General features: G+C 39.6%; 4 protein-coding genes across 6 annotated transcripts; 3 read left to right on the top strand and 1 right to left on the bottom strand.

Annotated features, from left to right (window-relative positions):
- Nucleotides 1–207: 207 nt before the first annotated feature.
- Nucleotides 208–130,591, top strand: LOC124291747 (uncharacterized protein DDB_G0283697-like). The gene is given in 7 exon segments (XM_046728820.1): nucleotides 208–1,516; nucleotides 1,632–1,686; nucleotides 94,955–95,072; nucleotides 95,074–95,203; nucleotides 115,305–115,480; nucleotides 125,559–125,712; nucleotides 127,303–130,591. Coding segments are annotated over 7 exon segments (2,034 nt in total). The 5' UTR covers nucleotides 208–363; the 3' UTR covers nucleotides 127,551–130,591.
- A 6,303-nt stretch (nucleotides 130,592–136,894) lies between these two features.
- LOC124291708 (mitochondrial import inner membrane translocase subunit Tim23-like) lies at nucleotides 136,895–148,993 on the bottom strand. 2 transcript variants are annotated; one of them, XM_046728774.1, is made up of 7 exons: nucleotides 148,820–148,993; nucleotides 145,063–145,130; nucleotides 144,234–144,330; nucleotides 143,324–143,411; nucleotides 139,243–139,301; nucleotides 138,843–138,953; nucleotides 136,895–138,439 (listed from the first exon to the last, which is right to left on the bottom strand). In XM_046728774.1, exons 1-7 carry the CDS (start codon nucleotides 148,890–148,892, stop codon nucleotides 138,330–138,332), a joined length of 606 nt encoding a protein of 201 aa, XP_046584730.1. In that variant the 5' UTR covers nucleotides 148,893–148,993; the 3' UTR covers nucleotides 136,895–138,329. The 2 variants fall into 2 exon arrangements, with proteins under 2 accessions (XP_046584730.1, XP_046584731.1); XM_046728775.1 differs by lacking the exon at nucleotides 148,820–148,993 and adding an exon at nucleotides 147,742–147,900.
- On the top strand, nucleotides 148,117–162,171 carry LOC124291707 (H/ACA ribonucleoprotein complex non-core subunit NAF1-like). 2 transcript variants are annotated; one of them, XM_046728773.1, is made up of 10 exons: nucleotides 148,117–148,218; nucleotides 149,559–150,589; nucleotides 151,303–151,384; nucleotides 151,535–151,628; nucleotides 151,811–151,893; nucleotides 153,039–153,199; nucleotides 158,523–158,574; nucleotides 159,076–159,212; nucleotides 159,839–159,867; nucleotides 160,063–162,171. In XM_046728773.1, exons 2-10 carry the CDS (start codon nucleotides 149,649–149,651, stop codon nucleotides 160,704–160,706), a joined length of 2,223 nt encoding a protein of 740 aa, XP_046584729.1. In that variant the 5' UTR covers nucleotides 148,117–148,218; nucleotides 149,559–149,648; the 3' UTR covers nucleotides 160,707–162,171. The 2 variants fall into 2 exon arrangements, with proteins under 2 accessions (XP_046584729.1, XP_046584728.1); XM_046728772.1 differs by lacking the exon at nucleotides 148,117–148,218 and adding an exon at nucleotides 149,190–149,297.
- A 15,624-nt stretch (nucleotides 162,172–177,795) lies between these two features.
- On the top strand, nucleotides 177,796–184,045 carry LOC124291685 (programmed cell death protein 6-like). Its single transcript, XM_046728736.1, has 7 exons — nucleotides 177,796–177,934; nucleotides 178,809–179,129; nucleotides 180,000–180,127; nucleotides 180,776–180,850; nucleotides 181,515–181,589; nucleotides 182,119–182,287; nucleotides 183,855–184,045. Exons 1-7 carry the CDS (start codon nucleotides 177,902–177,904, stop codon nucleotides 183,897–183,899), a joined length of 846 nt encoding a protein of 281 aa, XP_046584692.1. The 5' UTR covers nucleotides 177,796–177,901; the 3' UTR covers nucleotides 183,900–184,045.
- The last annotated feature ends 46,440 nt before the right edge of the window (nucleotides 184,046–230,485 follow it).

The raw sequence follows: 230,485 nt of genomic DNA, 5'->3' as shown, positions 1-230,485 counted from the left end.
AAATGTTTGTTAAGATTATGTGAACAAGCTGTTAATGTTTAATTTTCACCACAGGGAATTCCTTTTTGACCTACATAAAATATCAATATCACAGCTACATGATTTTCATGAAAGCTAGTATGCGGTCATGAAACATAAAACTATCCGATATGGCCTTGACAATTTGAATACAAATGATATTTTGGTGTGTGCCATGTGTTACCAGCTCTACAAGATACCTATATTCTTACACTGCAAGCATTATGCTTATAGCCCATCATACAGGTTGATATCTGCTGTATAACACCGGCAGGTGGTTGTTGAAGAAGCCGGGAGTGAAACAGGTTGGAATGTTAGGGACTGTGAAACAAGTAGTACTCAATAATGAGTAACAGATCAAGTGGAGGACGATACCAGGAGGACAGATCACGAGACCACATTTCAAGGAATCGAGACCACAGCCCAAGATTTCGTGAACACAGATCAAACCCTCGGGACAAAGACTCACACCCTCGAGACCAGGATGTGCGGTCTCGGAGAGCTAGTAGATCCCTTGATCACTTATATGAGACTGTTGACAGGTTACCGTCAGCTTATAGTAGTAGTGATGATTACACGTTATCTCGCACAAAGGACCGGATACCTACCTCATACAAAGATAAGTCAAGGCAAACACAGCGCATGGCGGCACCGACATACAGTAGCAGTGACGATTACACCTGGGATCAGGTTCCAAGAAGGTATCATGAAAAATTGCAAAGACCTGAAATTATAGCTCTGAGGTCCTATACCAGTAGCAGCGATGGTTATACATCTAGTGACAGATCTGAACACAGAAGTTCCCGATCTCGAGAGCGTACGCCCCAGATGTATGATCGTGTGCCTGTACGATACCATGATTCCACCCCAGAAAGGTGGCGGAGAGATGATGCAGAACAGAACAGGGATCGTAGATCTGACTCGAGAGATCGCAGTGGAAGAAACAGGGATGGAAATCTACAAGATCAGGTTTACTTAAGTCGAAGTCGCGATGATGTGTATAAAATCAGGGTATCCCTTCCATACAGTAATGATCGTGCTACTCGAAGCCGAGATGATTTGGATCATGTGGTCGACAGCTCAGTCAAATCTCACAACAGGTCAAGCCAAAGTCGATCGGAATTTCGTAAAAAATCAGATAGTCTGTCACATTCTCAAGAATTGTCAGACAGGAATCGAGACAGTGTCCAGCAAACAAGGGCTAACCAAGCACGTCCTCAAGAAAATTCAAGTAAAACACGGAATGATGTGGCTCGAATTAAGAATAACCCAACAAATTCTCAAGTGAAGTCAAGTAAAACTCAAGATAACCCAACAAAATCTCAAGTGAAGTCAAGCAAAACTCAAAATGATGCGGGTCGAAAAAAGGATAGCAAAGCAAGCTCCAAAAGCCGTTTAGGTCGAAATAAGGATTCCAAACGTGTTAAGCCAAAAATATCTCGGTCGCAAGAGATTCTGCCAGAGCCTCGAGATCACAGTGCTCCTCGCTGGGATTATTGTAAGTGTTTAGAATGTTTTTTTAATTTTTAAGAAGTTTAGTTTGTCTAGAAAATATAAAATATAAAGTATGTTGAACTTATTTAACAGTAACATAATCCTCTTTTGTATTTCAGATTTACAGTCTGACAGATACGATGGAAGGTCTCAAAGTAGCTTGTCCACGGTCAGGTAAGATTTGTGTGATTGTTCAAGTTCACTTGGACTAATGTACACGGACATACAATAACACTAAAATGCAAACTTCAACACCCGTGAAGGTCCGGGTTAGAATATTGGCCTTCAGTGACCTATGCTTGGTGTAAGAGGCGACTAACTAAGAGGTGGATCGGGTGGTCAGGCTCGCTAAGGCAACCCACTAACACAATAACACTTTTTCATTGACTCACTGACGCTCTGACACACTCAAACACTAACACAAAACCTGACACTAACACTGACTCACTGACAAATTGTAACACTAAAACTGACACTGACTGTCTGACACGCTGACACATTCTATCACTAACACTATAACTGACTTACTGGCACACTGACACACACTAACATTAACACTAAAGTTAGAAAGGACTGTTTGTCAATATTTATCATGCTATGTAAAATCAACCAATAGTGTGAATGTATATTGCCTGGGTGATGGCGTTATTCTCTATTTGCAAGGCTTCAGCGTTAGCTACTGGGACAAGTGTGCAAGATCACCCCAGGGGATATAGTAATTATGACCATATTTTTATCAATATGTCACTTGCAGCTTATAATTTGGTGTCAAATGTCATAATGTAGGCAGACAAAATAAATGCTACATTGTTCAGAAGTTTTGTATTATTGTAGCTTTTTGTGTTTTGGAATACAGTTAAAAATTGTACATATTTAATAAATGTGATCTTTTCAGATGGCAAATGTGTATTGTAGTAAGGTGTGACATATAATTGCCAGTTCTCAACAATTATATAATGCAAAAATAATAATACAGTTCCATAACGCTCAACCAAAGAATACTGACTGACTGGAGCAAACTAACAGAACTACCAGCATGTTATGTGGCTAGAGAATTGAAAAGATGAGAGTGATTTCCTTTCATTACTAACTGTGGATGGGATGACCTAAGAAAGTGACCAAAATCTGTATATTCATCTGTATATTAATAAAACCAGCATGAATCAGGACCAGCAGCTGCCTACAAACCTGAATGCATGTGGAAAAATCCATTTCATGTCACAACCATGTTCTCATTTTACAATGGGAACCTAATGTATGATGTTGTTTTTTACAATAGAGAATGTTAATAATATATGTATGTTATCACATGGCATTAAATCATTTGTATTTCATTGCCAGACCTATCATTGCTTGGATGTTTGATGTAGCTTATTAGCATTGCATTATTCAAATGATCATCACATCCACTCATGTATGTTGAAGGCTTTTATCTATGTAAATGGAGAAAACCTAAGGCTGTATCTGAATTGCCATGCCAATTGTTTTTGATACATTGATCAGTTATGTCAAATGTCAAGTCATCCTGAAGGTGACAATACCTGTAAAGTTATGGGTTAGAAATGATCTTCAGTAACCCATGCTTGTTGTAAGAGGTGACTAACTTGGTTGACATCGGTTCCCAATTGTGTAGATCGATGCTCATACTTATGATCACTGGACTGTCTGGTCCAGATTTGATTATTTACAGACCACCGCCATATAGCTGGAATATTGCTGAGTGCAGCATAAAAATAAACTTACTCACACAGTGCTCGTGAGCGCTCACTTACTCACTCACTCACTCACTCAAGGTGACTCCTGGAACAAACTTGAGAAGGATTTACTGTAGTTCCATGAAACTTGGAATGTAGAATTTGGACAGCTACATGCCATCCTTAGAAAAGTTCAGAAATTCAGAAAAGGACTGTAGAACATATAATCTCAAGGTGAAAAAGCTAATGCCATACACCAGGAGTATTTGCCATTTGTCTGCCGTTTCCTGCAGATATTGACTTAAGTTATTGTATTGTTTTAATCCATGTAGTGATAAAATCATTTGAGTGAATGAGTTTAGTTTTACGCCACTTTTAGCAATATTCCAGCAATTTCACAGGGGTGGGGGTGGGTGGGGGCGGGACCAGAAACGGGTTCCACACATTACACCCTTGAGGGGAATCGGACCCGGTTATATCATTTGAAGATGTATATGCCAATTGATTACAATCCTCTGATATCTGTAGTATCTTTTAGCTAATTTATATAAGTTGACTGATCTATATTGTTTTGGGACATTTGTTCAGCCAAGAAACAGAGCAAGTGGAGCCAGTAACCTTGTTAGTATAAATGCATATGGTCTTTCGGAAAACTTAGGAGACCACTCTCTGCGAGATCATATAAAAACACCACTGGACATGCAGTTTGTTGAAGCAGAATCACCATCCACAAGTAACTTCAGTCAAACACAGGATGTTTAGCATGGAATCGTTCACATGTGTGACATATTGCAGCAGCAACAACAACATCCCATGTCTCAACAGCTTGTAGGTGATCATTGCCCCAAGCATGTCTCTTCAAGGTCCTAAAATTAGAACTGAACTTCGTCGTTTAATTAGATTTCAGACAATTTTTACCAAGCTGTATGCAGCATTTCTGAAGTATACTGCCACCATGTGGTCACAAATTCAAGTTTGGTGAAAATATCTTCCTCTTTCTAACAGAGGCCCAGATAAGCTGCGTATCCGGGTAAAATACGCATAGAAAATTTCCAATTACGCATTGAAAAATAATTGTTGCGTACCAATTACGCATTTAAAATGTCAGATACGCAAAAAAATTTAAAACAAATGCGTACGGAATGTATTTATAAAAATCGCTTGCATGATGAAAAAGACATCGATTGCTATTCAAGTTGTACTGTCAGTATAGAATGAGTGATTTTTTATGAAATCATTTCCATTATATTTAAGTTGGTTTTGCTTTGGTATAACATAATGCAGAACATACCTGCTTAGTAAACTTACTCAATGACATAATACTTAGGTGAGTAAAAAGACTGAAATACACACATATTTGAAAGCAGTGGATAACGGAAAATGAAATACCCACTCAAAATTCATAATACCCACTCCAACAAATACAGTGGTTACAGTACCCACATGAGCTAAATCTTATCTGGAGCTCTGTTCTAATGTGCTTAGTGCTACAGTGGCTTCTGATTGATGACTGTGTGAGACTTTGTGTGTATCGCTAACTCTTGAGGTGCATTAAATTACAGGTTTAACACAATGCGATATACTACAAAAGATGTTTGAAAAATTCTGGTACTTTGCATTTAAAAAATCTTGCTCATGTTCATCTTGCTTGAACTGTTTACATAAGTGAGAACAATTGATGAGTCGAAATAGAAACATTTTGAAACTAATACCCATTTCCTGCAATGGAAAGGCAATCTGTTTGCAACCAGTTTTCTGTATATACCAGTCCTTTGAATGCTACTTAGTCTGTTGTGACAATACCATCTTGATTATTTCTTGTTGCTATGACAGGTGCTTGCTCTTAGTTGCCAGTTGTCATTTAAACCATTAATTTAGTCATAAACAATTGTGTACGTGCCATGTACAGGACTTTCTCGTTTCCAATTGTTCTGAACAGGGAATGTGTTTCTTGAACCGATTATAATTCACAAAGTCCTGATTTTATTTACTTGGATCTGACCATCTTGAATACATAGGACTTAGTGTAAAAAAATATAGTTCATTATCTTTTCTGTGTGTATGTTGTACAAAGTAACTAAGCTCCTGAACATAAATATTATTCCACCTTCAGGAAAATTAGGTTGTCACTCGCTAGGAATGGAAATGCATTTTGGAATTTCGCTATGATTGTAATAATATTTGTCTGTTTTGTGTGCATGTGTAATTCTTTTGTCAATATGCATGATATTTGTGTCATGGACAAAGAACTCAGCCAAAAAAATGGCCCATGACGTACAAAAACAATATCTTGTTTTATTGGCACCCTTTTCCTAGAGGTATATAAAATAATTTATTGGATTATTATTATGAATGGTGACAAAGTATATCCTGTGGAACAAAGTTTGAAGAGAGCAATATTGTTTAAATTACATCGTATGCCCCCTCCATCTGTGTATCCTTGCAGGGGCGGATACAGCTTTTTGAGAAAGGGGAGTGCACAGTTAATTTTTACCCGTTTTCACTGAGTTGCACCCCCCTTTGGATCTGCCCATGCCAAGTCCATATCCTGATTGGTTTCTGTGTATAAAACTGCAGTGTGATTGGTTATCAAACTCACTGTGGTGGTGCACCAGTTTATGTCCAAACACAGCTTCAGCACTTAACTCATATTGCAAACCTGGCTAAATGTACAGATTTAGAAGTTTTTATATGCTATAACACCCTAGGATGATAAATATTATAACTTGGCTGAAGGTAGATTGTGATTATATCCAAGGGAGATAATAGGCCTTGGTTATGTTGGTACATTTGTACTTTGGATGTCAGTTTTGTGACGTGGGAAATGTGCAGGGATGTATAAGAAGTTGCTATGCAATTTGCTGTGGTAAGTTTAATGTGACATTTAAATGACGGCACATTTAACATTGGATACATATAGCATGTTTTAATATGGTACTATGCAGTTAGAAGTGATGTGTTAAATGTAATGTTAATGCATGAGAAATTGTTCACACCTTATCATATCACATGTCATAGTTAATGTAAATATGATGATCTGTGTATATTCATATCGTCTCATATGGAATAAAATAGGTTCAGTACCAAGTTCTTGTCATCATTAAGAGCTGATGAAACCTGGTATTGGAATGCTAAACAGTTGAATATGGAGTAATATACAGGGACAGTTAGGATCATTAACACATTATTGCAGGGCTTGTTATCGATATATATCACAGAGTCTGATCATCATTAACTAGATATTGATTGATTAGTAATAAATATTAGAGAAATAATATTAAACAAAAATATAAAATGAGTCCGAAAGATATCAACCTATTTCACTTTAGTGGTGAGTGATGACACATATATGTATGGATTATTGACAAAACAAGGTTGCTGAACATTGTTCATAGGAATAAAAAATGTGATTTTGTGTATTGTGTGTACAATTTCATATTTTTCCACCATAGTTTATGTAAGATATTGTCGATAACGTTTCATATCAGTAATCGTCACTAATTCTTCCCATCAACGACATTATCAATCTTTTTAGCCAGCAAAACCTTGTTTACTGGTTGTGACAATGTGGTATACTGCTCGTTATATCAATCATTGCATTGTGTGGTCCAAACTTGATTACCGCTATTTGCAGCCAATCCACCTAGCCTTGAATTTTGATACAGTGAAACTGCTGAAACACACCATGAACAAATCATTTTGAATTGATTAGTATGTTGGCCCATTTATCTGTTGATGTTTCAAGGTTTTATCTGTATAGCCTAAATGTTTTCAAGCCTTTGGTAGAAATGCTTTGACATCTTTATCATAAAGAGAAAGAATATGTATGGATAGAAAACTTCTTTATTGCAATGGATTGTCAATGTAGATGTTAACACTGTTATCAAGCAAGTGAAAGCTTTATCATATGTATTGCTTTTATATATTACATCTTCCACACAGAAAGTCCCCAGCCTCTAGCTAAATTACTGAGACAATTACACAATTAGGAAAGTTACTTCACTTCCAGTTAATTGCAAACACATGTCTAATATAAGACATCATTATGTAACACTGTGAGTCCTCCAAATTGAAGACAAGCTTTGTCTCTCTGGTAAAGTGTATGTGTCAAATATGAGTGAAGTGAGTTGTATAATGCTCAGGCCATACTGTTATTTTTGGGCTTATAGTAACTAAATCACTTGGGATAGTTGAAATAAACGTAAAAATATTTGTAAATATGCTTATGTAGGTAGATCTGTATGTTTAGATTCTGTTTAACATGGTGTTTCTTGGATCTGTTCCTCAAAGGGAAAAGAATTAAATTGTAACGTAAAAATCTGTCCTCAACATCCTGAACGTAAGTAAAGAGATAAGGGTGCTGTCCTACAACATCCTGGTGACCGTAACTCCAGCACCTCAACATAGACTTAGGGTAGTCTTAGCTAAACTCCAGCACCTCAACATAGAGATAAGTGCTGCACCTCAACATAGACTTAGGGTATCTTAGCTAAGGTGACCGTAACTCCAGCACCTCAACATAGACTTAGGGTAGTCTTAGCTAAGGTGACCGTAAGGTGACCTTAGGGTAACTCCAGCACCTCAACATAGACTTAGGGTAGTCTTAGCGCTAAGGTGACCGTAACTCCCACACCTCAACATAGACTTAGGGTAGTCTTAGCGCTAAGGTGACCGTAACTCCAGCACCTCAACATAGACTTAGGGTAGTCTTAGCGCTAAGGTGACCGTAACTCCAGCACCTCAACATAGACTTAGGGTACTTAAGGTGACCGTGAACTCTCAACATAGACTTAGGGTAGTCTTAGCGCTAAGGTGACCGTAACTCCAGCACCTCAACATAGACTTAGGGTAGTCTTAGCGCTAAGGTGACCGTAACTCCAGCACCTCAACATAGACTTAGGGTAGTCTTAGCGGCAAGATTGTTTTGGACAACCGCACCATGGTATCCAGGATCACTGCCTTGTTTATTAAAAGGCTGCTGTCATATAGCTGGAATATAACCGAGTGCAACAATAAACAACGAACAACTTCCAAAAGGAATTGTTGAAGACAATTTTGAATGATGTACCAACTGAACTGGTGGGAGCTATTCAAGCAAGCTAACATCTGATGGACAAAGCTGTAACAGATAGTTGCAAGTGGGTATATGTGTCAAATATTGATTTGTAGTCAATCAGTAGAGATCAAAGACATTTTAGGATGAGTTTTATGGACCAATGACCCATATATAGTGGCCATCTGCTTCAATACCGACACAGGGTAACTTGCTGAGTGCAAATTTCAGTACATATGTTCGAGGCTACACAGCAATATATTCTCATACTAACAGCTGGTATTACTTACAAACTTGAATCTTCGGAGCTGAACTAAGGAAAATGCTGGTATTGCATAAAGGTTTTGAAAAGAATACAGAATGTCTGGATGAAATTGCCTCATATTCTCTTTATAAGATCCTGATTGTCAAATCATAAACAAGATCAAAAGAGTCCATGTTGTTATATTGTGTTCGTGTCCTGAACAAAGATTGGAAAAGGAATATTTTGGTGATATCTAAATTGTGTGCTCAGTCTTCACTACAAAAATATTATTCCCAAAAATATTTATCACCCCTGACTTATTTTCATTATATACTACCCATCAAAAGTTTAGACTCACTTAAAACACTCACAATATGTTATGTATATACCGGTACATGTGGTTACATTGAAGATGAATTTCTCCAATAACTTGGGGGAAACAACTGCAAACCTTATGCAGATGAATTGCACAAGGATCATGCATCAACTTGCTGAAAAGCATGTGCACAAATATCATGCATGTGAACAGATGCGTTTGGTGTAAAGTTTAGTTAAGAATTCGCCAATTTTCACTGAGTTTCATCATTTATTGAACTCATGATAATAAACTTTTCAACATTACGAATTTGTTTTACAATACATCAGTTCATATGTAAACTATACCCTTCAACTGTATAGAATATTTTGCAAGATCTAGTTTAGATCAGTTGACTGAAGTAAGTGGCTACATTTACACGAGTGAGTCTAAACCTTTGAAGGGGAGTATATAAACACCACATTATATATGTGAACCACATATATGTTATGTCATATGTTCAGTCATGGATAAATTGTTTAAGATAACCTTTAGTATTCAAAATCAGTGAGTGGGAATTTAGATGCAAATTATTCCATAAATTCCAAATTACCATAAATTATTGTTGGATATCTCAATTAGTTTTGTTGCAGAATTTCTGTGGCCTTGTTTGCCAGTTACTTTGAGGCATATTTATCGTCCATGTATGGCTTTTCATCATCAGTCATGATGGACATAAGGATTGGGTGGTCTTGTGTGTCACCTGGACATGTGTCACCCTGAATTGTTGCTCATGCTAACAATCATTTTTCTACACAGCCCTGTGATGGCCCAGGAGTATTTACAGGCTCTGTGATGGCCCAGGAGTATTTACAGGCTCTGTGATGGCCCAGGAGTATTTACAGGCTCTGTGATGGCCCAGGAGTATTTACAGGCTCTGTGATGGCCCAGGGTTATTTACAGGCTCTGTGATGGCCCAGGAGTATTTACAGGCTCTGTGATGGCCCAGGAGTATTTACAGGCTCTGTGATGGCCCAGGGTTATTTACAGGCTCTGTGATGGCCCAGGGTTATTTACAGGCTCTGTGATGGCCCAGGGTTAGGCTCTGTGATGGCCCAGGAGTATTTACAGGCTCTGTGATGGCCCAGGAGTGGCTCTGTGATGGCCCAGGAGTATTTACAGGCTCTGTGATGGCCCAGGGTTATTTACAGGCTCTGTGATGGCCCAGGGTTATTTACAGGCTCTGTGATGGCCCAGGGTTATTTACAGGCTCTGTGATGGCCCAGGGTTATTTACAGGCTCTGTGATGGCCCAGGGTTATTTACAGGCTCTGTGATGGCCCAGGAGTATTTACAGGCTCTGTGATGGCCCAGGAGTATTTACAGGCTCTGTGATGGCCCAGGAGTTTTACAGGCTCTGTGATGGCCAGGAGCAAGCTCTGTGATGGCCCAGGGTTATTTACAGGCTCTGTGATGGCCCAGGAGTATTTACAGGCTCTGTGATGGCCCAGGGTTATTTACAGGCTCTGTGATGGCCCAGGAGTATTTACAGGCTCTGTGATGATAGGGGTTACCTAACAGGCTCTGTGATGGCCCAGGAGTATTTACAGGCTCTGTGATGGCCCAGGAGTATTTACAGGCTCTGTGATGGCCCAGGGTTATTTACAGGCTCTGTGATGGCCCAGGGAGTATTTACAGGCTCTGTGATAGCCCAGGATGGCCCAGGATGGCCCAGGAGTATTTACAGGCTCTGTGATGGCCCAGGGTATTTAACAGGCTCTGTGATGGCCCAGGCAGGCTCTGTGATGGCCCAGGGTTATTTACAGGCTCTGTGATGGCCCAGGAGTTATTTACAGGCTCTGTGATGGCCCAGGGTTATTTCACAGGCTCTGTGTAGGAGTTTACAGGCTCTGTGGATGGCCCAGGAGTTTACAGGCTCTGTGATTTACAGGCTCTGTGATGGCCCAGGAGTATTTACAAGCTCTGTGATGGCCCAGGAGTATTTACAAGCTCTGTGATGGCCCAGGAGTATTTACAAGCTCTGTGATGGCCCAGGAGTATTTACAAGCTCTGTGATGGCCCAGGAGTATTTACAGGCTCTGTGATGGCCCAGGAGGATTTACAGGCTCTGTGATGGCCTAGGAGTATTTACAAGCTCTGTGATGGCCCAGGGTTATTTACAAGCTCTGTGATGGCCCATGAGTATTAACAGGCTCTGTGATGGCCCAGGGTTATTTACAGGCTCTATGATGGCCCAGGAGTATTTACAAGCTCTGTGATCGCCCAGGAGTATTTACAAGCTCTGTGATGGCCCAGGGCTATTTACAGGCTCTGTGATGGCCCAGGAGTATTTACAGGCTCTGTGATAGCCTAGGAGTATTTACAAGCTTTGTGATGGCCCAGGGTTATTTACAGGCTCTGTGATGGCCCAGGGTTATTTACAGGCTCTGTGATGGCCCAGGGTTATTTACAGGTTCTGTGATGGCCCAGGGTTATTTACAGGCTCTGTGATGGCCCAGGAGTATTTACAGGCTCTGTGATGGCCCAGGAGTATTTACAGGCTCTGTGAAGGCCCAGGGTTATTTACAAGCTCTGTGATGGCCCAGGAGTATTTACAGGCTCTGTGATGGCCCAGGGTTAGGCCCAGGGTTATTTACAAGCTCTGTGATAGCCCAGGAGTATTTACAGGCTCTGTGATGGCCCAGGAGTATTTACAGGCTCTGTGATAGCCCAGGGATATTTACAGGCTCTGTGATGGCCCAGGGTTATTTACAAGCTCTGTGATGGCCCAGGAGTATTTACAGGCTCTGTGAAGGCCCAAGGTTATTTACAAGCTCTGTGATGGCCCAGGAGCATTTACAGGCTCACATAGGCAATCACAAACACACAATCATGCATGCATGTGGTATGTGTGAGTTTGTGGTAACACCAAGATAGACAACTCCGACACTCTACTTTAGTGTTGACACTGGGGAGAAACTCAGATCTGTGATTTTACAGAAGCTTTAACAACATTTTCCCGTTCACACGGCTTGTCAGTATTGATTTACAAAATGCCTTAATTAGTTGCACTGACATGTCTGACCCTTATCCTATGTGTAAACCTAGTGCTGAGATGTGCTGTGGTATTACTTGCCAGCCATCTCGCCGCAACATATCTCATTTCCGCTCATAATCCTTCACATTAGAGCGCATTTTATGCCTTTTCTATCATTAAACAGAAGATCTAAGTATGTCCATTATCAATTTAATCAATTTCGTTTCAGGCTGACATTTGCATTCTAAATACCAGTTCACCAAACAGAATATTATTAGTTCCCAGTTTGTTCTGGTTATTGTCAGTTTTAAGTTAATTGACATTCAAGATTCTATAGGTTTAATACCAGTTCTTTTTCAGAATTCTGAACCATAGTACTGTACTTGGTTTTGTTCCAATATTCATACGGTTTTGTCCATACTCTATGAAGGTTCAATTCCCCACATTGGTTCAATGTGTGAAGCCCATTTCTGGTGTCCCCTGCCGTGATATTGCTAGAATAGTGCTAAAAGCAGTGTAAAACTCACTCACTCACTCACTCATACAAAGACAAAGTCAGTTCTTAACCAATCATGCCGCAGTGTGACTCAAACACGGGAACAGTACCCTCCTCAACATTGAACCTACCTCTAATTCTCAACCTGTTCTGTTTTTTTGCTGGTTGCAGTCTATTTTGGTCATTATCACATCCTCAACTTACCCTAAATATGTCATTCACAACTGACTTTCACCAAACTGGAGCACCCAATTCTTTAATTACAATCTGCGAGTTGATCCTTCTTCTGAAAGGGACTGCTCTAGGGGGCAAACTATTCCATCAGTGTTAATCACAGTCATATTTGCAGGAAATATGATGCTCCTTTTCTGGTTGCATTTCATTCTGATTTTTTTCCATTTGCTTGTCCGAAAAGTCTGGGTGACATTCTGACCTCTTTTTGTCCAAGTGAAAAAATGGTTGAGTTGTTTAGGTTTTTAGTGTTATCAGTTTTTTGGAAAGTGATATCTGAGTTGGAAAGAAGGGCCAATGAAGTATTTGAGTGTTCAGAATGAAAGGCAAATGAGTTGGTTTCAGTATGAATAGTTTTAAGGAGCGTACGTAGTGGGTGGTATGAAATGTCAATAGCAGGATCACCTGTTATTATTCTGAGTGAAGGAATCATTGAAATGAAAAGAGTCTTATTATAGCGTGATGCCAGTGTGGCTCCATTTTGATACAGTGTGATGGAACTACTTCAATGAAAAAGGATATCGGTATATTAGTTCTGAGGAAAGTGTAAATGGTATTTGGCATGTCTGATGTCCAGATAGAATTTCTATATCTTTAATGTATTATTAGTTTTGTGAAATATAGTTTTTTTATTGTGTGAGCAACCTTGGCTTGAAAATATACCAATGGGGTTACAGTTACAATGAACATCTATGAACAACAGAAAATATTCTCCCCTTCAAAGGAAATACATATCTGGCTTCATTAAAGAGTGAGTGAGTGAGTATGGTTTTACGTCACTTTTAGCAATATTCCAGCAATATTTGGGGACACCAGAAATGGGCTTCTACCCATGTGACCAACGTTAAAGAGCAGTCTTTTTCATGTTCAGGCCTACCAGTTGAGGTATTTCTAGTTCTGTTATCGCTCACAATATCAGTGTATGAAAAAAGGCCCATCCGACCGCCCGAGACGGGCTAGATTTCTGACGAACTGCCTAAGTTTACAGCTAGCCAGCCCGATGGTCTGGTAATTTCTTTTAGTAAATTTGAGTAAATTCACCATATCTTGGTGTTTGGTCTGGTTAAATCCATTTTTGGCTGGTAACAATTGGAAGTTACCATCCCTGATGTCTGGCTGGGTTTTTGGCTTATTTCATACACTGGCAATATGTAGATAGATAATCGAAGCTCAGTAGTCAATCAATATTCGATTGTAATCGTAAAAAAAACCAGGCAATCAGGGGACAATCATAACATTGTGCAAACGAAACAGGAACCAGTTAATACTATGATCCAGACGAGCGAGGATACTTCTTCCTGAGACTTGTACACCCTCCAGTATGGTTACATTGCAGTTTTACGAGTTCAGAATCTGCATCAGTTGTTTATGTCTTGACTTAACAAACACAACAATAAGAAACATACTTTCCAAAGTTTTATTTGATGTTTAATTTTTGATGAATATCGATTAGTCTGCCGAGCTGATCGGTACTCGCTGATGCAAGCGAGATTGATCGATTGACCGATGATTCTATCACTTGTTCCAACACTAGTTATTTCTTGCATTGTGTTTTAGTCTTGCCAAAACTGTTTTAAAATGATTTTGTTAACTGAATGATTTGTGTAAATAACAGTGTCATAAATATGCCCCAGGAACCATGACAATAAACACATTTTGCAGATATGTACAGGAGGTTTATGTTGAATTTATTAAAAGACAATGAAACAGTTTTGTGATGCTTCATCTGTAAAAGAAAACATGAAGTCTTTATGATTCTATTTTCGTGTTGAAGTGCACCATGGAATATTTTCCATCCAATTGATTTTCTTTGAAAATATTACCACCTGTGCATTTTGTTTGAACAGATAATGGTAGAAAAAATATTATTAAATGTTCCTTTCAAATTTCTGCTACTATGTTCTTGAACAGCTGATGTTATCACTATTTATCAGTGATCTATTCATATGATTGTCTCTACTGTTTTGCCTTTCATGCCAACTGTTGAAGATCCGGGTTAGAATTGGTCTTCAGTAACCCATGCTTGTGGTAAGAGGTGATTGGGTGGTCAGACTTGCTGGCTTGAGTGACGCATGTCATTGTATCCCTATTGTGTAGATCGATGCTCATGATGTTGACCACTGGATTGTCTGGTCCGTAACTGGTTATTTATAGACAGCTGCCATATATTTTGGAATATTGCTAAGTTCAGTGGTAAGCAACCAACCAACCTTTCATGCCCAGTGGAATCTGGTTGTCCTCTGGTGTTGACAGATTATTTGTATATCCATTTTACTTCTCAGTATCAATATTAGACACTCGTAAAGATCTGGGATGGGATTGGTCTTCAGCAAACAATGCTTATTGTAAGAGGTTTACAGAGCTGGAATATTGCTGATTTTGGAAACAACAAACAAACAAAACGGTATTAGACCCTGCTGAGTCAGTGAGATGAGTACATCAATATTATGTGTCCACTGTCAAACATAAGGCTGCAAACAATCGTTTAGCATAACTATCAGTTAATACTCTCAGCATTTTACTGCTTTCTCAATTACCTATTTTGACCTTTACATCCCCCTTTGACTGATTTATTCAGATACTTTGTATGGAAAGAAACTTGAGTATGTGATTAAATTCACCATGGATTTTGATTCCTTAAATTGTTGGGCAGAAAAATGTGCATATGTTTGCTTTTTCATCTCACCTTACATTAATTAGAATAGGCAGAAGGAAAGAGAGAAGGTATGTTCTTTGTCTATAAATGACTGGTTTATTTATTTTGTAGTTATATATAGCCTAACAAATCCTTTGAGAGGCATGAAATATAGATTATACTGGGATGGTGATAAACGCAAAGTCGTAACTTGAGAACTCAAAGAATATATGATAAGTCTCTGCCAGCTCAAATTATACATGTGTACTTTGAAAGCCTTTCAAATACTCACTACCAGCAAATAACCAGCCAATTTTCATGTAATGAAGTGGAAGTTTGAATCAAGAAAGTATGTGGTAGTACTTATGATATATGGTGGAGACTTACTATTATTGACATCACTGTTCCACACTGAACGCCTTCACTGTATTGTCATGTTTTCCCATTCAGTTTGAAAGGGTGACCTTGATTTGATCTTGCCATTGCCCAAACGAGCTGTAAATCCTCTTATATTGCAGTATTGATGTTTCCTCTGAAGTCCCTTCAGATATTTAGTTAGCTGTGTCCAACAGCTTGGTGATGTCTAGACGGCATCTTGTGGCAACACTGTCACACAATTATACACCTAGGTTGTAAATTAAATTACGATGTTGCAATTTACTTAGTTCACAGTAAGATATTTAAAGACGTAATTTTGTCTTTCAAAATTGGAACATGACTGGCTGGAACTTGACCATCTGCTCCATGTCTGTAGTCCAAAAGTAGCGATACTTTATATAAAGGTGCCATCCTAACAACTGTTGTTATATGTCCTACATGTTGTCTTGGTTGCTGTGGACCAGTGAAGATCCAGGTTAGAATTGGTCTTAGCAACCAATGCTTGTTGTAAGAGGCTGCTAGCGGGTTTGGGTGGTCAGGTTCGCTGACTTGGTCGACACTTGTCATTTTATCTCAATTGCATATATCGATGCCCATGCTATTGATCACTGGATTGTCTGGTTCAGACTCGATTATTTACAGACTACCGCCATATAGCTGGAATATTGCTGAGTGCTGCATCAAACGACAAACCAACCAACTTGGTTGCTGTGACAAGATGTTCACTATCATCCTCTCATATTAAAGTGACCCCATTACTCCAACCTTACTGAATTGTTATGTCCGTAAAGCAAGTCAAGCCATCTATATTCATTATGAAAATACCACTTTTACAGTGTTCAAGATGACCATCAAGTGGGGTAGTTATAACTTTGAGTTCTATAAACTTACGTATTTATGGTTTTGCTAGATTTGAATACTACAGCTTCAAACTTTAAGTATGCTAGGAACTGAAAACCTGATTTAGTTTACAGCAACATACAGCATCACTTCAATCAGCACAGCCTGTGTATTGCTCTGAATCCACAGGTGAGCTACAGTGCCTACATTGTGTTGTCCTGATATCCATCCAAGCTCTGTTAATATGACACTTGACTGATCTGGCGTTGATGATTGGAGAGTGATGCAACATCATCCATGTCTTTCTGATCTGTCACCTAATTCCCTTGATACTTTCGGACTCCATGCTTTTTTAACTTTTTGAAGGTAAATTCGACCACCTGACATATCAATTTAACAATTTGTTAGATTGCTGCTGTCCCAGGAAGGACAAGCCCTTGACAAATCAATTGTGGAATTGTTAATCTGCAACATAATCTAGTTTCGAGGTTTCACTGGACCCATTTATTTAGCCCAGACAAGTTGATGACTTCCACCGGTCTGACAGTCACGTTCAGTATTACTGACTGACACAGGAACTAAAGCCAGTGATTGGCTTATTTTATGACAATGTCCTTTAGACAACTCAGATACACTTGCCTCCATTTGATCATTTTTCAATTTCACCTCTCCAAATTGTCTTGATTTTTTGCCTTCCTGAATTCTCTTTAGTTAAATTACTATGCATTCAAAGAGTCAATCAATAGCTGGTTGTGAGAACGTGACTTGTCAGAATCTTAGTGTTTGCTGACGCTGGACCTGGAGAGGTCTGTGTCAATGCAGGAGTTCCAGCTGGGTTATCCTTCAAATAATAACTGATGTTGTTGCAGCCATGTGGATGGCACTGTGCTTGTTTTGATGTTCGAGAAATGAGAACTAGACGTACCCTTAATCATGGTGCTATTAACCCTTATTGGGACCCAGGTTAGAACAGCTCCAATGGACTCTATATCTTGTCATAAGAAGTAGGACTGCACGGTATTACCGGTATACCGGTATACACTTTTCAAGTGATATGTGTTGCAATATTTTTTCTGAGAACCGGTATATTTTGTAAAGCATATATATGATTTTTTTGTGATTATCTTTATGTTTTAAATTAAGATCTACGCATATTTTCATTCACAACAAATGTTTTCTTGTGTTATATAATGACAAAACGGCATACAGTAATACTATAAATTGTCTAATCAAGAAAATAGAATCCTTAACTATGCAACCTAATTTTGAAATTGCTGTTATCAGAACCATAACATATATGTCCAAGATATTTTTATGGATTAAACTTTTTTATTTCTCCGATGTTTGAGATTATTCCAGGTCCCTTCATCAGGTGAACTGATGAAGGGACCTGGAATGGTCTCAAACGTCGTGAGAAATTAAAAAAGAAGTTTAATCCATAAAAATATCTTGGACATCAATGTACAACTTCTAAATGCCACTGAAAGACATCATAACATATATGTTCATGGACTTATAATGGAGAAAATAGGATTGACATGCAGAATTGTCAAACACTTAAGTTCCCAATATATTGCAATATGGGTACATGAATTGCAATATATTGCAATGCTATTTATTTGCCAATACACAGCCCTGATAGGAAGTGACTATACTGATTGGTTAATCAGGCTCCGTGACTTGACTGTTTGCACTTCGTCATGCCCGATAACGTGACCCTTTGTTTTGCTTTCATGTGCCTCATTATTTTCAGGCCGCTGTTCACTGTGGTATTTATGGACTGTTCTGTGGTCTGGTATTTGTTTTAAGACTGACAAGATGTAGCATATCATTAGAGATCCGTATAAAATGTTGATAGTTATGAAGACACTTTGATGATCACATTCTGATGAGGCTATCAGTTTTATTTTGTTTGATGGATTTTCTTTGTCAGTGGCAAATGTAAGAATCGTAAAGAGTCAGAGTTGATGAACAAATGGATGTTTATAAAAGTACATTTACAAAAAGAAACAGCATTTAGGAAATGTATTTTGTATTTTTAAACTCAAATCATTTCTGTACAAGAACCAACCAATGGTTTGTATCGGGATTGTGGCTTGAATATTTGCAGTCAGAGGTGGCAATAAATGTGTGTGTCTTTGAAGTATTTTAACTAGAAGAATACTGCAAGCTTCATCTGCGGCAAATAATTGTGATGAATGTACCTAGAAGACAAGAGCTCACTTGCAGTGCATGTTGATAGGAGCAGCTAATGGAAGACAGTTTACTCAGTTTTCCATCAGATTATCAAAGATAACACTTTTAGGTTAATATAATGCTGGGAGGTTTAAGCTTTTAATGGACACCAACTTTATGATTATTGATCTACTAGCAAGCTTAGTATGGTATTGACAGGTGATGAAAGGATAGTCCAGTGTGCTAGTGTCACCCTGGAATGCTTGGCATGCATTTACATTGCCAGCCAAGTCAGGTTAACTATCTACCCTCCAGTACCCTGTGTGTGTTGCATGAGCTGACACCCTCCAGTACCCTGTGTGTGTTGCATGAGCTGACACCCTCCAGTACCCCCTGTGTGTTGTAAGAAGTGACACCCTCCAGTAGCCTGTGTGTGATGTATTTCATTGACACCCTCCAGTACCCTGTGTGTGTTGTAAGAGGTGACACCCTCCAGTACCCTGTGGGTGTTGCATGAGCTGACACCCTCCAGTACCCTCTGGGTGTTGCATGAGCTGACACCCTCCAGTACCCTGTGTGTGTTGTAAGAAGTGACACCCTCCAGTAGCCTGTGTGTGATGTATTTCATTGACACCCTCCAGTACCCTGTGTGTGTTGTAAGAGGTGACACCCTCCAGTACCCTGTGTGTGTTGTAAGAGCCGACACCCCCAGTACCTTGTGTGTGTTGTAGGAACTGACACCCTCCAGTACCCTGTGTGTGATGTAAGAGCCAACACCCTCCAGTACCCTGTGTGTGATGTAAGAGCTGACACCTCCAGTACCCTGTGTGTGTTGTAATAGCCAACACCCTCCAGTACCCTGTGTGTGATGTAAGAGCCAACACCCTCCAGTACCCTGTGTGTGATGTAAGAGCCAACACCCTCCAGTACCCTGTGTGTGATGTAAGAGCTGACACCTCCAGTACCCTGTGTGTGTTGTAAGAGTTGACACCCTCCAGTACCCTGTGTGTGATGTAAGAGTTGACACCCTCCAGTACCCTGTGTGTGATGTATTTCATTGACACCCTCCAGTACCCTGTGTGTGTTGTAAGAGGTGACACCTCCAGTACCCTTTGTGTGTTGTAAGAGCCAACACCCTCCAGTACCCTGTGTGTGATGTAAGAGCCAACACCCTCCAGTACCCTGTGTGTGATGTAAGAGCTGACACCTCCAGTACCCTGTGTGTGTTGTAATAGCCAACACCCTCCAGTACCCTGTGTGTGATGTAAGAGCCAACACCCTCCAGTACCCTGTGTGTGATGTAAGAGTTGACACCCTCCAGTAGCCTGTGTGTGATGAATTTCATTGACACCCTCCAGTACCCTGTGTGTGATGTAAGAGTTGACACCCTCCAGTACCCTGTGTGTATTGTAAGAATTGACACCCTCCAGTACCCTGTGTGTGTTGTAAGAGTTGACACCCTCCAGTACCCTGTGTGTGTTGTAAGAAGTGACACCCTCCAGTACCCTGTGTGTGATGTAAGAATTAACACCCCCAGTACCCTGTGTGTGTTGTAAGAGTTGACACCCTCCAGTACCCTTTGTGTGTTGTAAGAAGTGACACCCTCCAGTACCCTGTGTGTGATGTAAGAGGTGACACCTCCAGTACCCTGTGTGTGTTGTAAGAGTTGACACCCTCCAGTACCCTTTGTGTGTTGTAAGAGTTGACACCCTCCAGTACCCTGTGTGTGTTGTAAGAGTTGACACCCTCCAGTACCCTGTGTGTGTTGTAAGAGGTGACACCCCCCAGTACCCTGTGTGTGTTGTAAGAGCTCACACCCTCCAGTACCCTGTGTGTGTTGTAAGAGTTGACACCCTCCAGTACCCTGTGTGTGTTGTAAGAGCCGACACCCTCCAGTACCTTGTGTGTGTTGTAAGAGTTGACACCCTCCAGTACCCAGTGTGTGATGTAAGAGTTGACACCCTCCAGTACCCTGTGTGTTGTAATAGCCAACACCCCCAGTACCCTGTGGGCTTAAATGTACTTCTAACACATGTAACTGAAATTCCCCCATAGTGTTGGCAATCATATTCTCAATAATTGGTGTTCCTAGCCCAGACTCTGTGATACTACTCAAAAATGTTAAAGAACACTTGATTATTTTCTATAATTGTGTTCTTAAATTTCTGTTGAGTAGTGTATTTACCAAACATCTTGATATAGCTAGAATTTGCTCTTTACAGTCCCTAACAAACATTCACTCATTATAGGTGATGCAATTTAATAAATGTATGTAGGCAATATCCTTTGGTCTTTGGTTCTAAATTCAACATGTCTACTACACAAAAGGAGTTAGATAACAGTGGATGTTCTTTTTCTTCTTTTGAGTTGTGTAAATAACTGGTGTCATGCCTGTAACAAGTTATGATTGAAATAGGAAGGCCATAATATAACATGTAGCTTAATATGCTCTGATAAAGTAGCCGCCTTCCATTAATGACCTGTTCTTAAAAATACAGCCGCCATCTTCAAAGTCAAGAGAGGAATAGTTTCCGGCAAATTGTTAGTCTGAGTAAATTTGATTTAGGTCAGTCAAACATCACTTTGTCAAACTTCCTGATGTCTCTCAGTCTGGTAGTCAATGATTACCCTACTAGTGCCAAGACACTGTTTCAGTGTAGCACATGGCTCTAATTACAACGTCTGGACCTCCACTGAATGGGCAACTGAATGTTGAACACGTTCAACCTGAAAATATCTTCAGTGATTAGGTTCTAAGATTTTTTGTTTCATTTGATTTTCTTTTGCATTGGTTACAGTTGCATATATTATATATACATTGGATTGAAATAACAAATGGCGACTTGCTGAGTATATATCTTAAAATGTCCCGTGTTGCAGTATAGTTGTTTACAGTCAGCCATTTTTTGCAGGTGCTCTTTTTATTCTGTACAAGACTGGTTCAAGTCCCACAAGGGCAGTTGGTAGCATGGTTGTCATAGCTTTCACCTGTCATGCCAAAGGTCCAGGTTCGATTCGCCACATGGGTACAATGTTTGAAGCCCATTTCTGGTGTCCCTGCCACGGTAATGATAGAATATTGCTGTATAAAACCATGGGTACTGGAGGGTGTCACCTCGGACGGTACCACTAAACATACTTTCCACGCATGATCGGAAGGAAGCTTAAGGTTAGGGTTACCATGGTTACCATGTTTAGCAGCGTTAGGGTTAGGGTTTTCAGGGTTAGGGTTAGACTCCTATATACAACAACCGGAATTAGCTACAACAATGGTATCGGTATAAGTAAAGTGCTCCAAAACCATACTCACTAGCTCAGTTCCTCACATGGTTACGGCCCATTTCTGGTGTCCCCCGCCGTGATATTGCTGGAATATTGCTAAAAGCGGCGTAAAGCCCAACTCACTCACTCACTCACTCACATGGTTACAAAATGGGAAGCCCATTTGCATAGCTATGATATTGCTGGAATATTTAAGTTAGCATCATGCATACTCACTCACAAGTTGGAGGAGATTAGTTTCACTGTGGCTGCCATACTGAAAAATGCATGCGGTGATTTCGCTGTGAATGGAAACATAACTCCAGCTGCTGCCACAACCGACCATACTACTTCAGACACTTGCCAGTAAAAGATTGTTTATCAATATACAGTGTAGGATAAATCAAATGTTAATGATTTTTACTGCCAGATACCATGTTTGTCTCATCTCAGGTAGACAATTCTTTCTATTTTTCATTCATACTGTGAAACTCATGCCAATAAAACAAGTGTCGTAAATTAAATAATCATGTTCTTTTGACATTTTGTATTGTGGGCCCTTCGACCCATAAGACGCTCACATCTTCTTTTTGCTTTTTATTAGATATCATTAGATGAGATACTCATGATTTTGGGTAAAAGTCCTAGAAATAATGTGATTATGTGTAATATTACTTTCCAAATTGACAGAAAACCTTTGCTGTAGACATTATTTTTCTGCAGTGGGTCATTTCCATGGAAGCAGACACTGTCGGCCATCATCCTGTGATGTTGCTGCATTATGAAGTCAGGGTGGATACAGCTTTTTGAGAAGTGTGTGTGTGTGTGTGTGTGTGTGTGTGTGTGTGTGTGTGTGTGTGTGTGTGTGTGTGTGTGTGTGTGTGTGTGTGTGTGTGTGTGTGTGTGTGTGTGTGTGTGTGTGTGTGTGTGTGTGTGTGTGTGTGTGTGTGTGTGTGTGTGTGTGTGTGTGTGCACACACACTGTTGAGAAAAGAGGGGTGCACACTTCATTTTCACCTGTGTTTCAATGGTCATTTATTAAACTTTCAGCATGGGGGGGAGGGGGGGATGCGCACCCCTGCACCAAACCACCATCCCCTGGATCCGCCTATGTGAAGTGCATCTGGAAGAATGCTACATAGTTGAAAAAGTTTTTCCATATTATATGTGACAATGAACATTTGGTTTCAAATTTTAGTATGCAAACAAGTTAATATTTGAAGATATCAGTATTATACATCGTAATTCCAAATCTTGATCAGTTGCAATTGAAATTCCAAATGTTGCATTCTCCATGATCTAATGCCCTAAGTCTGAACATGTTTATGCAAGACTGCAGGCAAATAACATCTTCTACTCATACTGTGTGCTGCCTTATATGAACAGCTATATGTTAAACAATGATTTCAGATAATATGTCTTTGGTAATATCCAATTTTATTTAAATGAGTGAGCGAGTACTATTTTATGCCACTTTTAGCAATATCTCAGGAGGGTTCACCCAAAATTGGCTCCACACATTGCATGCAAGTAGAGAATCGAACCAGGACCTTCACCATGACAAGCATATGCTTTAACCAATAGGCTACCCTACCACCCAATTATATCAAACAGTGTACCTGCCTAGTAGGTAAGTATAACTTAATTACCATTGTCAGCTGACTTTGTTGTGTTTCCTCCATCACATACGAACTACACTGCTGTTGCAGCAAGTGGGTTCAGACAGTGTAGATATATCCCCTTTAAGGTAGATTCAAGTACGTGTAATAACACTGTTTAGTCAACCCTGGTTAGGAGGATGATAGTGACTTTAACTAGTGTGTTCTGTATTGATTCTGTGGAAGGATAGGAATAAATTGGAATGAAATCAGCCAAAACAATCTGATGGTTCAGTTTTTGTATAATTAGTGTCAGCAGTCGATATTAACAGGAGAAATGGACATCAGACGATGTGTGGTGTATGTTACTTGCCTAACAGCTAGTGCTGTATCAATATGCAGACAGGAACAGGAATATTGTGTTGCTGCTTAGAGCTGACAAAATATTTTGTTTCAGGTCTGTTGGGTTGGCCTGAAATGATGCAACATCTATTCGTGTTCATAGTCTTCTTCATTTAGGTGATTCAGTTAAGTTTATAATCTTTGGATCTGGAAAGAAAGAAATATTTGTCTCTGGCATTTTTTTAACAGTGACTAAAATAAATGTTCTTGATTGATTCTTTAAATTACACTTGACAAGCTCAAAATGTCATATTATCTCCCTCCCATCAACATGTCATACAATCAGCACAAACATTGGGCATCATTTTGGGGAAACCAGGCTTGGAGTTCCTGTCCGGGGTTAAAAATCTGGAAAATAGAATGAGTGAATACAGTTTGATTCCCCTTTTAGCAATATGACAGCGGGGGACACCAGAAATGGGCTTCACACAGTGTACCCATGTGGGGAATCGAACCAAGGTCTTCTGTGTGATAAGCATGCACTTTAACCACAAGGCTACACCACCACCCCCTTAAAATACAAGAGCTTGACATGTCTGGTTGAGAATGATACAGCCAGAAGCCAGAAACATCATTTTCTTATTGACGTAGCCTGTTTATATTGGAAGTCGGTAGATAACAATCATCTTCGCCCAGTATGAATTAATCATTAGATTATCATCAACTCTGCCTGCCTCACTATATTCGTGATTTGGTTGTGCAACCTGCTGTTTTAGTAAATGCCTAAATCATTAATTCCTTTAATGTCAATGCTGTACATCTGCAGACTGCCAATAGGGGATGTAACTAGTCGCATCCTTCTGTGGAGTGCAAACATATGATATTATCGCTCTGCAGAATATTGGCATACAATGTAACTGCTCACTTATCCGTACACAGCATCAATTTCTTGTCATTTTACAGAGTATCAATTATTGTGTCAGCTTTAATTTCACTCTACAGAACATTAATTTCTTAAATCAACTCTCACAGTGCTTATATATGATGTAACTGCTCTCTTATCTCTAACCCATCCTAATGTCACCTGTGACATTATTCTTGAGCATCCCCTTACTTCACACTGTAGACATTACTCACTACCAAACCAATTGATTTTGGACCGAGAAACACTAAAATCATCCTTACAAAACTACGCTACATGTGTAGTCAATTGAATTATGATCTATTCCATGCTGGTATAAGAGATAACCCAAGTTGTTCTTGTGGAAATGTGTGTGAAAATTCTTATCATTACCTATTTGTCTGTCAATAATATACGGTACAGAGAACTACCATGATGACTAATTTACTCCGTGTTATCAATGTGAATATAAACTATGAGTTACTATTACATAGCAATGCAGATCTGATTGTTCACATAAATCAAACATATTTAAAATTGTTCAAACATATAGTTGTCAATAAAAAGATTTTCTTAATTATTGCAATTATTCCACTCTTTCCCATCTTTCTGATCTTGTCTGTCCATCTTGTAGAATGAATGTAAATAACATTATGTAAATACTACAGAGAGGGTGTTCTAAGTTGTATAACTTGTACCCAATCCTTTTCTCATGAATAAAATATGTTTAAAAGAAACAAACAAACCGAACCAAGCTGGACACTGCATCATTTCACATCATTACTTCATCCCAAATAATTTGCCTGCAAGTGGAGCATCATTCATTAACTTCAGTATAAATATTCTCCTTTCCAAATGAACAGTTTATCCTTTGATGCTACAGTTAATAATTCTACATTTAACCAATGTTGTCTGTGACAACATCGAGAAATAAATGATGTTGACACAACTCTCAGGCAAAATTTTTAGGACGCCTGTCAAAGTATCAGTCATTCATCGCTATGATATTCCCAAAAATTCATCCATATTTTCTCAGTATCAGTGTAAAGGGAATGCTATTCAAGCTTCACCCCAAGAAAATTGCAGTAAAAGATATAGGCTATATCATCATAGCATAAATTGGTGCATAGCAATCAGTTTTCATTATGGCCAAAATTATTATTAAGATTTACCCTGATAAATTGGTTGTCTTGTTTCCCACTGTGCCAGTAAACATGGCCAGTGTTTGGCTAATGATTCTCCACTGGAAGTCAGGCTATCATTCATGAAGGCTTCACCAAGGAAATACATTTTGACCTTGTAGAATAATAACCCCCGAAATGCCATTCCAGCATAATGGCTGTAACACTGTGTGTCAGAAGTGTGTCAGAATTCCAGTTTGACAGTTTGATTTAGAAATATGGAAATCAGTTACAGTTAATAGAGCTTTTTATTGGTGCAATTCTGTTTCCCTTCTTTAGAATCAATGCACCAAAGATAGCTAACTTATTTGGATGTCCTTATAACACCTTGGGGAATATAATGGTACTGTATATAGGATGCTAACATACGTGGTTGAAATGACAATTTACAGCTGGCATTTTCAGTATAGTTGATTTGTGACATTATTATGAAACCAATAAAAAGAATGTATTCCCTATATTTCAACACAATGTTGTACTTAATGGGGTTTACCTCAGTGTACACACTCTGTAACAGTTGAAAAGAACATTTATAACATGGGTGTCATTACCCTGTGCAAGGTAAAGTAGTGTCATAAATCATGTATGTTAACCTTTAAATATTGCCATTGTTTCCTGGGTGACATTTAAATATAATAGAAGCTCTTGTTTAAATCTCCCTGTTATCTTTTGCGTGTGGGCAAGGCACAATGTTTTTGTTCAGATTTCAATAATCAAATAGGAAGATCGGTATTTGTAGAATGTTTTGGGATAACAAGGGATTATACATGTATTAACAATGTTTGACAAAATAATGGAAAATAATTTTGGCAAATTATGAGGAGGTACGTACTTAATTCACTTTTGGCCTTTAAATGAATGTTCTGTATGTACCTGACTACTTCACAGAAAAGTGATAGTGATATGTTTACTCTGTTTTCAAATATTTATATGTAATCTCGTGAGTGTATTTTTGACTTGAACATTCCAGTATAACTGGATGTTCAATGGAAAGTGCTATTTATATCAGTGTACTCAGTAGTTAGGGCTTTTGTTTGCATTCCTAATTGTTCCAATTCTTTAAACAGGAAACAATGTTTATAACCAAAAAAACTTATAACAAACTGTTTTTTGTCCACTTACTCTATGTTTTAGTTTAAATCCTCGTAAGAAATTACTGTTATAAAGAACTGAAATTAGTTTTTCCATGTTGTATCCATATTTTACTGTATAAAGGATATTTCATTTGAAATGAGTAGAAATGTCAAATCAGAGATGTTTAATGAAACATGGTTTAGAAGTTATTATTTTCGGCCTGAATGTTAGGGTATTGAGTCAGCCAGGAAACATATTGTCTAGTTTTGCCAAAGGTTGCTATTAATATATGAATTAATATATTTGGGAGGAAAGTGTTTTGATACACATTTATGAATCATTGATACTAATCAATTTTTCACTGCTACGAAAACATTTATAAGGATTCATATGGACAGTAAGTCGTCAGACAATAGATAGGCAGAAAGTTTATTGGCTCATATTTAGCATTACAGTTAAGTTAATTAATCCAGATTGAATTAATGTTTCAGTTTTTTATCTAAACAAATACAGAATAAGTAATTTAGTTTTTTTAATTGATATATCAACATATTGTGATACTTTGGAGTTGATGTGTCCTTTCTAAACATTCCAATTAATAACAGTGCTACTCACTCACTCACTCACTCACTCACTCACTCACTCACTCACTCACTCACTCACTCACTCACTCACTCACTCACTCACTCACTCACTCACTCACTCACTCACTCACTCACTCACTCACTCACTCACTCACTCACTCATCACCCCATCTTCAGTTTGTTGAGGTGACAAGATTGAGAACCTGTGGCTTGGGTGATCCCCCCTCTGTGACTAAGATGATATCGTGTCCTCATGTTCCAACACTGTGGCTCACTGGGCATATCACGGGATTATGTGGTCCAGGCAATTATATACTGACCTTCATCATATGGCTGGAATATTGTCAGGTATGGTGTTAAACAACAAACAAGTCCAGTAACTCCCAGCATTGTTGTTGACACAGGTAAAAACAAGCAAAATATTTGTTTGCATCTCATAAATGGCACAATCTCAAACACACACTGATGTGGCTTTGGTCTGCCATCACAGATTCTTAAACAATATCATTTCTAGGATTGAGCATTTTTATTTTGATAGTTAATGGGGAATAACGCTTTAGAGAGAATTACCTCAGACAATCGCCACAGAGGGTTTCATTGAGATGGTGAACCGAGAGATGTGTTATTGTATTGATTACATGTGCTGGATCGGCATTGCATGAAGCAATCGTAATTAGTAATTTAGCATCAGAGAATACGACCAAAGGCAAGCTGATGACTAATGGTCTCTAATGTGACTTTAAGCTTTGTTTTAGTGCCAGTTCTAAGAAGCGGCATTATATTCTAAATAATAAACATTAATGTTATAGTAGGACTGACAAAATGTCAGTGATCACCTGATATTTAGCATGACTTAGTAAAAAGAATTTTCAAAATATTACAGTATATCAGTTATGTAAGTCTGTATGTATATCAGTATTTGTGTTTTATGTATTTCAAACAATTTTGAAATATTGCAGTGGTTTAGGTTTCATTCAAAAAAGGCAAAATCATCCAACTTCTGGAATGTTGCCATAAACGTGAGCAAAATGATGATTTTGTTTGTCTACACAAGGTGTAAGTTGTTGTATTTTATTACATTTTTACTTAAAACAGTTGATAAGTTTAGAGGATTATTGGCTGCAACAGTTTCACAGAATGGAATCCTCTTCTGATGACAATTGGCTTAATATGTTTCATGTTGCCACTAATCAGCTGATAATGTTTTCAATATTGATTTGATACAATATCTTGGCAAGAATACTTGAGAGTAGAGTTGTTTTATCTCTCTCTGATGAAATGTTTCACATTGCCAATGGCTTAAAATATCCAACCAATGAGGCATTGTTGAGAAAAATAATACTGTTTGATTATCAATTTCACACAAAAAAAATCTGAAGTCTGTCAGCAATGAAATGAAGCAGAAATTCATACCTTCAGGGGTTTACTTGAAGGTGAGGGGTTTCTTCAAACACAAGTTTCACAACTTATTTATGGACATAATGAAGTACAAATATTAATGTTTTCTCTAAAAAGTGGCGAAAGTATTGAATATCAATTCAGTCAGGGCTGCCTGTTTATGATTTGATTGATCTTTGGTGTGTGACAGTCTTCATATCGACCAGCATCGTCTCCAGTGGGTGGCCATCAGAAACCTAATTAAATCATGGCACTAGCATTCAATCATACAACAACCCCCTCGTCAACAAGTTCAGCGGAAAGCTCGCACACGGGCTCAGTACTGTAGTATCAGGAGTGTACAAGTCTAGCCTGACTTAAATTGCCCACTCCTCGAGACCATGGGGGTTTTGTTGATTCTCCGACAGTCGGCTGGCTGTGTTCTTGGACACTGCTGTAGTAAGCAAGCCACACCCCTTTTAACTGGTCAATAAGTGATAGTCAGTTGGAGTCTCTCAGTGAGATGTTCCGCTAACATCTGTCGAAAGCATGAAGCAGGTGATGAGGTTCTTCATCATGTGCTCACTGTGGGATGTAACTGTAGCTAAACACAATCATACCAGTTCCATCACAGTACACTCCATGTCTCCTCAGTATCCTATGATGTTCTTCTAACAGGCACACTCCTATAGGACATTCTCTGACAATGAGTGAATGCGGTATGACTTAAAGTCCTATCCTGCGATTGTTGTCACATGACCAGTGTTCGTCCTGTTGAGAGGAGTCTCGGAGGATTTGAAGGTGGGGAAACCTGTCAGAAGGACACATCGTTGACAGAATATATTGACTTTAGATATGCATAAAGAAAGTCCATCTAGCTCTGTGTTTCCATGAAGCTTTGTGTTGTGGGACTGGTATATGCATATATGGCTGACAGGTGCTTGCTGTGCAACAGGTGACAGTGTTGATATTTTCGTGCAACAGGATATAGCCACAGCTCTAGATGAATTCTGACCTTCCCTATATCCTTCGCCATTCAAGGTGAGAAAATTTGATAATTCTTCCATTTTAAATGCCATTTTTTTAAAAACCGGCTCTGCTTATTCCAGTGTGAAAGATTCATAACCTAAAGTTTGCAATTGTTTTGAGATGTAGTTCTCTGATTTTATTTAATCTGTTTCCTATGGCTGAGATTAGAAATGAGTCTATATTCTGAGATATAGATTATTATTGTATGAATAACTGGATGTCGAATGTGCTTCTGGTTTAAATGGGTTGTTTTCTTTGTTCAGGTGTGATGTGTTTCACCTACTAAATGACCTTTGTATATTATTTTGACATTCATTAAATTGAAGTCTTTCTGAGGAGCAGCATATTGATGATTACGGTTTACATACTAGGTTGAATTTGATAGCTGGTTGGAAAACACCCATGCGATAATTGCTTAGTAAAATATATCTTTCCAAATTTAAGAATCAGCTGATAATGTTTTGCAATAACATTTGTGTTTTTGAATATTGCAAATTGTGTTTTTATTAAAAGGTGAGAATGCTATTAATATACTTTTTCTCAATGTAGTCGGTTGTTTCTGCATGATTCACTATGAGGGTTATTGAAGTGATTTGTGGTTCCATCTAGTTATTGATATGAAGTTTGATATAGGTTGATTACTCCATGCTGTGGTGTAATAATACACTGCTCATACATGGGCTACCAAAGTGTTGTTCCTGCGGGAGGATGTGTGCTTTACAAAGTGTAGTGGGTGTGGTTTACATAGTGTTGTGTTCTGCGGGTAGTGGGTGTGGTTTACATAGTGTTGTGTTCTGTGGGTAGTGGGTGTGGTTTACATAGTGTTGTGTTCTGTGGGTAGGGGGTGTGGTTTACATAGTGATGTGTTTTGTGGGTAGGGGGTGTGGTTTACATAGTGATGTGTTGTGTGGGTAGGGGGTGTGGTTTACATAGTGATGTGTTCTGTGGGTAGGGGGTGTGGTTTACATAGTGATGTGTTCTGTAGGAAGGGGGTGTGGTTTACATAGTGATGTGTTGTTCATCAGGTAGGGGTGTGGGTTTACATAGTGATGTGTTGTGTGGGTAGGTGGTTTACATAGGATGTGTGTGGGTTTGTGGTTTACATAGTGTTGTGTTCTGTGGGTAGGGGTGTGGTTTACATAGTGATGTGTTTTGTGGGTAGGGGTGTGGTTTACATAGTGATGTGTTGTGTGGGTAGGGGGTGTGGTTTACATAGTGATGTGTTCTGTGGGTAGGGGGTGTGGTTTACATAGTGATGTGTTCTGTGGGTAGGGGGTGTGGTTTACATAGTGATGTGTTGTTCATCAGGTAGGGGGTGTGGTTTACATAGTGATGTGTTTTGTGGGAAGGGGTTGTGGTTTACATAATGATGTGTTGTGTGGGTAGGGGGTGTGGTTTACATAGTGATGTGTTATTTGGGTAGGGGGTGTGGTTTACAGTATGATGTGGTCCGCAGGTGTGGTTTACATTGGTTGCAGTGTGAGAACTGGCTTATTGTGTGTCAATGTGCCAAGAGTGTACAAAGTGTTTTTCCTGTTATCAACCATTAGCTTGTCATACATGAACTGGAGAATTTCAGTGATACAACTCATATACCTATTCCTCTTTGACTGCTAGCAAATGTGTTGACTGTGTTAACATCAATGTGTTATTAAGCATGAACATACCTTATCGTGAATTCTGATGATAAGGTCAGAATTTGTTGCAGATCCATGGAATCTACTGGATTTATGTCACATCAGGGGTTACTTTTGTAATTACGTGTTGTTGATCACTGGATTGTCTGGTCCAGACTCGATTATTCACAGACTGCCACATATAGCTGGAATATTGCTGAGTGCGGCATAAAACTAAACTCACTCACTCACTCACTCACTACTTTTGTGATTCATACATTTACACTGCAGTCATATTGTTCCCAAGACTCCTGAGCTAATTTTTATTTAGCATGTATATTTTTAAAGGAAACAAAACATTGTCATCCCTGTTGGTGCCGAAGTAGTCAGAATATACAAATATACTGAACATCATTGAAAACGCACCCTCTGTATTAGTTTGGATTTCCAAGAGCATAAATGAGCAATTGGTGTAAATTTTACATACTTTTGTAGTCCAATGATTGGTAAAGAAAAGAAACAAGAACCAATCCAGCAAAACAGTGAAGTTTTAATTCAGCTGACCATGAAAGTAAGATGGAGTCAAATTGGAAAGTCAGTAACATGTATGACCACCGTTAGCAGCAACACAAGCTGTGCAACGTCTCCTCATTGAACTGATAAGTCTCTGAATAATGTTTTGAGGCAATGCATTCCACTCTTGTTGCAAGGCATTCTCAAGTTCCCCAAGGTTGTTGATCTGTGGGCGATGTGAGAGGTGTTGGCCGATGTAATCCCACAAGTGTTCAATGGGAGACAAATCTGGTGACAATGCAGGCCATGGAAGTAGAGGAATGTTGTTGTTTGCCAGAAACTGTGTTGCAACAAGTGCAGTGTGCACTCGAGCATTGTCCTGCTGGAATGTGTGCAGATCTTGATTTTGGTTAAAGAAGGGAACGACATTGTTCTGAAGAATGGTGTCACGTAGTAAAGGGCATTCTTTCTGCCACGACAAACTACCAGAGTGGTTTTGTGATGATAACTGAACCCTCCCCACACCATAATGCTTTCTCCACCCTACTGATCCGTTTGCTCAACACAGTCCTGATGGTAACGTTCTGGCAGCCGGCAACGTACGATCCCGAGTATGGCGCCGAACAATGTCTCGATCTTGGTGAGGGGTGGTAACACGTGACTGGCCAGGACGTTGGCGGTCCCTGGTGGTTCTTGTTTGTTGGTACCTGTTGGCAAGTCTTATGATAGTGGAATGATGGCAACCATATCGTAAGGGAATAATCCTGCTTGATGTGCCAACCTGCAACATGCCCAACGCCCGTTCTCGTTCCTCTGGTGACAATCTTGGCATTGCAAAATAACCTTTACTTGCGGAGGTACAGCTAAAATGAGAACAGTTTTTTGCTGACGGTCATTTATACCCCTAATCAGCATGTTTTACTCATGCAATTTGTGCTTTTCATGTGTGTTGTGCATGAATTTTGTTGTTGTCATGTGATGTGTTCCATGTGTTCGGGAAATCCGTTCTTTACTGTACAGCATTATTTATTGTCTTTTGTGTTATTAACAACATTTCCATGGTTCATTATCACTCTCAAAACAATCCTATTACCATATTTCAAAATTTACAGGTGGTGCGTTTTCAATGATGTTCAGTATATATAAGCTGAAATAATAGTTCTTAACATTTCATGCCAACAGTGTAATGCATTGTCATGGGCATGCCTAATCTGTGGAAGAAATTGGTTTGTTAGAATTTCTTGGAAATGATGATTTGGTATTTTGGTTTGAAAATATTTTTTTTGGCCAACATTAAGATTGCTCTCATTATTACAGCCTGTCTCTCTTCACGGCAATAGCTGTCTTTTCTCCTCAATATTCATTGCTAATTTCAGCAAATATTGAGTATGAATAATTAATGCTTCAATCAAATGAAATGTCCAAGATGAAACAAATTTACATTGAAGCAAATGGCACACCATTTTATCATTTCTGTGATGTAACAACTCATTGTGGGATATTTCTCTGGCAATATGTGGACTTAAACGTTGATGCCTTAAGGGTATTCATACTTGTAACTCCTGGTGGACCAGATAACAGGTCTAATTGTTGAAACAATGATAATAACAACCAAATACGCATGGATCATCGCCTTGAGGAAAGAAGAAAATATGTTAGCCACAGATATTCAAGATAGTCGCCATGCTTGACAGCAGGTTTAGCCATGACGTAAGTTCATATTTGAACATGGACAGTTAGTTTATGTATAAGCATGGGTTTAAGAATTGATTGAATTATGGATGCATTGCAGTTGTCCACAACATCAATGTGCAGTGAAGTCAAAATGTCAGCAGTTGACATTTACAGCAAACTACTCTGTCCACAATATAGATGAAAACAATTTTAATGATATTCTTAATCCTTTCACATTCCATTAATTTTGAACCAGAATACAATGTCTTAAACATACAATTTGGTATCAATTCAGGAAATGTTTTATAAGTTTTCTTCAGACAATAATCAATGGTACCATCATCATATCCTTATCAAACACTAAGGATGTTATAACATTGAATGAGTGAGTGAGTGAGTGGGGTTTTATGCCACTTTTAACAACATTCCAGCAATATCTGGTACACCAGAAATGGGCTTCGCACATTTTACCCATGTGGATAATTGAAACCGGGTCTTCAGCATGACAAGTGTCACTTGAACACTTTGACCACTAGGCTAGGCTACCCCACCACCCCATCAAGAATGAAAAGAAGGGTCAAGATGTTTTAAGGTGCCAAGGGTTAACCATAGTAATACATAGGGTACGTACCACTAGGCTATCCCACCATCCATGTTATAACATTGAGTATTAGAAGAAAGTAAAGATACCCTTCAAATTATGGCAATACTGTTCCAATGGTTGTACCTGTATTTCAGTATCACAGAAGTGTTTTAATTATCACCCTGTATCTAAGCCAAATTAATGAAGCTGTCACTTAAATTGAGCATGGAGGTGAACTGTCAGACTTGGAGGATCCAGGAGTCCATAATAAAGATCCAGAATTAAAGTGTTTAATTGAAGTGTGATAGATATGATATATCAACAGAAATATATTCACTGAACACAGAAACATTTCTTGGAACAAAGATAATCAGTTTTGGATTGACTGAACTAAAAGTGCACTTTTTGAGAGTTTGTTGGACCCACATTTTGACAAACCTACCGGGAATGAACAAAGTCACTTCTAATATAAAAGTAATAGCATCAATGCAAGTCACACGGATTCAAGCCATTGGTGGATTCGTTTTAATGACAGACTTCAGAAATGATGGATAGGACAATCTACAGTTTTCAAAGTTGCAGCATAAGTGTCAGCAGGGGTATGGACATTGAAAACAAGAATTGCCAATCTACCGGTAAATCTTAAATCGAAACTGGTTTTTCATTGTGCCTATAATGAAATTAAATACAAATAGTTCGGTCATGGTACAACTTGTGTTTTGTCTTAATATCATGTGAGTTGTTGGCTTCAGTGTGAATACTCAGTTAAATTTTTTTTGTTGTAATTTAAATTTTATTTCTGAATCCCTGTTACAGACAAAACTAAGCAGCCAGGGCACAGCTCAGTCTGAAGATATACAGTAATTTAATGGGATACAGGTGGAAATTTGTACGAAACAAGACAGTCCATTCACTCACCATTCACACAAGTACAAGATTATTTTTAATTATCAGACATATTAATAATATAATTAGTTCAGTCGTCTTTGAATAAGCCATGATATAAGAGCCATTTTGAATAAAATTCGGCGTTACAGCTTTTGTTAAAGTAAATACATTTTTCAATACTATATCTCAATCTCAACTCACTTCTGAATTTGAACAAATAATATTTTCCCAATAATATGAACAAGTCAAAAACAGAGTCAGTAAAAACATTTTTCTAACAGCCAAAAATTATCAGTTCCATAGTGAGATTGAGATCATGGATGTGGTCACAACCTTCTGTTAACCATGATAAAAAACTTGACCAAATGTTTAGTATTACCCTATGTATTTCTATGGTAAACTCTTGGCACCTTAAAACCTCTTGACTCTTCATTTTATTCTTAATTGTGCGGTAGGGTAGCCTAGTGGTTAAAGCATTTGCTTGTCATGCCGAAGACCTGGGTTTGATTCCCAACATGGGTACAATGTGTGAAGCCTATTTCTGGTGTCCCCTGCCGTGATATTGCTGGATTATTGCTAAAAGCTGCATAAAACCAAACTCACTCATTTTATTCTTGATTTAAAACTGTCACCAAAACAAGCTCAGATAGATGAGACAAAACATGTTTTATGACCTGATTTAGTCTGACAAAGCAAGGCAGATGACTTGATGTGGACTGCTGAAGTTACATGGTGTGATCTGTTGGATGTCGTGCAGCTAGACCAACACCGATGATTAAGCGACTAAACTGGAAATTCCATCAATTATGTCTGAAGTAAGAGGTGTGGTAGATACTGAATCTCTCTCTATTAGCTGCCAGTGCCACACTTCATCTGTCAACACAGAGCTGATGCTTCCTACTGTAGCCCTTCTTCTCTGAAAGGTGTTCGGGAATGAATAGTGTGTAAGAATATAGTGTGTGAGAGATCTGCAAATATTTGTAGGTGTGTAAATAGTGTGTGTAAGAATAAAGTGTGTGTGAGATTCACAAATATTTGTAGGTGGGTAAATAGTGTTTGTAAGAATACAGTGTGTGAGATCCACAAATATTTGTAGGTGTGTAAATAGTGTGTAAGAATACAGTGTGTGAGATCCACAAATATTTGTAGGTGTGTAAATAGTGTTTGTAAGAATACATTGTGTGAGATCCACAAATATTTTTATGTGTGTAAATAGTGTTTGTAAGAATATAGTGTGTGAGATTCACAAATATTTGTAGGTGTGTAAATAGTGTGTGTAAGAATATAGTGTGTGTGAGATCAAATATTAGGTGTGTAAATAGTGTGTAAGAATATGTGTGTGAGATCCACAAGTATTTGTAGGTGTGTAAATAGTGTGTAAGAATATAGTGTGTGTGAGATCCACTAATAGTTGTAGGTGTGTAAATAGTGTGTAAGAATATAGTGTGTGTGAGATCCACAAATATTTGTAGGTGTGTAAATAGTGTGTAAGAATACAGTGTGTGAGATCCACAAATATTTTTATGTGTGTAAATAGTGTTTGTAAGAATACAGTGTGTGAGATCCACAAATATTTTTATGTGTGTAAATAGTGTTTGTAAGAATATAGTGTGTGTGAGATTCACAAATATTTGTAGGTGTGTAAATAGTGTGTGTAAGAATATAGTGTATGTGAGATCAAATATTAGGTGTGTAAATAGTGTGTGTAAGAATATGTGTGTGAGATCCACAAGTATTTGTAGGTGTGTAAATAGTGTGTAAGAATATAGTGTGTGTGAGATCCACTAATAGTTGTAGGTGTGTAAATAGTGTGTAAGAATATAGTGTGTGTGAGATCCACAAATATTTGTAGGTGTGTAAATAGTGTGTGTAAGAATATAGTGTGTGTGTGAGATCCACAAGTATTTGTATGTGTGTAAATAGTGTGTAAGAATATAGTGTGTGTGAGATCCACAAATATTTGTAGGTGTGTAAATAGTGTGTGTAAGAATATAATGTGTGTGAGATCCACAAATAGTTGTAGGTGTGTAAATAGTGTGTGAGATCCACAAATATTTTTAGGCGTGTAAATAGTGTGTGTAAGAATATAGTGTGTGTGAGATCCACGAATCTTTATAGGTGGAGTGTACATAGTATTTATGAGTGATACTATAGATGCGAATAGTGTTTGTGTGGATTTTGTATGTGTGAGATACCCAAATATTGTGTGGTGTGTAAATAATGTTTGTGAGTGACGATAGATGTGTAATAATTTGGAATATCATTGTATATTCTGATATTAATGTCTCGATCAATTTGTACTGTACTGATACAAATTTATTAATATTTATATTTGTATAAAATATTATATCAGTTTAAATACCTGTGCTTGTTGATAATAAGGGGTGTAAAGTTGATGTAAAGTTTACTGGGTGAAAGGTGTGTTAAACATGCATATTCACTGAGTGTTTTATGAATATCCATTTATATGGTTATTATTCAATATGTGTATATTTTGTGTGTTTATCGTGTTTGATATGAGTTTGTATCATGTGTTTTTTTAATATACAGGTATCATGACTGTATATTGTAATAGTGTGAGCATGGACTATTGTAAGATGTAAAGAATGGGTTCTAATTAAATAAGTAATTGGCTACGCTTGCAGCATGTAAACCTACATTAATTAGAGAAAATGAAATTATACACCCTTAGCAATTCCTAATTAAGTTGATCTTGTTGTATATTGATTGGCAGCAGATAATGAAAGTCCTCTTCGGTTTCTTAAATGAAGTGTGCAGATTTGTGGCCCTAAAATCCATCACAACCACTATCATGATGACATGAATGACAAAGGCTATGATAACACTCGGGGCATTACGACAGATAATTACCTGAACATGAATAATTCTTACTTGTAATCACAGTAATTATGGTTATAATGGATATCATTGGAGACCTTGGAGTTGAATAAGTGCAATAATGAGTTTGAACAGGCTAAATCATAAACCTGATACTATTTTCTCTCCAGCATGAACACATCTGATACTATTTTCAATCCAGCGTGAACAATTGATAAGATAACAAAATCAGCAGTACATGCAGATTTGATATTTTCAAACACCATATCGTTAGCAGCCAACATAGACTTTATGATATCATTATCAAGACAAGAACTAGATAGTATATAAATGTAATGAACATTTTATTTTCATACACTGGTATGTTTTTCAACAATAGTTCTTGATAAAACATAACTCATTTTCACAGTTTTTCGGCGATTTATATTTTTCTGGATAATTTCCCTGTTGCGACATTATGGACTGTACAGACATCTGGCGTCAGACATTTCAGCTGCCATTTAGGAAGGCTGCAGTTTATAAGATACTGCTTCCCTTCTCTATTGATGCCACTTGTTATATTTACAGTTTTTTTAAAGATGCTAATGTAATACATGACTAAATGTTCATAAATGTCCTGAAATCTAGGAGTGAAACAGTTTGTCATATTGAGATGTCATATTTCAAAATGTTTATCGCACTATTCTTGTTCTCCAGAGGGAAGGTTTACGCTATAATTTGAAGTGTTCTGAATCCCGAAAATCATCATGGGAGATATAGACCATATGGGCATTAGAGACTGGCCATTTATTACAGGCGAGTGGGGTTATTGGTATGTGTGTGTGTAGGGGAGATGCTGGCAGACGCTTTTGATGCACTTATGAACTGAAAATAATTACCCACTTCTAGTACTTGCCATATTTGTTCAGAAGAACCTCCACACTTAGTTCACATGTGTTACCAAATTCAGTTTAGTAGAACTAAAAAGTAAAAAATGTATTAATATTTTGTACTTCTGCTTCCTTTTTATCACATCTTGTTGGTGGATTCATCAAAAAGCTTTGACCATACTGAAAGATGGAGGACAACCAAGCTTACCAACATTTAATGTTCCTTGTTTATAGGCCTTGTAACCTCCAACATTTAGCTGACCACTATGTAACAAAAGTACTGTACAAAGCAGTGTAAATAATTAATCACTCACTCACTCATGTCAATGAAGCTGCATGGTTTAACCCTCGTATATACCATGTACAAGACAATGAGTGATATCAACTCCGTAATATGACTGAGTAGATACAGTGGATATAACATGTGTCCCACTGAGGCCTTGGAAATTGTTCACAGCATAATTATAAATTAATCAGTTAAAATCACTTGCAAATACTGATTGATTAGAGTGAGTGAGTATGGTTTTCACAGCTTTTAGATGTAATCCAGCAATATCATAGTGGGGGACACCAGAAATAGGCTTCACGTATTGTATACATGTGGGGAGTGATGAGAAGTGTTTAGTAGAGACTGCAGGTAAGTACGTTTCATTCTGACTCGATATATTCATGTAATATTTATAACAATGTTTATTTCACCTACATCTGTGAGATAAGGTCAGCACCTAAGTTTAGACATTCAGGAAAGGCAATATTATAAATATTTGACATTCACAGTTATTCCCTATAAATGTTGGAATATGTAATCATGTAATTGTGTAATCTTTTACCTGCCTATGATGTGTATGTAAAATATACAGCCAAATGACCAAATTTTGATGGATTTTTTTATCTTACATAATCACAATAAATATGAAACATTTTATATTCGTAAAGGTTGACCTGAGGTACTTTTAACTGTTTCACTGGCTGATCATGAGAGCAAAGGTCAAATATGTCCTCGGGGATTGCTAATCCTGGGTTATGAACCAACACAACGTGGGAGGACAGCCTGAAGTAAGGTTCATGAGCAGGGAGCAAAGACAAACCAACAATTGTTATCAATGCGAATCTTGAAAAACAAAGTCAAAGGATTCTGGCATACCAAGGGGGTCCATTCTAGCATACCAAGGGGGTCCACTATTGCATACCAAGGGGGCCCACTCTGGCATATCAAAGGGGTCCACTCTTGCATACCAATGTGATCCACTCTTGCATACCAAGGGGGTCTACTCTGGCATACCAAGGGGTCCACTCTGGCATAAGAAGGGGGGCCGCTTTGTGGCTGTGCCTCCTCTGTTTCCCAAAACTGAAACTTTGTCTGAAATGATGAAATATAGTTTTTCACACAAAATATTATTTTTCCTCAGACATAGTATTCACAAGATGCAGAAAATTATATGTCTCCTGGCAATTGGTTTATGTGGCCACACTACACTATTTTGAGTAAAACATGATTGCTCTTTCTCAGTAAAGTACAAAACACCAGATTGAATAGTAGACATTATTTGATAAATCAAACATGGATCAGAATTAGTTTTGAGGTCATCTGATGTGCAGTGAATTGTTTCAGCCATAGTTATATGTGTGTTTTCACCTACTGATCTCACTGTGCTGTTCTACAATCTGAGACCATCAGAATTCCCACACTTAAACAGTCATAGTGCCAAGAACGCTTCATGGAACTGGGTCTTGAGGGAGCATTTAGAATCTCCATAGGGGCTTGCAAAGACAAAGACATTTTTCTTGAAAACAAAGTGAGACTAGTATGTCATTAGGTGTAACAGCTTACTTAAACACCTGCAGATTGCTTTTCTTCTTTTGGAAAAGCGCACAATAAAACCCCTTTGCTAGGGTGTAATGTCTGTTATGTTAACCATAAACACTTATAAATTGAGGCTATTGCATCAATATGTTTGTGGTGACAAACTTCCTTTCCCAATTGATAGCAATTTGTGTGGTTCCTTTGAAACTAGTTTTCAGAATGACTTATGAACAACATATGACCTACTGCTTCAGTTGTCACAGAGAACAAACCCACATCCAGCCTACATTTGAATGGAATAACCAGCTTTCTGACAAGACATAATGGCAGTTTACACTGTCAAAGTGATCCTATGATGTGTCATGCTTTGGAACTGTTAAGTTCTAAACTGCGAATCTATTTTGAGATTAGGTAATACAAAAATGTAAATCCTTGCTTTTCACATTCTCTTGACTCAATGTTATGTGCTGATAGTCTGATACTAGTAGCTTCTGACAGTGTCCACACACCCTCGCCATGCTATGGAGCAGATGGAATGATTTGTAAGTAGATCAATGTTTGAGAAATCACTTGGAAGAGTTAACCATCAATCTCTTTTTATGTGGTGCTGATGACTGAACCATACACAGAAATAGATGAGTTCGCTTCGTGATGTTAAAGGCAACCATTGGCAGCACTCTATTAACTGTTTGTCGATGGTATGAGGGAAAACAGAGTTGCAACACTATCAAATGTCCTTGGCATCGTTTTGAGGAAAGACTTCTTGTTTCTCAGAGGACATAGCAGTTAGGCATGGCCAGATGAAGGTCCCTTCCTTTCCTGGTCAATCCTTTTGTTTCTAATGCAGAATCACGCTACAACGGTGTTAAGCTCAAAGTCCATAGGGATATATATTTATGCCAGCAGTATTGCCCTCATGACATTCTATTTCTGCTCAGCTACAGTTTAAGCGACAAAGGAAGATGATCTTCTTGAAACAATTTGTTTCTCAACCAGTTTCATCGCATCACAGTTGTTAGAGTAACAACTTCCATTGTTTGTGCATGTTTGTATATATGCAGGTGATTGGCGTAGAGTTCTTGGAAGTGTGGTCAGAAGGGTGGATACTGATTCATACAACTGTACTTTAAACACACACAAACATACAGATTCAAACAGATACACAAACACACACACACACATACCTCACATGACTTATCATCCATATTAGTTGCTTTTGATGTATGTGCAAGTTGTGCAGTTTGCTTTGAAGTAGATTCCTGGTTTAATTGTGTGTCAGTGTGTGTACAAACTGTTGAAATATTCATTTGCTATCAATCACCATTTTCCTTGGCCAAACTGTGATATTGTTGCATTACTGTGGCTTGAAAACAACATTAATTTATATATTCATATATTTATTCATATGTTTGTGACCAACCATTGCAATCAGCACACAGGAGTTGCAAGCAAAATTTATAAAGCTTTTCTGAACCCAATTGTTTATATGACCAGTGGAACAAAAAAGGCAGAACTATTAAGAAACTGAATCCATGATTGAAATGAGCTTTGAGTCGCCAAAAGCAGCAGGTGCTTGTTATGTGGAAGAAAACCCTGCAGGCTGATATCTCCACATTCTGGCTGACTGAACATGTTTCTATGGACCCAGTAATTTTCCGTTTCTATTTTTCCTTTTTCTGTCATTGTTTAATTATTGATACAATAATGTCTGTGAATCTGACTGTGGTTGACCAAACTCTTGGGAACAGCATTCCTCGGACTCCGGTCTGTCACATGGTAGAGACTGGATTCAATCAGCTGCACAGGGTCCTGTTTATCTTCTGGAAGAAAAATATTCCAGCACCAGCTGTAGCTGTAGGCTACAGTGTTCTTAGTATCTGGTCACAGTGTTTGGCCAGAGAGTACTAAAGTTTTCATGGATGTATCTGTCCATTTACTAAGGACCAAAAGAGTAATGTTTTAAGCAGTTGGTTGTTTAACACCATACTCAGCAATATTCCAGCTATATGGCAGCAGTCTGTAAATAATCTGGACCAGATAATCCAGAGATCAACAGCATGAGCGCAATTTGGATACAATGACATGTGTCAACCAAGTCAGCAAGCCTGACCACCCGATCCCGTTAGTCACCTCTTACAAGAAGCATGGTTTGCTGAAGACCAATTCTAACTTCCATCTATAACAACCCTAAAAAACAACCCTAATTTGATGAAGTAACATCCTAAGCAATTGTGTTACAGATGTTCAATGAACTATGACAGGGGAAGGTGGGGTAGGGGGTGGCTAGTCGTCACATCTTGCTGGCCCGTGGCAGAGATATTATGCTCACTCTGGGTAGGAAAGGCTGTGAGGCCTAGGGCCAGGGCCCTTATTCTCGAAACGTTCGCAGCCCTAAGAATTCTTAAGTTCGACCGTAGCCAATGTGTTAAGAATGGGCTTGAGAAGTTCGTAGGGCTACGAACGTTTCGAGAATAAGGGCCCAGGACTTTTGCATGAGTGTGTAAGTGAGTTGGGTTTAACACAGTTTTGAACAGTTATATCTCAGTATGTCAGTTAAATGTAGGAGAACAAATGATATGATGTAGTTCTGAGATTCTTAACACTTTTGTGAAACCCATCACCAAGGAGATGATGCTCATAAACCCAGAAACATTATCTCAGCAAACCAAGGTTCAAACCTTCAACATATTTCTGGCACAGTTTGGGGAAGCAATTCTATAAAGCTGTATGGAACCCCATCAGATGCAGTGTGCGAAATTTACGTGGTCCCTGGCTAGTAAAAATTCATCAGGACCATTAAATGATATGTTTGCAGTGGTACTGGTGGCCAATGAATTTTGTATGTCAATTGATAGTTAAATAAATATATGAATGTTATTTTGGACCAGTGAAGTACAGACAGGACCACTAATTATTGTCCACTCACTGGTCCTGTGGTCTAGTGGGAAATTTTGAAAGTTTTTTTTCCATGAGATGAGTGGGCCACTAGGGCCTGTTGCATTAAGTAATCGTTGGGCTATGGACGTGAACAACATAGTGCATGGGATTCAAGACTACCATCAGTGTATGCCCAGGTTAGCTAACTCAACATCTTATCAGTCAGATTTCACTAATGAGACAACTTCAGCATAGCTAATGAACTATTCATGTGTTGTCAGAGCGGAACATAATTAACTGTAAATGAGTTCATTTGGACTGAGATCTGAAGGGGACTGATGAAGAAATTAAATTTTTCATACCCTTGAATATTCAATATGATCTTTTCTGAGAAAATTCCCATAGAGGAAGATCTGAAGGAGGCTGACAAAGAACCCAGGTGTTTTCCTCCCCTTGATTCTGGAAAATAAGGTTTGGAAGGAGTCACACAGTCGGAGATCTAAAGACGATAAAAGTTGTTTTTGGAACCCTGTGTTACATCAAGTACCGAGTAGCTGGACAGTGATAGCAGATGACCTACTGGTACATCCAAAAACCTATCTGATTGCATTCAGTTGAGGAAGATCTGAACGCGCTTGACAAAGAGCCCACATGTTTTCCAGTCCATGTATTGTAAGCCGTGACCTGTAGCTAGGCATTGAGGACAGATTAGCGGAATCGTAATCCTATCAGTCATGGACATCACTGTTATTGATCCTGCGGCTGTCATGTGATGACCTGTCCAGGATAATGACTGTCTAACTTGATCAAAGGGTAAAATCATCAGTACTTATCTTATTCTCCTAAGTGTTATGGTGAGAATGTCAATGAATATTGTATCTGTTTTGATCTCTAATGCTGTCATGATGCAGCGACAGGAATCACTGCATTCTGTGTAGGAAGTTGGTGTCACATCAAAGTGAAGTGATTGTGTGAGGGAAAACAGTAATATGATTTTCTTGTCTTCGTCAATATTTTTATCTTATTTTATTGTCTCAAATAAAAGAAAATTCAAAGAGAACTTGATGGTCTACATGCCTTGACATTTACTCACTGGTTGTTCTGAGACTGATGCTGTGGTTAGATATGTGAGGATTCACAGGTCAAAACCTTGATTCACCCTGACAAGGATGTTTGGTCTATCTGCAACCATATCTGTGTATGTACTCAATGCTATAATTGTCGACAAACTTTTTCACTTTGGGCTGTCTATTCTTGCTAATATATGATGTGACACATACTACTCCAATGGTTAGGACCATCCAATTCTGTAGTACTGTAGTTGAATATTCCATTGCATGGCGACAGCTTCCGTGGTGTAGTGGTTAGAGCGTCCGCCCGCGGAGAGCGGAAGGTCGCGGGTTCGTTCCCCGACCGCGTCATACCAAAAGACGTTAAAATAGGGTACTTGTTGGTCCCTGCCTGGCGTTCGGCATTAATGGGTACAACAAGGACTGGTCGGCTTGGAGTCAGTATAATGTGTCTGAGTGGGGTATTCATGCTTCACTGCGGCGTTGTATCTCAGTGGGCTAGCACTATAAAACCAGCTTAAGTCTGGGCTAGTACAAGCAGCCGCACATACACATATACACGCATGCACGTCGTCATATGAGCGAAATATTCTCAAGCACGACGTTAAACCCAATTTCACCTCACCTCACCTCCATTGCATGGCATACCAACTATGGTAGACTTGCACAAGTCTCTAAGGTAATAATAAATAGTTTAAATGATAATTTCTATAAAATATAAATATTCCTCGGATGGACTGGTGTCTTACTGTCCGCTTATCTAGACTTGCCTGTTTATAGGATAGAACATTACTATACACCAATGGGCTTAGCGTTCAGTACAGCCATGGAGCAAGGTTACAACTATGGTAATATGAAGAAACAGTGGTCCTTAAAATTCACTCACTCACTCACTCATCTGCAGTTGGTGATAGTACACGGTGCACAGATGTATGGGTCTTATTAAAGTAGTTCCTGCTGGGGCATCTCATAGGTACTTATCGCATCGATATCCTGACCTGTTTTATGAACACACATAATCGAGTATATAAATATAGGCATATGTTGGATTTCACTCACTCATCTGCAGTTGATCGTGTACACGCATTAATAGGCTGGATTTCGTTCAGAAGGGGAAATAATGATGGTCCTCCTCATAGTACAATTGGAAATAATTTTTTCTATTGGAGATTTTTGCAAACATCTTTTAAGTCCCATTTGTAAAGATGAGTTGAATAATCATTCATGTGTTCAAGTCACCAAAATTAATTTTCATAATAGCAATGTTTATTTCAAAATGAGTACAAGGGCTGTGATACCGGCATATCAGTGCTGATACAGGAAGCATGGTTTTCACAGTTGAATAGTGTGGGTGCTAAAAGTCTAATCAACTGCATGTGTCCTACTGTACCCATGCTGAGACCTTCCACACCATGCCATCACTGTAATGATGAAATCTAGAACAACATGGTGATTGTATGCATTCCTGGTGCGATTACTGTGAGATAATCATGTTATGGCATGTGTGCCAACGTCTGTCCAACAATCAAGCTTTGTCGAGTATCATCGTCGATATTACATCCAAATTTCCATTTTTTATCAGAGAGAGGATCCTTTCATCCCTCCTGGTGTAATCACAGTGATTGGCTCATTACTGATGGATGTATGTAATATGGATTATATATGTTTGTAAATTAATAGGTGGAGTCAGATTGGGTATTTCTCGTGAAGCGAAGTGCCTTTTCTACCCGTTGTTCTTGTTTGAAGAAATCCTCAGTGAACATGTCAGAGAAGAGCTGTTATGAATATGTTTATGAAGCAAAGATGTACTTTAAAGATGTAAGTTGCTATCCATAAAACATGTCATGTTCATCTAACTCTTAAATGCCTTTCAAGAACATCTGGGGCGGTGGGGTGGGGTAGTCTAATGGTTAAAGTGTTGGCTCGTCACGCCGAAGACCCGGGGTTCGAATCCCCACATGGGTATAATGTGTGAAGCCCATTTCTTGTGTCCCCCGCCGTGATATTGCTGGAATATTGCTAAAAGCGGCGTAAAACCAAACTCAGTCAGTCAGTTCAAGAACATCTAGAATTTGGCCATACTGAGAATCACAACCCCATGTAACAAACAGTGTATACCAGATAAGGCTGGTGTGGAATATTAGTTACAGAATCCACTGATGGTGTATGTAAGGGAGTGATCTTAATATTATAGTTGGGGCAGGGGGAATTTCAGATAATTCTTCCATGACTGCTTCAGGACCTGTGGTTCTTTCCAGACCACTTTCATAAACAGAACTTTATAAGACCTTTTCAGGATAACCACCATTTCAGGCGATCAGTTATATATTTTGTTTAATTGATATTTTCATAAATCACAGAGAGTGGGCTCAAGTCCATGGTGGGTGGCCACATACAATTCTACTAGTTTTTGTAATCTGCAAAGAAAGTGTAATTCCAAATGAATGTATTATGCTTGTCTGCTGGTTGTAAGATTTCTCTTTCAAAATCCTATGAATATCTCATAAATTTGTTCATTTGTCATGAGCAGTGTTGTTCCTCATATGAAGGATGTAAACCATGAAATCAATAAAGAAAATGTTTGCAGTGGCTTATTATTTGTCAGGTCAGGTTCAAGAATCTGATTCTGTGTTTTCTGAACTGTAGGCCAGAGGCCATTATAATGGGTGATTGGTGTAAGCACATTTGCGTTTTAACAGTGCATGGTGTATTAACGTAGTAACAGGATCAAGAATCAATGACATGCATAAGAAATCCCTCAATAAACAACGTCATTGAACACTAGATATAGTTCTTCTCACAAAGTCAGGGGTAATGTGAGGTCAGTTTGTTTGCACAAGTTGATCGAGGAGTTGTGACAGTCGCCAACCATGTATGCCAGCATCTTTGTTCTTGCTGACCTGTGGAACAATCGAGTAATTACCAGGTAAACACTACTCACCCATGTAGTGAACATTGCAACAGCATGAACACACAGTGCCATTTAGAGAGTGGTCAAATGTAACATATGTTATATTTGGGTTTACGCTTTTGTGGTGAATGCATAACACTGCTCTTTCATGTTTGAAGGATTATTCCTTCTTCTATATTCTTTGTTGTTGTCCATTAGAATATAACCGCAGCTGAATTAATAGAAGTTTGCCATTGATTTAGTTTACAGACACTTCTTTCTGTTTTTAATCTTTAAATTTTTAACATGAATTCAGGTGTTCTTTAGTCATGAATTTCCATTTTATAGGGGATTTCCACGGCATCCATCTCACATCTGAAACATTTGGCCACTAAAGAGTGTATGAATAGTAAATTATCATGTTGTGAGACCTATTATCTATTTCATGTATTTCTATTGATGTGATTAATTTGTTTTAGTTTGTTTTTTCACAGAATAAGTGACTGCAAAACAGCATTAAACAAGTCTTCAAATGAACATGTCTACTTTTCCTGAATTTATGAACCTTGACTGAATTCATGAAGCACATGAAGACTGCTATTTATTTATTCAATGCAACCATGCAAACCAATATATCTTATTGAAGGGCTGTCAGACTGCATGAGGCTTATATGTAGATGGAGCTGCTGTTCTGGGACATTGTGAAAAGTTTGTATGTGTCCGTTAAACAACTGCAAGCAGCCCAGCTGGAACTCAGTGTTATTCATGATGATGATGATGATGATGATGATGATGACTATGATGGTGGTCATGATTAGGGTTGTTGTCTTGAAGTAAGCTCCTAAATACCTAGGTACTTTAACAAGGCATCTGATAAACTTTACTGGGGACAAACTGCTAAGGAAGGAGCTCATGCACATTCTTTACCAATATGGCGGCATGTGTCAAGTATTCCGTATTCTCGCCAAATCATATTTATTTACCTGATTGTAGTGTAGCTTTGATATCAATCATAAGTTTGATTTCATTATTCTGGATCTATTTATTATCTAAGACTAGCTTCAGGTAACCCTGCTATATTGTGGTTCAATAATTATTTATCAATTCCTAAGCCACAACCAGTGCTTCGGGCTGTTACTAAGGGAGACAACTCTATTACAGTGCAATCATGACTGTAAATGACTCAACAGTAACTAACCACCATTCCCTCTTTCACAAAGCAGTTATAACACTATGAGTGTCATTACCCAATTTCACATAGACCCACAACAGTTGAAGCACTGCAGTTGTTACCAACAATGTGTTACACAGTCTGAGAGTATAATGTGATAGTATTATAAAGCCACTGAGAATGACGCGTGCCCAATATGTTTTGCCATGTCCATATCCTCGCTAACTACGGCCACACTTCTAATCGCGACTATATTAGTGGGTTGTAATATGGTAATGGCACCCATAGCTTACAGAAGAATGTCCAAATAAATGGCCGCCCCAGCAAAAGGAGATGGGTGTTGTCAGACCGGTGACTGAATCACGTCCTCTTCCAAGATTCTCATTACAGCCATGACAGTCCCAGATAGGCAAAATGACATGTGTATGTTTAAGATCCAACTGAATATTGTTTTCCCTTTGAAGTTGCAGAAGTCCAAAACACTTTCTAATAATGGATGTTTGTAGAGAGGAATTAATGTCATTGACGGGAACAGCTAGGGATAATATGTCACCTCATCCGTCGGAACGTTGATCAGATCTAATTAGGAATATGTGGGGTGGTAATAGGTTTTCCTTTGCTGATTTTCAGAATTGTCCTATACATTTTTACCGGATGAAGTATTTGATGTTAAGATTAATCATAGCATAGATTTATGACATTTTTTATGTAGCACTGGTAATGTTACTGATTTTCTGGATTTATTTGTTTCGTGATGAAAGAAAATAAAGCACTTTTAATTATTTCTTGCAAATGCTTCTGAAAAATGTTACTTGTATAATTCTTTGACTAAAGATTAATCTCGGTGTAAAGATTTATGATGCAGGCCTCCTTATCCTCCAGCACAAACATGATATTAGTGTCCAGACTGAATTATTTGATAAGACTAATGAGTTCTCATGTAATCGCTTTGGAAAGGAAGTCTTCGTTTCTTGCTGTCTTGTGGACTGTTTAACATATTTATATGATAAAAACATTTTGTTTCTAATTCACTCAAAAGTCTGAACTGGCACTTGTGGCACATGTCTCCATATGTTCGGCCATTTTGGATGACGTAAGATCATGTCAAGCTGGGGCAGGTTTTTGTGTGCACTGCTAATCAGCATGTGGTGTATCCCACGTTTACATTGACTACCATCTTTATATTCACCACACTGCTATCATTTTGGCTCATGCTCGTTATTTGCCCTCAATGCCATATCCCCAGAATAGTGAGCACAACATGTTGCTACCATGCTTTTGTAACCAATTACTTTATTAATTCTAAAAGTTGACTCATCAGATATCCGGAAAAAGATTTCTGGTTTTAAATAAAGGCCTGGGAGAGACACACTTAAAAGATTGATTTGCCGGAGATTCTCTTAATCTTCAGAGGGGAGGCAGACAGTGTGCATATATGAGGTACAATCACGTTATGCATATTGCCTGAATGGTTTAAACATTAAATTTCCCAAAGAGTCATAGATTGTTAAGCAAGCAAAGTTCTTGTATCAATGCCCCCCTGGAAACAATGAACAATGAAAAGACTGATCTAACTCTAAACATTTCAGAAAACTTAAAGAATGTATTAACATCGGTCAACAAAGTAAGACTTCTTGTAAGTTAGTAGTGCCAATGTGAAACAGATTTGCATATTAGAACTAATTTTATGTTCAGTGGTAAGAAAAGGTATAAGTGTGATAACTGAAAAGTTTTTGGCTTTTAAGAAGGCACATGCCTTTAATAAAGCACTTCAGTATTTAAGTTACAGCCATGTGTGTTAAAAGACATGCCAAAAATCTTGATATGCTCGGCATGTGAACAGACAATGTTGGGTGTCTTCACAGTGATAACCACACAAACAGTTACTAGTAGATGTTTTGGAAATCTGTTTGCCAAATTTGTCAGCATTTTGATCTCTGCATCCAAGCCTGAAGGGAGTGTGGATAACTTGAAAATGTAGTTCCTGAGTTTAAGTCAAAGTATTTTCTTGTGAAATCAGAAGAAGAAATACCAGTATTGAATTCTCTTGTAGAGTTAGCATTAGTGACTCCCTCGGGCACGGAGCTCCATAAGCTAATTCTACTTGGAAGAAATTAATTCGCATACCTTGGGGTTCTACAGTTGATTGTAGATACAATCGATTTCTAAGATTAAAATTACTTGACAATTCTACCTGGTACAAGTTCATTTAGATAGTCTGGTGCTATGTGGTTGTTCATTTAATGAATGTCATCAGTTTGAAGTAATATCGTCTTTCTTTTAGAGATTTGAAATTAGTTTTGTTGTACACCTTTTCGTGACTGGTACCTCTGACTGCACCGCAAATTGTTCTAAGAGCATCCAATGTAGATATTCATGCAGTAGAGCCTGTTCATTTGTACAATTACCCGGAATGTAACAGCAGATAAAAAATGGAAAGAATAAACGACTTGTACAGTGTCTCAAGTGTTTTCCTTGATAAGCATTATTTTGTGCCCCGTAAACAGTTACCGGTATCATGGAATGTACCTTCTTAACAATTACACACGTATTGTACAGAACAGATAATATGGGCATTTGGAGATGAATACATTTATGAGTGAGTTTAGTTTTACGCCGCTTTTAGCAATATTCCAGCAATCTCATGGCGGGGGACACCAGAAATGGGCTTCACACATTGTACCCATGTGGGGAATCGAACCTGGGCCTTCCGAGTGACGAGGAAATGCTTTAACCATTAGGCTACCCCATTGCCCCTCTACTTTCTGAATTTACAGATTTAGAATGAACTTTATAATAATAGTGAAATCAGTTGTATGGGATTTCTATTGCCCCATTGCTTGTAATCCTTGTTTGAAAAAATGGTATTGTTAATATTTTTCCAAACAGGGATTTAAAAAAAAGGGTACAGAAAAATAATAATGAGATCGTTTATGCAAATTTATCTCATATTTTCATGTAACTATCTGTGTACCACTATCACATATTTCATGTGACATTTTGATGAACTTGCCATTTATTTATATGTTGTTGAGGGAGAGAGAATTATTTCAATTTGTAATTAATCTTAAGGTTAATTTATTTGGTTAGATTATTGTTAAATTATTAGAAAGTTGCTTACTTAGTTATTGGACTTTAGGAAATTGTGATCTGACTTGACCATGAATTGTAATCAGAGAAGATCTCACCTCCTTAATGTAGTTTTATTCAATATTATCTCCGTAACTTTTTTTGTATCCAAATCAGTATCCTTTTCTCTATAATATTCTTGTACTTTTGTAACTGTCACCCTTTAAGCAAGTCTTGACAGTCATGTGTTATACTTAAATGTAAAATGTCAGCACCAGCAAATAACCTGTTTCAATTATCCACTTAGTATAGAGGGCAAAATAGCAGTGAAAAATATATGAATGGATCATTGAAAATCAGGAAGACTCTAGCTGTTTATGAAAGGGATAAGTATATCCGGCCTCCATGACAGCAACAATGTTGTAATTGCACTAAGTATGCCGATCTGTGTTCGAACCAAGGCTTGACAGTCATTGTCACAAGACGAGTACAATTGTTCTTCCGACAGTAATGACACATCTTTACTGCAGAGGATTACCATAATGGCAGACATTATGGACAGGAAGTCAGGACTGTTTGCAGGTCATGTCATCATTCATTGTCTTACATAGGGCAGTCAAAGGGAAGGTTGCCTGTCCTTGAATTTTATATGTCCTCTCTAACAATACTGTAAAAGTGTTGTAAGTTGTTTCCTGAGATCTGTAGACCCAGTATTGCATTTTGTAATTAAGAAATACAGTTCGCTCTACCACCATGTATAGTGTAATAAAACACACTTTTGCCCTGAACTATTATAGTTAAAGCACGAGGACGCTTTGTTCAGGGAGAAAGTGTGTTTTATTACACTATACATGGTGGCAGAGCGAACTGTATTTCTTTTCTAAGATGCCAAATTTAATACTTTCTAAGGATAATTACGATTAATTTAAGGCAGAAAACAAACGGCAGTGTCGGTGACCTAAATTAAGAATCCTTGCACAGGGCTAACTGGCGCGCTGTTCTATTGATGTGTCTGCCCCCCTACGTTAAGACGAACGTTACCAGAAAAACAAATGATAAACAGTTTCATGACGGTTTATGTTCGGATTAAATATCTTCTCTAAAGTATTTTAATTACATCTGTGATTAACGTAAACCATGTGAGCGTCACATTTCTACTACCAACGTATGTTTAGATCAGTACATCCAGACGAAGCTGAGTAGTCTAGCGACATTCCGCGATTGCATTGTGGGAATGTAAACATTGCGAGCGTTACCGTGTAAGCTGAAAACTTGCGAGTCGAATTGAGACATTTTAAAAGTCAGAAAACATAAACGTAATGTTTCCACCAGTGATGTTAGGTGAGTGAAGCAACTGCAAACCAAGAAACGGGATGCAACGCAGTAGTTTACTGTAGGAGGCTGTACGAGGCGATGACAACTGACATGCATCGTGACGTCGCTTACATTGTGACGTAATGTAAAATGGTTCGATTACGAGGGGGCACACTAGAATGGTGCAGTGACGGGATAACGTCATTCAATTGTTACGTCATCAAAAAACTATACCTTTATTGTCTGATAATGTATTTTTTTTCCGATTGTTCTAACCGCTAGGCATCTTAGAATGTATTGTATCATCCCGTGGGTAGTATAACTGTCTTTAATTCATTATGAATATTTCTTGCTTTAAACTGATTGTATTAATTATTATATAGTGCTGAGATACATGAAATTGAAGTTTATTCAAATCGGGAAACTGTTGGGTACCCCAGAAGATAAAGGTTAGAATTGGTCTTCAGAAACTCATGCTTCTCATGCTCTCAGACATGGTTGATGCATGGCATTGTATCACAGTAGCAGAGATCGACGCTCATAACATCAATCACAGGATTATCTGGTCTAGACTCTGACCACCATCATATAGTTGGAACACTTGCATGTGATAATATAACAAACAACATACTGTTAAGAGTAATTTCATATCTTGGTGAATTCTGACTAAAGTTACATGATGAAATATTCATGAAAGAATTTAACTGTTTGATGTACACTTGAGAAATGAAAACTTGGAATCCTGTTTGCAGAATTATTTTGTCACATTTCACTTAAACTTTCAGAGGATGTCCAAAGAAATTCTAATGTTGTTAATGATCCTGAAATGAAGTTTGTATGTCCAAGGTGAAGGGTTCATATTCATGGGCATCTGGCAAGGGAATTATAGGATTGGATTGCCTAGGAACTGCATCGTTTCTTGTCCTAGTTTCACCTGACCTCAACACAGGTTGGTAGCTGAGTGTTTTAGACTTAAACTGTCCCTGGTGTTGTCGCTGAAGAGTAAATTGAAGGCTCTGCCTTCATCATACCGGTAGCTCCTTTCGTCCCTGGTGGAATGAGTGTTTATTCTACAGCACTGGTGCCACTCTGTGAGAATACATTTTTCACGACCACAACATTATTGACAGATATTTTTCGTTGACTAAGATAAATGTTTTACTTTAAGGGACCAGTCATTTTACATTCTTGGGGGCACCTGGAACGTTTGTTTGAGAAACAACCTTTGCCAAACAATCTTTTGGGAGCCACAACACATTATTTTCTTTCAGTTTTGGTAAAGTGACAAATAGCTCAGGAACAGAAATTGGAAAGTGAAAAGAAGTCCCTACATCCCAGCAGAATATCAGGTGGTCAGCTCTAGGAATGGCTGTCTTTGTTAAATGGGGAAAATATACCACTGGTGCATTACTGTGTACTCAAACCAGTGTCATGGAGTGAAAGTTTTGACTTTTATTTCATGCCCTTCTCTTTTTACTTCAGTGTAACATTTTCTTTTCTTTGGGGCCTTCAAAATAAATGCAGTAATTTTTTATATGTCAAACTGTTAGCCACTGAAAACACAAAATATTGATTCTTGTGGTGCATTTTCATGTCAGTTTCTCTGCATCTCTGAACAATTACAGTTGGTAAGGTTCGACTTAGTAGCATTAACAGATGCATATGCCTCTATGGGCACATTTGTCTGATTTGCCACGCTCCTTGAATCTATTGCACACTGTCATACTTGGCCTTTTTTAAATTAGATAGTCAGAATAAAGTTGAAGTTACAACAAAATATGTGGGTGAAGCAGAAGTTTTCAGACTTATGGCCTGTATAATAGAGAAGTATCAGAATTTGGTGATTTTGGAAGTAGAATCAATGAGCCATGAGCAGGTGGTTTAAACTGATTCAACAGATTTCCCCCACATACCCATGTTATGGTTGTTACGTAATTTCTGTATAACTTTGCATGATGACTTATAGTTGCATCAACTTTTCTTTCTTTCCTTTTTAAACTGCAGTATGAATTGTTTATGTCTAAATCAACTGAAAGAGCAATAGCGAGACATGTCATCATTGTTTATATCTGGGTGAAGATACCAATATCCAATCTGTTAGCTTATAGCAAAGAATTTCAGGTGTTAAACTGCTCCACTGAAGACCTTCCACTTTTAAGCTTTGTCCTAATCCAAACCTTCCCCCATACTGTAAAAGATGTATTTGTGGTCTATTTCAATGTCATGTACAGCCCCCTGGAGGGGGGTCGCTACACAGCCCTGGGGTGAGGTCATCATACTGTAAAGATTTTCAATGACATGTACAGCCCCCTGGAGGGGGGTCGCTAGAGCATGCATCCAGGTATAGATGCTTCTTTGGGCAATTGAGATAAAACACTTTTGAAATTGTAAGCGTCTCCTTGACTGTCGATGTTGCTGAAGGCTGGTGGAGCAGGTGTGCTGTTAATGACTGTAATCAATATCTGAACTTGACCTTAAATCTGTGACTATAAACACTAAAGTATGTATTCCCCAAGCAATTGGCCATTTTTCTTTATGTGTCACTTGAGCATCAATTAATTTTGATGAAAATGCAGGCTTTGTGCATCTGATTTGTCTTGTGGTAGAGGATGAGGAATCTTATATTGATGCAGCTTCTTGCTGATCCAGATGTTTCAGCACAATGATTCTTGGGATGAAAAGTAATCAGTAGAACAAGGAGTCATTTTGTTGTGTTGAGATAAGTTCAATTATTTTCTCAGTTGCATTTTCTTTCAGTTGAATATTTCTTGATTGATTTGTACAGTTGTAGTTGAAAACAGTTAGCTTCAAAGTCTGTGACAAGATGCCCATTTGATCTCATAAGTATTACACTATTAACTTTAGCATGGGGAAACCCACTGTCAATATTTCTGGAATCTCTAAGTGACATGACTGTGCACAGCAAATATGGACACCTTACACAACTAGGTCTTCTGTCCCCATTCACTAACAACATGAAAACATGCCTGCCAAGATGTACCACAGACAGGAAATATGCTATGTATCTATGGTTAACCAGAGAATTCATGCATCCATCCATCCATCAGTCAGTATGTTCGTCCACAAGTCAATCTATCTACCCATCAGATGAATTTTCACTGAATTCCAATTTTTTAATTAAAATGTTTGCTCGAACCTCTAAGTCATAATTTTCAACAGTAGTGTTGAATCATGTCAGATTTATCAAGAACAAATCGTGACAAAGTTCAATAAAACTTCAGTATGTGACACATTGGACCCATCTATTTGCTATGATGTTTGCAGAATGTCCATTGCGGTTGTCAACTTGTTAATCTGTAGTGTGGCTGTTTATGTTTAGTGCTTGTGGGGATCGATACAGCTCATTACATCGTTCTACCAGGAACAACAGGGATGAAATCATGTTTTCTCTTTCAGAACTACAAAACTGTACGTTGTTTGGGGCTACGTGATCATTCAGATATTATTATCATGTAACCAGAGTTTCGCCTTTCTTACATCTGCTGCCAGGATGCTGAAACAGCCACTTCATCATAATGCTTCAAAATTTATTTTAAAAAGTGAACATGATTAAGAAACAGTTTGTTCGATAGACCTGTCATGAAGTGAAAAATTGAGCTGTTCATTTTAAAAAATATGAAATGATAAAAAAATATTCTCATACCCAATCTGTCAGTTTGACAATGGCGTGATATTTCACATGCCAATATTGGACTCGCTTGAAATCAATGCTTATAAGAAAGATTACATGAATTTTCCAGGAATAAATACCGGCATTTAATGAAATGTGAAAATACACACTTCTCTGTATGAGCTTTAAAGATTACAACTAATGCAGATCTCTTGCAAAAGCTACGCATGGTAATAATTTACAGTGGTTAAATCAAATTATAAACTTCTCTTTGTTCAGGATTGCATTTTGAACATTTGTCAGATTTAATTTGATGTGTGACTTATACGTCACACTGTTCATGTTTACACCACATAGTTGATAATGAGATCGCATTACTTTGTGTCCTCTTGCTGTCATGATGAGAGAGATTATGTGTCAGTCTCCCGGTCATGGCGTGTGGAAAACCTTCCTTGCGAACAGTTCTATTTTGCATTAGTGTTTATCGTGACTGCCTCTTTGTGAAGCTGATTGGCATGTGCAGCACTTGCATTCTGGGAAATAGGATTGTGTAGATAGTGATCTGGGTAAAACTCTTCAGGAAATGAGCTGGAGAGACAAAAATTAATTCCAATCCGTAGGTGTTAGTCCATGCGTAGTTCACAGTGGTTGATGACAAGGAGGACTCTTACAGAGAACCAGGCTAAAGTGTGCTTGTATGTTTGTTCGAGCATGTGCATATGTGTGTGTGTGCTTGCATATCTGCTTGCATGCATCGTTTTTGTTTAATGTCCCATGCAGCAATATTTCAGTGATATGGCGATTTCCTGTAAATATTATTCTGGGCCAGACAAATCCAGTGATCAATATTATGAGCAATATTCCATTATGTCAAGATGACATGCTATCAACAAAGTAACCAAACCCAACTACAGCTCCAATGAGTGGACTCCACACATGCTGCTGGAGATTAAGTCCAACTGGATCAGGCAATTCTTATGTGTTCGAGGATATGAACACAGTACAGGTGCTAGCTGATGTTACAGTTAACTCACTCAATAGACTCATGTTTGTTGAAATAAATTTTAAATGAAATTTTGGTCTATGGTCTATGCACTTTGTATTGTTCTCCTCTAAACTAATTATCTTTTCAAATCGACATTTTGACCAAATCACTCACAAAGTATAAGCATTATTGAGTAAAACTTCTTTAAGATGCATGGCCAAGCTATACAGGTATACATAAAAGCAGGTACAGACAATTGATACCACACATGGATTCTTAACAAGCAATTAAAACTGAAACGTGAGATTGAATCTTTCTTTTGAAGTTCTCATTTAGTATTCATTGAATGAAAAAGGGTTGAACTAAAAGAAAGGAAAAAAGCACCTGTTCTTAACAGGAAAGGTGGACGTGATGTCAGGTATTCATCCAATTAAGTATGTAATATTTTATTTATCAATAGATCTGTCAATCTTGAGGTAACATTATATGCAGTAATTATCTTTTAGGGAAATATTAAATGAAATGAAAACTAATATTTCTTTTCTGGGAATATGTATAACATTTGTTGAGTCAAACCTTGTAGTGGAATTCTCCAGAGTTGAAGTAACTTCCAATAGTTAGTTGTGCCCATAATAGTTTATTGCTGGTCACAACTCATGCACATGTGTGTCTTCTCTGCTTTTTACCAACAGCTTCTAACTAGATGCGGCTGATTGGGCATATATGATGGAGTGCTTCTTATGTAACAAGGGTTTAGTATTTGCAAGAATTGGGGATTTCTAATTCCAATGTTATCTTTATTTTGAACATCAGTTTTACTCTTTTCTTGGAGAATAGATCACCAAATAAATTTAAGTCATAAGCAAAAGAGCATGTTTAAGTGGTTTTCTACAAAAACGTAGTTTCAACAAAGAGTTGACTTATATAATGAATAGTGACTGAAACATTGAATCAGTAGTCCAAACTTTAAAATTTCATTTTTGTCTATTTCCATCATAGGAAATACAATCTCTGATGTGTCTCTACACATCACATGCCTTGACCTTTGAGTTTGGTACAATAGACAATTTCACTCACAGAATTCTTTTTAGACAAAAAATATGTATTTTGTTCAAGCAATCATAACAAACTAATTCAGTAAATAAATTGCAATAATTTGCTCTGTTGAAAATTACATGTATTAAATTAACCTTATGATTAGATTATAGCTGATACCTGATTCACTGAATCCATTGAACAAGTTTGGCACAGTTCGTGCATATACAAAGGAGCTTTAGAAGCAAAATCTCCAACATTGCTAAGTTGAATATCAATCACGTTGCCTTCAACAAATGGGAAACTACTCATCACCATGGTATTTGGGCACACAAGCAGCACAGTCATCGAAGTTGGTACAATTGCTGTACGAGGTTGTTTCCCCATGGCTTCAAGTTATCAAAGCAGTAAATGTCTAAGGCCCAGATCACTTCTTTCTTTAAACTGAATCACCAAAATATAACTGAAATATAATTCAAAGAGGTGATGAACCAAATTCACTCACATAAGATTCAGATTACAATTTTGTAATTAAATAAACAGTTATATGTTCAGTTTTATTCTTTTAACTCATCTGAGCCTCTTCATCATCAGGAAAACCTTTATTATTGTATACCAAATATGATTTATGTTTAAGTTTAGAGTTTAAAAAAACATGTTTTGTTGGATGGGGACCTTTAACATATATCATCAATTTTTAGCAGATATTGGAAATATAATGACCCTTTCTCAGACTGTTGCTAGTTTGATCTTTACAATAACAGTGTGACCATCTATATAGAATCGCCTGAGAGTTTGCAAGTTTTACACCTGCCCACTCAGCAGCTGAGTATTCATGCTTGAGGATACGGAAGGTTACAGTTTATTATGGCAAGGAATTGGTAGTGAAAGGGGCACTGATCTATGGCTTCAACCCAGCTGTCTAACACTCCCACTAGGACTCATTAGCTGCTATGATCACTGAGGAAACTGGACATGACATGAGACTGGGCTGCTGTCTATAAGGACAGTGGACATAACCTTTCAGATGTTTGAGTCAGGGCTCCAGATAAGGGCCGTATCGGCGTATGTACGGATACAAAATATGCATGATATGGTAGGAAATAATTTAGAACGTTTAGCAGATACGCACCACGACAATGGTGTACAGTCTTAGAATCATTTACAGACGTATTTATCTGAAAAAGTATTGTTTTATTGTTTATTGACCTGTTTACACAAGACTAGCAATGTTGTGGTGCATACATGAAACGAAACACAAGGCTACTGATGTGCCATTAAATTCCATTTAGTACTCTAAATGTACTCTTAAGTTTAGTACTCTAAATGTACTGTAAGTTTATTCCGTACTCCTGTATTGAAAAAATAAGGAGTACGTACTCCTCATGTTGAAAAATTATCTGGAGCCCTGTTGAGTGTTTACATGCATATACACATACCGAAGGACGCATGTTCATTAATATGTTCAGCCTAATGGATTTATTCCAGAAGATTAGTTTTTCTGACTTTTTGAAAAAGCACTTCTTCACTGCTATAGATGCGAAGCTTTGGTGTTTATACTAATGGTTATCAAACACGTGAGAGCATCTACAACTAAAGTCTCATCTACTGCAATAAAGATCTCAATCCTTAAAACATGTTTATCTTGGTCATACCAACTTCTAAATGTCACCTTCAGAAATGAATTTATTACAGGTGTAATTAGTTGTGAGACAACTCAGATTACCTGACAAAGGTTCCCATGCTTTAATACTTGAGTCTGGGGTAATTATTCAACCGTACATGTTCAGATCTGATGAAGTCAGCGTATTGCATGTTTTGCAAGAGCTAGAGAGGAATTATCAGTTGAGTTATAAAAACATTGATCAAAGGATTAATATGTTGATAGGTTAATCACTGTTATCTTGCACAGGTAATTTGTCAAAATGTTTGCTACAGTAGATGGAATACACCCATTTTCTAGCTTAAAGTACCAGTTTAAAAACAAAATATTCTGTTCAAAGGATTCACCAATAATGGTTGATTGCTACTTGTTAATTAAATGATTTTTTTAAAGAACTTGTGGATATCATGAAAATAGTTGTCATGTGTGTTGTCTCAGCTGAATTTATATGCATAAGAGACCTGAAACAAAGACAAAAAACTATCACGAGTTGTAATATCCTGGAAACACGATGTATATTTCACAATATTCATTTGTTAAGGACACGTGACATAGAGCATGTTTCTTTTTCAACTGAAGATGCATGGGATAATGTTCCTTTGTATGGATATCAACAGATACATTCCACGAACATGGTAATTGCCAGATGTTATTCATGTATCTTTTGTTTGATATACTTTATGATCTTTGCAGTTTCTTTACACTCATTTGATGTAGTTGGCATTGCACAGAATATTTCCACTTTATTTTATCGTTGGGGAGTTCTTCGATGCAAAACAAACAAACACTAATAAGTTGTTTGCATAAGCCTGTTTGTTGTAGACATGAAACTCTAATATCTTATTCACTGAGGCAATTTCTGAAATGCCTAGACATTAGAATAATTTCACAAAGTCAATGAAACATCAGTCCCTCTATTTAAAAGACTTTGTACAATTTTGTATGAAGTTCCAAAGTGCATAAAAACATAACAATGGTTTAGTCATAATTATAAGAAAAAGTATATAAAAAAGGTACATTGTCTTCTGTTTTCTTTCAGGCCTGAACATTTTAGTCACTGGGAGATGAAATTAAACTTCAAAATGTTTGGAGTTGTTATCTTAATAAACTAGATGGACGTATTTAGCAGCTAATGTAATGCAGTATAATGACTGAAATATGAAGGAGTTCTCTAAATTGCCACATAGATGATTACATGTTCCAATAATATTCCAAGACGAAACTGCATGTCATCTCTACTGGGCAATGTGAGGATATGCCCTTATACTACCAAATGTGCTTACGGTTGGCACAGCATATATTGTAAACCAGTTGCGATTTCTTAGATATTATCAGGGTATCTATGGGATTAAATCAATAACAAAATCAACAACCAGTCTTGGGGAATTGGTCTAAATCAGGGACTTCCTTGAAAATGACAGTTACATTCCTTAGATAAGCTAAATGGTTCTATTTGTAGAAATTTGCTGAAATATGTATTAGACATGACATAGAGCTACTAATAATTGTTACACAGTATAGCTAATAGAACTGAAAGTATACGATATAAGACATCTTTTGTGAATTAGATCGTAGTTGTTCTTCTACACACCGATTAGCAAGTCTACACTTATAACCCAATCATTGAAAATGTCAAATGAGGATCACTGATAGCTATACCTTGTGCATTCTTGCCAAAGCAACAAGACTCTGAGGGTGTGATTGTTGTTACAAGTGATTAATGAGTGTCTGTGCGACAGTGTTTACAATGCACTCGGTGACAGTGGAATGGTCTCACTGATTGCAGTAATCATAGCAGTTGTCAAATTCACAAACACTTATGAGATCCTCAGTACATCCAACCCAGTGATTGTAAGATTCCAAATCCAATCTACAGTCATGTTAATGACAGATGCAGCATGTTGTCACTAGTGATTTGTATATTATCATTTACTATCTAACTTCCTGTATGTTCAAGGTACATTTTAGTTTTACTTGTCAACATTAATTAACATTATTGATTGTCAGCTTAAACAAATGACCAATATTCGAAAAACACATGATTGTGCACTATTGCTAGATGCTCAAGAACTGTAAACAAGTAGGATATATATTGACAATGGAACTGGGAGTATATTCAACAGCCAATGAAAATGTCACTACTTTGCCCATTTCAACTGAAACACAATTTTCACTTCTTCGGACGGTAATTACATGACGTCCGTCTAATCCATAACCTCACACTTACGTCACCTGGCCTTTTCCTGTTGTTTTTGTTTCTTGGATCATTCCGCTTATTTTTACAAAGGTAGTTGTTGGTCTGTCAACCATACCATATGTTGTTTTAACTCGTATGACTAGTGGGACGTATGACTAATGGGAGGACACATCCTGTTGTACAAGGGGAACCCGCTCCCTCAGATGTATCCTTCATGATGTAACCTACTCTCATTAATTCAATACCGCTCTTTCCCAGTCAAGGGGCTCAGACAAAGAGGCAATCACCACCATACAGTAATTAGTGACAATTAAACTAATTCCCCATTAAGCCTTAGGAAAACAATCATCAAAAATCTTCATACAGACGTTGCAAATCAGATCACACAAACTGTTCAATACTATTTTCCTGAGTAACATTATCACAAAAGATCATGTAGAAGAAAATGGCCGTGTAAATATGATGAATGTGATCTATCACAACACTTATGTTTTCCTCCCAAATCACATCTACAAAGTGGGAAATACACATAATAACAGTTTCCATGAATAAAAAAGTTGCTTTGCTTGTTACTACATCCAGTTTTGTTTATCATGGTCAACCTTCAATCAAAAGTTCACTCCCTTGAAAATGAGTAGGTCATGAGTTGCAGACCTGTGTGCAAGGCATTACACATTGGTTCCACACGAGTGTGAAATAGAATGCACACAGGTTGTGTTACACGTGGCCCATGCATGTAAGGGGAATTTACTTTTGGGCAATAGTGTATACTACCCATCAAAAGTTTAGACTCACTTAAAGCACTCACTATATGTTATGTATATATATGGTTACATCGAAGATGAATTTCTCCAGTAACTTAGGGGAACCATCTGAAAACCTTATGCAGATGAATTGCACGAGGATCATGCATCAATTTTCTGAAAAGCATGTGCAAATATCTTGCATATGAACAGCTACATTTTGGTGTAAAGTTTTGTTAAGAATTCGCCAATTTTCATTGAGTTTCATCATTTATTGAACTCAAATAAATATTTTTTCAATGTTACGAATCTGTTTTTCAATACATCAGTTCATGTGTAAACAATACCTTTAAACATTATGGAATATTTAGCAAAATCTAGTTTAGAACAGTTGACTGAAGTAAGTGGTACATTTACACTAGTGGGTCTAAAGTTTTGATGGGTAGTATATATTAAGAGTAGTGCCAACACTGTAAGGACCTGTGAATACTGTTGGTCCATAGGCTGAATAATGACCTTGTCACCAGCAGGATTCAATGTCGTCACCTGTGGTTGCAGGCCTGATGCTTTAGACCACTCTGGATAGCTCACAGTGAAGTGAACTTTAATATATGAAGTTATAATGTGATGACCACCTTTGTACAGGATACAAATAAACACAATGAAGTTATATAAAATTAGAATTGTTAATGATGATGACTGTTTGTTTTGATGTATGATAAAGAGATCTTTTATCTGAATAATGTTGAATAATGATGGTTGAAGACAAGTTTTCATCTGATTGGAAATAAACTAAAAGAAAGTAAAATCCTTGATTCTACAGTCGTAAGTGTCAGTTAAGGCTATGACAAGTTTTTCAACAAATAGAGAGTGTGCTTGAACAGTTTGTGTCTTATAAAATTGTATTTTCCATCCTCACTGTAGTGAAGGCAGTTTGGAGCAGGTGAACTCCAGAACCCCTGCTGCAGTTTTTAAAAACAGTTTTTCCTGATTCCTGTCAGGTAGAATAATTACAGTAGATCTTTGTTTTCTGAAGTGCTGGAGGGGAACATCATAGTAATGCCGGGTGTAAAGATCAGGTTATTTTTAATGCATAGATTCTGCTACCAGCCTGGTCCTTATGGCAAATGTGCCATAATCTAATCAAATGTTTCAATAAAACATCACTACCACAACCCCGACAGCAGTGTAGGGCTGTTGCAAGGGCCTCATCACACATGCATAATTTGTACATCAAACTTTGTCTTGCAAATAGAAAGTTTCTTGAAAAAAAAGTCATAAATGTTTTGTCAGGCATAAATGTATAAATGTATACTGAAAAGGAACTGAAGAAAGCCTTTATCTGATTAGAGTACACACGATTATAGAGTAAAAACACCCAAATCCTTTCCATATTCATAAGCAGTCTCGGCTAAGAGCAGAGTTGATTGTATGACTGTGACTATATAATCACAATGTGTCCATAGATCACTGTCAAACAGTGATGATACCAGTGGTTCACATAAAGGGGAGACTCGTGAAGATCCGGGTTAGAATTGAACTTCAGTAACACATGCTTATCGTAAGAGGTTCACATAAATGTGAGCATATTTTGACCCACATTGGGTACTTATCTCAAATACCAGTAGTTCACCTAAAGCTGAGCATATTTTGACCCACCTGGGGTACTCATCATGAATACCAGTAGTTCACCTGAAGGTGAGCATATTTTGATCCACCTGGGGTACGCATCATGAATACCAGTAGTTCACCTGAAGGTGAGCATATTTTGACCCACCTGGACTCATCATGAATACCAGTAGTTCACCTGAAGGTGAGCATATTTTGATCCACCTGGGGTACTCATCATGAATACCAGTAGTTCACCTGAAGGTGAGCATATTTTGACCCACCTGGGGTACTCATCATGAATACCAGTAGTTCACCTGAAGGTGAGCATATTTTGATCCACCTGGGGTACTCATCATGAATACCAGTAGTTCACCTGAAGGTGAGTGAGCATATTTTGATCCACCTGGGGTACTCATCATGAATACCAGTAGTTCACCTGAAGGTGAGCATATTTTGATCCACCTGGGGTACTCATCATGAATACCAGTAGTTCACCTGAAGGTGAGCATATTTTGACCCACCTGGGGTACTCATCATGAATACCAGTAGTTCACCTGAAGGTGAGCATATTTTGATCCACCTGGGGTACTCATCATGAATACCAGTAGTTCACCTGAAGGTGAGCATATTTTGATCCACCTGGGGTACTCATCATGAATACCAGTAGTTCACCTGAAGGTGAGCATATTTTGACCCACCTGGGGTACTCATCATGAATACCAGTAGTTCACCTGAAGGTGAGCATATTTTGATCCACCTGGGGTACTCATCATGAATACCAGTAGTTCACCTGAAGGTGAGCATATTTTGACCCACCTGGGGTACTCATCATGAATACCAGTAGTTCACCTGAAGGTGAGCATATTTTGACCCACCTGGAGTACTCATCATGAATACCAGTAGTTCACCTGAAGGTGAGCATATTTTGACCCACCTGGGGTACTCATCATGAATACCAGTAGTTCACCTGAAGGTGAGCATATTTTGATCCACCTGGGGTACTCATCATGAATACCAGTAGTTCACCTGAAGGTGAGCATATTTTGACCCACCTGGGGTACTCATCATGAATACCAGTAGTTCACCTGAAGGTGAGCATATTTTGATCCACCTGGGGTACTCATCATGAATACCAGTAGTTCACCTGAAGGTGAGCATATTTTGACCCACCTGGAGTACTCATCATGAATACCAGTAGTTCACCTGAAGGTGAGCATATTTTGACCCACCTGGGGTACTCATCATGAATACCAGTAGTTCACCTTAAGGTGAGCATATCATGAATGCCAGTAGTTCACCTGAAGGTGAGCATATTTTGATCCACCTGCCTGAACAAAAAGTCAAACTAAGGAATTGGATATAATCAGTGATGCAGCAAATTTCAGAATGTCCTCTGCATGTCTTCCAATGAACACTATTATGAACAAGTCCAATATTTCCTGTATTTGTTTATCAGTTGTAAGAGTTGTATGCTTGTTGTAAGAGGTAACTAATGGGATCGGGTGGTCCGGCTTGCTGACTTGGTTGACATATGTCATCATATCCCAATTGCATAGATCGATTCTCATGATGTTGATCACTGGATTGTCTGGTCCAGGCTCGATTATTTTCAGACCGCTGCCACATAGCTGGAATATTGCTGAGTGCAGCTTTAAACAACAAACCATCAATGACATTGTCTTTAATATTTTGACAAATTGCCCTTATTAAACATGAACAGAGTTTTGCTTTACATTGGAAATAGTTTTTGTCTGTATTTTTCAGATGAAAGTGTTTATTTGTCTGCCAAAAGATTATTAAAAAAGTACAAATTCTTTTCCATTGGAAATATTAGGTCTTGATAAGCCAATTTATTTCTATCTTCACAATAACCTGTCAATGAATTCTTGTTGATTCATATGCAATTAGGAGAACTGTATGATAACAGGACATTGTCAGTGATACCATCACAGAAATGCTGTGTGAGTTGATGCCATTCAGTGAATTCAGTCAATAATGCACACTTTATCTGTGACCAACTTGCTAACACCATTAAAACCTGAACAATTCATTTAAGTTCCAGTATAATGGTGTATCTATGCTAATAGCCTCCCGCTGGCATTTGCTGGCGAGAAATCTGTCTCCTGAGTATGTTGTATAAACATTATCTCAAACTAGTCAGGCCATGGTTGATCTTTGCCCTTTGATCTTACAGCAAGCATTGTCCATTCTGTAACACTGGCTCGCTGAAAATCGGTCTATCTATTATAAACTGTCTCAAATGGACAATCAGAGTTTTGTCATTTGCCAGTGGATGGGCATAGCGACAGGTTTCTACCTGCTGTGTTATGATGAGTGGAACATGGGAGGATGGAGTTACAGCAGAAACACTGTTGTCATGTTCAATAAACCTGAATGTCAGAAGCAGCACAGTTCTAACTCATTAGAGTGATTGAGTGAGTTTAGTTTTACGCCGCACTCAGCAATATTCCAGCTATATGGCAGCTGTCTGTAAATAATCAAGTCTGGACCAGACAATCCTGTGATCAATAGCATGAGCATCAATCTACACAATTGGGATACGATGACATGTGTCAACCAGGTCAGCAAGACTGACCACCCAAACCCGTTAGTCGCCATTTACGACAAGCATGGGTTGCTGAAGATCAATTCTAACCCGCATCTTCATGGATAGTCAGAAGAGGGACTGTTGTCATGTTCGATAAACCTGAATGTCAACCCAGCACAGTTTTAACTCATTAGAAGCATTGAATATTCCATTGATTTCTGTTAAATGTATTGACCTGAAGTATGTTGTGGGTGCTGTCATTATGGAACAACATTCTATGCCCTTTTCCCCCTGTGTGTCACCCAGTCTCACCCTTTGACATGCCCCATCCTGTGTTACCGATCCCACCACACCTTACGGCATAGCATTCCCCATCATGTTGCTGATGCGTGGAGAAATCCATCACTATACTGTGATTCATGATAGCTGACTTTCTTGCTTTGATTTATGTTGATGCTGTTCCTTGTGAAATTATATATATGTGGGTATGACTACCTCTCGTGAAGGATGTATTTTTATAAGTCTTTCTTGTAGTAGCCAGAGACTATACCTTGTATTTGATCAGTTCATGTGGAATAAATTTTAATGCTTTTGACCCCGATCCACAAAGCGTTCGTAACGTTACGACCTGTCATAACTCTGTAGTTTATCATAGGTTTACAAATGTCATGGTGCTATGAACGCTTTAATGATAGGGACCCCAATTATTAAGTGTCCAGGGCCAGGCACTATCTTCGAAAATCTACATGACAGTCCATATTTTCATAAGCACTTGTGGTGAAAGCATTCACTCGTCATGCCAAAGACCTGGGTTCGATTCCTGTCACGGGTATATGTGTGAATCCTATTTCAGGTGTCCGCCACAGTGATATTGCTGGAATATTGCTAAAAGTGGCCTAAAACCTTACACATGTGCACCAACTTATTCACTTATACGTGTTACAGATGTTTGACAGCATGTGAAGCAGTGTAGAAAAGTCTATGTCACTGCCAAGGTTTAGTTCCTTTTGAAGCAGATCTGTATTCTGCCTCTGACAACTTATTTAACTCTTTGTAACAAAAGCACACACATTGTAAGAATCATCATTACTTAGACTACTAGTATATGTGCAAGTCACCAGTATCTTGTTTCAGTGGTTTAACTTATATCTTTTTTATGGCACATAAAAAAACTATGGGGGACTCTAGTCATATATTTCCTACATGAAAATTTCTTTAGGAGTCATCAACACTCTGAAGGCCTTGGGAAAGGATTTTGTTTCTATCGCCACAACTCAGATTTGTTAATAGAAAATCAGTTATCAGTTTAAAAAAAAATTATGACATTTAATACCTCTGGCAAATACTGAATTTTCTTGGCATCAATAATATTTTTAAAAATCTTAAAATTTCATGTGTATCTTGAGATAATAACTATAGTTATTTTTTTATCAATTAAAATCATGTTTTGTCATGTTTGTAGATTTTAGATTGGAAATAGCATCTTTTATTGCAAAATATTGACTAGATGTTAAATATAAAACTAATAGGTTTGAGAAAAAAGAAACAGAGGTAAGACAAAGAGACAAGATTTAATTCAAATGGTAGTCTCCCCATTATACATGTGGGCGAGGGGGTAGCCTAATGGTTAAAGCATTTGCTTGTCACGCTGGGTTTGATTACCCACATGGGTACAATGTGTGAAGCCCATTTCTGGGGCCCCGCGCTGTGATATTGCTGGAATATTGCTAAAAGCGGCATAAAACTAAACTCACTCATTATACATGTAGTGTGTGGTGTTAGATTTTCCTCTCCTGAATCCAACCAACATTCGATTCATCTGGCATTTTGTATTCTGTCTCTGTTTTGAAATACTCTTTGAAAATCCTGAGCACATTTGAAAGCAAGACAGGTGATCTTACAATGAAAATTTTAAAGTAAATCTGAAGCGAAGAATGCTTGGCTTCTTTCAAAAATGATCAATTCATTGCCCTTTTGACGGAATAAAAAAGAAGATATTTTGGAACATGTGCTCTAAACCATCTTTTATGCAGGAGCTTGTTAGCAGTTTTTCTGAAGGTGATTTATGAAGTAAAAATCATTTGCTTCTCCGGTCAGAGTTCTATTAATTCTTGTTTTATTCAGTTTACATCGATAGAAAGCTCTGGTGCAGCCATTGATAAGGTGGCCTTGTGGCTGCCATCTTGGACATCTCTGACAATATTGATCAGTGATATTGATAAACTGGACAGTAAATGGCTCAATTTTGTGTATGGGAAGGGCTTGTAGAATATTCCAGTCAGAGAGGTAGTTTTACAATCTACTCTTAACAGGATTTACAAGTCCGCCTCCTTCACACCAGTGACATTTTCTGTAGCTATTGCTTAAAGCTGCTCATTTTCATCTGAGAATATATCCTGATTTTAACATGGAATGTGCTGTTCTTTGGGGAGTATTTGAGAGTTTTGTTACTACTCATAGTTGATTATTGCTAATCACGTTTGTCATTTGGAATCTGTTTTGGTTCCATTTTGTGCTACTATATGTGAAGTTTGTCATTGAATATTGTTGCACTATGATTATGTAATAAAAGATTCATGTTTGAATAGTTTCAACTTTAATGCTTTCCTATATGATATTAGTGGGTGAGTGGTTGGGTCAGCGAGTGAGTGAGTAAGTGGGTGTATCAGTGGCTGAGGGAGTGGCCTGTGAATGTGTATGTTTTATGTACTGGGGAAGTATTCAACCCTTTGATTCCCTGTTGCCTATCATGCCTCACTCACTCACTCACTCACTCACTCACTCACTCACTCACTCACTCACTCACTCACTCACTCACTCACTCACTCACTCACTCACTCACTCACTCACTCACTCACTCACTCACTCACTCACTCACTTGCATTTTCTCAATTTGTTCTATTTTCTCAATGTGCATGTAGACATTCCCTTCAGAAACTGGTGGGTACAACTAGCCAGGCAATAGGGAGATGTTGTGGCTTTGATCAGGGGCGGTTCAACATAATAAGGGAATTGCTACCAGTGGCAATAACAAACATGTCTGCTCTTTCTAATTTAAGGTAATATTGACTGTAGAGAAACTAGATAGGGCATAGCGTAGCTCACGGCAGTGCTCATGTGTAGGAAGACATTTTATGTGGTAATATCTGTTTGTCAATGTCAGTAGCAGCACTGTATCATAAGTTAAGCTGAGAAATGATAAACACCAATACCAATATGAAATAAAAACTATCATTATTATAGTTTTGCTGTTTGCATGTCTACTTGGGCTTGGATTAGTTATATATTTGACAAGATTGACATCAAAGATTTAAACAGAAAACATGAAGAAATCACATATAATGACAGCTCAAAGTTTTAAATTGTTGTTTGATCTTTTAATTGACATCTAAAAAAGCATGATATGCTCAAGGATTAAATATCTAAACTGACCTTTGATCTGAAGTAAAAACTGATTTAGTTATATATTTGACAAGATTTACATCAAAGATTTAAAAAGAAAACATGAAGATATCACATAAAATGACAGATCAGATTTGATAATTGATTTTTCATCTTTTAAATGACATCTAAAAAAACATGATGTCATTATGTCAATATGTCATTATGTCATAAGACCTTTACATTTGTTGTATGTGTGACAATGAACAAATAAAAAAGCATTGTTTTTCTATACATTTCTTATTCGAAAATGAAAAGGGGACTTTTCTGGACGACTTTTTTACCTCGGCCTCAGTACCCACAAGACTACCCAGATATGTGGTTAGTCATGTGATCTATTGTTTCATAACAATAAAAATATAACCCAATGGTTACACTTCAAGTCAGTCATGTTCGCATTCCTTCTGACTGTGCATGCTTGACTATTTTATGTTTGAATAAAGATAAAGCTTCAGTCAACTTCAGTGTATTCATGCTGCATGCATACATGTATCTATACAGTTTAGACATTTCCCAATCAGATATTTGTTACCCACACCTTGAGACCTACTGTGGGTACTCAGGTAGGGTCGTGTAATAAGGGCAGGGGAAGTTAGATTCATCCCCGTAGTAATTCGGCCAGTACCTTCTACGTCTCTGGGCATGAAGTGTCTAATTACCCATGTGTGTGACCTTTCTAGAATCTCCATGTGTCTGATCTGTCTAGACTGCCCAAAATATTGTCGACCCGTGAAGATCCGGGGTAGAATAGGTCTTCAGCGACCCATGCTTGCCACAAAAGGCGACTATGCTTGTCGTAAGAGGCGACTAATGGGATTGGGTGGTCAGGCTTGCTGACTTGGTTGACACATGTCATTGGTTCCCAATTGCGCAGATTGATGCTCACTGGATTGTCTGGTCCAGACTTGATTATTTACAGACCGCCGCCATATAGCTGGAATATTGCAGAGTGCGGTGTAAAACTAAACTCACTCACTCACTCACTCACTCAAAACATTGTCAAGATATTTTGATGAATAAAAGGTCAAAACGCTTATGACAGTCACTTTGTAAGTTATAACAGGCAACCATGCACTGTTTGACTCTTGCTGTGTGATGTACTAAATGAAAGGGGAATAGAGGGGCCATTTCTAACACTAGTACATGCCCCATCTACAGTGTTTTGTTGTCATGGCTTGGCATAAAATGCCATTATGCATAGCTTGCTCATCAAGTATTGGAACCCCAAGAGGCTAATGATTTAAGTTGTCCATGGCAACCTTAATACATGACCAAACAATATATTGCAACAAACATTAAAGTGGAAATCCATAAAATCGTTTTGAAATAAACCATTTTGAGCAAACTTGTGATCTTTTTTTCCCGTCAGTCTCATGAGATTGATAAATGCTGTAGCTGTTCCCAAGACTGACTATAATGCTTACAATACATGTTACATGACTACAGAGAGCCAGATTATAAAGGCAAAGGTCACAGTGTATAACTCAACACAAAGGGACCTGCTATGGGTTATAGAATAACAACACTAATACTTCCATTGTGACATCTGATGAAACATATTCAGAATAACATGCTCACTGATTGATTAAGTATCAAGTTTGTACAATGTGTCATTATTAAGGACTTATTGGGCAATTTGCTGCTCATGCAGCCACTGAAAGGAAATTGCAAATTATGTGCCAATGTTCAGGAGTATTGGAATAACAATGGTAGAACACAGACTGTGAGGGATACCAGTCTCAGTGAAAGACATTTAAGCACAATGAAGTGTCTGGATTTTCAGGGAAATTATGCCCTTTGACTGAAGATTGTAATTCCTTCTCCAGTTATGTTGTAAAACTGCAGCATTTATGTATGCTTTAGTTGATGAATGCTTTTTTATCCTTACAGAAATATTGAACCCTTAATCACAGACAGGTTGAGTCTTCTAGAGTTATTTTCAGCAGATCTGAATCTGTTGTGTTAGAAACTCATGTCTTGGAATGTTGCTATGGAATGTTAGTTTTCCAGCTATGCAGACCGAATGTCTAATAAGCTAATGTCCTGTTCTGTAATCTGTTGTTTGTTGTGCATTGCAAATGGTAAACATTATCTCCTCAGAAACTACAAAACCAATGATGCTGAAACATCTTTTTTTACTTGTAATGATGACGACCAATCGTGTCCTATATGCAGTATGGGTGTCACAACATTTGTGTGGCTGTCTGTGTTGACATTTTCAACAGTTGACTAGACATCCTGGTAAGCTGAAGTGCTATGGCACTATGCTATATGTTTTCAACATAAAATATTGTTTTATTCATTTATGCGTAAATATGTATTTGTAAAGATATTTTGACAGTATTTATTCCTCAAAACTGTGCTGTAAGAGGAACAGGAATGAAAGATGGCATACATAACGTCATCTGCAAGAGGTATCCCTGGTTGTTCCCCACCCATTAATTGCAACCACACTGATCACTAAAATACCTTCCTCTAGAAGATGCCATGATTTCTCACACTTAGATGACAGACAGTATTTTGTCAACAGCTCTGAGCTTTCAGAGATGACACATGTAAACATTTCAACCAATGTCTGAGTATACATTTAATATGTGAGAAAAGCTCCAAGCAACACCACTTGGATGAAACTGGTGTTTCCATGGTGTAAAGAAACTAATTGAAGCAATCAGGTAATCAAACCCACAATAAACAGATCCTGGCATGGTCAAGAGATACAACACCGCACATCCATCTATGGCACCTTCGACCACTTGCACTACTGTGTCTTTTTAAGAATGATTGGACTTGATTAACTGGTTCTCAATGGTAGCAGCAAAGTAGAGATATTGAAGACTTTATTTGAATGATACCCTTATAAGGTTTTTTAAGGAAGAAAATAGTTCCTAATCCTTTGAAATGATAGATTCAAATATGGTTCAATAAAAGTCATTCGGTTTCTCTCATTCGAGCAAATCCCTTTTATTTGACATGAAAGGAGAAAGGAGTCCTGTGAAAATGTAAACCACTCTCATATGGGACTGAAAGCCTACAAGTGGCTAAGTCTATATATTGAGTTTTGTACCATGTGGCTTTCAATGAGCTTCCCTTCAGGATATTGGCAGACTTACACTGTCTGCTGTGGCCTTTGACAAGCAGTTCTTTGACCTGCCACCCCTATAGGAGTGGACGGTGGATGATGTTGATTTTACCCTCGTACATGTTCCTGTGTGTTTTGGAGAAGCTCCACAGAAGCCATGTACCAATCAATACAGATGAGTCCCAGTTGGTAGGTCCGTATTACCCCAGAGGTCTACTTACCGCCTAAGTACTAGATTTGTGAAATGGCAGTGAGAGAATCCTGCTTCCATGTATAACAATGTATTACTCAGGTATATACAACTTACACACAACTTTTAAGGGTATAATTTGAATTGGGTAACCTGATACATGAAATAGACTTTACTGACTTTTAAAAGTTTTTTTCTTCACTAACAACTTGCCCTAAAACATATTGAGTAGAAAAGAAAAGAAAATACCCTTTTGAGTTTGCTAAGCCTATAAAGACTGAGTGTATGTGTCTTTACGTGTTATAAACTCTATATCATTCTGCGATATACAAATATGTGACATACTGTGTCATAAACATGTGTAAGAATTCTTGCATTCTTCAAGAACATTTACACAATCAGAGTGTTTATTGGAATGAGGTGTCCTGTGCCACACAGACATTGCAAATACTGAGATGGCTTGTTTTTAACATAAAGTTAGCGAGACGTTTTGCAGTTGTTCACATGATTAGAAAGAAAACATAGAATTTTCTGAAGGGTCAGAAAACACCCTGTAATGCATTGTAATACAAGCAAATATATACTGCTACAGTGTGAGCTTCACTCTCCCTCCAGGGCAATGATGGATACATTGTTGTCATAACCCTTCTATTTCAAACAAACGCTATATTCATGTTGACTCACTCACTCTTCAAGGCAAATTTTCATATATATTGCCGTAGTACTGGCTCCTGTGGTTGAATCATCCACCCACCCACCTACCCGTTCACTCGCTCACTCACTCACACACACCAACTCACTCATTCACTTACACACCAACCCATTCACTCGCTCACACCAACCCACACACCAACCCACTCACTCACACGCCAACCCACTTACTCACTCACACACCAACCCACTCACTCACTCACACACACCAACCCACTCACTCACTCTTCAAGGCAATGTTTGCCATACACACACATATATCTCAAATGCAGAACTTTGTGTGTATTTCAATCAATAGTGTACCACTAATTCCCCAAGCTGATTGCATCAGAAAGGGACTAGGGCCAAGAGTTATCTCCTCTAATGTCATAAAGTAGGTTGATGTTGTAAACCTGCTGCCAATCAGGTACAAAAGCCACAGTTCCCTTCACCATATGGTCTGGGAACAAAACAATACAGCCTTTGAAACCTGGCTGCACTGCGATACATCGCTTTGTATCCATTTCACCATCATTTCACCTGATCAACAGTGACCTTATCAGCAACACTTCACAGTCTCTGCCTGGGCTGCAGTAACAGATTCAAAATATATGGGATATTCAGAGTATAGTGTGCCAATGCCCCAGTAGGACCACTGATACCTGCATCAACCTACACACATTTGTTTGGAGTACTGGGAGCTATATTTCAGTATTATCCTTGTGGCAAGAAATTGGCTCTCAAGCTTCTTACGAAATCTATCCTTCTAAGCAGACGGTAATCTCAATGCTTACAAGCTTGATAAAAAGTTCCATCTGACAAGACAAACTGTTAAAGGCCAATACTCCCAGTAAAAGTAGCACATTACCATAGTAAGTTGTCTGTAGGGCCGACTGGGACCAAGTAGCCTGGGTCTTTGTGGTTGCAGTTTCAGCAAGTACATAACTGTACGGAAGTGCTGTCGCTGTAACTGCAGGAGACCTGGTACTGAGAGATACTGTTGGCCCTTTAAGTGAACTGGTACCACTTTAGTACTTGAACCATCTGAGTGGGGCAGTTTGGTTGATGATTCATTGGTTGGTCTTTGTGTTAATGCAGTTGAAGTAGAATAGTTGAATACACAAGGAAAGGTTCACACAATGTCTTTACACTTCTGTGTTATAATGTGTTACAGTCAATATGCTGGGATAGATTCACATGATGTCTTTACACTTTGACTTGAAGTGCTTGACAACAGTACCCTTGCAAACTTTGGTGTCTAGACTGTTAGTCGAGTGAGCTCTTGGCCATCCTCTGTCAGACCAGTCTTCCATTGTTGACTTTCACAATTTCAACATTTCTAGAAACAGAAGTCATATAAAGAGGAAACTTTTGATGAATGACCCTCTGTGAATGAATGCTGTGACAATCTGTTTCAGAAAATCTGACAATTTTTATTCTTTCATAAAGAAATTAAATTTTTGCTATGTGATGGATGTCAGAAAGCATACCATCCATCATGACAGGATTAAAATTGCATGCTTCTGACAAATCATAAATCACTTGGCACAAAACTCATATTTTGTATTTCAATAGAAAGCTGAAAATATGATTAAACCAAATGACATAATTGTGCATACAGATTGTCTGCACACATTAAAGTGCAATCACTTCATGCTGTGGGGACCTGTGAAGATCCGGTTAGAACTGGTCTTCAGTAACCCATGCTTGTCGTAAGAGGCGACTAATGGGATTGGGTGGTCTGACTCACTGACTTGATTGACACATGTCATTGTATCCCAGCTGCGTAGACCAAGTCTCATGCTGTTGATCACTGGATTGTCTGATCCAGACTTGATCATTTACAGACCGCTGCCACATAGCTGGAATATTGCTGAGTGTGGCGTTAAACAACAAACCAACCAATCCTGGTGAAGGAGCTGAGAATGAGGCGAAGGCTCCACAGACAGGAAGGCTGTGGGTATATATGAAGATAGTCCTTTAGGAGTTCCTTCATACTTGACATGCAAATTGAAATTATGGTCTGTCATGTCTAGTCCTGCCCCTGTCTTGTCATGGGACATAAGATGATGATTCTCCCGTACAGTATAAGGACCTGTGAATGCTTATAGCAATGGGAATACATTACTAGGTCATTTTATTGCCTACTTGATTCAACATGGAAACTGTCCAAAAGGAAGTTCTACTCATTCCAAAACAAATGACTGTGCAATGTTTCCAGCAGTGTTGTCTGACATTGAGATGTAACAAAGGGAGTGGATGGATTGTTATGCAACTCTTTATGTTTTTAATAGCTGCAAGATCACTCTGTTAATGTCAAGAATTCCCACAAATTGTACCCATGAGAGGATCAAACCTGGGTTTTCATCATGACTGGCGGGCACATTAACCTTTAGACTCTGCCCTGTGTCTTTCATGTCTAACTTATCAAGTTGAGTTATCCCCCCCCTTTATGCAGAAAATGTCCCAAGCTGCAATGAAAACACTTATTTTGGTGAGTGATACAGTGGTCACAATGCTGCAATTAATCAAATTCTCTCCAGACTTCTTTCACAGTGGCAAGCTCAACCTGCGTCTATATCTACAATACAAACAAACTATTATCAAAATAGGGTTAATGTGGTTATGAGGGAAACATTATTTTTGATACATAAACAAATCTGTCCTGTTGAGAAATATGACACATATGTGAGAGGCTTTACTCTTTAGATCTAGCTGAATGTGGGATGATAGAAAGTGCTCCTGCCTTAAGGCTAACATGGTGCCAGTGTTGCGTGTAGGTTAAGATTGTTTGATCATAGTCTAAGTGAAATATACTTGAAAGGGTGATCCAATTATGTGTCAGATACAGTTAGACTGTTGTAATATTTATTAATCAATTAATCAATAGTTTTCATATGAATCCATCCATCTACAGTTTGTATGGCCCTTACTTAGTTGATGTTGACCAATGCATATTGAAACTGCAATCTCTGCCAGCTCTTTGCCCATGGCAACCATCACTAGGTATAACTAAAGGCACAGTTCAGATATATAACAGATATATATGGCAGCTCCTTCTACCATGTTGTTGAGCATCTGTTTGCCACTCTGGTGTAAACACAAGTATACTTGTACATGGAAATCTCATGACCTGGTTTAGAATTCTTGGTAAGAATTGGTCCTGAGCTACCTATAAAGATGTGTCTTGATAGATCAGGTAATCAGATCAGTTTTTATGTTCATCATTATTATACATCCATTAGTGTGGATTGTTCAATTGGATTTGATTATTTGCATATCATTAAATAGGTGGAATAATCCTGAGTTAACGGGAAACAACACACAAACATTAAGAATCAGCCCAACACAGTAGAAGCCATCACAGACAATTCTTCTAAGTCTTTGATAATGGCTAGCCAACAGGGACATATAGTTTAACAGGGACAGTCGTTAAAGTTTTGCATGTGGTAAATGTCCCATCCATCTCAGGAAGGCTGACATTACTATTCAGCCATACTTTCGTTGCTGAGCGTCCAGCCAGGGCTGGACAATTAGTGCCTCAGTATTGTCGACCTCAAGTTACTTGCTGATTGAACACTCAAACGGCAACATCAGACTTTGCCAGAATTGGAAGAATCAAAATTCAATTACCAGATGGTTGGTGTATCGTGTTGTAAATAGGCAGCTGAAATAATGACGATAAAACTGCTAATGAATGGCCAATCTAGATCAGTAGCAGCCAGAATCAAGGAAGATTTGACCAAACTGGAAACACTATTTGGGGGCTTGCCGAGCGCATTTACCTCTCAACAATGGTTGCTTCAACCCCCTTGCTGTTGTATGTTCTTGATTGGGTCTGACGGTCTTTCTTTAAGTTTGCACGTACTCAGTGGTTGAAGTTTCAGGCTATTGTTAATGTATCTCACTTCAATCGGTTGTCAGCTTTATTCAAGGTCAGTGTGGGACTGTGACAGTTTCCTAATGTAAGATGTGAACTGTTCAGCGTGACTACTTGAGCCAGATATGGAACACAGAGCTATTTGCATTCATCTGTGCAATTTGGCATACAGCAAATTTGTTGTGAGGCTGACATATTATGACCTCCAATATCCCAAGTGAGTGGATTGTAACTGGATTGTATGGTCCAGACTTGATTATTGACAGACCATGGTCATAAAGCTAGAATATTGCCGTGCGTGGGTTGAATAACAAACAAACAAATACTTGTTCACATGTACAGTACAACCAGAAATTATTGAGAATTTAAGATTGTAATTTTTTATATTTTTTTCACTCATTACTCACGTATTAAATGTGAATATTAGCAGAACATAACTCCAGATTCAAAGACAGGTGAACAGTTAGTATTTTGTCAAGTCACCATGGGCAGCGATGCAGGCTTCAATGCGGCGGGGCATACTACTGATCAAAGAAGTTAGAAAGTCGTGGTCCATGCTGTCCCAATATCGGACCACCTCTTCTTTCATTTCAGCAATATTTGTCAGATTTTAGTTATTGACACTTTCCTTCATAAGTCCCCAAACATTTTCTATTGGATTTAGGTCAGGGCTATAGCCTGGCCAATCTAATAATGTCATATTTTGGGTCCGAAACCAGGCCTGTGAATGCTTTGAACGATGTTTTGGGTCGTTGTCCTGCTGGAAAATCAAAACATTTCCATAGAACACTTGAGCAGATGGAAGTAAATGTCCCTCGAGAATATCTGTGTACCGCTCACTGTTCATATTCCCTTCAAATACACAGAGGGGCAACACAAAAATGACACCTCACACGTTAAATTTCGGACTGTACTTTGGGCGCTGATACAAAGGTCTTTCAGTTTGTTTGGTCCAGAATTTCAGTGTATTAGGAAACAGCCACACAGAACTTTCATCTGAGAAAATCACATTGTCCCAGTTAAAATTTCTATGCTGTAAGCACCAGTTCAACCTTTGCTCCTTTTGTTCAGGTGTCATGATCAGTGATGGAATTCCTCAACTTTTCTGGCAACCCATTGCATGCAGCTCAGTTCTAATTGTCTCCTTACAGACAGCCACAGTTCCTCTATCAATCATATCCAGCCTTAAGTTTTCTAAACTCCTTCGTTTGTTTTTAGAAACAAGAATACCAAGCCGCCTCCTGTCACCGACAGTCAATTTTCTAGGCCTGCCTGCGCCTCCCTGGTGCTCAATGCCATATCCATTTGCAATATTTTTCAAAACACGATAAACTGTGGACAAAGGGATGCCTGTTCTACTTGAAATTACTTTAGCTGATCTGATGTCTTTGTTATAATACTCTAAAATCAACTTCCTCTTCTCTAAATCATCCATACTGAGGATCACTGAAAATGTCGTCTGCTAGCAAGTAAACAAAAGGGGGATAACTCTTCACAAACTAATCAAAAAGGATTAACGGAGTTGTCTCTTTTGAATGAAACCAAGCACTTGATAGCTGGTCAAGGTTGTTTATACTAGAAATCCAATTAAATATTCCTAAAATTCTCAATAATTTCTGGTCATACTATAGATCATATATTTGGATTAATAAATGTAAGGTCATGATCTATTTAGATTTTCACCATTTAGCATTTCATTGTCCCCAGATAAAATTATGTTTGATACCTTGCTTCTTTTCTTGGTGAAATACACGTGTAAGCGGCTCTTCACGTGACTCTTCATATGAATTGTATTCATCAACAATCTCAGTAAAAATCAGATCTTATTCAGTGTTAAACAAGGATCTGTGGGCATCATAATAGGGGTGGTGGGGGAGGCCTAGTGGTTAAAGCATTTGCTCGTCACACCAAAGACCCAGGTTCGATTCCCCACATGGGTACAATGTGTGAAGCCCATTTCTGGTGCCCCCCACCGTGATATTGCTGGAATATTGCTCGAAGTGACGTCAAACTAAACTCACTCACTCTCTATATCATAATATTATACACCCCAGTACTAGAATTTTGACGTTGGTGAGACATAATCAAAGTGTATGATGATACTGAATCATTCACTGCAGACACAGAGCATGAACAATTATACCGCTCCCATATAGTATCAAATGATTTCAGCCATGTTTGATAATTAGACATGAGTACTGATCAAGTAGGCGTTGCATTATTCCAAAATATATTTATCAGATCATGCTGCAATGTTTTTCAGATTGTTTTATAGCACTGATAACACTATCCATTATAGAGTGAACCATAGAAGTAAGTGACCGCGAATATTTTGAGGGATATTGTCATGGAATTTTGCACTCATTATCCACTACTGTATAAAATCCTCCCCCAAAATAGTTTGTAGTCAATAACAGTTTTTATCAGTATATCATGAATGTAGTTGATAAGATGAAAGAGACACCATTGCACTGCAGCACACAATATTGCGACATAATAATAGATACTTGAGAGTAATTACTCTGGTGCAAGACGATCAACTTTTCTGGGGATGAACTGCACGCTTTGGCAATTAAATGTACTAGACTAGCCATTTCCAAGTAAGTTGAGAAGGGAACAGTTGACAGGCCATATTAATATTTTCCCACAATTGTTACACCTTGTTATAGGTGAGGTGAGGTGAAATTGGGTTTTACGTCGTGCTTGAGAATATTTCGCTCATATGACGACGTGCATGCGTGTGTATGTGTATGTGCGGCTGCTTGAACTAGCCCAGACTGAAGCTGGTTTTATAGTGCTAGCCCACTGAGATACCATGCCGCAGTGAAGCATGAATACCCCACTCAGACACATTATACTGACTCCAAGCCGACCAATCCTAATGTTGTACCCATTAATGCCGAGCGCCAGGCAGGGACCAACAAGTACCATATTTAACGTCTTTTGGTAAGACGCGGTCGGGGATCGAACCCGCGACCTTCCGCTCTCCGGGCGGACGGTCTAACCACTACACCACGGAGGCGGTCACACCTTCTTATAACCCCAAATAGGTGTTAAATAATGTATGAAATACACCTAGCCTTTGATATGTTTGTGAAGGTATCACTTTTAAGCCTTATTAATTATTTGGTATTTTTAGATTATCGGGCGGTTGTTAATGTGTAGTGACAATAATATCCAAGTCTGCATGGTGTTATCAGCTCAGGAACAGGAAAACCAGCCTTCGAGAGTGTAACCCACAATAGATGTTTTCCATTAGAGTTGGTCTTCTGTTATCATTGTTAATCTTCTGTCATTAACAAAGCACTCCCCTCTTATCAAAGTTGGTCATGTCCTATCATTAAAGTTAGTCTTCTCTTATCATTAACGTTGCTTTTATTGCAGCATAGAAAGTTAGTCTCCTCTCATTGTCAAAGTTGGTATTCTTTTAGCAACAAAGTCGGTCATGTTTCATTATTAAAGTTAGTCATCTCTTGATACAGTTAGTCTTCTCTTGATTCAGTTAGTCATCTTTTGATACAGTTAGTCTTCTCTTGATACAGTTAGTCTTCTCATGATACAGTTAGTCTTCTCTTGATACAGTTAGTCTTCTCTTGATACAGTTAGTCTTTTCTTAATACAGTTAGTCTTCTCTTGATACAGTTAGTCTTCTCTTGATACAGTTAGTCTTATACAGTTAGTCTTCTCTTGATACAGTTAGTCTTCTCATGATACAGTTAGTCTTCTCTTGATGATACAGTTAGTCTTTCTTTGATTAGTCTTACAGTTAGTCTTCTCATTTTAGTCTTCTCTTGATACATACAGTTAGTCTTCTCATGATACAGTTAGTCTTCTCTTGATACAGTTAGTCTTCTCATGATACAGTTAGTCTTCTCTTGATACAGTTAGTCTTTTCTTGATACAGTTAGTCTTCTCATGATACAGTTAGTCTTTTCTTTATACAGTTAGTCTTCTCTTGATTCAGTTAGTCTTCTCTTGATACAGTTAGTCATCTCTTGATACAGTTAGTCTTCTCTTAATACAGTTAGTCTTCTCTCTTAATACAGTTAGTCTTCTCTTAGTTTAGTCATCTCACAGTTAGTCATTTCATGATACAGTTAGTCTTTTCTTAATACAGTTAGTCTTTTCTTAATACAGTTAGTCATTTCATGATACAGTTAGTCTTCTCTTGAGTCAGTTAGTCATCTCTTAATACAGTTAGTCTTTTCTTAATACAGTTAGTCTTTTCTTTAGTCTTTTCTTGATACAGTTAGTCTTCTCTTGAGTCAGTTAGTCATCTCTTGATACAGTTAGTCTTCTCTTGAGTCAGTTAGTCATCTCATGATAGTTAGTCTTTTCTTAATACAGTTAGTCTTCTCATGATACAGTTAGTCTTCTTTTACCTTCAAAAGTCGGTCATGTTTCATTATTAATGTTAGTCTTCTCTTGATCCAGTTAGTCTTCTCATGATACAGTTAGTCTTCTCTTGATCCAGTAAGTCTTCTGTTATCATCATAGTTAGTCATCTCTCATCAAAATCGGTCTTCACATGTTCACCTATCAGTGAAGTTGGTCATGCAAACCATTCATTCAGTGAAGACGTGATCCATTTTCTGTTATTTTCCCATTTCAGACTGCACAAGTAAATGGATGTGTTCTTCAGAGTGACTATGACTATGCAAATAGGTCTGTAAAAAGCAACAGCTATATACAATTCAGTGAAAAAAGTTTATGGCTGTCAAGTGAACTCCAGAGCTTGGTAGCAAAGTTGTTTTTTTCAACCGTGTTTAAAATATTGGGAACAATAATTCATAATTCTTCCTTGGCTGTAAATATTCAAACCAATAACTGCAGTGACCTTGAAATGATCAGGGGATCCATGTCATATTTTCCAATATACTGAATTTTAAATAATTCATGAAGTGGCTGACAAAATCATATTCAAGAGGAAATGTTTTAGCTTTAATGTTTCTTAGTCATGCTCTACTTGCCCAGTGTTAGAATGTTGTGGAGCATGAACGATGCAGTCTATACAGGGGCTAGTGAGGTAGCCCAATGGGAAGAGTGTTTGCTCATCATGCACAAGACCAACTTTACCTTTTCTTGGTGTATCCAGCTGTGATATCACTACAGAATTGCTAAATTTGCCATAAATCTACACACTCCCTCTAGCTCAATAGACACTGCTTCAGTTTACCAAACAGGTGCTTGTGTTTGAACAACTGTCCAGCTAGGCCATTCATGGTGACAGTTCTTTTGCCAAATAAGTGTATGAGTCTGACCAGCATTGATGGCTTGTGGTGACAGTCCATTGTCCAAGTGACAGGGAGGCAACTAGTTTGCAGAATCACAGACACAGTTTACTTTATTACCCTGACTTGAACCCTGTCTCTTGATTGCATAGCTGTCCAGTGTTGTCATCTGAAGTGAGACCACTCCATATTGTAGCATTGAGATGATGCTTTCTTTCTGTTAAGTCTTTTTGTTGAGTGCTGTGGTTTAAAAAGTAGAACTTTACTAATTAATTTTGGCTGTCAGAAAAATTAGTCATAAATGTGACTTGACAGATAATTCCATTAGTCTGAATGTTTTGTAGTTATTGTATTTTCCAGATGATCAATATCATCATTGCTATGTAACTACTGTTTTCTTGTCAAGAACAGACAATTATTTATTAATACTGAGTTACTATTTTGCGATGCTCATAACATCTTTATTGATGTTTTGTAAACAACTGCCACAGGCTTGTGACTACACATCATATTTTGAGACTTATATTCAGATTAGATATTTTTTTGTTGGATGGCTGTTATAATGACTCAACCATCGTTGTGATTTTTGTTGGAATTGTTCCTAAAAAGCACAAGCCATGTATTATTTGGATGTAGGTCAATCGTGACAAAACTTCTATAGGGTTATTTCAAGAGGATCAACGAAACTGTTTAGTCAGCAGAAAAATCCTCTGATGTTTAGTAGACATATTTAGAGCACAGTGCACCAGTAAACAGTAGTATTGATTCAACAAGTTAATGACTGGGTAAAGGAGCAGCGTTTTGCCAGTAGGGATTTCTGGGAACATTTCTTTATAAGATCCAATATTCCAACCAAGGCCCTGCTAAGAGTCAGCGAGCAGACATTGCAGTCTATTGGTGCTAACGAAAACTACTAACGAGGTCACAGTGGTATAATTTGTCTCTTGATTGTCTAACACTGATTGATGTTGCCTCCTTGTGATCTCTGCCCTGACCCCTTCCAGACCTTGATAATTCACTTAAGAATGTTAAATCTCGTCATGTTTATGTTCTTAAATACTGATCGGTGTCAATGATATGGCTGTAATACAGCGAGTTAAAGGATATGAATGACCATAGGATCTTAAAGCTACTTCTGGTAATGTTTTCATGTCATCTTGTTCAGATGACACTTTATAAGTATTGAAAACCGATCTGAAATCTGTCAGCATAATGTTTGTGCAGAGCGTTCATTGGGTTTAACACAGCTTTTTGTCTGTTTCAGACTCAATTATTTACAGACTGCCATCAAATAACTAATGTTACTAAATTCAAATTTTAAACAACAAATAAACAAATGAAAAGATGTTTCAGTAAATCATGTAATTGTGATGAATCTTTCTATGAATTAATACTTGTCTTAGTACACAAGTATTGGTAAGTCAAAATACTATCTAACTTTCCACAGAACTGCAGCCAGAGTTTCACAAGAACCATCTATTTGAAAAACTCAATGACATTGACCACTTACAACTCTCTACAAGAACCACAGACAATGATAGGCTCTATGGGACAAGGAAGTACATCCAGTACTGTATCAATGTCTGGCAAGTAAAGCCTTTCAGAGGCAGCAAAAATAACTTCAGACATTCGAACCAAAACATGTTAAAAGCCATTATTAACCAAGAAAACTGTTTAGAACTCTTTCCAACAATAGGGTTAGCGTGTCCAGCAGTTGGCTATCCATTTCCATTTCTGCCAGGGCCAATAAAATATGAATATTGACTTCAGGGGCCCATCACCTTCCATGAGTGAGTGGTTTCTGTCACTTTTAGCAATGGTCACAGAGGGTCACACAGATTCATATATCCCTGGGAGAATGATAGACTGACAGGCAAGTGATTTAATCTCAAGGTTACCAGTTCGTGAAGATTTAAGATTGGACCTTTCAGTAATCATGCTTGTTGTTAGATGCAACCAACTGGATTGGGTGGTCAGGCTTGCTGACTTGGTTGATGGATGTCATATCCTGTGATTGAAGCTTGTAATGTTAATCACTTGATTGTCTGGTCCAAATTCCATTTTATATAAACTGCCATTATACTTATATCTTCATACTTTAATCTATAAAGTTTAAATCTCCAATCATTTATACTGGAACCTAACTGAACATGAGACACTAACACCATCAGCCTAACTACAACTATGAGGTTGAACAAACATGTTAAGGATTTACCAGACATGTTGTGATACAACCAAAATACAGTTTTAGTGGCATTACTCACTTGTAGACAGCCCTGAGATTTGTCATAAATTGACATGATATATGATCAACATTAATTTTGTGACAGTAGCTGTTGTATATTCAGCTTGAATCCTAAACGTAATCAAGACATTCATGTGTGTCCTCACAGCAAGCTGCATGGGCGTTATCAACCATCAACACAAGCTGCTGTGCCATTTTGTGTGTCCTTCAGACTCGTCAACTTTCCTGTGCTTTCAACCATTAGATTATCAATTTCCCCGATCCTTCTGAACAATAACACATTTGTCAACAGCAGCATGACCTGCATGCCCATGTCAGACTGCAGGAAGCTTCAAGGAACCCTCCCACTGTTAACTAATTCAGGCCTCTCCTCCTCTAGTGTTGGCCTATCTGATGACCTTGTCGAGATTCCAATCTTGTGCGCCAAGGTCAATATTCACCATAAGTCTGGATTTATGTAAAGGACACACAAAAAGCCAGGTTGGGCTGTGATTACCGGCAGTCAATAACATCAATATTTCATGACTTTAATTGTGAGCAATTACAATAAGTTCGGCCCTTATCATGCGACAGGCAGGTTTCTTGACCCTGACTCCCATATCTGTTATAAATAAATGGTAATTGAGATTGCTCAGGTCCATCAAACTGATGGACCCTTCAGTCCCTAACAGCCTTTCAATGGATTGACTTGCCGCATGTGTGTGACGTTATTGAGACTTCTTCATCAATACATTGTTGTTTTGTTCATGATTGTGTTTTAAAGTTATACCATAACTGGGTACATGTTATTGTGTTATTGAATTGTCAACACAACTAAGCAATATTTCAGCTATTTGATGACAGACACCAGACACTGGTTGATATGAGGAATGACCTTGTTATAACAATGATGTGCAACTGACCAAGACACCAAGGCGGACTGCCCGATCCATTCAGTTGGCCTTATTACAAGCCAAGTTTGCTTGTGACTTATGTTAATTTGGTATCACCATGGTGATATTATCACATGACCTTGACAACAGAAAATTCTCCTGTTTGAACATCATATTCCACTTTGCATTTTATACATACTGCTTATTATCGGCATGAGGGATTTAGATGAACATTGTTGAAACCATGGTCCATCTCAACAGTTATACGTCATAAATACAACCGTTGGTGTTAAGCCTGGACTGGGCAAACCAGTGGTTAATGGTGTGAGCACCAAACAACTGACTGAGTATGGTTTTACGTTGCTTTTAGCAATATTCCAGCAATATCATGGCAGGAGTCACTAGAAATGGGCTTCACACATTGTACCCAACCCAACAACTATTAACTACCCATGTAAAGTGTTGATTTTCCTTGGTGATCACTAGACCAAATAATACCAATTCATACAGCCATTTTGTTCATCAGATTCTTTTTCTATAGTTCTGTCTAACCATAATACATATGATAGTTATGATATAATCTTCTTTTGAATCAGAATCTGATTGATAATGTGTGCTATTACATTTGTAGTAAAAGTACTGCCTGGTAACATACAGGTGTGCTTGTAATGGATTACCTGGTAGGTTGAATGCATTTTGCTGGAAGCTGCTCGTAGTATCAGTCACTGGTTTGTCAAATCTGTGATTTCTCAGGTCACTTTGATATAGCTTGAATTTTGTTGACTGTCGCATACCAAAAAAAGGTGATTATTGAGTATGGTTTTCTCCCCGGCCCCAACTATAATATTAGGATCACTCCCTTACATACACCATCAGTGGATTCTGTAACTAATATTCCACACCAGCCTTATCTGTAACTAATATTCCACACCAGCCTTATGGGCTAACTAATATTCACATCTGTAACCAATATTCCACACCAGCCTTATCTGTAACTAATAACCCAGCCTTATCTGTAACTAATATTCACACCAGCCTTATCTGGTATACACTGTTTGTTACATGGGGTTGTGATTCTCAGTATGGCCAAATTCGAGATGTTCTTGAACTGACTGACTGAGTTTGGTTTTACTTACCGCTTTTAGCAATATTCCAGCAATATCACGGCTGGGGATACCAGAAATAGGCTTCACACATTGTACCCATGTGGGGAATAGAACCCAGGTCTTCAGTGTAATGAGCAGATGCTTTTCCCATTTGGCTACCTCACCGCCCCAAAGAATATATCAACTAGCAGGCTAAAGAAACCATACACTTAAAAATTGGATTTGATGAAAAAATATTTCAATTGTTACTTGTCTTTTTGTAAGATAACATTGATCATATCACTTGTATATCTGTATCACATTCATCACCTAAAATACCAGCTTTCTTGTTTGTTTCACGTTTAGCCATCATCAATTAAATGTGGGCGTATATTTCCTCTTACAAGTCAATTTATCAATATCCATAGTCATCTGTCATCTTGTCCGTCCAATAACCATTCTGTGATTGTCACTTGTTATTGTCTGTTGTGGAGGACTTTACAAATAAAAAGTGAATAATCAAGAAAGTAGCCATGTATTTGAAAATGTTTTCAATGAAATGTGATACTTAGGTGATCTAAGTTTATTGATTTTTATCAACTTTGCATTATCATATTGTCAACCTGTAATTATTATTGTTCAATTGTGCAATGTATCTGCTTGTATAATTATGCCATTCATGCTCTTATGTAAGAGCCACCAAAACAAAATGCTATGTATTGTTTGTACTCTGGGCCTATGGCCCCTATTACCGAAATAAATTGAACTTGAACTAAGTTTATTGATTTTTAAAGTCATATATGCATTTGCCTTGACTCTTATATTTGATCGGTCAATTACATTAAAAGAGGTTGTGTAAACCCAACATGGAGGGTACCCTGTTGAAACCACAGTCAGCGAACAATTCTCACACTTTCAAAGGAAAGGTTTAACTTTTTAACATATGGGATACAAACAGGTTTGAGTACTTGAGTATTCTTCTTTGTTATGCTACAGTAAAAGTTTCACCATTGCAGGGTATTTGAGGTATTTCAGTTATCGATATAAATTTCATCAGAAATGTGATGAATTTGAACATGACAACTGAATTACTGTCACCAAACAGTTTCATCAATAAATCACAAGCTCATTTCTGTTTGGCCTATTTGTAGCTTTTGAAATATACATTTCTTGCAAACTTTTCAATCAAGTATTCTGTGCAAAGACTGCCTGCCTGTCAGAACACCACTATAAATCTTGTTCCTGATTCCCCACTCAAGTATTGATGGTTCAGGATAAACACTTCCTGACCTTGTGCTGGACTGGATGGAGATGAACTCACCGATTCCATCTCTTGGTACTCACAGACAATCCATTTGTGTCACAGAATTGTGTTGTTGAAGAAATAATGCTTGTAATAGCTGGACTGCTAAACCCTTGACACACTATTGTAGAGCATTCCTGAAAGTGTGATATAAGCTGTGTTTCCCATTTGTGGAAAATTGACTCTATAGAATTTGTTAGCACTGGTAACAAATTTTTTTTCTTTTAAATTCTGCATTTCACAAATATTCATTAGCCAGACACTTGCCCTTGAAGAAAATTGCATGTTATATTTAAATCGGACGACAAGAAAAGTGATTACTAAATTGATTCAGTCTGAAAATAATTGATTATTGCGGCTGAAGGAGTTATTAGATTAAGCCCTTTTCTTATGTTTTACATGTGAGTTTTATTATGGACGGCTATAAGTGATTATTTCCTTCAGTTTGTTTTTCATGGATGTTCTAAAGATTGCATTACACTTGAAATGTTTGGAAGAGTAGTGAAAAGAATGTGATCAGTTTTCACAATCATGTATTGGAGAGTGCTTCGGGGAGTTGTGTGACAATTTTAGCTTGTTATTAGATGTTTGTGGAAGTGACAGATAGTCCAGTGGGTAGGGGTGTGTTCAGGGGTGTGCTAGAAGCCCAGGGTTGATTCCAACCTGAGTACAATATTGTTTATTAAACTTGCTGCAAAATGTAATAAAACTGTGGCTCCTTTCACTAGTCTTTCCACTTCAATTCATTCTCTCTTTCCCTTCCACATTCCCTTGCCTTCTCCTTCCTTCCTCACTCACTCATTCCTTCATGGACACAATACTTCCTCATTCTCTCCCTCAGTTACCTATTTAAAACTATCTTTCTCTATGTCACCCAGGTAATCAATTCCCAGCTTCCTCCTTCCCTCAGTCTTTCCCTGACTAACCACTCACCCACTCACTGATTGTCATGATGAGATGTATTTCCACAGTTTACACACTTTCAAACGGTAAATAATAATTTCATGTGAAGTGCTGTAGAATTTCCCTCCATTAAACCATTGTCTGATGGCTTATCTCAGGAGACACGAACAAAGAGTAGACACACATAAAAGTTCCTTACAAGTTGCCAATACTTTTTTGTTTGTCAGGCTTTTTTTTAAATTTGGTTCTGAAAGTGTGATGCTTTGAAGAATCCCCATGGGTTGGGCAGTGCTGTGATGTTTTTAAAGAATGGCTTTTGTAGTCTAGTTTACTTTGGTATTGTGGAAACAAATTAGATAAACTCTCACATTTAAGGGCGCATTAAATAGGTCATATCAATCTACTCTTTAGATGGGTATGTTGACCTTTTCTACACTGTCCCAACCAGAATGTGCCCCTTGCTCACCAATATTACCCATTTTTAACCACTGTCTACTTCGTCTGAATTGGAATCTACCCTTTCCTGATCAGATTTGTATTCTTATCAAACATAAATCCTGGTTGGTGAATATTGTAATCAGTGACAAACGAGAGGAAGCCTTAATTTGATTTGTTGGATCCCACCTACAAAATATCGCAGTGTTCATCAGTAATTTCTATATTTATGCTTGAATGAATCCATTGGCCATTAAGGATGCTGATTCCCATGTGGGTGCAAGATTGGGAGCTGATTCCTGTTGACCCTTCCATGATACCGCTACAAATGAGTCTAAAATCCCACTAACAGCTCAAAAGCCTCTTCACCACAAATCTGTTGTGTTCCAGCACTTGAATGCGTTCAGGAGTGCCTATCCACAAATGAAATTCAGTGAGCCATGTTTGATTATTTCTTTGGCTCACAAGGTTTAATACACAAGATCTATTTAATATTTAAGCCAATACAGTAAAAAGAAATATTCCAGAAAAGTTGTTTGTGAAGGGCCTACGTGCTGTCTCCCATAACAGAATGTAAATAGATCAATGCATTCATGGAGGCCTTTACGTTGTGGCAGCTAATGTGTTAACGATGATACCCCCATGCAGACCCTGCCCCTGCCGGTGATTAGATATCTGAATACTGACACAAGCCTCTAGTCACAGTCATGCATTGATCTGGGAAGAAATAAGCTATATTGATTTATATAGATCCTTTATAATTACCATCCATACCTATGAACCAAAGAGTTATACATTCATTTTGGGGTCAATGACTGACGTTTTAATATTCTTGATTTCTTGAGATTTTTTCAGTCTGTTCTTTGAATAGTAACATTATTTTGTTTCTAATGGCAACATATGAACTTTTGAGACATTTCAAATGTACAATTATGTTTATATTAGGTCTGGGGGTGAAACATGATGACAAATCTTTTTTGAAAATTCCATTCCCCCCCCCCAACAGAATACCAACTTGATGGCCTTTTTTATTATGTTTATCATCAATATATGAGCGGCAAATCGTGAATCAAGCTGTCAAAATCATATCTGACCGTACTCACTACTTAAATTCGGAATACAACCTCCTCCCTTCAGGCCGCCGCTACAAAGTTCCAATTGTGAAAACTAAGAGAGCCCGTACATCCTTTATTCCAAGTACCATATCTCTCTTAAACAAATGTGAAGATACCTAAATCAAAGAATTTATGTAAATATGTTTGGTATCTCTCTAATGTGTCAGTAGCTCTGCTGATGTAACACAAATTCCTGAAAAGGCATTAAAGTATTATTCTATTCTATTCTATTTAAGGTTATATAAATGGGGATAACAAAATATTGAAGTAAATTTGTGATGCTGTGGCTTTTATGGATTTAGGAGACTCTGCCTATGGACCACAGATTAAGGTATTCATATCAGGGTTAAATGGGGAGTGTTTCGTAAAGTTTGTGTTGAAGTATCTTTTTTATGGATTTTATTGAGTTAATTTGGGGAATTTGTCAGGGGAGTAGAAACAGTTTGCTCACCTACAGTTTAAGAGACATTTACAAATTTTGATGTGTGATCTGTAACTGATGTATGCCATGATACAATGCTAAATGATTGAAATACAAATGGATGAGAATTCCAGGTTTGAAAACAAGATTTCATATCAGCAATGTTTCATAGCGATAAGCAAATCACAGAATCTGTCAGTTAGCATGTGATCCTGTTTGAAGATATTGTCATTTACACTAAAGACGAATCCGAAGAGAAGAATCAGCTAACATAGGATTAATCCATCCATTAATCTAATAACAGTCTTACAAATACAGTGAATAAGATTTCCAGATTTGAAAGCAAGGTTTAATATGAGTAGTGTTTCATATAAGAAAACAGATTACACAAATGTGGCATTTAACATGCGATCATGTTGGAAGATATTGCCTGCTGCACCAAAGAGGAATCACAACAGAGTTGCCAGCTAATGATAGATTAATCAGGACTGACCATAAAAGGATCTGTCTCTATGCACCCGTGATGGTCCGGGTTAAAATATTGGCCTCGTAAGATGCGACTAACGGGATCGGGTGGTCAGGCTCGCTGACTTGGTTGACACATGTCATCGGTTCCCAATTGCGAAGATCGATGCTCATGCTGTTGATCAGTGGATTGTCTGGTCCAGACTCAATTATTTACAGACCGCCACCATATAGCTGGAATATTGCTGAGTGTGGCGTAAAACTAAACTCACTCACTCACTCACTCACTGTCTCTATGCAGCATAAACTGATGCAAGGCAAATACAGTCTGGAACCAGTCTTTTATAACATGGCTTAATTACAGTACCCGACAGTCATTGTACATTGATAGTAAATGATTTTTGAATGCATGGACCTTTGGAGACCTTCGTTGTTGTTGTTGTCATTACCATACCATCTTGAATTAGGTATTGACAATAGTATCAACAACAGGTTTATCAGACCCTGACATGATTTTTTTATTGGCTGCTATGATTTACTTGTGCTAACATTTCAGAAACAGAAAACAAAAACATGAAAGGCTATGAGGTGACATTTCACAGCCTGTAATCGGCCTTATTATTACATCACCTTCCCTGATGTGAGTTACCTGCCAAGCACGTGAAGTGCTAATTGGTTCAGTTTGCCTATGCCTGATCATCACTGGTGTTTACCAATGTTATTGATTTCAGTAAGCAAACATGTAGGTGAGATATAGCTGATAGCTTATTATGTTTATCTGCTGGTGATAGTGTGGGAATAGAAAACAAAATGGCGGGATAATGATGGTGTACACATTGTTAATGGGGGCAAGGCTTGCTGAGCTGTCCAAGTCTCACAATAAGCTGTACAGAGTTGTATCCCTTAGCTGTGTCAGGACATGCTTGTCATATGATGAAATTTGCTCTCAATATTATCCATGGTCTGTCAAAAGCATAAGTATGTTTGTGAGTTTCAATGAAATGTTGAACATGGTATTTTTGTTAGTTGTGTATGCTTAATCTCGCAAGAGACCCATGAAAATATCTGGCTTAGAATTGGTCTTCAACAACCCAAGGTTGTCGCAAGAGGTGACTAACGGGATTGGGTGGTCAAGCTCACTGACTTGGTTAACACATGTCATCATATCCAATGTGTATAGATCAATGCTCTTGATGTAAATCACTGGATTATCTCGATTACAGGCCTTCAATGATGTACAACTGTTATAGTTTATGTTCACACTATGAACACTCTCTTCGTTTGCATTGCCATTGGTTCTCAATGAGTCTACTTGATTTTCAAGCAATTGTCATTGAATAATGAAGTTTATATGTTGTATCTCCAGGTAAGAACAAGTAAAATGTTAACAAAAAGCCATATTGAGAGGCTAGATGTTTGTGTCACTGCCAGTGGTGTTGAGGTTCAGAATGGTGGTATGAACTCATACTCTATCGTTGATATCACAGGAGCACAATGTAGATAAAAAAGGACAGTTCTTGTAAGAGAGGTAGATTCATGAGTTCTTGTTGAAATTGTTTGTGTCCTTTTAAAGCTGCACATTTATTATATTTGGGGAATGTTTTGACCGAGAAGAAGTAGACACTTTTCAGATTGTCCCATTCTGGGGGGCCCCAGTTAAACATGTACCGGTACATAAAAGGATCGAACATGCATGAACAAAATAGGTGATAAGATAACAGATTCAGGATTGATTTGAAACAAGTCAAATAATGGTTCCTGTCACAAATGTGTATCTTATACTAAATTTCTGAAACATTTAGCGATAAACTCAATGCAAATCAAAACGTGTTGTTGTTTTTTAACTGTTTTGTTTTATGTTAGAAAACTGTAGCAGAAGATGAATTGGCAACAATCTTCAAATAACTTGATGTCTCTGAGCTGTTTTCCCAATTTAGACTTATTAACTCCTAACTTCTTCTTCTAAGCAGCTGCCATATTTAACCAAAAACTGCTGATGCGGCTTAATGCCTAATACCCACTCACTTACCATTTTCATTTCTCTTGCTATATAAAATGATCTTTGTTCTTTTCAGTGGAGAAAAGAAAAATGTTCGCCCAGGTGCTCCATCAGAGCCAAATGAATACAACTTCAACTATAAACGTCGAGGCCTGTTCTTAATCATCAACAACAAGAACTTCCACCCCAACACCGGGCCAACAGACAAGGGAAGGAACTGATGTGGATGCTGAGAGACTTGAGGAACGATTCCAAGATTTAGGTTTTGAGGTCAAGAGATATGATGACGTTACCAGATCAAGAATTTCGACTCTAATGTATGATGGTGAGTGTTTTTTTTAATCTTATGTTAAGCGTCGTCTTGTTGATTATTTTGATAATCGATTCATAATTGACATAAAACTGTTTTAGTTTGGTGGTTTTTATTGAAATGTATCCCAATTTGCCAGATATAGCCAAGCGGATAAGTGCAGATTTTTCACTTAATTGTGCACTTTGTGTTACAAGCATGAAATTTGGCATGATTGTAGCTTATACCCTTCTTATTAAATGAAGATCGAGAGGCCTCGCAGATTTTTTATATTTTCCGTAATTTGGGGAAAAGGGGAAAAAATCATGTTTTCTACTATTTTCGTCATAACTTTTTACAAAATTCTCCAATTCTCATAAGTCATATATCAAATTGTAGGAAATTCATAGCTGATCATTTTTCATCTATACATGTCTTTTATCTTTAAGGGTTAGGATAACACAAAGTGCACAATTTGATCACTTATCCGCCGGGATAGTGATATGATTCTATTTAATGTTGTATTGAGCACATTCTTGTTGATTATTTTTATAATCAATTCATAATCAGCATTAATTTTGAATTTTACTGTATTTTATTCAAATTTAACAGATGGAGGGTGTGATATGAATCAGTTTTATTTTATTTCTCAATGAAATGTGTAGCAATTTATCAGATGAAGGGAATGTGTAAGTTGGCTTAATTCAATGCCCCCAAATAGGCTGAGAGAACAACTTACATTTCACTGAAGATTCCAAAACGGTAGGAAGTACACTTAAATGAATTAGTTTCTTATTTTTACATTTAAAGTTCTAAATCAGAATATCCTTAATTGAAGACTTATTGTTAAAGTTATATCAGGGGACCTTAAGATTTGTCTGTTTGAGACAATTTATTCACAAGATCTTTGTTTATTGATACTTTACACTGAAACGAGTATTAGCACCTGTCAGTAGTGCTATTCAAGTGTCAGTTTGGATTTTAAAGGATTCCTGGGATTGTATAAAAAAGTTGATGCCATGGGTATTAGTGTGCAGATTTTTACAGAATGCTTAAACAAATGAAAAACCAAGACTATTTATTCAGGTTTTAGTCTTGAATATCACCCAAATCCCTCATTAGTTAAAACAGTTTTCTCTGATTTCAATTATCTCTTCAGCTCCTGTGTTTTACTGCTTCTTAACACAAACTTACAGGTACCATTTACCATACAACTACCATCTGGAAGCCAAGCATTAGTCATGGCTGTGTGGGAAGGGGAGATAAATCTTTGACCATCCAGCCTTAATGAAGACTTTGCATTTTGCTGCCATGACTGGGTTCATTTATTTAGGGTCAATGCCTGAGTAGCTATCTTACAGTTGTGCACTAAATAATGTTAGTTCTCAAGCAAACATCAAAAGAGCATTCAGCAGAATCATGTATTCTGGCCAATCTCTGCAATGAAAAGAGTGACACTTTCTAGAAGATGCAATTCAATCAAGAAAACATGACTGACAGCGAGAATCATGATTTTAAGCTTTACGTCTTTGTGACTTGTGAAATATGACATATTTTAACAAAAACTCACCTTACCTCAAGATTACATGCCATGAATTTTTACCTACTACAATATGATCTTGACTATAAAGATAGATGACATTTTTGTATCTGTGGCTTGTTTTTGTCTGGTTACATCATCACATGGTGTAAGAGTATGCCTAGAGAAAGGAAAGCTAGTGGTTCAATCCCTGGCCACGTAATGCTAGAGACATTAATAGATGGTACATGTTGTTACTTTGCCCAGTGCCCCACAAATATAGTGTGGAAAGAAGGACCTAAGAAAGACTGTTGGACATAGCAACCAGCATTAGTTTGAACAACTAGAAGACAGAAATGGACGGACGGACAGACAGACAAGACGGTGCATGCTTTTCACTATATATAGTGTGTGCAATAGTCATGAATGTGACACTGAACCAGTATTCACCTGAGATCACGATTACAGGTGTGACACTAATGACAAATAAAGATCTTCCCTATATGTTAATCATTTGTAGGTATTTATTTCACCATGCTGCTTCCACCATGATGCTAAACAGTGAAAAATTGTGTATACTGGGACTCTCTATTATCACGGGCTCTCTATTATCGCGGCACGCGAAAACATCGGGAAAGCAGAAACACCACGCCCCGCATCGGCTGTTTACATGTGCAAATTATGTAAACTATATTCATCGCTCTTGAAAAAGTCATCTATTTCATTTGAATGTTATGTGTAATTGGAGAAATATTAAAGCATTCATCTTTTCAGTAAGTTCTAAAAACATTTTGAAACTAGCATGACCCCTACTGCCATTACATCTAGCATGAATCAAAACTTACTTCATCAAAAGCAATCCTGCGACAACTATAAGGTCATTTGCGTATTTTCCATGCTAAAAATATAACAGGAAGTGACATATTTATGCAACTTCACTCTGCACACGGCAGCAACTTGTATGGTACGTTTTAAGCCGGAAAAACAATATTTTGTAACGTTATTGTTAGCTTGTATCCAAATGAATAGAAGTTTCTGATGTTTTGGTTAAAAGCATGATGATATTACTAATGTGACTGAAATTCCTAAATATTTTTTAATGATCAAACTATTTAGATTCGTTACTTGTCTTAGTAAACGTTTCACAGTGTCATCTGCTTGTACCGCGTGCCAAAGTAAGAAAATAGCAATACCGCGATAATAGAGAGTTGCTTCAATTTCCGAGTCAAACGAGACAATCGGAATTGCCGCAATGGTATTAAACGAGTTGCGACTATGTATCACATTATTTGTCACAGAAATGAAGATTAAACATCAGTCAACTGAAAATATATATAAAATGCTAAATGTCAGTAGCCGTTCATAATCCCGATGGCAACAGGATTAACTACCGCGATAATAGAGGGTCCCATGATAAATGACTGGTGTTTGTCAAACTGGTCTAATTTTTGTCATCTGAACTTATACATTCTCTCAGGAGAATCATCTTCAGTCAAACAATAAAAAAATGTTGTTTGAAACCATAGAAAATGAATATGTGACCGTGAAATGATTAGCACTTCGACTTCTGTGAGTTGTTGTTTTGGCAAATGACCAGAACCACATGGTGGCACAAGTGATTTTTCCATCTAATGGAATAAACGGCCTCCGCTGCAAAAATTCAGAGTACTTGATAGAGTTACTTTCATGGTCAATAAGATATGTTTGGAAGAAAAATACAATAAACTAAGAGAAACATTTATTGCCCTGTGAAGTATCCACAACAGAACAAAATATGAAAATACAATGCCTTGTAGTATCAAATTATCGTTTTCTTTTGATTTATCTTTGAATGGTTTTCACGAAAAAGTTAATTGAATATAAGGAATCCAAACTGCTGCCTGAAGACCTTCTGGAAAACCAGCTCAGCGTGAGACTATTTGACTGACATGATTGCATTTGTTCTTGTTGTTACAGCATTAGCTTCAAAGCAAGGACATTGATCCTTCATCAGCCAAAATTGCTCTGTCAGTCAGCTAAGAATTGTTATGAGAATTTGTCCTGATGTTGTTTGTATTGTTTGCTAACTTCAAAGAGTAGCAAACGTAACATGAAGATGTTATTTCCAGTAGGCAGCTGTTGCTATATGGTAGGTTTGTCGTAATTATCCTGGCTGGATATGGCCGCCCATAATTACACTAACAGCCCTCTTGTACATGCAGGGGAGCTGAACTAATGCTGGACAAGCAGGGTGTTTTAAGATGGTGACATTAATGTGTGAAGTGATTTTGCATTTACGTAAAACCATGTTGAGGACTCTGAAGCTTAGCTATTCATCATTTCCTTAGAGATGTTTCTGATGGGCGGCAACAGTAACGAGGGAAATAATGTCATCAGGAAATCTGAAGAGTTTGCTGACGTCAGCAATATGTGACGACTCTATTTGTTTGGTTATGAAGAATTTGTACTGTTTTGTGTTTAAGAAATACAGTTTTCTCTACCCCATGTATTATATAATAAAGTACACTTTCGCCCTGAGCTATTATAGTTAAAGTATGAGGACACTTGCATCTGATAAAGTAATGTCGGCACCTTTGATCTTTTAACGAAGCATCTTAGAAATAATATTATTGTTGCTATAGACAAGGAAATGAGCATGTGATTATCTTGGGGATGGGACATGCTTCTATGTTTCTGAATGTTTGTTCCAGGAACAGAAAAGAGTAATTAGTCCTCAGGTGTACCACTGGATATACATTGTTCATTGTTGGATGTTCTGAAGAAGATGTTTGTGTTTTTGAAAGATTGTTTGGCTCCTACTTTCACAGAAGCAAACTGCATGTTCCGTGTTTGTGAGTGAGTGAATGATTTTGGTTTAATGCCACTTTGAACAGTGTTCCAGTTATACCACGGCATGTCAGCTGAATGTGGGAGGACAGCGCACAGTGATTCAGGGCTCAGAAGTTTACGTCTTTAGTGAACCCTCGAGCATGGCTATGTTGCTGAGAAGACTAATTGCTGAATGTTGCTGAATCATAATCAGGATTCAAACCCACAATTACAGGTTTCGGGTGTGAACAAGGGATGCAACTCTACAGATCAGATTGTGGGACATAGATAAACTGGGCTTCCATTCCCTGCGTGTTCTGCCCAAACAATATCGTATCTCCTCCACAGCATGGATGCACAGACACACACACCTTCAGGGGATGTTTTGACGATCTTGTATCGTCCAGTTTATCCTGATGTCTTACTATTGGCACTTCAAGTGATTGTGTATGCTGAAGACATTCTGTCTGTGGAGCTAATAACATAATGTTGGCCTTAGTGTTATCAAAAAATAAAACGGAAATATGCTATGGACAGGAAGTAATGGGCTTGTCTGGACATGGCCGCCATAGTGATGCATTATGGGTTAATGTGGGATCAAACATGGCGGCAGGCTGGATTTCCAGATGATCCCTCTTAATTTATTGTATCACAGACTTAAGAGGTTGTCCAAGGGATTATTATTTGGGAAACCTTCGTGGCAGTAATTGTAAGGAGATATCTTTTTCAAGATGACCCAGTAAGGCTGTTTGTTAACAATAAGATGTTATATTATCACATCTCAGCTGGCTAGTAATATTAGCAATAATAGCAAACGTTTTACACCACTGAGGGTCTTTGAGATTTCTAGGGTAGAAGGTGTATTCATGGGTCCCTTATTGGTTGTCTGTGAGATTTCTAGGCATGAAGGATGTATCCACTGGTCCTCCATGAAGAATCATGAGTTTTGTGTCAATAACATGAACTTCCAGTGCCATCATATCAGGAATGGCTCATTATTCCATGGCAGCAGTCATTGTATAATTACATTAATACCAACCAGATGTCCAGCTGTTATCTTGTCATTCTGGACATAATTTAACATTGGATAATGGGTTACTTATCTACTCCCTTTGTTTCAGTCCATTGGCTATGAGCCTCTCTCAATGTGGTGCTATTGAGTGGAACCAATATTTTCTACAGAAATCAAACATGGCCTCAAAACCTCAAAGGCTTTGACATGTTTATGAGAACACCTCAGAAACAAACACATTGTCTTTTCCCAAGATTTATCAGAAAACAGATGGTCTTCTCGGACCAGGTCTTGTTTGGAAGGGGGAGTGGTCTGGGACGTATATTGATTAGGTTGTAACTTTTGCGTTATCATCGTCACATTCTTGTAGGTTTATGATGTGTCCATTTTTGTTCAAAATTGTAAAATCTGATTGATTTTATACACAGTCTGTAATATATGCTCAATTAAACTTATGTGCTAGTACAACTTTTAAACTGCATTGAATCATTTAGAATTTAAGTTTGAATATGACCATAATGATCAGGTAATTCATTATTATTATCATTATTATTATTTTGCGGTATTTGCCTTCAGTTCGGTATACCGTAATGCAATCCAAAATTTTGGTATTTTCAGTTTTTGTACCATCATAAAATGACAGTTTTGTTCATTCAAAATGATAAAGATTAAAGTTATTTTTTTATCAATGTTATTAAACAATATAAGGTTTGTCTCTTGTTGTCAATTTTCTGCTTTATGATCATATCTCATATACTGAACCGAAGGCCTTGTACCGCAATATGTACCATACCGTGGTGTACAGTTACACCCCTATAGGTCAGAACAACTGGGAATTAAAAATTGTAGGTATTTAGTTTCAAGCTTGAAATGCTTATTGCGGACAATTTGATGATCTGTTTTTGAAAGGTTAGCAACAGTATCAGTTGAACATTTTCTGTTCTTTATTCTCTAGCCATATACGCTCTGCTGTGAGATGCATTACAACAGTATTGCAGTATATATGGATAGATTGTGCCTCAAGATCCATTGAATACATGAATATTGGTCATATGTGATGGGTAAAATATTGGCTGTATTACACAGGCGGAATATTGGCTGTATTACACAGGCAGAATATTGCATTGCTTGAATACAGTATTGATTGCTGGGGGATGGTTCAGCTTACAGTCTTACATGCTTGCAGACTTGATCACAATCACATAGCCAGCCGTCTCATTGGTGAAGTGATACTGCCAGGATTCATCAGATTTATTAATGCCAAATATTTTAAGTGTTCATTGTGTCTGATGGTCTAAGCAAAAGGGTCATATGTTGCTAGTTGGTATAGCCTAAATATGTTGAATATGGTTTTTACATCCATACACCATCTTTATATCTATATTAACATCCATTCACATATTTTACATGACTGTTTTGCCTTAAACACCCATGTAAAGCTGTCAAATCCAAATGTATTCAGTAGGTGTGATCTATATTATCCAGTCCAAAGGTTTGGGGTCATTTTTTGTAAATTGTCTTAACAAAGAGATAGTGCAATAATGATAAGTGCTAAAGTTCCAATGGTCATGTGTATATTGGTGGTATTTTTCTCCACTTCTACAGATATTAACTGACAGTGCATGGTACTTGATGTCAAAGTAATGGCCAGGTATTAATATAAGCGATATTAAGACTTTATCTTAACTACTATATGTATGATGACATTTACAGTCCTGTTGCAATGAAACCTCGGTCAGTTATAAAAGATTATGTTTAAATCATGATCTTTTACTGGAATATCTACAATAATCACAAAATCAAAAATAATAATTATTAAAGTTCAAAATAGGGTGTCCATCTGAATGTTGATGCAGTCATGTTGCTAAACAACTTATAAATGCAAATTGCCGGATCTCGGAAACTGTTTATCAACATTCATAGCGATGATTTATTTCCCTAACACTTTAGCCAGTCAGTGAGAATACTATTATGTCTCACTGTCTTTTTTTCAAGAATCCCATTATTATATAGCATGATATTGAAAATTCTCCTTTAACTAAATTTGTGATCAGGATTGATGTCAGTTTCCCACCAGGGGAAGGACTGTTTCTGAAGTCTCTCATGTATTTCCTCGCCATGCTGAAAATCCTGCATTGGGATGGGAAATTACCTGAACTGTTTTACTCACAGAGAATAACTTTGAAAACTTTGTTCTCCCACCTGCATATGTCATGCATGAAAAATAGGGGTAGCCTAGTGGTTAAAGCATTCGCTTGTCACGCTGAATGCCCGGGTTCGATTCTCCACATGGGTACAATGTGTGAAAACCAAACTCACTCACTCACTCACTTACTCACTCACTTACTCATGAAAAATATAATGTATTGAATTCAAACATTATTAATTGTTCAAATATGTTATGAAATACTGTGATGACTAAAGAATTGCTGTTCAAGTTAACAGTGCTAAACTATAAGTGTCACTTATTAATATCACACACACTTCACAGACAGTAATTTGCACAACCTATGTCAATAGAATGAAAAAAATAGAAAAGTATAAATGGAATACCATATATTGAATATATGTTAAGGTGATATTTATGATATGCATGGAAAAAATATCAAGTTGAAAAACATTATTATGTTTTGCCATGCCATAAGCTATATAATATAAAGGTATTAACTGTAAACATGTCAGTTAGCAATTTGAAAATACATACATTAATGTTTGAAGAACACAAGCAAATATATTTAGTTTAATTGAAAAGATGTCTAGATGTAAATTAGGAAATCTATCATACACAAATTCTTTATCAATAATGCCTGCCTGATGATGTACTTTTCACCAAATGTAATCTGCATTTTAAGATGTTCTCGGAGACGAACTGAAGATGATTTGATTTTCTTGAGACCTCTGTGATGATTTGTCTATTTGCTAACATCTAAACATTGATGTTTACAATTTAATGCTTTATAGTTACATTGTTACATAAAACTAACAGCGGAACAATTGCCATGAACTATTTGACCAGCAGGAAGCAAACATTGTTATGCTCTAAGACAATTGCTGAAACTAATTTTCCAAATATGTGTGTTCCTACTTGTATTATTTTTCTGTTATTTTGTTACGCCTATAATGTCACAGCAGCAATTCCATTAAAGGTTCCAGAATCTCTGTTTAGTGACTTGAGGTCTGAGGCACAGAGTACAATATTGAAACATGAAAAAGTGCCATTGTTCCTTCATTTTACAAACGTTCTTGCATCAATTCCTTCAACCTGTTTGTCAGGCTGAGCTTGTTCCAGGCAATGATTTGGTGAACTGTGATACTTTGTCAAGCACTGAAACAAGATGATGCATGTATGTATGAAGAGAAGTTATGGCTTGTTATGAAAAATAAATCAGGGCTATCAAATTATGATTAACAATTAAATAAAATTCTTGAGTCCCAAATAAGAGCCTGGTACAAGACTGACTGACTGACTGAGTTTAGTTTTACGCCGCTTTTAGCAATATTCCAGCAACATCACGGCGGGGGACACCAGAAATGGGCTTCACACAATGTACCCATGAGGGGATTCGAACCCAGGTCTTCAGCGTGACGAGCCAACGCTTTAACCACTAGGCTACCCCACCGCCCCGCCTGGTACAAGAGCATATATTAATTCAGTGACTATTCTAAGAACTAACACACAGGTGCTTACATTTTACATTTAGTCATAATGGTCTACTGAACTTGTTGGTTTGTTGTTTAACGCCCCTCTCAGCAATATTCCAGCTATGTGGTGGCGGTCTGTAAATAATCAAGTCTGGACCAGACAATCAAGCGATCAACAGCATGAGCATCGATCTATGCAATTGGGATATGATGACATGTACAGTCGTGGGGCATAAGTATTCATCAGTTGACAAAAACTTACGCTCATCACGAAAATCGAGGGTGATATTACAGTGGCGTGCTCGCTAAGTTGGCAACCAGTCAATGTCAGATGTTGCAGGAAGCTGACCGGGCACGTGACGGTCACGTGACTGCTGTCATTTTGTCATCTGCTTCTGTTTACATCTGCCGATATCGGTCATTTTCACGATGGGGCGAAAAAGTGCGGAACTGAGCGACTCCGTCAAAGAAACGATAATTCAAGCATCTAATGAAGTGGGAAATATATCTGAGTTAGCAAGGACACTGAATATTCCCAGGACAACAGTCAACAGTATTTTGAAAAAGTTTCGTGCCACCAGTTCTGTTGAAAATCGCCATCGAAGTGGGCGGAGGAAACTGTTTGGGGGCCGTGAAAATTCTGCACTTTCGCACTTGGTGAAAGGTAACAGAAAGTACTCTTTACAAGATATTACTGTAAAATTCAATGAATGTAAGAAAAAGACATTCTGTAAAAAAACAATTTGGAGGAAATTAGCCCAACTGGGATTTAAAAGACGCGTTGCAAAAAAGAAGATGGTCGTTCGCGAGGTGAATAAGAAGAAAGGTCTTCAGTAGTGCAGGGAGAGAAAGCATTGGACTGTAAATGAAAAATGGAATACATTAATCTTTTCTGATGAAAGCCATATAGTGATTGGGACAGTGAACTCGACAGACCCCACCTCATTTACCCACCCTCTAAACGACGTCTGTCTTTAATGATATGGGGTTGTATGTGTATTCGTGGTATGGGCACCCTAGTTGCTGTGTAAGGAAACATTAATGCTCAGAAGTGCATGGATATAATAGATGACAACTTGTGGCTGGTTATTGCTAGGCATTTTCCACAGGGAAACTAGCTATGTCTTCCAGGATGACAATGTCCCGGTACATTGAGCCAGCTTGGTAACTACCTACATGTAGGATAACGATGTAAAAACCACAGATTGGCCAGCACCATCTCCGGATATCAACATAATTGAAAATATCTGGCTCATGATAAAGCGAGACCTCCAACCCATCGCTCACAGAATTTCAAACCGCGATGAACTTTTCAGTGAAATACTACGTCTCTGGCAAAGCATTGATATTGAGACAGTTCATGGATTGTACCACACCCTTCCGGATAGAATTCGAGAAGTAATCAGAATGAAGGGTCATCTGACTAAATATTAAGGTATTTTTTCTTGAGAAAACGCGTCTTTGGTGAAACGCATAAAATGTAAACAAACGTCCGCCATATTGAAAGTGACGAACCCACGACTGTATCAACCAAGTCAGCGAGCCTGACCACCTGATCCTGTTAGTCGACTCTTATAACAAGCGTGGGTTACTGAAGACCGATTCTTCATGAGTGGTGCACTGTACAATTGCAATAAATGCAGACATTTTTTTATTATTTTGGAAACATTTCTTGTACACGAGAGTTTCTTGTATTTATATAAGTTATCCTATTCATTATATTTGATTAGATATATTTAGTTCTAAAGTGTAGATTACATTTTAATAGATTGTAGAATTTGTCAGAGAATTACTAAGTATGTTTTTTGTTGGGTCTCTAGTCCTTGCCACTGATAGATGGATACAGCATCATGTGTTCATTCACTGAGCACGAATGAATGCATGAATGTTGAAAGTAAGAAAATCAGAGGGTTAAAATGCTACATTAGAGAACCTTCTAGTTTATCCTTTGTATTACACCAAACATGAGAGTGAGTGGATGAGTCGCTGGATGATGGCATGTCAGATGTTATGTTGGCCCCCCCCAAAATAGGGTTTTATAATGATTTTTGTCTCTCATAATTCTCTTTTTAATGGTTCTGTACATTTTACTCTTTTGAATGTTTGTAAATATCATTTGTATGTACAGAAGTGAGACGTAAATATACTTTTGCCTGTCTGTCTGTCTATCTGTCACTGGATGACATGTCAGATGTCTTAAAGAGGACTGAACGCAACTTGCACAAGTTCCAGATCTGCCAGTAAGATTGGCGTGATCTTTCCCTGAAAATGTGTGACCAGTAGTTTTGTTAAAAATTATTTCATGGCTTTATCAGATTTTTACTGTACATTCTTCGGGGGCCATTATCAAACGTCAAAAAATGTCTTTAGGACCTTTTGGGCCATCCAGAAACGTTAACCCATGTGAAACCCTTGTAGGGCATAAAACATATTGTACTCACTCACTGTCAAGAATCAAAAGGACATGCTGGAAAACCTTTCCCATTTCTGTCGCATCCCAGGCTATACTTAAGCTGTCAGCTTTATGTTATACCATTAAAATACATCGTCTGTGGTCTGTTGAATCATTCATGAGCTGCTGACTTTCTCCGAAGATTTAGGCAACATGGAGGGACGAAGAGACAATGGATTACTAACATAGCCGCCATTTCCTATTGTCTGATTGTAATGGTGCTTCAATCCATTGCGCTACCTTCAGTGGATAACAATGGTCACATTGTGCCATGTTTTGTCTATTGTCTCTGACTAATGGCCACCACTGTTATGTGATTACCATAACTGTGAGAAAACAGGTCCTGACATTTGTTGTGGTGGACTCAAAGTGAGGCTGCACAATATCACATTATCTGAATGGTTGAAATTAGTTGTATTGTCTGCGAGTATTTCTGTGTGTCTGGTCACAGAATTCAGTTCCGACTGCGATAAAATATGTGTTTGCGATGCAGTAAAAACATGCAGGAAACGCAGGATGTCTTGTAGACCATAAATCCGAACATTAGTTCAAAAGCGAAATATTAGCTTTGGTATAAAATGCAAGAAATACTAGTACAACATAAGAAATAGAGTGTTGTTGTTGCACAATGGTAAGTGCATTTACATCTCACTCATGAGACCAAGATGTAGTGGAACTGTATCATTACTGAATATTTCAGTAGTTTTGTAATTTAACATGAAAGTCAAACAATCCTTGTCATAACCCTAACATTCAATGCAGCAGAGTTAATATGCCTCTTTAACCTTTTTTTCTAAATTGGTTATTTATTAAGCATGTCAAGTGTTCTTTATCATGTAATAACCTTAAAGTTAAAAGTTAAAGATTTAGGAGTCACTAGATTCAGATACTTAAGGGAGAAGACCGGAAGTAGTCTGTCGTACAGACCCTGAAGTAAATATATCCAAGAAAGCCCACGCAAGTCTAGAAAATGTGGCAAGTCTAGATTTCCTCAGCTTCAGGCTGAAAATGAAGAAATTCTCAGGGCTCCTTTTCATTATTTAATATTTTTTTTATCCCACCGGCATATAATGCGGTGGGATAAAGTCGTCGCCTCGTCCGTCTGTCCGTCCGTCCGTCCGTCCGTAATCATTTTGTTTCCGGACCATAACTCAAAGACCGTTCGATATTTTTTAACCAAAATTGGTAGATATGTCAAAAATAACCTAAGGTGGTGCCTTTTGCTATTTACAGATAATTGTCATTTTTATTTTTCTCGGTTTCCATGGAAACGCTTTTGGACTTAGTCTTAAAGAAGGGTGGGCTTCGCTTCCGGAGCATAACTCAAGAACCGCTCAATATTTTTCAACAAAACTTGGTAGATATATCAAACAGATCCTAAAGTGGTGCCTTTTGCATTTCACAGATTTTTGGCATTTTATTTTCCTGGTTTCCATGGAAACGATTTGGACTTAGTCCCAAAAGTGAGGGTGGGCTTCTGCTTCCGGAGCATAACTCAAGAACCGCTCAATATTTTTCAACAAGACTTGGTAGATATATCAAACAGAACCTTAAGTGGTGCCTTTGCTATTTGCAGATTTTTGGCATTTTTATTTTCCCGGTTTCCATGGAAACGATTCGACTTAGTCCCAAAAGTGAGGGGTGGGCTTCGTTCCAGAGCATAACTCAAGAACCGTTCAATATTTTTCAACAAGACTTGGTAGATATATCAAACAGAACCTTAAGTGGTGCCTTTTGCTATTTGCAGATTTTTGGCATTTTTATTTTTCTTGGTTTCCATGGAAACATTTTGGACTTAGTCTCAAAAAGTAAGGATTGCTTTCGTTTCCGGAGCACAACTCAAAAACCATATAATATTTTTCAACAAAACTTGATAGATATATCAAACAGATCCTAAAGTTGTGCCTTTTGCTATTTGCAGATTTTTGGCATTTTTATTTTTCCCGGTTTCCATGGAAACGATTCGGACTTAATCCCAAAAGTGAGGGGTGGGCTTTGTTTCCGGAGCATAACTCAAGAACCGCTTCAATATTTTTCAACAAAACTTGGTAGATGTATGAAACAGAACCTTAAGTGGTGCCTTTTGCTATTTGGTCGATTTTTGGCATTTTTATTTTCTTGGTTTCCATGGAAACATTTTGGACTTAGTCTCAAAAAGTAAGGATTGCTTTCGCTTCTGGAGCACAACTCAAAACCATATAATATTTTTCAACAAAACTTGATAGATATATCAAACAGATCCTAAAGTTGTGCCTTTTGCTATTTGCAGATTTTGGCATTTTATTTTTTTCCTGGTTTCCATGGAAACGATTCGGACTTAATCCCAAAAGTGAGGGGTGGGCTTCGCTTCGGAGTTACAACTCAAAACCTCTCTATATCTTTCAGCAAAACTTGGCAGATATGTGAGGCAGATATTGAAGTGATGCCTTTTGCTATTTGCAGATATTTGTGATTTATTATTTTCTCGGTTTCCATGGAAATGATTCGAACTTAGTCTCAAAAAGGAAGGGATGGGTTTTGTTTCCGGAGCACAACGCGAAAACTTCTTAATATCTTTCAGCAAAACTTGGCAGATATGTGAGGCAGATCCCAAAGTGGTGCCTTTTGCTATTTGCAGATTTTTGTCATTTATTTTTTTCATGATTTCCATGGAAACGATTTGCACTTAGTCTAAAATCAAGCTGGACTTTAAGTAACTGTCAGATGATTTGTTCTTTCAAAGATGTGGGGGCCGGGGGGATATGTCATCTTCTGATGACTCTTGTTTTACTATGAACTTTTTTCAGTAAAATATGTTCATTTCAGAGACTATTGTTAGTCTAGACCTGAAGGTACACAGGACCCTATCCTTAAGTCCTAAATCAGGACCTTCTGCTTAAGCCCTTAATCAGCACCTCGTCTTCAAGCCCTTAATCAGTACCTTGTCTTCAAGCCATTAATCAGGACCTTGTCTTTTAGAACTTAATCAGGACCTTCTGCTTAAGCCCTTCATCAGGACCTTATCTTTAAACCCTTAATCAGGACCTTGTCTTCAAGTCCTTAATCAGGACCTTGTCTTCAAGCCATTAATTAGCACCTTGTCTTCAAGCCCTTAATAAAAATAATAATAAGTCATCTTCTATAGCTCACAGTCTCCAAACACCAAGTGATTGCTTGCGGCGCTTAATCAGAATCCGATTCTTATTACCCCTGATAACCCAAGCTGCCTGTTAGGCGCTAGAAGGTTATAGTCATATGACTTTATCCAACCGGGTACCCATTTTCTGCTGGGTGAACAGAGGCAATTTTGAACAAACTCACTTGCCTGAGACCACATGTATCACATGTGCTTTGTTGTGGGGCAGGACTGAAGTCCTAGAAACTCTCAGGAGTCAAGCTGCCAAACACGGTCACCCATCCAAGGACTGTCCGAGCTCGACGTTGCTTAACTTCAACTGATTCGTGACCTGAGCTATGTGCACAGGACCACATGCCACCACACTAACTAATCAGGACCTTCTGCTTAAGCCCTTAATCAGCACCTTGTCTTCAAGCCCTTAATCAGTACCTTGTCTTCAAGCCATTAATCAGGACCTTATCCTTAATCCCTTGTTTTTTCTACAAGTTTGAAATTGAGCATAAATTCAAGCATTCCTACTCATTACCTTAATGTTAAAAGATAAAGATTCAGTGACTCTTAGATTCAGGTACTTTAGGGAGGAGACCTCAAGGAACTTGGACATTATTCCCTTAATTTATGAACAGTGCATCTCCTCACTGGCCTATTCTGTGGCATGTTTTCATGATCAGCATCACAGTGACATTTTGGTCCTACCCTGCTTCACTGTTAGTCAGATATTCTTATAGAACATGTGCTGAATGTATCAGACATAATAATTGAAGATGCCCTTATTTGGTTTGTGAAAAATCTGGTCTGAGAATACCAAGTAGAGGATGATCGTAATTTGGTTTGTTTGGAGCCCATTGAGCTCCTTGGGCAAAGAGATGCAGTTGTATTGGATTAGACATGACCTTCAGAGCTATTCTGGATGAGTTAGGCTTGTAATGAGATTGTGTGGGATCAAAATGGATACATCACGAGCCACAGACGACATGACAGCCCATACACCAGTCACAGCAGGTGTGTAAATCGCCACTGAAGAAATCCTGCACGCTTTCGATATTTTCATCATTCTCAAGCTGTTTTATTTACACACCTGGGACAGTTATAGATGACCTGTTCATCAGTAACATGCTATTATAAGCCTTAATCCTTGTTGTGTTCCTTTTGACGCTAATGGAGGTTAAAGTAGAGTTGTTCATGTTATAGGACATGCTGTCAGAGGTTGTTTTTTTGAAAGTCTGCAAGTTTTGTTAAAGTGGAATCCTCAGTCTCAGGAGTTTTTGAAAGTGAGTGAGTGAGCATAGTTTTACGCCACTTTTAGCAATGTTCGAGCAATATCACGGCAGGGGACACCAGAAATGGGCTTCACACATTGTACCCATGTTGGGAATCAAACCCGGGTCTTCGGCGTGATGTGCCAACGCTTTAACCACAAGGCTACCCCACCAGCCCTTTTTGAAAGTACACAAGTTGAATGATAATGATATTGTCTAAACATTGGGAATAGATTCTTGTCATTGATTACCTCGATTAAGTGCAAATATTTTGATATACTGTATATTATCGTAGATTAGCCAATCTCATAGATAAGCCAGGGTCCTAACTTGACTCTTAAAATCAGTATCAAGATTTTTAGCTCGCCATCACCAAAGGCCCAGATGGAATCTTTTTTTAGCATTATCAACTGATAATTTACCATGATTCAGATTGAATATTGACATGTGTAGCACTAAGCAACACTCACTGATGCAGTCCCTTTGATAACGTTTTATGTACCCTGGGTGAATAATTCGAGACATTATCATGCATTTGGTGTATGGTATGAATTGAGTGTTCATCCCTTAATGGCCATTAAAACTCCATGCACAAATTAATGGAGGCAAGCTCCTCACAGCATGGTACCTTGAACCATTGGAGCAGTGATGCTTGGCAATGCTGATGGTACCAGTAATCTCTTCATATTGGCTAATGGGGAAGAGTCGATATGGCATTGTGGAAATATGTATTAGTTTACTTCTGTGGTGAGCACCTGGCACCATACATGAAACTACGTACAGAGGCGGAACGGCTGGAATTAGTTGCTGAGGGTCACGCTTACTGAATCATAGTGTTAATGGCATGTCAGCATGACATCTCATGACATGTCATGACTGCATCAACAGCTACAGTGACATGTCAGTCAGAAACAAATAGGAACCTGGGTTGGAGAGTATCCAGGATGTGATTGTTGAAAGATGCAATGACTAGCCATGAATTGGCTGTTCGGGACTGTGACTTGGGTGGTCGTGTGGGTGACTGGTTGATTACACGTGCAGTATGGGATGTTGCTCCCAATGTCTACCATTATCATAAAATACATTTATTAAGAGATATCAGTGAACTAATCTAATGTAAGTGCTGTTTCATTTGCTCTTGTAACAAGACAATTGGCATGGTTTCTTCTAATTGCATTAACAGCATTACGTAGCCATCAGCAACATTGCTGGAAATAAGCTAGGAAAAACAATGGCTTGTTCCTAAGATCAGAGATGCCAACCCATACGATTTTATCATATTCGTTACGAAAAAACAACACAAAATACTCGACTATGATGGCAGTAAAAATATACGAATATTAACAAATAATACATTAAATTAAATTATCAAATAGCATATGTACCATACACAGTAAGTTTCAATGACATTATATTCAGTATCATGCTATATGTGGATACTTACTGCTGATTTAGGTGAGTACAATGTTAATAACAAGGTCTTAGACTATATATTCACGTTTTATATTCAATATGAAAATTCTTTTGAAAAGTTAATACTAATTTTGGCCTCAAACTACTAATTTTTGCATCAGTTTTTGGCCAAAATACTAATTGGGCTAAATTAGGGTTGGCATCTCTGTAAGATGTCCATATTTGACTTTTGACCACCTCTTTCTGTTTGTTAATTTAATCATTTGCCTGAAGTTAATTTTGATTCAGAACCAAATTGCATAAATTGTCCTTGTTTCAAATATTAACTGATGTCATCCAAAATGTATCTCAGCCAAATATTTAGAACAGAACCAGAGAAGTGGAGTTGCATTGCTCGGGTATGACAGCAGTCGATATTAATGGGATCAGTTCCCATTTGGCCTCGATAAAGTGTCTTGGTTTGTCTGCACCATACCTCTGCTTCTGGGTTCCATCAAATTAGAACGAGAAAACCTGTCTCAAACCTTTTCTTCTGTATCAGGCTGACACACTGTCATATAGTGAGTGAGTATGGTTTTACGCTGCTTTCAGCAATATTCCAGCAACATCACGGCAAGGGACATCAAAAATGGGCTTCACACATTGTACCCATGTGGGGAATCGAACCTGGGTTTTCGGCCTGACAAGTGAACGCTTTAACCACTAGGCTAACCCACCGAACCTGAATATAACTGGAATACTGTTCAAAGCTGTGTTTAGCCTAACTCATTCACTCACTATTTGGTCTCATATGTTCTTGGGATGCAGTCTAGTCATTGTGCTTTTTGTTTGAAACGATTTATCTGTGTTGTCAGTAAGTATTCCTCGTCATGATTCCCGACCTACTGACTGGAGGTACTGGAAAAGTACTGTCCATCAAGACTACTTATTACAGAAAATTAATCTCTCCATTGCAAGTGTCATTCTTTGGACCTTTGGACAAACATCTTGTGCATTCTGTTGTCATTCACAGTAGAAATCTCTCCTAGCTGAACTCATGACCTCTTATGCTCTTCCTGTGTTCAAGTCTTAGCTTAAAACTTATCCCTTTCCCACGTACTACTCCTGATTGGATCCTTTTCATCACGTCAGCTTTGAGCAATGCTGTCATGTCATAAGACAGTTGTCAATATGGTAGGTGGCTAGTAAGACACTTAACTATTGTGAGAAAATATCAGTTGTGTTGGCCAAATACTGTGAACATCTGAATCAATAATGTCCAGTTCTTGGAACTATGACAATGACAATGTGGAGTTAGTTGAGTATGACTTACTCTTATATAACATATATTTAGATGAATCTGACAGGAGTGTCGTGGAAGTCGTGGTGGCTGAGAGGGTTAGGCGGCTGACTTTGTGTGCTGGGGATTTGGTGCCTGTGGGTTCGAATCCCAGATAGGACTCAACCCAAAAAGTACTAGAATTTGTACTTTACTAAGAAAGTGTAATCCCAATTATAACATATGTGGACTCTGACAGGTTCTTGCATACAGTTTAGGTTTAGATTGACTTGAGTGAGTCAGTGAATTATAGCTAGTTGGTTAAACATTACTTTGACAGCATTTCAGTTTATCACGACATGCTAGCCTTTGATGGGATAGGAGAGGCTGCAGTGATGCAGGGCTTATACATTTTCAGCTTTGGTGAAAGCTCTACACTTAGACTCAAGTACTAAATCAGGGAAGATAACTCAACTAATCGGTTTTGTAATGCATGTGTGGCAGACCTTGAAGAAAAATAACAATGTCTTCATTTGACTTCGCTGATGCTAAATCACAAAATGTTGATTATGTGGCATATTATTGATGAAATTGGGTACTTGAATTGAGGTTGTGTTTTTAAACATATTTGAGTACTTAAGCGGGCTAGTGTGCTCAACGGGGCGGTGGGGTAGCCTAGTGGTTAAAGTGTTTGCTCGTCATGCCGAAGACCCGGGTTCGATTCCCCACATGGGTACAATGTGTGAAGCCCATTTCTGGTGTCCCCCGCCGTGATATTGCTGGAATATTGCTAAAAGCGGCATAAAACCATACTCACTCACTCACTCACTAGTGTGCTCAACATCTGGATTCAGTGTTGTGTTGCCCTGTTCTTATGCCGTTAATACCCACATGGTTGAAGTACATCTACCGTAATGCAGGGTTTGAAGTTACAGTTCCACTATGTCAGTGCACTGTAGTGTTTACAGGTTGGAAAGTTCATCTTTGCCCAAATTCTGTGCTTTTCATTAAACAAATGGAATGAACAAATCAAAATGTTTCAGAGAGATTTAGTTCTTCACTCAGAGCATTCATTTTAGAACTGACTTCATTACAACTTTGTAAATCAAAAAAACATATTGAAGTCAATTCTTATTTAGAAATATGTGAACAATAATAATTTAACAGGTTTCATATTTAAATAATTACAACACTGTGGAAAACAGAATGAAATAAGTTCAGTTGTTCTGTAAAATTATGCAACACAAGTTCCACCCATTCTTTAATATACCAATCAGGAGTCTGTTGGTAGGTGTGGCCTAAATGTTTTCAGTTTATGGAAACGAATTCAGAAATAATTGCTTGTGAGCCATCAAATGCCACAGGATTACTTACAGTTTATTTATTTTTATGTGATCTGACAATGGCCTGCACCTTTCAGTATGTTCAGGATATGCACATTTAATGTCACTCATGCAGCATCAAGACTACACAGACGGCGTTTAATGACATTGTACCCCATGGCTAGTTAGACTGGGGCCAAGGAAATTTTATGATCATCAATTTGCAAGTGACTTTTATGTCAAAGATCAATTTACACTTGCCCACACTTGCCCTGAATTCTGACTCAGACCTGTAAATGGTTCCAGTTAACCATTTGACTGATTCTCTTTTCAGCTGCAGCCTATGATCACTCGAACGCAGACTGTTTTGGGTGTGCCATATTGAGCCATGGACTGGAAGGCCGAGTGTACGCCACTGATGGTTACATCTCCCTTGAGCTCCTAGTTATGCCATTCAAGGGAGACAGGTGCCCATCTCTTGTGGGAAAACCCAAGCTTTTCTTTCTCCAGGTTCGTATTGCCATATTACATCAAGAGACGCAGGTGCCCAGTTTAGGAAAGGTGGATATATATGGTTGTCTACAGAATTCAAGTGCTCCTCTCACTGAGCTGCTATGCTAGTTATGTCATCCAAGAGAGAAATACACCCATGTTTCTGTTGGAAAGCCCAAGTTTTTTTTCTGCAAGTTAATACACCAAGTAAGGTTAAAGGAGTCTGGTACCTGATTTAAAGAAGAATTCTTTATCTTATTGTTAGGATTGATGTATCGGGCAGATTAAAAGATTCAAGTGCTCCACACCATTAAGAGGCTGCCTATGAAACAGGTACCCTACATAATCAAAATGAGAATATAGGTATGCGTTATCACAGTGATACGTACCCTGGTTAATAAAATAAATAAAATAAAGAAGCCCAAACCAACTCTTTTTCAAAGTAGTTTGTTAGTTTGGGGCAAATCACTTGGAAAAATTGTTATATTTCCCACTACAAGTCTCATATATATTCAGATGGATATAAGGTATTTTTCAACCACTAAAGGCGAACTCATCAAGAAAAGATGGAAAAATTGGCCTGAGCCAACTGAACACAAAGCTCATCAGTGAATGCAATGGACTTTGCTCTCTCGCGTGTTGAAGGAGCATGCTTGTGGAAAGTCCAACATGAATTAAGCGCCTTTCAGTAAAACAAAACCAATAAACGGCTTCCACTGATGACTTCCTGTCCTCCTCCCGGAGGTAATATTGTGGAATCTTTGACAGTGTATGACAGACATCTGTGTAAATGAAACTGCTTGTCCAGCCACACGGTGCACCAGACTGTATATCCTCAACTTTTGTGGATGCGGAGATACTGCTTTAAACACCAATGTCTCAGCTGTGAAGACTTCAGGATGTTAATATCTTTCCAAGTAGATTTGTGAGATTGTTCCACTTTGTCGCTGTCATCAATAAACTTTACAGACCAGGTGTACATTGGTACATAAAATGTTGGGAAAAATCAATTCTTGTTCTGGCTCATTTACATCTTTTTTTCTTTTTCTTGTGTGTATATTGTGACAAGACATGGACAGGTAGCTCTAACAACACTTTGGTATAATTCTGTGTGTTGTGATATGCTTGCTATCACATACATGCACACATGCACATGTGTAGGTGTACACACGCACACATAGTGACCAAAATACTATAAGAGAGACATAAGGTTAGACACATGCAAACACCCACATGCACATGCATGGACACACACATACACACGTGTGCAGGCTCACACACACAAATACACATTAAACAAAATATATATAGGGAGCATTTACATACCACAAGATTACTTCCAGTACACATGTTTGAACAGTAGTCATTCAAGATACCTGTGACCCAAATAGCATTCAGACGTTGGCCCAATGTTGGCAATGGTTTTGCCAATATTGCCAACGTTGTGCCAACGTCCGAATGCTATCTGGGGTATGCTGTTTCAACTGAAAATATGATTAATTTCATTTCTCCTCTTTCAGTAGAGTGGTTTCAGATTTCCAATCATGATTTCTTCGAGGGAAGTACAACTGTGACCAAACTTCTCATGTTACTATGTTTACATTGATTAAGTTTGTGTAATATCATTCAAAACTTTCAGTCATTACCTAAATCACAAAAATAGAATCAATTTGGACTGATTTTGTAGAAGCCAGGAACAATGGAATGCAAGATATCAGTAATGCCTTATGTGTGTCTGCCAGTATATCACATTTATACAATACACATTCTAATCCTTAACAGTGATAATAACATCTCCAAGATAGAAGCCATGCCTGGTATGATTCCTTCCGCTAACCTATTTTTTTTGACAGACATTTTACAGAGACTATATATAATTCTTCCTTGATCTCCATATTCATGAAGAAACCCAAGTGAAAACTTGCTCTCCATATTTCTTGTCTGTGTAGCACATGCTGTTATTAATGACCTCATCTCTTACATGAAATACTGAATACCACGAAAGACGTGTTCCCCTTTGGTAATTCCTTTGTCTGTGAACCAGACACCTTGTCTTCGATGTTGTACTGTTCTTGGCCACAAAAGTTATCTTCTGTGTGTGGTGCTGCATAATGACGTCCCATGTGAGTCTGAATGTTAGCCATCCATTACCACAACTCTGGACGTGTGGGATGCTCGCAGTATCTTAATACCATTTCTAGTTATATTCAAGATAATATTTCAACAAGGGTCACAGCCTGCACCAAAATGTATTGGGATGTTAACCTCAGAATATTTTCAGGACTTCATAGAGTTAGATTACTGTCAGTTTGACAAAGGGGGAACAAGGGTGTATCGTGCGGGGGAACAATGGTGTATCGCACAGAGGAACAAGGGTGTATCACACGGGGGAACAAGGGTGTATCGTGCGGGGGAACAAGGGTGTATCGCACGGGGGAACAAGGGTGGATCGTGCGGCGGAACAAGTGTGGATCGCACAGGGGAACAAGGGTGTATCGCACGGGGCAACAAGGGTGTATCGTGCGGGGGAACAATGGTGTATCGCACAGGGGAACAATGGTGTATCGCACAGGGGAACAAGGGTGTATCACACGAGGGAACAAGGGTGGATCGTGCGGCGGAACAAGTGTGGATCGCACAGGGGAACAATGGTGTATCGCACGGGGGAACAAGGGTGTATCGCATGGGGGGAACAAGGGTGTATCGCACGGGGGAACAAGGGTGTATCACACGGGGGAACAAGGGTGTATCATGCGGGGGAACAATGGTGTATCGCACAGGGGAACAATGGTGTATCGCACAGGGGAACAAGGGTGTATCACACGGGGGAACAAGGGTGTATAACACGGGGGAACAAGGATGTATCGTGCGGGGGAACAAGTGTGGATCGCACAGGGGAACAAGGGTGTATCGCATGGGGGAACAAGGGTGGATCGTGCGGCGGAACAAGTGTGGATCGCACAGGGGAACAAGGGTGTTTCGCACTGCGGGACAAGGGTGTATCACATGGGGGAACAAGGGTGTATCGTGCGGGGGAACAATGGTGTATCGCACGGGGAACAAGGGTGTATCGCATGGGGGAACAAGGATGTATCACACGGGGGAACAAGGGTGGATCGTGCGGCGGAACAAGGGTGTATCGCACGGGGGAACAAGGATGGATCGTTCGGGGGAACAAGGGTGTATCACACGGGGGAACAAGGGTGTATCGCACAGGGGAACAAGGGTGTATCACATGGGGGAACAAGGGTGTATCGCATGGGGGAACAAGGGTGTATCACATGGGGGAACAAGGGTGTATCGTGCGGGGGAACGAGGGTGGATCGTGCTGGGGAACAAGGGTGTAACACACGGGGGAACAAGTGTGGATCGCACAGGGGAACAATGGTGTATCGCACAGGGGAACAAGGGTGTATCACACGGGGGAACAAGGGTGGATCGTGCGGCGGAACAAGTGTGGATCGCACAGGGGAACAAGGGTGTATCGCGACGGGGAACAAGGGTGTATCACACGGGGAACAAGGGTGTATCGCAGGGGGAACAATGGTGTATCGCACAGGGGAACAATGGTGTATCGCACAGGGGAACAAGAGGGTATCACACGGGGAACAAGGGTGGATCGCACAGGGAACAAGGGTGTATCGCACGGGGGAACAAGGGTGTATCACACGGGGGAACAAGGGTGTATCATGCGGGGAACAATGGTGTATCGCACAGGGGAACAATGGTGTATCGCACAGGGGAACAAGGGTGTATCACACGGGGGAACAAGGGTGGATCGCACGGGGGAACAAGGGTGTATCGCACGGTGGAACAAGGGTGTATCACACGGGGGAACAAAGGGTGTATCGTGCGGGGGAAACAATGGTGTATCGCACGGGGAACAATGGTGTTTCGCACAGGGGAACAAGGGTGTATCACACGGGGGAACAAGTGTGGATCGTGCGGCGGAACAAGTGTGGATCGCACAGGGGAACAAGGGTGTATCACGGGGCAACAAGGGTGTATCGTGCGGGGGAACAATGGTGTATCGCACAGGGGAACAATGGTGTATCGCACAGGGGAACAAGGGTGTATCACACGGGGGAACAAGGGTGGATCGCACAGGGGAACAAGGGTGTATCGCACGGGGGAACAAGGGTGTATCACACGGGGAACAAGGGTGTATCATGCGGGGGAACAAGGGTGTATCATGCGGGGGAACAATGGTGTATCACACGGGGGAACAAGGGTGTATCATGCGGGGGAACAAGGGTGTATCACACGGGGGAACAAGGGTGTATCGTGCAGGGGAACAATGGTGTATCGCACAGGGGAACAATGGTGTATCGCACAGGGGAACAAGGGTGTATCACACGGGGGAACAAGGGTGGATCGTGCGGCGGAACAAGTGTGGATCACACAGGGGAACAAGGGTGTATCGCATGGGGGAACAAGAGTGGATCGTGCGGCGGAACAAGTGTGGATCGCACAGGGGAACAAGGGTGTATCGCACTGGGGGACAAGGGTGTATCACACGGGGGAACAAGGGTGTATCGCACGGGGAACAAGGGTGTATCGCATGGGGGAACAAGGATGTATCACACGGGGGAACAAGGGTAGATCGCGCGCACGGTGGAACAAGGGTGTATCACACGGGGGAACAAAGGGTGTATCGTGCGGGGGAAACAATGGTGTATCGCACAGGGGAACAATGGTGTTTCGCACAGGGGAACAAGGGTGTATCACACGGGGGAACAAGGGTGGATCGTGCGGCGGAACAAGTGTGGATCGCACAGGGGAACAAGGGTGTATCACGGGGAACAAGGGTGTATCGTGCGGGGGAACAAGGGTGTATCGCACAGGGGAACAATGGTGTATCGCACAGGGGAACAAGGGTGTATCACACGGGGAACAAGGGTGGATCGCACAGGGGAACAAGGGTGTATCGTGACGGGGAACAAGGGTGTATCACACGGGGAACAAGGGTGTATCATGCGGGGAACAAGGGTGTATCATGCGGGGGAACAATGGTGTAACACACGGGGGAACAAGGGTGTATCATGCGGGGGAACAAGGGTGTATCACACGGGGGAACAAGGGTGTATCGTGCGGGGGAACAATGGTGTATCGCACAGGGGAACAAGGGTGGATCGTGCGGCGGAACAAGTGTGGATCACACAGGGGAACAAGGGTGTATCGCATGGCGGAACAAGGGTGGATCGTGCGGCGGAACAAGTGTGGATCACACAGGGGAACAAGGGTGTATCGCATGGGGGAACAAGGGTGGATCGTGCGGCGGAACAAGTGTGGATCGCACAGGGGAACAAGGGTGTATCGCACTGGGGGACAAGGGTGTATCACACGGGGGAACAAGGGTGTATCACACGGGGGAACGAGGGTGGATCGTCTTGGGGAACAAGGGTGTAACACACGGGGAACAAGTGTGTATCGCAGGGGAACAAGGGTGTATCGCACTGGGGACAAGGGTGTATCACACGGGGAACAAAGGGTGTATCGTATGGGGAACAATGGTGTATCGCGACGGGGAACAAGGGTGTATCGCATGGGGAACAAGGATGTATCACACGGGGGGAACAAGGGTGGATCGTCTTGGCGGAACAAGGGTGTATCACACGGGGGAACAAGGATGGATCGTTCGGGGGAACAAGGGTGTATCACACGGGGGAACAAGGGTGTATCGCAGGGGAACAAGGGCGTATCACACGGGGGAACAAGGGTGTATCGCACGGGGGAACAAGGGTGTATCACATGGGGGAACAAGGGTGTATCACACGGGGGAACGAGGGTGGATCGTGCGGGAGAACAAGGGTGTAACACACGGGGGAACAAGTGTGGATCGCACAGGGGAACAAGGGTGTATCGCGCTTGAACTTCTTGTGCAGAATAGTGACCCTTTGCTGACAGAATCTGCTGGTTGTGGTATGAATCTCCATGGTGACTATCAGAAATAATCCACAACCAGCTGAACAGAATACAGCAGTTAGAAACCATTCTCTTTAGCTTCACTTGTGTGGTATCACATAGAAAGGTAATTTATTATGATTAGCCTGTTGAAGGGGCAAGGAATTGCTTTGATGCATTGTTACATACAATGTAGAATTTATCATCATTAATCTTTTCATGTATTTATAAAGTTGTATGCAGAATATTTTTGTTGTAAATCAGTTTTGTTTCTGAAGCCTTACCAGATCATTTTCAACTCTTCTTTTTCCTGGCACATTGAAATAATGTCTTATGATAAATATTTATAATTTTGAAAAGCAGTGTGTGGTCTTTGGTATAAGTCAAAACTTGATATACTTGTGAGTGCAGTTATTGTTCTGTCTTGTACTAAATGTTTGTATTAGGTGGTGTGTTCATAACCTCTTGACTTTAAAGAACTGTTTGTACAATTGACTTGTTTTACAATAGCTTTCATCAACTAATTCCAAATGAGTACAAAAGAGCTAATCTCATGGCCTGGGAAGAGTTAATCATACTTCTGGATTCAGAACAGCCGCTGTGCTTCACATGCTTAATACAGTGTATAATGGCGATGGGGAGACAGAGACGGAAACAACACTGTATTAATAGATGACGGACAGAGAATATAGCATATCAATATGATCAGCATTTAGATGTTCCACAATGAAAAATATCATTTAGAAGGTACATGTAACACCTTTAATGAAAAATTACAATGCTAAAAGTTTAAACAAGATAAAAATTACAATTAAACAGAGCATCCTAAACATCGGTCACGAGTTAGTGTATTTTACTGTAAAATTAGACAATAAATTGGTCACCCCACACAACCAAATACCCCACTAACCATCCTAACCCACTACATGCCACACCCTCCCAACATACCACATGCAACACCTCCCCAACCCACCACATGCCACACCTCCCCAACCCACCATAAGCCACACCTCCCCAACCTACCATATGCCAAATTTCCCCAACCCACCACATGCCACACCTCCCCAACCCACCACATGCCACACCTCCCCAACCCACCATATGCCACACCTCCCCAACCTACCATATGCCAAACCTTCCCAACCCACAATATGCCACACCTCCCCAACCTACCATATGCCAAATTTCCCCAACCCACCACATGCCACACCTCCCCAGCCCACCAAGTGCCACACCTCCCCAACCTACCATATGCCAAACCTCCCCAACCCACCATATGCCACACCTCCCCAATCCACCACATGCCACACCTCCCCAACCCACCACATGCCACACCTCCCCAGCCCACCAAGTGCCACACCTCCCCAACCTACCATATGCCAAATTTCCTCAACCCACCACATGCCACACCTCCCTCCCCCAACCCACCACATGCCACACCCACCCAACCCACCACATGCCACACCTCCCCAACCCACCACATGCCACACCTCCCCAGCCCACCAAGTGCCACACCTCCCCAACCTACCATATGCCAAACTTCCCCAACCCACCATATGCCACACCTCCCAACCCACCACATGCCACACCTCCCCAACCTACCATATGCCAAACTTCCCCAACCTACCAAATGCCACACCTCCCCAACCCACCACATGCCACACCTCCCCAACCTACCATATGCCAAACCTCCCCAACCCACCATATGCCACACCTCCCCAATCCACCACATGCCACACCTCCCCAACCCACCATATGCCACACCTCCCCAGCCCACCAAGTGTCACACACTCCCAACACACCACATGCCACACCCTCCCCAACCCACCACATGCCACACCCTCCCCAACCCACCATATGCCACACCTCCCCAACCTACCATATGCCAAACTTCCCCAACCTACCAAATGCCACACCTTCCCAACCTACCATATGCCAAACTTCCCCAACCCACCACATGCCACACCTCCCCAACCTACCATATGCTAAACTTCCCCAACCCACCACATGCCACACACTCCCAACCCACCACATGCCACACCTCCCCAACCTACCATATGCTAAACTTCCCCAACCCACCACATGCCACACCTCCCCAGCCCACCAAGTGTCACACACTCCCAACACACCACATGCCACACCCTCCCCAACCCACCACATGCCACACCCTCCCCAACCCACCATATGCCACACCTCCCCAACCTACCATATGCTAAACTTCCCCAACCCACCACATGCCACACCTTCCCAACCCACCACATGCCAAACTTCCCCAACCCACCACATGCCACACCATCCAAACCCACACGCTCAGATCAGCTCTCATGTTCCGGACACCCTGAAGACCTTGACTTGCCTCAGTTTGTTGGGAGATGTCAGCTGCTCGCCGTAATGTCATGATAGATTTATCAATTTTTTCTTAATCACTAATTTGTCCTTTTTAAACCAAATCAATTGGGTTCAACAGAACTCATCAATTCCCAAGATTTTGCACCAAGTTGCTCGTGATTTCCTTAATCTGCTTTAGTTTAACAAGCACTGATGTAAATACAAGCCATCACAGACAAATCTGTCAAATTACAAGGAGACTGGAGATTTTAGTTTCTACTGAATATTTATATTTCCATGTGCAACTAAAACATAAAAAAAAATCGTCGTTTAAAGTGGGCAATCCACTCTCATAAGATATTTCTTAGAAACGTAACTACTTAAAGCTGATTTTAAAGCAATTTTGATACTATAACCGTTGCAAGTCGGACAAGTCTTTATGGATGATCAACTTCTATCTTGTAAAATAGTAACGTTTCGGTATAGATACTTATACCTTCTTCAAGCATGATGCTTGAACGTTGTTATTGTACAAGAAAGAAGTTGATCATCCATAAAGACTTGTCATTCCTATTGCTGACAACTTCTAGAGTGCCTCTTAAACAGTTCATTGCAAGTCTATCTGAAGGTGTTCATACCAAAACGATTTGTGAAAACTGAGCTTAAAGTGATCCTTGTTAAACTCCTTAGAAGTACTATAAGCTGAGTGACTTTAGTTTTACGCCACTTTTAGCAATATTCCAGCAATATCATGGCGGGAGACACCAGAAATGGGCTTCACACAATGTATCCATGTGGGGAATCAACCCGGGTCCTCAGCGTGACGAGCAAACGCTTTAACCACTAGGCTACCCCACGACCCTTGTACTGCAGCTTCTGTAACATAGGGTGGTCTTCGAACAACGACTCCTTTATGCTGAACTAGAGTGGTCATCAAACAACAACTACTTTCAGCTGAACCCAGGTCTTATTATAAATATCTAAACTGCAGTAGTAAGTCCATCATTAGAGGCTCTTATTAGTTCAATGTTAAAATGATCAGTCACAAAAAAACTTTTTCCAATTTTGTATTTAATGTTGTTTTTACTTAAATACATGTGCATGGAGGGGTAACAGATGTGAATAATTTGGAAAAAGTCTGGAAACAACAACAAAATCAATACTGTTACTGTTAATTGTATAATGGAGCTGTTAGCAATATGTTAAAGTTATTGTGGGGGACACAAAATGTCACTTTATTGGGTTTCTTGATGGAACTGAACAATTAATGACAAGAGAATGCTGACATTTGCTGGCGGTAGCGTAGCATAGTGAGTAATATGTTGCCTGTCTGACTTATGATCTGGGTTTGATTCCTCACTTGCATACAATGTGTGTACCCTGTTTCTGGTGTTCCAGGCAATGATATTTGAACCCCGTTTCTGGTGTTCCAGGCAATGATATTGTTGGAATATGGCTAAAAGCCACAGCAATCCATTCTCACTGTTAATGTTTGATTTCATTTCAATGACTTGTTTCTCTAACAGTGACTGTTGAAGTCCCCAAAAGAAAAAGAACCCATGGTGTTAGGAAATACATTGCTTCACAAATGCTTTCATGCTTTTCATTTATTTTTTTTCAAGTATGTTTTTCAAATTAATTGATTATCAAAGAAAATTGTCAGGCTATGAATTCAAAGATATATTGGTTGTCCTTATTTTTAGGAAAATCAAAAGCATAGAGTTCAATTAGGTTCTGTAGATGGAATCTAACAGTATTGATAACACACAGGAGATACCTCTGTACAGAAGACAGATGACGTATTTCATGTTTTACATGATTAGAAGCAGTTTGGCACAAGGGTATAGAATGTTGTCTCCTCCAGGCTTGCCGAGGTACGAAGATGGATTATGGAGTCCATGTGTCCGACTCAAGTCTGTCATCCAAAGACGAAGATGAAATAGATGCTGCAAACAGTGTCAGCATACGCAAGATTCCCATTGAAGCTGACTTCCTGTTTGCGTATTCAACTGTACCAGGTACAAAAGTGTTTCAGATGGATGGAACAATTGTAAGATAAAAAGTTATAACTTCCCAACATGCAGTTTGTCATATAACTTAGTGTGAGATAACAAGGATTCATCATAAGTAACATACCGTATACACAGCAAGTGTTTCGTACCTGAAAGGAAGGGGCTGAGAAAGGGGGTCGCCTTATACGCAGGGAGGAAGATCACACATTGTTTCCGACTGGTGATGTCAGTCTCCAATAGTGATGTTGTTTGACATTATAGAGGGAGTATATAAATTTGCGTTGATTTTGAGTGAGTGAGTGAATTTTGTTTTACGCCGCATTCAGCAATATTCCAGCTATATGGCGGTGGTCTGTAAATAATTCGAGTCTGGACCCGTCAATCCAGTGATCAACAGCATGAGCATTGATCTGCGCAATTGGGAACCGATGACGTGTGTCAACAAAGTCATTGAGCCTGACCACCCGATCCCGTTAGTCGCCTCTTACGACAAACATGGGTTACTGAAGATCAATATTCTAACCTGGACCTTCACGGGTCGCCGTTGAGTTTGAGTGAGTGAGTATGTTTTACGCTGCTTTTTAGCAATATTCCAGCAATATCACGGCGGGGGACACCAGAAATGGGCTTCACACATTGTACCCATGTGGGGAATCGAACCCGGGTCTTCGGCGTGACGAGCAACGCTTTAACCACTAGGCTACCCCACTGCCCCCGTTGAGTTTGAAGGCTTGTAGAGGGGGGTTGTTTTATATCTGGGGTCACACTGTACATGGCGATATATTGTATGCAATTTAAGAGTGGGGTTCATTTCACTACTTTTTTAAGAAATGTTGATGTCACGGTATGAAAATCTGAATTATGTGGAGACATGTTTTCAACAAGAACTCTACATAGAGAATGGCTGTTTGGTATGATGTTGTCAAGTGAAATGAACATCCTGCCTCCTGCTGGGATTCTGGGAGGAACAAAGGGACACAGGTCCCTCTTTTGCATGCAATGCAGTCAAATCCATTAATTTAACATTTGGGCTGGGTCATGTTGCCATTTAGAGGTGGAAGGTGTTGGGGAATAACTCCAGGGATACACAGTGTTACACGTGAAAGCTTAAATAATGAACAGATAGCCCAGTGGGCAGTGTGCTTACCTCTGAGTTGAGATAAAAAAAGATTTTCAGATAAAATATATATATGTAATTTATTTTAAAGGCTTTGGGGTTCTTTTCTTATTTATGTTGGGCAAACATAATATTATAATAATAATAGAATAATTATTCTTAATTATATTTGGTAGGGGGAAATAGAAAAGAAATATATGCTAAATAGAACTTTTGTGTAAAATATTTCCCTTAAAACTTATTTAATGGAAACAGGATAAATGTTGTTCAGTCTGAACCCACATTTGTGTCTTTGCATAAACAGGTAATTACAAATTGAACAGGCCACGTGTATGCATAATAATGTCTTTATATGTTTTGTGTATTAAACATATATTACATCCTGTCTCCATGTGTATGCATAATATTGCCATTATATGTTATGTATTATATTTTATTATATTATATATTACATCCTGTCTCCCTGTATTGTATTTCAGGTTACTATTCGTGGAGGAACAACCAGGACGGCTCCTGGTTCATACAGGCCCTGTGCATAGTGTTGGAGAACTATGGTTTAAAGATGGAGCTTCTGCACATGCTCACACATGTCAACAGGATTGTTGCCTATGAGTTTGCGTCCTGCACGGACCGTGAATTCACGGACAAGATGAAACAAATGCCCTGTGTTGTTTCCATGCTGACTCGATATGTTTTTTTCCGACACAAGAAACAAGACATCAGATGAGGAAGTCTCCATGGATGGTGCTTTGCTTTTGGAGTTGAATATTGAAGAAAATGTTGCCATAGAGATGGCGAAACTGTAATGGCCTTGTCTGGCTTCGAGAATTACAGATGAATTATTTTGAACAAAACAGTTTTTTAAGATCTGATTGTTTTTATCTGTGTTGAATTTTATAAAAGCAACAGCAAGGAAATATTTTAAGACTGTAACAGAAAGTAAAAGTAAACTGATTGGTGTACTGGTAATATGTATTAGCTCTGTGTTATCATCACCACAATCACTTTGTTTTGCCTTCCACATGCTCACTACACATTCAGAGAGGTTATGCTGGACCCAGTGATATGAGGGGCTATCAAAAAGTTTTGAACCTAAAAAACTTCTTATATGTGAATGATAAAAATAACTGTATTCACATAATCGTAATATTGACATGTACATGTCCCTAGCTGTCAATTGCTCTTCAATTTGCTTTTCCGGGTGGCTTTCGAGGACCAAAAACTTTATGACTGCTCTATAGCTTATCCATTTCTGACGTTTCTATAGGGTTACATGTGATTATAGCAACATGTGCATATCAATATTAATTTTACGCGAATGATATAAACCATTCTTCAATACCATACAGAGTTTTTTATCATGTACATATCAGAAGTATTTTTGTCTCAAACTTTTTGTTAGCCCCCGTATATACTAGTCAAAGGAAGTTAAAGAACACCATGGCCATACAGATTAACTATTGTTGTATGACAAAAGGGGTTATTGAGTAGTATATATTGATATTAACACATGGTGATATATCAGTTAACATACGGGCTTTGTAGGTTGGGGTTTTAGCTGAAGGAAGAAAAGATTATCATTCAACTTCAGATAAGGGACATGGGTGAACCACAGTATTCCAAGTGTTTGTATAGAGTTGTATCCCTTGGGCATGCCAGGAGCCTATGAATCCCAGATCCCTTCTGTTTATGGTTTCAGTTTTGTTACCACCGCTTGTGGGTTTCACCAAAGTGGTAAAAATCTAATTTCCTGACATCAAGGTAGCATGAATGGAAGATTAAACTTACTTACTTCTTCAAATAATCTATATGCAGTGTAGTGTACTGGTCTTTCAGGCTGGATGGGGACATCATGAACCATTCCTTCTCAGATGTTTGATATGAGTGAGTAAATGTAAATGAGTTGAGATAAAGGTCCGTCTGTCTAGTTATATATAGATAAGGAAGTACGAGGGGGGAAAGTTGTGTTGTATGATGATGGAGCACTATGGGTAGGAAGCACCTGCACCACACTATCTCAGTCTGCCACTAGGGCTCAAATGGTACACCGAGGTCAGGAACCAGTCTATATCAGTGTATTATGTAATGTTTATGTAACCAAGGATACCAAAGTCTGTTTTTTGTTTCCAGGTTTGTTTTTGATATATGGTCATGACACACAGCCATGATACACCAATATGTAGGCTAAAGTCAGTACAGAGCGGATCAGGTCATGTATCTCATCAAAGGTTGATATCACTTTGCATTTGTTAATCGTTTCAGCCTCATCTCCAGCATGCCATTCACATTGTGGTATCAAGCTAATTATACACTGATAACACTGCATTCACCACCTATATTCCCTAGTGGGGGCATGATGGTGTGTAATAAAGAGCAACTGCCGATCAGCTTGAGAATTACTTGATGACAGTTGCATTAATGATCTGGAGGTATGTGTTATTGGTTATTTTATCTTCGGGGTAGGTTGGATGAAGAACGTAAAGGGAAGGTCATACAAAATCATGATGGGGGAAAAGGAGATAGTGCTGTGGAGACAACTACACATAATGAAGGTCATGTCGATATGGCACTTTTCGAAGTATTTAGTATATTCATACATGTTACTCCGAAGAAGTTAAAGAACACCCCATTTTGTATATGATTATAGTTAGTTACTCAATCATATAAGACAGATTAACTACAGTTACAAGAAAACAGGATGGAATTTCACTCCTTTGGAGTAGTATATGTTGTTTGAAGATAATGTGGCAGAACATAAAGGGTCATAAGAGGAAAAAGGAAAAGTGTTTTGAAATGATCAGAGAAAAATCGATTTACATTTGCAGAGAACAGTTTTTTAGTAAATGCCATGGAACAAAATCTCCTCCTTTCCCACTATCGTAAGTGACTCTGCATTAAACCTCAGACACACAAGGCTGTTGGAGACAGGAGAACCATGTACATGATTGATGAAAAGTGAAAAAATATATAAATTGGCATCATATATCTGTCTGTAAATGGATGCTACCTTTCTTGTGATGTACCAGATCAATTTTTTTCTTAATTTGTTTATCAATATGTTCATGTCTTGGATTCCATTGTATAGGAAATATGACCTAACCATTAGTTTATACCACAGAATAGGACAGTCAAGGTACAAGTCCATAGTCCAGTTCAACTAAGGCTACCACAGAGGTACAATGTCTCTTTGACATAATATTCTGTCACATAGACCATCACATGTTAAAGTAGAAGGGAGGTAACTCTTGTTAACACTACCGAACACTAAGGATACTCTTGTGGGACCAAACATCTTTTAGGATCAGTTTGGCAGACATTAACAGACTTTGTGTCTGATGTAGACGGATATATACTGCAGAAGACCATTAATACTATACTGATACTTTAAACCATTTCTTTTAAATGTGTGTTGCATCTGTTATGGAATTTAGTACTTTACAGAAAGGAGATAGTGTTTTCTTGCAGTTTTGAATAATATATTATATCTCATGAAACAGATTAAATATATCTCATTTACAATTCTTTTATTTATATCCATTTAGTTACATTGAGGCATACAGTAATAATATGAGCAATGGTCTTGATAATGTAGTGGCCCTACACTCTAAAACACACACACACCACAATTTCTGTAGGGGGGAAGGAGGGGACATGCACCATTGTTTCTCGAGATGTATGATACCTACTACTTTAAACACGCACGCGCACACGCACACACACACATTCTCAAAAAGCTGTATCCGCCCCTGTGTGTGTCTATGTGATATACCGAGCTACTGGCCAGTGTACCTCGGTACTGGTCGGTGTCAGTGTATTGATGATGACCATGTGACAGTGGTTTAATGTCCACAGTCAGTTAGTATGACTGTTTATATCTTAACTGATAGGATACAGTGGTTATACAACAGTCACCTCCTGTAAACCCATGAGTCATCCATGAATATTTGGCTGGGTTTGTCAGCACCCTACCCATGGGTTTAAATGGAGTTGTGATCTGCACCACTTCAGGCTTTCCTGCCACATGAAGATGTCTTGCTGTGATGTAACTGAAATACTGTGTCAAACCCACTCACTCATCCGCAATAGTATCTACATTTTCCAACTGACTACATATTATAACCGTGTGGTGGGGTAGCCTAGCGGTTAAAGCGTTAGCTTGTCACGTGGGTACATTGTGTAAAGCCAATTTCTGGTGTCCCCCGCTGTGATATTGCTGGAATATTGCTAAAAGTGGCATTAAACCATACTCACTCACTCACTCACATATTAAAACCATTGATAAACTTTGCAGAAGTAATAACATGATCAATATTTTGTATATCTAGACTCATACTATTATGATATGGGCAATGGATATTTCTAAATTTAGTCACCCACTACAATGATAAGGGCAATGGATATTTCTAAATCTAGTCACCCACTACAATGATAAGGGCAATGGATATTTCTAAATTTAGTCACCCACTACAATGATATGGGCAATGGATATTTCTAAATCTAGTCACCCACTACAATGATAAGGGCAATGAATATTTCATGAATCTAGTCACCCACTGTTATGATACGGGGAATGAATATTTAATAAAATGAAAGTCAAGTCACCCCCTCTTCTGATATGGACAGGTAAGATTTAGTAGATGCACGCTGCTTGAATATATCCATATAACAGTCCCTACTTCCTGCAACACATCTTATCCTTTATGGTCTAAGTGATAACTGACGTTCTGTAAAGAGTTGATATTTGAGACAATGTCACTGCAGATATGGTACAATGTCAACAGGGATGTTGATAGGACAGATGTTTATGTTGATCTACATTGATTTGACAGTCATATTTACAGTATTTGGAATTTCAGACAGAATATATGATGTTCCTAAAGATTTAGCTTGTATTTGATGTGGTTGAGATGTTTGAGAAGCTTCTTGTGGATTGTAAACACATTTTAAGTGCCTGTGATTGAAGAATGCACGACCAGGTGTTTGAGAAACTGAATGCCTGCAAACTAAGGTTCTCAGACCTAAACAGGGGCCTTTTTCTCATTGGCATAGCAGACAAGCAGTTTCCACTGGGAAAACTGATTAGCTGTTGAAGTATTATTTGCAATAACTCTTGTATATTATTCAGTTATTTCTTCATTATATTTGTTGGATCACATTGTTTTTCTGCCAAAGGGGAAGATTTCGAAGGAGGGGATCCGCACAAAAACTTAATGAACTTTGGTTTCAAACACTTGCAAGTGGGCGAATTTAGTTTAGCAAAGTACATGTATGTGTGTTGACGTGAAAAGAGCTTGATTTATTACTCTACAACTACCATCGATCACTTTGTCTGAATATTAATGTCAAATTGGTTGAGGTGAGATGAAATGGGGTTTAATGTCAGAGTATTGCACTTATGATATATGTGCATGCATGCTTGCTTATAATCAACCAATGCTGCTTTATAGTGCTAGCCCATTGAGATACAATGTCACATTTACATGTATAATACCAGTGCAACAACAAGTACCATCCTTTAAAGTATCACCCATCTCGGATGCAGATGCAGCATCCACTAAACCTTGAACGCAGTCATATTTTAAAAATTAGCACTTAAAAAATAAATAAAAATGGAATTAAAATAACTTGTATTATTTTCCTTTTCAGTCTGCAAAAGCTGGCAGACCTGTGATCCAACAAATATAACAGTATTAAAATGGCCTTGTTTGATTAGCCTGCGTTAGACATGGGTTTCACATGCATCTTCTCCTAGATTCCAGAAATGCGACAACCAACACCTTTGCCCCAACATCTGTAGTGAGAATGTTGGGATGTCAATGCACCAATCCAAGTCAAATCAAATTAGTTTAGCTTCATAGTGTACCACTGGAATATGGAAACTTTCTGTCTGTTCTTCATTTCATTTTCCTTATTCATATAATTAACCTTCTTTAACTCTAAGCTAACTGAATATCAATCCAAAATCAATGCAGATGTATGTATTGGTATGACTATACTGAGGGAAACAAATAAAGGAACACCTGGCAGTTTGCCTTTGTTATTCACCTACCATGCAATACAAAGTTTGCAAATAACTTGTACTTTCGCGTGCTCCAGTAATGTTTCCCTCAGTATATATACATTATATCGCTCCTGGACCAAGACAGCACTGAGCTTATGCAATGGTTTTGTCCTTTATATTTTCTGACTTGGTCACATTTCTGTCAATGTACAACTATGTATATAATTTGTATTTCTGAAGTCATACACTTTGTTATGTTGTATATTGCTTCTTACTTTGCTAGTCACCTTAGCATTTATTTAATGTTATTTAGAATTCAGTCTTTCAATATTTATAATACAAGTAACACAAATGTCTTACTGAGCTTCTGTGCCTAGTGGTTCTGTTTTTGAGATTAGTGTAAGCTGGCATCATTTGTGTTCTATGCCACACAAAAGGAGTTGAGTAGCACCCAGTTCTTTCTAGTTAATCTGTACCATGACGGAACTAGGTGGCTCTTTCTTGTGTGGTATATATTTGAGTCACACATTATTTCCTGTACAGATACATGTCCAAGATGAATGGTTTGTTTAGTTGCTTCAGACATCCAGGTATATTATACACAACAATGTCTAGCCATGTAGTTTCTATACACCATTTATACACAGTTGTATTCTTGATTCATTTGCTTTATACCCATGCAAATGGTGAATAAAGTTAAAAAAGACGAGTGTTGGTTGTCTTGACTGATGGGCCACCGTTGAGGCTGTTATGCACTGAATGAAAACTCTATGGATGTACAGTAATTATATCCATATAATACTTATATCTACATATACTGGACAAAAATAGTTAGGGATATATGTAAATTTTGAAATTATGAATAATGATCTATTTATTCATTGACACATTGATAAAATATCAATCATAGAAATACCAATATCCCTAACTTATTTTGTCCAGTATATTTGCATACATACACAGACAGTATAAGGAGGCCAGTCTTTTGTAGGGACAATTCATATTTTATTTATAGAATATGACATAAAAGGATGATAACTTCCTTGAAGTGTGCAAGTTTTGGAGCATTTGGGCTTCATAGACTTTGGATAGCCTCACAATTTGGAGAAGTGCACGTAAAATCTCCAAAACATCATCATCACCTCACAACTTAATCACAGATTTTAGGGTGAGGGGTAGACTAATGCTTAGTCTCTGAATATATATAATTTTGATAGTAACAAGCAAGCCCATTTAAATTGAAAAGGAGCCCTAGGGAGAACCTGAGGAAATCTAGACTTGCTTTATTTAGGGCTTTAGCACTGCAGAGAGTACTTGGCAGTGGGGAAAATAATGTGGTTCAGGGACTGTGAGACAGACTAGGTGAGGGGATAACCCTTTGATATGAGGTGGTGAGGTTATTTTGGTATTTTTGTTGCAGACCGTGGTTAATCAGTGCTCCAAACCATACATTTTGTCTCAAAGGACAAACTAGACAAACTAAACTCACAACACATTTTTAGAGCATTTCTTGTTTACTAAGGCAGTGTAATCCTATATGTAATGGCTACATTTGAACACTTTATAAAAGACATTATCTATTCATCATTCATGTCTGGTGGATATTTGTGGATGTGAAACATGAGGCCATTTTGTCTACTATGTTTCCGAGAACAGTTTCAAACCATTTTAGATGGTCATCCCCAAAGTACAAATGAATTGGACGGCATCCCAATTTCCCTTTTACTCTAGACTGGACATAAGCATGAGACCATGAGATGAGTCTGTCTGTAAAGAGCCTCCATTAGTCAGCTGACTAATGAAGTGGGTAATGTCACCCTATTTGGGAGGGTAGCTTGAAACAATGGATGCTCCCTGCATGGTCTGAGCAGGTCAATAGAGACAAATGATGGATGTATGGGCAAGAGGGATTTGATTTTGCAGTCAACCGGAGATAATGATCTTACACTGAACTGCCACATTGACGTCTGGCTTCACTGACAGCAGACGAAAAGACAAAATTAATTGGTGCTGGGTTACTTACTAAATAAATGAGACATCCTGTATTGTTTAATTTTTTGTAAAAAAGAAAAAAGGGTCTACTTAGGGCAAAAATGCATGCTTTTCTTAGAAACTAACATGACCTACAATTTTGGAATTTCTGAGTGTCCCCTACTATTTACAAAGAGTTTATTAAGCATGGGTTACTGAAGGTTCATTCTAACCCGGACCTTCACGGGTGGTACAATCTGAACCAAGCAGTGACTATTGATTATGTGATTACATTACAGGGATTACAAATGTAGTACCTGTGAACCCGTGACGATCTGGGTTACAATTGATGTTCAGCAACCCATGCTTGTCGTAAGAGGTGACTGACTGTATTGGGTGGTCAGGCTTGCCGACTTGGCACGTCATCGTATCCCAATTGTGCAGATTGATGTTCATGATGTCAATCACTGGTTTGTCTGGTCCAGAATTGATTATTTATAGACTGCCATTATATTGCTCAGTGCAGCTTTAAACAACAAACAAGTCATATTATGCCCTTGAATCTCAATACCTGTGAAGGTCCGGGTTAGAATACTGATCTTCAGTAACCCATGTTTGTCGGTTCCCAATTGCGCAGATCGATGCTCATGCTGTTGATCACTGGATTGTCTGGTCCTGACTCGATTATTTACAGACCGCCTTCATATAGCTGGAATATTGCTGAGTGCGGCGTAAAACTAAACTCACTCACTTGAATCTCAATGTGAGGGCAATCAAAAAACACTTGGGCCATAAATCTCAATAATGGGTGGACATAAAAACTCAACACTATGGAAGTAAACAGTTGTCAGGTGCCAGAATGAGTGCAATTTGTTTCAAACTAAAAGTTTTAATTGTTGTAGCTAACATAATGTTGAATGCGACACTGTGACACTGATAGTGATATGTTCCAAAGATTTAGAAAAACGATTTAAGACTTAATGCTACAAGACAGTTGTTTCTTACTTCATGATGAACGAAGTCCCATAACATATAAACTCGAGGTGTGAAGGTGATTTAAAATCAGGAGCCTTAAAACAGGCACAAAACAGGGATACACAACTACAGAAGTAGAAACATATTAGACATTGTTTATTTGACATTACTCTTTCATCACACATAAATATCATCCTAGTAAAACTCCACATTAGCTCAATACTCATATACATGCTCAAACCTCAGCTAATGAAATAGACGCAGTACCATAACATATAAAAGATCTATATAATATACAAATTGAAAATTATGTTTACTTCAACAAACCACTAAGTAAACAGGCTTTCATTTTGCAAAACGCAATGAAACCAGTGAATTCATTGAATAGATCTGGATGATTAAAACTCAAATGAAAGAATTACTGGAATAACTGCCTTAACATTTCCATGTAAACATGAGACACTACATCCCAATTATACGAAGGGATCTGAGAGCTATGACTGTTAGGCAAAGTGTGGGTGTTATGAATGTCCTAGTGTTGAGATTGTTTTGTGTATGTGAGCCTTTGCCTCAAAAACAGCTTCAAACCATGAACATTCTCATCAACATGACAAATCTCATTACACTAGCAACAAACAGCTGATTCTTTTAAAAGCTTTATTGATCTTAGTATGTTTATATTACGAATAACACTCAATGACATAAGAGGAACACATTGTGTCTCCTCCAGCCAGCATCATAGACGGTAACTGCAAGTACATGTTTACATGTACAACAAGGTGAAAAATGTATCGTCAACATCATGAATAATTTCGTTTACACAAAAAGAGAATAGAAGGTTCAAGGCATCTCATATTTCATACTTTGGAAACTACCCCAATATCCAGAAAACAGTGCTGTCATGTCAGGTGAGTGAGTGAGTTTACTTTTTACACCGCTTTTAGCAATATTCCAGTAATATCAAGGTGGGGAACACCAGAAATGGGCTTCACATACTGTACCCATGTGGGGAATTGAGCCCGGGTATTCGGAGTGACGAGCGAACGCTTTAACCACTAGGCTACCCCACCGCCCCTGCTTGTCAAGAGGCACAACACAGGGATAAACAACTACAGAAGTAGAAACATATTAGACATTGTTTATTTGACATTACTCTTTCATCACACATACATATCATCCTAGTAAAAACTCCATATTAGCTCAATACTCATATTCATGCACAAACGCAGTACCATAACATCATATTAAACATCTATATAATATACAAATTGGCTATGAAAATTGTGTTTACATCAAACAAACCACCAAGTAAACAGGCTTCATGTTTCTATGATTTAGATGTTTAAAATTCAATTGAAAGAATTATTGGAATAACTGCCCTAACATTTCTACTTAAACATGAGACTACATCCCAAATATACAAAGGGATACAAAGTGAGTGAGTTTAGTTTAACACTGCACTCTGCAATATTCCAGCTTTATGGCGGAAAACTACCCCAATATCCAGAAAAAAGTGCTGTCATGTCACCACGGTTACAGCGACACAACTGGCACTACAGTGGGAAAAAGTGACATGATATAAATGTTTTAGTCTGTGCACAAATGTCTGAGTCTTCTGTCCTGCATGTCTCCCGCCTTCAATTTTAAGTGGGTTGTACCTGTTACATTAATGCAGTTCTGACGGATGTTTTGCCTCCATGTACCATTCACACTAACACCAGAAATGTAATCAGCCTCCATGGCAGAGCATGGTGCAGTTCAGCTGCTCTGTCAGATAGTCTTGTCAATCAACCCTGTCTTCTATGATCCCTTGATAAATGCATAACTGTCAATAATAATGTTCTGAAACCCATTCACACCTTTGTATATCGTGTCAAACACACATCAACATTCATCCACAAACATGACTGTCATCGACCGTTTAGAATTGACGATCCATCCTTACACCAGTACTATATTTACACATACACACTCAACTCTCATATAGCTGCAGTCCCTCTACCGACTTGATAGGGCTGTAATGATCACGGAGCTACTTCCAGCAACTCTGGGCCCTGGTGTACCATGTCATGCATACTGACAGTTATTGTTCCACTGTTGCAAATCAGTGTATGTCAGTAACGAATGGTACTGGGTTCTTTGACATATACATCTTCAACACTTGAATTCAAGGACCCACTAGATATCATATTGAAAGTTATGATAAGATCCCTCGACATTCATGCTAAAGTTTGAACACTGGAAGTAGATACTCATGGTGTGAAAATGAATCATAAATGCCGTCTTTTAGGGTAAGTTAACAAATTGCCAAAACACTGCCCAAACTAGATGCCCAAACTCACAGACTATTACATTTGCCTGTATAATGCTCAGGAGCCCCCTTGAGAACACTGTTTTATGTCTCGTTGGGCACAAGCTGGTATGTTCTTTACCCTAATAACATGTGTATCAATATCCCCATTACACTATCACAGGGCGCATGTTATCATTACAGCCCTAGCACAGTGATGCACCACTCTCACACACCTCTGTCACTCAGTCACACTGACAAATCATACATTAATCTCTGCCAATCATAGTCTTGAGTCGATCTCTGCTGGTGAACAAGACGTAAGCCACAGATAGGGTCAGACCTATTGCCCCTCCACGTGCACACTTCTTCCAGCCCGCTGAAACACAGACACCATATATACCCAGTACCGTACCTTAAACCTCATAGTTTATTCATTAATTTTATTCATATCAATTCACACCAGTATTATTTAATATCTGAAGCTCAGAAAAAAATTACAACATCAAATCTCCACATATTACACACATGTACTCCATAAAAATTTCAAATGTTGACTGCTCATTCATCATTGAAGACATATAATATTGCAAGGCATACATGACATACTCCTGGTAAGACATAATTCCATAGTTAGTGGAATGACCCATATTGTAACCAGTAAAACTAAGTTATCACATGACATATATATCCCAAATCAACATGATATTTCTGGCAAACCACCAGAGATATATATACATTTTCTAGGAAATGTACTGGAACATCAGTTAGCTTTTCCCTACCTGAGCTCTTGTATAGGAAGCCAGTTGCAGTGCCTGCTACTACTGTGTTGAGTTCATCGTCTACACCACGACTAGTTGACAACACAACACCGAATATACTGTACATCAGAGCTGTAACATAGTGAGGTAGAGGTCAAGGTCAGTGTAGGCATGTGTCAAGGTCAGTGTAGCTAGAGGTCAGGGTCAATGTAGATACAGGTCAAAAGTAGTGCAGGAAAAGAGCTAAGGTCAGACATATTGACTGGAGGAATATGTTTAACAAAGTAACACAGGATGAGTTACTTTACTCATAAACAGCACAGTATCAGATAATCTGCCACAATTTCATTTCCAGCTAGCATTATCATAACTGATAGCATTATCATAACACACACCATGACGTAATAGTTCAGTTATTTACCTATAACTCCTAGAGTTTGGGCTGATGAAGCACCTTGTTTTGTGATGAAATTCAGCATTCTGAAAAGACAATGTACATTACCTTTACTACACTGGTCATGACTAAGTTCAGTACTTCCACTGTATATCACCGCACATACAGTGAATCCACATATCATCTTGTACAAACTTTCACAATTTATATACCCCGTCTATAACACGTTGTCTCTAGTAATGGCTTGTAATTTCATTATTGTTTACAATTTTTGCTACTATAGTCTATTGAGATCGCCAGCTGATAAAAAAATGTCAGCTCTTCTTACAAGGTGAACCCTCTTTGAACTCCTCTAATTCTAGGTATTGAAAAAATTATCTAAACTGCAGCGACATTATGTAACGAAATATATTTACATCTCTTGTGGGTCATAATATGTTTCCAAAAAAGAAGATTACAATCTGATATAAGGGGGAAAGTAAAATGGGGTCAACATTGGGCTCATGATTATTGCACTTACATAGCAATGAACATGCATGCATGTGGTGGTTTGTACCAGTTTGGTCCAGAGCCCTGTTTTCAGTGCTAGCCCAATGAGACACCACACTGCAGTTCTACATGAAAACCCTACCCTGACTCAGTTAACTGAATCAGAGGCAACCAAGCCTAAATGCTGAGGACCAAGCATTGTAACAAGAAGTAGCATAGTAACACATACTGGTCTGCCCTCCAGGCAGCCACATTATCTACAAGTCCATGGTCACTAGATATATGAAACAGTCACATACAGCTTTACAGCAAAGTCTCCTGAGAACTACAGAACAAGTGATTGTAAGTGCTCTTCCATGAACATCTCTGAAATCTGAATCTAATCTATCACAGATCACTTTCAGTGAGTTTAATTATCATATGCAGCATTTCAGGAAAACACGAGGCGATGTCTGATGGACACTTATCACTCTGAAATCAACAAGCACAGGTATCATGGGCATGGTGACAAACCTTGGATCATAATCAGGCTGGATGTAGGATTTGAAGCCATGATCACAAGAGAGACACAAGACAAATTGCTGTCCCTTAGAGGATGGGGTGACTGATGCTCTCAACTTTGAACATTTTGCCATTTTGCTGCATGTACTTCAGTTTTATTGTTTAATGCCTCACTCAACAACATAACAGCTAAATGATGGCATCCTGTAAATATCTAGTCTGGGCCCAGCAATCCAGTGATCACAATTGCTCCCTTCTCTGGATCATGCAGACCAACTGTTACATGTGCCCTTCACTAGATCATGCAGACCAGCTGTAACATGTGCCTTTTACTGGTTCATGCAGACCATCTGTAACATGTGCCCTTTACTGGATCATGCAGACCATCTGTGACATGTGGCCTTTATTGGATCATACAGACCATCTGTAATATGTTCCCTTCACTGGATCATGCAGACCATCTGTAACGTGCCCTTCACTGGATCATGCAGACCATCTGTAATGTGTGCCCTTCACTGGATCATGCAGACCATCTGTAACATGTGCCCTTCACTGGATCATGCAGACCATCTGTAACATGTGCCCTTCACTGGATCATGCAGACCATCTGTCATGAGACCATCTGTGACGTGTGCCCTTCACTGGATCATGCAGACCATCTGTAACATGTGCCCTTCACTGGATCATGCAGACCATCTGTAGCGTGTGCCCTTCACTGGATCATGCAGACCATCTCTGACATGTGGCCTTCACTGGATCATGCAGACTAGGGTTGGGTATTGCCAAAATTTTCGTATTGCAATATATTGCGATGCGTGTTGGCGTATTGCAATATGTATTGAAATATATTGTGAAAGTGTAACACATGGGTTAAGGTAATGAAATTACTGTTTCCTTTCTTTTGAAACGATGCAACTGGCCACTGTCAGGACTCAGATGTGTTTGTACAAGAGATCAATTGAAAATATTTCAAAATTGAAGACTTCTAAAGTTTGGAACTTGAGAAAAAGCGTCTGCAGCGGCGTCCGCCATTTTGGTTTGTTTATCCTTACAACGAGTGCCGGTACCCATCTAGGTTTTTTTTATTTAAATGGTTTAAAAGTCAGGCAAATGCAATTATATGACCAATAAACATTCTCAAAACTAGTAACGTAAAATAATATCAAGGAAAATGGTGTTAGTAGTTTTGACTACATGACGAAAATTACCGATCATACCGGGAGAACCGGTTCGCTAAAAGTGTACCGCAATATATCGTATTGTGATGTTCGAATTGCAATATACCGGTTAACCGGTATTATCGCTCACCCCTAATGCAGACCATCTGTAACATGTGCCCTTTACTGGTTCATGCAGACCATCTGTTACATGTGCCCTTTACTGATTCATGCAGACAATCTGTAACATGTGCCCTTTACTGGTTCATGCAGACCATCTGTGACGTGCTCTTTACTGGATCATGCAGACAATCTGTAACATGTGCCCTTTACTGGATCATGCAGACAATCTGTAACATGTGCCCTTTACTGGATCATGTGGACCACCTGTAACATGTGGCCTTTATTGGTTCATGCAGAATTCTGTGACGTGCCCTTCACTGGATCATGCAGACCATCTGTAACATGTGGCCTTTACTGGATCATGCAGACCATCTGTGACGTGCCCTTTACTGGATCATGCAGACCATCTGTAACATGTGCCCTTCACTGGATCATGCAGACCAACTGTAACTTGTGGCCTTTATTGGATCATGCACACCATCTGTAACATGTGGCCTTTATTGGATCATGCAGTCCATCTGTAACGTGTGCCCTTCACTGGATCATGCAGACCATCTGTTATATGTGCCCTTTGGATCATGCAGACCATCTGTTACATGTGCCCTTCACTGGTTCATGCAGACCATCTGTAACATGTGCCCTTTACTGGATCATGCAGACCATCTGTAACATGTGCTCCCTTCACTGGATCTATGCAGACCATCTGTAACGTGCCCTTCACTGGGTCATGCAGACCAACTGTAACTTGTGGCCTTTATTGGATCATGCAGACCATCTGTAACATGTGCCCTTCACTGGATCATGCAGACCAGCTGTAACATGTGCCCTACACTGGTTCATGCAGACCATCTGTAATATGTTCCCTTCACTGGATCTATGCAGACCATCTGTAACATGTGCCCTTTACTGGATCATGCAGACCAACTGTAACTTGTGCCCTTCACTGGATCATGCAGACCAACTGTAACTTGTGTCCTTTATTGGATCATGCAGACCAGCTGTAACATGTGCCCTACACTGGTTCATGCAGACCATCTGTAACATGTGCCCTTCACTGGATCATGCAGACCATCTGTAACATGTTCCCTTCACTGGATCATGCAGACCATCTGTAACATGTGCTCCCTTCACTGGATCTATGCAGACCATCTGTAACAAGTGCCCTTCACTGGATCATGCAGACCAGCTGTAACATGTGCTCCCTTCACTGGATCTATGCAGACCATCTGTAACATGTGCCCTTTACTGGATCATGCAGACCAACTGTAACTTGTGCCCTTCACTGGATCATGCAGACCAACTGTAACTTGTGGCCTTTATTGGATCATGCAGACCAGCTGTAACATGTGCCCTTCACTGGTTCATGCAGACCATCTGTAACATGTGCCCTACACTGGTTCATGCAGACCATCTGTAACATGTGCCCTTCACTGGATCATGCAGACCATCTGTAACATGTTCCCTTCACTGGATCATGCAGACCATCTGTAACATGTGCTCCCTTCCCTAGATCTATGCAGACCATCTGTAACATGTGCCCTTCACTGGATCATGCAGACCAACTGTAACTTGTGCCCTTCACTGGATCATGCAGACCATCTGTGACGTGTGCCCTTTACTGGATCATGCAGACCATCTGTAACATGAGGCCTTTACTGGATCATACAGACCATCTGTAACATGTGGCCTTTACTGGATCATGTAGACCATCTGTGACATGTGCCCTTCACTGGATCATGCAGACCATCTGTAACATGTGCTCCCTTCACTGGTTCATGCAGACCATCTGTTACATGTGGCCCCTCACACAAAATACATAAGTAGGAAGGTGTACTAACTGTGTTCTCCTCACTGCTCCTGTCAGCTGTGCTGCTCGGGTTTCCCGATATCCCGTCAGAACCCCATTCAAACCACCAACTGCTCCACCTAGACAAGACAGAAACAGTACCGGTATGTCAAACTGTTGGACAATCATGGAATTTTCTTGTGTATAAAATTATTTAGTGAATTCGTAAGCTAATCATGTTGATCATGCCAACTCATATATCAAAAATTAATATAAATACATTTGTAGGAGTATAGACCCGGAGCTTATATCACAATATGTGATTTGTGAATGGGTGGTTTTACAACCACTTCTCTCAAATTCAAAATCAAGACAGTTATGATAAATTGGGTCAGAATATGGAATTGATATGAAAAATGTGGTGATAATATTTATCTGCAGAGATGCCAACTCTGAACCTAAGGAAAACATGAGTCATGACTGGCTGAAAACCAGGTTTGAACACCAAAGGTGCGAGTTGGAGGTGAATGCGTGGCCGGCTCTGCCATTTTCTTTCACTTTCATACGGACTATGACATGCATTCGGAAAAACTTTGTGAAACTTCATCATCAATAACACAATCGACACCCAAAGGATCACATGCTAAGCTACTGAATGCATTCACCAGTGTTCACTCAAATACATCACCGGTGACTTACCAAATTGTATACAGTAAAAATAAATTTAGAATTTCTAAAAAAAACAGAGTTTTTTTAAAGAGAAATCGATGAGCAGATATTGTATTTGAAAATCGGAGTGGTTGGCATCTATGCATCTGCCCATACATTAAGCGATGAAGACAGGACAGGAAAAATAGAAGTACATAACACAGTCAGGAAAAATATAATAACATCAGTTGGAAAAGACTTTGATAGGTGCCATTTGTTAAAGGCAGAGGTTACTAAACATATTTATGCAGTACCTGCGAAAACAGAACCACCAATCTGAGAAAACGACAGCTCCAGTCGACCTCGCTGTCTGTTTGCACCTTCTGGGAATATGAAGTCTCCTTCGCCTCCCTAATGTTGAACAAATTCTGTCATAACTAGCCAATGTACAATATTACTCAACATCAAAACAAATCTATTAATTTCATATCATTAATGATGTGGTGACAAATAAATGGATTACACTTCGGTCATGGACCCTAGCCTTGAATATTCATGCCAGTCCATTGCCCGAGACACCTTAAATTGTGCTCAGGACATCATGGACATGTGAAAATCTTATCAAGCTTATGACGATAGTCCATACTGACAGGAAGATTTTGATGGTTATAATATATGCCAGTTCTAAACATAATCAAACTGATGCTTGATAAAGTAAAGGTGAAACAGAGTTTAATAATGATTTTTACCATTAATAGTTGTTCTACTTGATGAACTATTGAATAACCATGATAACCATTAATGTGTCTATGCTTTCACATTTCGAATGTACCTTGAATTAATTAGACAGTTATCTTTTAGGATTAAACACTAAGACTGACTGAGTTTGGTTTTACGCCGCTTTTAGCAATATTCCAGCAATATCACGGCGGGGGACACCAGAAATGGGCTTCACTCATTGTACCCATGTGGGGATTCGAACCCGGGTCTTCGGCATGACGAGCCAACGCTTTAACCACTAGACTACCCCACCGCCTCTTAAACACTAAGAAAAGACAACATATATTATACATACATGAACATGATGAATAATGAGCTTTATACAATATGAGACGTCTCAATATAAGGAAGTAAGCCACTCACCCCGCCAATATACGTTGGGTCTATGTTGAGATATGGTGACATGATGGAACCGGCTGCACCAGCTGTCACTGTCAACATGAACAAAAAGTGATTACAGAACAAGGTCAATACGTCACATCCTTGACTGGCATTTAGAAGTGATTCATATAACCGGGAAACATTTTGTCTGTCAACTTCTTTATAATGAGCAACATCTGAAGGAGTAGGAACATAATCTGAACATTTTGTTTCTTATAACAAAGAAGTTGACATCCATAAACCAGCATCAAACTCAGCAATTTTCCAGCTGTTGGACAGCCTTTTGTAAATAACGACATGCATTAATCAAGTCAGTGAACCTGACCACCTGATCCAATCAGTCACATATTAACTACCAATACTTAGCCTGATCTTCATGGGTAAACATATTTTTAGACATGTTCGATCACCGATGTTGACTCCAGTTGTGTCAAGCACTTGTGAAAACAAAATCGGCTGTGGGCTTAGTTGAAGTAAGTCATCATGAAGCAAGCTCGAAAAGCTGGCAGTCCTTTTGATTGTTTAAATAGACAATGCATAACACCTTCACAAAATCAATTGTGCTACTCAGAAATCAAAGCTTATGCTTATTGTCTTTAGCAAGCCCCAAGTTTCTTCAGAAATGAGCCAAGCACGTTTGTTAATTGGTTGAGTCCACTTGTGAGTAGGGTAGAACCAAAGCAAAGTGTATGGGTACTGAGAAAACATGCATTGATTAAGTGTAGGTGAACTGGGGTGCAGGTGAAATGAGTGTGTACGGGTTATGTGTGTGTGAACCTCACTGAGTCTACTCCTGCCAAACACTATGTTTGACCAGGAAATTAGTATGAGTTACTAATTCCACAACCTCAGAAAATATATAATTCTGAAAGTATATTGGGCTTGGTATGATAAAGTGTTTTGAAACTGGCATGTATAAACAGTTAAACATAAATTTCCAAGACTTTTGTTCAACTCAACTAGATTTTTATGCTCTGCATCACCATTTAAATAGCAGGCCTACCATTCAAACGGTGAACAAATCGTCAAAACTGAACTCGTATACACCAAAACAGAACAAAAACCACCAAAACTGCAACAATATCCTCTAAAACCGAAACAATACATCTGTAATGGAAGACTAATTGTTTGAAATGGAAACAAAACTCGTGTATCAGCTACAAGCGTGCGTGAGAACGGTCACCGAGCGTACAAAACGGCATTCATAGCATCCCAACATGGCAGTCATAGCATCCCGAAACGGCATATAAATCGTCAAAGATGGCGGCGAGGGGAGACGAATAGGCTTTGGTAGGCGTGCTCTTGTAGCTGATACGCGAGTTTTGTTTCCATTTCAAACGATTAGTCTTCCATTACAGATGTATTGTTTCGGTTTTAGAGGATATTGTTGCAGTTTTGGTGGTTTTTTGTTCTGTTTTGGTGTATATGAGTTCAGTTTTGATGATTTGTTCACCGTTTGTATGGTAGGCCTGATTAGGGTGCTATACTTATCCCAATGATGATTGTATCATTTATTATCCCAAACTGCCTTCCACAGGAGATATTGCGAGATCAATTGATATCTGCTGTGTACTGTCGGAAACTGTGTTTTTCACCTTTATCTGTACAATTTATGTCGTTAATATGTGAAAGTATGAAATAGTTGTTAAACTAAGTTCGGCCTAACTACAGTCTCAGTGGTGGGGAGATAGGAAACATAAAAAAGGACTTAACTGAGGAGAGATTAGTGCAGAAATGAGCCATGCATTTTTTTTTCTAAGTCCAAAGCGACTTGGAAGAGACCATGTATATATGCAAACTAGTGTGCGATGATTTTGTATTACAAATGACACTTTTTAAATACTCATTTTGAAATTAAACATAACTTCATTATAAACAATAGCTGACATAAAAAATTATAACTTTGATACTAAAACTATAAAGGTTTTAACATGGAGTCTCACTATCACTATAAAAAGAAACAGGTAGGAGGGGTTGTCTCAAAAGCAAAACCAGGACGGATGTAGCAGACGATGGTTGGGGGCAGAGATATCAGCTAAGATAATCCTTTAGGGAAATTAAACTGGATTTTGTACAATGCCCTGACAATGCTATGACATTATAAACTGATGATGATGTCACAATGCTATGACATCGCTGCACTGCAAGTCTAATGACAGATCCGTGTTCATTTTCATTGAAAACTACAGAAGAGTGATTTTTGATGATAAATAGAATCTCACACTCGTGTCTAATGATATCAAAGATATCAACACTCGTTGATAAAAGTAAAAATATGCTCGACAAGCCTCGGATATTTTAACTTTATCAACGAGTGGTGATATACTTGATATCAAAACAGAAGACACTCGTATAAGATTCTCTATATATTCCTCAGGTACGACTTTCTGATATTCCTCCTTGTGTCTCTTTCAGATAAACTGTCGGGGTTTTAGAACTACACTCAAGGGCAGCAAACGCCTGAATATAGTAACATCTAGATTTCTAAGGTTATCGTCAACTCCTCAACTTGACATAACCAGAACCATGACTGTCTTGTTTATCATACACAGCTAAGCAAATGTCATGGCAATCAACGTTACTCATGAAATGACTTGCATCATGTTCGAAGATTGATAGGTACCCAAAGAACGATTTAATATATTGATCAAAGATATTTACCTGGCACATTCATGCTCGGGTCATTAGAAGAATAGGGAGAAAATATACTGGCTCGTCCTTTTGAGGATCCATTTTGTTATTTAGATCTCAGATATCGTTCTCCTGTTGACATTCACAGGCACATGCAACACGCCGAATGTCTGAGAAGTGCGTCTGCGTGACGACCTTGAGTAAACTGGTCCGCTGCATACTTAACGCTTTCAGTTTCATCTATAGACAAGCACCTAGTCATATTTTCTGTAAGAAATAATAAGCAAAATGGCTTGATAATATTTTGATATTTCAATTATGCTGATCAAATTGATATATCACAAGAATAAATATATAGTTCAAAGGTAATGCGCGAACAATACAATAACTTCCGGTTGACCCAAGGTCACTCCAGAGCACATGGTTTGTCAAAATAACGAAGTAAGAGAAAAATCAGAAAAGAAACTGACAAGCTCTTCTAATCTGTTTGGTTATCCACACTCACAGGTTTGTTCTCGTTTCCCACCCGTCTTTGGGTAACTGCCAATCAGTAAACCTATTTTGGTCAAGATGCTGATGTCATGCAAGTCTAATGACAGATCCGTGTTCATTTTTCATTGAAAACTACAGAAGAGTGATTTTTGATGATAAATAGAATCTCACACTCGTGTCTAATGATATCAAAGATATCAACACTCGTTGATAAAAGTAAAAATATGCTCGACAAGCCTCGGATATTTTAACTTTATCAACGAGTGGTGATATACTTGATATCAAAACAGAAGACACTCGTATAAGATTCTCTATATATTCCTCAGGTACGACTTTCTGATATTCCTCCTTGTGTCTCTTTCAGATAAACTGTCGGGGTTTTAGAACTACACTCAAGGGCAGCAAACGCCTGAATATAGTAACATCTAGATTTCTAAGGTTATCGTCAACTTGATATCCTCAACTTGACATAACTAGAACCATGACTGTCTTGTTTATCATACACAGCTAAGCAAATGTCATGGCAATCAACGTTACTCATGAAATGACTTGCATCATGTTCGAAGATTGATAGGTACCCAAAGAACGATTTAATATATTGATCAAAGATATTTACCTGGCACATTCATGCTCGGGTCATTAGAAGAATAGGGAGAAAATATACTGGCTCGTCCTTTTTGTGGATCCATTTTGTTATTTAGATCTCAGATATCGTTCTCCTGTTGACATTCACAGGCACATGCAACTCGCCGAATGTCTGAGAAGTGCGTCTGCGTGACGACCTTGAGTAAACTGGTCCGCTGCATACTTAACGCTTTTAGTGTCATCTATAGACAAGCACCTAGTCATATTTTCTGTAAGAAATAATAAGCAAAATGGCTTGATAATATTTTGATATTTCAATTATGCTGATCAAATTGATATATCACAAGAATAAATATATAGTTCAAAGGTAATGCGCGAACAATACAATAACTTCCGGTTGACCCAAGGTCACTCCAGAGCACATGGTTTGTCAAAATAACGAAGTAAGAGAAAAATCAGAAAAGAAACTGACAAGCTCTTCTAATCTGTTTGGTTATCCACACTCACAGGTTTGTTCTCGTTTCCCACCCGTCTTTGGGTAACTGCCAATCAGTAAACCTATATTGGTCAAGATGCTGATGTCAGTAATTCGCTTGTTAGTCCAAGACGGATCACAATCTAGTGATATTATTATGATAGTGAGATATATTCCCATTGTTGCTTTCAATGAATAACGCGACATGTTCTGAGAATTTATTCAACCATAACATAATTGATCGTTGCTTAATTTCAATTTCGTGTAATAATTCGTTTTAATTGCACAATTTCAGAAGAACAATTAATTGATATTAACTTCACTGCTTCCAATGATCCTGAAGTGAAGACAGAGATTACAGTGTTTGCTGTGAGCAAGACTGTTGATGAGAAAACAGCAGGAAGGCACCCATTGCAAGAGCATGGATGAGATTCCAGTAGAGGGCATGAAACATGCTGGACCAGACAGTGTAGTTTCAGAAAATGGTGAGACGAATGATACATGTCCTACTGATGCCAATCTTGAAAATGTAGTTAGACAGAAGAATGACGTCAACATGGATAGCAAAGCAGATGTAACATGTGACTCTGGAAAATCAAGCCTGAAAGAGGAACATGAAACAAACAAAGAGGAAAAGAAAGAAGATAAAATGGAAAGAGAGGAGACAACAACAGAGACAATTATCAAAGTGGGTGGGTCACATGAAACAAATACGGAAGAAAATGGGAAAATGGATACAGAAGCAATGACAACCTCAGAGACAATTCAGACAGAAGAAGAAATAATGGATGTCAACTTCACTGCCTCCAATTATCCTGAAGCGAAGACAGAGATTACAATGTCTGCTGTGAGCAAGACTATTGATAAGAAAACAGAGCAGGAAGGCAAAAATTGCAAGAGCATGGATGAGATTCCAGTAGAAGGCATGAAACATGCTGGACCAGACAGTGTAGTTTCAGAAAATGGTGAGACAAAAGATACATGTCCTACTGATTCCAATCTTGATAAGGTAGCTACACAGAAGAAAGACGTCAGCAAAGTTAATGTAACATGTGACTCTGGAAAGTCCAGCCTGAAAGAGGAAGATGAGACAATTAAAGAGGAAAAGAAAGAAGATGCCAAAATGGAGACCGAGACAATAACAACAACAGAGACAATTAGTAAAGATGACAAGCCACATAAGACAAAACCTGTGTCGATGGCCTACCGTGGTGATGGGGATTCCAGCAGTGATGAGGCTGACTCCAGCGAGGATAGTGACAGCAGCATTTCCACAACATCTGGCTCAGACCTGGAGGAGCCCAAACCTGAAACTGTGTCAGACAGGTACAAACCATTTGAAAAGTTAAAGGTGTAGACAAAAGTAGGAATAATGAAGGATATGTTATAATATATAACCTGATGAGGAAATATTTGGTCTACTTGTACCATGTCTACCAATGTGTACATAGTTATTTCTTTCAAAAACATTCTTCGCTCTCCTGACTTAAGGGAAAGTGAGTTTATGTCTTGAACTCTCAGTTGTTAATTTTTTTCATTTGACATCTTTAAACTGCAAGGCCATGGAGCTGAAACTTTCTAATAATCCCAGTTTTGCTGTCTCTGAATTTTAAAATGGCCACCAGAATTTCTTCTTAATTCATAATTTTCAGAGCCTGACAATAAAGTATGTCAGATTCAACAGTGAACATGCTAAATCACCATGAACACACAAGATTAGCAATTAGTAATTGTCTTGTGAACCAATCATTTACTGATCAGTCAGATTATATGAGAGCAGAATGTCATAAAAACAAGTACCTTGGCTTGAGTTATTGAACAGTCTCAATACAGCTTTATTTATCTCGCTGGACATAAGATAGATATATTCAAGGTGTCATGTAGTTACAAAGCAGAAGGATATCAACTTAGATAGCCAAGTAGATGTAATATTTGACTCTGGAAAGTCCAGCCTGAAAGAGGAAGATGAGACAAATAAAGAGGGTATGTCTTTGGGCCCATACTTGTACTGCATTTCAATTCCAACCTTTGATCAACAGGGAAGAAGAGGAAGAGGAAAAACCGGGGAAGAAGAAGAAAGCTTTTGATGGTATCCGAACACGAGGGGAACTCTACCCAGAGGTGATGTTACAAAAATCCTGACCCTGATTTCATTTGTTTTCATCACGTCTACAATGACAATTGTGTCATTGGTATAGCATGTGTGTCCATAACTAACACCAAGACCATATTTCCTGAAAGTCAATTATGACTGGGGCTGTTTTGTTGCAGGAGTTACCCCCCCTGGAAGAACTGAAAATTTCTGTTGATGAAACTGTGGAGATGCAAGAAATTGGAAAGGTTTCTGGAATTGTTGGCATTCTAGGTCAGTGGATTTGAGAGTGGAACATTTTTGTATATTTTTGTTTTCATTTGGAAACAGTCCAGATAACAATTGTCACATCTGTGCAAGGAAATAGGGTCATTAATCATTGTATTGTACCTGATCAATATAATCAGCTATTGATTACCCTTTTAATGAAGATTCTTATGTTATGTTGCTATCAGTCATCATTCAAGCCAGCAAGAACATGCCTGCCCTGGACGAGGAGACGGTGCTGTTCAACGAAAACAGGGAAGCGCTTGGGAAGGTGAGAACAGGATATGCCCACGGATGCCAGGTTATTTATGGGTTGATTTTTCTGAATTTTATAATTACATGACCTGTTTATTTCTAATTAAGAAGTGGAGAACAGGTGCCAACATATCTTGAGCACAGTTCTTTGTGCAGATCCTTTACACTGAGATGTGGATGATCTTATGGCCTTTAGATGTGTGGATGATCTTATGGCCCTTAGATGTGTGGATGATCTTATGGCCTTTAGATGTGTGGATGATCTTATTGTCCTTAGATGTGTGGATGATCATATGGCCTTACATGTGTGGATGATCTTATTGTCCTTAGATGTGTGGATGATCATATGGCCTTTAGATGTGTGGATGATCATATGGCCTTTAGATGTGTGGATGATCTTATGGCCTTAGATGTGTGGATGATCTTATGGCCTTAGATGTGTGATGATCTTATGGCCCTTAGTGTACATGTTCCTGTGACTTCCATATGCATGGTCCTATGACCCTAAGGTATGCTCAATCTTATGACTTGTAAGTGTGCAGGATCCCAGAGGCCCAGATAAGCTGCGTATCCGGATGATCATATGGCCTAAAATGTGTGCATATAAAATTTCCAATTAAGAATGAAAAATAATTGTTGTTTACCAATTACGCATTTAAAATGTTAGATACGCAAAACGTTTAAAACAAATGCGTACAGAATATATTTATAAAAATCGCTTGCGTAATGAAAAAGACATCGATTGCTATCAAGTTGTACTGTTAGTATAGGACAAGTGTTGTACTGTCAGTATAGGATGAGTGATTTTTTATGAAATCATTTCCATTATATTTAAGTTGGTTTTGATTAGGTATGACATAAGGCAGAACATACCTGCTTAGTAAACTTACTCAGTCACATAATACTTAGGTGAGTAAAATGACTGAAATACGCATGACATATTTGAAAGCAGTGGGTAACGGAAAATGAAATACCCACTCAACATTCATAATATCCACTCCAAAAAACTACAGCGGGTACAGTACCCACATGAGCTAAATCTTATCTGGAGCTCTGAGGATCCTATGGCCCTTAGATGTGTATGATTCAATGACCCACATGTTGACTGACACAGCTGATTTTTAAAACTTTTTGATGTGATATTTTATGTTTGTGTTTCAGATATTTGAAGTATTTGGTACTGTAGCTTCTCCATTCTACTCTGTGCGATTTAACAGCCTAGACGACATCACTGACAAGAACATTGTCATAGGGTTGAGCATCTACTGTGCACCCAAAGAACAGGAGTACACCCAGTTTGTGTTTGTGGAGCAGCTGAAGAGGTGGGTTGATTAGCATTTGGAATGAGTGAATGAGTATGTTTAGTTTTATGCCGCACTCAGCAATATTCCAGCTATATGGCGGTGGTCTGTAAAAAATAAAGTCTGGACCAGACAATCCATTGATCAACAGCATGAACATCGATCTTCGCAATTGGGAACCAATGACATGTGTCAACCAAGTCAGTGAGCGCGACCACCCGATCCCGTTAGTAGCCTCTTACGACAAGCATGGGTTACAGAAGATCAATATCCTAACCCAGACCTTCACGTGGCCATTTGGAATGAACTCTTTCATTAAAGGATTTAACATAGATAATGATTTTTGCATATGCATAACACTTCATTCATAAAAGTTAGTAAAAAAGAATTGTACTTTTCAAAACACTGTGCACCTTTACCAGCACAGATGCAGATTCCGAGAATATATAAAGCCAATCATGTGGCTGTTTTGACATACTAGTTTGTCGATACCAACAGAGGAAGGGGAGTGCCATCATTGAGGAACAGAATAGTCTTTATACTTTATATAAGGAAACAAGAGAGATGTTGCTCTAGAAACACAACCTATTCAGTTTGAACCACCTTTTGAAAGTGGAAATAATGGAACTGATAATGATGAGTCCTGCAGCTGAAGAGAACAGAACAGAAATTGTATTCTAAAAAATCACATATAGTGACGCAGAGAGCATACAGCATATTGATACATATTAAAACATTGATACATTTGGCAACTTTAGAGTTAAGTGGTGAATTATCACATTTCATGGGATAAACAAATTTTTCGATATTAGGATGTTTACAGAAATATTGGGGTAGAAAATGATGTCTAAGGGCATTTAGTGCTGGACAGTATAAGAAAATGTGAAGTTCATCACAGACAGATGATCTGCAAAGTTGGCAGATTCTATTACATCGTTCAATGCCGTACCAATGTCCTGTTTCAATTGGCAACCTGTGGTTTGAAGTTCTAAATTTAATTAACCAGTGTCTATAGTAATAAGATAATTGTAACAAATAGAGTTCTAAAAATAGTGAATGCTTATACATTATACTGGTATATGATGAAGCAACAGCAGAGTGCCACCATAACTGCTTAAACTCATCAACGAGAATTAATTGTACGTAATTTGTAAGCCAAACAATGCTAGGTACAGATTGGGTGAGCCAATCAATACAATCCAGTATCCTGTAGGATACATTTGACACTTCAAAATAATGGAAACTTTAAATCAGCATTTGAAGACTATAAATTGTACATGACATTATAAAATATGGTATTTAATTTGCCATTACAACATAACATTTTAGCCCAGTTTGATATTATTCTAACTTTTACGGATATACTGATGGGGTATCTACCTAATTCACCATAATTCATAAAATCTGGAGTTGATTGCTTCACATTCAAAATATATTTACATAATGTAAGATGGACATGTTTGATGATGGTAACATTTTCACACCCCCCCACTTCGGCGCTATAGAGAAGGATTGGTTTAACAAGATTATCAAACAATTTCAATTGGCAGTTTATTGGAACATCAAATTGATGAATGTTTTTGAAGATAACAAACATTGCCTTATTAGCTTGTACAAAAAGGTGTTTGATTGCTCCAACGATCCGACCATTACCAGTGAAAAGTACACCAAGATACAGATATTCATTTGAAATGTCAGTAGGTGTCCTATTTAACGTAAAATTGTATTTCTCCTTTAGAAAATATAACCTTTTTTTTCTAAATTCACACTAAGTTTCCATTTTTTACAATATTGGTCAATTACATTCAAAGATTTTTGCAATCCATCACATGTTTCAGCTTATATGACAGTATTGTCAGCATAAAGTAATAACAATTTCATAAAGATACCAAGCTGGTCCTCAATTAGCTTATTTACATGTTCGAGGCCAGTAGCATCATGTTCATAAAGAAAACACTCAAGATCATTTTTATACAAAGCAAAAAGGAAGGGAGATAGATTTTCACCCTGTCTAACCCCAATCTTACATGGGAAGGCATTAGTTACTACAACATCCATATGCTCATACATATTCTTTATGATACATAAACATTTTTCATCGATATTACTGTGAATTAATTTATACCAAAGGCCACTTCTCCAAACAGAATCAAAAGCTTTACTAAAGTCAACAAAAACACAAAACAGTTTCTCTTTTAAATTTTGATAAATGTCAATTTATGATTTCAGAACATAAAATTGATCCATTGTAGAATATTTATTTCTGAAGCTGGCTTGTGCCTTACTCATTAAATCAATTTTGTGTGAATACTTTAGCAATTGTGCACTTAAAAGGGTTTAGCTTTCCTAAACAACTTTATAAAGAGATTCAGCAGGGTCCCCCTTGTTTTTATATAAATTGGCTTTATTTAATCTACTAGCCAAGCTTCAGGCATTACACCATTGTTAAAAACAATTGAAAAGCTTTACATACACAGGCATTAAAACATGGGTGGTTGCCTTAATAAACTCCTTATATATGGTATCTACACCACAAGCTTTATTATTGCATAACTTGCTTGCAGCTGAGAAGATTTCTTCTTCAGTTATGTCACAGTCAAGTTCTTCATTAGCAGGCAAATCACTCACATCCAAGCTAACACTGTCATCAAACTCACACTCATTCAACTCTTTAAAATATTATATAACTTATTAACATCAATTGAAGGCTTTTCGGGCTTCGTGTTAAAAGATTTTAATTAAAATTTTCAATTTTGTGTCACATGACCAACAATTTTTTATGTATGGAGCTTCATAATGATTGGTCACGTGTATTTCTGTCTAGAATAATTCCTATTCATGTGAATAAACCTTCTTACAAGTAATTTTTGTAAAGTTTTCACCTTTCACTAAGTTTTTTTGTCCCCTGCCGCAACGCGGAATGGGGGACTATGTATTCAGCGGCGTCCGTACGTCCCCATTCTTGTTAACGCGATATCTCATGAACTGTTGTATCCAATGTCTTCAAATTTGGTGACAGCCTACATTAGGGGATTACGCAGACACCAGTCGATTTGGGTGACCTTGACCTTATTTTCAAGGTCACGACACTTTGACCACTTTTCAAACTGTTGTTAACGTGATATTTCATGCACTGTAGTATCTAATATCTTCAAATTTGGTGACAGTCTACATTAGGGGATTATGCAGACACCAGTTTATTTGGGTGACCTTGACCTTATGTTCAAGGTCACCACGACTCTTCGACCTCTTTTCTAACTCTTGTTAACGCGATATCTCATGGACTGTTGTACCCAGTGTCTTCAAATTTGGTGACAGTTTACATTGGGGTATTACACAGACACCAGTTTATTTGGGTGACCTTGACCTTATCTTCAAGGTCACCACAGCACTTTGACCGCTTCTTAAACGCGATGTCTCATAAAACATTGCACCTAATGTTTTCAAGTATGCTGAGAGCCTACATTGGATGATTATGCAGACACCAGTCATTTCAGGCATCTTGTATGTGACTAAAAAATAAAAAAGTAGTAAATGTAGATATTCCATTCTTTAGCGGCGGGGGACATTGCCATATCAGTGGTAAACACTTGTTTTTTAAGTAGTACACTTTTTAGGTCCAAATTACACTTTTTTGACCTCCAGTATTACACTTAGGCCCAAAATAGGGTTGGCATCTCTGTAGGTGTCAATAAAACAGACATTGAGTTTTGTCTGTGACAAAGACATATCTATATCACAGTTAGAAATTCTGTCAATGCTAAATAATGACATTGCTTTTAAGTATCGAACTGAGAAAGTGACTCGGTAAGAAGAACGTGTGGTGAAATAGACAAATGAAATTATATAAACAGTTAAATCGGTAATCTACTGTCATAACATATAAAAAAGCTCGCGCCTGTGAAATATCAACAAAACATCAGAGAAATATCACATCAAAGCCTTCACCGAGTACTCTGCACCAGCGAAGGTTTTCCGTCTTGAAATGTCGAACGCCTCACTGGTTGACACATAGCTGAGTAGATCTAGATCCTAACAAGGTTCTTTTATGTAGAGTATTTTCTATTTGTTTTGATTAGACTACTCTTGCTCATGACCTTATAATCTGGACATCCCACTTCCAAGCTGTGCGAACCTATTCACTGCGCATGCGCTATGAGCGCAGTACAGCACAGCACAGCTGTTGAAACCACTTTTCACCCCAAGTGCTGGGGTGAATTTAGTGGATCGTTTGCGCTCCCAATTTCACGGGGTGTGGGGGTGTTTCATCGCCTTATTTTTCAACTTTATAAGATGATTTTTCATTTTTGATGATTTGTATCTGTAAGTCCATACCGAAAGGTATCGGAATCTGCAAAGTTGTGTTTTACGTTGCATGTGACCTTTAAGCAATCCATATCTTTTTCCAGTGAAATTGGGGAGGGCGATGGGGTAGCCTAGTGGTTAAAGCATTTGCTCGTCATGGCCTGGGTTTGATTCCCCACATGGGTACAATGTGTGAAGCCCATTTCTGGTGTCCCTCGCCGTGATATTGCTGGAATGTTGCTAAAATAGGTGTAAAACTAAACTCACTCACTCACTCCAGGGAAATTGAACTGCTTTGAAAATTCATGAAAATATACCCATGTGTTGTCTACAGAAGTTGATGTCTATATCCTTGAACTGTTTCATGACATGTATTGCACATGCAGGGGTGTAGCCATGTGCTGCATGTTGTTGGGGTAGCCAGTTCCATCACCCTCAATGTTGCTCTTTCGTAGCCTTTGATAGTGGCTGTCCATTTTTCCATCAGGCAACTAATCTGTGTGAAAGAGGTGTATGCAACTGGTATCACATTTTCAACATGCTCAAACCTATAGACATTTGTTGGCGTATATTCTATTTGACGAGATAGGTGAGGTGAGGTGAGGTGAAATTGGGTTTAACGTCGTGCTTGAGAATTTTTCGCTCATATGACGACGTGTGTATGTGTAGGTGCAGCTGCTTCTACTAGCCCAGACAGAAGCTGGTTTTATAGTGCTAGCCCACTGAGATACCATGCCGCAGTGAAGCATGAATACCCCACTCGGACACATTATACTGACTCCGAGCCGACCAGTCCTTGTTGTACCCATTAATGCCGAACGCCAGGCAGGGACCAACAAGTACCATATTTTAACATATTTTGGTATGACGCGGTCGGGGATCGAATCCGCGACCTTCCGCTCTCCGGGCGGACGCTCTAATTACTACACCACGGAGGCGGTCCGACGAGATAGATGCCTAAGTGAACATTGAATAATAACGTTGAGTGTAATATTGTTTAGACGTCAATTCAAACAACCACTATACTTATGTTTCTTAGAATCAAAGGATCTGATGCATCATGGGAAAACAACAATGAGCCACCATCTTGGGTAAGTCCTTATATTAGTAGCTAGGGTGATAGTTGCATATATCAGATTTAGCGTTCATATACAGTATGCACAAACAGGTATTGTAACCACTTGTGTGGATGTTGGTTGGTTGTTTAAAGCTGCACACAGCAATATTCCACGTTTATGGTGGCGGTCTGTAAATAATTGAGTCTGGACCAGACAGTCCAGTGATCAACAGCATGAGCATCCATCTACGCAATTGGGAACAATGATGTGTCTCAACCAAATCAGCAAGCCTTACTACCAGATCTCGTTAGTAGCCTCTTATGATAAGCATGGGTTACTGAAGACCAGTTTTAACCCAGATCTTCATGGGTCTTGACTACTATGATTTACAAAGGTTTCAAACCTTTTGTCTCTGTGAAACTGTTGTCACAAATAAGACAAATTGTATGATCTGTGATTGTTTGCTAGAAAATGTGCATGTTGTGATCTATCAATAATATTGATGGTTATATATTTGTCTATTCTTCTGTATAGTGCATGGAGTTTTCTGATGATGAAGATGAGAAGAGGATGAAGTCCAAGAATCGGAACAAAACAGCTCCCAAGGAGAGCAATGCCGATGATGAGTCGGCCAATAAAAAGCCTCGTAACAATAGGAAGAAGAAGATGAGGTGACGATGAAGGACATTGCTAGTAGATGAAGAATTAGAGGATAACAATTTGCTTGTGTGTTTCTGGCTGATGGGGGTGTAGTCTAGTGATTAAAGCGTTTGCTCATCACTCTGAATTCCTGGGTTCGATTCCCCACATAGGTACAATGTGTGAAGCCAATTTCTAGTGTCTCCCGCCCTGATATTGCTGGAATATTGTTAAAAGCAACGTAAAACTAAACTCGCTCACTCTTGCTGTAGGGGCCACTTGTGGCCTAGTAGTCTTAGGCGAATGAACAACCTGAAACGAACTACAAGTGACACAAGTAATGAATAATTTTGACTTCATAAGTTGCAGCGCATATTTTAAGTTAATCATCAGCATACAACAATTACAAGGTCCACATTCTGGTTTTCTGCATGCTTACTTGAACTGTGACGTGACAAGCTGATGACGTCATGTAACATGACAAGACATGATGTCATGTCTGTTTCAGCTGAATTACATGGATTTTTACATGATAGCACGTGGCGAATTACACTGGTCAGCTTCTTCAAGTAATGACAGTAGTAAATGCAGGTTGTTCTAGCACAATGATGACTGAAATGTATTGTTTAGAAGCATTCATGTTTGTTTTATGTTTCAGGGGCGAAGGTGGAAATGGAACTACTCAAGGTAACAGGAATTACAAATATTTGTCTGGGTTTTTTTTGTTTAAAAAAGATTTTCAAATATAGATGAACAGAAGTGATAGAAATCAGTTGTCTTATTGTCATTGGTCACGATGTGTGGTAATTTGTTTTTGTCTGACATGATGTTGGGATACAGAATATGAGAATATAAATTACACACAATGTTTTTGTTGAACAGACTCCACTCGTGGACACTCCAAGATGTCCAATCAGAGAGGAGGCAGGGGAGGACATAGTTGGCCGCCAAAGCAGACTGACAGCTGGCCTCCTAATGACGGTAGTAACTGGCCTCCAAAACCACAGGAAACATGGATGTCTTCTCAAAATGATGAATGGCAACCACAGATGAGACAATACGGGTCAAGAGGTCATTCTTCCCGACCTTTCATATCGCCACCTAATTTTCAGGGAGGCAGAGGAGGTAACAGACAGTCTGGTGGGCCTCGCTTTACTGCTCAGTTCCAGAATCAACCGAGGGGACCTCCTTTTGGTGGTCATCAAGGTCAGCACATAGATCACCAAGGTCATCTGTCAAATCATGGTTTCCAAAGCCACAACTTCAGAGGTGGTCCATTTCATGGTCATTCAGATGGTTTCTCACAAGGACATAGTGGGTTTAATAATCCTATAGTTGATACAAGACTGATGCAGAACTCGGATCAAGGTGAAGGACCATTCACCATGATCAGACCACCAAACTCAAGATCAACATTTGGAGGACAACCACATTTTACTGCTGGTCCAATGGGTGGTGGCTACCCTCAGAGGCCATCAGGGCCAGGGGTTACAAGGTTCACTGGAGCACCCGCGGGGAGGTGGTAGAGCTGGTCTAATGATCTGCAGGAGGTGACTTCAGGGGCTATTGGGGCAGCAAGGTTCACCTGGGCAGCCCCGGGGAGGTGGTAGAGCTGGTGTGATGTGCAACAGGTGACTTCAGAGGCAGTCGGGGCAGCAAGGTTCACCTGGGCAGCCCCGGGGAGGTGGTAGAGCTGGTGTGATGTGCAACAGGTGACTTCAGCGGCAGTCGGGGCAGCAAGGTTCACCTGGGCAGCCCCGGGGTGCTGGTAGAGCTGGTGTGATGTGCAACAGGTGACTTCAGAGGCAGTCGGGGCAGCAAGGTTCACCTGGGCACCCCCAGGGGTGGTGGTAGAGCTCGTGTGATGAGCTGAAGCGGGTGACTTCAAGGGCTACCGGGGCAGCAAGGCTCAGACAAGCACCTGTGGTCAGGTGGTAGAGCTGGTCTGATGAATGACTAGTACTCTGTGGCCATCAGATTCAGCAGTCAACATTGCAGGAATCACAGAGTTCTTCTTTAAACTGTCATGGCCGGTATTTGTAGACCCACAAGTCTGGTAACACTGGTTCCTTGTTTACTAGTGTATATCACATATGTTGCATATGACTTCCGAATATCCTTTTGGTTCCATTCATAAATATTACAATATTTACCAAATATAATATGCCCTGACAGAAACTACTGATCAGGCTGTCACATGCAGTTTTGGATCAGTATTTTATGGTAGTTTCTTGATGTTAATGTGCAATTTTGTTTATGTTTATGTGTATACTTTGATATAGGTTTAAGGTTTAATCATATTAAACAATTGAAATACAAGCGGGGTCATTTTTCTACTTTTGCTCATCACCCTTTTGCTCAAAAAATAATTTTGTTCCATGGGGATATATTACATCTGTATCCTTGTTACTTGTATGTCTGGGTCTAAAGAATAATGTTGAAGTGATAACCTGAATCTTGGTGATTTTAACATTTCTCTGTTTAACATGCAATTATGCTTTTGTACCCCATTATAACTAAGTTTCAGTTTGGCTTGAACGTTTTTGATCATAGATTCAAGTGCCAGATCGTCCTATTTATGTTTCTAGTATTTTCAGTGACATTCCTATGTCAGTCCATTTCAGCATCCCATTTTCCTCAAGCCATGATGTAACAGAAGTACTGTACAAATCAGTGTTAAACCTAACTCGCTAACTCCATGTGGCAGTTTTAAAGAGAAGCAGTGAATAGAGTAACAGGGAAATACATCTTTCCCCAATTTGCAGTATTTTAATGTCATGAAGTGCTAAGTTTGTGTGTAAATAAACGTTATTTACAAGAGTTACACTAACCTTTTCATCTAAAGTATATGTCTTGTTCAAGGAAATTTGGTTAAAAATGGTTTGAAATTGAATTCAGGGAAGGCCATAGCAGGAACACAGGACTTAGCTGGGACATGTTCCGCTTGTGTAGTGGTTTATTAACATCTGACAATGCAAAATACCTTATCAACCTCGTGTTTTGTTTTGTATGTGTTTCACAAGAGAATTTGTATTTCAAACTGAATTTGTATTTGTCACAATGAACAGTTGTCCCACTGTCCATGTCACTACCTGACTGTCCACAGCACCAACTATAATGGCTGCTCTTTAAGAATTGCACCAATAGTCGTCTCAACATCTCAGTTTAAACCAGTTGAACTGAGTATCGAGGAATAGCGATTTGATATTTCTAGCTCAATCCCTTTGAAGAAAACACACTTGGGTGGAGTAAAGATTATCTTGTAGATGTGGCCATTTCCATTCAGGCTGTTGGGTTTTCATTCGGATTGCTATAGAAATAAAAATTACACACAACAAATATAGGCCAATCTCTTTAAACGACCAGACCCGTAAAGGTCCGGGTTAGAATTGATCTTCAGTAACCCATGCTTGTCATAAGAGGCAACGGGTGTTCAGGCTCGCTGACTAGGTTGACATGTCATCTGCAGTTGCTGAGATCGATCCTCATGCTGTTGATCACTGGATTGTCTAGTCCAGACTCGATCGATTATTTACAGACCTCCGCCATATAGCTGGAATATTGCCGAGTGCCGCGTAAAACTAAACTCACTCACTCACTCACTTTAAACAACCATGCAAGGTCAAGTAAAACTATTGTTTTATTACTTGGATGAATCTTTTAATGAATTGAGTGTAACATAAACGAAGCATCAACTTGACCCACAAGTGTGTCTACCTGTAGTCTTTTCCAAGCCCAAGTAAGACTTACATGCTAGTTACAGAGGATGAAAAAAGATAAGAGCGTTCACCTCTCTGAGCGTGACACCAGTCTAAATTGAAGAGTTCTGGGCTCAAACCTCTGCCAGTAGAAATGTATACGTTCCTGTAGAAATCAATACACAGTCATATGCTTGAATACACCACCTAGCCAGGACGGAGGGTAATCAGGAGTTAGAAAGATGTATGCCTGTGTTCACCGGCCCCCCTTTGACAGTCCTGAATGACTAGAAGTGAGGTGAAATGGGGTTAACGTCGTGCTTGAGAATATTTCGTTCATATGACGACATGCATGCCTATGTATGTGTATGCGCAGCTGCTTGTACTAGCCCAGACTGAAACTGGTTTTATAGTGCTAGCCCACTGAGATACCATGCCGCAGTGAAGCATTAATACCCCAATCAGACACATTATACTGACTCCGAGCCGACCAGTCCTTGTTGTACCCATTAATGCCGAGCGCCAGGCAAGGACCAACAAGTAGGTCTTTTGGTATGACGTGGTCGGGAATCGAACCCGCGACCTTCCGCTCTCCGGGCGGACGCTCTAACCACTACACCACAGAGGCGGTCCTGAATTACTAGATACATGCATCATAAGGTTGTGCAATCATAAACGTTCAGGTAGAACTATATAACTTGTCGACATTGTTCAACGTTATCAAAATAGGAATGAAATGATTTGTGAAAGAAAGATCGACTGCTTTGCGTGTACCGAACGCTCATCCCGATCTAGTCATTACCTGCTTTTGAAGAAGTTCCAGAAAGGAACGCCGTCTCACAAGGCTGCCGGCCGGCCGTCATCACTGTACACAGGCGTATTATCTGTGACGTCAGCCCATTGTTGATGAACTTTGTCTATGATGTCAGCAGAGGTTGGACCACAATGAGTAGTGACGTTGCCTCTGACGTCAGTTCATTGATGATGTAATTCGCTTGTTATGACAGAAGAGTACGCAACAATGAACAGTGACGTTGCCCCATTGTCGACGTCACTGATACCTGTATGGTAACCGCCGCAATCTGTTCAGGTCGATTTGGAACTTCTGGTTTGACCTTTTGAGGTGTCTGTTCGTTAGTTGGGTTTGTGATCCAGTAGATGTCTCTGTTGAGACCCATTTCTATTCATTCTGTTATCTTTTCGTTCGGATTACTATGGAAGTACAAATTACACTCAAAAGCATGGATCAGTCCCTGGAAACGGCCTTGCAAGGGCAAGTAAAACCCTTGTTTATATATTACTTGGATGACTCTTGGGTTGAACTGGGTATCTAGAAATAGCGACCTAATATTTCTAGATCAGTTCCTTTAAAAGCACACACTTGTATGGTGTAAGGGTCATCTTGAAGATATAGCGACAGTAACTACAAATAGCATCCATTAACTATCAGCATTCAGTTATGTACTAAAAACACAAACGATGCATCTACCTGCAGCCTTTCCCAAGCACGAAGACTCACATGCTAGTTACACGCTGAGCGTGACACCAGTCTAAACGGAAGGGTTCAGGGCGCAAATTTGTGCCAGTAGACATGTACACGTTTCTATTGAAATGATTACACAATCATATGCTTGAATACACCACCCAGAAAGGTCGTGGATAAACAGGAGTTAGAAAGACGTATGCCTGTGTCCAGCGGCCGTCCCTTGACAATCATGAATGACAAGAAACATCCACACGATAAAAAAGCTAATGCAATTAACATATTCACAAGATACTATGTACTTTCATACACGTGAAGTACAGTACACAATCATATCCTTAAATACACCACCCAGTCAGGTCGGAGGGTAATCAGGAGTTAGAAAGACATAACCATGTGTTCTGAGGTCGCACTTTGACAATCCTGAATGACTAGAAACATCAAATACGATAAAAAAAAAGCTTGTGCAATTAATGTATTCACAAGCTACTATGTACTTCCACGCACATGCACAATGGCCAACAATTTGTCAAGGACACGTTTGATGTAAAGCGTATGTGTCGGATATTAATTAACGTTCTACACAGGCATCTGGCTGTTCTGTGTACAGATAGAACTGTATGACATGTTGACATTGTTCCAAGTTATTAAAATAGGAATGAAATCATTTGTGAAAGAAAGAAAGAACAAGGCGGGGCTGCTTTCCCTGTGCCCAACGCTCATCCCGATCTAGTCGTTACCTGCTCTTGAAGGAGCTCCCGAAAGGAACACGTCGGCCGTCCTTACTGCACACAGACACATTGTCTGTGACGTCAACCCATTGTTGATGAACTTTGTCTATGATGTCAGCAGAGGTTGGACCACAATGAGTAGTGACGTTGTCTCTGACGTCAGTTCATTGATGATGTAATTCGCTTTTGATGTCAGAAGAGTACGGAACACAATGAACAGTGACGTTGTCCCATTGTCGACGTCACTGATACCTGTATGGTAATGGCCGGAATCAGTTTCAGGTCGTTTTGGAACTTCTGATTTGAGCTTTTGAGGTCTTTGTTCTTTAGTTGGGTCTGTGATCGAGCAGACATCTCAGTTAAGACCCATTTCCATGCTGTCTGTTATCTTTTCGTTTGGATTACTATGGAAGTACAAATTACACTCAAAAGCATGGATCAGTCCCTGGAAACGGCCTTGCAAGGGCAAGTAAAACCCTTGTTTATATATTACTTGGATGACTCTTGGGTTGAACTGGGTATCTAGAAATAGCGACCTAATATTTCTAGATTAGTTCCTTTAAAAAACACACACACTTGTATGGTGTAAGGGTCATCTTGAAGATATAGCGACAGTAACTACAAATAGCCTCCACTAACTATCAGCATTCAGTTATGTACTAAAAACACAAACGATGCATCTACCTGCAGCCTTTCCCAAGCACGAAGACTCACATGCTAGTTACACGCTGAGCGTGACACCAGTCTAAATGGAACGGTTCTGGGCCCAAATTTCAGCCAGTAGACATGTACACGTTTCTGTTGAAATCATTACACAATCATATGCTTGAATACACCACCCAGTCAGGTCGTGGATAAACAGGAGTTAGAAAGACGTATGCCTGTGTTCAGCAGCCGTCCCTTGACAATCATGAATGACAAGAAACATCCACACGATAAAAAAGCTAATGCAATTAACATATTCACAAGATACTAAGTACTTTCATACACGTGAAGTACAGTACACAATCATATGCTTAAATACACCACCCAGTCAGGTCGGAGGGTAATTGGGATATAGAAAGACATAACCATGTGTTCTGAGGTCGCACTTTGACAATCCTGAATGACTAGAAACATCAAATACTAAAAGAAAAGCTTGTGCAATTAATGTATTCACAAGCTACTATGTACTTCCACGCACATGCACAATGGCCAACAATTTGTCAAGGACACGTTTGATGTAAAGCGTATGTGTCGGATATTAATTAAAGTTCTACACAGGCACTGGCTGTTCTGTGTACAGATAGAACTGTATGACATGTTGACATTGTTCCAAGTTATTAAAATAGGAATGAAATCATTTGTGAAAGAAAGAAAGAACAAGGCGGGGCTGCTTTCCCTGTGCCCAACGCTCATCCCGATCTAGTCATTACCTGCTCTTAAAGGAGCTCCCGAAAGGAACACGTCGGCCGTCCTTACTGCACACAGACACATTGTCTGTGACGTCAACCCATTGTTGATGAACTTTGTCTATGATGTCAGCAGAGGTTGGACCACAATGAGTAGTGACGTTGTCTCTGACGTCAGTTCATTGATGATGTAATTCGCTTGTGATGTCAGAAGAGTAAGGAACACAATGAACAGTGACGTTGTCCCATTGTCGACGTCACTGATACCTGTATGGTAACGGCCGGAATTAGTTTCAGGTCGTTTTGGAACTTCTGATTTGAGCTTTTGAGGTCTTTGTTCTTTAGTTAGGCCTGTGATCAAGCAGACATCTCAGTTAAGACCCATTTCCATGCTGTCTGTTATCTTTTCGTTTGGATTACTATGGAAGTACAAATTACACTCAAAAGCATGGATCAGTCCCTGGAAACGGCCTTGCAAGGGCAAGTAAAACCCTTGTTTATATATTACTTGGATGACTCTTGGGTTGAACTGGGTATCTAGAAATAGCGACCTAATATTTCTAGATCAGTTCCTTTAAAAACAAAAACACACTTGTATGGTGTAAGGGTCATCTTGAAGATATAGCGACAGTAACTACAAATAGCCTCCACCAACTATCAGCATTCAGTTATGTATTAAAAACACAAACGATGCATCTACCTGCAGCCTTTCCCAAGCACGAAGACTCACATGCTAGTTACACGCTGAGCGTGACACCAGTCTAAATGGAACGGTTCTGGGCCCAAATTTCAGCCAGTAGACATGTACACGTTTCTGTTGAAATCATTACACAATCATATGCTTGAATACACCACCCAGTCAGGTCGTGGATAAACAGGAGTTAGAAAGACGTATGCCTGTGTTCAGCAGCCGTCCCTTGACAATCATGAATGACAAGAAACATCCACACGATAAAAAAGCTAATGCAATTAACATATTCACAAGATACTAAGTACTTTCATACACGTGAAGTACAGTACACAATCATATCCTTAAATACACCACCCAGTCAGGTCGGAGGGTAATCAGGAGTTAGAAAGACATAACCATGTGTTCTGAGGTTGCACTTTGACAATCCTGAATGACTAGAAACATCAAATACGATAGAAAAAAGCTTGTGCAATTAATGTATTCACAAGCTACTATGTACTTCCACGCACATGCACAATGGCCAACAATTTGTCAAGGACACGTTTGATGTAAAGCGTATGTGTCGGATATTAATTAAAGTTCTACACAGGCACTGGCTGTTCTGTGTACAGATAGAACTGTATGACATGTTGACATTGTTCCAAGTTATTAAAATAGGAATGAAATCATTTGTGAAAGAAAGAAAGAACAAGGCGGGGCTGCTTTCCCTGTGCCCAACGCTCATCCCGATCTAGTCGTTACCTGCTCTTGAAGGAGCTCCCGAAAGGAACACGTCGGCCGTCCTTACTGCACACAGACACATTGTCTGTGACGTCAACCCATTGTTGATGAACTTTGTCTATGATGTCAGCAGAGGTTGGACCACAATGAGTAGTGACGTTGTCTCTGACGTCAGTTCATTGATGATGTAATTCGCTTGTGATGTCAGAAAAGGTACGGAACACAATGAACAGTGACGTTGTCCCATTGTCGACGTCACTGATACCTGTATGGTAACGGCCGCAATCAGTTTCAGGTCGTTTTGGAACTTCTGATTTGAGCTTTTGAGGTCTTTGTTCTTTAGTTGGGTCTGTGATCGAGCAGACATCTCAGTTAAGACCCATTTCCATGCTGTCTGTTATCTTTTCGTTCCACACAGGCATGTCCGCGTTGCCCCATTGTCGACGTCACTGATACCTGTATGGTAACGGCCGCAATCTGTTTCAGTTATTTTTTGGAACTTCTGCTTTGAACTTTTTAGGTGTCTGTTCTTTAGTTAGGCCTGTGATCGAGCAGTCATCTCAGTTGAGACCCATTTCCATGCTGTATGTTATCTTTTCGTTTGGATTACTATGGAAGTACAAATTACACTCAAAAGCATGGATCAGTCCCTGGAAACGGCCTTGCAAGGGCAAGTAAAACCCTTGTTTATATATTACTTGGATGACTCTTGGGTTGAACTGGGTATCTAGAAATAGCGACCTAATATTTCTAGATTAGTTCCTTTAAAAACACACACACTTGTATGGTGTAAGGGTCATCTTGAAGATATAGCGACAGTAACTACAAATAGCCTCCACTAACTATCAGCATTCAGTTATGTACTAAAACACAAACGATGCATCTACCTGCAGCCTTTCCCAAGCACGAAGACTCACATGCTAGTTACACGCTGAGCGTGACACCAGTCTAAATGGAACGGTTCTGGGCCCAAATTTCAGCCAGTAGACATGTACACGTTTCTGTTGAAATCATTACACAATCATATGCTTGAATACACCACCCAGTCAGGTCGTGGATAAACAGGAGTTAGAAAGACGTATGCCTGTGTTCAGCAGCCGTCCCTTGACAATCATGAATGACAAGAAACATCCACACGATAAAAAAGCTAATGCAATTAACATATTCACAAGATACTAAGTACTTTCATACACGTGAAGTACAGTACACAATCATATGCTTAAATACACCACCCAGTCAGGTCGGAGGGTAATTGGGATATAGAAAGACATAACCATGTGTTCTGAGGTCGCACTTTGACAATCCTGAATGACTAGAAACATCAAATACTAAAAGAAAAGCTTGTGCAATTAATGTATTCACAAGCTACTATGTACTTCCACGCACATGCACAATGGCCAACAATTTGTCAAGGACACGTTTGATGTAAAGCGTATGTGTCGGATATTAATTAAAGTTCTACACAGGCACTGGCTGTTCTGTGTACAGATAGAACTGTATGACATGTTGACATTGTTCCAAGTTATTAAAATAGGAATGAAATCATTTGTGAAAGAAAGAAAGAACAAGGCGGGGCTGCTTTCCCTGTGCCCAACGCTCATCCCGATCTAGTCGTTACCTGCTCTTGAAGGAGCTCCCGAAAGGAACACGTCGGCCGTCCTTACTGCACACAGACACATTGTCTGTGACGTCAACCCATTGTTGATGAACTTTGTCTATGATGTCAGCAGAGGTTGGACCACAATGAGTAGTGACGTTGTCTCTGACGTCAGTTCATTGATGATGTAATTCGCTTGTGATGTCAGAAAAGGTACGGAACACAATGAACAGTGACGTTGTCCCATTGTCGACGTCACTGATACCTGTATGGTAACGGCCGCAATCAGTTTCAGGTCGTTTTGGAACTTCTGATTTGAGCTTTTGAGGTCTTTGTTCTTTAGTTGGGTCTGTGATCGAGCAGACATCTCAGTTAAGACCCATTTCCATGCTGTCTGTTATCTTTTCGTTCCACACAGGCATGTCCGCGTTGCCCCATTGTCGACGTCACTGATACCTGTATGGTAACGGCCGCAATCTGTTTCAGTTATTTTTTGGAACTTCTGCTTTGAACTTTTGAGGTGTCTGTTCTTTAGTTAGGCCTGTGATCAAGCAGTCATCTCAGTTGAGACCCATTTCCATGTTGTATGTTATCTTTTCGTTTGGATTACTATGGAAGTACAAATTACACTCAAAAGCATGGATCAGTCCCTGGAAACGGCCTTGCAAGGGCAAGTAAAACCCTTGTTTATATATTACTTGGATGACTCTTGGTTGAACTGGGTATCTAGAAATAGCGACCTAATATTTCTAGATTAGTTCCTTTAAAACACACACACTTGTATGGTGTAAGGGTCATCTTGAAGATATAGCGACAGTAACTACAAATAGCCTCCACTAACTATCAGCATTCAGTTATGTACTAAAAACACAAACGATGCATCTACCTGCAGCCTTTCCCAAGCACGAAGACTCACATGCTAGTTACACGCTGAGTGTGACACCAGTCTAAATGGAACGGTTCTGGGCGCAAATTTTAGCCAGTAGACATGTACACGTTTCTGTTGAAATCATTACACAATCATATGCTTGAATACACCACCCAGTCAGGTCGTGGATAAACAGGAGTTAGAAAGACGTATGCCTGTGTTCAGCAGCCGTCCCTTGACAATCATGAATGACAAGAAACATCCACACGATAAAAAAGCTAATGCAATTAACATATTCACAAGATACTAAGTACTTTCATACACGTGAAGTACAGTACACAATCATATGCTTAAATACACCACCCAGTCAGGTCGGAGGGTAATTGGGATATAGAAAGACATAACCATGTGTTCTGAGGTTGCACTTTGACAATCCTGAATGACTAGAAACATCAAATACGATAGAAAAAAAAAAGCTTGTGCAATTAATGTATTCACAAGCTACTATGTACTTCCACGCACATGCACAATGGCCAACAATTTGTCAAGGACACGTTTGATGTAAAGCGTATGTGTCGGATATTAATTAAAGTTCTACACAGGCACTGGCTGTTCTGTGTACAGATAGAACTGTATGACATGTTGACATTGTTCCAAGTTATTAAAATAGGAATGAAATCATTTGTGAAAGAAAGAAAGAACAAGGCGGGGCTGCTTTCCCTGTGCCCAACGCTCATCCCGATCTAGTCGTTACCTGCTCTTGAAGGAGCTCCCGAAAGGAACACGTCGGCCGTCCTTACTGCACACAGACACATTGTCTGTGACGTCAACCCATTGTTGATGAACTTTGTCTATGATGTCAGCAGAGGTTGGACCACAATGAGTAGTGACGTTGTCTCTGACGTCAGTTCATTGATGATGTAATTCGCTTGTGATGTCAGAAAAGGTACGGAACACAATGAACAGTGACGTTGTCCCATTGTCGACGTCACTGATACCTGTATGGTAACGGCCGCAATCAGTTTCAGGTCGTTTTGGAACTTCTGATTTGAGCTTTTGAGGTCTTTGTTCTTTAGTTGGGTCTGTGATCGAGCAGACGTCTCAGTTTAGACCCATTTCCATGCTGTCTGTTATCCTTTCGTTCCACACAGGCATGTCCACGTTGCCCCATTGTCGACGTCACTGATACCTGTATGGTAACGGCCGCAATCTGTTTCAGTTATTTTGGGAACTTCTGCTTTGAACTTTTGAGGTGTCTGTTCTTTAGTTAGGCCTGTGATCAAGCAGTCATCTCAGTTGAGACCCATTTCCATGTTGTATGTTATCTTTTCGTTTGGATTACTATGGAAGTACAAATTACACTCAAAAGCATGGATCAGTCCCTGGAAACGGCCTTGCAAGGGCAAGTAAAACCCTTGTTTATATATTACTTGGATGACTCTTGGGTTGAACTGGGTATCTAGAAATAGCGACCTAATATTTCTAGATTAGTTCCTTTAAAACACACACACACTTGTATGGTGTAAGGGTCATCTTGAAGATATAGCGACAGTAACTACAAATAGCCTCCACCAACTATCAGCATTCAGTTATGTACTAAAACACAAACGATGCATCTACCTGCAGCCTTTCCCAAGCACGAAGACTCACATGCTAGTTACACGCTGAGTGTGACACCAGTCTAAATGGAACGGTTCTGGGCGCAAATTTTAGCCAGTAGACATGTACACGTTTCTGTTGAAATCATTACACAATCATATGCTTGAATACACCACCCAGTCAGGTCGTGGATAAACAGGAGTTAGAAAGACGTATGCCTGTGTTCAGCAGCCGTCCCTTGACAATCATGAATGACAAGAAACATCCACACGATAAAAAAGCTAATGCAATTAACATATTCACAAGATACTATGTACTTTCTTTCATACACGTGAAGTACAGTACACAATCATATATGCTTAAATACACCACCCAGTCAGGTCGGAGGGTAATTGGGATATAGAAAGACATAACCATGTGTTCTGAGGTTGCACTTTGACAATCCTGAATGACTAGAAACATCAAATACGATAGAAAAAAAAAGCTTGTGCAATTAATGTATTCACAAGCTACTATGTACTTCCACGCACATGCACAATGGCCAACAATTTGTCAAGGACACGTTTGATGTAAAGCGTATGTGTCGGATATTAATTAACGTTCTACACAGGCATCTGGCTGTTCTGTGTACAGATAGAACTGTATGACATGTTGACATTGTTCCAAGTTATTAAAATAGGAATGAAATCATTTGTGAAAGAAAGAAAGAACAAGGCGGGGCTGCTTTCCCTGTGCCCAACGCTCATCCCGATCTAGTCGTTACCTGCTCTTGAAGGAGCTCCCGAAAGGAACACGTCGGCCGTCCTTACTGCACACAGACACATTGTCTGTGACGTCAACCCATTGTTGATGAACTTTGTCTATGATGTCAGCAGAGGTTGGACCACAATGAGTAGTGACGTTGTCTCTGACGTCAGTTCATTGATGATGTAATTCGCTTTTGATGTCAGAAGAGTACGGAACACAATGAACAGTGACGTTGTCCCATTGTCGACGTCACTGATACCTGTATGGTAATGGCCGGAATTAGTTTCAGGTCGTTTTGGAACTTCTGGTTTGTACTATTGAGGTGTCTGTCCTTTAGTTAGGCTTGTGATCAAGCAGACATCTCAGTTAAGACCCATTTCCATGCTGTCTGTTATCTTTTCGTTTGGATTACTATGGAAGTACAAATTACACTCAAAAGCATGGATCAGTCCCTGGAAACGGCCTTGCAAGGGCAAGTAAAACCCTTGTTTATATATTACTTGGATGACTCTTGGGTTGAACTGGGTATCTAGAAATAGCGACCTAATATTTCTAGATCAGTTCCTTTAAAAACACACACACTTGTATGGTGTAAGGGTCATCTTGAAGATATAATGACAGTAACTACAAATAGCCTCCACTAACTATCAGCATTCAGTTATGTACTAAAAAAAGAAACGATGCATCTACCTGCAGCCTTTCCCAAGCACGAAGGCTCACATGCTAGTTACACGCTGAGCGTGACACCAGTCTAAATGGAACGGTTCTGGGCGCAAATTTCAGCCAGTAGACATGTACACGTTTCTGTTGAAATCATTACACAATCATATGCTTGAATACACCACCCAGAAAGGTCGTGGATAAACAGGAGTTAGAAAGACGTATGCCTGTGTTCAGCAGCCGTCCCTTGACAATCATGAATGACAAGAAACATCCACACGATAAAAAAGCTAATGCAATTAACATATTCACAAGATACTAAGTACATGTACTTTCATACACGTGAAGTACAGTACACAATCATATGCTTGAATACACCACCCAGTCAGGTCGGAGGGTAATTGGGATATAGAAAGACATAACCATGTGTTCTGAGGTCGCACTTTGACAATCCTGAATGACTAGAAACATCAAATACGATAAAAAAAAGCTTGTGCAATTAATGTATTCACAAGCTACTATGTACTTCCACGCACATGCACAATGGCCAACAATTTGTCAAGGACACGTTTGATGTAAAGCGTATGTGTCGGATATTAATTAACGTTCTACACAGGCATCTGGCTGTTCTGTGTACAGATAGAACTGTATGACATGTTGACATTGTTCCAAGTTATTAAAATAGGAATGAAATCATTTGTGAAAGAAAGAAAGAACAAGGCGGGGCTGCTTTCCCTGTGCCCAACGCTCATCCCGATCTAGTCGTTACCTGCTCTTGAAGGAGCTCCCGAAAGGAACACGTCGGCCCACAAGGCTGTCGGCCGTCCTTACTGCACACAGACACATTGTCTGTGACGTCAACCCATTGTTGATGAACTTTGTCTATGATGTCAGCAGAGGTTGGACCACAATGAGTAGTGACGTTGTCTCTGACGTCAGTTCATTGATGATGTAATTCGCTTGTGATGTCAGAAGAGTATGGAACACAATGAACAGTGACGTTGTCCCATTGTCGACGTCACTGATACCTGTATGGTAACGGCCGCAATCAGTTTCAGGTCGTTTTGGAACTTCTGATTTGAGCTTTTGAGGTCTTTGTTCTTTAGTTGGGTCTGTGATCGAGCAGACATCTCAGTTAAGACCCATTTCCATGCTGTCTGTTATCTTTTCGTTTGGATTACTATGGAAGTACAAATTACACTCAAAAGCATGGATCAGTCCCTGGAAACGGCCTTGCAAGGGCAAGTAAAACCCTTGTTTATATATTACTTGGATGACTCTTGGGTTGAACTGGGTATCTAGAAATAGCGACCTAATATTTCTAGATTAGTTCCTTTAAAAACACACACACTTGTATGGTGTAAGGGTCATCTTGAAGATATAATGACAGTAACTACAAATAGCCTCCACTAACTATCAGCATTCAGTTATGTACTAAAAAAAGAAACGATGCATCTACCTGCAGCCTTTCCCAAGCACGAAGGCTCACATGCTAGTTACACGCTGAGCGTGACACCAGTCTAAATGGAACGGTTCTGGGCCCAAATTTCAACCAGTAGACATGTACACGTTTCTGTTGAAATCATTACACAATCATATGCTTGAATACACCACCCAGTCAGGTCGTGGATAAACAGGAGTTAGAAAGACGTATGCCTGTGTTCAGCAGCCGTCCCTTGACAATCATGAATGACAAGAAACATCCACACGATAAAAAAGCTAATGCAATTAACATATTCACAACATACTATGTACTTTCATACACGTGAAGTACAGTACACAATCATATATGCTAAATACACCACCCAGTCAGGTCGGAGGGTAATCAGGAGTTAGAACTATGTAACCATGTCGAGGTTGCACTTTGACAATCCTGAATGACTGGAAACATCAAATACGATAGAAAAAAGCATTGCAATTAATGTATTCACAAGCTACTATGTACTTCCACGCACATGCACAATGGCCAACAATTTGGAATACACGTTTGATGTAAAGCGTATGTGTCGGATATTAATTAAAGTTCTACACAGGCATCTGGCTGTTCTGTGTACAGATAGAACTGTATGACATGTTGACATTGTTCCAAGTTATTAAAATAGGAATGAAATCATTTCTGAAAGAAAGATGGACTGCTTTGCGTGTGCCGAACGCTCATCCCGATCTAGTCCTTACCTGCTCTTGAAGGAGCTCCCGAAAGGAACACGCCGTCTCACAAGGCTGCCGGCCGGCCGTCATCACTGTACACAGGCGTATTATATGTGACGTCAACCCATTGTTGATGAACTTTGTCTATGATGTCAGCAGAGGTTGGACCACAATGAGTAGTGACGTTGTCTCTGACGTCAGTTCATTGATGATGTAATTCGCTTGTGATGTCAGAAAAGGTACGGAACACAATGAACAGTGACGTTGTCCCATTGTCGACGTCACTGATACCTGTATGGTAACGGCCGCAATCAGTTTCAGGTCGTTTTGGAACTTCTGATTTGAGCTTTTGAGGTCTTTGTTCTTTAGTTGGGTCTGTGATCGAGCAGACATCTCAGTTGAGACCCATTTCCATGCTGTCTGTTATCTTTCCGTTCCACACACAGGCATTTCCACGTTGCCCCATTGTCGACGTCACTGATACCTGTATGGTAATGGCCGCAATCTGTTTCAAGTCATTTGGAACTTCTGCTTTGAACTTTTGTGGTCTCTGTTCTTTAGTTAGGCCTGTGATCAAGCAGACATCTCAGTTAAGACCCATTTCCATGCTGTCTGTTATCTTTTCGTTTGGATTACTATGGAAGTACAAATTACACTCAAAAGCATGGATCAGTCCCTGGAAACGGCCTTGCAAGGGCAAGTAAAACCCTTGTTTATATATTACTTGGATGACTCTTGGGTTGAACTGGGTATCTAGAAATAGCGACCTAATATTTCTAGATCAGTTCCTTTAAAAACACACACACTTGTATGGTGTAAGGGTCATCTTGAAGATATAGCGACAGTAACTACAAATAGCCTCCACTAACTATCAGCATTCAGTTATGTACTAAAAACACAAACGATGCATCTACCTGCAGCCTTTCCCAAGCACGAAGACTCACATGCTAGTTACACGCTGAGCGTGACACCAGTCTAAATGGAACGGTTCTGGGCGCAAATTTTCAGCCAGTAGACATGTACACGTTTCTGTTGAAATCATTACACAATCATATGCTTGAATACACCACCCAGTCAGGTCGTGGATAAACAGGAGTTAGAAAGACGTATGCCTGTGTTCAGCAGCCGTCCCTTGACAATCATGAATGACAAGAAACATCCACACGATAAAAAAGCTAATGCAATTAACATATTCACAAGATACTAAGTACTTTCATACACGTGAAGTACAGTACACAATCATATATGCTTAAATACACCACCCAGTCACGCCGGAAGGTAATCAGGAGTTAGAAAGACATATGCCTGTGTTCAGCGGCCGCCCCTTGACAATCATGAATGACTAGAAACATCCACACGATAAAAAAGCTAATGCAATTAACACATGCTTGAATACACCACCCAGTCAGTTCTACTGGGTAACGTTCTAGGCAGGCATCTGACTGTTCTATGTACAGATAGAACTGTATGACATTCCCTCCCCCTCCCCTCCCTCTTGCCATAAATTACGAACTGTCCCTTATACTGTATGTTTTATTTATCCATTATTGCTAAATCTGCCAAACGCTCTGTTGTTTTCGGTTTTCTTTAAAAATGTTGTTAAACAAGTTGTATTGCTTTGTTGAAACTCCGTGGGTCCGAACAGAATGTAATACCTGAAAATGGTAGCAGATTAACCATTTAAACAGAAAATTGTCAGCATCTCATGCTTTATTTCGGTTTCTATTGAGAACTCTTCCAATACGTCCTATTAGTCCATATCTTACACATATCGGCATTTCTATATACAGTACTTCCGTATCATTGTGGATATTTTATTGTTTGTTCCTATCCATTTGACTCTTACGTAACAAATTATTAGAAGGGGCTTTGGTGTAGGTTAAAGCAGGGATACTCTCCTTATATAGTCTCCCTGGTTAAAGCGTTCGCTCGTCCCACCGAAGATCCGGATTCGATTTCCCACGTATGTGTACGATGTGTGAAACCCATTTCTTATTGCTGCAATATTGCTAACAGTGGCTTAAAACCTAGACTTGCACAGGTCCCTAAGGTAATAATAAATACTTTAAATGATAATTTTTATAAAATGAATATTCCTCTAACGTTCTGTACTGTCCGCTTATCTAGACTTGCCTATTTAAATGATAGAATTACTATACACCAATGGGCTTAGCTTTCAGTGCAGCGTTGGTACAAGGCTACGTAAAACCATACTCACGAACCTTTCGAAAAAATATACCATTTTAGTGGTATACAAATTCAGTTTCACACGAGTTAGTTCCCCTAGTAATGGCGCTTGTCATAGTCAAGTGACCTGAGTGTTGCAACAAACGTTGACGTGTTTGTCATTATCTGGTCAGCGTTATTTTGATTAGGCTTGTAACAAGTATGTCTTGGGGAGGTCCGCCGCAGCAAGGATATGTGAGTACCGTAATATGTTGATGTTCATGCTGGCAAGTTTCTGACGGTCAGATATCCCCGAACGTGTCTCGGAAGTGGACCATGTTTACTCTAGGAATTTCCTAACTGCTTGTTTTTTATTGCTTTACACTGTAACTTTCATGTGAAGTTCTCTGTTTAGTTAATGGATAATAATGTCTTGGTATACATTTTCCTATTTCCAACAAAAGACCTATTTTTAAACCGTCAGATATAGCTCATGACATTTATCACGAAAACAACTACAGCCATATAAGATTCCCGCTGAAAAGGTGTAAAGGGTAAACATGATTTTGAAAATACATTTGGTCCTATCACATTGTATGTAAGTGTTTATCAGCACCAAGTGATTAGTACTTAAGTCCACCATCAATCAATGCCCGGTAACAGCAACAAATTCACTTCTGGTATGTCAGTCTGTTAACTCTTTTGAAAAAGTAAACTTCATGCTCATCTGTAAATTTGAAACACTCACATTTTTCATCACTATGAAACAAATTACGTTTAGTTAGTTTTTTAGTTTCCCGTCCAAATTAAGTGTTGCTTCATGTGTGACCCATGGCCTTAGAGTAAGTAAGTGATCAGACATTTTGTTTGTTGACATATTTGAACCAGCACATTTTGTTAACCATTTTGGTTACAGACTATCCAGACAAATTAATATAATCAGGAAACCTCATTATGTTCCTGGCCTCGAGTATAAATAATGTATACAAGGTTGGTTTCACATCAGACAAATATGATTCAATGTTACTTTAAAATTATTTGTAAGGTCTTAGGAGCTTTCACTACAGAGCAATGACATGTTGAGTTTATTTTCTTTGAATTATGCATTTTTTTGTGTATATACTTCAAGGGAGGCTATGGCACTGGGGCTGGATATTACCAGCAGCAACCTCAACAGCGTCCCCAGTACGGCCAGCCTGGACAGTATAATCAGGCTTATGGTCAACCCCCTCAACAGCAATATGGCCAACCACGGCAACAGTATGGACAGCAGCAACAACAGTATGGCCAACAGTATGGAGGAGGTTTCCAGCAAAGGCCTGGTGGGGCTCCCCCATCATATGGGGCGCCACAAGGGTATGGAGCCCCTCAGACAGCAGGCTATGGTGGGGGATATGGGGCACCTGCACGGCCCCCAGGTATAAGTCAGGAAATGTGGAGCTGGTTTCAGGTAGGGGTTTATCATTTATTGATCAGTGTATTTACAAACCTCTAAGGACCTCCCAATTACTAATTTCAAGGGTCCTAACAAGAAATATGAAGATCCTGTACAGTATTGAAATGGTGTAGTGTACTAAACAGTACGATTTGATATATATTTTAATTACAAGTTTCATATATTTCTTTTCAAGAATTTGTCACAATGGATACAATGTATATAATTTTCTGCTTCTATTCTGTATGTGTGTATGTACAGGACACACATTTCTGTGTCACGAAAAGTCCTAAGTTTAATATATTAATATATTACTGTATATCATTTATCAACTGTTAATTTGACCCGTGAAGATCCGGGGTAGAATAGGTCTTCAGCAACCCATGCTTGCCACAAAAGGCGACTATGCTTGTCGTAAGAGGTGACTAACGGAATCTGGTGGTCAGGCTCGCTGACTTGGTTGATACATGTCATCGGTTCCCAATTACGCAGATTGATGCTCATGCTGTTGATCACTGCATTGTCTGGTCCAGACTCGATTATTTACACACAGCCGCCATCCATATAGCTGGAACATTGCTGAGTGCGGCTTAAAACTAAACTCACTCACTCACTCAACTGTTATTTTCCCGGTAGAATTTTGTTCAAATAAATTATTATTAGTCACTTGAAATTGTTTAAGCATGTTGAGTATATGCTGTTTGGAAACATTAGAAATTATATAAACTATGGAGTGTAAATGTTTTCTAGGTGTTTGATAGTATGGTTATCTTATTGTTGTGATAGGATGCAGACATTATATGTCTACCAGTGATGAATACTGGCTGGTTTCAAGCATATTACAGTATCTGTAGACTACATTCCATATCTCTTGTGTTTTCCCAGGCAGTGGACCAGGACAGATCTGGCACCATCAACTCAACAGAACTTCAACAAGCACTGATGAATGGCAACTGGTCACCCTTCAACAGCGAAACATGCAGACTCATGATAGGAATGTTTGACAAAGACAGGTAATACTGGGGTCACAAGTGGCACATGGGGCACAGTAACCCCATGTTACCTAAAGCACTGCACATCACGGGCAGTGGGGTAGCCTAGTGGTTAAACATTCACTTGTCACACTGAAGACCCAGGTTCTCACATGGGTACAATGTGTGAAGCCCATTTCTGGTGTACACCTGCCATGATATTGCTGGAATATTGCTAAAAGAGGCGTAAAACTAAACTCACTCACTCATTGCATCCCTGACCATATGTCATACCAAGATCTGCTTATAGTTTGTTCAAATCCCAAATTGGCCCTAAATATGATCTAAATATGATCATAAATGATTTTGCTTTGCATTTCTTTGAGCACACCATGATCACATGATGATCTGAGTGAAATACTGTTGTAAGTGGTCATAAAACTTAAGTAACTCAAATTGCTCTTACAATATTTTTTTTAATACAGGAACCAAACAAGATTTCAGTCAAAAGTTTATACATTAGTGATAAAAAAATGATTTACTGACTTTGACCAAATATGGGCAAATATATGGATCATAGTCCCCCGTTAAGGCACCCACAACGTGTGAGGTGTCGCTCCTTTCTGATTAAAGGTAACAAATAAGCCATGATGATTTCCACACTGACCCACATGCTCGTGTCTGTTTCAGAAGTGGCACAATAGATGTTGGTGAATTTTCAGCCTTGTGGAAATATATTCAAGACTGGAAGAATTGTTTTGATGGGTATGTTTACGCTGTTATTATGTTTGAGTTCAGAAAAACTATGATAAATGATAATGGTTTAACACGTTACTGGTGATCCACAGACTCACAGCTGTGACTGACCAATGATATGATGTGTTATGGATCAACCAATCGTACGCATGATATGAACTGCATGTGATCAACCAATCAAGTTATGATCATAAAGCATCCACTGCTAATCACAATTTTTGCTTTTGGTTCTGAAGTTTGTTGTGTTGTAGACTTACACACTGTCCTCTCACATATTTCAACAGCACTATTGTGATATGACACACTGTAACAGCTGACACTCACTGTTTTAGGTAGCTCTGTCTTAACATGAAAATAATAAACTAGAAACCATATTAAGATGAATTAAATAAACACTTTGAAGTTGATTCAGTGAAGTTAACAAACAAAGGCTTAAATCTTGCATATAATATAAAAAAAATAGGCGCAATTCAAAAACCAAACCTTGTAACTTTTTGTTTGGTCTTGTCCCATAGCTAGAAATAGTGTCACATGCTTTCCACTAAAATCTAAGACACTACAATATTACTATGCATGGGTACCCTGGTGAATGGTTTCAACCCTTGTGACTGTGTTGATTAACCTACAGAAGATGGATCCTCTATATAGTAAACATAAAATGCTTTCTTTTCAGCTTTGACACAGACCGGTCTGGAAACATCGATGCCCAGGAGTTAAATAATGCTTTCCGTACATTTGGTTATAATTTGTGAGTACTTTCTGATGTCATCATAGTCATTACAGATTATATGGAGTCTTTTGAAAAATCAGATGTTCTCAATGTTCTTTTGAGTAGGGCATCAAAATATGGAGAGGGTATGATAGGCAGGTTGAAAGGCATGAAAGTTTGTTTAGCTGGTGAGGTGAATATCTCTTCATGCTATATGGCAGCAGTCTCTAAATAATCAAGTCTGGACCAGACAAGCCAGTGATCAACATCATGAGCATCGATCTACACAATTGGGATACAATGACATGTGTCAACCAAGTCAGCAAGTCTAACCACCTGATCCCATTAGTCGCCTCTTAAGACAAGCATGGGTTGCTGAAGACCAGTTCTAACCTTGATCTTCCTGATAAGAGGCAAATAGTGCTTTTGTCCTTGTTTGTCAGCCTCATGTCTAATTATCCTGAATGTATTGATTATCTTGAAAATAAACATGGTGTCACACTCAGCCACTCCAGATATGTCTAACACTTCCAATACAATTTATTGATGTAATTTTGTGCTGTTTCAGGTCCCCAAATTTCTGTGATATGGTTATTCGTGTTTTTGACAGAAAAGGAATTCGAAGCATAAACTTTGATGATTTCATTCAAACGTGTGTGATGTTGAAAACATTGACAGATAAATTCAGAGTGAAAGATACACAACAGCAAGGAATTATCAACATCAATTATGAAGAAGTAAGTACCACTGTTGCTTTCAGGTTCATTGTCATTGTGAAGGTGAGCAACTAAGCCCACAGCGCCATGTTGATCTTATAGTTATGCACTTTGGTTTTAGGTTTATCCATGGACTTGCATGTCCATGTTACTTTTTCATTCTGTCTGAGATATTTAGGCTGAGCGAGGTGATTTCAAGTGTTATGTTGATGAGCAGGGAAATATTTGGATGTGACCAGAGAAATATTTGGATGTGACCAGAGAAATATTTGGATGTGACCAGAGAATTTCACTTATCTTCAATGCCTACTTGCACCGATTGTAGCCTGACACATGTTGTGAGTTCACATGTTAAATTTGACATACCCAACTAAATTTGGGCAGTGGGGTAGCCTAGTGGTTAAAGTATTCGCTCATCATTCAGCTGGCATGGGTTCGATTCCCCACATTGGGTACAATGTGTGAAGCCCATTTCTGGTGTCCCCTGCCGTGATATTGCTGGAATATTGCTAAAAGCAGCGTAAAACCCAACTCACTCACCCAATTAATTCACTTTACAAGTAATTTCCAAACTGCAACAAAAGCTGACTTTCATCTAGTGTAATGTAAGAGATCCCTGGGTATGTAATTGTGTGTGTGTTGAGTTACTCCAGTTGTATTAAAATGGTCTGTATATAACTAGGTCTGGACCAGACAATCAAGTCACTGACACAATGAGCATCAATCTGTGCAGTTGGGATACATCAACTTAGTCTGTGACCCTGACCACATGTCCTGTTAATGGACTCTTAAGGCATGCAGGGGCGGTGGGGTAGCCTTGTGGTGAAAGTGTTGCCTCGTCACACCGAAGACCCAGGGTCGATTCCCCACATGGGTACAATGTGTGAAGCCTTTTTCTGGTCCCCCACCATGATATTGCTGGAATATTGCTAAAAGCGGCGTTAAAGCATACTCACTCGCTCACTCTCTTTAGACAGCATGGGTTGCCAATGATTGATTTCTCACCTGCAACTTAACTAGGGTGGTATTTACCGGCTAGTGATCAGGTGGATTGTTGCTCATGCTGCAGACTGCTGCCTGGTGTTCATTTTGTCCATTTGAAGTTATGCAGCGATGGTGCTTCAAATACCCTCACTCTGCTGATGGAGGCACATGCGGCCCAGTTGTCTAACTCACATCAGTTTGCAATCTGGAGTTGCATCCCTACTCCTTGTGTCTAGATTTGCTTATCATTGGTTTAAATTCTCAACTGGTGCTGATCATGGTCCTTGCACCATACCTATCCTTGGGGGTTTAACAAAATTGTGAATTCCTGGATGTTACTTTCGGCATTTCTCCCCCATTAAACAGTCACACATTGATATACTTGACATACTCTTTGCTTTACCATGTTTACTGTTATACTGAATCAGGAATATTTCCCTTATTGTTCTACCATATGTACTTTTGATGATATATGTGGCTCGTTTTCATCAGTTTATAAATAACTTAAAGTTGATGCAACAAAATGTTTTCTTTCACTAACCACTGTAGCTTATTTCCATCTTCACTCAGTCAGTCATGTTGATTATCACTCACTTATTTTCAGTTCTTGGAAATGGTGCTGGACAACACGCTGTTAAGACTGAATTAATCCAAACAGGTCTGTCAATTGCTCAAACTGCACAAGACGTGTCCTACAAGAAGTCAACATCCTTGCAATGATGGAGAAAGTTTCTCATAGTTGCCAACATTGCTCAACCCCAATGAAAACAGAAGTCCTATTCACAGGGAAGACTTAAAGGGACCTTTTATCATCAGCCAACATTTCCGAATCTTTTTCAGAATCCAGCAGATGCTGCTTATTTTTGTAAGAATTCCACTATGACCAGCGGTTTCAAATGTAGTGTTTTTGAAGCAGTTCGGTTTGCTGTACTAGAGCCTGTGTATGATTCCCTATGCTAATTGCAATAACTGAAGACTTTGTTTCACCTACCTGTTGAGAAAAGGAGCAAGTTGTTATATTATCTGTGGAGCAACACTAGGCCAACTGAGTCATGATGAATGTAGGGTTGCTTGGTTATTACGTTGTCGCGACATTGGGTACATGCCTGTTGTAAATGAGATGATTCCCAACATGGGTACAATGTGTGAAGCCCATTTCTGTTGTCCCCGCCATGATATTGCTGGAATATCATTGGTTTAAATTCTCAACTGGTGCTGATCATGGTCCTTGCACCATACCTATCCTTGGGGGTTTAACAAAATTGTGAATTCCTGGATGTTACTTTCGGCATTTCTCCCCCATTAAACAGTCACACATTGATATACTTGACATACTCTTTGCTTTACCATGTTTACTGTTATACTGAATCAGGAATATTTCCCTTATTGTTCTACCATATGTACTTTTGATGATATATGTGGCTCGTTTTCATCAGTTTATAAATAACTTAAAGTTGATGCAACAAAATGTTTTCTTTCACTAACCACTGTAGCTTATTTCCATCTTCACTCAGTCAGTCATGTTGATTATCACTCACTTATTTTCAGTTCTTGGAAATGGTGCTGGACAACACGCTGTTAAGACTGAATTAATCCAAACAGGTCTGTCAATTGCTCAAACTGCACAAGACGTGTCCTACAAGAAGTCAACATCCTTGCAATGATGGAGAAAGTTTCTCATAGTTGCCAACATTGCTCAACCCCAATGAAAACAGAAGTCCTATTCACAGGGAAGACTTAAGGGACGCACATCATCAGCCAACATTTCCGAATCTTTTTCAGAATCCAGCAGATGCTGCTTATTTTTGTAAGAATTCCACTATGACCAGCGGTTTCAAATGTAGTGTTTTTGAAGCAGTTCGGTTTGCTGTACTAGAGCCTGTGTATGATTCCCTATGCTAATTGCAATAACTGAAGACTTTGTTTCACCTACCTGTTGAGAAAAGGAGCAAGTTGTTATATTATCTGTGGAGCAGCACTAGGCCAACTGAATCATGATGAATGTAGGGTTGCTTGGTTATTACGTTGTGCGACATTGGGTACATGCCTGTTGTAAATGAGATGACTCCCAACATGGGTACAATGTGTGAAGCCCATTTCTGTTGTCCCCTGCCATGATATTGCTGGAATACTGCGTAAAGCCGCGTAAAACCATACTCACTCATTCACTTGTAAATGAGAATACTTCCTTCCCTCTTTGTACAAGACCAACAGGCTTGTGTATGGAGACAGTGTCGCAGACCTGTCCTATGGACCATCAAGGATAACCTGTCACATATGCCTGATGGTATTATACTACTCTAGAAGTTAAGGAACACTTGATTCCTTCATATTACTACAATCAGTCTGTCATTCTTTAACCTCTTTTGATTGGTATATAAATATATGTGTGTGTGTGTGTGTGTGTGCGTGCGTACGTGCGTGCATGTGTGTGAGAATACAAAATCAGGTGATTAAGAATCCAGCATCTGCGTAGACCTCAGGTAAAGAACAATTGATGCTTTGGCCTGTCAGTGTAAAATATTAATGTTGACACATTCAGAGGTGCATGGCTGCCGTTGTATGCAGATACCCTCTTTAGTTCTTTTATGTATGAATTCAGTTTACATAAGATATACGTTAAGTTGTCTGATCTTTGTAAAACAAACACATATTGTTTTGTACCTGTATGTACTAAAACTATATCTTGTTTTAGTTGCTAGAAAGCTATTTAGACTTGTTATGGGAATAAATACAAGGAGTATGCATACCTTAGCTTATTGTTATGTCATTTACAGCCCCTTTGTTTATACTTGGCGACATGGTTAAGTATCAGTAAAAATATGAATAAATTTCAAAATGTCATTTTGAACAGTCATGTAAATGTCCATAGATTTTAATTTAAAAAATTCAAATGAAAGAGTCAGTCGTTTTTGAGTGTTTACACTAAAGACAACCGCAAGAGTTACTTCCCTTTACTTATCAATCTTATTTAAGCACTGAAATCTTTTAACGGATTCAACAGCACTTGAAAGGAATTTCTTCCTCCTTGGAGCAATTTTGTGATTGTGAATCTGTATACCAAGTAATGATGAAAAGGAAGTAAGTCAGTATCCAAAAGAGGATGTTGGCAGTCATATGCAAGCCTCGGTGCCATCGGACGGGACCAGCAGCTAGTGAGTCACACTATGGCGTTTTGTGGCCATTTTGCAATTACATTGTCAATGACATTTCATCTTAATAGTGGCATGGACATCCCATCAGTTTGGGGCACAGCAATTCAATTAAAAGAGTTGCTTCCCTTGGACATGCCAGGAACCTATCATCCTGGATGGGATCCCAGATTCACCCAAATGTTTCTGCTTTGTCAGCACTGTATACATGTATGTTGGCCTCATCAACCCCCGCATCACTCCACGCTTTGCTCCCACGTGAAGCAGACCTATGGTGATGTAGCTGAAATAATGTTTAAAGCAGCATTAAACCAGACTCGCCCACTTATCTATAAGAGGTATTTTATTTGCAAGGATCTTTGTCTGGTAGTGTTAGAAATGCTGTCATAACATGACCTAATGTTGTGATTTGTTTACTCTAAGTATCAGTATATATTAGATATTTTCAAACAGTTTCTAATTGTCCCAGAGCGGCTGTAAATATTGATTTATGTTGAATCAGTTTGTGTCTCTTGGATTTAATGAATTCATCAGGGATGATTTATTGAATTTATCACAGACTGTTGTACCAAAGACATTTACAATTATAAGCTAATTTGATAGTTTTGTAGTCTACCTGTGGGTTATACTTTCTTTATACTTGTTGTACATCAATTATATTTAATGAACTATCTACACTTCAAATATACGTCTCGTGACGGGTTTTGTGTTGTGTTGTGTTGCTTGAAAGTATGTAAGCAGTTCTCGTGTTTCTGTATAGTGTTAGTTTACCTGCTTGCTCTTTGTACCATTTCTTAGGTGTAAGTAGCTTTTACATATACTTTGTAGTAATTGTTCCTGATCAATCTGCAGAACTATTATTTCAAGATGAAATTACAGGATTACTTTCTGCTCTGGTTATATTTTGATTGTTTATGATGTAGGTAAAGCTGTGTAAAACAGATGAATGAAAAGATATGCTTTCATTTCAAGTTTCCATTGTTCCAGGTAATGTGTTTTGTGAACTGAATCATGTTGATTAAGACCCTGTCTTTATTTTTATTGTTCAGAAATATTGTTCTTAACTTTATTTCCAGTTATTAATGTGTTTGAGTTAGGTCAACTTAAGCTTGTAAATACTAGTATTGCATGTTAGCATCTCGCTCAAGTACGCTAGACAAATGACTAGACAAATGTCTAGACCAGTCTGCCAGTAGATCTTGTGTAGAATGCCAGATTCAACCTGGACAAGTAACGGTAAATAGACAATTCCTGTTACATGGCTCTTCATGATTCGTGCTAGGGTTAGCATCTTTGTTGATAAAGGTCAAACAGTATAATAATTATGTTGAGACCAATTGATATTATCAAGTGGTTAAAAACATGGTTTGTCATGTTGAGACCAATATTCACTTCCTTATGTGCTTTTAAAGCTGATTCTTGGTTTTCCCTAGTACTGTCTTGCTATGAAATACACAATGCCGCGGTGGCTGAGCGGTCTAGGCGGCCGACTTTGTGTGCTGGCGATTAGGTGCCTGAATCTGAGGGTGTGGGTTCGAATCCCAGATGGGACTTAACCCAAAAAGTACTAGAATCTGTACTTTACTAAGAAAGTGTAACCCCAAATATAACATATGTTACTGTCTTGCTGTGAAACTGTTAGAGCGTAAATAAACCTGTACTCAGTGTTCGTTACCAAACAAGTTTTAAGCTTGGTATTAACCATTCACCTTTTGCTGTATTTTGTCTTTCAAGGCCAACATGTTCATGCATGAATATTATGCCAGAGTTTTGTATCAGTTGTGTTCTATTACTGACAACATTCTACAATCAATATTAGGTAGAGGTTTCAAATGGCAAACAACATGGCAGATACCCAAATTGATCTTAGTGCTATATACATTACAAGTGGGAGTACAATGTTTGATATTAGCACTGTTCACAACCATCTTGGGACAGTTGCCACAAAGCTGTGTTAATGCTAAGTTGACTGTAACTCTTTGACTTCTACATAGCCTGACAATAGCCCCAGCTCTAGGAGTGTTGGTATAGTGGATGAAGTTACTGGATATGTGTCTACTACAATCATTCCGCAACTTCTCTTCTCATGTCATACTTCCACAGCAGCATGACCTGTAGTTATTGTGTAGTGATATTGATTTCCTCTCCAATATATGTGATATCCTGTAATGTCCATTACTCAAACCAGGTGTTGTCATTTTCTCATCAGAGCTGTTACTGGGTCGTGTGTATTTCCAGTCTTCCAAGTCATCATGTTTATAAGCAAGTCCGATTGTCCTTGTACTGAAAAGGTGTCTAATGTTCTCCATCAACTATATAGTCATTTTAACCCAGACATACAGCATAGAGCTGACTATGTATGTGTGATTTTTATTTGTTTTAAGAGCAAGCGTACTAGTGGTTTACTTATTATTCCTGGAGTGTAAAACATGTTGATTTAATGCACATGGTGAAGTAATTGGTGAGATTACTGATCTGATAATTTACAAGGATGGCTTTTTTGTTCTGTACAAAAAAACCCCAACATATTACAAAAGTCTATGCTTGCTGTAGAAATGGGATAGTAACCAAGAGAAGGTAGACAGGTAGACTGTGAGTGTCTACTGTATTTATGAAAATTGTAAAGAATGTTTGGGTGGTAACAAGAAGCAAACTCCAAATAAATTTTGAAAAAGTCGAAGAACAGTTTTAGATCAAAACATCACATCCATCCATGATGACAAATAAAATGTGACTGATCTTATTCTTAAAATGAAATTGTTCTGAGTCAGATTATCTCACAGGTGATTTTGTTAATTACACCTTACGTTATTTGTCTGTATCACATACATCAAATGTTAATGTTTCGGGTTTTTTACAAATTGACTGTTTGTGATGATATGTAAATAAATGCTCACTGTGTTCTCATCATATTGAGATTAAACCAATAATTTCATACCAATGTATATCATTTAGTGGTGGTTTGATTGCTCAATCCAAGTGCCCAAAGGTTTTACTATAGACAGCAGTCCTGCATGCTGTAGACTGGTGATCCTTATCCTGACCAAAATGCGATGATGGTTGGTCGACAACGTGCGAATAAATTGGTAATAAAATGGCTACTCCAATGTTACCGCTCGAAAGATGCACACATTGACATGTTGAGTGGTGCGCACGTAAAATCTACAGCAGAGGCCATGCTAGTAATAAGCCAGGCTTTTAACACTGAACACCATCCAAGTGGCTTGATGGTAGTCAAATCACTAAGTCTAATCCAAAGGATATGGTGGTTACACACGCTGTCAGTCATGAATTTGTCGGCCCTTGATCCAACCGCACATTTAAGACCGCCATAGCAACCAATGCTTGCCACAAAAGGTGACCATGCTTGTCGTAAGAGGCGACTAACGGGATCGGGTGGTCAGGCTTGCTGACTTGGTTGACAAATGTCATCGGTTCCCAATTGCGCAGATCGATGCTCATGCTGTTGATCACTGGATTGTCTGGTCCATACTCGATTATTTACAGACCGCCGCCATATAGCTGGAATATTGCTGAGTGCGGCTTAAAACTAAACTCACTCACTCACTTTAAGACCGCCGCTATTTAGCTTTACATTCTTATGTTGTATGTTGTCTGTTACTTATAAGTCATATTAAAACAAATTAATGGGTAGTAAAGACACCTTCCCTTATACCAAGTCTTGAAGTAGCCAATAATGACACGCCCCTTTACTAACTGCGATAAACGTGCTGCGAGCTTTTTACGTTTAAGGTAGATTTCCCATAGAAAACCAGCTCGTCAAGAATTAACTGGCATTGATGTTTAAGACCATGGCCTTTTCTTACGAAAACGTGCCTATGAGCTCTTAAACCGCGGGAACACATTTAATCAATCCTTGCGCGATTTTTAAATTTCAATCATAGACACAGTGACATCTACAGTGAAACACGGCAACAAATCTCCCTGCCAGTCACTTCAATACACGTAGTTCACAAACGTATCGAGACATTAGAATTTGGGCTTGAAACAAGACACTCGTGTCGTGGTATGAGCAAACTCTGTCAATGGATCATGTGAATTAACACATTTTACTCCTGTATATGAGGAGCGAGACCCTAAATAATTCGGAAGACCAGATTGTGTTCATGACTCTGAAGACCAATTGTCAATAAAGACGCAGAATACTTTGATTTTTATCAAACAAACGTGTCAGTGTGTTGAAATGAAATAATTTGATGCCAAGTTGAAATGTTCATGGTGTGTGATCTATATCACAAAGTTCTCCCCCGTAACGGCGGCTTGTTACACAGTGGTCCGGGTTCGACCTGCCAAACACGAGTTTATGAGATGTCTATTGTTGGCTGAGTAGCCAAGCAGGTAAAGCGTTCGCTGGGAGTCCGGAGATGCGGGTTCGGTTTCCCGCTTAGGTACATTATGTGAAGCCCATATATCGCCATGATATTGCTCCTATATTGAAAAAAAATACTCACTCTTTTGTTTATGTATGTCCCCGATTTCTCCTTTCTCCCACTCTTAACCCATTATGCGAGAAAACGTTAAGAACGAGTTAAGAACATTGAATCGTTCTCTCATACCTATATTATATATGTCTCGGGAATTGTACACTTATCTTTATGTGTTTGTAAATTGCTCGTTATATATCTGAATAACTATTTACTGGAAACACGGTTATTGTGGAAAGTCAAGTTTTGCGCGAGGAGAAATGTCATCTGTACATCGTTTCTACATGAGTTCGACATTCATGCACCGAGTACCCTGGATGTCTGTAACACGTTTCTTTGATTATTGGAAACGAAAAATAGACATTTTTTTCTCAAAGAGAAGGCAGCGCTTTGACCATGAAGGCGTCTTGTCGTTACTGGGTCGGGTGACAACTTTCAAGGACGCCATTCCATTCACCTGGGGAGATATAAACACTCAAACACACCCGGGGAGAGCAAACACTAGTGTTAATTGATTAATGCGTTTCTTGTTGTGTATTCGCTCTTTCTTACAGGCTCTGAAAGAGGTCGGATAGCTAAGTGGATGTGTGTTCGCTTGGTATATGGGTACGACCCCGATGTGGGTACAAAATGGAACTCTGCACTGATGTGCCGATGCCTAAAGCAGTGTGTATGTGTGTATGTGAGAGAGAGAGAGAGAGAGAGAGAGAGAGAGAAGAGAGAGAGAGAGAGAGAGAGAGAGAGAGAGAGAGAGTGTGTAGGTATAGATGTGTGTCTGTAATAGAGTTTGTGTAAGAGAGAGAGAGGGGGTGTTGTCTGTGTGTGAAGGTATAGATGTCTGTGTGTAGGCATAGGTGTGTGTGAGTGTATGTATGTGTAGGTATAGGTGTGTAAGAGAGAGTATGTATGTGTAGGTATAGGTGTGTGTGAGAGAGTGTAGGTATAGGTGTGTGTGAGAGAGAAAGAGTGAGTGAGTGTGTGTGTGGTAACCGTTCAACACCATACTCAATCATACATGACGTATAGTTCTGGCTTAAAGTGGTTGGTTAGGTCACACGTTCAGTGATTAACACCCCCAACGTCTAAACGACTTCTTGTAACAAAAACACCATCACGCATGTGGAATATAATGTTCACCATGTTTGTGATCTGTAGATAAGAGCTGAGCTGGTACCGCACCAAGAAACGTAATGATGATTGCATGTCCCACACTCGGCGTTCAACCACGTACCCTGGCCTCGGTGATTTACACGCCTTGATGAGGCCATTGTTTGTCCGTTATGTGGGTCGCCGGGTGCGTTTAGGGTGGAAGGGGGCATGCGTGAGTATTACTCATTGAAGAAGGCCGTGATATACCAAGCGACATGCTGACGGTGCAGGTGACTTTAATGACCGTGTTTGTGATTGCACGGCTACAACAAAAGAAATAAAGTAATTATCCGTTCTTCAGCTTTTCGTTTGAAACAAAATCAGGCCTTGAAAAGTCATGGACTGATGGATTAACTAGATCTAAAATAAAAATTTGAAGAATGGGATATTTTTCAGGTTCTTTTCAACACTATATGTGTTAGAATGATGGGTATTTCTTTAGGAAGTCATTATTAATGTAACACCACACGTGATGTGGCTGACTGAGTGCGGTTAACACTGCACAACACGTGGAAATGATATTTCATGCTACCTATGGGATGTTGCACATAGGAAAATACCTGTCGCATCCCGTTCTGTTATCCACTGTCTATAAATTACAATAAAGCGGTCAGATCGGAACAAAGGAACTGGAATATAAAACAAAACCCATGCACCATTTCTTCAGAAATATGAACGACTGACTGTCTGGTTTATAGCGCAACGCATAATCAATCGTAGGCCTATTTGTTTGTTTGTTTTACACCGCAATCAGCAATATTCCAGCTATATGGAGGCGGTGTGTAAATAATCTAGTCTGAACCAGACAATCCAGTGATCAGCACCATGAACATCGATCCCTGCAATCGGGATATGATGACATGTGTCAACCAACTCAGCGAGCCAGACCACCCGATCCCGGCAAGCGTGGGTTGCTGAAGACCAGTTTTAATCCGGAATTTCACGGGTATTTAAGTAATCGAATCTGGACTATGTTTGCAAGTCACTGGTAGCGTGACACGTAAGACTGTGTTCCAGAAAGAAATCAGGCAAGGATATTGGCTTCAGAATTAAATATAAAATGTAACTGTTTACTGGACATGATTCGTTTTACCGCAATATAGTTTGCTTCACATGGCAACTTGTGCATCCAAGTCTTAAAAGGGAGATAACCCGGTGTCTGATCTCCCACGGACACTGAATACATCTCCTTGTTCTGTACTGAACGTTTTACGCGACTATGGATAGACCGTGACTAGCGCCATTAGGTGGGTAATGTAATCAATACGTCTGTTGCTTGTTTTGATCATTGCTTTACTTGGCATTGATAATTAGAAACGCTCTTTAGAAATGTCTTCAAACAATATCCTGACAGATGATTTATGCCGCCCATGACTTCAGTCGGTCCAATAAATAACCTTAATATGTTTTGTCGTTTATATTTTCTTGATGTATTTCACTGCCTGCATCATACTGGTTATGAAAGTCATGTAGATCATTGAAGTGTATTGGATGAACACTGTCCAATCAACAGGGCAAAGTGTAAGCTGGTTTTCCAGAAGCAGCAAAGCGGGATCGTGTTACCTCTAATTATCGCCCTTGCAGCAGCTGCTGGGACCAGTCTATATATCGGGTTTTATAACACACTGGCTGGACGGGGATGGACACGGCACGGTATTGGATATAGAGCAGGGATCAGGTGCAGCTGTCAAGCTGGGACAGTCAGGGTGTCACAGGCACACGTGCAACGCTTTCAATCAAATTCTGTCCTACACACCTGTATGTACCTTGTAATTAGACAATCTGTCCTACACACCTGCATGTACCTTGTATTCAGACTCTCTGTCCTACACACCTGCATGTACCTTGTATTCAGACTCTATGTCCTACACACCTGCATGTACCTTGTATTCAGACTCTCTGCCCTACACACCTGCATGTACCTAGTATACAGGCTCTCTGTCCTACACACCTGCATGTACCTTGTATTCAGACTCTGTCCTACATACCTGCATGTACCTTGTATTCAGACTCTGTCCTACATACCTGCATGTACCTTGTATTCAGACTCTGTCCTACATACCTGCATGTACCCTGTATTCAGACTCCGTCCTACATACCTGCATGTACCTTGTATTCTAAGATGCTTAGCGCTTAGAACAATCGAGAAAGAAATACATTATCAGACAATAAAGGTATAGTTTTTTGATGACGTAACAATTGAATGACGTTATCCCATCACTGCGCCATTCTAGTGTGCCCCCTCGTAATCGAACCATTTTACATTACGTCACAGTGTAAGCGACGTCACGATGCATGTCAGTTGTCATCGCCTCGTACAGCCTCCTACAGTAAACTACTGCGTTGCATCCCGTTTCTTGGTTTGCAGTTGCTTCACTCACCTAACATCACTGGTGGAAACATTACGTTTATGTTTTCTGACGTTTTAATTGTCTCAATTCGACTCGCAAGTTTTCAGCGACACGGTAACGTTCGCAATGTTTACATTTCCACAATGCAATCGTGGAATGTCCCTAGACTACTCAGCTTCGTCTGGATGTACTGATCTAAACATACGTTGGTAGTAGAAATGTGACGTTCACATGGTTTACGTTAATCACAGATGTAATTAAAATACTTTAGAGAAGATATTTAATCCGAACGTAAACCGTCATGAAACTGTTTATCATTTGTTTTTCTGGTAACGTTCGTCTTAACGTAGGGGGGCAGACACATCAATAGAACAGCGCGCCAGTTAGCCCTCTGCGAGGATTCTTAATTTAGGTCACCGACACCGTCGTTTGTTTTCTGCCTTAAATTAATCGTAATTATCCTTAGAAAGTATTAAATTTGGCATCTTAGGAAAGAAATAGTTTCGCTCACCACCATGTATAGTGTAATAAAACATTTCTTTCTCCCTGAACTATTATGACGTTAAAGCACTCGGACGCAAGCGTCCTCGTGCTTTAACTATAATAGTTCAGGGCAAAAGTGTGTTTTATTACTCTATACATGGTGGTAGAGCGAACTGTATTTCTTAATTCAGACTCTGTCCTACACACCTGCATGTACCTTGTATTCAGACACAGTCCTACACACCTGCATGTACCTTGTATTCAGACACAGTCCTAGACACCTGCTTGTACCTTGTATTCAGACACAGTCCTACACACCTGCATGTACCTTGGCTTCAGACACTGTCCTACACACCTGCATGTACCTTGTATTCAGACTCTCTGTCCTACACACCTGCATGTACCTTGTATTCAGACTCTCTGTCCTACACACTTGCATGTACCTTGTATTCAGACACTCTGTCCTACACACCTGTATGTACCTTGTATTCAGACTCTATGTCCTACACACCTGCATGTACCTTGTATTCAGACTCTATGTCCTACACACTTGCATGTACCTTGTATTCAGACTCTCTGTCCTACACACTTACATGTACCTTGTATTCAGACACAGTCCTTCACACCTGCATGTACCTTGTCTTCAGACACTGTCCTACACACCTGCAAGTACCTTGTATTCAGACTCTCTGTCCTACACACCTGCATGTACCTTGTATTCAGACTCTCTGTCCTACACACCTGCATGTACCTTGTATTCAGACTCTCTGTCCTACACACTTGCATGTACCTTGTATTCAGACACTCTGTCCTACACACCTGCATGTACCTTGTATTCAGACTCTATGTCCTACACACCTGCATGTACCTTGTATTCAAACTCTCTGTCCTACACACTTGCATGTACCTTGTATTCAGACACAGTCCTTCACACCTGCATGTACCTTGTCTTCAGACACTGTCCTACACACCTGCAAGTACCGTGTATTCAGACACTCTTGTCATACACACCTGTATGTACCTTGTATACAGGCTCTCTGTCCTACACACCTGCATGTACCTTGTATTCAGACTCTGTCCTACATACCCGCATGTACCTTGTATTCAGACTCTGTCCTACATACCTGCATGTACCTTGTATTCAGACTCTGTCCTACATACCTGCATGTACCCTGTATTCAGACTCCGTCCTACATACCTGCATGTACCCTGTATTCAGACTCCGTCCTACATACCTGCATGTACCTTGTATTCAGACTCTGTCCTACATACCTGCTTGTACCTTGTATTTAGTCATGGAGCTCACAGGTGGTATGTCGCCACTGTTCCCCGACACACAGTCCGTCGACCTCTGTCGTCATAGGGCTCACACGTGGTATGTTGCCACTGTCCCCGTCACTCAGTCCGTCGACCTCTGTCGTCATGGAGCTCACACGTGGGATGTTTCCACTGTCCCCCGTCACACAGTCCGTCGACCTCTGTCGTCATGGAGCTCACAGGTGGTATGTCGCCACTGTCCCCCGTCACACAGTCCGTCGACCTCTGTCGTCATAGGGCTCACACGTGGTATGTCGCCACTGTCCCCGTCACTCAGCCCGTCGACCTCTGTCGTCATGGAGCTCACACGTGGTATGTCGCCACTGTTCCCGTCACTCAGCCCGTCGACCTCTGTCGTCATGGAGCTCACACGTGGTATGTCGCCACTAATCCCGTCACACAGACCGTAGACCTCTGTCGTCAAGGAGCTGACACGTGGTATGTCGACACTGTCCCCGTCACTCAGCCCGTCGACCTCTGTCGTCATGGAGCTCACACGTGGTATGTCGCCACTGTTCCCGTCACTCAGCCCGTCGACCTCTGTCGTCATGGAGCTCACACGTGGTATGTCGCCACTAATCCCGTCACACAGACCGTAGACCTCTGTCGTCAAGGAGCTGACACGTGGTATGTCGACACTGTCCCCGTCACAGTCCGCCGTCCTCTGTCGTCATGGAGCTCACACGTGGGATGTCGCCACTGTCCCCCGTCACACAGTCCGTCGACCTCTGTCGTCATAGGGCTCACACGTGGTATGTCGCCACTGTCCCCGTCACTCAGCCCGTCGACCTCTGTCGTCATGGAGCTCACACGTGGTATGTCGCCACTGTTCCCGTCACTCAGCCCGTCGACCTCTGTCGTCATGGAGCTCACACGTGGTATGTCGCCACTAATCCCGTCACACAGACCGTAGACCTCTGTCGTCAAGGAGCTGACACGTGGTATGTCGACACTGTCCCCGTCACAGTCCGCCGTCCTCTGTCGTCATGGAGCTCACACGTGGGATGTCGCCACTGTCCCCCGTCAGACAGTCCGCCGACCTCTGTCGTCACAGAGCTCACACGTGGTATGTCGCCACTGTTCCCTTCACTCAGTCCGTCGACCTCTGTCGTCATGGAGCTCACACGTGGTATATCGCCACTGTCCCCATCAACAGTCTGTCGACCTCTGTCGTCATGGAGCTCACAGGTGGGATGTCGCCACTCTCTCTGTCCCCGTCCTCTGACGTCATGGAGCTCACAGTTGGGATGTCGCCACTGCCCCTTTCCCCGTCCTCTGGACCCACCGTTAACTTCACCGTCACCATCTTCTTCATCATCATTTTCAGATTCTACTTCATGATCATGATCACCATCTTCACGGTCGCTGTCATCATCTCCATCGACATCTTGTACGTCAATTTCAGTCCTCTTCACTGTCATCTGATTGCCAACGTCAACGTCATCGTCGTCATTTGGTTAATGACGTAGCTTTAACGTCGCACCGGCGCTATCTCCGCCATATGGTGACAATGTAGTTAACATACAGGACGGAAGTTTCTGTTTTAAATTAGTGAGACATCGTTGTCCTAATTTCCTCGCGACTAATTTCTTAAAAACAAATCTCGTCTTTAACATAATAATCATTTTGTTGGTTTCGCCCCCTTCAGTCTTTATTCCACGTTACGTGGTGACTTCCGGTCTGGTGTTACGGACACCATTAGCCTCGTTCTGGAAATACAAGTTCCCGACCTTCACCTTGATGTTGTTATTGTTTATTAACTTCAAAGCTCAGACACCGTAACACCATGTTTCTTGTGTTTATCATTACGGCCGGATGTAAGATGAGACAAGCTACTTGTGTCAGTTACGAAATATTTTGACAGCTGTGGCGGGAAATCACGAGACGGAAACGCGGCGAGAAGATGTACTCTTTCATTCATTTGCCAATAACGTATCTGCGTTAATAATGTTAGCCCTATATCTACATTATTTTGTCCTTTACATATTCATGGACGTTCCTTCAAACGCTGCTCCCTAATCCCCTAAACCCAGCTTTGATTTTCCTGTAAATGTTGTGCACTGCTTAAAATATACTCACTTTCTATATTTTAAATTTACTATTTGAAATTATGAAATTTGTTGAAATATTCGTAGCTTTTACAAACGAATAGCATCAAAGTAATCATAGTTGTGACAGACATTGTAAATTCCTATCTTTGTTGCATCAATTCTGGATATCAACATTTCGTGAGTTGTTTAACGCCAGGCTAAGTGTATATACACCTCATCTCAACTCTCTACACATCCATCTATTTGTGTAATAATAGTAACGCCAGAAATAAACTAAATAAGCACCCTTATTTATCAGGACATAGCCTCTGGTTACCAACTGGCTACGTAATTACTCCAATAAAGCTGTGGTTTGTTCTGGAGAGAGATGAAAAGGCACGTAGTGTGTATTAAGCTGTCGTTAGTTCCCGATTGTCTGCGGGAAAACCCTATGTATTACCCCCTATTAGTAGTTCACAATAACTTTGTCAAATATTTTATTTGACAATGTTTTCATACACAATAATAAAACTCGCAGCGCTATGCGTCATTAAATATTAAATCTTAATTTTGAATAATACCAGCCCAACCGCCGATAATGAATAGATTACAACCCTGCCTTAGAGCCCGTGTACTGGTACACGCTGTGGGGAGCCTACGAAATCGATGACCCCCTGGTAGGTTTTTGGAGAAGAAAGAAAATTGGGCTTTGTATTATCATCCTAGAAAACTGTCATCATGGATGATAACACAATTTTCCCTGATAATCGAAAGATAAACGTCTGATTGCCTTTGATCAAATTTAATTTTGTTGTCAAAGACTGATTTATTAAAGACACAAACATGAACTGATTACCCAGCATCTAATGAAGTCGACCCCTTCAGAGGACAATGATGGAAAATGGTGAATCACTCTCTTTGTTTTCGGAGTCTCTTACGTTCAAAGACGGGTTCTGTAGAGGAGTTTTAAATAAATTCATTTGAAGTAATTCTTTTACGTGAATAAAAACAAATTACACCCCAGCATCAAGGACAGTGACATCTGCTGTATGGAAAGTTTGGGTCGTGCGCGACGTACAAAACGTTCCTGGCTACGTGTTTCAACCAACAGCAGTTTTATGGCCGTTTTAAGATGGGCCTCAGAGTCAAAGTGAATAAGATTAAAGTGGAGTGCTTGCTTTGATAACCAGAGCATAAGATATGATTTGGCCTGGTCGAACGGGACAAGATGGCGGATCACAAATACAGAAATTCGCCGGAAGCAAAGATCCCCGCCATTTTCGTAAAGAGTCACTTCAAACGCTGTTCTCAACTCGTCGCTCATTTCTCCCGAGGCCTAAGTCACAGAAAACGAGCGTGAAAAATCAAGCTCTTAATTGGATAAGTGTCTTTGTGTATATTGCGGATTTCTGCGGACTATTGCCACAAAGTATTAAGACCTTTGAAGTCCTTTTGATTCGGGATCTGAGGATTTGTATGGTATTTTGGGTACATGCTGCTTACATGCCCTTGTAAGTGATCAGAACGGAAACAGTGGACTCTAAGGTTCTAGTCAAAGTGCCGTGAATACATACTTAGAAGCCCTAGGACTAAAGACCGTTTGAGACGAGGCAAAAACAAGTACATCAAATCAATTAAGATTATATCAAAGAATCAATCAAAAAAGGCAAGAAACGCCATAATACTTTGCCGAGTGTTTGATTTTTGACATGAAGGCTATTGATGTTTTTAGATGTGGAGGAAACATGTTTTAGTTTTTATTACATGATTTTTCCACCGTATTAAACGCCCCTTCAAACTTATTGAAATGAGGGAAACTCGTGTGTTTAAAGCAGCTATGCGTGGCTTGATAGCTTCTTGATAAACCTTCGTTCCTTATTACTTCAAAGGAATTATCAGGCTTAATTCTGCCGTTGTGTTGACTTTGTAGATGAGTAGCATTCTGTCGTCGTTGGCGACGCAGTCATACAACGGTGGATTGGTGTGTGTGGATGGCTTCAGTGAGATGTGATATCGTGAAGTATCTTTATACATGTTACCTGTGTTAACAAACATAACAGGCTTTAACATGCACTCGCTCACTCACTCACTCACCCACTCACTCACTCACTCACTCACTCACCCGCCTCCACCCCCGTATGTTCCTGACAAACACAATCATAAATCTCCAAAAATATCCACCGAGGTATTTCAGTGAATCCACCACTTAAGAAAAAATACCAAATTTTCACTTAATGGTCATAACTTAATATCTCGTCAATCACGCTTGGATGCATTCATCCACTGCGGCTCTGAATCAATCCGGAAACGTTTTGCCGTTGGGTAGGCTATTAACACCTTGTTGTCTGGGTACCAGATTGGTTTATAGCTCCGGAAGCTGACTATAGTGTTCAGGCAGCAGCTTGACTTCAGATTTGTTTAATAAATCTGTCATCATTTTTCCTGTTCATGTGGATAACAAACTGAACACCGCTTTCATTACTATATAGAATGTCGACAATGTATCACTTTTAGACAGAACATATTTATTTCGACATTAAGCGCTGGTGACAAACGGAATTTCGACATACCTTTGTAGTGATGAAAATCGAACAACAGATGGCCTTTACAAGCTGCCGTCGCTGTTTTTTGGTCAGTTGAAAATCTGAACGATATGTTGAGCTTATGACATGGGTGGCACTTGATATCAAATGTGTTAACACGATTCATATGTTGTTTAAAACTCTGAAGCTAGCCGAAAAGAAGGAAATATAGAAGGATGTGGGTAGGAAAGTAAGTGTCTCCACACATTGTACCCATATGGGGAATCGAACCCAGGTCTTCGGCGGGACGAGCGAACGCTTTAACCACTAGGCTACACCAACGCCCCGACACACAATGTTCTATATACACAGATATATACCCAGTTACACTTACCGAACGTAAATTCATATAATTATTATTTCACAGTATTTCAAAAAGTATTTCAATGTTTACAGCGAAACCGTTGCAGAAACTAATTGGGGGAGAGGCTTCACTTCTCGCCACAAAGAATTACCTAAGTAGGCAACATCGGATGATTTACTCATAATCTAACTTTTACATAATTTAAATTGAAAGAATACACTTTAACATTGCATAAATAAAGCACGTGTGCATTCAAATAGCCACCCACAATATGCTAGTGTAACACAAATTGCTATATATATAAACAGTTATTTCTTATTTGACAAATTATTGCTTTCTGTAACCTCTTTCCTGTTTCTGTGTTACGTTCTTTCCTATTATCCAGAGAGATGGGTTTACTGAACAGGTCAACAACGTATTTTCAAACCAGGAAACACAGAGATGTTGGTCCAGTTTGAGATTATGTCTTTCACTGGACCTGTAAATATGTATTTGTCATGTGTCATACATGCAGTTGTGATATGTCTACCCATGATGCATCATGAATAACTCCCAGCATTCCTAGAGTTCTCAGGGAGGATTTATGTGCCTCTCTAGCCGCAGGTGGTGTCCTGGACGGAGAAAACAGCCCAGGATATTCGGTTTTGCATTAGGGAGTGCTGTAAGTCAGCGTTTGAAGTTAATACTATTACATACTGTATAATTCATGTTTGTGTACAGTGGCACAAGTCGAGCCGGATTGACCACACTAATCCTCCTGGATGTACTCAGAACTAAGCATAACCCTATAGCATTCTGTTACTTTTATCTAAGCAAGTATACGTGTACATCTACCTCCAGGACATGCCCAATGTTCTGAGTATCTGTGTTAGAAATTAATCTCACTTTACTACTAATGAGGGTTTGTCAAAGTGAAATTCGGCCGACAAATGCAGATTAAGGCAATGTTATGATCATTCTTGTCATTCCGTGACAAACCGAAAGGTTGACGGTAAAAGACGGAGCGGTGACTGATGTTCGGGTCATCACTTGAAAATGGTATTCGCAATTACAGCGAGAGCGCATGGCGTCTTGAACTTTTCAACTTTCGGCTCTGATTAAGCACTTCATTGTCTGCCTGTCATTATAGTCATTTATAATGTGTTTCGCAACAGATTAATCAAATGTATCGGCTAGAATTTGTCACTAGTGGACCAAGGAATGATTGCATCAAAAAAAGGCTATTCAATAAGATGTGATATGAGTTTTGTCATCATCATCCTCAGTATCATCCTCATCATTCTCTCCCCCATACTTCTCCTCCTCGCTGTATAATGTCAGTCAAATATGAAAGCGAGACCACATTTGACGTGTACATTTACACGGATTTTATTTAAAGTGAACAAAAACTCTTCTTTCTTTTTTTTTTCACCCATTTTGGGGTTTTTTTTCGTCTTAAAGTCATTAAGAAAGGTTTAAACAAAATTGTTTAGTAATTGACAATTTATGGCGAACATTTTATTGACTAGAATAACTATGATAAGTCTATTTCAACACATCGTGCACACATGCATTTGAAAAATATATGTTTGTTTTTTTTCCGAGGCGTATTACATTTTCCCAAAAAGTCACCATTACACACTTGCCTACACAATTAAAGCATGTGGCGACTTTTAATATGAATTAATAATTCATTTAATTCTGCTCCAAACAATTCGACCAACCGCAGCACCTGTTTCTCTCACGTTACGATTTTCATTGGTCCGTTTGAACTTGTCGAAGACCGTTCCTTGCAGCTGCTATCGAAGTCCCAGCGTGGCCAGGTAGTCATGGGAGATTGAGGGAAGGGGCGGTCCGTAGAGTTAATGAACCTTCTCTTGTTCACATGGGGTGGGGGTGGGGGCAAATACAGCGTTTTGTAGTTTAATTTACGTAAGTGTCATCCATGCAGAAGTAAAAATCAGCTTTACCTTTGATATAACGAGTCTCAATTCAAATGGCCACCGGATTGCCTTGGAATACATTAATCATATATTCATGAAATAAAATATTAATTGGGTGGCTCACATTTTAGTTGCATCAAAGAGTTTTGGACTTAATTACACGTGTCTGATGACCCCCGTGGATGATGGTGATGTTTTTTTTTTATTTATTGATCCTAATTAGGTGGTTTTGTTTCATAGTGGGGTCGGGAGATAATTGAAAGGATTCGGTATATTTTGATGCATATAAATCATGTTGGCTCTTTCTCCTCATGTAAAGAAGGATTAAATAATTTAGTATGATTTAGTATATCTCTTATAATGTGGAAAATGTGGAAAAGTAAACGAGAATATAATATTGTTAATATTTATATTACTTATCTTTTTGTAAATCCGAATTTGAGCACTGGTTTTTTAATCAATAAACCGTAAATTGTACAGATCGAAATATTTCACTGTTGCACTACAAAACGATTCAAAGTCACGCCGTATCATCACAGCGTTTCTTCCTAAATTGAGGGGGATGAATTTACATTGACGGTAAATTTAAAAGTCGGTTGATGTGGCTGAGGGGGATTGAGGAAACACGTCCCCTTGATATCAGTGTTTAAAAAGCGTGCAGGACCGAAATACCGGCTCGTGGGGGACAGAGCGGGATTAGGAACCCTGACATTCTGGCGAGTTCTTCTACAAATCTTAATCTGATAAGATCCCATACAAACATGCAAACAAATATTTGTGAGTCTGTAAGTGTTGATGTCTTTTTCCCATACGGACCTAACTACTGTACCACGTACGGCAAATATTTCCTCACAGCAGTGTTGAGTGTGCCGTCATCTGAGGGGCTGGATACCGTGGGATAACACGCAGTAGCACCAACATTGCATTCCAAACACACCACACGTTCACACGAGGCAATTAAATCATGAGGTCAAATCAAGTGAGGGACTGTTTAATCGACATTTTATACCATTGATGTTTCTGTGTTTATTTTTTTTCTATATTCGGTATTTAAATTCTTAGCGTAAGAACTTTTTTACGACGATTTGGGCATTATTTGAGCAGAATGGAACAGAAATGCATTTATACATTACACTTATGGTGGGAAGCGAACCCAGTCCTTTGTCATGACGGGTAAACCCCGTGCCTTCCCACCATCCCATCCTCAATGAAGATTTTCTGGCTATTTTATAAGTTCGGTAAATATTCTGGCTATAGGTCTGTGTATAGAGTACATTGTGTATCCAACAATATGACATAACTGTAACTTTCTTTCCTAGCCAAATCCTTCTTTTTCCTTTCAACAAAATCGAAATCATTTGTAATAGGGATAATATTATTATTTTTTTTAATATATACACTGTTATAACAAAGATGTTATTTATAGTATGTTTATTACCGCCTCCGTGGTGTAGTGGTTAGAGCATCCGCCCGGAGAGCGGAAGGTCGTGGGTTCGATCCCCGACCGCGTCATACCAAGAGACGTTAAGATATGGTACTTGTTGGTCCCTGCCTGGCGCTCGGCATTAATAGGTACAACAAGGACTGGTCGGCTCGGAGTCAGTACAATGTGTCTGAGTGGGGTATTCATGCTTCACTGCGGCATGGTATCTCATTGGGCTAGCGCTATAAAACCAGCTTTAGTCTGGGCTAGTACAATCAGCTGCACATACACATACACACGCATGCACGTCGTCATATGAGCGATATATTCTCAAGCACGACGTTAAACCCAATTTCACCTCATCTCACCATAGTATGTTTATTTAGTCAGTAATCATTTCTCACATCTGTATATGAGTGTATATACTAGTCTGCGTGTGTGAGTCCTTATGTTTTAAGCCGACTTTAGCAGGATCCCAGCGGGGGACGCCAGAAACGGGTTTTATACATCGTACCATGCGGGGACTCGAACCCGGGTCTTCGGCGGGGCGCAAACACTTTAACCACTAGGCTACCCCATCGTCCCTATATATGTTTGTCATGATGTACACCAATTAGACGTAAATCTATACCGTTGTCTGCACATATTCGACTCCAAATTACGTGGATCGGTGCTCATGATGTCTATCACAGGTTTGCCTGATCCACTCGATTAAGCAACGACTGACTGACTGACTGAGTTTAGTTTTACGCCGCTTTTAGCAATATTCCAGCAATATCACGGCAGGGGACACCAGAAATGGGCTTAACACATTGTGCCCATGTGGGGAATCGAACCCGGGCCTTCGGCGTGACGAGCCAACGCTTTAACCACTAGGCTACCCCACCGCCCCGATTAAGCAACGAGTGGCCCCGTATAGTTAGAATATTGCTACATGCGTCGTTAACAACAAACAAATAGCATATGCTCATCACATCATCAACATCCATTTCACTCCTTTATACACCTGTTTGCATCAACTCCACCGCCTATTTGTGTGCTAACACAACACTACTCCGGCAAACTATCATCTGAATCACTGATGTCATATCTGCAACATTCAATATACATGTTACTGGTATCGCATGAGACTCCGGTGAGGCACGTCCCCGTCAAATTGATCTGTCGGTACATCAAAGCAACTGTCTGTCTGATGGATCGTTTGATTCAGGTTTGATCACCATATCCCAGCATGCCTTGTCCGACACAAAGGGAATAATCCGTGCAAGCTGACGCCCTGTATTAACTTCAAAGAACAATCCAGGGTAATTTTACGTTCCGCTTAATGACAAAACTTTGATAACGCCGTTTTCACACCATTAATATACTATCAAAAGGCTTGGAACGGGATTTCTTTGAAGAAAATCATTCGATTTCTTCAAGGTGGTGCTTGGTGTAGGTATACAATGAGGATGTATGTGAATGTGGAAAAATAGTCATCCCGTTTTATTCTACATAAATAAAAGCAGGATCCAGGGTTTTTTCCTCTTTGATATGTATTTTTATGAATTTCAAACACTTTTTGATGTAGGATGGAATTGCAAAAAGTATTTTATTATTATCATACTCCATTTAACTATTCTGTTTCATTTGTAGCACGCTTTGATATAGGTGACTGAGTGTCAGGGACCGCATTGTAGATGTACACTTTGTGTGATAAAGCGATGTATGTATTCTAACGAAGTGTGAATATTCAGCCATTTGGGACAACGCACTCAAAGAGGAAAATAATGTGCTTTTGATGTGTGACGCATGTTTTATTGAAAACAGACAGTTTCAATTCGGAGCTTGATAAGTGGTTTGCAGCCAGAGCGGCGCTAAGCACAACCGATGTCTATTTCATCTTTGAACTTGTTTGTGTGGTGTGAATATGGGATATTTGTGGAAATAATGCCGTTTGATGGTTAAAAGGGTAGATGAACGACATTTGTATGGTGCAAGTGAAACGTGACGTTTGTGCATCCCACCCGTATTCTTTTGAAGCTGACACAATATATAGGAAGCGACACACAGAAAAAAGGAATTACCAATTGAGGTCACTTCCGGTGGACGTCACCGTATGACGTCTCGAGCGTATACACATTTAGCAGCAACCTTATTGTTGCAGTGAAGGTCATGTGACCTTATCTTCCGAAATGACTTCCGATATGGGATGTAAAAAATTTCGAGTTAGTTTCCGTATCATAAATATCATATATTAAGAAAAACATGTGTCCAACCATCCTCTGGCGAGTATAATACACATTATATTTCCGATGTATGACCTTAATCGGATTAAAGCACTGAGATCTCCATTCATTCGCTGAACAAGTTCTGTCTCTTCTTCTCACTGAACGAACACAATGTACCAAGAAAAGAAACATAGCCACTGCCAAACGAGAGCAACAAATTCAGAGATAATACTTGAGAATCTTTATACGCTGACAAAGATGACACCAGGTGTTCACGAAACGGGCGTGTATGTCCTGCGCTAGCACCTGCCGCGAGTGAAGGTCGAGGTCACCCCGTCGTCCCACTAAAGGGTGTAGTTGAAATCAGTTGGAGAAAGCGGTCCACAAACATACGTTCTTAATCGAGATCGTAAGTTTGCGACTATCGTAACTCGAGCTATAATGTAGACATGCAACTGTGCTAGCACTCGTATTGCTTTGAGAGAGTGACCGCACTGGATTCGACCGTGTTACCTGCCAATTAAGGGGCTAATAAAATAGTGATAATTCGCTTCAGAATCGACTACAAAATCCTGCTCCTTGTTTTCAAGTGTCTAAACGGTCTAGCTCCAAAATACCTCTCGGATCTCCTTAAACCATATCACCAAACTAGATCACTCCGCTCAAGAGACCAGTCTCTCCTTGAAATACCACAAACTAGAACTAAGTCATATGGGGACAGGTCTTTCTCTAGAGCAGGACCCTTCCTCTGGAACAATTTACTATCCATCCTTCGTTCCGAAACAGAACTGTCAAATTTTAAAAGTAGACTCAAGACGCACCTATTCACCTCTGCTCATGGATAAAGTGGACTCAGATAGCGCTTTTGAGCAATAACATTGATAAAAAGCGCTTTACAAATATTTGTGTGTGTGTGTGTGTGTGTGTGTGTGTGTGTGTGTGTGTGTGTGTGTGTGTGTGTGTGTGTGTGTGTGTGTGTGTGTGTGTGTGTGTGTGTGTGTGTGTGTGTGTGTGATGAACATGAAAGGGACGATGTGTTAAGTCGTGTTTCTTCCTGTTGTGGTAACCGTCACATTTGTCACCATGCAATACATCCTGAAATGTTCGTTGTCAGCCTTCCACAACTCTGATAGGACAATCGAGCATGCGGTCTCTACAAATAGTTCCAAGAGCGTCAAACGATTCTTGCACAAACCTGTTTGATAAATGTTACAACATTCAGTGTCTTAAAAGATAAATAACGATTTCCAAACGTTTTAGACATGGAGGTCATTTCCGATACATCAGTGACCAAAATGCTGTCCGATGTAGTTCCCTATTTTCACCTGTACAATATGGGCCCCTGTGTTTTTCAGGTGAACAATTGAGTAGCCTTTGCATGTGTTTGGGACATAATGCTCTCGCTTTTTCGCCCACACCTGATATCATCAGAGTGAGTGAGTTTAGTTTTACACCACTTTTAGCAATATTCCAGCAATATCATGGCGGGGGACACCAGAGATGGACTTCACGCTTTGTGCCCATGTGGGGAATCGAACCCGGGTCTTCGACGTGTCAAACGAATGCTTTAACCGCTAGGCTACCACACCGCCCGATATCATCAGTGATTCATAAACATCTGCCGGAACCGTGCAATGGACTTTGCTTTTAGAACAGACTTATTGGAATGATCATGGAAGGTGTTTTGTCCCTTTTGTTGGAATAACAAGACTTGCCCGGACTGGTTGTTGGCTTCAAAGTCCACCAGATAACACAGATAAAGGAAGTTCGATCCGAGATCAACATTTCCCAGTGCGTGACAGTTAAATAATCCCATCCTCAGATGGGCAGATGGGACTAGTGACCATCAGTGGCGCTGTCCTGCCGCAAGGAGCGCCAGACAATGAGTAGGTCGGAGGGTGGAGTGGAGGGGGAACACACTGATTAGAGTCTACTGACCCATGTCGCTGTCCAACGAAGAATGCAACGGAGCGTGTATCTCACTCTTTGCTCTATTAACAAGTCCCTGTCTAAATACACGGAGTCCATACACAAACACGTCCGGTATTATTTGTTTGTCTAACGCTGCTGTCTTGTGACAGTATGACCACGGCTTGTAAATAATCAAGTCTGGACCAGAATATCCAGTGATTCCCCGTGTATGACCACGGTCTATAAATACTCAAGTCTGGGCCAGACTATCCAGTGATTCCCCTGTACGACCACGGCCTATATATACTCAAGTCTGGACCAGACTATCCAGTGATTCCCCTGTATGACCACGGCCTATATATACTCAAGTCTGGACCAGACTATCCAGTGATTCCCCCTGTATGACCACGCCTTGTAAATAACAAGTCTGAACCAGACTATCCAGTGATTCCCCCTGTATGACCATGGCGTTTAAATAATCCCCTTTCGAAGACGATAACACTAAAACAAGTTTGACTACCCATACATTTACGCCCAACTGATAATTATTGTAACCTGGTGTCCCCATGAGCCACTGCAGGTTAATGGAATTTCCACATATATGTGCTTAGTTCAACGTGAGATTATCTCTGGTGCATAGTGCAAGCAATGCATGGATTATCTCCCCCTTGCCTGTGTCTCTCCCCATCCCCTTGGGGCTGCAGGACAATGGCCTGGATGAATGACTCACAAACTGACAGCGACACAAATGATTTGTTTTGGTTTGTTTAACGCCGCACTCTGCAAATGATGTATAGACTTAACAGTCAACGCTTTCTTAAAATCTAGTCCCTCGGTTTGCGCTGTATATGAAACCAAACTCGGTTACTGCGTATAATGTTTCCATTGATTAGTAGCTACTGATGGCGGACCTGCAGAGTAAATTGATATAGGAATATAAATGCCCCCTCGGGCACTTCCATAGAATGCTGCGCCCTTCAAGCACCCTGAACGAGAGCCACAAAGCGCTAGATCACAAGAGGGTGTTTGACATTAAAGGAAAGAAATCTACTGCAATATCACAGAAACCCCCTTTTGACGCACAACCCCCCAAAGCATGACAAGAGGCTGGTGGTTCGTATCCTGTAAGGCGGGTCTTTGATATGTAACCTCCGAGAAAACTACAAAGTAGCGACTGATTGTTAAACTTACAGAAGTAAGTGATATGATTTGAATATGTTAAAGGGGCACTCGATGCAGAAAGAGAAGGTGTTAGATGCCGAACACATTGTATTCATACATGCTTCTGTAAGCATGGAGAAGCTGATCGTATGCAACTCATACCAAGTACTGCATATGCTGTGACATTATAGTCGACTCGGTTAATTCCGTTACCACTCGGGATATTCCGTGACTATTTTAGTAACACTTGATTTATTCCGTTACCATTCGGGTTATTCCGTGACTATTTCGGTTATCATGATACCACATTTTATTCCGTTACTATAAGGGCGGTGGGGGTAGCTTAGTGGTTTAAGCGTTCGCTCGTTTTGCCGAAGAAACGGGTTCGATTCCCCACATGAAGCCCATTTCTGGTGTCCCCGGCCGTGATATAGCTGGAATATTGCCAAAAGCGGCGTAAAACTAAACTCAGTCATTCCGTTACTTCTTGTGTTACCCCTCGTTTGATACTCCACTAAGTCTTGTGTGTGAATCAAGTAATGTTGATGCCATACTAACGAAAGGTAAACGTATTCCCTTTAACCGGTGACACCCGTTATAAACACGTCCACACCAAACCAAACCCCAAACCAGCGGAACAAATAGTGTAATTGTACTAATTCAATAGACAAAACATAGTCAAAACGAAATCTGGTTCAATGGACATGCTGGGTGTTGTAATGAAACATCCACTGGTGAGTGAGTGAGTATCGTTTTGGTGCCATCTGTACCAACATACCACCATATCACGGTAAGGATTCACAAAGAAGGCCAACACACATTGGATCCATGTTGGGAATCAAACTCGAGACTACGGCGTGACGAACGAACGCTTTACCACTAGGCTACTGCGCAGTTTCTATCCACGTACATTCGAGTCACGTCAACCTCTACACAACCTACTAAAGGAATTATTTTAAGGTAACACACCTGTACGTTTTGAAACAAGAATATATCTTAGCTGTCCATACAAATGGCCATTGTTGGGTTCGCTCTAGGTTCGATAACCTCTCGTACATTCTCTCACAGACCGTAAATCCCATAATGGGCGAGGATGTTCGAGGACCGAACTACAACCGTCTTGCTTTAAAATTACCTTTATCTAGGAAAACAAACACTTTAAGAAATCATTTTATCTGAATTCTAACCTTTCCATATTTAATCTAAACTATTTGTTTTTGAAATCCGAGCGGCGCTACAGCCCTGCGAACTGTGTGCTCCTCGGCATGTATATATCAGCACCCCGAGGGAAACACACAGCCAGCGCTATTGTCTAGTTTCATCGCCAGTGTTTACTTTTGAAATTGACACCGAGCTGTCTTATTTGATTTCTGCCTCCTCAAAGACGTTTATCTTTTGACAAATATGATATGTATTCATTTAAACCTTGATATTGTTAACCGACCCTTAGCAACTTGCCATTGATGGCCATGGGGAGGTTGAGAAGTGGAGATCAGAGGGGTGGGACGGGGAGTTTAATCGGGACATGGTTTCAGGGGGATACAGAGAAGGGGAACAGGGTCGAACATGAAAGACATAGGTTGCCGTCCCCACGTGCGCGTTATCGTGCGGCAGGCGATAGCTGTGCGTGTCCGCCACTGGCGGTCGGCTCCTGTACCTTTACTTCAAACAGATTAAAGGAATCACCGAGACTTCCCTGTACTGAAGGGGACAGTTTATTGACACGAATCGGCTTGCTCTGGTCGGGGGAATGTCACAGCTAATCATCGATACTCCACAAACATTTAGATTAAGAAGTACTGTGAGGCTGGGTATTTCTGTCCCACAAACAGACCGACGGAGGTGGCCATCTGACACACCTTGCACTTATTTTGTAGTTAAGATGGGCCTTAGGGGGTAGGGAATAAATCGTTACCTTCAGTTGGAGTGACAGATCGCGGTGGGGTGGGGTTCTCCCCTACACACACAATACGCCCAATCACATACGCAAGCAAGCGCGCACGTACGCACACAACCGCCCTCAAACACACACGTACGCACGCAACCACCCCAAGCACACACGTACGCACACAACCGCCCTCAAACACACACGTACGCACGCAACCACCCCAAGCACACACGTACGCACACAACCGCCCTCAAACACACACGTACGCACACAACCGCCCTCAAACACACACGTACGCACACAACCGCCCTCAAACACAAACGTACGCACACAACCACCCCAAGCACACACGTACGCACGCAGCCACCCCAAGCACGCACGCAGCCACCCCAAGCACGCACGCCACAAACCCGCAAACGCCCGTGAATATTTTTAATGAAATAACATGCAGTAAACATAAAAGGTTCATGTTCACACAGGTAAATGTCAACACAGATTAGTGACAGTGGGGAAACCATCTTTTATGTATAGTGTCAGTGGTGACGTTTGTCACAGCGCGCGTTGTACCTCCTTCCCTTGCCAACTCGTTTCCTGAAACTCAGATAAACTCGCAGATGTTTACGTCGTGTAAAAACTCGAACTAAGTGTGTTGAACATTAAAAAGGCCACAGACACTAATATCCCAGCTATATGCATTGAAAAAAGTATCGCATATTTTCACCCCCAAAAAGCCATTTATATTCATATTATAATTATGTTTGTTGGTATGGTTATTTTGACCGTTCGGGCGCACCATACATTGATTTTAGATATACACGTGCTACAATCAAAGTCGAGCCTCACGTGCAATACGTGAACCCGCCATTAAGCAAAATATCAAGTTTCAGTAAACTGTTCTTACAGCTCGATAACTTGGAAAATCAATAATATTCCTTTCGTTGTTGTATATAAATATGGAGCCTCCTGAACTGACAGCTACTCAAAGATGGCAAGTCCTTGGTATGCAGAATGACGGCATTTCATTTAGGGCTGTTAGATGTTGGTTGCCATCCACCGAATATCAGCCGATCTTTCTTCAGAAAACATCAGCAAGCTAATGGCGTTAAGGACCGCCAGCGTTCAGGTCAACCACGTGTGACAACTCCTGGGGAGGATGTATTCCTTACCAGAATCACAAGACTTCATGTCAAGTGGCCTGTTAAAAACAGAATGTCTTCCACATCGTCGTTTGTCCAACAGAACGGTCCGACATTGACTAAAATCGGCCGGGAATAGAACCAGACGACCAATCACACGTCCGTTGTGCACATGGTTCCGGAAGTTGAGGTCATAGGGAAGGGTCCACTTTCACATGACTGTAAATTTGAGACCAGTGAAGGTCCGGGTTAGAATATTGATCTTCAGTAACCCATGCGTATCGTAAGAGGCGACTAACGGGATCGGGTGGTCAGGCTCGCTGATTCGGTTGACACATGTCATCGTATCCCAGTTGCGTAGATCGATGTTCATGCTGTTGATCCCTGGATTGCCTGGTCCAGACTCGATTACATGTATTTACAGACTGCCGCCATAAAGCTGGAATATTTCTGAGTGCGGTGTAAAACTAAACTCACTCACTCACTGTAAATTTGACCTGCTGCTGATCAGACAAAAACCTTGAATGAACAACGGTACATCAATGACATTCTAGACAGGGTTGTTGTACCACATTTCGAAGACCATCCTCTGACCACAAGGCCAATCTTCATAGACAACAATGCTAGGCCCCATCGTGCACCTGTCCAGGTGATTTCTTACGTCAAGAGGCGGTAGCAAGTTACTAGTAATTTGACCCGCCAGAAATCCAGATCTCAATTCCACACAGCATATTTGGCACAGCATGGGTCTCGTAATACGCCAGAGAAATCTTCAAGTATAAACACAATAAGACACAATAGCAGTGGTGTTTTAAATACTTAGATTTAGAATCTAAAAGCAGGTATTGCCAATTTTCCTGGCCACACACAGACAGTATGATACTCCTATTGTTTATTGCATGCTTGGTTAAAGTTGTTTACGCGTTCCTTCGGTCGACAGAAAATACTGTGGTTTTCGGGAAAAAAACTGAACTGTATTTTTGAATCGCCAGAAACCATATCAGGACATAAATCAGAATGATTAATTGGCATCGATGTATCGATTATTCTTAAAAATAATATGTATGCCGATAGTCTCAATCGACTGAACACTGCAGCTGTTTACGATCATTAGCTGAGATCATAAACAGACAGGGAAGACGTTAAGGAACAATGCAAAGCCGCCAGAAAATGTTTTGTTAGAAATAAATCCTTCAAAATGATTAATCGGCATTGATAGTAACTGATTTCCTTTGAAAACAAGTGTTTGATGTATGATATCGATTGAAGACGATACAGCTGTGCAGACATATTATGCTTGCATGCATACTAAACCAACGAGAAGTCGCTGCTGGTATAACAGCTCTGTCAAACGTTGGGCACCATTTCTGTGATACATTGGTGGTTGGAGGTGCTCACTGCAACTGGTTTGAACTTCAGCCTTTTGTAAAAATGAACCTCATCTTCAATGTTATCACTTGCACACAGTTAACAATGTGTGTTTTTAATTGCCTATACACTATGCGAAATGTTACCTAATTGTTTTTCTAATGACAAAGTACGGCTACAGAATCGACTGAAAGTGGTACGAAGAAAGCCTATATGACATGACGCGGACATATGTATTAACAACAGGTCCTGAAACAACGCTAAGTACGAACTTTATTGCCATTGTCGGAAAGCTATTGAGTGGAAAGGTGCTGAGTTAAGCAAACACGTGCAAACGTGATTATACACCTATTAAAATCGCAAAAAAGTATGTGAAAAACAAGTTATTTATCACCCCTGACATAGCTGTTTCACGCCGGTGTAATATTTCTAAGAAATAAAATGCACTCAAAATTTACGGTTCATTTTCGTACACATCTCATGCAGGTAAATGTCAACACAGTTTACTTACACAGAGTCGACCATCTTTTATGTATTATGTCATGTGGGTTGTGAAGGGTGACGCTTGTCACGATGAGCGTTATCTCCCTCCCTAACGCGCGTTCCCCCTTCCAGACTCATTTCCTGAACCTAGTAATACTCGCAGATGTTGACATGATAATACTCTTGTACGACAACCTCAACATTTTATGTTAAGTGTACTTCTTACCCCCTTCCTCAGCTCTTTCCTAATCTGTCTCCCAGGCCTTACAGAATATATCTAAATAATATATAATAATATACAAAATGTGTATAGCGCCCTATATGATTTAGGAACAAAAACACTCTATGGCACCTAATAGGAATCCAACTCAGGTCTAGAATAATTTGGCATGTCCAGATTGTTTCATCCCAGTCAGACCTTAAGCGTTGGTCTGGGCTCGTATAGAATTAACTTTTTTGCTTTGTAGATACATGTACATATATATTTAATTTTGGTTTGGTTTGGTTTGGTGTTTTACGCCGCACTCAGCAATATTCCAGCTTCATGGCGACGACTATATATTTTATTTTATTTAATAAGGTATTCATTTCTGATTGTTTGTCAACTTTAGCACAGGGTATCTCTGTTCTGTTATCAGACGGTGCGTGTAATAGTCCATTACAACAGGGGGCACATTTTTAACACATAGTAGATTGTCAAGTGAAAGTAATATGGTTGTTTTACAAACTTGGTTCATCCTATACAGGCCAGGCAGATTTGTTTGTGTGTGGTACTGCTTTGTGTAGCTGGGCAATGTGCGTGGTACTGTCAAATGTCTGCTGTATTACAACACAGAAGCACTGCAGACAGGGACATTTCGTGCGAGGTTTAGTGGAGTCATCACTGACTGGTCGAACTGATATAGCTGGAATACTGCTGACTGTGACATTTACCCCTCGGTCACTACGTTCACGGGTTTGTGGGTATGCATTATCCGTAAAAGTACTGTAGGTTTATACCATCGAACCACACGTGAAGATTCGAGACCTGCTCAAAGTGTTACTGGACATACGTATCAGAAGGGATAATCTACAACATACTATATAGTCTCCCTGGTATCACGCACATGCAGATGGCATTTGCATGTATCCATTTCACACGAACATGCAGACGCACACGCACGTGCACTATTATTTGCGAATATTTCCAAAAAAGGGGCTTAGGAACAAATCTTATTTATCTGCGCTGTCTAAGAGCTATAATGTTGAAAAATATACATAATGAAAACAACAACAGAGAGTCTGCTCTCATAGTGACAAAGGTCAGGGAAGTTGTTTTTATTCACGCATATTACATATTACTGCATTTTTAAAATGTTAATTTGCACTAGTCTCAGGCTAGATGGCAGCCCTTGCTCCTGATAGAGATCAGTCACTGAATGACCATTGTAATAACTCCCTTTCTTAGAATATGTGACCTGTGAAGATCCGGTTTAGAATTGATCTTCAGTAACCCATGCTTGTCGTAAGAGGCGACTAACGGAATCGGGTGGTCAGGCTCGCTGACTTGGTTGACACATGTCATCGGTTCCCAATTGCGAAGATCGATGCTCATGCTGTTCATCACTGGATTGTCTGGTCCAGACTCGATTATTTACAGACCGCCACCATATAGCTGGAATATTGCTGAGTGCGGCGTAAAACTAAACTCACTCACTCAGAATATGTGAGTTAAAATGTAACGTCGCATCGGCAATTTTTTCAGCCCTATAGCAACGAGTCCAAGTTTACGCATAGACACAAATACATCATCAAAGTCGCACTAAAAAGTTCAACATCACAACATTAACCATTTACTATTTAGATCAAAAGCTAAAACACTATTTTTTAGGGAATATTAGAAAAGGATTTTAACAATGCTATTTGCAATCTAGAACGCTGGCTAAACACCCAATTTGAACACTGAGCAATATGTAATGCTCACATATTTTCACAGTTCTGATATAGATCAATTTTCTTGAAGTAAATTTACTTAATTTTCTCAGAATATGAAATAGTCGGGCCCTTGTATGTATACATGTCTCGAAATATGGAGAGCATATCGGCCTCGCTTTACCATACATCAAAAGAATTTGACATTAAAATGTTTGCCCGCTAGAAGTTTTAATCTTCGATAACGGCGAGGATTATATCGACTTTGCAATAGCTGAGAAGAATAGTGTGATATAAAATGATGGTTCAATAAAATCTAAATCCTCAATGTGAATGGAGATCGGGTCGTTAGGACATTTTTAAGTAGGAAGATTTTATATCGGTTATTAAAATAAGTGCTCGTAATGTTACCCAGGTGTAAGAAGAATAAAACCTAGAAAGGGAAGGAAAACATTATTCATTATTGTGTCAGTCTGGCATGTTCATGAATAAAACATACATATGCCCAGTCGAGGCAACATGACGGAAAACAAGAGGTGCCCAGTCTAGGCCCATCTACGAGACAGGTAAAAATAGGTAATAGCAAGTGCTGTTTCCATAAAATAAAACGTCTGAAAATAAAACATGTTAGAAAAGGTTTTTTTAAAGAATAGAATTACATGTTTGCTTTCTATTCAATTACCCATAAGTCCCATATTCGGTTAACATGGGTCCCACATATTTGTCATGTAATATACATGTATATGAATATAACTATTTAAAAAATAGAATAGAATGCAATATATATGAAATTATATTAAAGCCTATATATTCAGTAAATCTATTTTGCTTTGTATCTGACACATCTGGTTTAAACATATACTCATGCCAATAATGGTTGTCACCCCCTTCAATTTTTTTTAATTAGAGAGGGGTGGGGCGGGGATGTGTGAGGTGTGTGGGGGTTGGGGTGGGGAGGGGGTGACAACCATTATTGGCATGAGTATATTTATATTCCCAAAGAATCTGGTTTGGCAAACAAGCAAAACGTTGCTTTTATTAATACCTCACCAGTACATATATCACATAAACAAAATACACAGGAACTGGATATACAAAAACGACAAAATTCAGTCATATATGTGCATTGTACGTGCTTATGAACTTTGAGTTTGCAGTTACATTTGATTAATTGTGTACACATCTAACAATCAAAGTGAGCACTTAACATAGTTAAAGACAAACCAATGAGACACGACATCATTAACTGAGGTCGGGAAGTGCAAGTCAAAAGGAATACGCGTCCATTCAGTGGTTGTTACGGACTAAACCCTTTTTTGAAACAGTCCTCTCATTTCAATGAGATCACAGAGAACACACGAGCGAGATAAAACGGCTCCGTGCATGATCCCGTGGCTGGGAGGCGTTATCAGTCGACTACAGCACTGGGGGACATGGACGCTGCTAGCATTATACTTATCTTAATGATGTAGATCCATCAACTACACACGGTAAACTCTGATGTAAAGTCATAATTGTAACAATAAATGCTAATGTGCCTACAGGACACATCAAAGGAAGCGCGTCTTATCTAATGCCATTCGCACAACAGGTACCAACATATCTAATGACACAATTGCTTTGTTGTCGCCGAACGCCGGTTAGCCATCTTACCTTACAGCTGAGTGACGGGAGTGAATGGTTATACTTGAAGACATATGTACAACTGCTTGGCTTGGTACGCCGGTACACCCGGGGTAGAAGGTAAACATGTTATTGTATAATGATGTTGTGTCTGTGGTTAACATTAAGTCTCTTTAGTAATGGTGGAAAACAGTGTCATGTTACAGTACGTTTTGAATAGGTCGTATTACATAGCGTTTTAATGAGGCATGCATAGGCAAATGGCAGTTCCTTATATGGACAACTCCCCAATTTGCATAGAGAACAATACCCGACACAGAAATCTCCCCAAATGCACTTTTCCTCCATTGAATATATACTATGCAAAAAGTAAGGGGGATATTTTGTTTCCAGACGAAACTACAGGGAGGTACGTTTGGCAATGATAGTACGTGAGTTATGTGGCAAAATCATTTCCGGTAAAACTCCTGTTGCCATTTAGAAAGTGGTCAAAAGTAACACATGTTATATTTGGGAATTACACTTTCTTATAGTAAAGTACGAATTCTAGTACCTTTGATGGGTTTGAGTCCCATCCGGGATTCGAACCCACATCCTCAGAGTCAGGCACTTAACCGCCAGCACACAAAGTCAGCCGCTTAACCCGCTTAGCCACCGCGACTTCCACAAAAATGGAAGTCGGACAACTGGTAGTCTAGACTGCACACTTAGTTAGGCGGCTGATGGGACTCAACCCAACAAAAGTACTAGAATTTGTACTTTACTAAGAAAGTGTAATCCCAAATATAACATTTGTAACACATATGTGACAGTCGTGAAGCACGTGACCTCCATCACGTGCATATGTGACATACCAGATTTACCACTGTCACTGAGATTCGGTTGTGAGCTGATGCATTTTGTTTTCTTGGAACCAACGCTCAGAAGGACACCTTATCACACGCATTCATCCATTCCGGAAGTAACAGAATTAATCATGTAACGTTTGCCACGTGTGGTTACGTCCATATGCCATGGGCATGTTGCAGGTGGGCGCACGTCAGAATATTGTTGCCCAGACGCTGCATGTTTGTCAAACTGTCATCAGCAGATGGCGGGACAGATACACACATACACGCAAGGTGTATGATCGACAGATGGCGGGACAGATACACACATACACGCAAGGTGTATGATCGACGCCGCTCTGGTCGCCCAAGGGGAACAACTCCAGTCAGGACGGTGGCAATAAGAAATCGGCTGTAAACTGCAAGTGGTGTAAGAGTACATGCCGCCCAGAGTACATGCGAAATCATCTGTACATATGTCATTTGCGTCCACGACGTCGGTGTATAATACGACAACGTCATTTGAATGAGAGGTGTCAGCGGTATCGCAAACACACTGATGGTGGACATTGGGCTAAGGTCATGTTTCCTGAAGAACCGAGGTTCACTATCGACTTCTATGACCGAAGGATGTTTGTAGGTCATACAGAGTGGGGGGAATATTTGGGGGGATGGGTGCATAATGGTTATGGAGGGGCATCACAATGACTGGCAGATATACTCTCGAGACTGGCCATGTCAGAGTCGCAGGTCAGTATTATAGGGACATCACTATATTTTATACACCAGTCGTGCTCCATCTGCTCAACGTGTTAGGCAACGTTACACCTTTCAACATGATAATGCATGTGTTTATTGTGCCACGACTGTGAGCAAATTTCCTCCAACAGCTAAAAAAATGGCCATGTCGTGCCTTGGCCAATATCCTTCCCCTCACTGAACACCCCTAGGACGTCACTGGACAGCCGCTTACGTCAACGTCAAAATCTTCCAAACACTCTAAATACATCTGAAAAGATATCCCAAGTTCCCCTCCAAACTTCCTATTACAGAACTTGCAGTGACAGCACAATTTGAGTGTAGATTTGTCCATGTGGGTAAATGGTTTCCGCGGGGCTCTGTCTGTGTCGACGATGATGACTCTCTAAAGAAGACGACCAGTTAAATGAAAAATGTACTAATTCACAATGTTTATGGCTTTGGCTATAAATGTCGTAGAGTTTAGAGACCTATAGCCTTGTACATGTACCGGCCTTGTATTTCATAGACACATAATTCAAGTACAGTCTTATTCTTATGTCTCATGATTCATTTCCGTTTATTTATTTATAAATGAATATCAATAATGCTGTCGTCTCCTTTTTTTGTCGATATTTCTTGAGATTGATTGGTTGAGTTTAGTTTTACGCCGCACCCAGCAATATTACAGCTATAGTCTGTAAATAATACAGTCTGGACCAGAAACTCCAGTGATCAACAGCATGAGCATCGATCTACACAATTGGAATACCATGACATGTGTCAACCAAGTCAGCGAGCCTAGACCCTCCGATCTCGTTATTCGACTCTTACGACAAGCATGATTTACTGATGAACACTCAATTCTTACCGGATCTTCACGGGTCTATTTCTTGTGATTCTCAAAGTCAAGTCAATGTGATGGACGCAAATATGCTCCCTGTTGGCTCACGTCGCGCTTAATATGTAGTACAACCACCATCGCACATTACATATCAAACATCACACATGCGTGCGCACCCACTTTTTGTCCTGAAAGTTTATTAAATGACCATTGAAACTTGGGTGAAAATGAAATGTGCACCCTCCCTTTTCTCAATAGTGTGCCCCTACCCCCACCCCAACTTTCTCAAAAGCTATATCCGCCCCTGATTCGGTCCTGAAACATTTCTCCCTAAACCTGTGTTGTAGTCTGAACGTGAACTCAACAAGTTGTGTTCACTGAGATCCCAATACTACGTTGTAGATAACTGTAGCAGCAGCAACAGCAATTGAATTCGATATCTATATATCCACCCTGCCTTGTTTTGTATAACGCCACCCGTGAACGTCCGGGTTAGAATATTGATTTTCAGTAACCCATGCTTGTCGTAAGAGGCAACTAACGGGATCGGGTGGTCAGGCTCGCTGACTTGGCTGACACATGTTCCCGGTTGCGCAGCTTGAATATTGCTGAGTGCGGCGTAAAACTAAACTCACTCACTCAATTGTATATCACGCCATTTTGAAACCAGGAATATAATTCCCGCAAGAAACAACAAATACAAACAGCGTTGTTGTTTTAGATGAGCCGCGTCATCCTAACCATGACATCTAGACTGACAATCATTTAGAAACTGTAAATATAGCTTTGCTGTTATTTGTGTTCCCGCCGTAGGGAGATAATCATGTGCAGGTGCGACGGATGGTTTACAAGCTTACACCGGGACAGATTATTACTACCGTACAGGTGTACGTATGGTAAAACCCGAGCATTAGTCGCCTACACAGTCATATTAAACAGTTCATTTGCTGATCAAGGGAAAGTAGATCCGATGTGCTAAGTCGTGGTAACAGCAACGCTGGTGTGACGTCATGTGTCGACTGTCTGTGTTGATATAGGCGGTAGATATGGCTGATATAGCTTGGTCATCACAACTGAGCAAAGCATAATATTACCTGAGTACATCGCGACAGAGTGGGTGTGAGCGTAATATTGCCTGGGTATATCACGTAATACGGTTTTGGTACAGAGACAGTGAGTGCATCGTCCTGTGATCGTTCGTGGGGATTTTCCAGATCACCAAACTTTCGTCGGCTCCTCTTGAGAGCAGTTTGTACAAAGTGTCCTTTTGACCAAGAATAATAAGGAAAACAGTTTCCTTTGTATTGATAATGACCTCAGCATGAAAGTGCTGTAAGCTGTAAGCGTCAACTAAAATGGACCGAGAATTCAGCCTCGGTAACGTGGGTCATTGCTTGTCACAGTACCTCTACAACGCCGGACTCTTCTCATAATATCAGTCACTAGTTTGTCTATGATCATCGATTATTTACAGGCACCCGTGATATATTTCAATTTTTTTGCTTTATATAATACTGACTACGATCAAAACCTATGCAAGAACAAGACATAAATGGTATGCCCAGCTGAGTGTGTGTTGGTTATGTTATCCCGGTGTTATGTAACACCATAAATGTCATTTCCGGCCGACAGTTGTACAAAATATATATATATATAATCACAGTAAAAAGTAATTGAAGCGACCACTTGCAGATATTAATTGTTCTTGGGAAAACCAGAGAAGTAAATTTTGTTACGCCTGTCTTAGGACTACACTTTGTGATGGTCTGCCATCTGTCTTTCCCAACACCCATGACGCCAAAAGCACTTTATAATGCTACGTCCACGGGGAATCATCAGGGCACAGCTTCACAAAGCGGTCTTAACGGTCAGTACTCTTAAACAGGCTGTGTTTCGGCCCTGGTCGTCTTCTGAAGGTAGATCCTTGTTTGGTTATTAAATGCTCTTGTACGTCAGTTACACAAATCCTTCCGAACAAATGTGATTATTTGAGTAAATCTTACAACAAAGACCATGCATTCAAACTAATCTGGCATGCCTGCATGTGGACTCTTGACCATCTAAAACGCCCTCTAGCCGTGAGTCATCACTGATGGCAGATGGTCGTGCCCGTGGTGTCGCTCCTAGCCCACGTTATGATGTCACTGTCTTCCAGTGTGTGTGTGTGTCTGGTTGGTCTGGTTGGTTAGGGGAGATTAGGCCCTGCCATATTCGATTATGCATTCTTTCTTATCGGCATTCCGCATTAGCATTAAAGAATGGAGATTTATTATACTGGTTAATCGAGGACTGGGCTTCGCGACCTTGTATACAGTCTAGATCTAGACGTAAATATTAATTGTGACGTCTCTTCGTTGCTTTTGTAGGTATTTTGTAGCTAGAACGGCGGCCATTCAATATTCAGCTTTTATCAAAAGAAACAAATCGGTTAATGGACACGATCTCACAAACAATGTGAAGGACAATGTTGTGGTAACTCCTTTCAGAGATATAATTGTGCTTCTTGAAAGCTGCCCGAAAAATTGTCTGTAGCAAACAAACATTGATGTTTCTCTTATCGCCACAACCGTGGGCCATTTGCTGCTACTTCCTGTATTGACGTAATGCGTGCTAATCATGGACTGTCTGGGGATGTGCAGATTGACCAGGCCAGGCATATCCTGCTGATATAAATAATCTTTACAAGACACAGTGTTAACCATCTAGTGTTAGGTTGGCTGTATTTCCTATATGTGTGCGTGCGTTTAAACTATATATGGCATGAAACGTGTTACGTTGTTGTATTACCTCCCGAGACTTCCCGAGTATTTTCCCTTTAATCTGTAACTTACTCACCATCTATCAAAAACCGGCCCTCGGCCTGTATCACCACCCACCCTAATACATATACCTGCCTTCAGCCTGTATCACCACCCACCCTATTTTTTAATACATATATATACCTGCCCTCGGCCTGTATCACCGCCCACCCTAATACACATACCTGCCCTCGGTCTGTATCACCACCACCCCTATTTTTAATACATATATATACCTGCCCTCGGTCTGTATCACCACCACCCCTAATACATATACCTGCCCTCGGCCTGTATCACCACCCACCCTAATACATATACCTGCCCTCGGCCTGTATCACCACCCACCCTAATACATATACATATACCTGCCCTCGGCCTGTATCACCACCCACCCTAATACATATACCCCCTCGCCTTGGCCTGTATCACCACCCACCCTAATACATATACCTGCCCTCGGCCTGTATCACCACCCACCCTAATACATATACCTGCCCTCGGCCTGTATCACCACCCACCCTAATACATATACCTGCCCTCGGCCTGTATCACCACCCACCCTAATACATATACCTGCCCTCGGCCTGTATCACCACCCACCCTAATACATATTCTTGCCCTCGGACTGTATCACCACCCACCCTAATACATATACCTGCCCTCGGCCTGTATCACCACCCACCCTAATACATATACCTGCCCTCGGCCTGTATCACCACCCACCCTAATACATATACCTGCCCTCGGCCTGTATCACCACCCACCCTAATACATATTCTTGCCCTCGGCCTGTATCACCACCCACTCTAATACATATACCTGCCCTCGGCCTGTATCACCACCCACCCTAATACATATTCTTGCCCTCGGACTGTATCACCACCCACCCTAATACATATACCTGCCCTCGGCCTGTATCACCACCCAGCCTAATACATATACCTGCCCTCGGCCTGTATCACCACCCACCCTAATACATATACATGTACCTGCCTTCAATCTGTATCACCACCCAGACTCCCGTATATATCCCCTGCAATATCTGTGTATGCGGACGCCAATAGCACGTCACGCAGAGGTCACAAACCCCATGTCCTGGCGTGTACCGTGCAATCGATCTTTAAATGTGTTTAATGTATATTTAAATCAGCCAGTTCGTATTTCAAGTCAGTACACACACCGTGGTACGTACACACCAGACTCAATACTACACGAAGCGCTTATCTTATCATAAAGCAACGCTGTGTCTACAGGCTTTCCCTTTGATGTGGGCGACGATTACACTTTATCTATGGGCCGATTATTCGTGACGATACACATCACACAGACGCGGCCAGGTGATACAGCCGTTTGATCTCGTCTACCGTGTTTCTTGATGTTTTTAATCAAAACGGGAATATTTATCTGTGTCTTTGTCGTGGTGCTGTATGCATCTCCTACAGTGTACAAGCAATCCATTTGCACTGAAATGGCTTTGTAATTGTTCTCGGGGGTGTCGGGCTACAGCCTGGATTTGCTGCGCTGTTTATACTTGACTATTTTGTAAGCTTGGTGCCGTGGCGTTCGATTGTGTGGATGATTTAATATCACACGTGCATTTAATGAGCGGACCACGCGTATTATCCGCGAGATCAGGCCGTTTAAACTTCGCCTGAAAAGGTGGACATTGTACTTCGTTTACTAATAGGTTGTAGTAAAAGCTTCGGAGGCAAACATTGCATTAATAGTAATTTCCGAGTTGATTCTATTGTTAATCTTCTATACCGCTAAACAGCATTGATACGATAATTGGCGCTTTGTTGATGAAATGTTGGCATTGTGTTCCGCCACTGTAGATCTAAGGCCGCGAATTAATTGTTTGTTGTTCTGCTTTTACAAGGTGTCGTTTGATCTGGTTTGTAGCGATGCGTTCTATATTTATGAAACAGGGCATTGTAATAACAACAGACCGCCACTGTAGTCCAGTGGACTGGGTTCCTACCCGGAGATCAGGTCGGCGGTTTGATCCATGGTCGTATCAAACCAAAAGCCTGGTACCAAACGTTGAGGGGAGTGAATGAGTTTAGTTTTACGCCGCTTTTATAAGTATTCCAGCAATATCAAGGCGAAGGACACCCGAAATAAGCTTCACACATTGTACCCATGTGGTGAATCGAACTCTGGACTTCAGCGTGAGGGGCGAACGCTTTAACCGCTAGGCTACCCTACCGCCCGACATAAGATGAGGGATAAAACGAGGACTGGCTATAGCTCGGTGGCGTTATGCAATGTACCTGAGTATCTATGCTTGACTGTAGTCTTGCACCATATAACCGCCAAATACGAAGGCCTATGCCTCCACCCGCCGATCATGTATACAAGTTAGGCGATTTAAGGTTATATTGGAAATAAGCACATGTATAATCAATACATGTATATTATCGACATATTACCATAATTGAGCATCGTTTTAAAAAATGGGTTCTTATTGAATAATTACAGTCCAAAACAGCCCTTTGAACTAAATATAACACAAGCATGGTCTTGATGAAATTCGTACTCGAAATGCATTTGTCCTTGTTCATGTGCAGAAAAACTAAAAATATAGTACCTGGGAGTTATTCCCCGTCACATTTGCAAGGCTGCATATGGCGGGGAAAACCATGATGGTACTTGTCGTTATAGACTAACAACTATTGTCGTTAAAGCAGTGTAAACTGTGTATCTGGGTGTGAGATTCTGTGATACTAACGTCACATGCCGTCGTACCTTGCCAAGTCTCAGTTCTTTACAGGCCGCGGTGATTTACTGACTGCGGCATTAAACAAGATTCGCCCACTGTGCCAATAATTTGGTTGTAGCTTCTGTTATCCATAATTAAATGGTCACATTAAACTACACGTTGAACTATTAATGTTTTTTGTCTTTATATATCTAATGCATTTAACCCCCAGTTTACGAATACTTAAAAAAGCGGCGTATTTAACTGTAATCGTTTACTCCAACACCCTAAAGCACAATTTCAGGCTGCATACATGTCTGAAAGAGATTCATGTCGAATTTCATCCCCACATTGAAACCCATACTGGTTACCAGTTGTACACACTTCACACTGTAATTTGCATGGACATACGAGATATTATATTGTTCCAGTAATGTGATGATAATACCTCTATCCAGGAGGGGCGGTGGGGTAGCCTAGTGGTTGAAGGTTCGCTCGTCAGGCCGTAGAGACCCGGGTTCGATTCCCGACTTAGGTACAATGTGTAAAGCCCATTTCTGGTGTCCCCCGCCGTGATAATGCTGGAATATTGCTAAAAGCTGCGTTACCATATTCACTCACTCCAGGAACAATGCATGCACTTTGGAATACGTTGTGGGTATAACCGAACACAATACACCTATTATCAAATTACAGTTTTATACTTACTAATTTATTTGATTTCTCTAACTCACAAAGTGATGGTAACATACTGACTGAGTTTAGTTTTACGCCACTTTTAGCAATATTCCAGCAATATCGCGGCGGGGACAACAGAAATAGGCTTCACACATTGTGCCCATGTGCTCTTTGGCGTGACGAGCCAACGCTTTAACCACGAAGCTACCCCACCGCCCACACAAAGAAATGGTAACATACTGAACACTGAACACGTGACGTGCTTCAGTGACGGGCGATATGATAGACGCCATAATGACTTCTACAGGTTCGAGTGTGGGCAAGAGCGAATAGGGGTTGGGTGTCAGGACCACCCCCTAGGGTGGGGTGGGGAGCGCCTCACGGGGTATGTATCCCTTCAGCCGATGTCAGCATGACCCCGCCATAATCCCGTGTATAAAATAATAGTTTACATTTCAAGTGGACATACACACGAGAAGTTTACAGCCACCACAGCGGGTATTAATCCACAACACGAGGGACCCTAAAACTTCCCCGTCACCTCGCCCCGACTAGTTGACCCCGGACGCGAGATACTGAAGGTTATTGCCTGAAACAAGTCCTGGGTATGAAAAGCTCGCCCAGGCGAGTTCGCTCGACACCCGTGCCGTAACGGTTATCGCCGTGCCTCGAGAGCCCACTTGCTTTTATGTCGTTTTTTAACTGATGACGTCCTTTTATCTTTAGAAGCTGAGGTTTATGATTTTATCCCGGAGCGATATGAAACTTTTCAAGTAGATTCTTACTTTTATTATCTTTGATGTAAGCAATCAAGCAAGTTGGATGTTCGCTCGTGAGAAACCTTCTCTGAAGTAAACTATTTTAAATGAAATGATTTGTATAGTTTGTAAAAATTCAAAGCGAAACCAAATAAATAGAGGAATGTTGTATTCCTATACTCCTGAAGATTTTTAAAATTACATTAGTGACGCTATTTCAACGTATTTGCTCCATGTACAAGGTGTTTGTACATGATATGTAAAAATAATTCCCCAAATTACACATTTCCTCCTCGGGGCAATTAGATAAAATATGCATTGCTGAGAAATCATCTTGTCATAAAGCAAATTCACTGACGTCACAGAATGAGTCAGTGTTTGGTTTTATATATACCTGCATTCCAACTATTAGCATCTTCAAGACATAACCTGCATCTAAGACGGATAATAGTCCTTTATGCGTATACATAAACAATGTACTTACATACTTTTCTTTTAAATAAGGTGTTGACCTAAACAGTCTTTGCTATTTGTATGAACAGTAAACAATTTGACGATATAGACATGTCCTGAGAAACGAAATGTGTATAGAGGGTGACGTGGGAAAGAGCTAAATTCGGCCAAGCCCTCCCTACAATGCTAAAGCCGTAAATGAAGCAAGTCTAGATTTCCCCAGGTTCAGGTGAATCTCTGGTCTCCTTTTCAATTTAAATGGGTTTATTTGTTACAATGAAAATTATATATATTCAGAGACTAAGCGTTAGTCTATAGGTGTCCTTGTAGGTATACTGAGCAAGAAAATTAAGGGATCATCGATATTTTGGGATACTCTCTTGTTTTGAAGATTGAGCAAACAATTTCGTAAAATGTCCTAAATTATTCATGATGTGTAGGTATATGGTTCAGCATATAACACCTGAAGTCCATTGCATCTGACAGTTTCCCACTAACGCAATTCAAGTAAATAGAGGAATGTTGTATTTCTATACTCCTGAAGATTCATAAAATTATTTTAGTGACGCTATTTCAACATATTTGCTCGACGTACACGGTGTTTGTACTTGATATGAAAAAATAGCACTACTGCAATCATCGCTATATGGCTGAAACAATGCCGATGAGACTGAAACTTCAAATCACTCACTAATGCAAAGCCACAATCCTCGTCATTACCATTGTATATTAAAGCTACATACAGCCACAAGAGAGCCTATCGCTTGCTTCGAGTCTGTGCTTCTGTTGATAGTCGAATCTGGACAGACAGACAACCAGTGGTCAATATCATGACCATCAACCAACGTACCTGCACGTGATTCCTCCTCAACAAACAGGTGTTCTTTTTGTGTTATTCTCTTCAAACATGTGTGAAGGTGTGAAGCTTGAAATTTATTCTCACACCTTGACGTTGGCCAAGGTGTTAAAGACTTCCACAGCTTTTCTTTGTTCGCTCAATTCGCGGAATAACACGTAAGCTGTTGCAACATTATTTCCCCTGTAATATGTTGTATATTGGAGTACACTTTCTCAGTAAAGTACAGATTCTGGTACTTATTGGGGTGAATCACATCGGAGAGTCGAAACAAAAAACTCAGAATGAGACACCTGATTGCCAGCACATAAAGTCATCTAACCCCCTCAACCGCCGCAAGTGTGACCAATTATTTCATGGGTTTTGCTTTTTTGTTGCAGTCGGCACTATTCCTCAGTGGTTCGACCGCCTCCGTGGTGTAGTGGTTAGAGCGTCCGCCCGGAGTGCGGAAGGTCGCGGGTTCGATCCCCGGCCGCGTCATACCAAAAGACGTTAAAATATCGTACTTGTTGGTCCCTGCCTGACGCTCGGCATTAATGGGTATAACAAGGACTGGTTGGCTCGGAGTCAGTATAATGTGTCTGAGTGGGGTATTCATGCTTCACTGCGGCATGGTATCTCAGTGGGCTAGCACTATAAAACCAGCTTCAGTCTGGGCTAGTACAAGCAGCCGCACCTACACATACACACGCATGCACGTCATCATATGAGCGAAATATTCTCAAGCACGACGTTAAACCCAATTCCACCACCACCAACTCAGTGGTTCAGACAAACCAGTGATTCACAGTAACCAACCATGCGGACCATACGATGACACATTGTTAGCCGGGTCACGTAAGGTCAGTTTGTCGACCCGAACAACAAAGAGAACTCAGACCATTTCTTCCCCCAAGGTCCACATATACATGGACGTTTGTCATTATTGTACTAGACGCTGATAACACAAGCGCTTCTCTGTTTGCTTAGGGGTGTGTTGTTTTACGCCGCAGATAGCAATACCAAAGTTATATCACAGCGGCCGTAAATAATCGAATCTGTGACAGACCAAGTGGTTGATATTATGACCAACATCTGACGATGATACAATGAAACGTTAAATATAAAACATCCTGGATATGCTACTTTAGCATTCTAACTTTGAAACAACCCGTGAACATCCGGGTTAGAATTTGTCTTCAGCGAACCATGATTGTAGTAACTAACGTGATCGGGTGGTCAAGAACACTGATGTGGTTGACGTAGGTCTTCGTATCCAAATTACGTAGATCGATGTTCGTGATGTCAGTCACTGGATTGTCTGATCAAGACTCGATTATTTACAGACTGAAGATAGATAGATGGAATATTGTTTAGTGCGGCGTTAAACAATCAAACATAATCTAATTTTGGAATAGAAATAATCATATCAGAACACCAATCAGATGACCTGTTTTTAGACTGCGGTACTTATACACCTTCCACTGAAATGCACCTGTGTAAGGGAACCGAATGCAAAACGCTCTTGACAACCACTAGTAAATGATATCAGCCGTGCACACGGATACATCCGGGTTGTCGCGCATAGTCATTGCACAGGGACGTTATGTGAAATCGAGTATAATTAGGCAAAGCAACGTAGATTTATTTATATATTTATCGATAAAACTATGCAACTTATTCTTCCTTTAGGATCCAATATAGATAAATGGGATTAGGTAGAGTTGCCACTTCAATCCACATGCTGCCTTATT

The sequence above is a fragment of the Haliotis rubra genome, unplaced genomic scaffold (assembly GCF_003918875.1).
Source record: "Haliotis rubra isolate DU_JTF1 unplaced genomic scaffold, ASM391887v1 Scf5, whole genome shotgun sequence".
NCBI classification, from domain to species: Eukaryota; Metazoa; Mollusca; class Gastropoda; order Lepetellida; family Haliotidae; genus Haliotis; species Haliotis rubra.
Note: the sequence above shows the minus strand (reverse complement) of the source record. Positions and strands in the feature narration are given on the sequence as shown.

Excerpts from the sequence above, each read along its gene's own strand:
- LOC124291708 (XM_046728774.1), bottom strand. The coding sequence starts at position 148,892 with ATGGATCCACAAAAAGGACGAGCCAGTATATTTTCTCCCTATTCTTCT. Across the intron at positions 144,331-145,062 it reads ACCCAACGTATATTGGCGGG|GGAGGCGAAGGAGACTTCAT; the intron begins GTGAGTGGCTTA and ends GTTCAACATTAG. Across the intron at positions 138,440-138,842 it reads CTTCCTATACAAGAGCTCAG|CGGGCTGGAAGAAGTGTGCA; the intron begins GTAGGGAAAAGC and ends TCTGTGTTTCAG.
- LOC124291685 (XM_046728736.1), top strand. The coding sequence starts at position 177,902 with ATGTCTTGGGGAGGTCCGCCGCAGCAAGGATAT. Across the intron at positions 179,130-179,999 it reads AAATGTGGAGCTGGTTTCAG|GCAGTGGACCAGGACAGATC; the intron begins GTAGGGGTTTAT and ends GTGTTTTCCCAG. Across the intron at positions 180,851-181,514 it reads TGGAAGAATTGTTTTGATGG|CTTTGACACAGACCGGTCTG; the intron begins GTATGTTTACGC and ends CTTTCTTTTCAG.
- LOC124291707 (XM_046728773.1), top strand. The coding sequence starts at position 149,649 with ATGAGAAAACAGCAGGAAGGCACCCATTGCAAGAGCATGGATGAGATT. Across the intron at positions 151,629-151,810 it reads TGGAATTGTTGGCATTCTAG|TCATCATTCAAGCCAGCAAG; the intron begins GTCAGTGGATTT and ends TGTTGCTATCAG. Across the intron at positions 158,575-159,075 it reads ACAATGAGCCACCATCTTGG|TGCATGGAGTTTTCTGATGA; the intron begins GTAAGTCCTTAT and ends TCTTCTGTATAG.